We start from the raw sequence: 204955 nt of genomic DNA, 5'->3' as shown, positions 1-204955 counted from the left end.
CAGGGCTTTAACACAAACGCGCGATTCGTGTTGTTTTCGCTGCTCTTTTGAAAGCGGCGAGCTAGGACCTAAAAATGCGTTGGAGATGAACAGGATCGAACGGCAGCACGGCTACTCATGGAACGTGCAACGGGCAGATTATCTTGGTCATAAGCTACTAGAAAAGCGCTCCAGATTCAGAGCAAGAGCAAGCACAGTGCATTGACTGTGGCACCGAAGCGCCTGTCTCCGTTCGAAACCGAAAAAAGCGGGCAGGAACCCAAGGCGGTCCTCAACGCGGTCGTGCGGTGTCCCGCGCCGGCTCTGGAGAGGGGTGGTCGCGAGACGGCCTGGAGGGTGGAAAGTGCGAAATAATTGTGGACGGTTCGACTGCGGACGAGATCGAATCAACGTTTTCCGCGAGGGGAACGATGAAACGTGGTTTGGATGCGGCCAATCGACTCTTTTGAGGTGCAAAGTGCTGCGCCTTCACTACGCATCTCGCCCTCAGATCAGTCAACGGCGCCGGCAGGAGTAGCGCGGGCGTGTACGGCGACCTGTTGATCTATCAGAAGGAACCTCTGCAGAAATGTGGAGTGCTAGACGACGAAGACTGCTCTAGTGATGCGTGAAGAGTGCCAAAAACAAAGTCTCTCTTTGATTTTTTGGCTGAAACCATCTGCTGGCGCCACCCCCCTCGAACGGCGGAAACTGCAGTCAGCGGTACTTCTTCGTGTTTGTTGACCCGCCAGATTTCTCGTTCGAAACATGAAAGCGGACCGTCCTGAATGTAAGAGGACAGCATGCGCCCGCCGAAGATTTCTTGCACGCAAATCATTTCAGAAATCTAGCCTCCTCCCGTACTTTCCCTGCTCTCTCAGGCCCAGTCCTGACAGTCAGGCTACAGCTTGTGGCTGGCTTGCGAAGCTTCGCGTGACACCAAAACGTTGAGGGCTCGGTCGCTTGTTTACCTAAAACCGTTTGGACTCTCTTTGCCGGGTTTCCCGTCCTCTTTCAAGGAAAAAACTCCCCTGTTCTTGTTTTGCTTGCGGGACAAACGACACATGGTGATGCATGTCCCACACACACACAAAGGTGACCTCGTCCCCACTTTTCTACACCCTACTGCCAACAGGAGGGAACTATTTCCCCCGGGGTGACCACCCCTCAGAGACACCACTTTCGGAACTTCACTGTTTCCTTTCTTTTGCATCTTTCCTCGCCTTTTTTTCACCGAGAAACCACGAGAAGGGCATAGCAAGAGCGCCCCAGCTGGTGGCGCCCGCCTGAAGGCGGGCGGAGAGTGGGGAGAGGCAAGAAAGCCGTCCTGTCCAAAGACTCTGTCGGGCCAGTCTCGGTTTCCAGTGGAAAAACTTGAGCTTTAGTACGTGAAACGGACGACCAAAACAAAGACTCGATAAAGGTGACCGCGCAGTTTCAGATGCCACTCGGAGGAGCCACGGAGGTCCCGCCACACCAACTCAGTGTGCCAATAAGGTAGCTGGTGCGAGATCACTAGTGACCCGGAGAGTCATTCTGCCTATTTTCCTTGGAAGAAAAGCCCCGATTGGCTCTGCTCTTTCGTATTCCTCTACGTTGCCGTCTGTCGTGAATTCTTTTCTCAACAAATGGGGAAAGTGACCATGAGGGTCCGCGCCACAAAGACTCGCGGCGGCTCGGCTGGTGGTTTGCCAGAGGCCGCGGCGGAGAGGAGCGGGGGTTCGCGACTCTTTTCGCGTGGACGTTCATGGAATCTTTAGGGCATTCTTCTCGAAGGTGGAGTTATGTTTCGTTGTGTGTTCGTCCATACTCTTCTTACCGACTTTGTCCTTTGAGATTTTTCCTCGGTGCACACTCTTTCCGCGTCTTCTGCGTTACCGAATCGACACAGCCGCACCCGTCGAAAGTCACTGTGCTGTAGAAGGTGCCCGCCTCGGCGGGCTTGCGGGGTTTCGCGCCGCAAAAGCAATCTTCTTTCCTCGCTTTTTACGCCTTCTACAGAATGTTTCGCCGCCGATCGGCCAGCTGCACACCCGGGAAGTTCTGCGGTCGCCAGACAACATCTTCAGACAGGCGGACGACACCGGCGCTGCCGGAAGCCTCTGCTCTCAGCGGGGTTGGATCTGGGGAAGGCGCGACTGTGGGTTGCGTTTTCACCTTCGCGCAGAAAGCGACACACGTGGTCTTTCCTTTTCAGAAGCTTTTTTTTTGGCTCCACTCTGCGAAACCAGCGGGCATCTCCCCTTTTGCACGCAGAGAAACTTTTCTTGTGGCTTCTGCGCACTCGCTGCCGCACGCACCCTAAACCCTGACCAGGAAAGGGAAGTTCCCGGTCCGCGAGGCGTCAACCTCTCTCCGTTTCGCGACCGATTGAAGAAACTCGTTTCCGAGTTTCATCTGAACGGTACAGACACCCTGCCGAGTGGTTTCTGAAAGACGCTAACGGTGCGCGGTGAGGGGTCGGAGAGGCTATCCTTCTGTCGAGAGTGTGTGTGAAGACAGGAAAGCGGCGAGCGACCCTCTGGGCTGCTCCGGTTTTATACACGATCCCGGTTGGATTCCCTACGGGTGAGAGAGGACTGTCCGTTTTTCCTTCTCTTTGAAACACACTTCGCACCGTTGGGCCGACCTCAAGCACCAGCAGCCACAGGATCTCGACTGAAGAGCGTGACGGGCCGCTAGGTCGACCATCGACCCTTCTTCCCAGTGGCTCCCAAGTTCCGTCTAGACAGGTAGCCGCCGTTTCCGAGTCGCTTCGGCGCTCGTGGAATGAAGAAAAACAGTCGTCTGTGCGAACAGAAAAGGCTCCCTTTTTCTCGCCGTCCTCCCTCGAGTCTACACTACGTTGGATGCGGGTGAGGGAAGGCAAAAGACGGCGTCCTTGCCTTCTTTCGCGCTCTCAAGCGTGGACGAGCCTCCAATGCGGCCCATGGCGCTTTTCTCCTCAGAGAGCTTCCATTTGACAATCCACGACTTTGCCTCGACGGGGGACCTCTAGAGGGCGTCTCACAGACAAGCCAGGTTGGGCGCTCGCATTGGTGAGAGTTGAGTTTCTCTGGAGGTCGGCTGTTCCCTGCGTTTTCTCCCTTGAACTCTCTCTCCGCCGCGGACAGCAGAGCGCGTGCTTCGCTGACCCTGCTGGGGTGCCCCGCACCCGCGTTCTGGGGGCTGGAGACGCGCAGATGGAGTCTCTCGCACAATGGAGATCCCGCGGCGACTGAAGGTGAGTGACGTTTCGCGCGTCCGGAGAGGGAGCTCGACTCGGGTGCGCCTCGGCTTCTGGTGTCTCCTGGGTCTCTGTCTGCTTGCGGAGGGGGATGCCCAGTCTGAGAACAGACAGACTGCCGTGGAACCGAGGGATGCGGAGGTGAGTTTTCCGCCTGAACGCGCTCAGGGTCATTTTGACTCCACTCAAGACCGGGACCTGGAGTCGCAGACAGAGCACTCATACTTCTCGCACCCGTTCGCGAGAAGCGCGAGCGAAACGGCCTCTGCCTCAAGAGATGCTGAAGAAGGCGAGCAGAGTCTCCCAGTCGCGCCGCCAGGTTCCGTTGCTGTCCTGCCCCGCCTGCGGAGGAAGAGCGGGTCTCGCGCGTCCACAGGTCCAGACGAAAACGCGGCGGCATCTCCAGAGTCTGACGAGGAAGATGCGGACGTGGAAGCGGCGTCTGCCCGAGAGGCGAGCGAAACGATGAACCGTTTGGAGGAGCCCGGCCGCGAGGCGGCTGAGGAGACTGCTCGCGTCCTCGGCGGCCCCGGAGCCGACGGAGTGCAAACTCTTCATCTGGAGACGGTGAGGGAGAGTGGCGAAGACGCAGGCCGCGAAAAGAAGACGCAAGAGAAGCATGACACTGAGGAACCAAGAGATCAAGGAACGGAGACAAGCGCGCCGGTGGCTGGGCAGGAGGAACGCGCAGGCGACGACCCGAGTGCGAGAGCTTCGGAGGGTGTGAATGCTGGCACCCAGAGAGTGCTGTCTCCAGCGACGGCTGTCGCTCACGGCGCCACCGAGCTAAGGTCGTTGTCGAAGAGGAGCTTCGTGTCTCAGAGGTCGCGCAGCCAGCCCCTGACATGGAAGTCTGGTGCGAGACTCGCGGGCACCCTGACTTTGTCCACCGCAGTGTTTGCCGTGGCGCTGCAGCTTGTCGGGTGGCTTGTGGCTCGCGCGGAGCTGCAGCATCGCGGGCGCGCCTTGGTAGACGCATTCGTGGATGCCATCCCACACCGAGTCACGGTTCCTCGCTTCTTCCTGCTCTTCCTTCGGGAGCTCCACACCCCAGGGTCGCTCGTTGCCCTGGCGGATCAGGTGGCGCGGCAAATGTACGCGATCGTTTGTCGCGTCGTGCGAGCGGTGGAGAAGCTTTTCGGCGCTGTGTTACCGAGGCAAGTGTTGATCGTGGGAAGCGCGGCGGCGGGCCTCGCGTTCACGTTCGTCGCGCTCGGTCTCCGCTTGGTGACGCCGCGAAAGTTCCTGCCGCAGGTCGAGCCTGTGGTTCTCTTGACCGGCTGGGCGCTCGCTACCGCGCCGCTGGCGATCTTGGCTTTCGACCTCCACAGAGGCGCCTTCGGCAGCCGGAGGCGAGAGGTCGTCCAGACGGTCTGGAGCGTCGCGCAGCACCACTTGGCTCTGCGAACCTTGAGTCTTGTGTTCTTCCTAAGTGGGTCGGGAAGCGTGAAACAAGCATGGGGGTATCTCGTCATGGACGCCTTCTTGACGGCGACCTTCGTCTCGACCCTGCTCCGCGTAGCGTCCTCGCGAGAGACGTTCCAGAAGGGGGCGGGCGCCGCAGAGCGCCGAAGCGAGAGATCCGCGCGTCAACAGGTGCGCGGGGAATAGCCGGGAAAAAGGCGCGTCCGCGGAAAGAGAACGTCGAGAAATCTGCAGTTCTCGACACTCACGGCCTGCGGTCCGAGTCGCGCGGCGAACCTCCGCTTCTGAGTGGCGCTTCTTTTGAACCGGAGTTCCTTGCGCGTGGAGAGCGAGAAACAGGTCCCTCACGCTCGCAGACTCGAGAAACTTCCCGCGCTTCAGTCTGGACCAAGGCTGAGCACACATCCACGCAGTCTTGCTGCGTAACGGCTCGCTTCTGACCTTCCGAGCTTTTCCGACAGGAAGACGGAGAGACCTATCGCTTCCCCGAAAGGCTTTCGCAACGGGCAACGCAGAGAGAGAGGCAAAGTGGGGAACCTCTGCGTGCGAACGGAGGCACCGAAAAGTGACACACCGAAACGCCCGAGGGACAAGAAAGGGAAGGTCCTTTTCCCCATTTTTCAGTGGGTTCTGTTGTTCTGCGTTCGCCTGCGAAGCTTGTCGGGTCGCTCGGCCAGGGCAACGGGATCAGGAGAGAAGATCTGGAGAGAACAACAACGACGCACAACTGTGCGAGGCAAGCCGACAGGCTATCGCTCGACTGTTGACGCAAGTGGGTATCCAGGGAAAGTGGCGAAGCGGCTTTTTTTCTATGCCTGTCGGTCGCCAGTTCTCAGGTTTTCAGAGAGTGGAAACCGCGACCCTCCCGCGTGGGCCAAGACACGCAAGAAGCCGAGTTTCCAGTGTCGCTGTCCGTAGTTCTTTGAAAGAACAGGCCCCCAGGGCACCACTTGAAGGCGCAGCAAACGTTGAACGAAAAAACATTCGACTGCGGATTTCCCTCGTCTGCGTTTGGGCCGTTGGAAACCTGCCTCAACGCGCGCCCCGCAAGACGCAGCCCAAACGTATCTTCTGCGCCGACTTCCGGACGATAGAAAGCTCGACAGAAGAGTACGTATAAAATCTAGGTCCTGCATCGCCGCGCGGTCTCTTCTTCTGTTTGCCGCGACCAGCCAAGTTTCGCGGCCGCATGTCTCTGGCGCAAGACACATCTCATGTGACCCTTGCCTCACCCATTTGGAACAGACAGTCACGTCCACGAGACAGCTTAGAAGCGAAACACAAGTCTCAAAACAGCTTAGAAACAGGCGAGTCTGAGTCGAAAAAGAGACTGTGAACAAGAGACAGAGAGATTTAGGAACCAGCTGAGAAAGAGGCGACTCTCAGTCGAAAAGGAGACAGCGTAGAAGAGACAGAGAGATCTAGGAACCAGCTGAGAAAAAGGCGAGTCTAAGTCGAAAAGGAGACATCGTAAAAGAGACAGAGAGATCTAGGAACCAGCTGAGAAACAGGCGACTCTGTGTCGAAAAAGAGACTATGAAGAAGAGACAGTGAGATCTAGGAACCAGCTGAGAAAGAGGCGACTCTGGGTCGAAAAAGAGACAGCGTAGAAGAGACAGAGAGATCTAGGAACCAGCTGAGAAAAAGGCGAGTCTACGTCGAAAAGGAGATATGTTAAAAATGACAGAGAGATCTAGGAACCAGCTGAGAAACAGGCGACTCTGTGTCGAAAAAGAGACTATGAAGAAGAGATAGTGAGATCTAGGAACCAGCTGAGAAAAAGGCGAGTCTGGGTCGAAAAGGAGACAGCGTAGAAGAGACAGAGAGATCTAGGAACCAGCTGAGAAAGAGGCGAGTCTGAGTCGAAAAAGAGACAGCGTAGAAGAGACAGAGAGATCTAGGAACCAGCTGAGAAAGAGGCGACTCTGGGTCGAAAAAGAGACAGCGTAGAAGAGACAGAGAGATCTAGGAACCAGCTGAGAAAAAGGCGAGTCTGAGTCGAAAAAGAGACAGCGTAAAAGAGACAGAGAGATCTAGGAACCAGCTGAGAAACAGGCGACTCTGTGTCGAAAAAGAGACTATGAAGAAGAGATAGTGAGATCTAGGAACCAGCTGAGAAAGAGGCGACTCTGGGTCGAAAAGGAGACAGCGTAGAAGAGACAGAGAGATCTAGGAACCAGCTGAGAAAAAGGCGAGTCTAAGTCGAAAAGGAGACATCGTAAAAGAGACAGAGAGATCTAGGAACCAGCTGAGAAACAGGCGACTCTGGGTCGAAAAAGAGACAGCGTAGAAGAGACAGAGAGATCTAGGAACCAGCTGAGAAAGAGGCGAGTCTATGTCGAAAAAGAGACTGTGTAGAAGAGACAGAGAGATCTAGGAACCAGCTGAGAAAGAGGCGAGTCTAAGTCGAAAAGGAGACATCGTAAAAGAGACAGAGAGATCTAGGAACCAGCTGAGAAACAGGCGAGTCTGAGTCGAAAAAGAGACAGCGTAGAAGAGACAGAGAGATCTAGGAACCAGCTGAGAAAGAGGCGACTCTGGGTCGAAAAAGAGACAGCGTAGAAGAGACAGAGAGATCTAGGAACCAGCTGAGAAAGAGGCGAGTCTATGTCGAAAAAGAGACTGTGTAGAAGAGACAGAGAGATCTAGGAACCAGCTGAGAAAGAGGCGAGTCTAAGTCGAAAAGGAGACATCGTAAAAGAGACAGAGAGATCTAGGAACCAGCTGAGAAACAGGCGACTCTGTGTCGAAAAAGAGACTATGAAGAAGAGACAGTGAGATCTAGGAACCAGCTGAGAAAGAGGCGACTCTGGGTCGAAAAAGAGACAGCGTAGAAGAGACAGAGAGATCTAGGAACCAGCTGAGAAAGAGGCGAGTCTATGTCGAAAAAGAGACTGTGTAGACGAGACAGGGAGATCTAGGAACCAGCTGAGAAAGAGGCGACTTTAAGTCGAAAAGGAGACAGCGTAGAAGAGACAAGTCTGAGACCAGGAGAAGGGGGAGGCGGTGTTTCACTTCGCAGGAGACTCTTCTTCTCAAGTGTTTCCTGGCTTTGAGGGAGAGGCCGGAAGGCGACTCCGGCTGAGGCCACCGAGACAGAGAAGAAACAGAGAAACCTGCACAACCGGACAGGTTTCCCTGGAGAGAAGAGGACTGCCGTTGCGTCCTTCGATCAGAAAGGGAGATTGTTCGCGAAAGAGAGCGACAACCGATCTAGAGGAAAAGTCCGCATTAAGAAGGAAAAAACCGTTGCTAGACCCTGCAAACGCGGCCAGAAGTGACGCTTCCGCGGTGAGACCTCCCTGACTCCTCTGCAGCTTTCAAACACACCTGAGAGTACCGGAGGAGGGAGACTTGTCCCCTTTCTCCATGCCGAGTTGTTGGACGAAGGTTGCCCGGTTCAAAAAAGCCACAGCGAAAAACCGAGGAAGCCGCCCATCCCCCATCGGGAAAACGCAGCCGACACATCAGCCCCTGGCCCCGGCGAAACGAAAGAGACGAGACGGACCGAACAGAGACATCCGAGGGAAAGAGGGTGAACGTCGACCAAGAACAATTCCAGGTAAACACTGTGTAGACCGGCCGAGGACCCCCATGCGACTCTGCAGATGAAGGCGTTTTCTGCGTATCCAAAAGGCCTTTTGTGACAGAAAAAGGAAAAACAGCAGCCACCTGCTCCTCTGTCTCCCCTCCCAGGCCCACGACTCCGGGCCGATCCGCACACACCCACCCGCCCTACCGATGCAATCATAACATGCATACATATATATATATATATATATTTATGTATATGCATGTATTTATGTATATATATATATATATTTATGCATATATATATATTTATGTATATATATATATATATATATAGCGCCATGTGCAGTCGTGTGTGTGCATCGGTCCTGTACGCCTCCGTGGGGAAGTTAAGGCCGTGGAGAGTCTAGGGAGGCCTGTCCACCTAGGACAGCTCAGAGGTAGGTCGGCCTGGCGCCTCCTCCGTTTTGCATCACGTAGTGGGGCGTCCGTACGCCCGAAGCAGCGGCTCCTGACGGCGCGCCGATCAGCGTCGGATGTCGAGGGTCTTCAGCGGAGTTCCACTCCCGGTCGCCACCTGAAGACAAGAAAAAAACCAGACTTTTTTGCGCAGAAATGAAGAGCCACAGACGCCAGCGCACACAGTGCGACCTGCTGGAGATACTCGCTCTCTCATTTCCTTAATCTCTTCCGCCTCCCCAACTCTCCTGGTTTGCCAGCGGCGGCGGCGTCGCAGGGCGAAGTCGTCCATTCGGGCAAGAAACTGCTCCCAGAAACTCCACTTTTTTCGTAGAAGCCAGACTCGAAGACGCACAACAGGTCTCCAGACGCGTCTCTAGCTGGGGGCAGAAGATGCCGCCTCTTCTGCAGCAGCGGCGAGGAGATGGAAACCTGCTGTCTTCGTCTACCAAAGACTCTCGCGGACCTGCCTGTGAACGAACGATACGCACAGTTGCCCACCTGCCAACGAACAGACAGAACGTCTTTAGTTGCAAGAACGCGACATCCCCGCCGTTTATCGCCCAGTCCGCCTCTGCTGATGCTTTGCGAGGCCTGGGTCGTACCTGCCAAGAGAGCGCCTCCGTCGCTGTGTGAGTCTAGGCACTTTGTCGGATTTGTTGCTGCATGCGGCGCGAACGCATGCAGACCGTCCTCTGCCTTCGCCGCTGTCCCCTGCACCGAGGTCGGCGCTCCGACTCGGTTGCTCCGCAGGTCTCCTGCATGCGCCAATCCTGAGTCAGTCTCTGCCTGCGAAGAGCGGCTTCCTCTTCGCTGAACCTTACACTCCTCGAAGGAGACCGCGGAGACCGGCGCAGAGAAACCGTTGAGCGACGAACGGCCCACAGTCTCCGCCGCCTCAGCTGCCAGCGGCAGAGGCGCGGCAGGGCGGTGACCCAGAGATGAAGCGTTCGACGGCGAAGAAACTGTATGAGGCTGCTCTTGCGCAGCCAAGACCTGAACGGGGAAAGGCAGTGACAACCAGTGACAACGCATGGAGAGTCGATTGAGGGAAATCACATTTTGGCTGTATAGATGGAGAAAAGAGGTTCATAAATGCAGCTGGAACCACAAATTCAGAAAACTCAAGCCTAAAACCTGGAGTTGCGGCGAATTGAAAACGTGGAGTAAACAGGATTGAAGCGCACCCTTGAGGAAAGTGACGGAAACGAAATGGAACTTGCAGAGAAGCGAACCAAACATGTTCGGGGAAGAAGATAAAAAAGAGAGAGGACATCTCCTAGCCTCGCGGAAGGCGAATAAAAACGTTTCACATACATCGCAGAAGAACCACCCTCGAATCCAAAAGCGGACATCTATCAACTCCCTTGGATGTCTCTCTCAGCGCTCACATAGACGCAGTCACAACCAACGAGACCTCAACAGCCACAGGCGCTTACAGAAATCTCTCAACACCTGCATCGAGACAGAAATGCTCATGTACGTATTGGCATGCATGTGCATGTATGCTTTCTTCGGGATCTCCATGTTGCCTCTGTCTTCCTTTTGCTGTCCTGACTCTCTCTGCGAATATTCATGCCTTCCTTTCCCCTCTAACGATTCATCATACGCACACAAAGTAATATATATATATATATATATATACTGTCACTGCTCTATGTGAATGTCCACCTTTGTATATACCTTCATATATCGATATAAATATAAACATATATACACACATTTGTAGATATCCTTTTGTGCACTGTACATCCCCCTCCGTAGATCAACACACATAAATATCTACCTCTCTGTCTATACATATATATATATATATATTCTCACTGCTAGCTGTATAAACCCCTCTCTACAGCCGTTCATATATATATATATATATATATACTTATATATATATATATATATATTGATGTATATTTAGTGTTCGCCTGAATTCCTTTCTCTACACGTTCGTAGATTTCAGGAACTCTCGTCTGTCTCTGCGTCGCCTTTCCGATTGTTTTTTTTTCTCGGGGATGTGTGTGGAAGGTCCTGTTCGGGAACCCACATGCTGCTGAATTCGGAGGCGAACTGCGGAGAAAAAGCGACACCAAAATTCTTCCTCAGCGACCTTGGCAGGCACGAGCCTGTAACGAACGTCGGCGAGCGAAGGGAGGAGCTCGACGAGGAGCATCGCCCTGGAGAAAGGACAGGAAACAGTGAGGAGAAGAGACGAGAAGATGAAGACGCGCGAAGGAGCGCGACGAAGAGAGCAACGCAGAAGGCGACGTCCAGGACGGATAGACGGGATGTGAAGAGAAGCAGAGACGCGAAACATGCAACGCACACCCAGAGAGAACGTCTTGGTTCTTCTTCGCGTTCCTCTCGGTCTTCCTCTCTCTGTCTCTTCTTCTTCTCGCTCTCTCCTTGTCTCTCGGCTTGTTCTCTTCCTCGTCTTGTCTTGTCCTCTTCCCCCAGCGTCGCTCCCTTGGTGCTTCTGCGTCTCTTTCTGCGACTGTCGTTCATGAATGGGGACGCAAGCTGCCGCCTGTGGTGAGTCGGAAATGTTACCATTCCACGAAGACGCCGTTCTCTGTGAAGGAAAATTCGCCGCTCTCTCGGAAGGCTTCGTCGGCGGGGCAGCAGGCGAGGAACGTGATGGGATCTGCCGTCAACTCGGCAACTTCTGCGAAGCCAGAAAACGAAACGGAGAGGAGAAAACGGAGAAAACTGGAAGATGCATCTCCGACGCAGAGAGCCAGAAGGAAAGGGAAGGGGGACTCCCGAACACCGCCAGCAGGAAGAAAAGCAGAGAACCAGCGAGAATAAAAGGAGACAATCCGTCCACGAGAACGTCTGAGACAAACACAAAGCCTCCTCGCTGACAGAGACAAAGGCGGACAGAGTTCTTGCCAACATGTGCGTCGAGAACGAGGGAGACCGCAGCTACGCCTTCCAAGCTCAATCGAGAGCGAACCTGTCTGCGAGGTTCTCTCACTCTCAGAGAGACGCAGGAAACGCTGCAGGCGACAGACAGCCGACAGCTTCAGTCGAAGACAAAATGGAGAGGAGGAAGAGGCAAAAAATGAACAAATCCTGAAAAGAAGGGAGACGAGGAACAAGAAGAAGAGGAAGAAGAGGAAGAAGAGGAAGAAGAGGGCGCCTCAACGACGCGACCTCCCGTTCTGCCTCGGTCGAGCATGGCTCTGGCGCGTTTTTCTCGCGGGGAGTGTATCCTCTCACCTGCCTTGATGTCTGAGAGGTTCCATGTGAAGACGGCGTCGGCAGGAAGCTTCTCGCAGGCCCACTGGACGATGAAAAACCAAGGATACTCTGCGTCTTGGTAGTGCTCCCCTGCAGTGTACAGACATCCCACAGCGCCAAAGAAAGCGAAGTCTGAGACCGGCGCGCCGACTGAACATCGGTGCTGAGAGAGAAGAGAACAGCAAGGAGAGAACAGAGAGAACAGATAAGAGATAAGAGAGAAGAGAAGAGAGCACAGATAAGAGACCGACGTAAAGAGGAGCGCACAGCAGCAGAGAGAAAAGAGAATAAAGACAAGAAGGCACAAAGAAGGGAGAGGAACTACGAGGAGAAGAATGCAGACGCGAGGGGGAGAGGATAGAAGGAAGAGAAAGAGAAGAAAGCAAACAGAAGGGAGAAAGCGTTGAACTGGGAGCCGTGCTCGACGCACCATTCAGTTCGCGTAGCTCTCGCGCTTCTTGGTCGGCCCGCAGGCTGTCTGTGCTCTCAGAAGCTCCCATGGTTCTCTCGTGTCTTCTCTTCTTATGGCGCGGAGAAGGTGAGAGAAAGGTAGAAAGAGAGAAGGACAGAACGAGAGAAAAGTAGAAAGAGAGAAGGATAGAACGAGAGAAAAGTAGAAAGAGAGAAGGATAGACAGAGAGAAAGGTAGAAAGAGAGAAGGATAGACAGAGAGAAAGGTAGAAAGAGAGAAGGATAGAGAGAAAGGTAGAAAGAGAGAAGGATAGACAGAGAGAAAGGTAGAAAGAGAGAAAGGTAGAAAGAGAGAAAGGTCGAAAGAGGGGAGCAGCTGCGGCCCGAGGTCACAGCTGCTTTTCTTTTTCACTTCTTGTCCAGACGTTCCACGACAGACAGTCCTGGAGAGAGAGAAGGCCTCTCTCGAGGTTTCACCGAAACTGAGGGGAGAAAAAAAGAGGGGGAGAGAGAGGAAGAACAGAGACAAGAACGGATGGTCACGAGAGAAGAGAACTGAAGGAGACACGCTGTCTTCTGCTGCAAGACGAAGGGAAAGTCGCAAAAACGAGAGAAGCGTTGTCGTCTATTATAAAGTTTTCGTCGACAGAGACACAGTGAGTTCCAGTCACTCTGCACCTCTAGGCGACAAGGAAACACCGCCCCCTCGACCGTGAGGAGAAGGGGAAGAAGACGAGGAGGAGAAAGGAGAAAAACGAAAGGAAAACGAAGGAGAACGAAACGAAAACGAAGGAGAACGAAAAAAACATGTTAGAGAAGAGAAAGCAGCGCAGTGACCTCGATACTGAGGCGCCGAGCCTCCGAGGCAGAGGGCCTCGGGAGGTTCTGCGGGTGAAAAAGCCTCAGAAAAACACAGAATCCGGAGAAAAGAACAGCCAAAGAAAAAGGAGAAACGGATATGCTTCGCACATGAAGGATGGCAAACATGAACTAGAAAGAAACAGCTTTCTTGGCGTTCCTGCCGCGAGGAGATGCCTCTCTTCGCTCTCCGGGTGTGCTCACGCTCTTTCGAAGAGATTCTCTTTAATTCTGTCGCGAAAAGCAGGAAAGCAAAGAGAATCACTAGGCAGGAAGTTGCTGAGAAGACAGAAAACGCTCCATGTTGACGTGACTGAGTGTCTGTACACTCGGAAGAAGACACAGCTTCGTCTCCCTCCAGCTAGCACCGCTTTTTCCTGTTTCGCATGCGTCTACATCTTTCTCTTTCGCGAGATCTGACCTATCTGACCTACTGTTGCTTCAGGGTGAAGAATGCTTCATACTGCTTCTTCTTGAACTTCATCACCTGATTCTTCTCTTTCTCTCCTTTCTTTTCTCTCGTCTTCCATTTTCCTTCCCTCATCTCTTGTCTTCTTTCCCCTTCTCTTTCTCCCTTTCTCTCCTCCACTATCGTCTTCTCGCTTCCCTTCTCTCTTTTCCTTCTCTCGCTTTTCCTTCACTCTCTTTTCCTTCCTTCTTCGTTTCTTTCTCGCTCTTTTTCGCTCTGCTTCTTCTCTCTCTGCTTCCATCTGTTCCTTCTTCGGTTTCTGCGCAGAAAAGCACTGCTGCTGTCTGCGAGTCGCGAGAAAGTCGCGCGGCGCCGCGTTCTCGCCAGATGAGCCTCGCAGCTGCAGAACGCCTTCCTTTTCTCGGTCTTTGCTCTTGTCACTTTTTCACGAGAGGGGGAAACCAGAAGGTGCCGATTCGGCGTATCCGCCTCTCTGCCTGGCAGCGAGGCCATGAATGTCGCGCGTTCCGTTTTAAAAAACGCATCAAGTTGAGATTCTGTCAGTGCCTCATGTTTCCTCTCTTCTGTGCGTCTTTCCTTCTCTCTTCGTTTTTCTGTCTCTGTCGACTGTCCTGTCAACATCTCTCGTTTCTCGTTCTGATTCCTTCTGTGACGGTTTCCTTTCTTCGCTCGGACCGTTTCGTCTTTGCCGCGCTGTCGGTCTGACTTTCTCTGTCACCATCTCTTGTTCTCCCCGTCTTCCTTCCATCCTGTTCTCGCCTTCTTCTTCCTTCGGTGTCTCTCTCTTTTCGCACCGTTTTGTCTCTCGAGAGCGACTCTGAGCGTTCTCGGTCGAAGATGGTTCCTCCCATGCTCGCTGCGCTCTGTGCCTTCACTCTGTTCTTTCTCCACTCTGTTTTTCTCTGCGCGACGAAAGAATTTCTGCACTCTATCTAGCGCGTTCGAATCCAAAGAACAGTCTACGCAGGATTTCACAGTCGACACAAAAATGCTTAAGTGAAAAAATAGGCGAAAAAACTTGTTTCTGCCCATAGGTGCCGTACTGCCAGCTGGCTGCGGTTTGTGCTGCGGTGGTCGCCGAGACGGCGACGACCAGACCTGCCATGTAGAGAAACTTATGTCGACCGAGGAACTCTCTGCGAGTAACCAACACAGAGATACACCCATACCGAGCACACCAGCTGCCTCCTCAAACTAGGAATTCTTCTCTCAGCGTAAAAATACTAAAGATTGTGCCTGCCGATACATGCTAAGACATGCGAGTGCACAAGTCTTTCCATGTAGAGGAAAGCTCGAGAAGATCCATGCATGTCTTTTCCTAGATACATCCGGCGCGTTGGTTTTCACGGCGACGGAAGTTTCGCCTCTCGTAGGTGGGCAGGCGCCTGTGTTGTGTAGACTGAAGAGTCGAGGAGAACCGGCACAGAAAAGTTTTTTTCGTTTCGCTCGTCCAAGCGCTTTGAGAAACCTTCTCGAGAGGAGCGTTCCAGAGACGGAAATGCCAAAGTCGACGAAAAAAGGAAATAGAGAGGTTCGCTGTAGGTTTTTGTCGCGCCAGGGGAGGCCTTGCCGCCGAAGAAGCGGCGAGAAGAAGGGGAGGGAATAACGGGGAAAAAGCGAACTCCGGAGAAACGACAAACTAAGGGAACTGATAATAAGACCCCCTGTAAAGAGAGAAGGGGAGAGCAAACAGAGGAAACTACAGAGAAAAAGGAAAGCTGAGATACGCACGGAAATGGGAATGAAGAGAGGAGAAGATTCTCTCCTCACGGCAGAGTTGCACCGGCTGCTGAGACAGGCTCGGAGGCCTCAGGATTCAGAGTTTGGAAGAACCAACTCAATCGAAAGAGGCGTCTTCGGCCCAGAAGACCTTCTACTGAAAATTGAAAATAAATCCTGAAATTACGAACGCGAAGCAGAGTCATCCTTGTAGAAGGAGAACTAGGAAACACAGACATGCGGCGGAGAACACTGTGGAACAACTTCAGCCTCCCAAAAGAAGAGCAGACAAAAAAAATTCAAGTTTCCTGAAGTCTGACGAAGCGCGAGACATCCAGCGACGAAAGAGGAAGAAGAAACATTCTCCAGAGCCTTCTCGCTCAACGTACACAGGAACGTTTCTCCAGAGCATTACATTCCAACCATCATTGAATGCGTTTTCTTCACTTGACATTTCCTGAGCCTAGAGTCGACCGGCATCTCTCCTCTTCGCCATTTCTCTCGCCGGTTCTGCCTAGGTGTGGTGATGTCCATCTACCAAGAGATAGACATACATCTTTGTATTCTATGCCGTCTATCTATCTCTCAACATACATAAGGATGTTGCTGCCCAGACATCTCTACACACACCTCTCTCCCTATTTATATATATATTTATTTGTATATATATAAATTATTTGTCCGGATTCGTAGGTATTTCCATCTAGGTTGCCTTGTGGGCTTGAGTTTTGAAGATGGCCTGTTTCCTTTTTTTCGTCGATTGGTTCCCCCGGATTTCCAGAATTCAGTCGTGGACAAGGCAAGTCGCACAGATCCAGTCAAGAGACGGGGAGAAAAACCAAGACAGAAGAAAAGAACCAATACAGAAGAAAAGAACGCATAAATCGGAGACGGAGAAACTCTGGGGCTCTGTACCAACACTGACGACTTCGCCGTCAGCTGGCGAGCGACGGAGTGACTTTGCGCGCGACAGAGAGACTCGAGAGAAGGAGAAGACATTTTTCTTTCTCCAGAAATCACCCTAGGTCTCGTTTCCGCAGGCGCATATTCTCAAATTATCTCTCTTTTTTTTCCCAGACCGGATCAGTCAAAAATGGAGAGCGGAGACTTCCATTTCTAGGGACTTCATGAACCGTTCGTTTCGTGACTTCATCTCCTTCGTCCGACAGAGCGGACGAGTTCTTCCTCTTCTTGTCTCTCTTCTTGTCTCTCTTCTTGTCTCTTCTTGTCTCTCTTCTTGTCTTTTTTTTCGTCCTCTTTTTTTCTCGTCGCCTGCCTTTCCTTCCTTCTCTGCGTCTTCTCCTTCTCCCTTTCTCTTCGTTTCGATAGCTGGTCCTGGCATCCCCTTCTTCGTTTCTCCGTCACCAACAAGCGGAGAACGTCGCGTCGTTTCCTTTTTCTTCTCGCCTGTCTCCCTTGTGTTTCAGGCGACCGGCGCTGCGCATGCACGAGTCGCGAGATGACGCCTGCCCCAGAGCGAAGGCGAGAGTCCAACAGGGAAGGCGAAGCCGAGCCTCGCGCAAAGCAAGAGAGAAGGAAAGAGTTGTGGCGCGACTCCGTGGAGGAGTCGATGTCCGCTCCAGAGGTTCTCTCGTCTCTCGTCTTCTCCCCTTTTTTGGCGCATCCGTCGCTCTCGCGGTGTCTCTGTCTCTGTTTTGGTCTGACACACGTCCCCACCGCTCAGATCGAATCACAGGGCTTCCTGAAACTCCCCGAAACTCGAGGTCTCTGGGGCAAAAGTCTTCTCGGCTCAGGTCCTCTCTCTCAGAAGCAATCCAAAAAACAAATTCTCCGCAGGAGCGTCACGACACAGCCGTGGAGACGCAGCCTCTTCTCGTAGAAGGAGACATTTCGGAGTCGCGAAAGAGTCATGTTCCGAGTTGAACTGGAACTTTCTCGAGTTTCTTCGCCTCCTTTCTCTGGAAAAAAAAAACGCGCAGCTCCGCAGGCTCTTCGTGGTGTGTGAGGGCGTCGTCACCCTCTGCTCAGGTGCATCCGTTTCGTCTTTTTCCGCCTTTCCTGTCGCTTATGGTGTTTTTCGTTCGTCTGTACCTTCTGCCTTCCCTCTTCAAGCCGACGATGTAGATCGTCTCTGTCTCTCCAGTCTCTTGCTGAGCGTCTTCGTCTCGGGTGCCGTCTGACGGCTGCGCGCCGAGCTTTCTCTGGACATGTCGCTCTCTCGTCCTTCGTCCACTTTTACCTGAATCGGCAACGCCTCGTTCTTTTCTTCTCCTTCACGGACCGAGTCTCGATGCGCGCCTCGCTCGTCGCTGTCCTCCCTTCCTCTGTCTCTTCGGTTCTTTCCTCTCCCCTGTCTTCTTCGGTGGGGAGTTCCCCGCCGGTCTCTCGGAAGATTCCTCGCATGCTGGCTGTACCGACACCGGTGTGTGAGAAGTGGAGAGCCGCGCGAGACGCTTCGCGACGCGTTTCTTGAAGATGAAAAAGAAACGTTGGCGACCGCGGGGGCTTCGGCTCCTCTATGTTTGCTTCCTCATCGCCTGCGGCCTCTTCTGTCCTTCGCTCAACGCTATCTCTGTCGCTGTTCCTTCTCGACAAGCGAGGCGATTGTCGAGAGGAACATCTCGTCCTCAGAGCAGTCGCCAGCCTTCTCCGTCGTTTCCTTCTTCGTTTTCTTCCTCTCTTCCTTTCTCTGCTTCTTCGTTTCCTTCTTCTCCTCCCTCCTCCTCTCTTTCTTCTTCGTCGTCGCCCTCTCTTTCTCTTTCTTTGTCTGCTATTCTTCCACTGGCTTTCGCTGTTCCCCAGCAGTCGGCCTCTTCAGTTTCGTCTCCTTCCACGTCTCCTCGCCTCTCCTCTCTCTCGCCAGTTGCCTCGTCTCTGCGTCTCGCATCACACGGTCTTCCGTCCTGCAGTCCAAGTTCTGTCAGGAGTCTCTTTGCTTCTTCTCCGCTTCCTGACTGCTTCCTCTCTCCACTCGCTCCTCCCGTCACGATACCTTCCTTCTTCATCCCTTCACCGTCATCGTCCTGTCTTGCTTCCTCTGTGTGCTCTCCTCCCTCTTCTTCTTCTCCTTCTCCCTCCTCTTCTCCCTCCTCTTTTCCTTCCTCTCCTTCTCCTTCCTCTCCTTCTCCCTCCTCCTCTTCTCCTTCTCCTTCCTCTCCTTCTCCTTCCTCTTCTTCTCCTTCACCTTCCTCTTCGTCTCCCTCTTCTCCTTCTTCGTCGTCATCCGCGGTGCCTTCCTTTGATTATTTTTTCCATCCTCTGACGTCTCCGAAGCACTATTTGTCTGCGCAGTTTCCATCGTCTTCTCTGTTTCTGCGACTGATTTCTTTGCTTCCGCCTGCGCCGTCTCCGGCGAGTCCGAACTATCGCGAGAGGAAGCGCGAGCGGAAGAAGGAGAGGCGGAATCACTTCCGGCTGCGCTCCTTCATAGAAGACAAACTCCGCGCTCGCCACGAGGATGTCTTTCTGTTTCGACATCTCCACGACTCTTCGCTGGTCGACGAGAGCGAGGCGAAGAAGAGCAACAAAGTCATTCACCCGATCTTTCGCTCGGTGGAGGCGACCTTCCAGAAGCGCCGTTTGCAGGCGAGAAGAAAGCAGCTCCTGAAGCAGGAAACCGCCCTTGCGGCGGAGCTCCAGAGCTGCTCCGACGCGCGAGAAGGCCGAGAGCGAGAAGAGGAAACTGCGAGTCTGGATGTGGACGCCCACCGCGCGGGAGACGAAGGAGAGACGGACGGCTCATGCGGACGCACAGGGACAGGGCCAGAGGTCGCGTTGCCTGCAGAGGCGGAAGAAGACAACGAGCGAGAGGTGAATCGAGGCGGAGAGGCAGAAGAGACGCACAGCGGAACTCGAGACCTCGACGACGCGTCGGCTTCCGAAGCCAGTCAGGAGACAGAGGAGGAGTCGCTTCCGCTCGGAGACAGGGTGGAGACAGAGGCGAAGAAGACTGACGAAGAGCTGGAGAGAGAGTTGGAGGAGACGCGGAGAGAGAGGCTGCGAGTGGAGGAGGTATTGGAGGAAGTCGCCGCCGCGGAGGACCGGGCAACGACAGACCTGAATGCGAAGAAGGAGAAGAAGGGGAAGAAGGGGAAGAAGGAGAAGCAGAAAGCGTCGCTTCCGAGGAAGCGAAGGTCGAGGAGGGCGTTGGAGGTAGAAGAAGGAGAAGGCATCTTCCGGATCCACAGAATCGTGGAGGAGGCCGAACAGGCGGAAGAGGCGAGCCGCAAAAAAGACGACTTCGGCGAGAAGGAAAGAAAGCACCGTTTCCGCCACAGGTGGGAAGTCGATGAGAACTCGTCTTATAGACGAAAAGTTCTTGAGCGCCGCGGACTTGTGGCGATGCCTCTCTCGAATGCGGTGCCCGAAGAGAGCGAAGGCGCCGACGAAGACTTGGTTCCGCTGTCCGATGAAGAGGCAGCGGCTTACTACGCTCAGGCCGAAGACCTTGGAAAGGAAGCTCGACGACTCAACGCCAAGTGAGACGCAGAAGAAAGAGCAGCAGAAGCAGGAGGAGACGGTGGGGGGAAAAGAGGAGAGACCGATGGAGAGGGGAGAGCGAAAAAAAATAGACGAATTCACAAAAAGACCGAGAGAGGGGAGGAACGCGGGGAGTGGGGAGGAGGGTGAGAGAACGCAAGAGCGAGGACGCGGGTGAGGAGAGGAGAGGGAGCAAAAAGGAGAGGCGGGGAGACAGGACGAGAGAGCAAGAAGAGACGGAGGAAGAGATCGAGGAACGGAACGAGAATGACATGCTGAGAGTCACAGCAAAACAGAAGGAGAGGGTCGAGAGACGAAAAGGGGGAACAAGGACGGCGGCAGCCCACAGAGAGACAGAGAGAGAGAGAGAGACGAAGCGTAGTAGACGGTGACTGGTTGGTGAGAGCAGCAGGGACTGAAGTAGGAAACGAGAACTCTGAGAGGAGAGCACAGCTGTGCTGGTGTGCGAGAGTGAGATTCAAAAGTCGGGAGAAGCAGAACGGCAGATGCCGAGGAGATTTCGAGAGTCGAAGGAGAGACCGTGGAGACAACCTGCAAAGAGGAAACTCTTGCTTGTGGTTTTTCATCAAAGAGAAAAGGAGCGACAGTTTCCACCACAGAGTCCTGTAGCTTGGTTGGTTTCTCCACCGCTCGAGAAGAGCGTCAACTGTTCCGTTTTTTTCGTCGTTTTTTTGTGTTCGCTTCAACAGTGCGTTTCACTGGACTCCGTTGCCTCTGCAGAATGCTGCACCTCTCGCAGAAGCTGCTCGCGCGAATTTACGTCATCGAACAAGACTACACAATTTCCTTCGACGAGAGAATGGAGCGGATGATGCCCCTGAGGAAGGAGTTGCGCCAAGTCCAACGGCCCTACCACAAGATGTTCATCTGTCTACTCAAAGAAAGAGACAAACGCGCAGGTGCTGGAACAGAGAGGCTGCAACTCTGGGCGAGGGACGGGATCCACGGCGTCCGCGAAACCATTTTCTAAATAACAGCAGCCCCGCTTCTCTGGCTTCCACTGGCGAAGGTTGTGCCCTGTTCTGTGTGTCATGTTGAAAAACTGGAGAAGCGCTCTTTCTGTCACACGACGCAAGCCGCGTTTTCCGGCTTGACGCGTCATCCAGCTCAGGTTGCTATACTTTCTCGACAGCCTCGAGTCTTTCTCCCGAAAGTCGTTTCACCGCGTCGATGAACAAAACACAAAAGACCAAGCTCAAGAGCTTGGTCCACTGAGAAAGGTCGAATGTTTCCGGAAATGCTCTCAGTTTTCCATCTAAATCGCTCTCCTCACCAACGTAGTTCCTTGCCTGCTGACCCCACTGATTGACTCTGCTCGCTCAGTTCTTCGTCTCCTGCAACTTCTTCCCCTTGTGACGCTCTGCCGCCTTTTCGTTCGGCTAAGGCAAAGACGCAGACTGCCGAGGCATGCGCGGGAGCGTTTGAGGCCGCGCGTCGTTTTCGCTGCGAGTGCGTTCGACCTGCACAGGCAGCCTGCGAGTCTCCTGGGTCTCTTGCATCTCTTTGCGAAGATCGCGTTCTTCTCCTATGCTCTCAATGCTTCTGTTTTCTCAGGCGTTCCTTCACTAGAGTACACAGTCGACAATCCTCTGCTGCCGCCCCCAGAAGAAGATCCCCCCTCTTCTCCGTCTTCTCCGTCTCCTTCTTCTTCTCCGTCTTCTTCTTCTCCGTCTCCTTCTTCTTCTCCGTCTCCGTCTTCTTCTCCGTCTCCTTCTTCTTTTTCTCTGTCTTCTAATTTCTCTGCTTCTTCTTCTCCGTATTCTGCGCCGTTTGTCCCTCCACCTGCGCAGCGGAAGGACGCTTGGCAGAGGAAGCTCTCGGCGGATTTGCCGATTGTCCCTTTCTACAAAAGAGCCACAGCGCCGACGGCAGACGGCGACGTCGACTCAGAGAGTCGCGACACTCAAGAAAGACGAGACGGAGATCCAGACGCACCCGAAGGCAGCGAGGGTCGGCACAGAGCCGATCCCCCTTCGTCTTCTTCTGCTTCTTCTGCTTCATCTGCTTCTCCGTTGTCGGCTTCTCCTCCGTCTCCTTCTTTGTCGGGAAGCAGACCGTCGCAGATCAAGTCGCGACGGCTGTTTGAGGCGCCGTATCCAGCGGAAGACGAGCACTTGCCTGCAGCCCCCCCCGAAGGTTCCCCGGTGTTTCAAGAACTCGTTTGGAACCTCAGCGCGCCCAAATGCTGGGCAGGCGCCTTCTACGTGAGGTCGCCGGGGACGACCCTGGGAGTCGCAACGAGGAGCGCAGTCCGCGACGGACAGACTCTCGCAGAAAATGAAGAAAAAGAAGGACCTCTGGAGAGAATGACTCCCGAGGAGGAAGAGCGGCAGCGGAGAGAAGAGCGCAAGTTCTTTGGCCAGTGGTGGACGAAAAAGCAGCGCATGCTTGCGGAGGGGCAGCCGAACTTCGAGTGGCGGGTGAGCACCGAGTCTCGACGATTCGCTGAGTTCTAACTCTCTCGCGTCTTTTGCCGATTCACAGACGCGCCGGTGCGGGAGAAGGAGACACAGCGGTGGCCTTCCGTGGAGGCGTTTTACGGAGATTCGCTTGACGGTTCTCCCCACAGGCTTATTTCATCTGCCGTGTGCCTCTCGAGAAGCTTCCGTCTGCCCGCGACCTGTCCAGATGCGACTCTCTCTCTCTCTCGATGGCCTGTCTCGACCCGGCGTTCGCGTCTCCTCCTTGCTGTCTTCTTCTGTCCACTGGATGTGTGTCTCTCTCGCTCTCGAGCTCCACCTCATCTCGGTCTTTTTGTCCTCCGATGTGACGAGCTCTCTGCCTTCCTGCGAAGACCTCTTTCTCTTCCGTTCTCTCTCTCTCTCTGCGGAAACGCGCGCATGCCGTTGCGCTTTCTGCTGACCTTCTTCTGCGGCGCCGCTGGTTCCTGTGTCCGCAGTTCACGGAGCTCGGCGAAGGTCGTCGCACTGGAGAGTATTTCTTCGGTTTCGACAACATCCTCAAATGCCGCAGAAAGCGAAGAAAGCGACTCGGCCGAGGAGACGCCAGCGGGAAAGGCGGCTCTGCCGGACGCGGCACCAAAGGCCAAAAATCGCGAAGTGGAGGCAGCATTCCGTTGAGTGAGTTTTGCTCTCTTTAAGTTTCCAATCGGACATGAACAACTTAAAACTCGGTACATGTTTATGTCGCCCCATCGTTTTCTCCCTCCTCTCTCCTTACTCTTCTCTCCGCGCCTCCGTAGTGTTTTCGTTCTTTCGTCCGCTGTGCGTCCTCTCTCTCTTTTCTGCCGTCCCCCCGTCGTTCTCCTTGCCTCCATCTCGCTCCTTTCCTTCTTTTTTTCGCGGTCCTCCCTGCGTTCGCGTCTGACTGTCGTTCGCGTCCTCGGATTGTCGCCTTCACTTCAGGCTTCGAAGGCGGGCAAATGCCCCTCTACCGCAAGCTTCCCAAGTTTGTGGGGAGACCTCTGGGTCCGGCACACCAAGAAAAGTATCGGAAATATCCTTTCCAGTTGATCCGCCTGCCGCAGCTGAACGTGATGTCCGACGGAGAGACCTGCGATTGGCTGACGCTTCGCGAGCGCGGCGCGGGTCTCGGCAGATTCAAGAGAGACTGTCCGGTCAAGGTACGGCGAGAAAAAGTCGAATTTCATGTCCAAAAATGCGATTATTCCCCGTTCGTTTCTTCGTAGGCAGTCCGAGACTCTACCGTGTTTCTCGCTCCACTTGTGGACTTCTGCGATTCTCGAGATTCAGGATGCGCTGTCTCCTCTCTCGCGTTGCTCCCAGCCGTCTGTCCGTCAGCTCCAGAGCCTCTTTCGAGCTGGTGGCGGCAGCGCGAGGAAGTCCTCTCGCGCTTCTGTTCGGGAGTTTCCTGTCTCCCCATTCTTCGCTTTCTCTCGTTTTCTCCCGTCCCCTCTTCTCCCTGTCCAGCCTTTTTTCGAAGTTCGTCCTTCTCGTCCTGTCTCCAGTGGACGAGACGCGCCGTTCCTCTGTCTGCCTCTGCAGGTTGTCGGACCTTCCCTGAAGCAAGTGACCCTCACCAAAGAAGGCGCGGACCTCACGGTTCGAAATTTGGTTGTCAAGGCAAGTTCATTCTTCATCTCGGTGTTCACCCCCGTCGTCTTCTGCGAGTCGTCTTTCAACTCGGCTGCCGTTCTGCTTTCTCTCTGCCTGTTACGACTCGATTCCTTTCGGTGTTCGTGTTTGTTCTCTCTGCGTCGTCTTGTTCTTTCTCTTTTCTTCTGCTTGTCGATCTTGATCGTCGCCTTGTTTCCTCGTCTGCGGCTCCTGCTGGCCTCTCTCTCGTTCTCGCTCGAGGCCTGTATGGTGACGCACCGCGTTTCCTCGGGCGTTTCTGCGTCGCGTTTCGCGCCTGCGTCTCGTTCCCCCTCCCCGCCAGCGTTCCCTTTCCGTGGTGCGATGGCTCCCTCCGACACAAAATGCAGCGATGCGTCTCTCTGCTGAAAACGCTCTCGGTTTCAGGCTCACGCATTCACCAAGAGCGCGGCGCGGGCGATCCTCGCCCTTGGTGGGCGGTGCTTGCTCCTGCAGCGCCGGACGCAAGACCGCGTCGTCGCCGAATATAATCCGGACTACCGTGTACCGGCGAAGCGTGAGAAGTCGCGCGACACGGTCTCTGCAGAGACAGACGGCTCTGAAGAACTGGAGGACAGCGAACGGCCTCTTCAGCAGCTTGCGCGGCTCCGCCGCCGCGTCCTGTCTCTCCAACTCCAAGGACTGACGAAGCTGCTGCGAGAGCACAGAGGCCGACTGCAAAGGAGCACTCGGCAGACGCCGAAGCGAAGGAGAAGAGTTCTCAACTTGGCGTCGCGCATTGACCGACTGCGGGCGGAACTCGCAGACCTCGCAGACGAGGAAGACCGCGAGCGAGACGGAGAACAAGACGGAGAACAAGAGGGAGACCAAGAGGGAAAAGAAGGAGAAGAGCTGAAAGAAGAAAAACTTGTTGTGCTGAGGACAGTGCCCCGGCGATTCGTGTACCCTGGAAGACTGCCACCAAAGCAGAGAGATCTCCTCAGGTGAGAAAAGACCGAGCGAGTCGGCTCTGGAGCTTGTTCTGACACCTGCGAGAGAGAGAGTGTGTGGTTCTCTGGTCTTCGGTGATGTTTTTTTGTTTTCTTTTCTGGTCTTTACTGCAACGCTTGCTGCGTCGTCCTTGCTCGCTGCGAAGCCGTGTCTGGCCTCTTGTGCATTGACCCGTTTCGCTGCACTACCTTCTCGTTTCTGTCGCTTGTCTTCCGGTGACGCGCGGGGGTGTCTCTATACGCGGTGTCTGTTGGCCTCCTTTTTCTCGAAAAAGGGATTCGGCTTGCAGTCTCACTCTGTGCGGTTTGTCTTGTGGGTTTCTTTATCGTCTCCACTTTCCTTTTTTCGACGTGTGCCTCTGTCGCTCTTCGCTCTGCGTATTCGTGACTGCACAGGTGGAGGCGCTTCCTCAGGAAGAAGCAGAAGGAAGAGCGAGAGAGACAGCTCTTCTCTGAGGGGACGAACGGGCAAACCGATGCGGGAGCTTCAGAGACAAAGCGAGAGAACCAAGCACCCACTTAGGTCACAGAGAGAGATTTATAGTCACCAGCTGGAAACCTTCGCACTGGTTGACGGTTTCTGCGTGACGCCTCCGAGTCGTGCGTTGAGCATCTACCACCTGGCTACGAGCTTCATATTCTTCTCTGTTTCCCCGGGGGTAGCCACAGGCCTTGACAACTGGCTTGAGAGGAAGAGAGAAAGAAAGAGGAAGAGAAAGAGAGAGAGAGAGAGGTGGAGCGCCTGGACTGACGTCGCGCCGCTGCAGGAGGCGGTCTGAGAGAAGTCAGAGGTCCGCTTGCCCCCACTGATTCGAACGGCAGTCCGCCGTTCGCCACCGAGAGCGACGCCGTACGCCTGGCGAAGAAGGCGCCGACGAGGCACGAGGGGGAGGACTCGAGGAGAGGTGAACGGTCGGAAAGGTTTTTCGAGACGCCGCTTCACCTCTTTCCTGAGCTGCTGTTGACCTAGGGAGACTGGTGGACGTTTCAACCTCAACGTCCTATGATAAGACCGTTGGTGTGTATGGAGAGGAGAGGAACTTTCTCTCTTCTTCTTGTCTGTCTGCCACCCTACGTGAGCCTTGTGTTCTCGCACGAGAGACTTGTCCCCTTAGTGGTTTCCAGAAAGATAAACGTCAAAGAGTTCTCGCTCTCTCGAGGAGCCGTTTCGCAAGACGAAGCTCCGTTGCTTTCTCAGAAGCCTTGCAGGAAACAGGGAATATATACGGAGGCTCCTTTCCTGTCTCACGAAGCAAAGCCAGGACAGAAACCTTTGAGAACGATTTCAAATTCTTGTAAGGGGGAGCTGGACGCTGAAGGTGCTAGGCCTCCTTTCAGAAGTACCCGAGCCTTCGCCGTCGCCCACTGGCCTGCAGAGACGATATGGCCCGCGCTCTCCAAAATCGTTCTGGTTCTTGAGGAAGCTGGAAACAGACAATAGAGAAGGAAACATGCATCCGAAATCAGAAAGAGCACGGCGAATGGAGACAGAGAGAACCGTTTTGAAGAAGCTGAAACCCGTAACAAGCTGTAGAAGGAGACTCCTTTTCTTCTCTTTCAGTGTGTCTCAACCATTGTCGCCAGCCTTCTCATTTCTCGTCCGATCTCCCTCCAAATCGAGCTGTCTTGAATAGCTCCTTACTTCCTGTCCATACTCTTTTTCCATCCTTTGTCGTTGTCGTCCTTCCACCTCTCTGCCTTTACCTTCTCTCTCTCCATTCTCCCTCTTCTTTCTCTTCTCCTTCCGCTTTCTCTCTCCCTTTCTCTCTTCTTGGCTTCTCTTTTCTCGTCTCTCTTCCTCTCTTCATTTCTGCTTCCTCGCATTCTTTTTTTTCGCCTCTTCCTTGACGGGAAACACAGGTATGTACCTCTCCCGGCGTCTGGGTTGAACGAGAAAGTCACTGCTTGCTGCGCGCCGGCCGCCAAGCTGCCTCGACTCGGCTCGACCGAGAAGAATTCTGGAAATTCACCCTCAATGCATATTTCGAACTGCCCGACAGGCTCGCCTTTTCCTTCCGCGAAAGGCGTTTCCTTTCCTGGGAGAGCTTCGCTTGTGAGGGAAGACACAAACCCACCGGAAGGGATCAGCGAAGAAAAGGAAAGAGACGAGGAAGACGCGGGAGAAGAAAGAGAAGAGGAAGGAGGCCCAGTCGACCCCCCAGAAGTGACAGGAAGGGCGAGGGCGGCACCTGCAGCAGAGGCTGCAGAAGCGGCTGAGTCACTCGAAGCAGATTTTTCTTTTTTTTCGTGAACTCGTGTGTCTCCTTTCTCAACAGGAGATCCCTTCCCTGCATGCGGCGGAGGACCAGAAGCGGAGACAGGTCCCCACGCAGCCCCCAGAAGGAACAGACGCGTTCGCGTTCTGTCTCTCTCGGCTTCGCATCCAGTCGACGCCTGCCCCCGGGTGAAGGACGCCCGACTTCTCACAGCGGGGAGAAAGGACGAACCTTTCCCCACAACTCCTTTCTCCTTCGGAGACTCCCCTTCGTTGTCCACGCTCTTTCCTCGCTCGGAGAGAATCCCGGCAACAGAACATGGACCTCGAGGAGAGGACAGGCGAGAAGAAGAGCGAGAGACGGAGGCGTTTTCTCCTGGAGCTTCGGAGTCATCGAAAACGAGTTGAAACACCCTGTTGCGGCAGCAGCCTAAGGAGAGGCCGTTGTGTGTGTGAGTCTCTCGTTCTCTCTGCAGGGCCTCCAGGAGAGAAGAGACCATGCGGGGACAGGCGGAAGCAGACGCGGTGGCGGCACCGTTTTCAGGACTCGATCCGGGAGGCCGAGAGGAGACAGGCAGACGGCCGGACGTCTCATGTACAGCGCGAGTCGCAGGAGGAAGACCCCACAGAGGGCGCTCAAACGACGGAGACTCCAGACGTCCAGAGAGAGGGGACATCGAAAACGGCAGAGGCGCTCGCGAAGGTGGAAAGGAAGGAGAGGAAGAAGAGAGAGAAGACGAGGAAGACGCAGAAAAGGGAAAAGAAGAAGGAGAGAAGGGAGGGATGGCGTAGAGTTGATGAGACACTGCGAGGCCTCTGAGATGAAGGTAATGAGGCTGCACACTGCCGTTCTCGGACGTCAGGCGGTACACCGCAGTGAGGAGGCCCTCTGCGAAGGCAGAAGTCCACGAAAGGACCCAACAAACCCGAGCGAAAAAAAAACGCGTGTGAACAGTCGGACGGTGCCACAGAGACGCTCAGCAGACGAGGATTCGTCAGCGACAGAGGACAAGAGGACAGACGAGAGCAAAGAGAATCGACGAAGCACACTCAGGCGGAACGACAGCAGGTGCAGACGCCTGGACGCTAAACTTCAAATGACCTGTAGGACGGCTGAACAGGGTACCTTTTAGGCGACGAGCCTTCTCTGAGCATTCAAGTGATTTTTTTTGATTCGAAATGTTTATCTTTCGTGAGTCGCTGTTCGCTCCAGAGGAGCGACTCGCTGTTTCTTTCGGACCTCTTGTTTCCGACTTCACTTTTGGACGGCGTACCCTCCGTCGAAGGTCGAAAGGCAAGGCAGAACTGCTGCGAGGCCCCAGGAAGAATCTCGCCCTGCAGAGGCCAGCAGGCGAAGGGAGCAAAGGACCTCCGAGCTCCACAGGTCTCCACGGCCGAGTGCGAGGTGAACAGACACTCGACGCGGAAGCGAAGGACACAGGACGACGCTGGATTTCTCACAGTCAAAACTTTGTATGTCCACGCTGGGCAGAGCGCTGCTGGTGCATGCGGCGGCGAGCCTGCAGAGGAGGTAGCAAGTGGAGAAGAACGAAAAAAAGAAAGGAATGGAAACGCACGAGCGATGGAGGCAGTTGGAGTGCAAGGACCAGCGGAGACGGAACAGAAGAGAGAAGGGAAAAAAAGCGGGTGAAGGGGGCAGACAGAGAGGGCGGAACAGAGGAGAGAAGGAAACAAAAGCGGGTGAAGGAGGCAGACAGAGAGGGGAGGGAGTTCGAGTGTGAGAGGAGGTCGCCCAGTGAAGAGCAGCAAACGGCAATGGACAGAGGAGAGGACGCGACAAGTGAGAAGTTGGAGACGAGACGGGGCGAGACAAGGCGAGCAGTGTGCGAAGCGAAAGGCTGGAAGAAGAGGAGGCGAAGAGAGAACAAGAGAAATCAAAGACAAGCAGGCGTAAACCGAGGCTGCAGGAGCAAGTAAAGACAGTGCGAGAAAGAGAAAAGAAAGTCAGTGAACGAGAGAACAGGGACTCATGGAAAAAAGGCACCCACGAGGGCAAAATGACTGAGACGCAGCCTGTAGGCCTCCCTCCGCCCTTGAATCGTCCAGGGGACGCGTTTTGGCCGCTGAACAGGCTTTTCTGTCGAGAAACCGGCGGCGGCCCTCGCGGTTCGCCGTCCCTGTCGTTCTTTCCTTCTTTCAAAAACGTACCTTTTCCAGGTTGCGATGGCACAAACACGGCGCCGAAGTCAAGGTCTCGGTCAGGCGGGGACACAACCATCTCTGCTCGGATGCCTCGGCCGCGAAGCTCCACGGACTGCCGCGTTAACGGCCCGACGAGGCGAAGCGTCGCTCTGTAGCTCTGAGAAAGTTTTTGAAATTCAAGAGAGAAGAACTCGGCGACAGGCGCACAGAGGCGTGCATATGCTGCGCGCTCGTATCGAGATAAAAGCAGTGCCATGTTCGGCTACGCAACGATACTCAAACATATAATTCTGGAGCTGTACGTCGGTAGATACCCACACACACACACAAGTATAGCACGGTTTTACAGGTACACAGACGAATTTGGACCAATATGTATACACACACATATACATGTATATATATATATATATATTTGTGTGAGTCGAGGTCAGTACGTTTGCCCACTTGTTTGTGTCACCGTCGATGTGCATTGGATGACGCATCGCGGTGCATGCATCCAGGAGCATCTCCATCTTAACTGGGAGGTAAAACGCTGCGTATTTAGGGAGTCTCTGTGCGGAATGTATGTGTGTTGAAATCTGGATTTAGGTCTGTTTACACCGGATCTCGATGTAGAGATGTACGAAGATTTTCCAGTTCTGCGAGCCAGGCTTTGGGTTTGAACCCCCGGAGACGTTTCTGTGGTTTCTTGTTTTCCATGCCCTTTCCCTTCTTCTCTTTCTTCCTTTCTCTTCCCTTTGTTCTGCGGTTCTCTTTCTGCCGCTCTCCTCTCCTCTCCCTTTGCGCCTCCTTCTTCTCTCTCGACTCTTCTCTACCTGCGGCGCCCGTGGGTGAAAGGCGACAGAGAGAGTGACCGGCCTCGCCGGGCAGAGAGGTCGCAGGGCGCTGACGAGCTCGAAGCACGAAGAGAATGGAAGTTCTTCCGCCTTGAGAGCGAGGAATGCTTCAGTGTTTGAAGGCGCGAACGCGGACGAAGCCGACGACCCAGACTGCTGCGAAAAGAGCGAACTGTTCGCGCTCGAAAGAGCCTCGGAGATCTCCAACTTGCACCGCAGACGCGCAGAGGCCCCCACAGTCACGTCGCCGAAGTCCAACACGGCAGGCGAGGCCGAAACGAGTGCAGGCGTCGCGCATGTCGAGACCTGAAGAGAGGAAACGGCAAGAAAAGCAAAGATGGAAAGGACAGCGGGACTGGACAGAAGAGAGAGAACGAAAGTGCAGAGAAGAAGGAGAGAGAAGAAGTGGAGAGGAGCGAACGAGGCGCTGGCGAAAAGGGGGGACTCAGAGAGTCGGAGAAAATGGAGAAACAGTGCGGAGAAACGAACTCGGGGAGGAGAGAGGAGAGTCGAACGGCAGACCGAGAAAAAGAGGGAGGGAGAAGAGTGAAAAGAGGAAATTTAACAACGAAGAGAGAAGAGGAGAATGGGCAGCGCATAGGGAAGGAGTGGAGAAAAAGAAGTTTTTTTATGCGCTTCTCTGCATGGGCGCAAAGTCGAATGCATGGCGATGGGGGCAGAGAGAAACAAACTATGGATTGTACGAACGTTAACAGCTCTTCTGCACATCCATATACATCTACAAATGTATATATATATATATATATATATATGCATATACATATATATATATATATGTAAATGTGTGTGGAACTTTATGAAAAAGGATGAATGAGCATGTATATTTGGATGAATAAGAAGAAAGAAAATACGGGAACGCGTCGAGATGTCTGTGTAAATGTATGTGGATCTGTCCGGCACCTTCGATGGCAAAAGCCTCAGACATGTCGCTTGTTGGCGACTCTCCAGCTCACTCACTTGGAGGAAAGAAAAGAACTCGTCCTCCTCGGTCGCCCTCGAAAGGCGGCACCTGACCGGGACGAGCCACTGTGCGTGAGCGCATGCAGTTGCTTGTTTCTCTCTCTCCAGAGCGCGTTCTTCTGTCTCTGCTTGATCCGCATCAGTCGCGAACGTTTCCTCGTTCGGCGGCACGGGCGAGGGAAGGAGACTCGACATCCAGCGAACGCCGCCGTACTCGCGGACTTGTTTCAAGAGCATGGCCTCCTCCTCTGGGCCGTCTCTGTGGTCCTCCGCGTCTCTCTCCCCACCTACGAGCGCGCTCGCATCCCTCGGAGCCTTGCTCGCGCATCGCAACTCGTCAGCGAACTTGAGAGCTTTCCTGCCTCTTTCGTTCAGCGCTTGTTCTCGGATCTTCTCGCTCCCGGCAACAGCCAACGGATCCCCGGATGTCTCCTCCTTTTTCTCCTCCTTTTCTCTGTGGTGTTCTTTTCGCATTTTAACTTCTCCTGGAGAGTGAGGAGGAGCCTCGGCGTCGGCGAGGGAAGAGGGAGACGGCGAGGAGACAGGCGCCAGTGTGGGCCGCATATAGGTCCTTTCTGGGGTGAAGGAGACAGCGATTCTTTGCGTAGGTTCTGTCGGAGACAGGACGAAGCAAGAGGGATTGAACCGGAGCGCTGCGAGTGCAAAGGGCGGCGCGAGAATCTGCACCGATAGATGCCCATCGCCTCCGCAGAGTTTCGCTTCCTTCGCTTCCCGCTTTACTGGGCCTGGAGAAGCTGAACGGAGTTTCGTGAAAGCCGACGACAGCTGGATGGGCGAAGCACCGGACCCAAGACTCGCAGACGTCGAGAGAAGGCTGGCAGACTTCTGGCTCGCCTCTGTGAGTCTGTTGGAGGGAAGGGGAGAGCGAAGTCGCATGTAGACTGCGTCGGAGACGGACTCACCTACAGGCACCGCCGGCAGACGAAGCGACGCGCAGGGCGCAAAAGAGACTTTCGCGGGTGCCGGAGAAGCTCTCCAAGAAATCCGCGTCTCCGTCGCAGCCTGGCTTCCCACCAGCGTCCGGAGCACGAAGCTGTCTATTCGTTCACCCGAGGCGTCGACCTTCAGGCCTCCGAATGTGGAGCTCTCGGGTGAATGCTTGTTCGGAGTGTACACGAGAATGACTTTCCGGATCTCGCCTGGAAGCATGCACCCGTGATCTCCCCGCAGGCAGTGCGAGAGACGACTCTGCGGGAGAAACTGTTTCTCCTCGAGTTCCGCGAGAAACGCTGGAGAGAAGGAGGGAGACCCAGCGGCCGCAGACGAAGCGACCCAGGGCGGAAGGGAAGAAGCAGGAGAAGCGGAGGAGCCAGAGGAAGAGGCAGAAGAAGAAAAGGAAGATAAAGACGGAGAAGAGGAGGAAGGAGAGGAAAGAGAGAGGAAGGGAGAAGAAGCAGCTGAGACGAGAGAAGCGACAGAAGAGCTGGAACAGAGATGGTCGGCGTCGCAGGCGACGAACACCGACAGGTCTCGATGAAGTCGACAGAACGCATACTCCATTGGCAACAGCGAAGGATTGAAGAGGACGAGCGGTATGGACACAGCCGAGCCTTCGCAGCAGTCACCGAAGTCGAGAGATGGCGGAGACAGCATAAGCTCTTTCCGCGTCACCATTCCTGCACAGAAGCCGCATGGCGGACGAGGAAGAGGAACGAGTTCTTTTGGAGTGGGCATGAGAATCCAAAAGCCTGCGCCTTTGACTCAACGCTGTACTCAAGCAATCAACGGTCTACCAAAACACACGGCTCTCCGCTGAGTGCATGCACGGAGAACGAAAAATTGACAGAAACGAGCTCCACATCCTCGAGAGAGTGTGAGAACTTTCCACATACACAGGGGCGAAGACACCGTTCCTCATCCTGGCTGTTTTTCCTCGGGATGTTTCGCTTTCGAGATCTCCCTTCCTTGTTGTTCCTCTGTGGCTTGTCCTCGCCGCTGTCCTGACTCTCTTCTCCCACTGTTTGCCCGATCTCTGTCCCTCCTTCGGTCGATGTCTCTCTGTCTCTCCCCACAACCCCATCCCCTCCCGCTGCTTTATCTCTTCGTTCCTTCTGTCTCCGTTGTCTCACCTGTGAGCGTCGTTTCGACGGGGAGAACTTGGTCTGCGCCTTCGATCCGGACGAGAATGCAAAAGGCGAGAGAGCCCGGGTGTTTCTGCCGGATTTCTGCGTCGAGTTCGCGGACGAACTGGGGAAATCTGTTGAAGAACTCCACCGTCGGACGAAAGGTTGCCGTGAGCGTCAGCCGCCCTCGAGCCTGAATGAAGGAAGACTGCGGCTCTATGCTCAGCTCACCGTCGGCGATCAGAGACGGCGAGGCGACCCAGACCTTCATGGCCGAGTTCTGCGAATTGTAGAGAGACAGCTGTCGCGAGTAAGACCTCTCGAAGGTGCATACGCCGAAGTCGTGCTGCGCAGACTCAACTGAAATCGGTGGAGGCATGCATCGACACCGCACCGCCACCAGGCGGTCCCGGATCTGAGAGTCGTTCGAAAAAAAAGACAAGCAACACAAATCAAGAGCGCAGCTTCGCCGAGGTGGGCGGCCTGCGACAGGTTGGAGGAAGCAAAGACGAGGGCAGAGGGAGGTGACGAGACACCGCGACCGACCGGAAGGAGGATACTAAAGATTTGAGAACTGGAGAGGCACATGAACAGCCATTTATGAGGGCCATAAGGAGAGACAGATATGCTGGGCTCAAGAGGCAAACAAAGAACGAAAAGGAGAGGAGGAGCGAGGTGAGAAACAGCGACCGAGGTGGACGACCTATACAGAGACCGCGAGAAAGAGAAGGGGGAAAAGGGAGAGGAAGAGAAGGGAGGAAGGGGGGAGGAAAGAGGAAAAGGGAGAGAAAAGAACAATGTATCTCTCTCTTCAAAAAACCGACGAAATGACCTCTAAGGAGCAACTCGGGTCACTCTCCCTCACGGGCCTTCTCCTTCTCCGTCTCTGTAGCGAATGGTCTTGTGTCTTATTCTTACGAGGGCGTTCTCCGTCTTGAGGAGGAAAAGCGCGTAAAAGTCACCTGGCTCCGACGGGGCGTAGCTGAATCGTATGACGGTGGTGGTTCTCGGAGGAAAGGAGGCGCGGGCGTTTTCGAGGACCAAGTGTCGGAGATTCATGGCATCGTAGCTCCACTGATTCAAGAGACTCGAAAGGTCTGGAGAAGCTGCGACTGCGCCGCTCTCGAACGATTCCGAAGTCACCAGTGTGTCTGCTGAAACCATTCTCACAGTCTCCGGCAGTTCGCATGCGTCCGAGAAGGCGACTGAGGAAGACATTCGACTGGCACTGGCGCCCCTCCTCTCTCCTTCGCTTGCATTCCACTTTCTGCTTTCGGATTCCCTCTCCCCACCCGGACAGAAGGGAGGCGTGGAAGACGGAGACGCCGAAGAAGCTGCAGAAGACGTTGAGGAAGTTGAAGAAGCAGGTTCGGTGTCGCCTTCGGCGTCGCCAGCTTGCTGGATTGAAAAGGCAGGCGACGGCAGGTGCGGTCGGTCCTCATGGGGGCGAGGAAGCCCAGAGGAGTTCTCCAAGCGAGTCGAGAGAGGGAAGGTGAAGTTGCAGACATCGCAGACGAGAGGCAGAAGAAGATACTGAGAAGCTAAGGCGCCTTCGTTCCGAATTCGCAGCGAGCACTTGCCTACTTCTCCCAGCTGAACTTCTCCCATGTTTAGAGAGAGCAGTCGAGCCGCAGGTTCCTCTCCAGAAGAAGACGCCGCGGGGATTCCTTCACACTCCAGGCGCTGCGCGTCTGCGAAACGCAAAGGCAACAAACGCGAGAGCCTTCACGGATGACCATCAGGATCGCAAATTTACATACGCCTGCCTAGAACGCATATGCCCACATGTACACAAGTGCTCACATCGAAATACTCACACATATATATATATATGTATATATATATATATATATATATATATATATATATATGCATATGCATATGGATATCTTCGTAAACCTACATATATACAGATATGCATATATGTATGGATCTCTGGGTAAACCTACATATATATATATATATATATATATGTGGATGTCTGCGTAAACATATAAATATACATGTACATGTACGTGTGTGTGTATGTATGCGCAACCCAGCCCCGCGAGGGGAACGGCAGTCTTGCGGCTAAGGTTTTTCAGTGCATGTTTGAGGCTGGATGCTCGAGGAGAGAGATGCATTTCAGGATCAGAAGACAGCACCGACACAAGAACTGCCGAAAAGATGTAAATACGAGGCGTGTGTCCTCGTCTTGGACAAACGGAAGGAATCGGTCAAGCGAGGAGGCAAACATAAAACATGTAGAAGCCTTCTATCTATACAGATATAGCTGTGCATGCATTAACAGATACAACTTTACAGATATATACATGAAAGTGGAGACGCCACACAAATCTATATGCTTGAACTCCTCAAGGTGTCGCCAATGATACCTTCATCTACGTATACAAATATATATATATATATATATATATATATATAGCAGCTAGACAGTTGAGATAGAATCGTGATGCTCAACTGAGATGTCCATGTGAGGAGATCCGATGCCCCGTGACAACATGCTGTTTACCGGGGTCGAGAGGCTTCGCTTCTGCTGTGTCGGTTTCGTTCTGACCGAGTGCCTCTGAGGTCGATTCGTCTTCCTCTCTGGCCTTGGCTACGAAGTCGGCGATGTCCACTAGCGGCGGGGAGAAAGTTAGAACAGTTTTTTTCGTGGAGCACAGGAGGGGGAATTCTTCGGGGCCCGTGGGCGCCAGAATCGAGAGTTTCGAGAAAATGTCTGCATTTCTTTTCGGCGAGAATGTGACGGTGAAACTGGTTGTCGTTCCGGCAGACATGCGTCCGGGAGGGACGAAGTCCACGTCGATGACGTCCCGGAGTTCTTCTGGGAGTGGACCAATGCGGAAGGTGTTGAACGTCAAGCTGATGTTTGTGATTTCGACCGTTTTCCTGTACACTTGGTCAGGCTCGAAATTCTCAAAGTGAATTTTTTCTGGTCGCGCCCGGAAACTCGGACCTTCGTGGACTTTTCCGGCGACTCGCTGAACTTCCCCGCGCAGCACGCGTCGCTTCTGGGCGTCGAGAGAACGTCGGAGACTCTGCGCCTCGAATTTGCTGAGTTTGGGCTCCCAGTGAAACTGCGCTCTGCGGCCGAGTGACGCCGTTTCCCTGGAAAAAATGAAAACGCGAGAGGTCGACGAGGCACACACACACACACAGAACACGAGTTCCCCGTCTCCTCTGAAAGTGGAGGAAAATCTATGCACCGGGCAGCGCTCACATTGCCGGAATGAGAGCTCGGAGAGAGAGTTTCACCGCCTCCATATCGGCAGCACTGCGAAACGCCGGCGACTTGAGGGTGAGTTACGAATGCGCGTCGACCTAGGATCATTCGTCTGAAGCCTGTGACACGTGGAGAGAGGTGGTTGGAGAGCTGCGTTCAACGGGTGCTTGAGCAGCTTTTCCTGGGCAGAGTTGAGGAGAGAACCTCACCCAGACTCTTTGTCGTCGGTTCCGGCGAACGTGAAACGCGAGGCCCGCGGGGCGCTCGAGGGAGTGCCCTCCCGCGTCCCGTGTGAGCGAGAAGGATGCAGAGAGGACTGCACAGTCGCGACGTTTTTGCGAATCAGAGAACTCGCGAAAACCAAGTTCCCTCCTTCCGTCGCTGTCGAGGCGACGGCGGACGGATCTTCGACGCCGGTCATCTTCCGCAGATATTTGGAAACTTCTTTCTGACGCAGAGTGCCTACGGAGAATTTGATTCAAATGATGGACCGAAGTGATATCGTGTCTACAACAGACGGAGAGGCTCTCAGTTGACGAGGACCGAGGACCGACTGAGATGCACAGATGGGCAGAAGCAATCCTTGTAGAGTGCGTACGCACTTGAGTCTTCAGCGGGAACTCTGTTCCTTGAGAATCGACTGCAGTTCTCTACCTGGGGTTGTGAAACCTAGACACAGTCCAACTCTGAGTTATTTCTCTCACTTAATCTGTTGGAAAGGCAACTGATCCGGAAAAAGTTGATTCGCAATGCTTTTTGGACAAGAACAAGGGGGCCGCCCTGTGAGGCGCTGTCACAGTCTCTGGAAAATCTTGGGGGTTTATTTCTCAGACACACACTGCTTGTAACGATGATTGCTTCACATTAAACGCTCTGGAGAGGTGAAAGTTCTCAGCTGTTTAGACTCGTCTGTCTCTCGTTCCTCCGTCACGTGCTGTCTGCGGACCTAGTTCTTCCTGGAATCGTTTCTCCGATTCTCGCTTCTGCCTTTGGTGGTCTTCAGCCGCTTCCTGCCACTTATCTTCGTCTGCCAAGCGCTCGGCAAGGATTTCGCTTCGTCGCTGCTGCGCCTGTGCGAGCGCCTGGGCTTTTCGTCTCATTCTAGTCTGAACCTCTTGGATCTTGAACACCTCGGCAGGGCTTTGTCCGATGCCCATCAAGCGCAAGGCCTCAGCTGAAAAGGTCGGCAAAAAGGAGATTCTGACATGGCCAGGAAGAACTGAAAGCCGGCATCGGTGACAACGAGGCCACTACAGCGATGTGAAACGCTTTAGATGGACAGGAAACAGGGAAACGAACACGGAGTTTTCTGTCTCCAGCCTGTCGTCCGGGGCTCTGTGCCACAGGAGACACTCTCTAGCTGGACGCGTTTGTCGCTTGTTCTGCCGAGTTGAGTCGCTAGGCTGCGCTAGGAAATTCAAGCAATTCCGACCGGTGATAGAAGCGCGTTTTTAACACTGGAGCAGGGACGATTCTGCCTCCGTGCGGTGGCTGCCGAGTGAAACAGGAAAAACGAGACGGGGAAGTCACCGGTTTCGGGAAGCCACAAATGCGAACAAGTGTCATCATTTTTGACCGACGGATGAGCGGCTGCCACTTCCTCGGCTCACCACGTTGTCGCTCTTGCTGCTCTGCTCGTTTCTTCCGACTCTTTTCACTGCACGAGGCAACTTCACTCGTCGCCTTGTCGAGAGACTGTGCGAACTGGACGAGGCGCTTCGCCCGAGCCATGAGACGCTGCTCTTTTTCAGTCTGTTCATCCTCAGCGCTTTGTCTTCTCCTGAACAAGAAAGGCTGGATGCCACGCATAACTGGGAGTACACGCCGTATGCATCTCGAACACTTGACGAGTCCCCGTTCATCTGGTGTACCTAATGGACTCAGGGAAGACTCTGGCATGTGGTGACTCTCCTACAGTGTATTTCCACCCTTTTAAGTAAAAGCTGATACTGCCTGCTGGTTTTGGAGCATGGCGGCGAACACCACATATCGGCTGCTGAAGACGCTGACCCCTGACACTGAGTGGGGGCTGATCCTGGACGAAAGACGTTTGCTGCATTGTCAACGCTATACCCACAAGGACAGAAGTACTCGGGGGACTCGGCACCTAAAATACGAGTGGTCTCACAACTACCGAACAGTTGGTCTGTCGGAAGCCTCTTGTTTTATTCCACTTTTGGATATACCACAGGACAACTCAACGACAGTTCACGTTCTATTTGTTCAGGGGCATCTTGCAACACTGTGATCCATGCTTCGATGGCATTGAGCTGATGACACGAGAGAGCCCCGCTCCTGCGGAAAGGATCGTCTGCATCTAGTAGAAATTGGTGCTGCTCAAGATGCGAAAGGGCAGGCTTGCTTGGCAACATGTGTATTGCCATATCCGCTTTCCTTCAGCTGTTTTGGCTGATGCTGCCGACACTTTGAGTTTGTCTGTCTGCTTCCCAAATGCGTTTACTTTGGTTGTTCGTCACGACAGTTGTTTCTTACACAGAAAATGAACTCCACGCACACGTACCGTTCCTCCTTTCTACGGCGATACTCATTTATAGACACTGACACTTCTGAAGATGGTATAGCCGGGATTGAAGACGATCGAACAGCGCCTTTTCCTCGGGCGTGCGGAGCACGAGGAGCCGGAGAACAAGAGTTTTCGACGCAGTCGTCATCGCTGTCTGTCAAATATTCCCTACGGCAAGTGCGGCTATCGCGATGACACAGTGGACCTTCCATTTCGCTGCTCAGTGGACGGTCAGGACCCGAAGCAAAATCTTAGGGAAGATGCCAAATCCCAGAAGGGGCAACAACGAATTTGTCGTCAGAAACACACGGTCTAGGTAAAACTAGTAATTTATGGAGCTTCGGACGTGGTTGGAGTATAGTTGCTGCGGCACTTTCTGTGTGGGTTTGCACAGTTGAGATTTCTGATTGGGCTGGAGAAAGAAGCAAGCCAAACTGTTCCCTTAAGCAATTAGTTTAGTTGTCGAATACGGTGAGGAAAGCATCTAGAGGCTACTCGGTGGTGTCCGCCCTCGGATCTACAGTGCCCGTGGTTGTCAGACACGCGTGTAGATTGCCCTATCTCCACCCCGAGCGCAGCCGAAAGTTGACTTTTTTTCAATCCGACACGGGTCATTCATGCTGATAACACTCGCTTCGACCCAGGTTTGCTTCGGATATAACAAAAGTAAACATCTACCATTGGCACGCGATGAAAACACGGTTTCTTTGAAAACCCCTTTTGGTTTAAAACGCGGCCAGACCACATCTCGATTTTACTCAGGCTGGATGCTAGAAGGGTTACAAAACTCGGGATAGTTCTCCAATTTCCGATCCTGATTGAATGAAGTGCCAACCGCTCTGGAATCCAACCAACGTCAGTAAAGAGGGTATCGTGGTATCACATTTGAAACTGGGTTTGAGAGGCAGTTGACGTAGCACATATTTACAGCGTCTTCCCGAGAGCAACCGTTTTTCCATAAAATCTCTTCTGTACTAGATTCCGTAGTTGTTGCCCGTTTTTGTCGACTGGCTAAGCTACTGTAGGATTCAGAGTTTTCAGAGGAATCACAGACGTTGGAGAAAAGCTAGTTCGTGTGCAGCGTGTTGTATGGCTGCGTTTTTCGCGCGGATGCATGCGCGCGCAAAGAGCAATACGGAATGGAAACAACTGATTATCGGGTACGATCGAGGGTACCAGCGCTGATTTCAACTGGATATGGCCTCCGAGAAAGACACTGCGCATCCTCCAGCCCCTCCGTCACGCACCACCTTTGCTGGTCACAACGAGTCTTCTCAAGGTTCGCGTGTCTCGACCTAGGCGTACGAAAACTAAACTGCAAACTAGTGGAGCATCCATCTGATATTCCGAGAGTCTGGAGATCTTTTCTAGCTCGGCTGTTGATTTCTGTCGAGTTAAACTCGTAGAAGCCTAAACGAACGGCTGTGAAAACAGTTTAGTAATTGATCGCTTGCACATTTCTACCCTGTCAGAAGACTGTTGTTTCGCGCAAACGCTGTTGTCAAAGTGGAGCCCCCAGTACCCAGGTCACGATGTGCTCATCTTACGAAGGAGTCCAATTTCGTCAGTCAAGCGCGTTTTTAAAGCCAGAGGAAAGCAGAGGTTTTGATGTTTTGGAAGCAGAATTTGAGAACTCTATGCTGACTCAAATGGAACTTGAATGGCATTCCGTTTTTGGCTGCACAATGTTATTCAGCCTCGCTGCTCACGGATCTTACTACTGGGAAATCACAGGCACAAACTCTAAACCTGAAGCGGTTTGGTAGGCCTTTGGAGGCTGAACGGCATCGAGAAATTCATTGATGTCTCGTCGTGGAATGACACCAGCTGAGCAATGAGCAGCCGCGCACTATAAAACTTCAAAAACAAACTGCTAGACAATACACGCTTTGCCTTGAAATAAAGCTTATCTTCCTTCAGGTAATCTAAAACAACATCGCTTCGCTTTGGAAGCGTCTTGGGGATCCTTTATTTCACGCGCTAACAACAATATTAGATGCCTGTTGGCCACCGCATTGAAGGACGTATTGATTTTAGTTGGTGGCCTGATTTCTCCGGCTCTTGACCCAACAATGGCTGCAAATTCTTACCCATCCCTTTCGAGAATGCTGTTGTATTGAGCTCGGCTGGAAGAAGGGAGACAAGAAACGACAGCAACGCCGATATTCATCTTGAGCCGTTCCCTGCACTATCCTGTCCTGCAGTGGTGGAGCAGCGCTACATTGCCGACTTTCACTCTCATCAAGCAGCATTCAAGAAGTCAAAGCCCAAGAAACCAAAGACTTCCTTTCGCCTCACCTGAAAGGATACTGTCCGATATAGTTTCCTGGTGGGTAGTAGTTGCATACAACAGTACGACACTTAGAACTGTATGCACATCCAAGGCCACTGCTGTTTGCCCACATAACTTGAGTGAAATGGCCAAAGTTCTGGTAGTTGAAAGAGTTGATAGCTGCGTATCTGCAGCAACAAAACAGGATCCCCGTTAGGGAAAAAAGAGCCTTAGAGAATGTGACAACAATATTATAGCGCAGGTGGCAAGTGCTCGCCCAATTGCTTACGACTTCCGCGGCACTGCAACACCATCCCTTGACACGTGTGTGCTCTGATGTTTACCCACTGTGTTGGCTTTTCGTCCCGTGTGGGAGATTCAAACACTCTTTGAGGCCCTGCCACCAGAGGAATACAGTTTTGCGACGTACTGGGTGTAGTTTTTCTTCTCGCTATACCATAGCGCAACTGCGTCCTTGCACGTGGTGTGGACAGATGATTTGTATAGGTTTTCGCCGTACTGCAAACACGCGGAAAGCCCGAAACACAACCCTCCTAGCACGATTGAACTTCTGCTGCTGGAGTTAAATACTTGCACTCTGCCGTTGCCCTGTCAGCGGCCGAAAAAAGCAAATATCTTGCAAGTGCAAACCGAAACGGTGGACTGCAGATCGCTCGCCGTGCCACAGGTAGTATCGAAGAATGATCAGTACATATACGGAGTTAAGAGTGCAGAGCTGGACTGGAATGGGTGATGGTTTCTGTCACGATTACAGAGTCTGGTGCAACGGGGCCTGCCTACACAGGCAGGGGCATTCTGAGCCCGGCTAAGGGCCGCTGGTGGTGCAGAATGGCGCAACCGATTGTTATATCAAAGTGTTTGTATCTGTTTTCTCATTAGACTCAAAACTGAGTAGACCCCACGGTCCTACCTGACGGACTCCGCTGTGTTGGAAAAGGCAGCCTCCTCTCTCTATCGTGTCTCGATATGCCTCTGCTTGAGAGACCGCCCCGGTGTTCCGGACCAACTGCCGGATGGGAGTAGACATCCCCTCTACTCTCTTCTCATTGTGAGCCTGAAGACATTCTGTCCGACGACAAAGACAAATCGCAGAGGCGGTACAGCTATCTGGTGGGACTGTAGAGGCACTTCTGAATAAGAAGACAGTAGAAGTGTGCAACTGGTAGTCAATCCTCCACCCAGTGCAGCCGTGGAAGGCACCGAGATTCTCAACTGTAAAACACAAAATGTGCTCTTCCCAGAGACAACGTAGAGCTAGCTCACATCTTTATAAATGACTGGCCTGCCTAACCAGAATTGACTTGCCGGATGTCCCGCTCATCTGTCTGCCCCCGATAACGACATCACAGGCTGGAGCTTTTTGGTTTGGCTGTGCGGTTGCGATGCCATGTTGTGTGATGTGAGGATCCACTGACTCTCGCTCTTTTGATAAGGAGTCCACGTTCTCTGTGTTTCGCTCACGTGTCCGGTAAGACTTTGCTAGCTGGAAGCAGCTGAAAGGTCCCGACACGGAAGTGAGCATGCTTTTACCGATCTTAAATCTCACCATCTGTAAAGTCCTCCGGGGCTGGAGGCACCGTCGTAGTTGTGGTCGTAGACGTAGTAGTTGTAGTGGTAGTCTTGGTTGTAGTATGTGTCGAGGTAGAAGTGCTTGTTGTAGTCCGCGTTGTTGTCGCCGTTGTCTGCGTGCTGGTTGTAGTGGCAGTTCGGGTTGACGTCGTTGTAACTGAAGGTGTTTCACTGGACGTTCCACCCACTATAATCGTTGTCTGAGGCAGGCCATCTCGTTCGATAATGCTTTTCCACTGGTCAAGGCTGTAGAAAGGGCACAACGAGGAAATTACTCGCTCGACGTTATTTAACAGGATTCACGTTACCGTTGGTGTCGGTGAGAGACGAGGGCATCCAGAACCAGGATATCTCCGTATGACGTCGAGTGATGTTGATGGTGTGACACAGTAAGCACTGCATTCACCTAGTGTCGGCTCGCGCTCTACAGTCGCCCAACTATGCTAGCACCGCTATACTTAAGTAATGGCGCATTGCGCGTCCCGTTTCACCGGACTTGCCGGATGACAAATGAGCTACCAGGACTTCCCACAAGTCGATGAAGTGCCTCCTGCTAGTACTTACTAGTCCACGAACAGGGGATGAGGTACTGATTCAAAATCCAGTTTACCTGAAAGGATATTCTCCTACAGTATTTCCTGCCGGAGAGTAGGCGCAAAGTAGCCTTTCCGGCTTTCCTAGTTGTCTGCATCCATTTGTTTGGACACAGCACAGCTCTTCAGTGTCGTCCCACATAAGCAGAGTGAAGGATCCAGTCTTTTTAAAATGCCAGTTGGAGTAGCGCTCGTACCTGCATAAGTTACCCAGCACAAGGCCAAAGTAAGTGACAGGAGCACAGTAGACATATATGCCGCGCTAGGTACGGCGTTGAAGAGTATCAAGCATGAGCGAGGCGACTTCAGCGTATGGTTTTCCGTAGCTTACGTGTAGTCGTGAACTTGGTTGTACCAAGCGTTGACAGCATCAACGCAGCTTACGCTCGTCCCGTCAAATACGTTGATTCCCTATAAAGACGTGGGTGACAGAGTGATAAAGTCTCACATAATGGTGTGCGTTGCCTAGCAATGAAAACGAGCATGCCATTGCATAATGCTGGTGCGCGGAACTGAACAAGTGTACTTCTCGCCTTATCCACCGGCAACTGAGGACTGTCGTGCAAAGGGTCGAAGCATGAAACGGATCGCACTTTATTTCTACACTCGTCAACTTCGACGACATCTTCACATCCATTATCAATGAAAGCCTGGAGTCGTTGTGATGCGCGTTCCTTGTCTCCTGTTGTTAACTCCGACAGCCGCGGAGACAGCTGGCGACCTCTCTTTGCATCGTGGTAGGCCTCACACGCTGATCAAAAATAAAAGCAGAAGCGCCACCATGATTCTGGACGCGAAATGCAAATGAAGCCGCAGGTGGAATGCTATTTCTGCTATTCGTTGTCTATTCCATATTCAGGGGCTCAGTCGCAAACTGGCCGTAACACCGGAGTGCATGAATCTTGACCGTACAACAGAGTCTCGCGAAAAACCAAACGCAGCGAGTGGACATGACTCAGACCAACCACACTTACCAGCGGAAACATCTTGAATCTGAATTGTTGGCGTCACGTTTCGTGGTTGCACGCCGCTCAACCCTGTGTTTCCAGGTGCGTTTTCACTCAGTTGCTCCAAGGAACTCATTCCAGAGAGACCAATATCAGATTCGGTGGCGTGTGCTGGCGTAGCCGCATCCCACTTTCCCATTAATGTTGGGGACCCAGCAAGAGTGTCCGCACTGTGTATCCCCTCATGGGCTTGGACTGATGAAGAGTTCAGAAGAGATATAGGCGCTTCCCGGGGACCAGAATCGTTCAGTGGAGTATCCTTAAGCGGGGAGATGGGCTTCTCCCAACCGAGATCTGCAGTAACAGACAATCGCTCAAGCATGCGGCTATATTAAAAACGAAAGTGCGTCGGGATCACCACGGATGTCTTCGTCGTCAGTTGGATCAGCGTCTACGTAGACGAAGTCGAAGTGGTATCCCTGAAACCATGCTCATGATACTGCGCGCGTTCTTTGTCTCTTCGGAAGAATGAGCAACTCACCTCGCAACGGACGAGGATGCCATCCAGAGACAGAGTGCTGCTTCTCTATCGAGATGCTCACGCAGAGTGAGAGTACAAGACCGGCGAGTGAACGAATCGTTCTAGCCATGGCTGCCTTCATCAGCGCGGTAAACAACAGGCAATGAAGCTGTAGAGTGAGAACTGGCGGCGTGTACTATAACCGGAAGCAACAGAGCACCTAGCAACGAAGGAGAAACAACAGTGAGCTGCTGTCGATTGCTAATGTGAGCAAACAACCTCTTGGTGTCGGAAGATGAATAAGCCCCTTTATAAGACCTTCAAGTAACTTTGCAGATTAGCTGAAAGTATTGCAGCACACTGATCGTTATTGTTAGTGATGAACAGAAACGGCTAAACGGTACTGGCTACAGGCAGATACCGATGATGAAGTGTGAATTGATATTCCGCGGGTCATGAACCGTTGAAGCTACAGATCGGCGCCAACACCGCAGAATGAAAGGGAGGATTGGAGAAACACTTTCCCGGACAAGCGCATGAACAAAAAACGGTTCAGCTAAAAATCGGAATGCAAAGTGATCTAGAGGTTAACAAATCTCCGATGAATGTTGTGTAGTTATTGAGACGAACTGAAGAACATCTGCCTCGTATGCAGGAAGAACAACAAAAGCTCTGGCTATGGGAAAGACGGAATCTGGCTATCATCAAATGTTCCCATCCTGGGGTGTGTAGAATTTCGGTGCTTCCCTGGGGCCGACCAGTACATATCGGTGGCTGCAGCGGCCAAGTCATCTGTAGCAAGCCATCTACAGTCTGTGCCGGTTCTGTGGAAGGCGGCACCGACAGACGAAACTGGGAAATGGTGGGCGCCTATACCGCTAGCTACGAATAGACCGGTCAGTGAGCCAAGAAAAATGTCGAACGTCAGTCGTGCGACGGCGTCCCTGAAGTAACACTCAGCTAGGGCAGCCTCGTGGAACCTGCCCGGCGAACGAAGCCTAGCATTTCTGCCGCTTAGCTGCAACGTTGTGTTGCAGTTGATTCGATGACGTCCATTAAAAATTTGATGTGGTCGTGTGTGGTGTCGATTGAGACCACTCCAGCGCACACCGACCTAGCTATTCGATGCGGCAGTTTCGAAAGGTACAACTATCGGCACCCACATCGATGTTAACAATTGTTATTCCGGAACTTCCAAATGCAAGAAATGTCTCTGTCTTGCGTTTTCGCGACAGGCATTACGACCCGCCCAGAAATCGGCGTGCCCAAAAGAACAGCAGATGTGACATGTGACGTTTCCATTTCGCGTATGTCCGCTCATAAATACGGCCAAAAAGCCACTCACGAAGACTGAGATGTAATGTGAGAACGTTTACAAGACGTGGGAAAACTTGCAGAGTGCAAAATTATATGGGCATGCGTACATGCGTGCGTCGTGCTACCTTCTGGTGCGGCTTCCTTGAAGGGGCTTTCTTGAGGAACACCGACTACTAGACTGACGGCAAGTCTGGCTCGGAGGCAAGAAGGAAGGTTGCCACGTGACTCAGGGTTCGGAAATGAACTTGTTGAGCACTTTAGCAGGTTCAGTTGAGATTCGGTTGAACGCAGAACTCGCGCGAGTGACTACCCGTCTTCGCTGCACACCACATTTTAACGTATTGACTTTCATCTGTGATCCGTTGGAGCTGTGAAGACAGCAGCCTTTGGAGCAGTTCACGCCTAGTTGGCTATTACGGCACAGAACGTTGCAGCCTACTGTAGCGGGAGGCCGAGAGGCTTCTTCGTACCTCACATTGATCACGAGCTGCATTGCTTTTCTACCCGCGAGCGCTACGAAGAGTTTTTCGTTGTGTTGCACGTATAGTTATGAGTCAAGCACATGCTGCTGGGGTGCCACAGACAGTCGCCATGAACAAACCGCTGCCGCATCGCGATAAGTTCTTGCGTATGGGGATTTGCCGGTCCGTCCGGGCCGCTCCTGGTATTGTCGACCCTCGGTATCGCCGATTAGCAGACCCTAACAATCCCGGCTACTTGCTGATGTACACTTTGAATGGACATCAGGCGACGACGTGTCTTGTTTTTCGATCAAGGCTCCTGCTTCCAAGATTGAGGCAAAGAGTACGAACGCAGTGAAACCGTTGATCCCTTTTCCCTGCTGTGAAACCTCTTCATTTCAGGACACCTAGATTTCGGCATAGAGCACATTTCGCGATTATCTTGCCTGGACTTTGTTCCCATTAGCAACGTCCCTGCTGCCGCAGTACCCGAGATGGGACCTCACTTTCGTGACGGACGCATCTAAGCGGCGTTTTCCACTTTTCCACCAGCGAAAAAAGCCAGAAGGCTGAACCCAAAATGACTTCAATTATTCGTAGGCTTCCTCAAGCGTTGTTCACCACTGTACCGCCTCTACAAACTAGAAAATGCCTGCGAAGTACGCACACTCGCGGTGGAGGCGTTGAGCCGTTCTATTCTGGAGGATGAGAAACGTTAACTGGGGATATTGTCTCCGCAGTGAAGGCTAGTCGCGGAAAACGTTTTCGGTGCAACTGCTAACAGTGAAAATACACTTCCCTCTGAGGTGCTAAAGCTGAGATATCCGCATGTTCCAGCTGTCAGCTCGAAGAAGGGTAATCGCGGAGTTACCTCGCAATCAATCGCGGAGTTACCTCGCTGTCATTCGCGGGGTTACCTCGCAGTCCTCTTCTGGCCACCATGAAAAGAGCCCGGCACCCGTCGAATTATGGTAGACACTAGAACGAACAACTTCGCCTGCAAAGGGAAATTTTTGTATCTGGAGTGTCTTCTCTCGAACTGTACACTGCCTTTCCTTGCGCGCGACGTATGCTCCTCCTCTCGAGCATGCCAGAGGCCGCAGCCCGACAAGGCGGCGGTTTTCTAGTTTACTCCCATGAACAGCATTAATCGCGGGGAAGGGCGAGTCTGGCTGCTCTGGCCTGAGACGTTAAGCTCCAGGATCGACGGCGCAAGAGTCGGCGCGAACGTGGCCGCTTTGGCCAACCTCGATGTGCCGCATGGGACCGCAGAAACTACGAGTTGAGTCTGCCCTTGGCTGGCGTTCACACTCGAGGTCTTGTAGCGCGCGCTGGTTCCTATAGGAGTCAACACCTAGGTCCGGCAGCGTCATGGTTGATCTCACGAGTTTTTCTTGGGATTCTTGTGGGGGCGCTGCCATTCCTAGCCCAAATGCATCGTTTTCTCGCGAAACTGTCACGAAATTTTGAACATCCGTTGCGCATTTTCCACCTGCGCGTTGTCAACGGTTGCAACTGCTGGACTGTGAGCGAACCCCTCGGGACTCGTGCCTTGGCGAGCGCCGCGCAGCGGCGCCCACGAGACGCATCCAGCGATTTCCTTTCTCTCGCTCGTGGCCCGTTTGCAGAGGCTAACTAGCAACTCGCGTGTTTTCTGGCGCAGGGTATCGAAAACAACTTCTTTCTGCAGTCCAAACCCGTGTATTTTCTACTCTTCGCTGTGTAAAACTGAACTCAGGTATTTTCTTTGATCCAGCCGCTACCTTTGAGCGCTTTGCCTTGTAAGGGCCACGAGCGATGCCTCAGTCGCTTGCTGCCCGCTTCACAGCCCGCCCGTCCAATGGACTGTTGTAGCTCATCGCTAACGTGAAATCCTAGGTTGTGAAGATTTCGTTTTTAACTCGGAGCGTTGCAGTTCCTTCCATCTTTGTTCATGCGTTTGCGGAGGCGTCTCCCTGGCTCTTCGACCCACCGCCCGTCCATTCTAGGCACCTCGGTCGAACCAGCGGGAGAACCCGGTGGCTTCCATCGGGGTAGTCCGGGGTAGTTCGAATCACTTCGATTCCTCTTTTCCCCTTCCCCCTTTTTATTACCTTCCCTCCGTCTTGGTCGTTTCCCTTTGCGCGTGCGCCGTACTTCCTCCTTGTAGTTCCGCTGTTGTCCGACGAAATGGCTCAGACAGCCCCGAACCAGTCTGCCCCGACTTCGGGCTTCTCCCCAATGGCTTCCATGGGAAGCTTCGCGGTTCCAAGTGCTCCGCCTTCACCGCTCTTCCCCACTCCAGCGGCATTCCCAGGCGCAGCACCTCAAAGTCAGACCGTCCCGGGCGTGGCCACGATGGGCAGCGTCGCCGGCAGCGAGGTCACCCCGTTCCCGATGTACAACTGGCACCAGAACAGAGTGCCCGTCAACAGCGGCGGGTTCTTCGGCCAGTGCTGCGGCCCCGCTCAGGTCGGCTCAGACAGCTCCTCTGAAACCTACGATCGGAGTTACGAGGAAAACATGTGGAGGTGGACCCGAGACGGCAAGCTGCAGCTTCGCTGTGGCCAGCCCGTCGTCCCCGTCCCCGTTATCCAGGAGATTCACCGCCGCGACAAAATCATTGAAGTACCACAAGTAGACGTCGTCGACGCGGTCCGCCCCAAGGTGTACAACCAGGGTGTCGAACACGAAGTTCCCGTCATGCAAATCAACGCGGACCACGAAGACTTTGACGTCGAGCAAATCAAGTACGTTGAAAAGGAAGTGGTCGTCCCGATTGTCACAGGTTTTACTCACAAGTTCGTCGCCAAGTGGGACATTCGCGAGGTGCCGCGCCCCGTCGTCAAGTACGTCGGCAAGCAGGAGGAAATCGAAGTCGAGGTGCCGCAGGTGAAGTTCGTTGACAAAGTCGTGGAGCACGAAGTCGTGGTGGACACTATCGAAAAGAAGGTTCCGAAAATCATCGAAGTCCCCAAGTACGTTGACGAGGTCAAGTACGTGTGGACTCCCGTGGAGAAGATCGTTCATGTGGAACGCTTCGTCCCTGTCTTCGATGTGTCTCTCGAGTGCCCCGCGCCGCTCATCGTCCCGTACCCCATGCAAGCCGTCAAGGAAATGCCGGCGGTCATGGTCCGCAAGGAGGTCCCCGAAGCTGCGATTACCGAGCAAGGCTTTGACATCGTCTCGCCCCCCGGCACCCTCCGTGTCTCTGACGAATACGTCCGCGCCCACCACCAGTTTGCTGAGGAAAACGCGGCCCTGTGTGGCGCAGGCACCGCGTGCGGCGCTCCCCAGAAAGAGCCTGAAATCGAGTTTCGTACGGCGAACCAGATGAAGGAAGCGCGTGCTGCTGCCCAGGAGGGACACCTCGAGCGCGGGGGCTCGTTCGTGTCGCAAGTCGGCACAGAGTCGCAAGTTCCTCGCCCCGCCGCGACCGACGAACAGGCAGAAGGAAGTGCTGACGCGGGCGATAAACAGGGTAGCAGAGGCAGCTCTTTCAACTCCGAAGGCGAGGTGCACTGAAACTGGAAGTCCGCATCATGCGTAAAAAAAGAGGTTGAGGGACAATTCAAGGGAGTTTTACAATTGGGAGCGATGGGAAGCATTCAGTCGCAGTCTTCAGGGGAATCTGAAAGGATACCGTGCAGAGAGAAAGGCAGAAAGTTGAGAGAAGCTCTCTCAGCAGAAGCCGAAAAGGGTTCTGCGTGGAAATATCGAACAGCTGACTCGTACACAAGGGACGGCTAGAACGAAAGCTCACTTCTTGTGAAGCGGTAACGGGAACCTGAAGAACTGACGGGTGCACCACGCGAATCATTTTGGAAAACGCACCGAAAGAGGTGCCTTCTTATTCTGTGTGGCGTGAATCGAGTGACAGAGGGATCTTCTACAGTTCGTTTTTCGGGTGCTTTTCTCTTTTTAAACTGCCTCGTTTCAACATGAATTGCAATAACGGCCCTCACGGGTCCACCGTCTGTGTGTCTCCTCTTTGTCTGGGGGAGGGATCCCGCGTCCACGATTTCCCGGCACCAGTCGACTAAGAAAAATCCGCCAGGAGAGAGGACACGATCGGGAAACATGACTCCTGTATGCGTTGCTGCATAAGTCAAGCATACTCTTATACTTTAGGATATTCGCTGTATACAGGTATATCAGATATATTTATATATATACATGTGTGTATGTCCATGCATAAATATATATGCAGACATACCAAGTGCTGCAATCCAGCGTCAGAGCTGGGGGCTGCCCTGGCTTGTCTTTCCCTGATATCCGCGAATCGCTTGGGCGTTGAAAACATCGCCATTTTCCCAACTTTTTTGCGTCCTCTTCGCAACCTGAGCCTGTAGCGTTTCCGGTTGTGGACTCACTCAATTCCTATACATATCCAGAATTAACGAAATTGGGTTCTGCGTATCTGTTGACTCAAAAAGTACCAGCCAAAAAGGAGATGTGAAATGTATAGTGAAGAAACACAAGACACGGCAATGCCCGGAGTAACGAAACAGAGAAACTTGGCAGACTCAAACGCATACCCGTATAGCGCAGAGCCCTCTTGGCAGGATATAGCGCAGACGCGAAATGCCGAAGAAGCCTCATTTCCAAGCAAGCGTTTGTGCAGCTCCTACGAAAGTGAACACGCGCATTTGCGCGGTGAGAAATCGCGTCTGAAGCTCAGCGCTCGCAAGCTCAAACCTGAGATCTCATATTTGTTAAGCGTCAGCGGTGCCGTACATGGATGGCATCTGAGAATCAGTTTTGTCACCACAGACAGCCATTCCCGATCCCTACCACGACCCCAGCGCGTGCGACACGCACAATTTTTCTTGGTTTTAAATCAATAGAGTCACATCAATACATGAATTACTGAAAAGCAGAAGTGGCGAGCATCCAGTGTCGTGGAATCTCCGGTAGCCACTTTAGTGTCGCTGCAGGGGGTTGCTGCCTGTCTGATGAGACCTAAACACTGGCAGCACATTGGATCTCTTGCAGGAGAATGCTAATTTAGAAGAGACCCGCGTTTTAGTTTTCACTTTTTGCCGCTGAGCCGTCTGAGATCGAGCATGTCGTTCTGGCTGGATCATCAGATATGTGTTTGCGTGCACATCGGTTTTCTTCGAGTTACGCTGATGGCATCGCTGGAGACTTAAGGCAAAAAATTAGCACGCATCTCCCATTTATAGCATCTTGTAAGGATGTGTAGAGGAGGCGAAGTCTGTGCGGCGATTCCCGTCCAGCGAATGAGTCTTCCACACGTGAAAGTTTCCCCAGGTTGGAGTGGGCCTTTCAAAAATGTATCGTCTGAACTTCGAAGCACTACTTTAAAATCCGAGTGTTCCCCTGCACGTCGCCTTTCGCAGTTCTGCTACGATTGCCATGCTGTGCACGCGGAACTCGGGACGATACCCTCCTTAGGAGAAGCGTTTGAGTGGCGCCTCGTTCAAAATTTACTATGGATGCATGTTAATCCTGAGTGCTCCCCAAGAAATAGGAACTTGTGTTAGTTCTTGGGAGAAGGACTTCCAAACCCTCTTCAGAGATCAAAACAAAGCGGTGTTTTTTAAAGAGGTTGCCCTATCCTCCGTAGAAGTCAGCATCACCCTTCAGAAGCGTCAAGTCGAAGGCGCCTCAGACCCTCAATGCCGCTGTTTGTGGATTTTTGGCCTGCGCGTGTGGTGTTATCCGTAAAAAGTCGTCTATTTCTGTCAGTTTCCATTGCCTCAGAAGGCATCCAGTCAACGTGGAATGCACCGTGAAGGCTGTTTACGTTCCTCCAGTCGAACTCGGAACCGTCATAACGCATAACGGGGGATCGGCGAATGTCGCGAACCGCAATTGTGCTTACAAGCGCACAACTCCATAAAAAGTCACCTCGCGAGTCACGTAAGCGGTTCTCATCCATCCCCAGCGCAGCTACCGCACGGATCCTTTCCACTGACTCCATTTCTGACAAGCCATTCTGTTCAACAGAGAGGAAACCCTCTTCTCGAAATACACCAGTGACAGCCGTGACAGCTGCCAGTGCTGCGGTCAATTCATCGACACGCCACTGACTAAAACCGGCGCTTCCCCTGATGCACTCCGAGCAGGTATCCAAGCCCGAGTCTCTCCGTCAAACTTCCTCTCGTGGTTTACCGGTCCCGCTCCTCATTCTTAGCTCCGAGACACACACTCAGACTTCAAAAACCTCGTTCACTCTGAAACTCTCTCTTCCCCCTTCCCCCGCCGCCTCGTCCCCGGCCCCCGCCTCGTCCCCGCGGCCCTCCTCTCCCTCTCTCTCGGGCGCCGCGTAGCTGCTCAGGACCGACCGTAGAAGGAAAAGCCGCGGCTGCCAGATCCCTCCCAACGGCACCACCGGCTTGTACATGCGACAGCGAAGCGTGGGCAGAGCCAGACTGGGCGGGGTACGATGGAGAAGGCGAGGGAGAAGAAAACGGGTGAGGAGCTGAAGCGTTGTAGGGAGAATGTCCACCACCTGGAGAGCTTCTGTGATGGGATGGCGCATGTGACGAAAGCTGCTTTGATGCAGGGTCTTCAGCGTAGTAGTACGAGAAGAAAGTACCGCCTCTCGTTCCTTCGACATGTCCACCTTGTGGAGAACTCTCTCCTCCGAAACCGCCTCCGCGGTTTCGTCCCCTACCGCGGCCGCCCCGGTTCGGCTGGGGCACCGAGCCTGTCGCTCTGCCTCTGTCAGTTTCGCGCGAATCCAGTTTGGAGGCAGCGGGTGGTCTGTGGGGTGTGGAGACAACACCCATGGACACCGCAGGCCTTTCGTATCGCTCGGGTGCCTGCTCGCTGTCCATCGCCGCGCTCGGTTTTTCCTTGCAGATCAGATCGAGGAGGTTGTAGGCGACGGGTGCCTTGGAGTCTTTCATGTACAGACCTTCATTTTCGAAGTCGTTGTCTCTCTTTCTTCTTCCTCTGCCTCCGAAGCCCCGGCCGCCTCGGCCTCTCGGCGACGCCCCCTCGCCCTCCTCGCGCGCAGGTCTTCTGTCTCCGCGGCCTCTCGCCGCCTGGTTCACAACGAGAGCTTGGACGGCGGCTTTCTTCGGCTCGGCCTGTTGCTGGAACCTCTCCAGTTTGCTGCCGCTCTCGCCTGCATGTCTCTCGTCCTTCAGCTGCTGCATGGCCTTTCTCGCGTCCTCGCGGTCCTCGCCGCGTCGCGCACTCTGGGCCTTCTCGCGGCTGCTCTTCTTCTGCTGGCTTTCGAGCGCCGCCGCCACGACCTCCTTGCCGGCCTCGAGCGCCTTCTTCGCTGCGGCGTAGGAGAAGGGCAGGAAGCGCGGGGGGCCCTCGTCTTCCTTGCCCGTTCCAGCCTCTCGGCCAGGAGCCTCGCTCTCCGCCTTCCTGTGCAGGCGCGCCTGCTGGACATGCTCGCGAAGCTTGAAGGCGCTCTCCAGACTCGCCACAGCCCCGCCCAGAACCTGAACCGTCGCAGGTTCGAGGAGAAGCAATCCGTTGGTGACGCGCGTCCCCGCGGCGACCAGCATCTTCAAGCCCGGCACCAGCGGCACGTCCAGCTGCCGGCAGAAGTGGTGCTCGATCGCGGTGTACGTACACCCCGCGCCGTCAGTCAGTTTCAGCAGCAGCATCCGGCGTTTGTGGCCTCGGTAGCACGGGGCGGCAGCGGCCGAGCGGAAGTCTTCTTCGCCTTCCTTCGAGGGCAGCGTGATGTCCCGGGAGGAGAGCAGCATGAGGAAGAGCGGCGCCGCGAGTGCCGACGATGTCTTCTGTGCGAGAAAGCCTTCGGGCAGCGGTGGCGAGAGACGGAGACTCCGCAGATCCGAAGTCAGCAGGAAGCGCTGCAAAGTCTGGAGTGAGACAGACCCGGAGGCCGCCCGCGACCCCCCTGACGCGGAGTCGTCGCATGCGTCGGCGAGCAGGATCGGAAGGAGTTCCAATGCCTCCGGCTTGAAGTTCACACTCCACTGCTGACGCAGCTGAGACAAGACGGCCGCTGGCACAGCCATGGTTGCTGTCTGAGAGCGAGCGCCACTACAGAGGACACCGCCAGCAAGGAAAGGAGTGGAGAGGCAGAGAGGAGAGAAAGGCAGAAGAAGAGAAAGAGACGAGAGGGAGGCAGGCGCGGTAGGATGCTGGAACAGGCAGTGTGGAGGAAGTGCAAGGAAGAAGGAGAGGTACGAAGGAAAGGCGAAAGCGACTTGGAGGTCCGTGGACAGGAAGGGGCACTACGAAGGAAAAGAGTGAGACCAAGTAGGAGATGTGCGACCTGAAGAGAAGAAGCCAGAGGAAAGAAAGTTCGCAGGTGACTCTTCTTGCCACTGTGTTCACGAAAACGCGACAGCAAGGGTCTTGGCCAGACGCCGGGAGACGGCACAAGTCGACGAGAGCAAATGGCCGGCAAAGGTCTACGGCGCAGCTGCGAGGGGGTCGTACCCCCGGCACAATCCTAGAAAAGAGACAGACAAAGAGCCGGGGACAATGCATATGCAGATCAAGACATACCTATCTTGGGCCGCCTCGGTATCCAGCACAAATCCGCAGAGAGCAGCAGTTCCGGGGCGGAACGCGAACCGCGAAGGTGCCGACTTTGAGATGTACGAACCGCTGGCGGCAGAAGAGATCCCACGGCTGTCTTTGTTTAAGGGGAAGAACGAAATGTAGAAATCTACGAGTCTCCTGTCGTGCGGGAGACGCTTTTTCAGTCGGTGGCGGCCCGGCTTTTCCGCCGGACCGCTGCGCATGCGCGCATGCGCGCATGCCGACCGCCAGTCCCATTGCGATTTGCCACATCGAGTCTCGCGATGCTGAACATGTTGACTTCTGCGGGCTGTTTTTTCGATTTCCCACTCCCTAAACGTCCAGACACAACGACGCTTCTTGTTGAGGACTCGCCGGCCCTTTCCGCTGTCTGTGGATGTTTTGAGTGCACTCTCCGTGCAGGCGTCAAGCATGCGTTCTACGCCGTTTCACTTTCGAATTTGAACGGTTTGTTTAGCGAACCTCCTCAGAGCCCGAGAGAAAACGTTTTGCTCAACGCTTTGCGTCCGATCTTCCGAACCCCTCGCCCTCCGGTGTAGTACATCTGGGCACAGCGTCTCGTCGCAGCGGCTGTTCTTGGAGGCAGCGCACGAGGGTCATTCTTCTATTTGGCCGTTTGGCGGCTCTTTCCGGGAAGAAATCGTGGCGGACGCGAAGAATCGAAGCGAAGGGAAGTTCGTCCGCACGCGAATGAGTACGTTCACCGTCTGTTCCTCAGAACGGAGTCTCCGTAGTGCGTCGTCCAGCGAACTGGAGCAATTTTTTTTCGCCCCGCGAAAAGACTGACTTCCTGCGGACCGCAGCTGCTGACAACGGCGCCGCCCCCGCGCAGCGCCTGTCCCACGGTTTTTTACTGGGAAATCGACTGGCGAAGATAGACACTTTTCCGACAGTTATCCTCCGCGGACAAGTGAAGGACACAGACGGCAACGCAGATTCCAGCAGCTCGGATTCCGAGGCGAGCAGAGCGCGAGAAGGCACTTCGCCTTCTTCGATCGAGAAAACAAGGAAATTCGAGACAGGGGAAAAACGAAATGCCGGTCCAGTGGTCACCCGCCCGCGACGCAGACGGAAGTTTGCAGATTCTCCAGGGTCCTCACGGCGACGAGGAGGTGATCGCATGCCGCGAAGACGACGCCAAGCTTATTCTCCAGGGTGAAAATCATGGTCAGCTCTCTCAGATCTTTGTTATGTGGACACATGGTCTTCAGCTGTCCTCTGGGTTTCAGTTTGGCTCGCCTTTCAGAGCCTGTCGTACGGGCTCACATGCCTACTACTTGCGTTTCAGTGGTGCGAGCAAACCTGCATGGAGAGATACCGTGGAATCCTACTTCTAGCAGAAGTACCGTCTTTGATACGGTCTGATAACACAGATGAACGGGGGGTGGGTGCAGAGAAGACCTTCAAGACTGAAGTTGGGGGCGTTCAGGTCGTAGAACCTTGACGTCGCAGGATGTTAACCTCCAGCATTTGTAGTCGTCTTCTGAAGCAGTCCGGTGGGGAGAGGGGTGGTGTACAGCAGTCATGAAGAACCTGAATGTCTGAATTTCACAGTTGGAGTCATACAGTCAGCATCCCAGGAACTCCTTTTCGCTGGGGCTTCGGTCCGAGGGCCCCTTGTATTTTCTCGGTGCCATGTACATCCACATTCACCGGACGTTCCGGTTTCGCAATTGCTTGCGCTGTTTCTGGTCTTTTTCGTTTCTGCTTTTTCAGGTGTGGGGACTTTCTACATCACTTCGCGACGTATTGCGTGGCTCGCCAAGCCAGGCGCCGCCTCTGGAGACGAGCAGCGCAGGGACATCTCGGTCGACTATCCTTCAATTGTGCTCCACGCTTTGTCGCGAGATCCAAGTGCGAGAAAAGAAACGGATAACAGAGTCTTTCACGGGGGGTCTCGATGCCTGACTCCTGTAAATATGCATGTATATGGAGCTGCGCCTGCGAACATCGACGCACGCACAGATCCATTTGCGGATGTTTCCGCAGCTGTTTCGGACGGAAGCCGATTCGCCTTTCTACCTCGTGATTTTAGGTGTCGGAGTGCAAGCAGAGTCGGGCGGCGTTTGGGGGAGCGCATGCATTCGTCTTTCTCCAGTTCACTTGGTCCACGGTCAGTCACTGTCTTGTCTGTGTGCGCGGCTTTTCAGACAGCGGACACGAGCCGTGTATCTACTGCCAGCTGAAGAGCGATGCGGCGGCAGAGGACGACGAGGACTACGTCATCCCAGAAATGCGGATCGTTCCTACGTCCTCAGAGTAGGCGGGTGCATGCAGAGAGGGAGAGGTCGGCGCAGCGCCGGCACAAGGCATGCCTACGACTTTGCGTCTAGTGATCCTCCCGCGTGCTCTGTGGGAAGTTGTCTCTTCTTGGTAGCTTCGTTCTGTGTCTCGCGGAACGTCGGATAGAGATGGAATCATATGACATCGGTTTTTACGAGATTCCTACAGGCCATCGAGTTCGCCACGAATGACGTACAAACCCAACTGAGCACCCTACGTCTGATTCTAACCAACTCATCGTCACTGCGAGGTGTCTCGAGTCCGCGAGTGTTCGTGGCAGTTGCCGAAGACTTTCCTTGTTGGCTGAGAAAGACTGTGACGTATCTATTCTGTCTGCGTCTTTTCCATTTCCGGTATCCTTGTGCCCAGAAGACTGGACTCGCTGTTCAAAATCATGTCCGAAATGGCTGCACTGAATCCGGACCCCGACGCAGACGATGGAGACGACGATGAGGACGACTTCATCATCGAGGCTGACGGGCTGGGAGAAGGAACGTCCCTGCCGGTAAGTTCTGGATAAATGCGCAGAACTCAAAGTGTTGGCGTCCTAAATGGCACACGGCATTATTTAGGTTCCCATCGGTTGTGCTTGAGACGCAGCCTATGGCTTCCATTCATCACTCACACCAAACGCAGCAAGTATTTCAAATAGCCAGTCAGTGGCCTCAGGATGTAGAACCATCCGGCGAGCCCTCAAGGAAGGATTTCACTAGTATCAACCGCGCGAAAATTTTTTCTGTTCCAAAACGGTTTCCAGGGGCTCAGACAGAAAGTGCAGGCAATCATCCGTGCAAGGATGTGTTCTTTTACTTGTACATGCATGCGTTTGCTGTGCACCAATAGTGATATCGGCGGTTCGAGGTCAGAAGCATGAGTGCTTACGCACCAACTAGGCGCTTATGAAACATATGCTTGAGCGGATCAGACCACAACGGTGCAAGGGAAGCGCGAACACAGCGGTCAGGTCGCTTGCGTGTTGCTGATTGCGAGTGTCTATGGGACCTTGAGAACCTGTGGAAACAATAGGAGAAGACTTGTAGTCAGGTGCGAGTATAATCATTATTGACAGAGACAATCTTCCAGTCTCGATGTTTGTTGGCCGTTCTTCGGAGGCGAGGAATCGTGAGGAGGCCGCCAATCGCTTCAAGGACACGTTGTGTATCTTCTGACACCAAAAACTGTTCGTTTGCATATGGAAGGTCTCTCATTCGAAATTGAGGCACTTTCCATGCGGTCGTGCATGCAGGGAGGCTGGGAAATCGTCGAGGACGGTCAGACTGGAAACGGCGCGGGTGAGGACGGAAACGCCGGCGAACCGGAGGATGCGCGGATGATGCCGAACGGACACTAGGCAGCGTTGAACAACGCATGTAGACGCAGGCTGAACACTTGACTAGAAACACCGTTCTGTCTCGATGGAACCCCCTTTCTGTGACACGCCGTATCTTGAACACGAGCGCGGCTTCCACTCAGTGCACACTCCCCGGCTAAATGCCATGAAACAGCTTGAAGAAACTTTCGCATGTGTTCATGGAGCCACGCGAGTCGGCGTGATCGAACTTGTGGATCCTGGAGTATGGGTGGACCTGATTTTCGCGAGACACTCTGTGCCTCTTTTCGAAACTAGAGTGCGCGCAAGTGGGTCCTCGAAAGTGCACCAGGACCCCTCGAAACAGTTTGGGGCCGGGACCGAAAGGACTGGCAGCGAAAAAGTACCTACCATTGTGAATAACTGCTTAACAGCGGGTGGATTGCACAAATGCCGCAGCAAGCGGGTGCCACAGCACCGGCGCCGCGGAGGTTTCACAGCACCTAAGGTACGGGACAGCTACGGGCTTCCAGGCTGCTTAGGTCCGCTGAAGATTTGTGTCGCTTCTCAAAATCAGCGACGCAAGGACACAGCTTCGTGAGAGAGTAACCGATCCCTAAAGTCCTTCAAACATGGAGTCAGCGGGGCCTCTCGTTGGACTGTCACGTGATGACACAGCATGTGAACGCACTATCGTGAATCTTGGCTCTGCAATACGTATCGAATGCCCCTTCGGCTACAGACGTTCGCACCTCTGCCAAGCTCCTCAATCACCAGGTATCGGAGAAAAGTGAGGCACAGTGCCCGTAGACAGGCGAAACAGTCGGAAGAGGGGACCAAGGTAGAGCTACGCGCGAAAGAGGGCGACGAGTGGCGCTGCAAATGCGGGGGACTGAGGCAGAAGTGTTGAAAAGAGAACGAATCAGACGGTCAAACTAAGGACAGGTAGAGACGACTTGATGGCATTCAGTACCGAGACCCCCGAAACGCCGACGAGGAGTCGATGCCCTCGGCGACATGTTGCCAGCACTCAGCAGGTGGCTACCGAATGAAAGTTTATCGACGTGCACAGCCAAGATGCGCCTTCACACCACGGGGTCAAAGGATACATAAAACACGTTTCCTCCTAGGTGAAGACAGACGGATTGTGCAGTTTCGAGTGTGTTCGACTCCCGGTCTCTTGAGCCTAACGGTGACGCAGATAACGTCGCCTCGCGCCGGCGCTCTTGAGTGCAGCCGTTTCACGAGCATAACGTGTCTCGAGTTTTGGCGGGAAGTTCATCTCGCGTCCCGACTGCGGTGCCTTCACTCATTTGTCGGTTTCGAATAGCAGTTCGTAACATCCACATTTGTAGTTCAGATTCCCACAAGGTGACAGACCTTGGCCGCCCGCCCATGCCTTGGCTCATAGGTAACGCGCCGACTGTCAGGTTCCACCTTGCTGTAGGCTTCGCTAACGAAAAGAGACGCCATTTAAGGTTAGGTTGTACGACAAGCGTGGTGATGGTCTGCTACAGCTTCAGTTGGGTTGATCTACTGTGGCCGCTGCATTCAGGCGGGAACAATTAGAATCAAACAGCGGGCGGTTCGCAAGTGTACTGTCGCAACGGCCGGGTCCTCCGCCACATGTGTCGTTGCAGTGGGTCTTGCTGCCGTTGTTTGCAGCCATGTGGTAGTGAACTACCCCCGCAGTGTACATCGCAGACACGCGAAAAACTACTTTTTCATGTGCCAGACATGTTGCGGACCCCACACCAACTCGTTCCCGGCAGCCACTGAGCCTTGTGAGCTAGCGACGCGTCGCGTGTCTCAGGGTACCGGAGAACAAGCTAGGGGTTTCTGATGGTACCGTAACCGCCCCATGAGCGCCGGGTACGGTCGGCAGAGTCTTTCCCACCTGTTCAAAGGTGAAGACCATCTTCAAATTCCCCGCCACGGACAAGCTACAGTACGAGCGGCAGTCGTTTGTCTCCGACATCCTTTGTTCAGGCTTCAATCGAATTTGTTTATAAGCTGCAGTTCCTGCAGACTTGCTGACGTTTGCCTCGAGTTCATTTCAGACACCGGATGCGAAGCACTCTCGTCTCTGTATAGTGAACATTCGCGTGAACGTCGTTCTTTCAGAGACGTGTTAGCGCTCACTTGCCTTGGATGTTAGACTTACCCAGAACGCCTTCTCCAAGGGAAGTCTCTTCTGCATTCGCGAACAGTGACGACCGGGCTCCTGCAGCGAGGACTCTTTCGGTCACGAGGTTCACAGGGCGTCAACGGAAGCACTTTGTTGCCTCCGCTCAGCACGAAGTGGGCCAGGGCGATTCGGCCGCGTGCTGTTCGTTCACTTCTCTGGTCTGCTGCAGTTTGTGAATGGCATATCGTGATGGAAGTCAGACACCGTTCTGTCCAGTTATTCTGGGTGGTCGGGTTGCTGGGGTTTTTGATTTATGTAGTGTCACTTCATGGTTCCCCGGTGAATGCCGCGGTTGTTGCCGAATCAGAAAGTGAGGCTGGAGACACTGCCCTTGTGCTTCATGACACTGAAGTCATGAGCTCTGGCGGTACCTCCAGACCCCAGAAATTGGTGAAAAGAGTGCAAGGGTTTCTTCGGCGCTATTCGGCTCCTATCCGAGTTACCGTGTCGGCCATTATTATTTTCCTCCTAGGGTATTACGCTTTCCAGTACGGCCTCCGGAGGCGTCCTCAGGATGGTTCTCGGCGGGGGCGTCAACCCCCCGATGAGGATAGACAAAGAGGCAGCTCGCCGGAGACTGCTCCTGAGCGAGGAACGGGGGAAAGCGATTCTTCGGGTAGTCGGAGTCCCGAAAGATTTCCTCTGGGCTCACCTCCTGCTTCACCAGACCAAGCCGACGATGGCGATGGGTCCAAGAAATATAGGGTGGACGCATCCTCTCTTTTGGGGACCAGAAGTGACTTGACCCGTCCATCGGGTAGTAGTGACGAAGCAAGCCAAGTACACGGCCGTCAAGGCTTGGATGTTTCGGCCTCCAGATCACCACCTTCTCCAGCATCTGGGGGGAAACCCGTAGAGGGGCCTTTACATTCCACACCTGCAACGGGGAGTCCTTCAGAGACTGTCCTTGTACCAGCAGACACACAAAGTCCGTGCTGCGGCGCAAAGGGCTCGCTTCCAAAGGAAACATCCCCGACAAGAGACATCGGAACACACGTTCCCGGAAAACGTTCGCCGCCATCACCGTCCCCACTGCAAGGCCCGCGTCTTGCTTCATTTTTCGTGGGCTCTGAAAGCGGGCCAGAGGGTGACGTCGTCATAATCCACTCAGGTGGGCCTTCTTCGTCGTCAGGCAGCAGCGGCTTGGGCGACAGCTCAGTTTCACCGTCAGATGGTGACTCACCGACGCCAAGCGCTCCTGCACGAGGCATGCAGCAAGAGGGACCTGTGGGGGGCAGCAGCTCACCGGAGCAAGGAGGGAGGCAGGCACAGGCACCCATTAGTACCACTACTGCTTCCTCCCCACAAACAGGGGTGCCTCCAGGGAAAGCAGCGCCGACATCCAGAAGCGATGGCAAGCCGCCGCCAGGGCGAACGGGCGTCGATAAGGTCGGAGGGCCTTCTCGTGGAAGGGGGTCGCCTTCGCGTAGCCCGGGTACCCGGTTGAGCCTTTCAAAGACCCCACGGGGACCAGTTGCCTCACCGACAGGGGGGCTACGAGGAAGGGGTGGCAGCCATGCAGCATCGGCTGGACGAGGGCCGTTACCAGGTCCTCCCGGGAAACCGGAGCAGCGTCCAGGAGTTCTTGGCCCACGGACGAAGCCCTTCACACCAAAACCTTCGTGGGTGCCACCATACGGAACACCATCATCCCGGCGTGTAGGAAGTCGTACTCGGGAACCGCCACAAAGTCAAGAACAGCATCCGCAGGCCCCGTCTGGCGAGGGGACGCGTGACTTAGACGGTAGAGACCAAGACGACAGCAGGTGATCGCCGTCACCCTTTCCGCTCGAAAGGGCGGGAGAGCATGTTTGCAGCTGTAACGTGACGCCGGCTCAGCAACAGAAGGTTTGCACCAGCCCTTGCTGAACATGGAAGAGTATCTGAATCTTTGTTTCCTCTTACGTGAACTGGAAGCATGTGTGGATGTTCCTCCACGCTTTAGGCACGTGTAAACGGCGGTGTGTTGTTGTAGGTCCCAGCATTAGGGATGCTACAGCTGAGCAGATAGGCACGGAAGGACCCCAAAACTGTAGTTCCGACAGCGGCTCCAGACTGTGACTCTTTATTCCTGCTAGAGCGGGTTTGAACTCGTGACTGCTGTGTTGGAAAAGGTACCGGTTGGAGGAAGCCAGTCAGTGCTTTGACGCGAGGAGCCACCGGCCGACAGGTTGTAACATCGTTGAAAGTCAGACTACGCTCTTCACCGTTTTTTCATATAAAATCCAAGTGAATTCCTAGCAATTCGCCGAAGGGGTGCTCAGGGTCCAACCGTCGGGCCATATCAATCCTACGAAAGGTGCTGTTGTAGCACGCAACACACTGAGAGGTCAGGCGTGAGAGTGGCAAGTGATTGGCGACAAAGGAAGGGGATGTACTAAGTCGACCACCCTGAAACTAATGAAAATGAATATATAGGTGACGGGACAACTTCCCAGGTCACCTTGGAACTTTGGAATTAACCCGGCAATGTTTAAGCACGACACGATTCGTCGTTGGTTTTTTAAATTGATGGTTTCCGCGTTTTTCAAGTCATTGCATATCAGAATGGCGGTCTGTGTTACCTGCAGTCTCGATGATAATACCAGCGCAGTGTGCCTTGGACGAAGTACGTGACAATCATTTGTTCTGTTCGTACTTGATCAAGTTCATGCCCCGGGGCAACGTCAGTTCTCTTCGCAAAACAAACTTTCGGCACTCAGCAAAGCAGCGAATATTACTGCCATTCTTCCTCAAGCACCACAGACAGAGGCTATCTCGTGTTGTGACGTGCGAAGTACATCATTTTGTGGCACCTTTACTCCGCGCTTTCTATGTATCCAGGGGTGCACCAACACTTGCATGACGCATAGTTACCGTCGTCTGGTATCTGAGACTTGTTTCCCTACTAAGGACGTCGTGGGTCCATTCTGCAGTTGCAACAGGCTCATTAAGAAGGAACCCGCATCCAAAACGGTTCAGTGTGTTGTACACTTCTCGAGGTATCCGCGCAGGGTCCGAGAAGGTGCGCAAACGGACGAACGCGGCACTACGTAGAAAACTGGGGATGTAACACAGCAGACGAAGGTAGACGCAGCCAGCTAGGCTTCATCGCAATTTGCTTGCGTTTTCTGCACCCTGTCGGTTTTGCCTGGATTCCTGCCTGTGGTACGGTGAGGAGGACTGCTCAAATTTCTACGTGGCAACGTCAATCATAGTTGTCCTGCCTAGCGAATCGCGTTTGAGATCTCCTGGCAGCCGCAACATACACGACTCAGAGAGGGAAAACACAATAGGAATGCTTACAGGTTAGCGCAGCAATAAAACAGCCGGAATTTAACCGCGAATTATGTTCGAAATGGTGCATTTCGACGCCTCCGGAAGGAAGTCAGAGTCGACGCGGGCCGTTCTGCGGCGGTGTCTGGCCAATTATTTCCGAAATTAGATGCCGACAAAATCTCTTACAAGTCGTCTCGGACTGAGCATAAAAAGGACGACTCCCAACACTTGACGATTACTGATAATGACCAAGATCAATTTGGCGCGTGAGACCAGCGGAACCGCCTGACGCACGTCAGCAACCCCACGAGTCGTACGAAGCGCAACGCCTCAGGCACGTCGCTTGGAGCTCGAAACATCGACACTGTTTATCCTTCCGCAGACAGAAATTTGGAAAAGGCGCTTTAACCGAATACCCACAAGTGTGCTCGGTCAATGCTGTTGCTGGATCATTTTGACGGTCTTTTTCTGAAGCACTACAGCCCCTACAGTTACTGGTTCAGGGGATGCCGTTCCGAGGTGAGGTCACACATGCGAGGAAAGCCTTCTGGACTCGAGAGTAAATTTCGCCAGGGAGGAAACCGTTTCGCGCGTTCTGACTCACCAGGAAAGAACGAGACCAGCGAAACAGCGATGAGCGGGCATTCGTCTAACTCGCTTACAGCCAACCCCTTGCAAAATATATATCACAACTGGCTTGCTAGTATTGCTAAAACTGGCGTAGGCCCTACGAACACAGTGTCAGCAGTAGCGGTTAACCTACCGATGATTCGAGAACTTTTTACCATTCAATTAGCAAGTCGTTGCCACGTCCGCAACGTGTCAGACAAACTGTCTGCAGTGCTGTGGAGAGGACATCTCGAACGCATGTGCCTTTCTCTGCTACTCGCGTATCGTTCCCACTCATGCAGAGGTCGTCGCTATCCTGAATACCCAGTCTCAGGCTGAGGTTTAGAGAAAGCCCTGTCGCGACCGAGAGTGCCACGCGAGTGCCAGGCGGAATCCAGCAGATAGGGTGTTCAACCACAACGTACATCAATCACTGGGTACGTAGGATCGGACCAAATGAACTTCCTGGCTGAACATGCCTTTTCTTTGAAACAACACGGCACCGAGCGCATGCCTCGAGACCTCCCGGCACGGTCCATCAGGCAAAGTTTGTTGTTTCCTTGACTAGTGCAGGTGGCGCGAATTCACAAGCAGCAACACCATATACGGTTTTCATTGGCTCCTATCCTATTAGACCTTACTACCAGGGTGATTCTATGCCAATACTAAGTAAACATCCCTGTTCGTGGATGCACCCACGAAAGGAACCTCTGAACCTGAGGCCCTTTCAAACTGGCGTCTCGTACCTCCGGCCAGAATCAAGGAAGCAGGGCGTGAGAAAAGTATCTCTGAACGAAAAACCGGACCAGATATCTGTGACAAGCTGTAGGCGAGACTCGTGCGTGAGAGGTCTCTCCCAGTGGAACAGGATTTCTTGGCACCCTCTTGTTTTCACAGAGACGCTCGCTCACGAGATTCAGCGAAAATGCGAGAAAATCTTCCCGTTCCCACTGTTTGGACTTGGGTAGCGTTCTAGTACACCTCTTGTTCCAGACGCCGCTTTGGCTTTCGGACCTTCAACAGAACACACCGAGCAGCGAGCATCGATACTGACAAGGATGTGCACAGTGCGACATTGCGCGAACGCGTAAACCCAGACGTTTTCACGGCGCTGGTTTCGCCGCATCATTGCGTGGCGCGGAAGTCTCTTCTTTTCACGGATCCGAGACTAATCACCTTGTTTGTGGTGTTTTTCTCCATCCTCTTCGCTCGGTTCTCCCCTGCAAGCCGCCGGTGTCTGTCTACCTTCCTGCCAGTTTTCCGCTGCGCGGACAGTCGACCCGCGCTGTGCGCCTGTGTCGGTGTTTGATTCTTATCGATGCTCTCCTCGAAGCGAGCAATTGATCCTTTGCTTTTCTCTCCTATCCAGGCTAAATTTCGGCTTTTCCCCATCTTGGCAGCCAGCAGCGACGGCGCAAGGGGCCTGCCGCACAGGCGTTCGACGCCTCGCGCATGCACTCTCTCCTCGCAGGGTCAAACCTCTCGAACCTTTTCTCAGAAGGACTCAACCGCCTTTGCTCTGCCGCACTCACACACATGGGGAGGCTTTCAGGCCTCGACTCTTTCCCGTTCTTTCTTTTCCTCCTCGCCGTCTTCCCCGCTCTCTACCGCGTATAAGTTGTTCGGAGTCGGCTGCCGGCCCCGAGAAAACGCGGTCCACAGATAGGCCGCAGCTTGCAGGAGGGAGCGCCAGCGCAGCATCTGCGCCGACATCAGGAAGCCATCGGATGCGGCGCATTACAGGGAAAAGAGAAATGCCTCCGCTTTTCTTTTTCCGACCGCCAACGTCACAATCTGTTGTGATCGCTTGACGGCTTCCACGTCTGCACCCCTTCGTTCGTCAGTTTGTGTGCCATCGTACCGGAAGAGGATCCTCACTCTCGCATGTGCAGCTGGGAACCTCCATCGCCTCAGCGGCATCGTCTCTGCAGACCCAGGGACAAGTGCGCTTTCATCGATAAGAAGCGGAATATGAGTCACCACGCATGCAACACCAAGTTGAGGACAATAAAAGCATGGATGTCTCTCGCTCTTTTCGCAGCCACGATGTTTGATTTCTCGGCGCCTTGAGCGACTCACTTCATTCTGCGTTCTCCGGTTGCACTCGCTTGTTTTCAGCCGTCCTCGAGTTTTCTCTCACTTCTTCTTCCCTCCGAAAACCTCTGTTCTCTCTTCCTTCGACCGCAATCTCTCTGCGGCTCCTTCCCCGTCCGACCGCTACCTTGTCGTCTTCTCCCTCATGCGTCCTCCACTCGGAACCCCGCTCTTCTTCCCCTCGTCTGCTCCGTCGTCTCCTGCCTCTGTGCGAGCGGCCGACGCGGCGCCGAGAGGCGAGGCGGCGCTCGGCTGCGTCGACGTCGCGAAGCCTGAATGCATGTCCCCCGAGACGTCGCGCGGCTTGGAACTGCCGCCGCTCCAGGCTCTGCCCGCGGACGCGTTGCGTCTGGAGACGAGGCGAAGCGGCCTTCTCGTCTCCCGCGCGCCGACGCTGACTGAGGAAGACGCTTCCCAGTTTGTGGCGGCCTTGCATGCGCGGGCAGTCGCGCAGTATCGAGCGCGCGCGAGCCGCTCGCAGCCTCGGGGCGGCGACGCCTGCGCGGACGACATCTTCCCGACAGGCGCGCCAGATCGCGCGGGGGAGACATCCGGGAGACGATCCGACGGAGCAGAAGACGAAGAGCGACCAGACAGGGACATTCTGGGAGTCGCCCTCAGTGGAGTGGCTCTCAACGACGACAGCCTCGCGATTCTCGTCACATGCATGCTCAGATCGACGTTTCTCCGAGTTATCGACCTCTCGGATAACCGGCTGACAGACGTAAGCAACCGGGCACAAACGCGGCTCACCGCCAACTGCATGCACTCACCTTCGGCGCCCGCGCGGGGGGTGCCGGCGAGTCAGCCACAAGGACGACAGCGTTTCCAGATCTGCGCATCGATCTGCGCCTGCCTATCTACTCGTCTCTCTCAGTATACACACCCACAGACATGCACAAAAAATACATATATCTATATATCTATATATCTATATATATATATATATAGTACATACACTATGTACGGTAAATACAGTATAAATAGGATAGGTAGTGTATATGTGTGTATCTATGTGGAGTTGCTTGTATTGTGCGGGTCGACGGAGACAAACGCCCTGTGCCGTTTTCGAATCTATTTTTTATCCGGTGGATCTCTCGACGTCGAGAGGTCAGGTGAGATTTTTGAATGGAAAGGTTTGAAGCTGAAGACCGGCCGAAATGCTGCACATCTTCTTCGGTGAGTTTTTCGAAGCAGTCACGCCATCCAAGCAGTCAGGTCGCTTTTGAGAGATTCTGGCGCGCCGGTAGCTACGCGTTCTTTCGAGGTAGTGGGTCGCCGGCGTCTCAGAAACACCGTGCGAAGCAGAGGTAACTGGAGTCTGCATGGCACGCCAGAGCGGCTGCAGGTGCCAATGCACAGCTTGGAGAGTTCGGTTCTTGCCGAGCTTGAGTTCTTTCGCAACTTTTTGCTACAGTGGAAAGACGGCCACAGAGCGATGAGAGCGCCACCCTGTGTTCGCAAAACCGGCTCTCTCGCCGAGGCCTTTGAGGCGCAGCAAAAGTGAAGAAATGTCGTACGGCCTGCACATCAAAGTCGACGACAGCCTCTTTTCTTCAGAGCACATATCGCGCATCACGCTTCACAAAGCCTCACTGTTGCAGAGCACTGTTCTGTCCTCGAGCGTTTATACTCCTTTCTCAAACGCGAGATACACACGCACACACATTTCAGTGTCTGTGGGTGCTGCATTTTACATGTCAAATGCATGCATCCTTTGCAAAGGACCTTTCGGTTCTCCGCGTTTCGCCGACGCTGCGCTCGCACAGGTACCTGCCTGTGCTGCCCCCCTGCGCTTTGTCTCTCTTCGGTTGCTGCGCCACCACGCTGTGATGCATGCACTGAGTAAAGAAAAACGACAGGAGGCGCAGCTTCGAGAAGCGTGCATCCGTTGTGCGACACAGGCTGTGCTCTCCTCAGCTGCGGGGAGGACCGGGATACGCGTCGACAGACGGCTCGGAAACTCGCTTGGCCTCTCTTTTTTTTCAGGACAGCGTATGCATCCTCGCAGAGTGTCTGCCCTGTTTGCCTCACCTGCGGGTGCTGAGTCTGAGCCGCAACCGCCTGACGGCTGTATCGATCGTGAAAGCGGCGAAAGCGTTCTTCCCAGACCTCTCCAATCTGCCCTCGCAGAAACAGGGCGCGTCGAGGCGCGAGCTCGCGAGGGATGTCGAGCCACCCGGAGCGGCAGGCGCTGGCCAAACGACGCATGCAGACGAGCCATCAGAAGTTTTTCATCTCGACCTCTCGGACAACCTCGTCGGTCCTGAAGGCTGCTGCGCGATTGCAGAGGTCAGAAAGAACAGCGAAAACGAAGCAGCGACTCCGAGACCAGCCAGAGGAGGCGGGGAGAGAAGCGAGAGGGAGGAAGTCAAGAGGGACCGTGGAGGACAGCAGAAGAGAGACGAACGAAGAGGACAGCAAGCCGTTGAGTGGGGAATAGGCTGAGAGACAACGGGAGTGAAGTAGGAGACGAAGTGAGGAAGACCTGAGAGAAACAGACCCGCGACACAACACAAAAACTACAAACGGATAAGAAGGGGAGACCGACGCGCTTCCAAGAGAGCAGCAGTGTGTGTGTCGACCGAAGTGTGAGAACCTGGAGAAGAAGAGACACCAGAAAAGTGAAACGCGCCTCGTCCTTGCAGCGTTCTGCCTTTTCTTTGTTGCGTGCATGCGCCCCCACTCTGACTCAGACCATCAAGTGCAACAGCTGTCCGGCTCGGTTGTACCTCCGCAACGTCGGTGGCGGCTGCGCTGGTCTACTGCCTCTCATGGCCACTGAGTCCTTTCTGAAGGCTCTCGACTTCTCCCATACAGACATCTCCCCCGGCCCACCCAGCTGCGCCGTCCAAGAACCGCCCAGCTGCGCCGTCCAAGAACCGCCTGGCGCCTCCTTTTTGCACTCTCTCCGCTCGTTTTCTTCCTCCTCGGCTTCTTCCTGTAGGACAGCGGGTGCGGTCTCTGCGACTCGATCGTGTTCCCTGAAGAAGCAGTCTCCTGCTGCGCCTTCGCCGCCGGCGGGGGAGAAGCCGAAGCGAAACGGCAAAGGCTACTTGTTTCGAACGTTCCAGAGGTCTCGGCTAGGACGCGGGAGCCCTGCGGCGGACGCTGAGGAGAACGCTTGGCGACTGGAGAGCGCGGCTCTGGAACCAGGAGGCGAGGGCAGAAGAGCCGGAGCAAGAGGCTCGCCAGCAAGCAGGAAACGGAGAGACGAAGAAGAATGGTCAGATGAACTCGATGACTACTGCCTCCAGGACGAGAGAGACGCGCGCAGCCGGAACAGCCTCACTGGTGGAGACTTGCAAATGCTCCTCTGCGTCGCGGAAGGCCTCGCCCACCTTCTCACCTCGGCAGGTGAACAAAAGAAGAGTGACAGGGACTGGGTGTGAACGCGGGGGAAGGAGGGGAAATGCAGTGCGAGACAAAGGAGGAAGTTCAATACAGAGTCCAACGTTCTCGCACAAACCTGTCGAGAGGCCAACAGATATACGCAGAGAAAGGAAACCATCCCTACCTACATTCCGTTTGTTCATCTGTATCTTCGTTGTGCTAAGTCATCTGGCCATCGACGAGTGGTTCATGCGTTTGTGCATGGCTAGAAAGTACCTCCTCTCGATTGCCTTCGACGTCTTCACACATGTATCCTCTCCGATATACAGGTCTCCTTCCATGCGCGTCGACATCAACAGACGCCTGTCTTCTCTGGATCTCCTTCATGTCCTGAAATGCTTGCCTTCTTCTCCAGTGCAACATCGACGCCTCACTCTCCCTAGCGCTTCGTGCAGCTGCGGGAACGTATCGAGGTTACTGCCGTGTTTAGAGGGATGTCGGTTTTGACGCGTTTCTCTGTTGAGAGGACTGGTGTCTCTTGGAATTTGGCGAGTTCGGAGTGGGCGCAGTCGGTTCCTGTCTCTTCAGGAGCGCTGCAAGAGCTAAATTTGTCGTACTGCACCTGGTCGTTCGCCGACTACGAGGAGACAGGCGCGGAGCCCACCGGCTCGGTTCACTACGCAGACCAGCTAGTCGACATCCTCGCGGAAGCTCTGAAAGGAACTTCGTCTCTTCGATCTCTCGCTTGCGCAGGTGACTCGGGAACGACATGTCGTCTGTAAAGTCTTCTTCAGAGGAAAGACGACGTCTGTCTTGCGCATTTTGCGTCTTCATCTACGCTTTCTTCTTCTACTCTCTGATCTTCGTCTCGGGCGTCTTGCCTCTTCTGGCCTCGGTGTGGAGCTGGACGGCGACGAATGGCGTCTCGAAAAAAGAGTTGGCATGTTCTGTCGCGCGTCTGCTGCAGTGCCTGTCTTCGCCTTCACAGGCCTTGTCAGCCTCCTCCGCGGTCTTCGTTTTTGGGATGAACCGCCTGCTGCGCCCCCCCCCGTTCCACCCTGTGCGAAAGTCCATGTCTCCAGTTCCCTCGAACCAGAGGGAGCCTGTGGTGTCTGCCGTGCTCCCGCGCTAGGCAATCCGTCGGTCTTGGCTCTTTTGAACGTGGAAGTTCCTTTTCTCTCGGTGGGTTCCCAGGCAACGGCATGACGGCTGTGGGACTCCGGCGCCTCTGCGAGGGCCTCGCCTCGCCCACCTGCCGGCTGGAGGAATTAAACGTTGCATGCAACGACCTTCAAGAGGTCCTCCCTCTCGCCGAGCTCCTCCTGACCAATCGAACGATTCGGTACGTCTCAGCGCTTGCGCTCGTCACCTGAGGGAAAGCAACGTCGATCTGTGTAGGTCTGCCATCGTGGTTGGGCTCCGCCGCATACCCATGAGATCACTACGCTGTCGTTCTAGGCTCCTAAAGTATCTGCCTCACTGCATCCCGTCGCTTCTGTCCACCCACCGACGTCTGTACTTCTAAATATATATATATATATATACATATATATATATGTAGATGTTTGTGCATATTTCTGTAGACCGTTCACGGAGATGCCTAGGCGTGCCAGGTTTTGTATCCACCTGTAGATTTTAAGACCTCTTTTTCTTGCATATATGCGTCTAAGTGTGTCGCTGTATCGCGATGTATCAAGACCGTTTATACTTATGCACCGACTCATATCTGTACACATATAAGCGACTGCAGAGACGTCAGAGCCTGACTGGTTCTCTGTTTGTGTGCGTCTCTCCAAAGATGCGGACGCATCTGAAGATGCTTCAGATCCTATGCTCTAGACCATGTGCATGCGCAGGGATATTTTTGAGGTTTAGGTCTCAACCTAGAAACGTATACATGCACAGATAAAGTCGTTTTTCCATCCCTCTTCATTTCGAAGTTGGAAGGTGCCTGGCCGCGCTTGCGTCGGTGTGGTGTTGCGGTGAGGGAGACGAGATAATCCGTTTCTCTCTTTTCTTGGTTTCCTCGCTGTCTCGGAGCTTCCTGGTTTAAAGTCCAGCTTCGTGGAAGTGCCGGCGATGTTTTTTCCGTTTCCATTGGGGACTCTCGCTCCTCTGCAGGCGCCCTTCTGAGGCAGTTTGTCGACAGGTTTCGTGGCGTTTCTCTCTCCCAGACACGCACCGCCTGCTGCGGGTGTTGGAGACTCACTGCTGAGGCCTTTGCGTACCGTTCTTTGACTTCAGAATTCTCGATGTAGCGAACTGCATGCTGCCGAGCGAGGCGGTGGACCAGCTGGCTGCGGCGTTGGAGGAGAACACAACTCTGTCGGTTCTTGTTCTCGCTCACAACTCTCTGCAGCCTTCCGCGCTGCTTCGCCTCTCTCAAGCTCTCAAAATTCAACAGCAGAAAGTCGTGAACGCAGACCGAGCGGAAGACGAAGAGCGCGCAGACGACAAGAGAGAAGAAGAATGCGGACCTGCCGAGACCAGAAAGCAGAGCGCGGAGACAGCGAAGGCAACCGAAGGCGGTGCGACGAGACGAGAGAACCAGCAGGGATCTGCAGAGTGCGTGTGCCGTCTGGCGGAGCAGAGACGACCACCGTGTTGCTGCTGCTGGTGGGGGTCACCTCCCAATCCGTTCAACGACCCCTCGTCTTTCTCTCCGCGTATGTCGCTCGCTCCCGCTGCTCGGCAGAGGCTTCTTTCGCTTCGAAGAAGATGCATGCTCCACGTCCTAGCTCGACAGGAAGCCTTCGCTTCGTCGGTGTCTCCTGCCGCGTCTCTGGATGTGTGTGAGGTGTGTGGAGGCTTGTGGGGAGAGGCAGAAGACGCGGCGGGAGCAGGGAAAGGAAAAAAACCTGTTTTGCATGCAGGTCTGGACATGGAACTTGCGTCGGTCTCTCTCGCCAGCACCCCCGCGCGCGGCCTTCGGATGCTCGATCTCTCCTTCACCACGGTGCGACAGTCTTTTTTCTGTCTCTGCGCTTCTTCTGCACCTTCGTCTCTTCTCACGCGGCTTGGCAACGCTCTCCGGCATCCAGTCTTCTTCTTACATGAGAAATACATCCAAAGTTACGCACATTTGTCTATCTGTCTCTGTCGAGCTTTGTTGTCTACATGCGCATAATCTCTCCATCTCTCTGGACCTTCTTCTCTCTACATCTGTCAATGTCTATCCGTACTTCTGTATATCTGCCAATGGCTGTCTTTCTCCCTTGCTACATGCATGCATATAAGCAGTTCTCTCGTTTCACACGTGCGTCGACACGCGCCTGTAGGTATATTCACACACTCACAAATTCAGGCATTTATACTTCTGATTTTCTGGGTATGATCCACTTAATCTTTCTCTCCACTTTTTGTGTATGCAGCCGCATCTATCTCAACGCTCTGCACATGCCAACGTCAGTTAAATCCAGAAATATACATATATATATATATCTACATATATACACATGTGCATATATATTTATTTGTATGCATACCGATGCATATGTATTGATATATATATATATATATATATATATATCACCACTTGAACGCGCATGCATGTAGACAGATGCCGCTTTGTATCGACACCACGTGGAAGGCTGCGTCTTGCAGAGATTCTTCGATTCCACGAACGCGTCTTCAGATCCTTTGAATTTTTTTCAGCCTCACGACGGCTCTGCACTGCGACCGCTTGCTGCTGCTCTTCCCGACCTTCCGCATCTTCTTTTCCTCGACGTCTCGAGTTGGTGAGACTTCAGAGAATCACCTTTGCCGCTGCCACCGCCATGAAGCCATATATATATATATATATATATACATAAATATGCAAGATGTATATATATATATATATATGTAGTCAGTGTGTCCGCGAGCACATGCATGCATCTACATCAATTTTATGTACCTCTGTATATACATACTTATGTATCTTTGCACATCTCTCCCTCTCTTTCTTTCGAAATTCATATGTCTATCTATCTATCTATCTATCTGTCTATCTATCTGCATGTCCTTTCCTCTCTGGTCTCTCTTCGTCTCCCTGCCCACATACATACATACATACATACATACATACATGGACATGCATATTTGAAATGCATGCACTGGCCCCATGCGCTGGTTGGTCCGTCTAATTGAAGTGGAGCCGCGGAAGGCGTTCGGTTCCTTCAAGCACCTGCCCCGCACGCGCATCCATATATATATATATATATATATATATATATGAACATTAACATACATAACGAGTTTCACATAATACATGACATATATATATATATATATATATATATTTAAAAAGTCGCCTGAAGATTTGTGAATTACGTCGTTCAGGTTTTGTGTGAGCGTCAAGTGTCTGTGGGTAGTTTTTTGGTCACATGGACAGGTTCTTTCTGAGCTCTGAGAGTCGATCCGTGTTTGGTTTTTCTTCCTTTCTCAAACGGTGGCATTTTTCATTCTCGTTCCTCATGTCCTTTCTGTTTTCGTTCTCCTTTCGTCTTTCTCTTCTTGTTCTGTCTCCGTTCCTCTCTGTCTCCTTCGTGTTTCCTGCTGTATCTCCAGCGCTTGATTGCGCCTCTTCCTGTTGCTTTTTGCTTTTCGCCTGAGTTGTCTCCGTTGTCTCCTTTTCTCTCCGGTCCTCCTCAGCTCCATGGATGTGTCAACCGTCGATCTCTTTCGAGCTGCGGCTGCGTCGCGCGTCTCGCCTTTCCCCTCCTTCTGTTCTTCTGCCTCTCCTTCTTCTTCGTATTCTCCCTTCGCTCCTTTCTCTCCTTCCTCGGCGTCTCTCCCCGTCACCTTCCCTTACGCGCTCTGCATTCGCGGACTTCCTCTGACGGCCATTCGCCTGGACGAGGATGAAGAAAGCGTCGACAGAGAGGACGCGCCCTGCACACCGCCACAGGGTCCCTCCTCTCCGCTCGCCGTTTCTTCCGCCTCTCCCCTTTCTTCTTGTTCTTCATCGGCGCCGCTGGCGTCCTCCGGTGGTATTGAGGAGAGCGGCGGCGGCGGGGAGGCAGGCGCGCATGCAGTGTGCTGCGCGTCCGACTGGCCTGGCGAGGCAGCGGTGTCGGCGGACGGGAGGAGGCGTCGAGGTAGTTCGAGCTCAGGAGAGGCATCCAGTCAGACAAGCAGACTGGAGACGCTTCGTTTGCCGGAAGTTGGAGGTTCCGCCGCTGCGTGGAGACCGCCTGACGAACGGACAGAGACGGCGCCGCCCACAGCTGAGGCTCTAGAAGATGAGCAGCAGCTGCTTTCGCTCTACTCTAGGGAGCTGTCTCCAATTCTCCCGCCTAGACAGCAGGCGCAGCTGAAGGCGCTGGAGGAACTGCATGCGCAGCAAATTCTCCTGCAGAGGAAACGCGAGGAACTCGAGAAAAGTCTGCTGTCGCAGCTGAAGGCAGACGACACACACGGTGAGGGAAGGCGGACGGAAGCGACACCGCGGAACGTAGGAGAGAGGAGAAAGGTGGAGGAAGAGCGGAAACGAGAGACCGTAGAGCGCGCCAGAGAGAGAGAGAGTGGGGTCGCACTGCAGAGAGACGGAAACGACAGTGCTAGAGAGCGAAACATCGAACAGGCTCAAGACCGACTGAAGGAGAGAAAGCGGACGGTTGGACTGCTCACGCAGAGAAAAAGAAGGACAAGTAGGCAGGAGACCCAGAGTGGACGTCGCCGAACGTCTCGCCAACCTTGATTTCGGTCTTCAGTCCATGCATGCGATGTGCCATTTTTGTGCAGCAGACGCAGCCGAGGAACTGCCGCCACTGCAGGATCCTGTCGACTGGCTACATACGCTGTCGGAGCCTGAGACGTCGGAGAGAACAGGCAGAACAGGCCGGAGTGAGGCGAAGAGCGAGAGGAGATCGACAAGCAAGGAGAAAACGAGTTTCAACAGCGAGAAACAGAAAAGCAACCGCGAGACCGGGTTGTCAGACAACAGCAGAGAGGAAGACAGTTAGACAGAGGCCGAGAACGAGAGGGAGAAAGAAGAAGGAAGGAACGGGGAAAAACGAAAAGGCGACTTGAGAGAAAATGCAATGGAGAGAAAGCGAAAGGAGAAACGAGTAGGGGGGGAGGGCGTCTTTGTGCGGTACGTTCGATTTTTATCCGCAATCACGACGTTGTAAAGCTCATCGAGCGTTTCTCGCGGTGCTTGTGTATATACACGGCGGCGTTTCTATTGACGGGGCAGCTGAAAAAAATCTGAGCACAGCGCCTTACACGTTCTTTGCATTCTCTCCCTTTGAGGGCAGAGCAGCTCCTTTCCATCCAAAGTGGAATTGCAACTTCCTTTTCTCTCGGCTTGCTCCTTTCGGCTTCCCGATGCCATTCGTGTGAAGGCTGTGCATGCATGCAACTGTTTCTTTTATTTCCTGTGAACAAGCCTCCGGAGCAGTTCCTGCGGTTTCCGGCTCCAGCGGAAAACGAACGATTGGTCTTCCTCTCTCTATTCGCCTCTCTGTTGTGTCTCTTTCTGTCTGTTTCTGTCCTCTTTGGAGTTCTCTTCCAGTCGCGTTCTCTCCTTTTTCCATTATACCTTCTTCTCTCTCTGATGCTCCTTCTCTCTGTGTCTCCTTTACCCTCCCTTTCCGTTGGTCTTTCTCCCGTTCTTTTTCCGTCTGTTTCTTTCTCGACTGAACAGCAAAGACAAGGAACTGCTTCACCGTTCTGCAGGCTCTCTTCCTGCGTGAGCGCAACACAAGAAACATGCGCCAGCACAAGCGTAGCCTTTGTTTCACAGAATCTCATAAATTCTGCAAATCCGTGCAATTCATACGCGAATTGTTTATTCTCACATGCATGCTTCAATATATATATATATATATATATATATATAATATATATGAATAATACATAATATATATATTATATATATATTATATATATTTTATTATATATTATATATTATATATATATGTATATATATTTGTTTTTTCTCACGTGTGAAGTCGTGGGAATCCATGTACATGCATGAATATGCAATCGCACGCATCGAACCGTGCCTGATGCAGTTATCCACCTTTCTTTCACGCAAAAATACAGACAGATATTTGTAAATATTTATAGACATGCATAAATAAATATATAAATATATAAATATTCATATTCCGTGTTAGGTGGTGTGCTGTGAGAGGGATAGCAAGCGTGATGGAGTGCATGCGTCAGAGCTGTTTCTTTTTCTGAACCTTTCTGTTGGCAAACGAAGGCGAGAGCGAACACCAAAGCTGGAGGAGAAATGTCCTTTAGAGGAAGATCGTAGAACGAAAAAACGGAAAACAAGGACAGCCTTCAAGGGGAAGCTCTCGACACAGAGTTCTCCGCAATCGAAGGTCCTTCTTCCAGGAACATGCAAGGGTACGCTGCTGTGGGGAAGAGGCCGGTCGCACATGCGACGGAGAGAATGACAAGGGGAAACAACTGGGTGAAACAAGAGAAAGAGGTCGTAATCAAAAGAACAATAACGAGAATAGCCGAAACAAGTGAAGGCGAATCAAAACTAGGAAACGAGGAACACCCAAAAAAGAGAAGACAGAGCAGCATCAAGAATCAGATGCCTCAAGAAGAATCTGGAGACAGAGAGGGAGAGACAGGAAGAAACGCCGGACCTCGAAAGGAGGAGCAGAGAAGGAAGCACCGGCAAGTGCAACGAAGCGCAACACAAACGCGCAAAAGCGGAGAGGAAACGAAGGTTTCTCGTCGCCGGTTCTTCAAGGCATCCCGCCGAGACACCGAAGCACCTGAACGCGCTCCAGCGCCTTCCGGCATTGATTCTGAAGAGAAGAGACACAGGGAGACAAAGCGATGGAGAGAGAGAGAGGAGGCACACTGCACGGCGAGTACAGAAAACCAGATAAAGAGCGATGAGGCAACAGGCGGAAGAAAGGGGAGAGTAAGCGTCTTCTGTGAAGGAGAAGGCGCGGGCGAGAACTATACGGGAGACTGCTTTCGATGTGGAGAAGAGACACAAGGGCCAGGAAGACGAAGCACAGAGAACGGGAGGCAGGGGAGGGAAGCGTCTTTGGAAGAAAAGAAGAAAACAACGCGTTTCCAGGTGGCGAGGAAGCGGGTGTTGAGACTCGGAAGACAGGAAAGATGCGTTCACAAGACAACTGAAGAAATCTCGGTCGCAGTCAGACAGTTTGTTCTCCGTAGAGACTCGACGCCTGCGTGAGAGACTTGATTTGGCGTCCGTGACCGTTTTCTCAGACAAATGCATATTCTCCCCCTGCCGCGTCTCTCGTTCCTGCCTGTTACCTGAAAGGTCTCTCTGGTGTTCAGGGCGCCTCTCTTCTTTTCCACGTCGAGTCTCGCGCCAGCGTTCCGTTGCGCTGAGTGCATCGGTGTCTCCACCTCTCTCGCTGCTTCCTCGCCTCCGCTCTCCCCCGTCTCTCCTCGCCGGTCTCGTCTATCCCAGCGGACGCAGTCGAAGCGACAGTCGAACAGGACGAGACAGCCAGGCGCTGCGGGAGCGAGCCCAGCTGAAAACGCCTTCGCCTTCACTTTCTCGCGCTTCCTCTTCTTCCCCTCCTCGCGACCTCCATGCTTTTCAAGGGAGCCTGGTGGCTCGGCACTCGGGGCAACACACGACGAAGGAGCGAGAGAGAAAGAGGAAGAACAAGAAGGAGGCGGCGAGACGCGGTCGGTGGTTCTAGGTTCGAGTTTCTCTTCTTCCTGAGGCTCCCGCGGTAACGCAGCTGCGTCTTCACGTCGCTCCTTCTTGACTTCTGTCTCGTCTCCCATCTCTCTTGCTTGGTCTCTCTCCTCTTCACCTCCGTCTCTTTGCTTTCTCTCCTGTTCTCTCTCTCTGTGTTCTCGCTCTTCCTCTTCTTCTCGCTCTTCCTCTTCTCCTCTCTTCAGTAAATCGACGATGTAGGATTCGTCGCACGACCCCCGACCCACCTTCAGCAGCGCCGCCATCATGAAGCGAACCTGTACGCAGAGTTGAAGCCGCAGCCGTCTCCCGTGGAAAACAATCTAAAGAAAAACAACCTTCTCCCCCTGATCCATGTCCAGCCGACTGTGTAGTACAGACGTAGCAGCACCCCATATAAATTGATAAATTGATAGGTAGATAGACATACAAATATCAATCTATCTCTCTCGCTATCTCTCTACCTAATTACACATACAATATATATATATATATATATATATATGTCTATCTGTGCAGGTGTGTATGCATATTCTATAATCACATTTGTATGCGTCACCCTGTATTTTTGTGTGCACTTTCGTCTGTCCCTGCGCCCTCGTTTTTTTCTCACTTGGTGCCATAAAAAGGACCGACCGGCGATGGTCGCCACGGCGCAAACGCCGTCGCCGGCAGACTCGACGGCGAAGGACGTGAGCGTCCGTCTGCGCAAGAAAGATTTGAAACGCCAGCGAATCTCCACGGAAAGGCGAATGGCACAGAGCAGCCGACGCACAGGAACGCGAAGAAAAACGCGTCAACAAACAGAACTCGAGAGAGAGCCTGTCCGAGAACAAGAAAGAGACCAGGAGAGAAAACAACGGAGAAGAAAAGTGCGAAAAAGAGAGAGAAGACAGAGGTGAACAAGTCAGGAGACCGCTCGCGAGAAGACAGAGGCAGATACCACAAATAGGAAGAGGGTGAGGACGAATGCGGGGAGGCAGCAGAAGATCCTACCTCGGATTCCTGTACTGGCGAGGATCGAGCTTGCAGAAGTAGCGGAAGTTGTGTTCGCCCACCTAGAGAAACGCAGTGGAGAGAAAAGGAAGACGCTTGCGCGTCGAACAACGAACATTCCGCCTTGAACCTCTTCGCGGCGAAAGACACCGGCCGGTCACGAAGAAGAAAACAAACAAAACAAGTTCCAGTTCCACAGAGTACCACACTAGGCCACCGCGACGTCCCCACAAAACGCGGAATCAGATCAATGCACGAAAACACACGCACGTACATTTATATGCACATGTATATATTATATATATATTTTATATTATATATATGTTATATTATATATATTATATGCTATATTATATATTATATATATTATATATATAATATAATATAATACAGATAATACATATATATATATATATGCGAGTGTTTATTTAATCGTTTTATACATATTTATATATGCACGCATGCATGCGCGTATAGGCAGACATGTCGGTGTGCGTTCCACGCGTGTCTGAAGAGGAAGAAGCTCCTCGTTGCTTCTTACGAATCGTTGAGCCGCCTGATGCATGCGCTGCAGGTCCAGGCCCTCAGAGTGGAAGAAGTATTTGTAGACGCGCCCGGTGCAGTCGAATCTGGAAGTGAGAGGGACGAAGAAAACGTGGAAGAAAGGAGATTCGGAGACAGAGGTGGACGCCGTACCGACGACAGAAAGCAAAGCCGAAGGGAAAAGGAGACGCGGAGACAGCAGCGTCAGATCCCGGAGGGAGAGACAGCCAGGAGCACGGAAATGAAGGAAGGCCCGAGAGAACGACGGCAAAAGAAACATCTGTTCAAGCAGAGTGACAAAGACCGACGCCCTTGGCGGAGGATACGAGGACGAAGAACGGAGAAGGAAACGAGACAAGGAAGCGACGAAGCCTGCGTGCAGGGTCGCGGAAGAAAGGCAAGCAGCGGTCAGGCGGAGAAACGCCTCAAGTACAGGGAGACAGAGGCCGAAGAGAAAAAAGCGGAGAAACACAGAGACTGAGGAAAGAGAATCATAAAGCAGGCGAAGGAAGAAGGCACCCGAAGAAAAAAATGCGTTCGACAGAGCACCAGAGAAAGGCGACCAGGATACTGGGAAGGACACAAGGCGACACAAGTCGAACTACAGAGGGCTTCAGCGAGAGCGAGCGAGAAGAAAGAATAGACGCCGGAAGATGAAAAGGACTCTTGCACATGGAGAGAGAACGTCGAGAAGGAGAGAAGAAAGAACGAAGCGAAGGACTCTGACGGAATGGAGAAAAAGGCGAAGAAGAAGGTACCTCGCGTCAAAAGTTGGAGAGACCGGCGCAGACGCAACGATGCGAATATCTCCAGGAAGCACCGCGTTGAGGACCGCAGCGTAGTCATAGTTCTCTGAAGCGACATTCAACAGAATCAGCTTCAGCTGACGCATATTTCGTACGAAGAAACGCCTCTAAGTCGACGTCGAACAATAGCTTCACACCCGTCGGGCAAAAGGCGTCGCGAGAACGGAAAACGAAAAATGCATCTGGGGGTCTTTCTATCTGTTTCCACGCGCTTCGGCACCTGTTCTCTTCACCCGTGGATCAACGCAGCTCTTTCCCTGTGTTTCCAGGAATTCAGTGCTCTCCACTCATCGCAGCCTCCATCTACGGATCTCTCTACCAATACAGAGAGATCCAAATGAACGCATGGGTACTCCTTCCCGACTTCCTACGTTGAAAGATACACACCAACAAATATATACATACATATATATATATACATATGTATACAAATATATGTATTTAGATTCAAGTGTATATGTGTGAATCTACAGGGCCATTCACTTGTGCGTATGTGACTCTCTGTGTGAAGCAAAGCCGAGTATGTTTCCAAACAGGACAAAGTCGAGAGAAATCGAAGAGGAAAGCAGAGCGCGACGCGACCACAAGTGCGGTGAGCCGACAGCTCGCGGGCGCTGCTCTCGACGCCGATGGAGACGCCTTGTCGTTCAATTTTCTGTCTCAAAAAACCGGTGAAAAGCGACGGACCTTCCGGAAAACGCCGCTGCGCCGGATCCCTGTATGAACCGTCACACAGAGACAGGCACGCATCGAACGACCGAAAGAAGTCACAATCCGATTCCGAAGAGAACGACAGGAAACCGAACTATAAATACAGATCGAAATTCTTACACTGACACAAAAAATACGAAGCGATTTGGCAGTGTAAGGAAACAAATGCACAGGCACATCCATATATAAATAATACTCACAAAATACTGTATATATATATATATATATATATATATATATCACATATTAGCCTATACGTCTCCCTCTCTGTAAGCACACAAGTACGTCCATATATATACCATATATATATATATATATAATATTGTATATTATCATTATATTATATATATATATATATACTTTTTCAGAATTTTGTCGACTATATTTCTCTTCCTGAATTCAACTAAGCAATTGTGAGCACCACGTCGCTCTCTCTAAACATAAATGTATATACATATATATATGTATATATTTATAGACAGATAGATAGAGACGGAAGCGCCTGTGTATGGATTCGTGACTGTATGCGTGGAGCAGGGAAAGAAGATGCGGAGAGACGGATAGCGAAAGAGGAAGCGACCTGCAGAAACTCGAGAGAAACGTGAGGCAACTCACTTTACTCGAAGGGTGAGCGAAACGCAGTTGCCGGCCGCATGGACGCCTTTGTCTGTGCGCCCACACCTGGAGAAGTTGCTGCGGAAAGGGAGACAGGAAGGCAAAGCAGCGCTACGGAAATGGAGAATCGACTTCCGGGCAACGAACTGCAGAAGCTGGAAGAAGACCTTGGAGGCGAGAAGAGGAGAAGAAAACGCGGGAGACCAGGAGCGCGACCGACGAGAAATAGGGAGGAAGAAGAAAGCGCAAGGCAGCAGATCCACGACAAGCCAGGACACTGAGAGGCGCCTGAGAAAGTCGGCGGAGAGAGGCTGTGTCATCACAGAGAGAAACTCCAAGACCCTGGCATCTCGACCTTCTCACCAGTTATTTCTGTCTCGAATGAGACATGTTTTCTCCAGAGCGGCAAAGAGTTCGCCTTCAACAGTACGTACAGCTGAGTGTTCGCCCTGATACGCTATGCCCTGCAGGCAAACGAGACCGAGAACTGGCGGCGTCTTACGAGTCCGACCGGCGCAAGTCTTTGAGAATGTGGATGAAGAAAGAAGTCATTTCTGAATGCGAAAAGGTTCGAACGTCGTCTGCTCTGCGTCTGCCCTCTGTCCCCTTGAGAACGCGACAGGAAGAAGAGCTTCGCATGCCGTCAGCTGCGCCTGAGTCTCCCCTCGAATGGCCCAGTGGCCTCCGCCTGAATTTGCAGGTGAGAAGCCAGGTGTGTGTTGGCAGAAAACAAAGGTCGGAAACCAGAGGAAAAACAGAAACTCACAGAATAGGCGCTGCCATCGTACGCGACCTTGAGCAGAAAGTGGGCTGTAGGTACAGCGTCCCAGTTGAATGCGCGTTTCTGCTTCTTTCTCTTCGCCTCGCCAGGTGACGCAGCTCCTGCAAGCTCGCGCTCTTTCCCTGCTCCAGAAGGGATCGAAAGGGGAGAAGGAGAGGAAGAGGAAGAAGATGAAAAAGAAGGAGAGGAAGAAGAAGGAGAGGAAGAAGAGGACGGAGAGGAAGAAGAAGATGACAAGACTGGCGGGGAAAGAGCCCCCGTCTCCATGGCGACGAAGGAGAGAGGGAAGCAGGGAAGAAGACAGATAACAAGGTGAAGGAAGTTTTCCAGATGCCTCAGGCGTCGACAGAACTCAACCTTCTGCACTTGCTCGCGTCAGCGGCCGACTCAGGACAGCGGGGAAAGCGGGGACGGCGGAATCCACGGAGGAAATCGAAAACATGGAGAAAGAAAGGCAGCGACACAGAGAAAAAATGCGGAAGAGAACTAGAGAAGAGAGGAGAGAGAAGAAAGATCCGTCGGGCAGATACGAAACCTGCGTAGATGCGTCTACCGTCTATACGACCAGTCCAGCGAAGGCCCCAATGTGAAGAGCAGCTCAAGCCCTTCGCATTTGTCGACAGCAATTGATGAAGGAAGAAGGCAACCGACGAAGCGCAGTATCTACGCGTTCAGCGTCGCGATTTCTTTTTTGTCGCCTTCAGTGTGATTGAAGAAAGGTTTTGATTCGCCAAGGAAAAGAAATCTTCCAGAGCAGTTGCAAGGAGTCCATCGAGACTTTCTCTGCGTTGCGAGGACTTGCATGCGCATGCACACTTGCTGCCGAACCTTTCTCTAGAGACTCGACAAGAGTTATCATCTCTTTTCTCGCTCTCTTTCGCTCAAACTTTCTCGCTTTTTTTCGTCTCCCAGCGAGGGTCTTCTCTTCTTCTGTCTCTGCTTGTTTCCGCGTTTCCCTGGAAAGCATGCAGTGGCGAGGGAGTTGCGTTTTAGCAACCGAGACGAAGGAGAAACATTTCTTAGAGTTCCTTGCGATCGTCTTCTGTCAGAATTCTCAGTTTCTTCCAGCTTTCGCAGGAAGAAAAAACCACTGCAAGACTTCCTCCCTGACCTGCGAAGGAACGAGGCGGATCCGCACAGCTCCCGTTCCTGTGTTATCTTTTCTTTCCTCTTGGATTCTTCTCTTGCGCGTTTCCTCGCCGCGTCTCCATCGCCTCACTTTGTTCCTTCTACAGCATCACTTCTTGCCTCTCTGTGTTGCCCTTCCCTCTTCGTCTTCTCTCTGTCTCCTCTCTCTTCTTCCCTCTCCGCTGGCTCCCTGCTCCCCAACCGTCGCTCTCCTGTTCCACTCTACAGCCGCTTCGTGGACATCTTTCGTGTTCCAGATCTCGAGTTTCCCCTGACCATCCATGTCACCCTCTGCCTCGTCGTCTGCTTCCTCCTCTCCGAGCTCGTCTTCTTCTCTCTTTCTCTCTCCGTCTGCCTCGGCGTCCCCAGCAGTCTGCGTTTCCGGGCATCCGACGCGGTGTACGTACACCCCGTTTTGGAGCCCACATGCTGCTCCAGCTTTGTGGCAGACGCAGGGAGTTTGGGCAGGCAGTTCGGTTGTGGCGCGTCTCTCTGCCTTCCCTTCTTCAGTCTCGCTTTTTTCCTCTTTTCTCCGAGAGCAATGGCATTTCGAGGAAAAGAACGTCTTGGGCGCGGGCGTCGCGCCTGCCTACGCCAGCAGAGTTCGCGAGGCCACAAAGAAACGCGGCAGAGATGCCGAAGAAGCGTCGGGTGTCTCGAGTCCTCTGGCCCGCGACTTCCTCAGACGCGAAGTAGTAAACGGCGTCGCTGTCGCCTACCTCCCCGACTTATTTGAGGGCAAGAGTCTCCCCACAGCGTCCTTTCTCAAGCAAGAAGCGGGAGACAAATGGTGCATGTGCCTGCCAGAGAGCGAGGGAGCAGAGGCGCGAGAGAGCAGTCGACTGGAGGACGGAGAGCGTCGAGGAAGCAGACGGCGAGAGCGACGCGACGCGGCGAGAAGAAGGGGAAGCAGCCACGAAGACGACGGTGCGAGCGAGAACGATGAACGAGCCTCTGACACAGACTCTTCTCCCTCACTCGACGGCGGCGCAAGCCGATGTCATGAGGAGCTCCGGCGACCGCTCTCCGCTTCATCTTGTTCTTCCCCGTCTTCATACGCGTCTGCTTCTCTTTCTGGCTCTTCTGCCTCCTCACCCGCAGCTTCTGGGGATTCTCCACCGCGATCCTGTCCTCGCGCCTCTCACGCGTTCTGCGGGAGGCCTTGTGAGGTGTACAGACAGCGCCTGGCAGTCGCCGACGGGGGATACGAGGGCCGTGCGTCTCTGCCTCTCCTCGTCTCCGGCTTCGGACCTGGTTTGGATGCGCTGCAGTTCACAGCGCTGCGCTACGACCTTGCAGATGCCGCTGTGCTTTCTGCGCCTTCTTTGCGGAAAACGAGGGGAGAAAGAGAGAGAGTACGCAGTTTCGACGCTGGCGAAGAGGGCGCATCGGGAGAGCTCTCTGGAGAAAGCGAGCAGGAGACGGACGCAGAGGAGAGCGAACGTGGAGAGTCCCAGACACCCCAGACGTCGAAGCAGAGAGAAGTCAAATTACCTCCTTCCTCTTCTTCGACAAAGAACGGTGAGTGGCATCGGCCTGGGTTCGCCGCTGGGGCCTTTCGCGTGCAGCCGCGGCGGCTCCTCGAATATAGGCCGAGGGCCTTCTGGACGGATGCGAGCGACAGCGAGAGTTGCGGCGCTGAGCACGAGGCGGCGCAGGCCGTGGAGAGGCTGAAGCCGACGAGAGCGAATGCGTTCGTCTCCGCAACCGCCTCAGGCGCGACTGGCGAGAAGGGGAGAAGGACGCGCAAGAGAAACGCAGAAGCGGAAGCGGGAGCCAAAGTGGGCGCGGAAGGCGAAGGGGGTCGAGGGACGAGTGTAAGAGCTCCAGAGGACTTGGGGAGGGACTTGCATTCAGTACGCGAAGATGGAAATGTTGAGGAGAGCATGGCGGAGACGAGGCGACAGTTGAGGTCGGAGAATCGCTTCCGGCGAGAACGCGTTGGAGACGTCGAGGAGGAAACCGAGCGCAGCACCGGTCGGTGTCGGCACTTTGACTTTTCTTCGTGTAACTCTGCTTCCCGAAGTTCCCCAGGAGGGAGAAGAACGGCCGGGAGGAAGGCGAGCGAGGGCCGGCGCCCGCGCGAAGGAAGAGCAGACTTCGACCGAGGCGCGGCGCCCTGCAGAGTTTTAGAAGTGAAGGTCGACGACAAGCACCCGCATCGAAAATGGATCCTAGCGCGCACCGTCAGGGGCGTCACTCTGAGTGCGCTGCGTCTGCTCGAAGAGGAAGAAGAGGAAGAAGTCGAAGATGGAGAAGAAGTCGAAGATCGAGAAGAAGCGAGGGAAGGCAGTCATCGGTCGAGGAGAAGCATCGTGCAGTCCGTGGTGTACGAACACCTGGTGGATGTTCGCTACGGCCGGGGAGTTTCAGGAGAGAAGAAGAAACGAGAAAGAGAGAGAAAGAGGACAGCGCCGTCTGCGGGCGAAACAACTTGGAACATCGAAGAAGCAATCGAGGGGAGACGACACAGTTGCTTCAACTCCCGACTTCGTTCTCCGTCGCCTCGGTGCCGAACTTGCGGGGGTCGCCTGCCTGACCGCAACTCCTCCCAGACGTCTTTCCTCTCTTGTTCTCGCTCGCCTTCCCAGAGCTCCCTTCGATCCTCTTTCTCCTCGTCTTCCAACTCGCTGCGTGGACCGCGCGTCGGCGCTGAGGATTTCTCTTCTTCGTGTGCCTTTGCCGCACCCTTGTCGCGCTGGTGGGGGCCGAGCGACTTCGTCGTGAATGCGGAGTGGAGCGCGCTTGACGCCGGTGAAGTAGCGATGCTCAGCGCCGAGCAGACAGTGAAGGTCTGGCGGGCCGAGAGGCCCAGCGAGGTGCGTCAAGTCTTCGTGTGTTTCATGTTTCCTGGGTCAGATGTGTACTGCAAGAGATGGCACAATACTGTTCAAAAAACTAAGAGCAATGTCAGATTACCTTTGAGGTGAGTTTTTGAATACTTGTCACATATGAAACCGGTTCTTCGTTCGAATCATAAACTGCAGTATGTTCGTGCGTCGTTGGAAGCGCCAGAGAGAACACAAGAGGAGCAAGAAGAAGCAGACCAGGCGACGACGGAGAGCGACCGAATCGAGGCGAGGAAGAGACAAAATAAGCAAGAATCGAAGGGACAGGAAACTGGCGAGAGACGGAACGAGGCGACAAGGCGGGCACCGAAAGGCGAGGGAAAGAAGCGAAATCGCTGCGGTGGAAACGAGGAACAAAGGGGAGAAGAAAAGGAGAAAAAACGGGGAAAGGGAGGCGAGTTGCTGGAACCGGATGTGGAAAGAAGAATGTCTCCACTTTGCTGTGGCGTCAGTCCGCCTGTGTGCATCGCCTCGAGTTCTTCGTGACATTTCCGAACGCGCTCGACACAGACATGGTGCGACAGATCGCATCTGTTCCGCCGTTGGATGGTGTCTCCTGTCTCTGTTCCTTTTCGTTCTCGATCGGCTCCCCCGGCACAGCCTCAAACCTCGCGTCTCCCATGGCCATCCAGCGTTCTTTCACGCTGTCGCAGTTCCGCGCCTTTTTTCCGGTGCCGACGCGTCTCTCTCTCTCTCTCTCTCACTCTCTCTCTCTCTCTCTCTCTCACTCTCTCTCTCTCTCTCTCTCTCTCACTCTCTCTCTCTCTCTCTCTCTCTCACTCTCTCTCTCTCTCTCTCTCTCTCTCACTCTCTCTCCTTCGCTTCCCCCGTCCTCCTCTTGCACTGTCTCCGGCGGCCGAGTTCGTCGCGTTCGCCTCTTTTCTCTGCCGCGGCTGTTCGCTCTCCATGTTGCCGTCGACAACGCGTTTGCTTCAACGTCTCAGTCTCGGCTTGCGCCTCTCGCGACCTCGTTTGCCTCTGCAGGTATCTCTCTCGCTCGCGCTTCCCTCGGCCTCGGCCTCGACGTCCAGCGGGCGCCTGACGGGGCGCCTGAGGTGGGCGCAGACGGACGCAGCTGAGGAGTCGATTCAGTGTCTGGCCTACGACGCCTTCTCTCCTTCCTCTCTCCTTCTTGCAGGACACTGCATTTGGAGACACGACCTCCGGGTAAGGCTCGTCTTCTCCCCAGGTTTCTCTTTCCTCGATGTCTTCTCTGTCCTCGGTGCCTCTGCTCTCTCTCATATGCATCGCATGTCGTCGACGTCATCCCTCTTCTCGAAGGCTTCGCTGGCGCATATGGTTCCTCCCTCGTCGCTGCCTGCCGTCTTTTGCATACGGTCTCTGCCGTCTCTGAGTTGTGCGTCGCCTCTCGGTGCTTTGCGTCTTCTGCGTCCGTTCCGGCTCCGAAAGGCTTCGCTGCCAGCTTCCTGCAGCGTCTGATTCTCCGCGTTCGCTGTGGCGTCACCAGTCGTCCTTCTTCTCCGGCGTCGCATTCCAAGTGCAGACCCCCGCATCGAGGTGGGGTGCCTCGCGTCTTTCGCCAGACTTCGTTTTCCTTCTCTCCCTAGCGCCATCCCGCGTTCGTTTCTCTGTCTCTCCACCGGTTCTGGCGGCTCTCTGAGGCGCGCTCTCTTCGCTCTGATCTCAAACCGCTTCGGGTGTCTCTGCCCTGCTTCCGCTCCCTGCAGAGTGACGGAAGGGATTCGCCTTCGTGTCTCTCGCTTGCATGCACTCATTCGATCGGCAGCGAGGACCGTTCCGTCGCTGTCTTTGCGCGTCTGCCTCGCCTTCACTTCTCTTGACTTCCTCGTACAACGCGCCGTCCAGCGACTGTTTGCGTCCCCTCTGTTCTCTTGGGGATCTAGGCCTGAGGCAGGAGACTACCACCCGTCCGTGTATGAAGCGCCGCTTCGATCTGTTTTGTTTTTCACACGATAAGGCAGATGCCATCTCAGTCTGCGGAGGGCAAATGCTGTGGCTTGTCGAGGACCTCGGTTTGTGTCTCAATCCGGTCTGTGTTTTTTCAGGAGAGAAGGCAGACGCTTCAGCGTCTCTTCCCGGCGGCCGCAGTGCCTCCGACATACAACGCCTGGCCCCACAGGCTCTCTTCGCTCTTCGACTTGGACTGGAAATGCGCAAGCGTCTTTTCCTCGTTCTCTGCGCTCGCGCCTCATCCTGTGAACGCTTCGCTCCTCGCCGCGGTGCATGCAGCCTCGGACTCGCTGCTGCTCTTCGATCTGCGTGCGACGCATGCACCGCTCACCTCACTGACTCTCCAGGCCTCGAGACACCTGGTGAGGCTGAGAGAGAAAAGACGACGAGAGAGGAAGGGAGACGGTCGGCTTGAGAACAGCGGAGGCAGAAGGAGAGAGAGGCGAAGGCAGCAAGCGAAGAAGAGGAAACAGTCGTCGGAAAGGAACCAAACGCAAGGAGGAAAGGGAGAAGAAGATGAGACAGGGCAGGAGACAAAGGGAGAACTCGAGTGAAAGAAGAAGAACAAGGGAGTTGACGCCAATTTCAGACACAATCAAGTGTACCTTCCGCGTTTTGTCAAATAGCGAAGCCCCAATCGCTGCTCCTCTGTATCATCTCCTCTCTTCGCCGATTGCAGCGCCTTCCCTCTCGTCTTCTTTGTCCTCGTCTCTTCCTCTGCTCACTTCTTGTTCCTTCTCTCGCTGCCTTGGTGCGTTTGCCTCTGTCGACTCTCCTCCCTTTTTTCCCCCCCAAGGGAGTCGACGTCTCTCCCTCGTTGTGTGCCGCTCTCGGGGAATCCCTCGCGGAGCTCTCGCGCTTCGTCAACGAGTTGCCTTTGCTCACGATTCGCTTATCTCTTGCCTTCCCCATGGCCCTCGCGTTCTGTCTCTGCGCAGCTGGGCGCCCGGTACCGCAGTCTCCTCTGGCAGACGCATGCAGCCGCTTCTCCCGCCTTCTCGACCTCCGCGTGTGAAGCGTCGTTCGATCTCCTCGCTGCCTTCTGCTGGAGAAGCACAGATGTCGTCGTCTCCTCTTTTCGTTACTCTCCTCATGGCCTCGCCCCGCTACCGTCGCCCTCCGACATTCTCCTTGAAGAGCACGAAGGACTGGCAAACAGGACTGGCTCTTCTTCTTCTCCTTCTTCTCCTTCTTCTCCTTCTTCTCCTTCTCCTTCTTCACCTTCTTCTTCTCCTTCTTCTTCACCTTCTTCTCCTTCTTCTTCTCCTTCTTCTCCTCTTTCGCCTTCTCCCTCGAATTCTGTTCGGTGGCCTCCGGGAAAGCAGCGCGCTGCTGCTCGGTTAAGGAAGCGGAAGGCGCGAGACGAGGACGGCGAGTCTTCAGAGCTTTCTTCGACCTCTGAGAGTAACCGAGAGGAGCACCGGACGCATGAAAGGACAAGAAGCGACAGAGAGGCAGGCCGCCCAGACGAGGAAGATGCAGAGGAGACTGTCCGGATGAGGAGAAGTCGAAACCGAAAGAAGAGAAAAAGAGGAAACGAAGACGAGGAAGAAGCTAGAAGGACAGCGGCGAGGAGTGATGCACTGCCCTCCCAGTGGGGCTGTGCACTGCGGCGACAAAGTCACCTCGAAATATCTTGGCAGGTAATGAAATGCATGTACGAGAGAACAGAGCCGGCACTCCTTAGAAAGCGAGCCGAATCGGGGGGAAACGCAATTTTTCGCACAGTTTCTGCATGCATGATTGCCTCTCGTCTCCGCGTCGCTCTGTGGTTTTTGTGGCGTCTGGGTCTCCGACCTGGCCGCTGCATTTTTCCGCTGTCGAGAACTTCTGAGAAAAGCTGTGTTTCGTCTGCGTCGGCGCCTTCTGCAAAAGCTGTCTCTCCAGGCTTCCGTCCCTTGGGTGTCTCGCCGCAGGTTGACGTTCCCCTTTTCTCGGGTGTACATACAGCTGGCGACAGCGGGCGCCGCTTTCCCCTCTCGGAGCACCCGGCGTTCCAGGTCTTCAAAGCTTCTTCGTTTCCCTCGTACTCTGGCCGGAAGGCGCGGTTTGCCGCCGCTGTGGCTTCCTCTGCTCTCGTCGATGAGGACGCAGTAGGCTCGCTCTTCTCCGGCTGGCTCGGCGTCGTCCCCCTCACGTTCGCTCTGCCTCGCAGGTCTCTCAGCTTCTCCGCGTCCGACTCGGAGACAGCCGTGCGTTCTCGTCTGTTTTCTTCACCGGCTTCTTGCTCTCCTTCTTCCTCGACGGTGTCTCCTTTACTCGGGCAGGCTCGCGGAGACGGCGCGGCAGTGTGGGCCTTGGCGGGGGTGACCGCGTCGGGATTTCTTCTTCTGCGGCCGCTTCTTCTCCTGCCTCAGCTCGCTCCTCCCCCTCTGAGACTTAGAGCAGCGAATCGATCCGTCGGTGCACGGTTGCGGACAGAGACGACAAATGCAGCGGGTGGCTGCGACGCAAGAACAGCCGAAGGAGAAGCTGGAAGAGAGTCTGGCTGTGGCGTCCCCGGCGCGGTGCGGGGAGAGGAAGCCGAAATGAAGAAAGCGAGACGAGAGGTCGACTGCGGAGAACGCAGAGGATCCGAAAACGAAGAGGGCAATGCGAAAGACGCATCGGGTCAACTCACCGCCTCTGGGTCGTCCGAGTCTTCTCCTTTCTTGTCGCACTCGCAAACCGCTTTGTCGCCCTGTGTGGAACAAGCTGCTTGTTCGTCGGTCGACTCCGTTAATTCTTCTTCGCCTCCCGACCTGTGTGAAGTCATTCGCCTTCCTCGCATGCAGACGCTCCCGCTCTCAGGGCCTGCGGCCGACCTCCCCAGGTGGACGTACGGCTCTCTCTTGTCTCTTCTCGCGCGGCCTCTCCGACTCTCTCGCAGAGAAGAACAGGCGGGCGAAAGGAGACGCCGCCGGCCGTACAGACACCCGACCGCAGTCAGAGACCGCGCCATCGTGCTGCTGCACTCGGCGGCTCTCATGCAGACTGCGGCAACGCTTCTGGAGATGCGAAGAGTCAAGCGAGAAAGAGCATGGGCAGAGAACCGTAAACGCCTTACAGCGGATGCGAACGAGAGCTGTCGAGGGATTGTGGCGCGCGCTTCTGTCGATGATTCGCCTTCCCTTCACAGCTCTCGTGAGCCAGTTCGCTGCATAGTATCTGCCTCCTCTTTCTCATCTTCTGTTTCGTCCTCTCTCCCTTCCTCTGCATCACCAATTTCTGCGTCTCCGTCTTCCTTGTCGGGATCTGTTCCTCCTTCTTCGGCTTCTCTCTCTTCTTCCTCTTCTGTTTCCTCTTCGGCTTCTCTCTCTTCTTCCTCTTCGGTTTCCTCTTCTTGTTCTTTCTCCTCTCCGTTCTTGATGCACGGTGAAGACCAGCGACCGGACGCGCTGTCGCCGATGGACGCGCCGGCGCGCGTCTGGGGCGGCCTCGAGCGCGTTTGGTTCCAGACCGCGAAGGTTCTGCGTTTCCTCTTCACTCGCCAGCTTGCGCCTGTCGACCTTGCGCGCAATGCCCTCGAAGCAGAACGCAGGCAAAGGTTGCAGAGAACAGGCGTCGCTCAGCGGACCTCGTCAGGTGAGAGAAGGATCCACAGGAAGACACGGGAGAGAAGGAAACAGAAGGCGAAGGAGAGAGGCGACGAGGCAGAAGCGAGAGAGAGAGTGAGAGAGAGAGGTGGAAATTCTTTCGCGGGTCGTCGTCTCCAGTTTCTTAATGAGATCGACCATCTGCGCTTCACCGAGCATCGTGCTGGCAGCCTGCGGGTGCGACGACGGCGCTTTAGGTTTTAAGTCAAAAAAAGTATTAATTCTATTAAAATACGTTTTATCACGTGTAACAAGTATGACTACGGAAATTGGTAAAAAACAAAAACCTCCTATTGGACGTCCTTTGCTCTACAATTGAGCTATTTCAACTACAATCATAGTTACGATTAGAAAACGTAGCCAAGTGGTAAGGCGCGCTAGTCGGAAGTCCCCGTGCGTTCTCAGGTGAAGACGGGTGACTGTGATGAGCGTCGTTGCTTTACGCGAATGGCGAGGTTCGTCGAGACTCCAGTTTTAGAAGAACTCGTGACGCGGAAAGACATGCAGCGCGCGCCGGATAGACGACAGACTGGGGCATCGCGTTTCGCTCTTTCTCGCCATCGTTTCACTGCTTTGCTGGCATCGTGCTTTGACCTCGTCAAGCTTCATGATGGCAACCAGTGAAACCGCTTGTGACTCGACGGACGGAACTACCTGGGAAGTGATCTTCGTTCTGGTGACATCTTGTAAGCTAACATTAAAACGTATCCAGAGTGAAGTTCGTACGTCCTGCAGCTTCTTCGCCTGCTTCCTCGGATTCGTCTGTCCGCTTCTTGATGTTCCTGCCTTGTGCGTTTTCGCTGCGCCGTCTTCTTTTGTATCTTCTGCCTCCTGCTCCGGTGATCTCGGCTCTCTTCTGCATGGCCCGCCTGCCTGGTTCCTTGCTGCTCGACTCTTCTTCAGACGTCGCGCCTGTCGCGGACGCGCGTCGCCATTCTGCGCCTCTCTCTCTGTCGCGCGTGGTGTCTCGTCTCCCGCTCTTCGCCTCCGAGGACTTCTTCGAGGAGACGCAGGCGCCGCGATCGGAGGCGCAAGGCGAGCCAGACAACGCGAAGGAAATGGAGCGAGACCAGGGAGAAGAAAAACAGAAGAGAGAGGCGAAAGGCGCCTCCGAAGATGGAGCTGTCACCCTGCATGAGGCGGAGGGTCGCGTGCGGCTGCTTCTCCTTCTCACTCAGATGGCACTCCGAGAGCTTGGAGAAAAAGAAGAAGAAAAGGAAAACGAAGGTGAAAAAGAAAAAGAAGGAGAAAATGTAGAAGAAAAAGACGGAGAAAGAGGCAGAGAGGGGGACGCAGGCGACTCGGTAGATATGGAGAGCGAGATGGAGGACGGAGCACAAACGGACAAGACAAAGAATAAGAGCAACGAGGCGCTGGGGGGCGAAGGAGACACTGTCAGAGCCCCATATGAGGAGGGACGAGGCCGAACGGGGATAGAGAGCGAAGGGAAGGTTGAGCGCGACGAGTCGAAGAGCGTCAGGGACAGAAGAAAGAAATTCTCTTACACGAAATTCTTCGCCTTTCTCGGAGACGAGGAAAGGAAACTAAGAGATCTCTTGGGCTTCAGATGGCAGCTGAGCCTCGCGGAGCTCGACCGCGAAGCCGAACGTCTGCCTCTTGGGGTGTTTCAGCAGACTGGAAAAGCAGAGACAGGTCCCGACGACGAAGCGTCATATCTCATGTCGAGTGGCGAGGAAGCTTTCTCCGTGGATTCGTCAGCTGAGGACGGAGAACATCCTGGAGAGGACTGCTTCACCAGCACCCGCGAACGACGTCGGGATGGCTCACGTCACACTGTTCAGTCGTTCGCTTCCATGAAATGCAACCATGCTTCGTCCTCGTCCTCCTCATCTTCACCTTTTTCTCTTGCTTCTTCGGCGTCGCAGTTCTCGTTGCGTGACTCTTCCCGCAGTCGCGACTTCCTCTCGGGCGTCTCTGCCTTGCCAAATCCCCTCTTCTCGCCTCTCCCTGCGTGCGCATGCAGCAGCTTCAAGGCTCTTCTCGCCGCGGCCAGCCCCCCAGGCATCTCGCAGGCGTCTCCAGCGACGACGCGGAGGCAAGCTGCCCTGGGGTCTCCCGGCGGACGCGGTGGCGCTGCGCGGACGGCGGGAGGACCAGGCGCGCGAGAAGGAAGAAGAGAAGAAGACGATGGAGGAGGCACCGACGACACCGTGAAGCGAATGTCGGTTTCCGGAACGGCGGGAGCGGAACGGCTGGGCGGCTTGGCGGAGACTCTGAGAGTCATGCAGACGCTCCTGAGTCTCTTAGCGCGACAGCGAAGACGTACCGAGAGAGCCGAGGGAGAATTGGTTACTTTTTCTCTCTTGCCGCTTGGCATTGTTGACGCCGTCGCTCTCGAGCTGTTTCTTCAACACGAGGCTCTTATTCTTCCTCGTCCCCACACGGTTACTGATTCTTCTTCTTTCTCCTCTGCCTCTTCTTCTCGTTCGTCTTCTTCGTTCTCTGGTCCTTCTTCTGGATCTCCGGCGCGTCGTGTGTCTGCTCTTCCACGGCCTGTCGCTTCTTGCGCGGCCTTCTCGCCACTCTGCTTCAGTCCTCACTTGCTCTCTTGTCGGTCGCTGTCGCCGCTCCTCGAGGAGGAGAAGGCCCTCGCCCGCGCCCTCGCGGCGCAGCCTTGGACGCACCTCCTGGCGTCTGTACAGCGCATGCAGTGGGAGAGACAGGGCGACCTGCTGCTTGCCCCCTTCGCCTCGTTTCCGGACCTCCCCGTGCATGCACTCGATCTCCCGAGGCGCATGCGAGCGGAGCCGCCGCCTCGGCTCCAAGCGGCCTTTCGGGAGCGCCGCGGCTTCCAGCGCCTCCGCGCCGGCCTCGGTGTCTCCGACGCGACCGTCGCCTGTCTCCTTCAGCACTGGGCCCTCGCCCCAGAGGCGCTCGCGCTCGGCGGCGAAACGGAGACGCCAAAGGAGACAGAGACAGAGGCCGCGACCTGTAGAGAACAGATCCGGAGCAGACCTGCCACTGAAAAAGGTCAAGACCGTCGAGACGAAGGAAGTCGAGAGCACAGCGAAGAAGAAGATTCGGGGATGGGGAGAGAGCAGGCGGGGGCGGCTCGAGTTGCGTCTTCAGGTCACCGGACTGAGGCTCTGTCGCATCGCACCGAGAAGGACATTGCGAGTGGAAGGAAGCTGGTGGCTCGCTTCAGGTGGCTTCTGAAAACGATGGACGTCTACAAAAAAAATGCTTCCGTATCGTTTACCAGATGTCGTCAAGCTCAAACCATGAGCCCCCGAGAGCGAGAAGAAGAACGCGAAAAACAAAAGGCCGCAGAGGCGCTCTTGGCCAGTCTGCGCGACGCGCGACGGGTGCTGTAGTTCACAAAGCTGACATGCAAATGCTGGCTGGAAGAGGAAAAAAAAAAGTCTGCTCTGCATGCACTGAAAAGCAAATGTCTCTCCGCCTCCCGAGGTCGTTTTCGTCGGATGTAAGAGGAGGTGTGGAGAGGCGCCGAGGGGCGGAAAATCCGACTGTGAAGGTCGTGTGACTTCTCTTTCGTTTTTCTCGTTTCGTCTGAGGACAGTGACTAAAGCCTCGCGCTGGAATGAGACTAATCGCAGCAAAAGATACCACGACGCAGGGCCAGCTTCTTCGTGGAAAATGCAGTTCTTCGTTTTCTTCCATGTTTTATGTGCTCCACACGACTAAAGGCATATTTGCATGCACCGAGAGACACAAACGAAGAACGCTCAGACGAGTCTCTACGTCCGCAGACGCCTGTCTTCGGGTACACCTAGACATGGCGACACCGCTTTCTCCATCCCGATGGACCGACATAGCCTGATCATGACGATGCATATATATACATATATATATATATATATATATATATACACACAAGTACGTATATATATATATATAAGTACATATACATATATATAGACGCGCGGGTCTCGTTTAGGCGTCCCTCTCTGTGCATGCAGGTGGCGGTATTCTCCTGTTTTTTGGCCCGTGCGTCGACAGGAGAGGAAGCAGAACGCGCATGCAATTCATGCATGCGCATAGAGAGAGGAAAGGAAAGGTGACAACAAAGAAAGAGAGAAGATGCAGAGAGGGAGAGAAGAGAGAGGAGATAGAAGAAGCGAGTCCCGACAGCGCAACCTGTCGACTGGAGGAGGGTTGCTCTGCATTCAGCTGTAAAATTAAGAATTGGAATTTATACATCTAGAGTATTTTAAAATATCCGTATTTCTCCCCTAAACGAAATAAGAATAAAACAAAACGGAGTTTCAAATTTCCAACAATTTGGGGCGCACCAGGCTCTCACAGACACACGCGAGCGACGCGTTCCTGCAGTTCGGGGAGACTCTTTTCGCCGGAAAGCTCGTTCCAACAAAAATGGACGCGCCTGTGAGTAGCGCGGCGCTGGCTGGCCTCCGCCAAGGAAGGTCCCTGCCGGGCGTAGGAAGGCCCAAAGGAAAAACGGAGGAAAATGCAGGCAAGCCTCACAAGGGGAAATGCAGAGGAGTTGGAGTCTAAAAGTCCGAAAAAAGAATGGAAAACAAAATATAATGAAGAGGCAAAGGGAGAAGAAACAACAAGGTGGAAAACAGGAACCGAGGAAGGGAGACCCCAGAAGGACAAAGTGCAAAAACAAGGATCTTGACAAGATGCAGGATCGCATTAGGAAGTAATACAGAGAGAAGAGGCAGAGCTCGAGGAAAGAAATGAAACGAAACACAAGACCAGCAGGCGTTTGACACTGCGAGCTAATGGCAGTTGCTCTCTCTTATTCTTTATCATAGGCAACGAAATTCTTGTTTCTTTTCTCCGTTTGTCGCTGCCTCGATACCTCAACCGCCTTTTCTCGTTGTCTTTATCTCCCTCTCGTTTTCTTTCCAACTCTTCTCCATCGTCATCTGTGGCTGTTCGGCCATCCTTTCTTCTTTATCTGCCTTGGCCTCGGTCCTCGTCCAGGTCTGTTCGGCTCGACATCGCGTTTAGAGCATGGATCAACTGACTTGTCTCTCCCGCGTCTTTCTCTTTTTTCTTCTTGCTGCCACCGTGGCGTCTGCTTCTTCGCTGAAAACGACTTCTCTCCGTACTTGACCTCCCTCCTCCTTTTGATCTGCGTTTCTCCGACTTCTTCCGCGTTGGTCACAACGTTGTCACCGCTGCTCGCAGCGTCTCTCTTCCTTCCGTCTTTCCTCCGACTGTTCTCCCCTCTATCGCTTCGTCTTTTTGATTCCTTCATCCTCACGTTCTCTGCGTCGTCCTCTCTGGCTGTTCCTCTCTCATCGTTTTTCTCTGTCTCCAGTCCTCATTCTTCTTCTCGCGAGAGACTCAAATCACCGACGACGCTCCACCTTTTTATCCTCGTGCTTCTTCTCCCAGTTCCTCATCTCCCTCCAGTTCCTCTTCTTCTTCTTCGCTGTCGGGTGCGCCTGTCTGCTTCGCGCCCACTCCGTCGAACTCCCAGATGTCGAAACTCGTTCTGTCCTTCGTCGCTGCCGCTCCCTCCGACTTCTCCAGATCCAGGTTGGCTACGCCGTTCTTCGCCTGGCGCTGAAGAAGCGTCACAAGCTCCTCCTCAAGACGCGCCTGCTCTTCCTCCCGTTCCTCGCGACGTTTGCTTCGTTCTTCGTCGAGGAACAGAAAACGTTCTCTCGTCTCTCGCTGGAGCATCCGCATCGTCACGACCGCCTTCATCAGCTTCTGAAGGCCCCCCGGGCGCCATGGCGCCAAGTAGCTCCGCCGCCACTCGAAAAACAATCTGAGCAAAGAAAAGAATAGAGGAAAAGAAGCGAAAATGAGTAAAAAATAGGGAAAAAAAGAAACGAGGGAGACGGCATGCAGTGAGCGGTCGTGGCGTCGCAGGCTTCCCTGTGCACATCGAAAAAAAAGAAATCTGACAACGAAGAAGGAATCAAAGAACGTCTTACTCACGTATACAAATGGATTTATCTACCTCTATATATATCTCTATATATTTATAGGAACATGTCTATAAATGCGATTCTCTTTGATCGTCTGCGCGAGAAGAGGAACCGGGAATCGTTGATAAGCATCACGACAAACATCGCTTGACCCCGGCATCACCTGTTGCACACACCCAACGAATTCCCACCGTCTTTCCTTGTCTCCTTCTTTCTGCTTCTTCTTTCACTTTGTCGCGTTCTCGTCATTCACTCGACGCTATTCTGTGTCGTCCGCTGAGTTGTTGTCTGCGCGCGTCACTTCTTCGACGTCGTCGCATCCTCTCGTTTCCTTTGCCTTCTTTTCGTTTCTCCACTCACACCCCCATACCCGCTTCCTCAGTTCCGCCTTCGCAGTCTCCTCCCCTCCCCTCTCACCGTCGCGTCTGCTTTCTGTACAGGCTGCGAGGCAGCAGCATCTGTTCGCGGTGCTCAGGCTGCACAGATGCCAAGTCCATTCCCGCCTCCTCAATTTCCTTCTTTCGTTTCTCTCGAACTTCTCTCGCTGCCACAACGGCGGCGTACTGAAGAATCTCGCCTCGCTTCGCCTCCCACTGGGCCTCGCGGCTGCGCTTGAGTTGCACGAAGCGAATGTAAACCTCGTCCAACGCATCCCAGGACATCCCGTAGCTTCGCGCAAACTTCCAGAGATGCTCCAGTCTGTGCTTGTTCATGCGGAGTTGCTTCGCCTCCAGGGCAGCGGCATCGGCCTCCTCCCCAGAGAGGCGTTTCCTCTCGCTCTCCGCCGCCTCACCAGAACCCTGCTCTCGGCGCGCTGGATGCAAAAACGGCTTCAGACGGTGATTGTGCAGCAGCGGATTCGGCCACAGCGCGTTCGGCTCAGGGTACTGCAACCAAGGCGCCGGCGCGTCGCCAGTCGCTGACGCGGTGTCTGAACTCCAAGCAGAAGGCTCTGCAGGCGCCGCCAGGTCCGCCTTCGAGTGTGTGTACACCCGGCGGATCACCGCCTCGACGCGCCCCCGGTCCAGGTCTGCGCCGTCGACGCTGAAGAAGTTTTCCACTGGCGGCGGAAGGAGAAACTCGACGAGCGCCTCAGGGCAATCCCACCACTGAGGAGGAAGGGACGCGGCGGGAGGTGCAGGCGTCGTTGCCGCCTCGCTTTCCTCGGAGAGCGATGGTGGAGAAGACAGGCCTGCGACGGATGCCGGCTGATCCTCTGCGCCATCCTTCGCTCCCCCACCGCCTCTCGCGTCCTTGGCCTCCGTCGGGGATTCAGCGCGAGACGCTGTGGTTTCTGCAGAGTCGCCCTCTGTCTCCTTCCCAGCCTTTTCCGGGGAGTCCTTCTCCTCCCGGAACTTCTGCGTCTCCGCGCGCTCTCCAGTGTTTTCTGCTGCGTCCTTGCCTTCGCCTCGCTCTGGAGCTTCTCCCGCGTTGACGGAGAAGAAGCGCGCGCGCGTCTTCGGCAGAGCAGGAAGCTCACTGGTCTTCTCACAGCCGAGTCGCCGAAGAGCGACGAGCGGGGGCGCGCTTCCGAGGCGGAGGCAACCTTCTCGTCCGTCACCTCTCCTCTCCCGAATCGAATGGAAACAAGAAAAAGCAGGAAGAACGCAGGAAGCAGAGAAGGGAACGGAGGAAGAAGCAGAAGAGGCAGAAACAGAGGAAGCAGAAAAAGCAGGAAGAACGCAGGAAGAAGAGAAAAGAACAGATGAAGACGAAGAGGAGGAAACGGGGGAAGAAGGGGAGGCAGGATTGTTTCCAGTTGAAGTAGGGGATCTAACTGTGGAGACAGCGGCGAGAGAGGAAATGAAGCGCCTGTGGCGATAAGTCTGTGCAGAGGACCGTTGTGAGGAATCAAAGGACTCCGGAGAAAAGGGAGCATACAAATGGGAGCGGCAAACAGAAAAAGGACGACAGACCGAGGGAGCATCGGGAAAGCACAAAGACAGGGGAGCCGACGGAAGAGAGGAGTAGCGACCAGCAGATGAAACAGAGGCGAGACTGGTGCGTCTGCATGCGCGGAGCGCCGAGAGGCGACGACTGGCGAGTGGACGAGGCATCGTTCTTTAACAGTGTAGACTTCGACAGGGGGAGAGGACGGGTCGGGAGAAAACGCGAGCGAAGAGCGGAGAGAGACCAAAGAGAAGGCAGGAGACAGAGAGGGAGAAGGATGGGAAAGAGATGAAAGGCAAAGAAAACAAGGAGAAGACGCACCGGAAACAAGATGCACCAGAAAATCATGAAGAAAATACGAGAGGCGAAAGCGATGTTCCCCTATCGGACGACGGGGGAGAAGGTCGTTGTCGGTCGACCTGAAGGGAGGAGGAAAAACGCTTTCGCCTGCCTTCTGCCTTCCTTCAGAAAGAAAGCAGTTCATTTTTCTCTTCACAACAGAGACAGACTTCCAGTTTACCCTCAACTTTCCAAGGAGACGCTGCACTCCAGTGGGCCTTCTCTCGACGTCTGCGAAAGGTCGCAGGTGTGCAGTTTTGCCGACGCTCTCCATGCGCTCCTGACTTCTTCACAGCGCGGTCGTTGAACTGGACGCAAAAAGAGGAAAAAAGGAACTTCGTTTTCGGAGTAGAAGCCTCCCGTGAGAAAGGGAGACTCATAGCAGCTCCGGCTATCCTTCTCGCGTCCTGTGCAGTGGCAGGTTCACCCGCGTCCTTCTCATCTGTTTGTCGCTGAGGCAGGCTGGGCTTCTCTGTCTCCTTTCCTTTCGTCCTCGGTCAAAAGCGCCATCGCAGCCGTCGCTTCTTCTCGATTTCTCTTCTCTCTCTTGCTGCGTTATTCTTTCTCTTTCCTCTGCGTCTCCTTTCCTCTTCTGTCTCGTTCCCTGTTCCTCCTTCAAGTCGCCTCCTCTCCTCGAGTTTGCCTCCCTGTCGGTTCGTTGCTTCGTTTCTCGAGTCTTCCTCAGCTTTTTTCAGCGACTCTGCACCTGCTGCGATCGTCTTCGTCTTGCTGCCCTTCCAGCCTTCATTTCAGGTCCGCTCGCGCCGTCCAGCGCCAGGTTCCTTTCCGGTTTTTTCTCCGTCCACTCCGCCGGACCGCTCTCGACTCTAATCATCTGTCCTGTCTCGCCTCGCGTCCTCTCAGGGTCGAGACATTTTCTCTCCTTCTAAGGTCTCTGTTCTTCCTTCTCTTCCCGTCGCTCGGCTGTAGCTCCGGCCTCGATCCTCGGCCCTCTCTCTGTGAGAGGTCCATTTATCTGTTCGAAACGTCCAAGTCTTTTTCAGACGCTCACGCGACTCCTGTCCTGACGACTCTCCAGCCTCCGTTCGTTGTTCTCTGTCTTCTTTCTCTCTTCTTTGCTTCCCTTGCTTTTCTTTCTGCACCCTCCTCTCCCCGCTCTACGCGCTTCGTCCTCTCCCCTCTTGTTGCTCGTACCTCTGGCGTTTTTTTTCGCGATGTCTTTTGCATTCCAGGCGTCGCTGCCTTCTGCCTCTCCCCAGGCGGTGGCGCTCCTCCCTCTGCATGCGGCGCCTGCCGCCGCAGCCGACGCGGCGTACCTGGAAGACTGTCGAATGGTGCAGGATTTGCTGCAGCAGCTGCGGCGCTTCTCGTCCTCGATTCGTCGTCTTAAAGCGGAGATCAACTCCCTGTCCGTCTCCTCTGCCACCGGCGACAGCCGTCTGGAGGCGGCAGCGAACGACGGGCGTCCGCGCGAAGGGGAGGAACAGGAGCTGCGTCACCGAGGCGAGACGAAGCAGCTTTCTGACGTCTCCTCTGCATCCGAAACTGCCCTGCAAGGCTCCCGCCTCTCGCGGAAAGACGAGACGTCCTGGCGAGGAGACGCTGGCTACCTCTCCGCGTCCGGCCGGCCTTCCTCCCGCGACTCCTCCCCAGTCTCGTCGACTCCGCCATCTTCTTCGTCTGCTGCTTCTTCCGTCTCTTCTCCATCTGCCGCGTCTCTCTCCTCTGCAGTCTCCTCTTCGCTGCTTCTCTTGAGACGGCAAACGGAGCTGAAGGAACACCTCCATGCTGCGCGCGCCGCCGCCGAGGGCGCCCACAGGCGGCTAAGCCATATTGCCATGCATGCAGCTGCCGCCGCCTCTCACTCCGAAAAACAACATCGACAATTCATGCACCAGCGCCTGCTCCAAAGTCTCCGCGTCGCAACCAAGCACCTGAAAGAAGCTGCAGAAGGTAACGTAGATATACATATACACAGATACGCATCTATGCATATATGCATATATATACATGCGCATATATATATATATATATATATATATATATATACGTGCATATATATTTATATATACATTACGTGCATATGGACCCCTCTGGATGTAGCTTTACAGAGTGGTACGTCTGCATGCGCACATACACACATGTCGCTTCACGTATTTCTACACATATATATATATATATATACATATATACATATATACATATATACATATATACATATATATATATATATAGGTATAAACCCTAAACCCTAAATGTATATATATATATATATATACATATATACATATATATATATATATATATATATGTATAAACCCTAAACCCTAAATGTATATATATATATATATATATATACATGTTTGTACGGATGTATGCATGCACGTATATTGATGACGAAGTATGCATGCATAGACATCGACGTCGCTGTACGAACCCAGGTCAATATGAATGCCCGTTGGTCTGCATGCAGCTTGGCATGTGTGAGCGTGCATGAACCGAGTTTCTCTAGCATCTCGTTTTGTTCAGTTTGTACCTCAAGGGGAAGCCGCTGCAGCGGTGGCGCTGGCGCCTTTCTCTCTTCAGGCGTTTCGCTGCATCTGTGCCCGGGAGCGGCCTGCAGAGACAATTGTGCTTCCTCCTGCAGCGTCGGGCCAGAAGCCTTTTAGACATGCGCGACTACTCTCTCAGCGTCCAGCGATCGAGTTTGTTTCTCCTCCTCTCTCGCTCGTTTCGTCTCCCTTTTGTGAAGTTGCTGAGCTTGCATGCAACGAGTCCTTCAAGCCTTCTTCCCTGCCGTCGGTGTCTGTGAGTCCGCGTCAGAACTGGACTTGCGGTCTGCACTTGCGGCGCCCGCGTCGGGAGACTGCGCGGAGGTGCAGCGACCGGCGAGCAGCCGCGCTTCGCCATTTCACTCGCAGGACTCGGACGAGAACTTCGAAATGCAGCGCGAGGGCCTTCTGGATCTCCTCGCCTCACACGCGCGCATGCGCCAGGCGGACTCTGCGTCGGCCGCCCTCTCGCGGGGAGGACATGCAGCTCGCGAGCTCGCGCTGCTTCGCGGCGGGCAGCGGCGAAGAGACTCAGGCGATCGACGAGACGAGCATTTATCTCCCTTCCGCGAGCTCGGCGCAGACGCCGAGGGGGATCGGACCCAGCAAGGAGCGCGAGCGTCGGGTGGCGAGAGAGACGTCAGAGCAGGAACGCACACACGCCGAAAGTCTTACGGCCTCGAAAGCCGAAAAGGCGCAGCCATCGCCGCTGCTGCAGGCGTCATAGCTTCGCCTCCGTCCGAAGAAGAACCAGACAGTGGAGAGAAAAGAGAGAGGAGAGAGAGAAGAAAGAGAGAACTGGAGTGTGCTCAGAAGCGACCCAGTCGAGAGCAACGAGGCGAATCCGACGACCAAGGCGACGGGTCGCTCTGCAGCGTTATGCGGTAGGATTTGGGGGATCTGCGGCCAGAAGAAACCAGGCGCTGTCGTTTCGGTTCTTCGCGACCAAGCGGTTGATTTGATGGACTTGAGGCTCTCGGGGGGAGGGAGATCTCACGTCTTGTGAACATCTGCTGTGAGTAGTGGCGAGTATGAACCTCGAAAGCTGTGCATGTCCTGATCGGAGAGTCACCTCAGAAAGGACATGACAACAGGCTTCCTGCGAGGGACCTCTGCATTTCTTGTCAGGCAGAAAAGCTCTACGTATATCTCTCTCAGGACCTTTCCGCTCTCCATCGTGTTCCACCCTTGGTCAGCCTTTTATTTTATAACTTTTTCGGGGGACATCGTTTCTCGCTAAAGGTCTCACCATCAACTACCTTGTTTCGACTTCGTACCGACTGCGTTATTGTCGCACATATATTACCCTTATAGAAGGGAATTACGTTTTTAGTTTAATGGTAGAATAAAGGTCTCCTGACTGGTGAATGGGAGCCGGCAGTGGTGGCGCACGTTCTGAACCTGGCGGGAGACTCTGAGACGATCAGAAAGTCTCCGCGAAGGAGAAGGCTGTCTGTGCGGCGTTGTCGCGAATGAAACCGAGCGCGATCCACGCCATCAGGTTGTGGTGGAGTCACTGAAGAAATCGCAAGATCAGGCGAATGATCGACGCGACGACTCGATTTGTCTTCGCAGGTCGAACGTCCCCGTGGAGATTCCTGAGGGGCGCATTGAACAGGCCATTCGGAGAGAACAGCTCGACGGACTTGCAAAAATTCAAAGCGAAATCCAAGGTAAATTCCAAGAAATCTCACGACAAAATTCAAGAAAAATTCAAGGTCAAACCCGTAGAGAAAGGGGAAGCAAAATTCAAGAAAAAATCAAGGTAAGACTCGTTCAGAAATTGAAAGGAAAATTCAAAAAAAATGAGAAGTAAACCGCAAACCTCTCAACAGATATTCAAGGTCAAACTCATGGAGACATTCACGAAAAATTGTCTCCGCTATCGTCACACACGTGACAGCGAGTCGTTCTCTCTCTTCTGCTCTTGCTTTCTCACTGTACATATATGTATATATATATATATATATTTATAAATACATATATATATATATATATATGGGTGAAGAGGCGCTTCGGAATCACTGGGGCAATCTGGGCTTCCCTGACATGCGTTGAGCGTCGACAGCCACCATTTTGTGTTGCAAAAATGGCCCTCAGTCTTTTTTCTTGACTCGACGTATCGACGAAGAAGAAGCGTCTTGCCTTGTTGCTCTCGCCATTTATCGCAAGGAAAGATTGCTGTGTTCCTGTGCAGGCATTCAGTCTCTCTACGAGCAACTCGCCTACTACGTCGACGCCCAACAACTCGGCATTGGTGAGACATTCGTCTGTACCTCACACAAACGCATATACATATATATATATATATATATATATATATATATATATATATTGTGGCTGTCTCTGCGTATACGCATGTATCCTGTATATGTATTGTTGCAAGAGTTTTTGCGTTTGCGTAGACCTTTGTCAATCGATATTTGTAAGTGTGCGTTTTTCCATGTTTTCGGTTTCACGCATGTGCAGGTGATTTTCTGTCTGAAAGGACGCAAAGATGGCGTCCGTTTTCTTTTCTTGAGGACAGTATTTGGAACAGGCACAGCGCGTCGTGTCTCTGATTTCTAGCGTTTCTTCTTCGTTTTTTCGTTGTTTCTGTAAGTTGTTGGGTGTCATTCTTGCTTCCATGCTGCGACATGTAGAGACCGTTCTTTCCACTCGTTTTCCTCTTCTTGCTAGTGTTCGTAGTTCGCATCGTTTTCCTGTTCGTTTTCCTTTTTCTCTTCTTCCTACTTGCGTCTCCGTCCTTCCTCTCCGCTCTCCTTTTCGACGTTCCTGCCGTTCGGTTGCCCGCTTTTCTCCCTCTCTTCCTTCTTTCTGTTCCCCATTTTTTTCGCCTTCCTTCTCTCCTCTCTTCTTCTCTCGGCACATCCCTGCCTTTTCCGCCTCTGTTTTCTCCACCGCTGTTCTCCTCCAGATGGCGTCGCGACTCTCTTGGATTCCACCAGAGACTCCTCGGACCAGGCCGCCCGCGAGCTGGTGCATGCGCGTCGCCTGAGGTGCGCCGCCACACGCAGAAAGTGAGTTCCATTTTTCCGGAGGTTCTTCGATTTTCGTTTTCTCCTCTGGGTTGTTCTCGCTTTCCGCGTCCCCGTCTGCGGCGCGGCGGCCTGTCATTCGCGTTGTCTTTCCGTCTGTCTCTTGACGAGTCTTTTGGTGCCTCCTCGCGTCTTTTGTTCGGCCGCCTGTCGCGAGGTTTATCCCTCTCGTTTCGCTTCATCTCTGCCTCGCTCTCCTCTTCTCCACCGCATGCACTGCCCTTGAAGTGGACGTTTCCTGCATCTGTTGTCACTGAGAGATTAGCCTCTTCGCTTCTGCGTTTCCCTCCAGGTGTCTCCTCTGGGCGTTCTTCGTCGTGGTGGTCGTCGTCATCCTGTGGTTCCTTTTCTTTCTTCACTGAGAGGTCTCCTCGACTTCTTCTCCGTCCTCTTTCGCTTTCCCCAATGGCGACCAGTGTTCTTGCCGTCTCGGTCTGCCGACGCCGGTGGAACGCCTCGCCTCCCAGGCGATGTTCGATGTCGCCCGACCGTCAGATCCAGATCGCCCAGTCCTGAGAACAAGTTTCGTCTGTGTCTCTGCTCTCAGCTTCTTTTCTGTCTCTGTTCCCTCGATTCCTTCCTTTGCTTGTCTCAGTTGCCTTCCTTTTAGGAGAAGCACTGGACGAGGCTTGAACGCGCCCTGTCTCTCGCCTCTCCATCTGCTTCCTTTGCTTTCTTTTCTGGTTGCCTCTTCTCTCCGCTTGCACGCGGCGGTTGTCGCCGGCTCTGTCCTCTCACGCGTCACTTCCGCAGTCCCTCAAACGGCAAGGTCTGTTTGCCTTGTGGGAGACCACCATGGCGCGCAACTTGTCTTTGCGAATGGCTTTCGTCTCCTCGCTCTTCTGCGACAGAGGCGCGTCTGTCGCTGTCTCCGCCGAGAGTCGCTCCTCCTGCCTCGCTCTCGTCTGCTGTGTGTCTCACACCCTCGAGCTCTGCCTCCGACGGCGCGACTCTCCCATGCCACCGGTTTCAAAACGCAGACAAAGGTCTGCACTTTTTCGATGAAACGAGCAACGATTGCGTATTTTCCCTGTGCATTCCGTTTGGACTGCGAGAACCAGACGCAAAAAACAACGTCTGCTCTGCGTAAAGGATGCCAACTGTTTCGTCTCTCTTTGTCTTCCTTCCGTCTTCGCGAACGCGGACTCCTGCTTCTGCGGTCGCTTCACGAGATGAAAAAAGTCGCGTTCGAACAGAGACGCAAGCCGGCAGAAACCGGAGAAAGAACGACCAGCGACGAGAAGCGACAAAGCGAGAGGAGAGAACGAAGTCACAAGAGAAAGAAGAGAGGAGCAAAACCGCAGCGGGAGAAGTACGAAGAAACAGGGGAGAACGGACACAAAGAAGTCAGAGGAGAGAGGAGGAGGACAGCGGGGAAACAAGACGACACAGAGATCGGAGAAAGGCAGACGTTCGCTAGTCAGTGAAAGCAAGTTCAGAGAGAAGAAGCAGATTCTCGGACGAGACAGAAACCAATGTTCTCTCACAAGAAGCAGCGACTGTCTGCCACACAAACATCCTCAGCAAATGTGCAGGAAAAAAACCGATTAACGTACACGGTGTTCTTTTGATACATATATATATATATATATATATATATATACATATACATATATATATATACATATATATATATATATATATGTACGTATATACTAGATGTCGTGGAGAAAGAGCACCTTGTCTCCCATATACACAGAAATATGAATAAATGAATATTTTTGTCATAATGGAAAGCGAGCTGGTTCTCGGCATGCACACAGATATGCAAGTATATATATATATATATATATATATGTGATGAAGGAAGAGCCTGTTATCGACGTAGATGCAAGTCGCGATATCTGCATATTGAGGAGTAATCTTTATACATTCATTTATTTCGTCCACCTCAATAGCATTTGAGGATGCAAGTCAGTACTCCCCCTTTTCGTCACAGTGGCGGTGTCGCCCCCCGTCCTTCTGAGTGAGCTTCTTTGTAGCAAATCGGAGTCTTCTTCTGTCTGGTCCGTCGCCTTCTGGCTTGCGTCTTCGGACTATTTTCTTTGCAGAAATGAGAAGGTTCTTCTGAATGTCCAGGCTGGCTGCGGCCTCGCTCGAAGTCGATGGAAACGCAGCGTCCTTCTCCCCATTCTTGTTCCCCTCAGTGCATGCACTGCTCTCGCTGTCGATCTTCGGCGCTCTTTCCGTGGACGGCGCGGTGCGACTGGCTGCTCGAAAGTCTCTGAAACTCGTCCGGCAGCGCGGCGGGAGGAACTCGCGCGTTGTCGCAAAGTAGGCGGCAGCCGTTAGCCGAGAGCACTCTGGAAAAGCGGCAAAGCGCGCGTTTCCCGCGGCTTCCGGCTCCGGAGACGCTTCGCAGACGCGCGGCTCGGACGCGGCGCGAGGCGGTGGAGACCGCAGAGGCTGTGTGAGGTCGATCTGAGGAACGCGCGCGACTTCGCTCACGGTGTGGAGGTTGCCTGCGAGCGTCTCTTGCGGGTTTTCTCGAGGGACAAGGAAAGAAGCGGAGACCTGCGAGGCGATCTCTCGAAGGACCTGCTGGATCAACTTCGCCTCTGCATGCGTGTCAGTCGCCGCAGCTGGCTGGCAGTCGGCGTTTGCGAGGGAGAGAACTTGCGTTTGCAGACGAAAAAGCAGAGACTCGTACACCCGAAGAAGAGAGAAAAATGGGAGAAACAGCTGCTGCCGGAGAAGGGAAGACGCGGCCGGCAAACAAGGAAGAGGGAACACAAAGCGAAGAGGAAGAATGCCGTCAAGGAGTGCAGAGAGAACCAACTGTCTCCCGCATTCAGGCTCCAGAGACGCAGTGGGCAACGAACAAGCAGCAGCAGATGAGGGAAGAGGAGAAGAAGAAGACAGAGAAGGACAGGGAGACGAGACAACTTGAATCGAGACCGATTTGGTGGACGAACGCGAGATCAGCAGGTTGTAGAGCGTCCTAAGGAAACGAACAGACACGCGATGAGACATGTTTCGTTTTCTCTCTGAGTCGAGACAACTCGCTGGATGTTGGAGAGGAAAGTGGAGAGTCGCTACGAAACGTCCACGACAGCGAACTCCTGAAAAGGCAGCCTCGACACTGAGAAAAACAAAACGTGCATGTTTTCTGTTGTATTTCTCAAAACTGTGACCGTTTGAGCAGACGCTTCGGCTCTCCGCCTGGCTGTCATGCGACCCAGCTCGCGAGCTTTGTTCTGGTCCTGTCACCCTTCCGATATTTATCTGTCTCTTGGTCTCTCGACATATTTAGAGGGGACTTGCTACCTCTTGCTCGTGTCTTTTTCTCACTTTCTTTCTCTTTCTGTCTCTCTCGGCTCTTCTTGGAATTTTGCGCTCTGTCTCGCAGGCGCGCTTCAGCTGAAGTTCCTCCGGTGTCTCTCTCTATGGCCTACCGAGGAAGGACTTCCGTCGAGATGGCTAAATACGCAGCTGTGGCAGGACTGCTGGTCTGCAGCCAGCGCATGCGAACAAACATAACGAATCCTATCTTGACGAATGGCGCAACGCTGGGCCTTTTCTTAGTCAAGACTCGTCCGACCGACGCACAGAAAGTAGATTTCAAAAGCGCGAATGAAATGTATCTGAAGGCGGCATCGGTGTCAGACGGTCTTCAGCCTCTCTGAGGCAAGTGAACGAGACACACGAGGAAAAAGAAGAAAAACAACGAAAAAAAAGGAAAACGAAAGAGCAATGGAGGAGAAGAGAACCGGTGGGGGGAGAAGGGGGGGGGGAGGATTGAGGATTCTAACGAAGGGGTTGTTTTCAGTGTACGCATTCACCCTTTCCTTTCTCGCTTCCACCTGATGTTCGTTTTTCTTTATGACATCTACTCGCGTCCCTTCTCTCTTTCTTGTTCTCTCTCTCTCTCTCATCGTTCCTTTCCTCGCTCTCCTCTTTCTTGCCTTGCCCTCTCCCATCGTTCCTTTCCTCCCTCTTCCCTCTCTGTTCTCGGTCTCGTCTTTCGCCTCTCCCTGCCTTGTGCCGCCTACACGCGGCCGACGCCTGCAAAGACATTCGCAGAGAATGGCGCAAGGGCGGCCTTCTCTTCGTTCCTGCACCTTATCTAGAGTAGGCCTGCGTCTCTTTCGCGAGGACGCCTACCTGGTGGAGACGCGCAAGATCCTCTGCCGTAAAGCCTGCACCCCAGCAGAATCGGCAGTCCGTGAGGAGAAGAACCAACGCCCATGAATCCCCGTCCTTTCTTGCTCCATCTTCTCCCCTCTCGCCTTCTCTCTCGCCTTCTCTCTCGCCTTTTCTCTCGCCTTCTCTCTCGCCTTTTGGTGTGCTTGTCTCAGAAGCGAAACTCAGAGATCCAGGTGTCACAGAAGGTTCGGCTGACGGCTGAGATGAAGCGAACCGCGTTTCGTCGACAGCCTTTTCTACTCGGTCCATGCTCGCGGCCTTCTCACCTGCAGCGCTCAGGCGCGCCTTGAGCAACCACGGCTGCGAGGCGTCTGCGGCAAGAGAAAGGCCGGACGAAGCGGAGAGGGGAAAGAGAGAGAGAAGGAAAGAAGACAGGAACGATGGACGTCAGCGCATGGGCGGAGGAAGGAGGAGGGAAGAATCGAACGAAATCCGAATGAGCGAACAACCAGCGAGAAGGCGCAACGGCTCGCGCAGGAAGACACGCAGACACCGTAGCATAGTTAGACAGAAAGCAGGCATTAGAATTGGAAAAGATTCATCCTGTAAGGAAACGAAGGAGTGCATCATGCCTTCTAGAGAGACCCCAGTGTCGAGGAAAACGTCCAGGAGCGCGCGAAGCGATCTGGGAACATGCTCCGGGTGTTCTGTGCGAACGACAAAAGCTTCTGCATGCTCGTTTTTTGCTGGTTCGCATGGAGCCTGCATCCTGAAACGCAGGTTGTATTTTAAGTATCGAAAGACCCCCCAAATCCCTCCAAAATGGATTGTTCCTGCGAAGCAATCGAGAAAAAATCACGAGAACTGGGCTCCACTCTTGTCCATAGTGCCGAGTTCTGGACCTACCTAGGACCCGCCAGGGCATCTGCGCGAAAGAGCGTCCATCCTGAAAGACTTCGTAGAGGGCGGCTCTGTTGAGAACTCTGGCTTGTTCTTTCTTTTCTCTCACGGACGTTTCTTGACCATTTGTTTCTTGTCTAAAGGGAGACGCTGGAGTCGGTTCTTCTGGTTCTTCTCTCCGACTCGAACCTTCTTCTCTCTCTCGACAAGCGCGACAGCTTCGCCTGCCTTCTTCCTTCTGCCTCCCTGCTGGCACCTCTTCTTCGCCTTCCACGGACCTCGTACTGCCTGTCAGGGAGACCGGGGCGTCGCCGAGAACGGCAAACTGAGGAGAAACTTCTTCCACGCGCTGCGTAACGAAGAAATCGGCATCGCCAGCAAGCGAACAAGAAGGCGAAGACGGTGACGGTGACGATGGTGGAAGCAAAGAAGAGAGAGAACGAGCAGGACGGGCAGACGTCGACGGAGACGAGGAAGACGAAGGACGAGAAGACGCAGACGAAGAAGGAACCGAGGACGAACCAGCGGAAGAGGGAGACAAGGAAGAGGTCGAAGAGGAAGGAAAGCCTGATACATCCGAGAGCCTGTCGTCCTGGAGGAACTGTCGGGGAAGGCCTCGCCGTCCACTTCCGGCGCCTTCGGCGGTCATGGTGAACGGTTCAGGGAGAAAGGAGGAGACGCGAAAAAGGAAGGAAAAGGATGCAGAACGGAGAGCAACGCCTCCTCAGTCCGAGGAAATCCTCCCTCCACGCATACGCGTGCCGATCTCTACAGATCGACATCCGTACAAATAAAAATATACATCGCTATGTAGAGAAACAAGCAAACGTACATGTATTTGTGGACTTTCGACGTATGAAGATGCATAAACGTACGTACTTACACATGCAAAATGCATGAACAAGTCGAGACGACGCATGTATACAAGCATGGAGAGATGCGCGCCACAGTCGGCTTCAGAAACTTTCTCCGAGCGTCTTTTGTTCCGTTTTCGCGAACCGCGCCTGCAGCGACTCTCAAGTGCCGCGGGAGCTGCAGCGAGCGAGGGCCGTGGAGAGTCCTTCTCCAGTTTTTTTTTCGGGGGAATGTCGTTTCCGTCGCGTTTTTCTGAAAGGTTTTCCTGAGACGTTCCTCCAAGAAGATGAAGTTGTGTTACGTTTATAGCCTGTGCAATCGCGGGTGAGTCTCCTTCTGCACAGAAGGCGCGACTCTGCGAGGATGGACTCCACGACAGAGAGACGACGTTTTCGCGGAAAAATCGGAAAAACTGAAATGTTCCAGGAGGAGAAGAGTTGGAGAAGAAGAAGACAAGGGGAGTCGAAACAGGTTTTTAGAAAAAAAACTCTTTTTCCGGCCGCGTCGAGGACGGAGAGACGTCGATTCATCCAGAAAAAAGTCAAATCCAGAGAGAGCATGAAGTGACCCCCCCCCCTCGGGGTATCGAGACAGCTGAGCACGGTGAAAGCCTCGTCTTCCCCTCTCGCCTTTCTTCCTCCTTCTCTTCGTTTCTCTGTCTGTTGAATGGAGTATTGAATGGAGAACAGATCTCTTTTTTCTAGGAAAAGGCACAAAAGGACATGGCTGCGGCTCCCTTTCTCGGGAGGTCAGACACCCTTTGTCGCGGGCAGTGAAAATCGAGCATGCAACCAGCGAAGGCAGGTCTTCTTTTTTCAGTGAGGCCGCGCGACAAAGGATTTTTTTCGAGGAATTCGTCTTCTCTGCCAGACCATTCTTCGAAAAGTCGTCTTCTTGGCCAGCGAAGACCGCCTTCCTCCCCGCGGTCGCTGAAGGCCTTTCTGGAAGGTTCTCTCGGCCCAATACTTTGGCCGCTGTCGCGGCTTCCATCTCGCCGCTTCTGAATTTACTTTCTAGAAACAGTCTTCTCGTTGTTCATGAGCTTGTCTCAGGAGACCATCTCTCCTGCGAATTACTCATGTAGATATTGTCCGTTGTGTTTCCTGTGTCTCTTCGTCTCCCTCTCGGTATCTCTCCGTCCTCTTCTAGTCGTCTGTCACCAACTTCTTGCCTCCCCTCTCCGTGTCTCGCGTTCTTTCTCCCCGTTCTCTCCGACACTGCCCGCCTTTTCTGTTCACCAGCTTCCTTCTTCTTGTCCGCTGTCCTTGAGCTCCTTCTCTCCTCTGTTCTCCTGGGCTTTTCTTCCTCTCGCTTCTCTTCTGTTTCTCTCTTCTCGCTGGAACGATGGCAGATCCGCCAAGCCTCTCTTCCTCTCCTTCAGTTTCTGCCTCGACTGCGTCTGCGGTCTCCTTTCGCCTGCGTCCCTCTCCCCTTCTCTCTGGAAAGAAAAATCCTCGTCCTCCTCTCTCTGAAAGCTTCCCCTTTGCAGCAGCAGAAGAAGATGATGAAGATGATGATGAGGATCAAGGTGGAGAAGAGGACCGCGAGAAGTTTCAGGCGAGACAACAGACTAAAGAAAGAGCGGAGAGAGAGGAGGGACAAGCGAAGAGGGAAGAGAGTGGAAACGAGAAGGACGAACAGCACAGAGAAGAAAACAAAGAAGAAGAAGAAGAGCAACAGGTAGAAGAAAAGGCAGAAGAACACGAGGTAGAAGAAGAGGAAGGACAACAACAGGTTGAGGTGACGGAGTCGCAGAAGGAGGAGAAGAAAGAAGATCCGTCGGATTCTCTTGGAGGACGAGCTTCAGTCCTTTTTGTGAATGAGGAGGAGGTTCAGGAGGAAATTCGCCTCCTCGAGTTCCAGGTGTCATCATCTCTCGGTCCAGCTGCCGTCGCTGTGGAACGGAGAAGGAAAGTACAGAACGGATATGGAAGAGAAAACGCGAGCGCATGCGGGCGAGAAGCTTCGGATCGAGGCAGCGAGGCGCTTCTGAATTCTGCAGGAATCGTCGAAATGTGAGAGCAGAAAGAAGACTAAGACACTGTTTGAGTCGGCAGATCTCTCCTTTCCCCGATGCGGTGGGGTGGAAGTATCCTTGAAGGGGGAAGAGGAAGAAAACGTATTGCATTTTAGCGACGCATCTCTCGCACAGATGCCGTCTCTCGAAAGTCGAGTCTTTGTGCGTTTTTCACTTTCATGCTCTTCTGGGAGTCAACTGGCTGGCTGGAATCGCCGCAGGAAGGCTCTTGTTTCTGCGGCAGCTTGCGAACTGTCGTGTCTTGGAAACCGAGCAGAGGCCTGGCGGCAGCATTCCTTGTGCAAGAAAAACGAACGGATGCGCGTCTCCTCGATCCTGCGTTCTCCTCTCGAACTCGATGTCTTCCCTCGGGAGTCCTTTGCTGTCTCGGTTGTTCGTAGGCTGCTGAAACATGACAAGTTCCGTGCGCGTCCAAAGCTTGTGTTCCAGAACGGCGAGTACAGACAGGAGGTGAGTTTGAAAGACGATCGCAACCGGAGTCGGAGTAGGCGTCGAACCTGCTTTTTTCAAGACAGAAACCGTTTCGAGCTCATCGGTGTCTTGTTCTGGGCGGCGGCGGCCTCTCCACAGTCGTCCGCAAGCGCAGACATTGGCCATGGTTTGAGAACTCGAGAACGTCGTGGCGTCTCCGTCGCAAACAAACCTTGCATGCATGCATTTAACAACACAAAAATGCATCCACGTCTTCGTTCGGCGCCGCTGTGTTTCCGCGACGGGAGATCAAAAAAAGCCTTTCACATGTCGCTACACTTGCAGCCACACCTCTCCACATGCGTATATGCACATGAAAAAATCTATATACGTATATATATGTATATATGTATGTATATATATATGTATATATATGTATATATATATATGTATATGTATATATGTATATGTATATATATATATATATATATATGTATCTATATGTATATGTATGTATATATATGTGTATATATATGTATATATATGTATATATACGTATATATATGTATATATATATGTATATATATATGTATATATATACGTATGTGTGTGTTCTGAGAGAAAGCTTTTCTTTCTATATTTGCGCATATATATATATATATATATATATATATATATATATATATATATATATCTATATATGTATTTATATGTGAGTGAATAGGCTTTCGGTTATGTTTGATATGTCCGTATATAAATATATATATATATATATATATATATGTTTTTATATGTGAGTGAATAGGCTTTCGGTTATATTTGATATGTCCGTATATAAATATATATATATATATATATATATATATGTTTTTATATGTGAGTGAATAGGCTTTCGGTTATGTTTGATATGTCCGTATATAAATATATATATATATATATATATGTTTTTATATGTGAGTGAATAGGCTTTCGGTTATGTTTGATATGTCCGTATATAAATATATGTATATATATATGTTTTTATATGTGAGTGAATAGGCTTTCGGTTATGTTTGATATGTCCGTATATAAATATATATATATATATATATATATGTTTTTATATGTGAGTGAATAGGCTTTCGGTTATGTTTGATATGTTCGTATATAAATATATATAAATATATATATATATATGTTTTTATATGTGAGTGAATAGGCTTTCGGTTATGTTTGATATGTCCGTATATCAATATATATATATATACATGTTTTTATATGTGAGTGAATAGGCTTTCGGTTATGTTTGATATGTCCGTATATAAATATATATATATATATATATATATATATATATATATATGTTTTTATATGTGAGTGAATAGGCTTTCGGTTATGTTTGATATGTCCGTATATAAATATATATATATATATATATATATATATATATATATATATGTTTTTATATGTGAGTGAATAGGCTTTCGGTTATATTTGATATGTCCGTATATAAATATATATATATATATATATATATATATATATGTTTTTATATGTGAGTGAATAGGCTTTCGGTTATGTTTGATATGTTCGTATATAAATATATGTATATATATATATATATATATGTATATATATATATATGTATATCTATAGGAAGCGAGTTAGGTGAACATAACGTGTTGCAGCCATTGTTTTCGACAGATATATGTACACTCGTGGGTGTTTGCGAATGCAGAGGTGAACAGGCTTTTGCGACTTCTTGTTTTTTCTCAGGATCCGACGGAAGACGAACTCGCTGCAGACCTGGCGCGACTGATGCGCGACTCTCCGCATGTCGTCCTTGGTGAGGCTCTGCGTTCTCGAGTCTCGAGAAAAGTTTTTTCGCGTCTCTGACCGTTCGGGGACGCTTCCGTCGAGAGCGGCAAGCGCGAGCCGCGAACAAACTCCCGGCGTCGGCTGTTTCCTCTCGCGCATCTCTGTATCGACGTAAACGATCTGTATCTTTGTATCGACGTAAACGATCTGTATCTCTGTATCGACGTAAACGATCTGTATCTCTGTATCGACGTAAACGATGTGTATCTCTGTATCGACGTAAACGATGTGTATCTCTGTATCGACGTAAACGATCTGTATCTTTGTATCGACGTAAACGATCTGTATCTCTGTATCGACGTAAACGATCTGTATCTCTGTATCGACGTAAACGATCTGTATCTCTGTATCGACGTAAGCGATGTGTATCTCTGTATCGACGTAAACGATGTGTATCTCTGTATCGACGTAAACGATCTGTATCTCTGTATCGACGTAAACGATCTGTATCTCTGTATCGACGTAAACGATCTGTATCTCTGTATCGACGTAAACGATCTGTATCTCTGTATCGACGTAAACGATGTGTATCTCTGTATCGACGTAAACGATGTATATCTCTGTGTCAGTGTGGGTGTATGTATATGGCCGTCTACTCACAGAAACATGTACATGGACATGTGTGTGTAGACGTCCGTATTCCTCCACGTATGCATATATATATATATATATATGTATATATGTATATATGTATATATATATATATGTATGTGTGTATGTATGCCTGTCCGGAATTCGACATGTAGTGGTATCTGCGTAGGTTGAAAGCGGGAGGTCTTTCTTCGAACATACGAAGGTGGAAGTCTGTTGAACGCAGCGGAAGGGAGGGAAGGCTTCTCTGTGTAAGTTTGAAAGGAGGCCTGCGTGTGAAGCTTCAAAGGCCATCTTTCTTTCTGAGAAACCGACATCGACGTTTTTGTTTGCCTTTTTCAGAGAGACACGGGGCCTGCCTCGAAGCGGAGCATCTGCGGTTTTTCAAGGAGAATTTTGCGGCCTCGCCTGAAGTTCAGGTAGCTTTCGGAAACTCTGTCAATCTGTGCATTTCTGCGTGTTTTCTCTCTTCATGTCTTTCTTTTCGTCCTTCGAACAGGATCTTCTGAATCTTCTTTACTTCTGTTTCCGTTCACTGCCTGTCGTCTTTCCTCGTTTCTCCTTCTGCTTCCCCATCCCTCATTCACCGCGTTTTTCGAGAATCCTCGTGCGTTTTCCTCTCGTCCTTCTTGCGCAAAAGCGCGGTCTCTCTTTGGACGAAACTTTTGTTTCTTCGAAAGGCACTCTCTCCCTTTGCCTCCCTCCCGTTTCTGTCCCTTTCGCTTTCTCGTTCTGCTTTCTCTGCCTCGCGTTCGCCCAAGTGCTGTGGGGAATCTGCTTTTCCTCCCCACAGTCTTTGCCTCTGCGTCCTTCGCTGCTGGCGAAGAAAGCATCGAGCTCAAAAACAGATGTTCCGCCGTACTTCAGCGTCGCGAGACGCCCCTGTGAGCAGATACTCAAAGAGATAGATAAATGCACACATACATGCGCATACAGAGAGATATACCTATAGTGACAGATAGGAGACAGTAACGTAGATATAGGCATCAACTGTGGATTGAAATGGAGAGTTGGGAGGAACTTGACGGCGAAGCAGTTGGAAATAGATGTAGAGAGACAACGTCGTGTCGATTAGCAAAGATCGTTCTGCCGATTCGTTCGTTGTTTTCTCGTTTTCTCTCTCCTTTTCCAGTTTCTCGAGTGGTTTTCCCCTCTTTCGTGGCTATGACAGAAACGCTGTGCTTGTCATCTGACTCTGTCTGCAGTTCTACGTCAAGTCGCTCTCGGACAAGTCCTCTCTGGGACAAAGCGAAAAGGTGCGTTTCGGAAAAAGCGAGTGGGCATTCATATATACGTATATATATATATATATATATATATATATATACATATATACATATATATATATACATATATATATACATATATATATATATATATACATATATATATATATATATACATATATATATATATATATACATATATATATACATACTCTTCCTTGACATATATATTGAGATTCCACTATACACATACGAATATACAATCGGGTGTATATGCGTTCATCGGCATATATATCTATATATACATATGTATATATATATATGTGTGTATATGTTCTCAGCATATATATTTAGATATCAATACACGTCCATATATTTATACATATAATTATATTCGCCTGAGCTTCGAGAAGAAATCTACATGTTTCTGCCAGTTTCATGTGGAGCAGGCGAAGCGCGCTTACAGGTGTATGTAAATCTTTGTACGCAATTGTATACATATATATATATATATATATATATTTATCAGGAACAGTGGTGGGGAAATTCGAAGATCTTCCATGTATAGGGCTTGAGGGTTCCCCCCCCCCTCTCACCTGTTTTTTTGTTATTTTCCGGCTTGCCGTTTTCTTTCCTTTCTTCGCCGTGGTGTCGTTCAGACGGCGGCAAACAGACGCCTGGCGAAGATGCGGCAACTCGTCGCTGACGGAGACTTTTTCTCGGAGGCGGCCATGCAGGCCAGACAGGTGAGTGCGGCTTCGGGGAAAACTTTGCGAACAAGTGAAGATACTCCATCTAAAGCCAGGATTCGAAGGGCCCCGCGATGGACAGAAAGCGAGGAACGCCGGTAAAAACCAAGAAGAACGAGACGAAGAATACAAAGGTGGTGACGGTGACCAAAGAGTAGATTATTTTTAAGAAGAGAGAAGACGAAGAGATTGCGAACTCGGTCGAGTGCCAAAGACGAGAAAGAAGTAAACCGAGCAGGAGAAGGAGAAGCAGTTGAGACCTGAAGCGTCTCCGGACTGCCTCGTTGAGTCCACAGGGAGAACGGACGATCCAGGAGTCTTTGGATGTAAAACAGAGAGCAGGCAGAAACGCAAAAAGAAGGTCCAAACAACAAAGAGTGACTCGACGCACAAGAGAGGTCTTTTGGACTGTGACGTCGCGGATTCCTTCGATCGAGACGAAGGCATTTCCTTGTGTGGAAGCCTTCGCCGCGCCAGCTGATTCTGTCGCGTACCGTGTAGTGATGAATGCGTCGTTAACACAGCTGTCTCGTTCGGTGGATGCATGCATCAACACAGTTTTTTCAGCGGTTGATTCTCTACACCCAAGTAGATTTAGATGTATTTTTTGTGTCTATTTGCAAGAGAATGCGTCTTCACAGATGCTGGGAAGGTCAAGCGTTCTTAGAGTCGGAGACGCGAGACTCTTGAGCTGCGTCGTTACATCCGACGTTCACACACCATCTCGTCGTTCGCGGTGGAAGACGGAGGTTGTGCCTGTCACCATCACGAGACTCAGGTCCTGTCCTGCGACTGTTTTCTCTCCTTTGCAGCCTGCTTTGTACCACGAGTTCCTGGGGCGTTATACGTCGATGCCGCATGCGACGCATGCCTCTTCACCTTCTTCTTCACCTGTCTCTTCTTCGTCTTCGACTTCGTTTTTGCGGCCTTTTCGCGCTCCGGGGGGCTCGGCTTCTACGCAGCTGCCTGCAGCGTCCAGTCCCCAGGAACCTCAGCAGAACGAGGGAAAAGACTTCTTTTCTGCCCATCCGCGCTCGCTAAGTTCTTGTCTTCTCAGCGCCATGGATAGCCGCATGCTGCGGCGCCAGGTGCAGGAGGAGCGCGACCGCTGGCGAAGGCAAGACGAGGAACTTCTCGCCAACATCGACGGCGGCAGGGCGTTGAAGACGGTAGGCCAGCAGCGGAAGAGAACCTGAAAGGAGAAGGAGGAAGAGAAAAGACACAAAGAGGGAACGTAGAAAAGACGGAGAAAGAAAATAAGTAGACAATGAAAGAGATGAACCGGAGAGGGAGAAGACGCAGGTGGACAGGGAGAAGAAGCGGACGAACAGAGAGCAGAAGAGAGAAGAAGCCACCGAAGCAGAGGAGTGAATGGGATATGAATTCTCGCGCAGGCCTGTGAAATACAGAAAAGCGCTTGCACCATTTAGCGGCGGCGAGCTACGCCGTGGACAGGTCCGTCTGTCCGAAAAGAAACGTATCGCAAAAGGACAAAGGAAGCGAGTTCTTCTTCGTCTTCGCTTTCTTCTCCCTCACTTCCTCTCTCTGCTTCGGCCTGCTTTTGTCTCCCTGCTCAGCTTCGAGAGGAACGGGAAGCTCGCAGGCTCCAGCGCTTTCTTCAGAGAGAAGAACACCGCGAGAGACGAGAAGATGAGGAGGAAGAGAGCGAGGGCATCGATAGCGACTTGGAGACTGAGGAGGACGAAGAAAGCACTGACAATGTCAACGGAGATCATCCAGGAGTCGCGCCTGCTGGAGGGAAGAGACGCAGGCGATTCGTCGACGCTACCACTTACGCTCAGAAACAAGACGTGAGAGCTTCGCTTCTGCTTTTGAGGCTTCGAGGCTTCGAAGATTGTCTCTGTTATTTTTTGGTTTCTCTGTGCTCTTTCGGATGCTCTGTTTTCATTTCTTCATGCACTGCGCAACTGGCGTCTCGCCAGCCTTGTACCCCAGAGACAGGTGCAGATCGTTGCATGCGTCTTCTTCATGCAGTTTTCTTTCGATTGTCCTCAGGACTTCCTTCTGCTCATGCAGGAGAACTTTCTTGCAGGTCGCGATGCGCACTACATCGACTACAAATCCATTGACCAAGATGAGGCGCTTGATGATCTCCAGGAGGTAATAACCTGTCGTCTGTTTCTCTTCTCGCTGTCCAACGTTCACATGTATATTTCTCTTTATCGTTCTCTGTTATTACTGGCGTTTCTTGAATCTCCCTCTCTGTGTCTCCCTGTCTGTCTGTGTTTCTCTCTTCCTCTCTTCCTTTGCTTGTGTATTTCTCTTGCGATATATATCCTTGGTCTCTGGTCTCGTCGGGAGATCTCTCCCCTTTCTCCATCGTCGCGTCTCTCCGTCTGCGACATGTTTTTCTATGGAGGTGGATCCGCTCTCGGATGTCCCTTTCTAGGTGGATCGCGACGCGGAAGAAAAGTACTTTTGCGGCGAAGACGAGCCGACGGAGACAGACGCGGAAAAACGACCACCGGCTTGAGGCACCTGGTTGAGAAGGAAACATCGTTTTGGACGCGCAAAAGAAATCTCTGCAGGCATCGAGGAATTCGATTCAGTTGTGGCTGCTCCCGTTCTCTGGCGGGGAGAGAGCACCTGTTCGTGGATTTCTTGGTTTCTTCTCCTTGAGAGACTCGCTTCTCAACTGCGTTTCGTGAGGATTCTTTTCTGTCAAGAAATTCATGGGAGGCCTCCAGTTTTCCGACTGCGCGTCTTCGACGCGGCTCGTGTCACCGACCTTCACCCCAACAACTCGCCTAGTCGTCAAGGAACGTCGTCTTCCTTCCCCCTGCTCCTTCCCCCCAAATGTCTCCTCTCTTCTTCCCCGGCTCTGGCCTGCTCCAGCTTCTTCTCTCCTCTCTCTCCCTCTTCTCGCTTCCTAAAACGCTTCCAGACGCTCTGCATGCAGTTTCGTCATTGCGCCGCCGCTGAGGGGGTCGAAGCGAAGCTGGAAAAAGCTCCCTTCTGCGCTGACGACTGAAAACCGGAGAAACATCACAGATCTATGAAACAAAGTCACGTTTTCGTCACAACCGCCCTCTGTCCAGCCGTTGCGATTTCCACGAAAAATATCAGTCCTGTGTTCCAGCAACCGCGGGGAGCTGCTAGCGAAGCACAAAATCGGAAACGCAGATGAGTTCCCCCTCATTTCCGTCAAGCCTACGCCTCGCTATCCTTCAAATGAAGACGCAAAAATACGTACTCGCCTACACACGCGACAGAAGTCATATGTATATATATATATATATATATATATATAAATGTAGCTATATTTAGATATATATATAGAGAGAGATAGATATAGATATATATATATATATATACATGTAGCTATATTTAGATATATATATATATATATATATATATATATGTACGTATATGTACGTATATGTCTGTCTATCCTGGATTCACTTCCACGCGTGTCTATGGCTCGGGAACGACACAGGCGTTTTTTTCTTGTCCTCAAGCATGTCCGTAAGTCGACATGTGTATTTGCGGATTTGAACCTATCAAAATTGTAAAATTCGCTCCCTGGAGTCCAAGTGCAGACAGCAGCGGAACTTTTGCCCATGCGCACACGGAGACCGAAAGCGATACAGAAGCAAGGAAGAGCCGCATTGATTTTTGAACGCATGGAGATCAGTCAAAGTCGTTGAGTCTAACCAAAGAGCGTATTGGGGAGATTCTGGCTGAAGGCGCAGATGGCGGCGCAGTCCTTCGATGGGAGTCTGGCAACACAGCAGAAGTTGATACAAGTTCGCGAAAACAGATCCGTTTCCGAGCCGACGAAAGTCCTCTTCTCTGTCTTTTCGCAGACGCACATCGTTCTTTAGACCCAGCGAGAAAATCCGTTTTCCCTGTCGAAAAGCCAGTCTCTTTCCACGTCTGCAGACGTCCTTCTTTTCTCCGTTGACTTACCTCCACTGGGCGAAGCTCCACTCAGTGTGGAAGTACGGCGACAGTTTCTCGAAGAACTGCAGGCTCGCCTTCAGTGCGTCTTTCTCCGGCTCGGCATTCGCTTCCTCGGCGCGTCGGTCCGGTTTCTGAGCAGCTCCGACATCCGCTTTCTCCTCCGCAGAGCGAGTTCCTCCTAAGGCTCTGTAGCGTTCTCGCGAGCGTTTCTGCTCTCCACCTGTCCACGACGCCGCGAGCTTGTAGAGATGCGTAGTGCCGGTGCTGCTGCATGCAGCCAAGAAGCCGCAGCACGGACTGAAGGCCATCGAGGTGATTCGCGCAGGATTGCTCCCTGCAGACAGGAGAGTCGCGCAAGTTTCGAGGTCGACGTCTGGATGCAAACGCGCGAGCGCCTGGCCACTGAGAGGAACCGTCGAAGCGAGTGGAAAGACATTTCGCGTCGCCGACAGAGGCAGGCCTGGAGTTGGCGCCCTGTCCCTGTTCACGAGCTACGCAGGCGCGTGTACGTACACAGAAGGCTTCCTTCCTGTTTCCATCGACATGAATCTGCCGCATGCACCGCGCAGAGAGCACGACGCGACGGCTGGAAAAGACGAACGTGTTTGAGACTGTGGAAAGACTCTCGATCTGACTGAGCGGTGTCTGCTGCTGAAGGGTTGCCTCCTGAAGCTGCGCTCTCTGCTCCCCCTCTTCTCTGTGTCTGCGTTTCACCTCTCCTGAACTCCAAGAGGAAATCCCCAGTGCGAGGATCGAACACCCGCAGGAGGGTGCCGCGAGAAGAGGCGGTGCCGAGGAGCTGCCCGTCAGGACTCAAACAGAGAAACGCCAGGCCGTTTGAGTGTGCACCTGAAACGTACAGAAGTCAAAAAAACGAAGAACAGCCGTGACAGGCGAGACGCAGAAGACACAGCAGAAGAAGAAGAAGAAGAAGAAGAAGAAGAAGAAGAAGAAGACAGAGAAGAAGAAAAAGAAGAAGAAAAAAAAAGACTGAAGGGTGTTAGCAGACAACGGCGTGGTGCAACGAGACAGAAAACGAATCCTAAACGCGAGGCGACCATGCGAGTCCAATCTACTCAAAGATTTATACAAGAACAGATGGGCGGATACAGAGATGTAGGTAAAAAGGCAGATTCGAATCATGGGGAGACACAGACACACACATGCATATATACATATATACATATATACATATAGATATATATATATATATATGTATATTGCAAGGGTCGCATATAGGCGGAAATGTAATCGTAAACGTATCCAGGTTTCAAGTTAGGTTTATAGCCATCCGCGTCCGCATGTCTGCGTCTCTTCTTCACTGTGTGTTGCGTGACGAGAAAGAAGACCAACGCTTACAGATGGAGAGCGACGAAATGAGCGCAGCAGCCCCGGTGCCGATGCCGTTGTCGCCTGGGACGAGGGAGGAAAAGCATGTTTTTTCTCTTCGAAAAATAGAATGAACTTCGGCAGAGTCTGAGAAATGTTTCTTCCCTCTCCAACACACACCTGTGGTTTCGATGCAGGCTCCAGATTTTATCGCTAAAATGACAGCAAATGCCACAAAGGATCTCACAAGAGCCCAGAGAAACACGCCGACACAGAGGGCAAACAGACCTTTCTACAACTTGTCCGTCTCTTCTCTTGGTATTTTCTCCCCCCTCTCTTCCTTCTTCTCGCCTGCCTCTCCGGCCTGGTGACATGTTTCTCTTCAGGGTGGCTTTGTGGCTTCTTTTACTTTGAGAAAACGAGCTTCTGGAGGATCGCTCAGAGTCACAGGAGGCCTGCGACGAGCCTGCGGAGTCCTGGCGAGAAAATGACCGGCGCGTGTCTTCGCCGTATATGAGGAGCTGCACGCGCCCAGTTTGAAGAGCTGAAAGAAATTGACAAAGCTGAGAAATCCAGTCGATTTACCATCGAGGTCTTCTCTGTTCTTCCCCTTTTTACTGCGAAACAATCCCGCCATCTTCATAGACCCCCAAGTGGCTGTTGAAGTCTGAGGGAGTTCAGTCCAAACTCTTCAAACGAGAAGAAGAAAGAGAGTCAAAGAAAGAGCAGAAACGAGGGGGAGGGAAAGAGAAAAAACATTCCCGTGGCGACTGCGAATCCGCGTCGCCATTCCATCCATTCCGACGGAAGAAAATGGAAATGGTCTTTCTGAAAAAACTGTTTCTTGGTAGCGTTTCGTCGATGCGAAATGCCGAACATGCACTCGCGCGGGCCTTCCTGTCTTGCTTGCCTCTCTCGCTCTTCAAATGGATTTATGTCAACATACATATATCAATAAATGTATATAAATATATAGATGAATAGAAACATGTACATTTAAATATATATATATATGCATATAGATGTGTGTATGTTTGTGTATGAACCCACCTGGTGCCTACACATGCAGCTACGCTTGTGTTTACACATCAAGTTGCGCGAAACACAGAGACCTAGATGCGTGAGTTTGGGCATCGGGATATCTCCGCGATACAACTAGAGCGATATTTGCAGCTGGACAGACGGATTTCGACTCGGATCTCTCTGCACATACGACTACGTATACAGACGCATGTTCTCTCTCCTGAAGAGCAATGCATAGACAGAGCTCTGATTCGTTGGTTTCCCCAGTGCATCGACGATAGGCGTTCCCCTCTGCAGATGTTCACACCACCGTCCGTTCACTGGGTTTGCCCTGCACGGTGGAAAGTTTCTTCCTCTCTCGCGCTTCGTGACTCACCTGGGCAGGCGACGAGGACCTGCGAAGAAGGCGCGCGGTCGCTCTGGGTGTCGCCTCGCCCCGCGGAGCCCGCGGAGGCTGGTGCAGCTCTCGAAGAAGAGGTAGAAGAAGAAAGAGAAGGGGAACTGGAGGCCGAGGCAGAAGAGACGGGGACGGCCGCAGACTGGAGAGAAGCGCATGCGCAGACTGCGCTGGGATTAGGAGCTGTGGCGACGGTGTCCAGCAGCAGGAGGTCGCGAAGGCGGTAAACGCAGACTTTCTCTGTCAGAATGACGATCAACCTGGGGAAAAGGAAGAGACACGAACTTTGACGCTTCTGGCAAGGAAGGTACCTTTCTCTCTTTGCATAAATCGTTTGATCCGCTTTCTATCCCGTTCTCTCTGTCCGGTGTCTCTCTCGCTTCTGTTCTCGCTTCGGTTCTCGCATCTTAGTCTCGCTTTCGGGAGTTCTTTCTGTTTCCTCTCGCTGCGTAGATCGCGTACACTTCCTTGAGCATTTGGACGCCTCTTATCGGAGAGTGGAACTGGAGCTGCACAACCGCCTTCTCTTGTCTGTCGTCCCACAAGACGCAAACGTCTCTGCACCACCGCGTCTCTGTCTCGTTGCCTTGCTCGCGGCGCAGCCACTGTGCGGCGCCGGGGCCTTCTGAAAAAATGGAGAAAACGAAGCTTAACACAATCTCTGCAAAGAAAACGGATTTCCGTACCTTCTCGACCTCAAGCAGCTCTCCGTCTCCCTCTTTCCTCTCACCACTCCATATCTGTTTGTTGCATCTCTTCTCCATCATTTGCCTCGCTCTCTCCTGCATGGTGTCTCCTCCATTTCGTTCTCCCGCATCCCCCCCCCTCCCCGACTCAGTTCCTCACCCGCCTTTTCCATCTCAACCCTCTCATTCTCCTCTCCTCTCTTCTCTCGTGCCCCCTCTGTCCTCGCTCCTCCCTCTGTTCGTTTCCGAGGCCAATGGCCCTCCCCCTGCGGCCTCACACAGACGCGTCCTCCGGCTCGCTTGCCCTTCTCGCGGTTCCTCTCTCCACAGAGTCTACGTTTGCGCTGTCGCGAATCCGAGAAGAGCGGCGAAGACGGCAACGAACTTCCGCGAACATTCGAGTCGCTCCTCCTCTTTTCCCAGTCTCGCCGAAGTCGCTCACCGCCAACGAGAGCGAGGATGTTGCAAGTGTAGAGCATCTCCACAATCAGCAGGCCCCCCTCGCAACGCGAAGAAGTTGGATCTGAAGCTTGAGCGCTCGCTCGGAAATCTCTCCTCAAATCTACAAACACACAGACAAAAGGTATACATACATACAAATACATACAAATGCATACAAATACATCTATGTATATACATATATATGTATATATATGTATATATATATATACGTATATATATGTATATATATGTATATATACGTATATATATATATATATATGTATATATATATATATATGTATAAATCACTATGAAGCAGTGCGCGTTCGCTGGATAGATGGATGGGCAGCAGCCGCTGCGGAAGAGAAACATGTGTGTTTTTTCTCTCTGGAAAAGAAATCAAAACGCCGGGCGAACGGCGTCTCTCCGCTGGGACGCTGAGCCACGGTGTCTCTACACGCATGCAGTTTAGGAGAAATGAGGCAGCAAACTCGAATGCGGCGCGAACAAGGAAGGCCTCAGTGCGCGCAGTGTCTGGCGAGCTGGCGTCGAGAACGAGCAAGTCGAAAGAAGTTGCGGAGAGGCTTTGCGGCGGCTACGGTAAAGAGGAAAGGACTGGAAATGGACTGAGCATTTTTGTGAAGGCCGTCGTATCGAGTCGCTTCTCGTTTTCTCTGCTCTTCTCGAGGTGCGAACAGAGCGGAGAAACAGAAGCGCCTCTGTTCCTTTGCAGGTCTGCATCTCCTTCCTTCTCGCTTCCACGTTGGCTTCTTGCGCGCTGCCTCCTACCTCGAGAAAACGTTTTCTGTACGGGATCTGTGGTGTAGATGCAGAAGCCGCGCGTCGTAGCGACGGCGATGCAGGACGCATCTTGGTTGAAGCAAATGCTCTTCACTTCTTCTTTGCGGCCCTCTGGAGAGTGTGTGGTGTCTCCTCTGCTGTCTCTTCCTGCGCCTTCGGTCGCTTGCCCCAGGGCGCCAAATGGCGCCGACGATGGCGAGAAGAGAGGCGCGAACACCCGCTCAGAGGCGCCTGGCTTCTCTCCCGGAACCGAGGAGACAAAGAGACGCCTCATGGTGAAGGCCGGCGACAGAAAGAAACGAACGCCAGAGAGGAGGAATGGAGAGAAAGAAACAACGGACCACGAGAAGAAGCAGGCAGCAAGAAGAAGAAGAAAAAGAAGAAGAAGAAGAACAAGAACAAGACAGCAAGCAGGAGGAAGGAGAAGAAAACGGCAGGTAGGACGAAGAAGAGGCGAAGGCGCAATGTGGACAGTTCCACGAGACTGGCTCGAGGAGAGAGAGATGGAATTTGCGAAAAGGAAGAAACGATGAAGACGTGAGGGTCGGTACGGATGGAGGACGCGATCAAGGGGAGCCCAAGAAGGTCAACTTGCGGAGAAAGAGAGGAGAGGAGGTGAAGACTCGGAGGAGACAAAGAGCAAGAGGAACAGAGGTGGAATGGAGACGAGCTGCAACGAAGCAAAGGCTCACCGAAGAGTCTGTGGTCCAAGAGGCACCTGTGAAAATGAAGACTCAAAAGAAGCGAGTCTCGGCGGACGAAGAAACGGAGGAAAAGGCGATGGTTGAATGTGACAAAGGAGACAGGCTTCGAGGTTCGTAAACGCGGGGAAGTCGCCGACGGAAAAAGGCAAGAAGGAAGAGAGACAAAAGAGACAAGCCGCAGTTTCGAGAAATCAATGTGAGAGACCATCCGGAGAAAAAACGAGGAAACGAAGAAGCAGCAGGGGCTTGCAGTCAGGCACATGCTTGCCTTCGCGCTTCTCGGCTGCTTGTGCCGCCATGGCGGTGCATGTGCGGAGACTTCTTCGATTTTCTCTGGAGTCTCGGAGGGAAATGGACCCAGACAGAGATGGGCATTTTTTACACACGCTTACTCGCTTGTCAACGGTCTCTTCTTTTCGAAGAACATTGCCTCTCCCCGGTTCTTTCCTGCATAGAATCAGGCTAACTCCGCCTAACGAGCAACGCGGCGCGCGTGCTCCTCCCGCATTTCTCGGATTCGCCTTGTCTCCTCTCCGATCGTTAGAAAGGACGCTCTCCAAAGAAGTTGTCTGGGTGCTTTCTTCAGGCGGGAAGCTCGGAAGAATCGAGAGAGAAAACGAGGTCTTGACGGGATGCGAAAGTCGCGTTCAGCTCACTCAGAACACGGACAGAAAAAGGGCAGCTTTGCGCGCGCTCGCAATCAAGAAGGCGACGCGAGAAGCTCGAAACCCAAGAGAGCAGAGGCGACGATGGAGAAGGAACGACAAAGCATTGACGGAATCGCTTCCTTTCACCTTATTTCGCGCGTTCCATGCCCAGATTCTTTGACGTCCGCGGCTGCTGTGCCGGGCCTTCGCCTCCCAGCGCTGAGCCTCGACTCACTACGCGCGCGGGCAAGTCACAATTTGAGTTTTCTGCAGTGAAAGGAACTCTCGAAGCTGGCAAGGCAGGGAAGAGGACGGGAGAGAAGAAAAAACAAGTGGAAAATGGTTTTCTTCTTTCGAGTGTACGCGCGGCGGCTGGACCTCTCTAGTTCGACTCCGTTTCGCCTGCACACGGGCAATCTGGGCGCTGTGCAGGGAGCGCGACGGCCCGCTGCGTGTACTGAAGTAAAGTCTCCAGGTTCCTCTCTGGAAAAAGGAACTTGGTTTCTTCCGCCGTAAATGAAAGGAAATAAAGGCTTCGTGCGCCAGAGACGCGGTGCTTTCGCGCGAAACTGCGGGCTGACGCAGCGCCAGCCGCAGGCCTCGTCGGTGGGATGTCTCGGCTGCGACTCAGCCGCTGAAAAAACCTCAAAGGCACCATATTGCAGGCAGGCAAGCAACGGTTCGGTCCCGTTTGTCTTTTTGGTGGACGCCGGCCAACAGCCAATGTGAAAAGGGCCTCGAAAACTGGGATTCTGTTGTCTTTTTCCTGGATGGGAAGAAAGGCGGGGCCATGCGAGCCTCTGACGAGGCGGCAGGGAACGAACGAAAACCGGAGGTTCGTTGTCCCACTGACGACTTTCCTCTGCTCTGTTTCGAAGGTCTTCTTTCCCTGAGAACATGCCTCAGGCTCTAGGTAGAGGCGGCCTTTTCCCTTAAGGTTTGGGGGTGAGGTCCGTCTTGCACCAAGTGTCTGGCACCTTACGTTTCATTTACACTGGAAAACCCCGCGAGAACTTGGAAACCGCTCCAAACGAAACTACAACTGAACAAAGAATGGAAAAAACTAGAACAAATGTGTTTTATGCCAAGTGTGTAAAGTGCACTTCTCTTTTAATCCGAAATTCAAGGTCTACATACTACTCCCCCATGCATATACTTACATATCAACGCATACCTACGCCTAGATATGCATCTATACGCATGTATGCATTCACCCCTCCCTCTCTCTCTCTATATATATATATATAAATATATGCATACGCATATGAATGTGAGTGTGCTGCCACCGGGACGGAGAAAGCGCCTTCTCTGTTTTTCCGACGTCGGACGCAAAGTCCAGTGACATGCGAGACAAGTGTGAGTCCTCCGGAGGAGTTCGGTGTGGAACCCATTGGGGGCCTTTTGTCTAACAGCGCGTTAGGAGGTCTTCTCCAGAAAGAAAGGAAAAGCGCAGATGCTCACTTTTTACACAGGAATGTGCTTAGGGTCTCTGCAAAGTCCCCGTTCTGCAAAGAGCGGTGTATGTCGAGAGTGTACGGCACCACTACGTAACGGGGGGTGAGGCACAGCCCCTTAGAAATTGTGCGTATAGGCATCTCGTTCTGACCTGAGTAGCCGGGAATCTCGCTTCAGTTGGTATCTGAGTGGTACTGCATGCCCCGCGGTCCAGAACTGCCTCAGTTACATCAAACAAACTGATACACTCTAGTACCCAGGATGTGAGAGATGAGTCCAGGGGCGCGAGAAAGACTTTTTCCAAAGCAAAGAGATGCCCCGGAGACGCTTCACTTAGTCACTGGCACTTCGTTCTTTGCAAACGAGGAAATCCCGCTTCGATCGAGGAGAGCGCTGAAGTGCCGAATCTCGAGGATGCCGATGCCCGCACTCGGGGAATGTGACTGAACGCAGACGCACTTTCGCATCTTTCCTCTTTACCTGAAGCCTGTCTTCTTTAGGTGAGCAAGGTTTTTTCTAGGTTTATTCGACGCTTGTGAAGCACACAACTGCTGCACAGCCTTCCACGTGCTCATACACGCACATGAGCATATAAATATATATATATATATATGTAGTGGTGATGGTTTTTGAAGAGGCGCTTGATTGTGGAGACCTATTTATCCAGAGAGAGGAAGCAGGAAGGACGCGTAGAAGAGACAACAGAAAAACAGCCAAAATCGGAAAAGCGAATGTGCTGCTGCTGCTGCCAGATGCAGGGACTGCTGAACTAACGACGGGTGTGAAGCGAGTAGACGAGAAGACGCTACTTTTTTGTGTGCTCTGCCTTGTCGGTGTGAAACCCTCCGAGTTTGTCGCGTGCTGTCTTCTCTCGATTTTCCCTTTCCTCCGCCTGCCGCTTTCGAATGAGATCTTTCACAGAGTGCATCTGGAAAAAATTGTTCTGCTCGCGGAACACCACGGGCACGGGAAGCCGCGGCGCAATGGCTTTGAAGGCAGCGAAATTCGGCTCGACTTCAGGGAACGGATGAAACGGATTGATCTGTGGGATGTGGAACAGAATGCGTCCTGGAAAAGACAGCACATCAGACGCAGAAACGCGCGTCCATGAACATTCGTACCGAAACCCCAAACCCTGGAAACACGAGGTAAAGGAAACGAAAGTGGCAAAAATCGTCAGTGTGACTGACACAGAAAGTTCACTGAAACGTGCGTGGCCAACTACACCCTGAACACCCTTCTCCGCATTCGCCAGTCAAGTGTGAACTCTACGCAACGGTGAGTCTACACAAGACATAGATAGGTAGAGAGAACGACAGGCGCAGATGGTGTTTCCGATGAGTATAAATGTATGACTTCATCCATTTATGCTTCGTATGTCGCCACGACCGCGTCTGCTTGTCTTCGCAGCTCTCAAAATGGAAGGGAGTACCCATGTTCCCATCGAGCTCTACATGGGCAAAGAAGAATCGTTGTGTATACATGTACAACTACAACACAATGCATATATACGTGTATATGTATAACACATATATATATGTATATACAGATGAAAGACAAAATGATCGTGAGGGGAGGGAAAGGCTTAAAAGGACTGAGAGTGAAGTTGTCACCTGCTGGAACTCTGGCAACGAAGCGGTCGATGCTGCCCTTTCCCTGTCCCATTTTTGTTCCCTCGGGTTTGCGTGTGACGGCGTAGGTGGCATGCACGTTTTGGTGGACTTCCTTGGACCTCCCCAAGACCCTGCGAAGCACAACGAAAAGTTGGTGAGAAACGCGAACATCTCAACACCATTCTTCCTTTCTGCTTGGCCTCTCGGCAAAAACGAAACTCTGAGTGCGAGACAGTCCCTATCTCCTTCGCTTGACACAAAAAAAGGATATACGGAAGCAAACCTTGGAAACCTGACACACTGCGTGGTTCTCACTACGCTGGAAACCCAAGCATTTGGAAGTCGTTTCTTTCTGACGCATAATCTTTACCACCACGCATCCTTCAACGAACGCATGTGCACGTTTCACCACCCACATCCACCGCCAGTCGCTTCCCTCGTGGTGTCGAAAAAGGCGAATTCCTCAGTGAGCATTTCTTCGGCGTAACGCGTCACTGTGCCACCAGAGCTGCTCTGGTGACAAGTGCGACTGGCTGAACTGGATCGTTTCCGTTCTTTAGGAACCCCTGGAGGAGACGTGGTTTCCCTGTGTGTCCATACAGGTGAGGAAAGAAGTTTGTGGCCACAACCAAAAGCGTACCTCCTCAATACCCTTCGTGCGTCCTCCAGCTGTTCTGCCGTAACTCGATGGGGTGCGACGGCCACGATGCTCTTCCCCAATCGAATTTCTGGGCCAACAGCAGGTGGAATGCGCCCAATGGGGACCTTGATTCGGACCTCCTGAGGCGCTTTGAAACGAAAAGGAGGCATTTCCACGGAGTGCACGGAAAACAAATGTGGCAACACAAGCCAAAAGAAGAGTACGGAGCCGGCAAGCGGTCGCAGCCTGTGGCCGTCTCTGGCGGCTCCAGAAGGCGAATTTTTGCAGAAACGGCCGGACAGAAAATAAGTTTGTGCGTGGAATCACTGTCGCAGTGTGAAGAGGGATGTGCTGGAATGCCCTCGAAGTGTATTTAGCCGAAACAAAGAAGAGGCCGAAGTGAACTCTGCCTGTTCTGGAAAGGAACTGATGCAAGGAAATGACAGCGTCACTTGATCCCCGGAGTGTTACGTGTACAGACACCTCGGCATCTTTACGATTGAGGACAAGGCAGGACACCGACGGCAAGATGGCAGAGGACTGTGTAGAGGCTGGCGGGTGGAAGGGGATTTTCAGGCACGCCAGAAAAGCAGCGAGATGTGGAAGAAGGACAGGCAAGACAATGGAGGAAAACAGTGAATGGTAAAAAAGTCTCTCCGGCAACGAAACGACACACTAGCGAAAGGACGACACAGGCAGCATCGTGGAGCGGTACATAGTGTCAGTGTTAGTTTTAACATCGGGACCTTCAGCAGTGAGACAGAAGCGAAAAGACAGGAAGCAAAACTGTAAGATCCTTGGGAAAAATAGCGTTGTAAAACGCCTCTACAGGCGCATGCAAAAATCCTTCGGGGAATACAAACGCCGCCCTGTGGTACGGCAAGTTGGAAAAGGAACAACGAAGAAGCATGAAAACGGAGTTCCGTCACAGAGACAAAATGCGCCGTTATCTTTTCACATTCTGCCGGAGGCCCGAAGAAACGCGAATTACGTTTCCTCGGCCGCGTAGGCGCACATTTTGCCGGGTCCGATGCACAGAATTTTTACGGGAAATTGCAGAACGCTGGAGGATCTTTTCCCTTTTCTGGAAGCTAGGGGAGCATAGGCAGAATTGAAGGGTAGCGAACTGTGTCTTCGAACTGTTTTGCGTTTTTCAAGATCCCGTTTCCCGCCGAGACCAGCGATAACACTTTTTCGTGCATGCGAGTTGCTACGCAAATAAGCTTTCGCCTCTCATCACGACTGGACTGACTGCAGATTTGAGGAACTTGCCAGCCACATGAATCTCTGCGGATTAGTCAAAGCAAAGTGGCAACTCTTGATGTGCTCAGACATCCGTCGCTTCCTCTGGAAATCTTTTTTCGCGCTGAGCTTACATTTCCTTAACTGTTTGGAAGAGAAAGCTCGACCAGCGCACGCAGGTAGTCCACTAGTAGTCGAGTCTACGGCAGCGACTTCGATTCGCACACTGACCTGGGAGATTGAGAGATGGTGGTTCATCCCGAGAAGCAGAGTGAAAACTAACAATACCTTTGCTCACTTCCTCATCATGGGGAAGAGTCACAGCGAAAATGTTTGCATATCTGGTTTTCTGCCCGTTCTGTCGTCGTCACTCGTCCTTGGAGCTATAGCACTCGCTGGAGAGGACCCACGACACGGTCTGTTTTATTTTCACTCTTTCAGTCGCATCGGCTTGCAGCAACTGATCAAAAAAATTCTCAAAGAATTCATCACGACGATGTTAGTCCACGAAGTAATACGTTGACACTGATCTCGAACAAAGTGCGCAGATCAAAACATGAGGAAGCTCAGCCGGGCTCTTCTGACGAAAAGCCAAGAAATCCGAACTCGCCATTCATCCTTTGGTCCCGACGCGTCACCGAAAATGCAACTCATGGCACATGTTCTCTATTTGTTTTCTTTTCAATTGGCTGTAGAGTTTCAGGTATTATTTCAAACGCCAGTGATGTTTACAAAACTTCGGGGGACGAGACCTAGACAGGAGAAGTGTTTGATGGCGATATCACTGCCGGTGACGGCGTTAACCAGTTACACGTTTCTGTGGGCAGATTTGTACACTCGCAAAACGGCCACACATTCTCGTTACACCGACAAGGACGCTTGGAACGCAACGCTTCTGGGGAGTCGGCATGACGAAAAGGTTACTGACTCTAGTAGCTTACTGGCATGCGGCAGTCCTTTTGATTTCCATGAATACAGGTACGAATTTGGGAAGCATTGATATTTTTCTGGGAGCATTCAGTGTGAGCTAAAGAACAGCTTTTGACTTCAAATGTCTTTGTGTGCCAGTTACCCTCTATTGGGCACCACGTCGACGGTTCAAAAATTCAAGGCGACTACTTGGTGATTTGAAAGACTTTCACTAGGAGCAGTACTTAATTCTATTAAGTTCAGTTCCAGATTCTAGTCTCGCTCTCTTGTATCACAAACTGAATCTACAAACATACCTCTAGAGTGATACTGGCCTAGATGTGTTCGATGCGGAGCGGCATTTATTTCTTCTCCCTCTAGAGATCGCGGTTAGACGAGTAGGAGCGAACGTCCTTTATGAAGTGAAAACGCGTATATACTCCCTCCGGTGGCGCAGCAAAGGCATACGAACGTGCCTCGTGAGTGGAAAAGTCACAGAGAAGTAAACGATGCCCGTGGGCGCTCGCGACAAAGGGAAATCCGTCACGGCTGGCGCGTTCATAAACGGCATTACTTTTTCGACTCACGACACGAGATAGGGAAACTCGAGAGAGGTTACGCACATGTGTCTGCCTTCGGTGGCTAGTCAAACAATAACTGTAAACAACGAAGCATTCTCCCTCTGGAACGGACCTGGCGGTTCTCGACACTCCACGCGGGTATGTATTCCTTGACCCTCGTTTGAGGAATAAGCATCACAGTACATAGCGCGCGCGAACCTTCCAAGCGAGGCCATACCTCTACATCTTTATGGGCAAAAGGCGCTGCGATTTGTCCTTCAGAGGCGAATTCTCTGGCTTGATGGCAAGATCGAATAGTTTGCCTGCATTGGCTACGCGAGGACAAGCTAGCGTGACTCGGCAGTTGAGGAACTTGCAGCGCAGAACTTGCAAGCGTTCTTCAGCGTCGCGACGTTCAGCAGTTAACGGCGATCCCTCCTGCATGCTACATCTCTTGATGTGTCACGAGCTCTGTCATTGAGCTGCGAATGCAAACTGTAGCAGCTGAGTGAGAGAGCCTCGTACTCAGAGGGCAGCCTTGGAGGTCATCGCTGCTCGTTATTTAGGTGGTCTGTGTTTTGGATCAAACCCGTGAATTGGCTGTTTGCTCTGCCGAGGACAGGACAGCCATTTGGAGGTTTCAGCGTCATCCGAAACAATCCTTTTGCAGCCGAGTGCTTTCGCATACGATCGGTCGTGTGTGTGCACCGATGTTACGGTGAAAAACGGTTCTTGCGTGTGCGTATGTTCGCTTGTATTCGATGCGATCTTGCCAGTCAAACAAGAGCTCGCCTTTCGTTGAGTTTTTCAATCTTTTCAAATTTGAAGATGAAACACTCTCATTTAGCGTGAGACCCGCTAACTATACGTGACTGTTTCCAACACTGTGCAAACTCCGCAAGAGCATTCTTCAGATACTCTGCATGCTTGATTCACAGCCCAGCTGCACACGTCGGTGTTTCCAGCGAGTCACTAACCCCTGATAATATGCTGCCGCTCTAGAACTGCATACACCTTTAGAAAACGATCTGCCCTCAAGCGTAGCGATAAACAGACTTGCGCGTATTTTGCCACCAAAGACCAGTGTTCGATAACCACTCTCGATTAAAAAGAACACCCAGGTCCGGCAGAGCAGAAGGGCTACTAGGTATGCACGTTGGCTCTCCTACAGGCACACGGTGACACTGCATTTCTCCACTTCGGCCTCTTATTTCTTTGTGCCGTCTTCTACTGAGTCCTCTGCCTCTCTCGTTTGTATATTCTTCTTCTGCTTCCCTATTCAACACTAACTTCGAATCTTGGTGCACTAAGTCTCTCAGATGCCGTCACTGACACCAGGGAGGAACGAGCTCAAGACGCAAAAAGAGACGTGGAACCAGCCAAAAGCGACTTAAACACTACATTAACGAACGATCAGGATGCTGGTGCTTGGAGGAGTCCTGACAGGTCGAGATCACGCTTCAAAAGTAAGGGACTGAAGTTCTCAGCATTTAAAAAGCATATAGCATGGACTTCACGGTGTCCTGCACCTGCTACGACGAAATCCAAAGTTCTTGTCGCCACCCTAAAACCGCGAAGCACGCGCTTTCCCGCACCGTTTGACGGTTTGCACCTCCTTGACTCATCAATTTACGCAGAACGGTAGTTTCTTCAGACTGAAGTCAGCTTCTTTTAGGTCACATGGCAAAGTGAGGGTAGAGAAAAATGTGTGCATGTTCTCCATCAAATTCAAGGGTGTTCTTTCATGGGGTTCGCGCAAAACGGACGCGCTTCCCCTCCACATCACAAGTCGTCTTCATCGTCATCGTCGACAACGACTTCAAGCGCCTCGCCCTCTGGCCGCCCGGGGACTCCGCGCATGCGACGAAAAACGCGCTCAAAGTCGCCGAAAGAGAGCCGACCGTCTCCAGTGCGATCTGCTTCTCGGACCATCAAGTCGACGTCCTCAGAACTCAAAGAGCTTCCCACGGCCTTCGCTGCGCGCGCGACGTCTGCAGCTGTCACATAGCCTGCGAAACAAGAAGTCGAGAAAGAGAACGCGCGTGAGCACCCGCGAAGGGAAAGACATGCATATATGCGCATGAGCACAAGTAGATACGAATGCATGCGCATCTACATAGATGCATACGCAGCTCTGGAAACGACGCGAGCGAAGGAGCAGAGGAGACCAGAGAAGCGATGAAGCGAGACGTTAAGGGCAACACCGAAAGGACGCTCGGAGTGAAGAGCGGCTCCCGAAAACGTCTGCTGGAAGGTGGGCCTCATACAAAACCGTTTCGTGCAGACGCCTCAGTCCGTGAGCCTTTTCAAAAGACAAGAGGTCGTCAGGCAGACCGAGACACACGAGCTGTCAAAAAGCGACTGGCAAGGAAAACGCACCTTTCTGGTCGGTGTCAAAGAGTCGAAAAATCTCGCGGAGTTCCTCCGTCGAGCTGCGTTGCGGCCAAGTCCCGACGCAGAGCTCGAGGAAACCATTGAAGTCCACGGAAAGAGAAGAAGAGGAAGAAGGAGAAGAGGAGGAAGAAGATCCTATCGGAGACGTGGAGCCACCCGATACGCGAAGCAGACTGTCGATCTGCGCCCAGACACGCAAAACAGCGACAGAAACAGAAGCTAGGTTTTGAGGTTTTCTGTCAGGTCCATGCGCGTTTCAAAAATCGTAGCACCGCTGCGAAGCGAGGGAGGCCGCGTTGCACAGGGGGGTAAAGAGCCATGGGCTTCGCGTCTGAAGGAGTAGCCGAGTATCAACGGAGAAGCACTGGTGAACGCACTCATTTTCAGTGTCGGTGGAATCACAAAAGAACTCGCAATGCAAGAACGAGACAGTCGCAGAGCTGCAGCCGAGCGCGCGCGATGACCCCTGGACTCCGTTTGCCCCTCCATCGAACCGAAGTCCCAAAAAAAACTCACAGACTGAGGTGTCTACACGAAACAGTTTTGCATGTCATTCTTTCTACCACCTCATAAGAGGCCGAAACGCCATTTACAATACGACACAAATACGTCAACAAGAGGTCTCGTCAGCCTCTGGGTCACCACCGTTTATCCGGCTCCGACCTCGTACATGACTGCCAAGGTGGATCTACGATTCTCTTCTTCGCAGAACGCCGTTGCTTCCGACGTCCGCGCAACCGTCGCTCTCTCGCAGCATCCCCGTTTCACACCTGGCTCTGAACGCGAGCTTCGCCGGTTGGGAGGAAGCCTTCCTAAGTCTCGCTGTGGGCGTTCTCTGGACTCTGCAGGTTAGGATGAGTTGCAGGAATTTTCGTGTCTCACCATGAAGTCGTCTACTTTTAATCCGAGCGCTCTGCATGCAGCCTTCAACTCGCGCCTGTCGAGGCGGCCGTCGCCGTCGCGGTCGAACAGAGCAAAGGCTCTCTGGATGTCGCGTCTCCTCTCGCCTGCCTCTGCGCCGGACGCACTCGCAGCTCTCTTGTCTTGCATGTTGGGCTGGCCAGAAACAGACGCGAGACGAGAAGCAGAGAGAGACGAAGGACCAGCGAGAGCAACACCCGGATCCTCGCCAGGCGCTCGCACTCCCGGCGCATGCGCTCGGTGCTGCTCTGAGACTGCGGGTGGACCCGCCATGCCACCGCCGTCGCACAGGAAGGCAAAAACGGAGGGGCAGACAGGAGGGCAATCCAGCAACAGAGAAGTGTGGACAGGAAGGAAAGAACAGAAAAAGCGGGATTTAGCGAAAGCAAGGGAAAGTGAAGAGTGTGTGAACGGTGGGTGCAGGCGATCTGACAGACAGACGGCAGAGCGTTCGTCAGAGATTTCTCGGCAGCGGCATCTTGACAACACTCAGAAGAAGTGACTCGTGAAACGCGAAGAATGTGTCTTGGCGACTGAAGCAAACGAACACAGATCTGCCTCTTTTTCCATTTCCGAATTCCCCTGTCTTCTGGGCGCATGCACATCCCGGCTGCTGACGCAGGAACGAAAGATTCGTCAAAACCCAAACTGCCCCTTCGCCTGCACACTTTCGCTGCGTTCAGAGTTAAATCTACAGACTCAGAAACTGGATTAGAAAACTGAGAGGCAAGCGTCTTCTCGGTCTTTCTCAGGCGAACACACACACTTTTCAGGTGCATGCAGTGCAGCATCACTTTAAGACGCGAATTCGCGACTTTTCTTCCTCGGTCGTCTCGGCATTGAGGCTGGCAAGAACCTGGCTTGCGCAGACTGTTTCTCTTTCTCCTCTGTAGCTTCTCCTGTTGTTAAAAAGGCCCAGCATGCAGCCAGACAGCGTCCAGAAGGAAAGCCTTTTCACCACCGCAAAAGCGCAGGGGGGGGGGGCCTGCGCAGAGTTCTTGGCCAGTCAACCCGCGCGTGCTTTTCTTTGACGACTTCTTCCGTCGAAGAACGGTCAAAGAACGTCATTGCATCTTTTCCTTCAGTTTCTCTCTTCCTCTCATTGTCTCGCGTCCTGTCTTTGTCTTTTTTTGTGGCCGTTTTCTACTTGTCCGAGTGTCGCACATCTCCGCTATTCGCGTCCGGCAGAGAGTCCCCATCCACCGGCCGAGAGCGGAAGTTTCTTTGCCGCCTGCTCATCCAACTGTTTTTCTCCGGATCTAGTTCAGTGTAAACGGGGAAGAAGGCTCTCAGAAAAGGAAGGTGCTCTCTTTCTGATGTCGTTCCGTGTGCAAATCGAGGCATGGATGAAAAACAGGCCAAACAAGGCTAGGTTTCAGGCAAGCGACCCGTCTTTTAAAACGAACGTGGAAACCTGATCGGATTGGCCCATTCACCACCCGGCAGTCCGGTCCGTCTAGGGCGCTCGAAAGGCTCGAGATCGTCGGGCGTCGACTCCCGCGAAGTCGACAGCCGGGAAGAGAATCGTTTCGCCGAGACATCCAGAGAAATCGCGTGACTTTTTTATGCAGCTGTCCTGACCCGCATATGAAATCTCCGCAGAAACTCGACATGCGCTTGCCTCTTTCACAATGGCGAGTCGGTCTCACGCAGCGTACTGGGGCCAAGTGGCTCGTGTAAGAATGAAAGCCGAGAGACGAGGGCAGGCAAAAACACATACGCCCCTTTTTTCGAAAAACTCTGCAGACCTGTGTCCAGAGACCGTCTCTGGAGCCTGTGCTCTCCACCAGAACGTTTGCAAAGATGACGGCATTCTCGAGTTCCTAGGAACGGAAGCCATCAGAGAGTCTGCTTCTGTGCTTGGAGGGTCGCCATCTCTCGGCCGGACTTGGGCCTTGTCGTCACCGCCGCCCTCCCCCGTATCCGTGACATCTTCCTTCTTCGTCGGACGCTCTCCATTCTCTTCCTCCTCAGCTTCATCTGCCGTCTCGCGTTCTCGCCTTACCTCTCGTTCTTCTTCCTCCCTCCCCTCTCCCCCGTCGTCTTCTGAGCCTCCTTCTGAGTCTCCTTCTGAGTCTCGTTCCACACCGTTGTCTGAGTCGTTGTCCAGCTCTTCCGCGTCTCCAGCTGTCGCCTGTGTCTCCTCTGTCTCCTCGAGGTGTGGGGAAGGAGCCCCGCTTCTCTCTCGTTCTCCTTCTCGCTCCCTGCGTCTGGCGAGCCAGCTCCAGACTTCGCGTTCTCCACATCGGCGCCTCTCTGCTGACTGCAACCTGGCTGGCCTTCAGGATGGTAGTCGCGAAGGCGATGCAGGGATCGAAAAAACGGTTTCCGGCGCGTTTGCGGCCTCGCGTTTGCCGCCGTCCTGGACTTGCGACTGTGAGGATCGTCTCTCCGAGACACACACACTCGCAGCTGATTTGGGAGGCGTCCTTCGCGACCTCTACCGCTTGCGTGCTTCCATCTTTGCGCGCGCCTCCTGTGCCGTTCGTCATCGCTGTGGCTCTGGGCCTTCTCAGCGAGAAGCGATCTTCTGCTGTCTCCTTCACCACTCGCAAGAGCTCACGAGTCTCCTCCGTCGACTCCGCTCGGAACTCCTCAAGTCGCGGGACTTCTTCGCGGCTTCGACGGCGGCGTCTTGTTCGCCACTGGACCTGCCTCACCCTCGACCCCTGGCTTATGATGCTTCACCTTTAGATTCTTACGGACCTCATCGCCTCGTGTCTCCTTCATCGTCCTTTTCTTCCTCTTCCTCTCTATCCTCTCTGTCTCCCGCCACGATGTTCTCTTCCGCTCTTTCACCGTCGTCGTCCTCTCTCTCTTCTGTTTCCTCTCCCTTGGAACCTTCGTCGCGTTTTCCTTCTTCCTTTGAGTCTTTCGAGTCTTTCCCCGAGGCGTCCTGCCGCTCGCCGGCTTCCCTAGACACTCCTGATCTGCAGGGGACGCGTGGATACGAGGCGAGTGCGAACTCTCCGTTCAGGCCGCGGCAACTGTGGAGTTTTCTGGGTCGCGTCGGATCGATTTTGACGACTCTAGGGAAGTCGCTCCCCTTGCCGCCTTCAGTCGACCTCGGCAAACCTCGCGTAGCTCCAACAGAGTTCGAGGAGCACCTGCGGCGTCTCCTCTCCAGCATCTCCCATGTCCTCCCGGCCGTCGAAAGATCCCCTCAGGACGGGACCCAGAGGACCGACAGTTCTAGCGAAAAGAAAGCGAACGCCCCCGGAAGCAGAGAGACGCCGCAGCTTGCGTCCGAACGTTTCCCCTCGCGCTTACGACAAAAAGCCACAGCGCGGGAAAAAGAAGAAAGCCTTTCACTCCACGCAGGTCGAGCAGAACCTCAGATTTCTGGAGTCTCCAAAATCGACCTCAGCGCCTGTCCTCTCACCCAGGATCTCCAGAACCTCCTCCATGCATACGCGTTCGCTGCAACCGCGGCTCTCGCGACAGCGGCGACTCTTCCTGCTCGCGACGCCGCTGATGAATGGATCATCGCCTCTCTCCACAGCGCCGCCTGGTGTCTTCGCCTCTTTCCCTGCTTCCCGCCGGCTTCCGCGTCTCCTGCCGGTGGTGCGCCATTTGCATGTTCTGGAGGGTGGTCTGCTGGAGGCGTCTCGCGCAGTTCTTTGCCGCTCTTCCTGGCCTCTTCGCTGTCGAGCGCCGTCCAGAGTTTCGCCTCGACAGCGCAGGAGAACCTCCCTGCCCTCGCTGCTGCCGCACAGACGCGCATCCATCGCCTGAGAGAGGCCGCGCTCCTGGACCTCGTCTGGTCTGTGACGAGCCTCAAAGAGGTGCTCTGCATGCACGGAGGTGCCGGGATAGCTTTCGAGTCGCAGGCAGGGCTGGCAGCGCCGAGTGGAGAGACCTTTGACTCATGGGAGAGTGCAAGGCGATTCCCTGACCAAGCCGAGGAAGCTGTTGTTACGCCTGTGTTTCGCGGGGGTGCTTCGCCGTACGTGGAGAAGGCAATTTCACCCGAGCCTGCCTTCTCACCTGACGTCTTCCTGGAAGCCATAGCCGAGCGGACTGCGGACATCTCTGAGGGCAGATCGCACGCGCTGCCCGTTGCCCTGCTCCGAGCTGCCTGCATCTTTTCTTCCTTTCCACCTTCTCTCTTTGTTCGTTTCTCTCGAATGATTCTGAACCTAGGCTGGGACGCGCATCCAAGCGAGCCAGTCCTCTCAGAAAGTACTCCTTCCTCCGGTTCTTCTCTTGCTTCTACGTATCCTGTTTCCTCATCTTGCTCACCCTCTTCCTCTGCGTCGGCTTCCTCATCTTCAGCTGCGTCTGCGGCTCATGTTTCCTCGTCTTTGCCTTCTGTTTCTGTCTCTCCTGCCTCTCCGATGCCATCTAGAGCTGCCCCGTCACCCGGGTGTCGAGTTTCACCTACGAGGCATGCAGACGTGCAGGAGACATTCCTGGCAGCCTCTTCACCAGCGGCTCTCTCTGCGTTGTTGTGGGCCTACGCTCGGTTCCTCACTTCTTCCAGCTTCACTCGCGAGACGTCGGAGTCTTCTCCTAATGCTCTTCGGAACCACTCCTCCCGGCTTCACAGAGCTGCGTTCTACGCCGTTCTTGAGCACGCCTTCGAGAGTCTCCGGCGACAGCCTGGGTGGGCCTGTAAGGCTGGCGTCTCGCAGCAACTTCCGGCCTCGCGTTTCCACGGGAAGCGGCGCGGGCAGGAGTTGGAGACAGAGGGAAGAGACAAGGCGAGGACAGGGAAAGAGGCTTGGGAGAACCGGTCCATCTGCACGAGCTGCTGGGCGGCGAGTCGCGTATTGGAGGTCACGCCCGTTTCCGAGCATGCAAATCGCCTTCTGACTCTCGCGTTTCTCCAAGAGAGCCTCCGCTTCTGTCTGCGGCCGGCTTCGGAGGAGCGGCTTTCTGCCTCAGTTGCGGGGGTCCCTGGCGGCTCCTTTTCGCTTCTCGGCGGACCATTTCTGGACTTGATGAACCTGCTCGAGGCGAGCTACCGGTGCCGGGTGCTTTCTCTGCCTCTGCTCGACTTTGTGGTCGCGGGACTCGCACGCAAAGAGGCGGCGTCGATGTCGGTGCGTACTCACCCCGAGCCAAAGTACTTGTCTGTGGGCGAAGAAAACGGGAAGCCGAAGCGAGATGGATTCACCTCTCGGGAGGTCTGGGCCGGCGTCGCCTTGTTTGTCATGCTCGCTCGTCTCTCCACTTTTGCCTCCGAGCAGCTCATGGAGGCTGTTGCCAGACAAGGCTCTTGGTGCACGCAGTCCAGTTCTGGTCTAGGCCCGGCTGTCGCTGCGGCCATCGCCGGGCGTCAGCCTGTCTCCAGCAACGCTTCGCGTGAGTCTTCGTGGGGTGGCTGGCGCGCGGCGCCTTCCACTGCAGGCGAGACTGACGAGAATACGAGCAAAGAACACAAAAGGAGTGGCGAGATGTCACTGTTTGCGGGGCATCCGAACGCGGCCGCCCTCAGTGGGAGCAGACCTGCGGACGCGTTGTGTTTTCAGGGGAAAACGGCTTTTCAAGGGACCCCTGACGACGCGGAAACAGCTGAGCGCGCCGTGGCGAAGCTTGCTGAAGGCCGCCGAGTGCTGGTGTGCACTCTGTCGAGGCATTTCCACGAGGTTCGTGACAGCGAGGTCTCCAACTTGCTCTGGGCACTGGTCATGACACTGCGCAGTGGTGAGGCAAAAGATGGCTTCGCTGTCCCGAAAGGAAACGAGACCTCGAGGCAAGTGCTCGCGTTCGACCGGGAAGACGGGAGAGGCCCATGCACCGCACTCGAAGGCGATGAGACACCAGGAGCTCACAGAGTCAACGCGCAGGCCGGTCGGCCGGGAGATCTCGGCCTCCTGCCTGACAAGAGCGACGAAGGAAAGTTGCTGGAGCAAATTCTGGCGCGCATGCATGCGCCGACCTTCGCCTGTCCGCCTGCGCACATCTCGCGAGTCGCCTGGGCGCTGACGCGGCCGGAACTGGTGGAATTTGTGGAGAAAGAAGGCATTCCTCAGCCCATCGTCAGTGAGATTCTGGACAAGCTTCTGGCACGTGTGTTGACCGCGAGGCCGGCGGGAGCGCGAAGGATGAGAGAACGCGAGAGACGGACGGGGCCTCATAGGGTTGCGGGGACGGGAAGACTCGCGGAGACGCCGAACGAAGCGTGGGTGCCAGGCCCTCTCGTCTCCCTTTTGGGGGTCGAGCGTCTGTGCACCATCCTTGTGTCTTATCCGTCTTTCCAACGTTCAAATGAGAATGTAAAGAACCGATTCGTGGGTGCTGCGCTCGACGAGCTCTTCGACCTTTTCTCCGCGATCGAGGCATGCCCAGGAATTGCGAAGGCGCCTCTGACATCCGCGAAGAGCTGCCAGGCATCCCCCCAGGGTTCGGGGCTTCAGGGGCGCGTGTCTGGTCCGTCTAATTCCCCAGTTGCCCTGTCTCGGCTTATAGACGAAGCGCTCAAAATGGAGACTCTCGCTGGCGTCGTCTGGGCCTTGAATGTCCTCAATCGACGGCATTCGCTCCTCGTCGCCCTCGTGACTGACCATGTAACCTCCCGGCTGCTCCAGCACAGTCGGTGCCAGTGGGGGGACGCAGCGGGTGACGAGGAGACAGGAAGCGGCAGTGTGAACGAGAAGACACGGAGCGCACCTATCCATATGGCGGAAGAAGTGGAGAACGCCATTTCCCTCGCGAAGGCAGGAGGCCCGAGCGTTGGGGCGCCGTCCGAGCCTCAGTGTGGCGGTGTCTCTGCGTCGCATCTTCAGGGAGATGGCAGCGGGAAGGATAGGGAAACGCTGCAGAGGCAAGGCAGGGAACCGCTCGGGGGCGAGAGAGACACAGCGGCGGCAGGCGAAGATGGTGCAAACTATGCAGATAATTCTGCGTCTCTGCCCACTGGTGTCTCCCTTATTTCATCCCCCTCCAGTTCCCCTACCACCCTTGCTCGTTTTCCGCGGCTTCTCATGACGTTTCTCACTGCCTGTTCAAAACTTCGCTGTGAGTTGCCTACATCGTTTTTCGATGCATGTTCGCGGTACATGGCAGGTCTCACGGCTTTCGTCGTCGAAGAAGTTTCTCTTCATGCCGATGCTTCCTTAGACTCGTTGCCGACTGGACCCTCTGCGTCGTCTTCGTCTCTGCCGGTCGAAGGCGCTTGCTGCAACTCGGAGAAAAGAGAGCAGCTTCTGCCGACTTCGGTGCGAGAAGCAATAAAAACCAAAGATGTATGCGCTGCACTGAAAGCTCAAGAAATCATGGCGAAAGCAGGCTGGCCATTGTGGACATGCGCCAATCTGCTGTCGGCCTGGACAGCCTGTGGATGCAGAGACGCTCGCCTTCTGCAGCCGTTCACACGTCTCCTCTCTCTCGCGCTTCTCGGGAAGGCCGACCTCTGCGCGGAGATCGAAGGCCCAAAGTGTGGGGCGCCTGGGGACGGCCAGAGGCGGGCGGGGGACGAGACGACGCCTCTGGGCGTGGACGTAGCTTGCCTCCCGCCCAGAGCGGCCTCAGTGGTTTCTGTCGGTGTCAGAGAGTCTAGCCTCAGGCCTTGCGGAGCCTCCAGGGTGTCTCCGAAGCAGGTTGAAAGCGAGTCCGAGAGATACAAAAGGGAGCACGAGGCTGGCGCGCCTGTCCCTGCGATTCTGTCGTCCCTTGTTCCAGACGTCCAGCGCTCTGTACCAATGCTTCTCGCCTCCTTCGCTCGTGCTGGATACACTGAGGGAAACCCTCTGTTTCCAGTGCTGTTGACCTCCGCCGCGGCGTTGACCGGGAAGGCGCTCGTGGCGGCGAACCTGTGGAATGAAGGACCAGCAGGAGACCAAGGGGATATTCGATCCGTTTTGCTGGAGCTCGCGGAATGCGAGAAGCGTCTCGCCCCATCGCACTGCCTGTCATCGAGTTGGAACACAAGTGTCTACACGAGCTTCCTCGACTTCGTCCTTCACCATGACTTATTGAAAAACTCTTCGCGGCTTCTTTCCTCTTCGCATAACCTCTCTGCCTGCGCTCCTTCACCCTTTCACCTCGTCTCAGTGCCCAGCCGTCTGCCGGCTCCCGTGTCGGAGAGTCCTCACCATTCCAGGGGCCCTTCTGCTCTTTTTCCTCCGCATTCTCTGTCTCCTCCTGCTCTTTCCTCCTCTTCTCGTTCTGGCCCCTATGTCTCTTCTGTCCCTGTGTCTGCCGAGTCGTCTGAAACTCCAGGGGTGCCACCTTCGCTGGATGCTGTGGAAGCTGCGTGCGTGTCTGTTGCAACCTCTCTTGGCATTTCGCCGCGAGTTCTCGAAGTCTGGCGATTCCTCGGGCCGCTGTCGACGCTGCCTGTCCAGTCGGCGCTTCAACGCCGCGCGAGTTTGGCCCTCCACGCAGTCCTCGACCTCGAGCAAGTCGAGGTGTTTGAGGAGGTCCTCCTGCCGCCGCCTCTCAGTGCATTTGTAGATCTTCTTCTGGTCCACAAGGCCTCGCAGCGCGCGCTCGCCATCGAGGTAGACGGTCCCTCGCATTTCCTCTCGTGGACGAGACACACGGGCGTCATCGTGGAGAACAGAGAGGCCGCGCGCGAGCTAGGCGAGCGCCGGAACCGCAGACGCGAAGGAGTCAGACCTGACGGGGCAGGGAGAGACCAGGACACAGATAACTCAGGAGAAGAACACAGCGCGGAACAGGCAGTGGCGAAAAGGGTGGACCAGAGGCAAGGACAAAGGGAGGAGTCAAGGGTGTTGTTGAGCTCTTCGTGTGAAGGTCGCCTCCAGAACATGGTGCATACTGAAAGTGTCAACAGCGACGGCTACACAGTCGCCTTCGACGCCCCAGAGTGGACAACCGAGGAGGTCTACAACGGCGCGCATGGGGACATCGTGGTCCCCGTCGGATTCACTTGCGATGGCAAAACGCGGCAGAAGCGCCTCCGACTCGAGTGCGCCGGTGTCGCGTGTCTCCACTTGCCCTTTTATCGTCTGCCACCCTGGCAGTCCATGGAGTCAGTGGCCGCCTTCCTCCGTTCGGCTCTCCCGCCTCAGTGGCTTCGAACGGACCTGTCTCTTGAGCTTTTCAAAGAAGATCGCGAGTTGGAGGGAACGGCTCTTCAATGCGCTGACGCCCCTGCCGAACCGAGGAAGCACCAAATGAAGCTGGGCACAGTCGGTGAAGACTCCCCGCTTTGGAGGAAGCAGGGCGGGAAGTCGTTTCGCTTGGATAGCCAAGTCAATCCTCATTTCGCTGTTGATCGAAAGACGGAGAGAGCGGACATGGGAGTGGAAGCGGGACAGGCAAGAAGAGCAGGAGCGGCATTGGAAGGAGACGCGTGGAGAGCAGGTGAGGAGCGAGGTTTCTCTCCCAGTCTACGAGTAGGAGAAAGACGGAGCAAAGAGATACACTGCTCTAGGGTACCGTTATCGACTGGGCAAAGGCCGGTGCGTCGCCCCCGAGAGACAGCGATATTCCAAGGCCTGGCGACACCCTCTCGTTCCAGGTTTTTCTGTACTTCTGGAAACCAGCGTGGGGAGAGCGTAGCAGCGCCTCAGGATGATGGGGCGACACCGATAAATGGTGGAGAAAACGCCTCTGGGTGCATGCCTCGGCCCTGGTGGCTGTGCGGCGAGGCAAAATCCCGCGGCGGTGGTCCACAGGGATTCGGCGTTCGAGGCGACGAATTGGATCCTAGCCCACGACTTACCTACTTCGAAGATGCGGAGGACGCGCGCGAGAATGACGGAGAAGAATGCACAGGCGAGCCTAGCGAAGGCGACGTCTTGCGCGACCTAACGCGTGAACAGAAGGCGTTTCTTCTTCAGCAGGCCGTGCGGTCGTTTGTTTCCCCCATGGAGGAAAAACGAGCCAAGCTCGCATCGGTTTCTTCGGAGGCTCCGAGAAACGAGTCCGACACTGCTCCGTTGTCTACCGCTGCAGAGAACAACAGCGCCGTGGAAGACTCGACTTCCCAACAGCCGTCCGCCTCTGCCTCCCTCTCGCTGCCGGAGGCGTCGCAGGACATCCGAGTGGATGCCTCTGTGCTTCCGCGGGCTCTGGGCCTTCAAAAGAAGCTGGAGTCGAGTGTCTCGCGACCCCATCGACTTCCAATTCATGTGCAGTGGCTGCATGCTCTGGCGACAGAGCGACAGGTCCATTTGGAGCGCCTGGGGTACTCGCAGCCCCAACTGCGGCTCTGCATGCACCGAGGAAACAAAGAGCGTAAAAGCACTTCAGGAGATGTCGCGCAAGACAATGAACCTCCGAAGAGCTGCCCAGGAGCGAAGCGGACAGAACAGAGAGACGGAGCTGAGAGGCTTGGCGAGCTTGATGAAAGACCCGGTGGCGTGACCTTTGACACAGCGGCGAGAAGGTCGCCGTTTGGAGACAAAACGGAGAGTTCACGGCCTGTGGGGGATTCGTTTTCGGACGTCTCATCCGAAGCGTCATCGGCGTTGTCTCCTTCGTTTCTGCTTCTGACGCATAAGCCCATGATCTATGTCGTGCTCTCTTTGACCGATCCGCGTTTGTGGTTTCTCGCCGCCTGTCCGCCTAACCAAGCCCCGGCGTTTCACTTTCTCCACCTGTTAGACTCGGCGTCCGAGCCGGCTGCTTTCTCTCGTTCGGCCTCGCCCTCAAACGAAAAGCCAAGTCCCGCGAGACAGAGGAAAAGCCGAGCTGGGACATCTGGCGGTGCGCCACACTTTGTGCCCGACGGGCGTTTCGCGGGGGTCCTGGCTGGCCAGACGCTGCATGCAGGACGATTCGGCCACCGGCGCGTTTCAGAGATTCTTGTGCGTTGGAAGAAAGAACGACTCGACAATGCGGAACAGAACTTTCTTCTCTATCCCCTCGAAGTGCTCCCTTGCCACCACCGGCGAGTGCCCTTCCAGCCCATAGCTGAAGACAGGCTTCGAGTCTGGCAGCAGCTCCTAACTCAGGTTCAGTTTCAAGACGATCATGCACAAACAAGAAACGACTTCCCTTCTGCAGCGCAACATGAAGGAGTGGCGGAGCAGCGAAACTCTCAAGAAAAGAGCCTGCGCGCTCGACTGCTTCTGCCTCCCCCCAGGCAGCCTCAGGTGTGGGAACTTGAGGACGAGGAGGGGCGTACCTCCCCAAGTGTAGAAACTGAACGCGTTTCACTTTGAAGCATTTATTGCTTTCTATTCGTGTGCGACAAGGTCCAAATGATTTGTGCAGCGGCCACCTGTGGCGTCTGGTTTGAAGAGCTCTTTTGTGCACTCGAGCTTCCTTCTCTAACGCAATCCCTGCAGGTATGTTGTGCCTGAGAGAGGCCCAAGTGAGAACACAGGATTCTCCTTCATAGCCTGGCTGCAATCGAACGCGCGCGTCGAGAGAAAAAACAGGTTTTGTGCTGTGGGCATTCTTTCCCGCTGACATGTACGCTAAAGACGCTGTCAGCCGAATTGTCGTGTCTGACGACGGTTCCCTGTCTGAATTGGAGCAAGGAAAGAGAGAGGAAAACAGTTGTGGAGATTCTGAGTCTGTCTCGCGCATGCGTTGGTAACAAAGCGCACGATGCGAATGCCTACCGGTTCGCTTGGAAGCGAGCAACTCCCCTCTTCGTTGTACGCATGCTTCGGGGCGTGTACAAAGCTGCAGATTCCCCCAGCCAAGGACTGCAGCAGCGAAACGGTTGGAAGCACGGGGGATAGCCCGCGCTACAAATTCGAACGACAATCGAGCGACTGCAATGTATACTAGGAAGCATAAATAGGCCATAACCAAATTCACCAGTGTTCATATCCATGGACAGGCTTAGGATTTCGTTCCCACATCACGCTTTTTAGGTTGGCTAGTGCAGAACGTCAAACCTAACGCTACCTAACAGAGCTGAAAGTGCCGGCTTGACCTGTGTAATTATCACTGCGTCACGGTTCTTTCTAAAGGGTGAATCATCGGGGGCAGAGGCGTGGATTCCGTTTCACGAGGTGCACACGAGTGGCTAGTTCCGCTAGAGTCTCTTTTTCACTAGTATATTTGCGTCGGACAGCTTTTCAAATGAAAAATGTTCTCTTGACAAGTCTGCCGTTGACGCCTAAAAGGAAAGGCAGAGGCGTGAGGGGGCAGCAAGTGTACCAGATACTGCGAAGCGCCGCTGAAAAATCAGAAATCCGGCAGTCCGACGTAACAGGAGTGTGTCCTAGACTAGTTTTTTTCATGCGCTCACTTTAATGTGGCGTGTATTTGGAAGCTGGAAGACGAAATCGTTATCAAGTGCCAGGGACTCCTGGGCACTCACTCCATGAACATAGACGAGTGAGATCCACACAGAAGAGAGCAAGCGAAACAGACGAGTTGGTCGATGCCGAGAGAGAGAACCTGTCTATTCGAGAACAACGCTGCTCCAAGGATGGGCCTGCATTCACCATGCACTTCAGCCTTTTTTCTGGTCCAGCGCTGCCTTGATTTTACCCTTCAGAAACTTCGCCTGGCTGCCGTTGATGAACAGTAGCTGCCCACCTGTACGCCCACACAACGGTGGCACTAGGAACCCTATTCCCTTGCCTCCATGCGGCTACTTTACACGAAACGTTCTCACATGTTAACTGTGAGGAGAAGAAATTCCCCTGTTCAACCACTCAAGCAGGCCAAAAGGTGCGACCGGTTCATGAATATGAAAAGGGCAGATTTGTAGGTAACTGAAACCGTGACTGTCACAGAGAATAAGATCACCCTTCTCCAGTGTCACCGGTACCTTTGCTGACTGTGCAAGTTACACAAAACTGGCTATCACTTTATCTAAGTGTACAGCCACTCCTGTACATAGACGCTGACATAGACAGGCGGAAGAGAGGAGAACGAACAAGCACCGTCTGTGTCGCGAGTTTTTTCTGAAGGATTTCAACAGACAAACAACTGAAGATTTTCCCAGGCGCGCACTTAGAGACCAACTATTGAAAATTCCGGACGTCCGTGTGAAACCATGCATGAAGCTGTTAACACGCATTGCTGCGTACTTCACAAATTCGAGGTTCACCTCCCCCCTACGAACATACAGAGTCTAGTACTCAAGCAATGGATGTGACTCCATTTAGGAGGCTAAGATCGCCCAGTTCATTCGGTTTGATCTGCGCCATATCAGAGCACGGAACGGTGTAGCTTGTCCACAGGCGTCAGGTTGACTCTGTCCGCCCTGAAGTCAAGAGATACCACGACACTAGCCTGACGCTTCCCTGCAAATCTTCGGCTTATCTTACGAGGTCTGATTACCGGTGGACGTGGATTGTATCAAGCTGGAAATTGCAAGCAGTCGTGGAGGACCATTATAACGTACCCGGCAGCAGAAAATGGAGAACGAGAAGAATAATGTCCGGTCGACTCAGGAGCTGGAAAACCAAGAAGCAGACAAAGACTGAGGCAGAGTCTAGGACTGCCTTCTGTACTTTGCATGAAGGATCTCCGGCCGACACAATCACTGGCTCGAACGCAGTGCAGGGTCGTGCTTGCGAGAGACTCGCCAGAAGCAGAGACAGCACCTCTCTTGAGTTCAGCAGCCCCACCACTTGGTCTCGCATTTTCTACGTACTATGTCCCTCATTCACTACGAAGAACAGGAAAACCAAAGCTGTCAAGAACCTGTTTGCTTTATTCTACGTCTCCAACGACTCTGTCAACTCAACGTCCCCTTAAGACACCGCCTTCACAGAGAAGACGCCTTTCGAATATGTGCATCTCTACAAGTGTTCGCTTACGCGCACAGCCTCATACCAGAGTAGGACGGGCACTCAGGCTAGGCTGAACAGAAGGCGTGAGGGTCAGAAGTCAAAAACAAGAGGGAAGCACCCGCGCTGTACCTGTTGAGCAAAGAGCTGCGTCGAGATGATCTTGTCAGTGGCGAAGCACTCGGCGAGGCAATGAACGAACAAAGTGAGGAAGTTTGCGCCAAGGAGAACATTATCGACTGCGCCGCATATCAGAGCGTAGCTTATGCTGGAACGGACAGCCCAGCGGCCACAACAGGAAGGCACAAACTCACACACTGTAGCTGGGGGAAAAAACGGCGAATTCGAGCGGCTAGCTTTTTGCAGACTCTGAATTCGGACCTCTCCATTTCCACGTTTTTCTGCACCGCATTTTCATGCGTTATTTCCGCTGCCCGTCCGCGCTTTTGTCTGTCAAGGGAGCTTTCTTTCGGGGCTCTCACCTCTCAACGTGTTTCCAAACAACTATTTTCGGCGAGGCGAAGAGCGAAGAGGGCTGAAGAAGCAGAACGCCTTCCATCACTTCAGCCGCCGCGAAACTCGCCGCAGTTGCAGCAGCTTCTCTTCTTTTCGCTTCAGCCTCTGCGGCCTCGAGGGCAGAGGCTCCCGGCGCCGGCGCCTGAGCGCCCGAGTTTCCTGGACCGCCTCGTTTTTGCGCTTGGGTTTGCGGCCTGCCGCTGCGCCCACGGAAAGAGCTGCGAAGGTGCCCGCATCGCCAGCAGAGATGCAGAGGGAAACAACGTAGAGAAACGCAGAGGACGGCTGGAGAGGAGCGCGAAAGATAGGAACAACGTGAGGGTGCAAGACACACAGACGCGAAAAGGTCACGAGGCCGAGACACCTGATCAAAGAACTGTTCTACGTACAGGAGAACAGCTCTGCGTCAGCTGAACGCGAGACACACCAAGACGGAACAGTATGTAAAAGATGATGGAAAAGAAACACCATAGTGTCTTCTTCGCCGTTTTGTGTTTGCTTTGACACTCCTGAGAGCCTTCGACTGTAGAGATGCACAGCGCTTCCCCGTCGAACAAAGGGGAAACGTGAGCATGTTGGTCACTCCGGCAATCGAAGGATGTCCCCCAGGCTAAACCGTACGCGCTGGAAAGAAGGTCTCCTGAGTCGAGAGCTCCATTTCGCATCCCGACTTTCGACACTTACCGAAATCCACCGCCGCCTCCAGACGCAAGCATGCCTCCATGATGGCCCACACCCTCTGTGTCCGCTGTCTGTCCACCTGGCCCCGTGACTGCATTTGTGGCGAGGTGCTGCGGCGAGTCGAGCCCCGCGCGTCCTCCAGAGGCGCTCGCTCCGGTGCCGGTGAGTCTCTTTCCTCCGTAGGAATGAGCGGACAAGGAAGAACCGGAAGAAGCTGAGGGCGTCGGAGCGATGGACGACGGGGCACAAGCCAAGAGAACGTCTCGGGTGCACTGAACTTGGAACAGATGGTCCTCGACGACGCGGCGAATGACCGCCTGCGACAGAAAAGAAGTATCCAACGCAACAGGCACGTGAGCTTGGTTGTCCACGGTGCCTACTGGCTCATGTGAGGGCTGCTGAACACACTTACACGAATTTGAAGTTCCAAAGGTTCGGTTCGGAGTGTGGTTTCTTGCGAGAGCAATAGGTGCCGTGGTCTCCAGTGTGCACCTGAAACCTGACAAGTGTGTCGAAAAGTTGGCATGAACGCACTGCTGCACTGGTGCCAGTCTTCTTTGCGGACCTAACGCTTGAATAGGAACGGAGAGCCGAAGGCGAGAAAAGGACCTTCTGTTCTATCAGTGTGCTCGAAAGATAAATTCGTCTTCTATTCTCGGTTCGTTATCTGCAGGGCCTCTGTACTCCAAGGAGTTGCAGGCTTCCAGTACTAGAACTCTCTGCATCTGCCCGACTGTGGCAAAGGATGGATCAGCACGGTTTTCCCAGCTGATTCATAGACAGCACACAAAACGTCGATCGGTGTTTCTCGGGAGTCAATCGTTAAATTCTATGATATGTTTACACACTGGTTTCTGCGCACCTGTTCCCGCTTTCGCATTTGCTCGTCATTCCCTTCGGGAGTGTAGAAGGACGAGAACAAGGGCACAGAGCCCTCACTCGCAAAGATCACAATTCCGTACACCATGGTTTGCATTAGCGTGATCAGGCCCGCTGAGAGGGTGAACAGACAACGGGAAGACTGGGTGAGAAAGCAGTGCCGAAAAGGCGCCCCCTCTGCCGGCAGCTCAGGCCGAAACCGTTGTGTAGACTTGCTGGCATCGCCTTCTCTCTGGACTAGGACTACACTGAAGAAGAGAGTTTCACGCTCAGGAAAAGCGCCGTCTTCGTGACACGGACGCGGGCAGAACGATGGAAACGAGTCTGGGTCTAAAACGTTTCGGTGTAGCGGCTCCAGGATCTGCTTCAAGAGCCGCGAATGAAGCGGCGAACAATCGAGCGGTAAAAGTGCCTTGCAAATTTGCTCGGCGTCGAAGGAAATTCGGCAGCCGACCGGCGGTCAGACGGGCCCAGCGGGCGATCCGCGACAGAGAACGCAAGAAGTTCGGTGTTTCGGGAAAGAATCTCCACTTAATTTATTTCTGCACAATTTCTGGTGATGAGGGCAACATGAGACAAAGATTTGTTCAAAGTTCCACTTCTTCTTGGACAAACGGAACGGTGAAGCACACGGAAAAGTGACCCCAAAATGTGCTTGCAAGCAGAGATGCGGCGCCCGCTGTTCGACACAGAACGTCTACTGAGTAACTTGGCGCATGTCTTCCCGATGTTTTCAGACGGAGACATCAGAAGGAACAACGGCTCCACAGTGTGTTGGTTTTGAAATGGTGGAAGCCGAAAGTGGAGAAAATCGGGCAGTTTGGCAATCTGCACCGCGGTTCAGCGAGCAAGACGCTGACGGGAACGCAAAAGCAACTGCTGCACGAAATCCCGATTCAGTCTAGCTCCATCCATTTGATTCCCATCATCGTCTGGCGAAGACTGTCACTGTATTATGAAGTGGGCGGAAGACCACTTTTGGTCTCTAACAATTAATGAATTGCATGTTTCCAAGCGTGCTATTTCTTGCGCACAGCGAGCCTCGGCTGAAGACACTGTCGCTGGTTAACGGCGTGGCAGTAATGTGTTCCACGAAGTCAGCAGGAAATAAGGACGAGCCACAGAACACATCTGAATCGTTTGCAACTCAGGGGAAAGACCTGAGTGAAAGTCGTGCGTCCAGGATCGTGCAAATCCCACCTTCCCATTCTTCACGCTGGAGACAGAGACGGCGCTCGGAGGGCTGCTGCGGACAAAGTCCCACGAAATGCCCAAGCCTGCTGTTCAGTATGGGTCTTTTTGTCCATTGGAATTTTGCGCTCATCACGTCGGCGTCGAAACTCCGAAAGTCACATGATCTTGTTGAGCTTTTCCTATACATGTTCGAGGGGAACCTGCAGTTTGAGGGTGCGAAAAAGGGGGAAACACGGCGAGTTTTCAGGGTCATCAACCGAAACTCTCATCTTGTTCCAGCATACTCAACTCATCTACGCATTTGTCTCGCAGCCATCTGGCAGTTTTAGTCGCAACGCTACACTGAGTCACCTCCTGTATGGCAGAATAACGTGGGGGAAGTGGTTCTTTTTGCAGAGGTTCCAGCGAGTTTGGCAAGTAACATCACGCTTCGGAAACAAGACGAGCTTTGTCATCGTCGAGAAACGAACACCCGACGCGTATTCTTCGTTTATCTGGCTGGTACTCAACAGACAAAACCACTGCAAACGTTCGTCTCGTTCTGAAATATCTTGTCATAGCGACCACGGTGTGGTAATGCTACACATGTGCGTAGCACTGTTGAAGATTTTTCGTGCATCTCCAGAATCTGGGAAACAAATAGTAAAGTCTTTGGGTGCTCTTGTCAAGAAGCACCTTCATGTGGCAGAATGATTCGCGAATAAGTATGAATTAGACCGTCAAGGTCTCGCTGTTGCATTCCGGTGGGGCCTTTGGCAGGCTCTTTCAAAGCTTACCACAGTTTCCCTCCGGTCACGGCAGTGGCAGAATTCCCTCAGGTAACAATCTCTAGCAAGAACTTAGGCAAGCGTGGAGGCTTCGAAATGGAACAGTCCTCACACCGCAGAGCTCTTTACGTGGGAATCACGTAATTGATTTTCAGGGCTGTGTTTCCTTTGGCTTAACAACATTGATTCTCCGCGGGTGATACAGCACCTAAACCAGTCACCGATTCAGCTGGAGCTTGTGGTGCTGTAGTGTCGTTTGATAAGAGGTCTGGAAATCAATGCTATTTCCTTGGAAAATACGGCTGCTGCTGTCGTCTATCTAATCCGACACGTGAAAATCTAGCGGAAAAGCTGTGGTAGAGAAGCTGAAATTCAACCTTCTATGCCACTTCGCAGCATGGTAGCGATTTTAGAACAGGTGCTGCTCCTAATCGGTGAAACAAGAGAGCGAAATCGCTGTGGAACTCGTGTACAAGTGCAACAAACATCAAGGTACCTGTGCTTGACCAGAATCGACGAGCATGCAGTGCTCGCATCAGACCGTTTGCTTGCTTGGAGCTAGATATGCACTGGTCCGAGAACCCCTGTTTCTTCTGGAAGGAATGAGGACTCTTTGCCAGCGAGAAGTATAGACGAATCAAATTGAGTGTACGAGAGAGCTTCATAAGGCATTTCCTGGCATTTCCATGGTGCGCGTGAACTTTGAATCTAACGGCACATACCAACAGTCTCCGGTAGAGCACCTCACCGTTCGAGCTATCTTAGCACTCACGCTTGACTCAGCAAAAGGCATACGGCACACGGACGTTAATCTAGAGAATCACATTTCCTAGGAAACGTTTTCAGATGAAGCGCACGATTGTGTGGCCCGGCTCCTTGACCCACTGACACATCGTGGCCGTGTTTTATGTGCGAAGTTGCTACACCGTGGACTTTTGTTGTTCTGCCGATATCCCCGTTCGGCAGTAAACTCCCCCAAGTGGTTGCTCTCTGTGTCAGCAGCACACAGGACAACTCATCAGGAATAAGAACAGCTACTTGCGTGAACCTCCTGTCGCAGCATGTATAACAGCTAGGAGCCTTTCCTCACATTTCTGGTAACTTGCAATTAAGACCCAACTACAGTTTGAATGAGATGTGTCCGAAAGTCTGGAAGCAGCTGCAGATCAAAGTGATCGTTCGGGGTCGCTGTTGACAGTTCCACCGCATTCCCATGGGCTCCAGTTGGTCAGTCGTCCAGGGAGGCGGTGAGATAAAGCACAAATTACTGCTGCAGTAGGAAACATAGTGCGGAATGATAAAACACCCGCCGTGATGTGAGTGCTTGATGCGCAATATGTTTCCGGTCTTCGGTTTCCATCGCCGCAAACAAATCCTTAGAAGGAAAGTTTGGGCACTGCAGGCGTTCGCCAAGATGTCGCCATCTTCCACAGAGAAATTCATGCAAAAAGCCCAGGCACCAGCCATCCAAGTGTTCAAGTGGTAAGGTCGACACACTTTTGTTGGACCCGAAATAACGCGAACAGACGAACCCAAAACGAACAGGGGGAGCGTCTGTCACCCCCCTCTCACTCGGCTGTCGGGGCTTAGCAGCTCGGAACTGCCCGCCCGCATTGCCGGGAGACATCAGCTCTTGAGGAGCCAACTACAAGTGAAGGATGGCCGAAATCGTGCCTATTTATCACAAGGGTATTCCTTCTAGAACTTGAGGACGTTCATCTTGTCCGGAGTTCGTAGCCTGCCTTGTCATCGCTCGAAATTCAGGGCAGTTACGCTGGCTGCATGCGCCCTTGGCGCGAGATGCAGCTTGACCGGTAGAACGTGAGAAGAGTCCGGACAAAAGAAACAGAACATTATTTTTGACTTTCGGAGCGACCGGTTGCCTGTTATCTTTGAGCTGGCGAAGTCTCGTTTTCCGCGTCTTTGACTTCCCATGGCTAGTGGAAGGTGATCTCTGCGTTTCCGTTGCGCCTCGTCAGCAACTTTGCGCTGGGGCCCATGGCCTGCTAGAACGTGATGTTTCCACAGATATTTGTTATTCGCACGTCATCAGCTTAGGACCTGTTTGAGAGCCACGCTGTCCAGTCTTCGATTTTCTTTCCGTCCCGCGTCTCCCCCTTCGTACCCTCAACCGCCCACTCCAGTTCGCCGGCAGAACTCAGGGTTCGAACCCCACCCTGCCCTTCCGCAAGTTGTCGCCGAATGGAGCACAAGGAAACTCCTCCAGCTCCATCTGTGGCTTTTCTCGTGATTTGCCTACCTTCTCATTCCAGAGGGAACTTTCACAGTGTCAGTGCGATGTAGTACCACACCGTGGCCGCGATGGAGCAGAAGAAATCGCCACCCTCCAGCGTAGAGGCGCCTTTCGAACGGGGCCGTGAACGACCTTGTCCCTCTTCTGCGGGAGCCGGTGGCAGCTTCGTGACAGTGTGGAGGCAGGTCCTAGAGCGTGGAGGAGGTACGGAAGCAAAGTAGTGTGTCTGGAGCCCCCTGACATTCATCGTGGCTTTGCTACTGGCTTAAGTCTTCAGGATATTTGTTTGCCGAGTCCAAGTTCCATTACGGTAGCATGGTTCCAGGAACAATGGATATGAGTCCTTGTATCTTGTTGGTGTGCTATAAGTCTAGAATTACCTTTTACTCGGTTACATATTTTAGACGGAAACTTCACTGCGGAGCAAGAGCACTGTCGTAGCGCTTGCAGCATCAAGCAGGCAACTCGAAGGGGGAGACAACAGAGAGACATACTTGGTACTGTCACTGAAATCACCTGAGGCAGGCTGGTGGGTTTGTCAGCGTGAACCTAACTAGAATACTCAGGATGGTTTGTGCAGCTGTTTCTGTCGCAGTCCCCCTCGGTGTCTACAGCGCTAGGATTCCGCGATACGTTGTTGTATCCCTGCGCCCTTCTGCTCCTATGCGATTTTCAGCGCTTCGTCCGTCCTCAGGCTGTCTCCGGGCGTCTCCTGACGGTCAGTATCTAGCGTGCTCGACAGGCGGAACGAGTCTTTGCGTTCTGGACGCAGTCGGCGTCACAGACCCTGCTCGGCGTTTGCCTTTCTCTGGCCACGGCTCGGCGGTTGTTTCAGTTCTGCTTCCACACCATCATCCGTCCTCAAGTTCTGCGTCTTCGTCACAGTGGCGCCTGAGCGACGCCCAGGGATCAGCTCCCGAAACGGATGCCTCTTCTGCATGCTCTGTTTCGACGGGCTCTGGCGGGCACGAAGCTGCGACGGCGGAAATCTTTCGCATGCTCAGAGGTGCCTCTGCAGTTCCAGAAAACCGCAGGTGAGGGGTCCAGCTCTTTTCAAGACTCAAAAGCAGTGTGCGGGAAGCAGGTGCTCATTCTTCACACAGTGCCGAGGAAACGTCGTTCGTCTTCTGTTGCATTTTGTTCGTGCGGTTGTTGCACTTCGCAGCCAGGCAACTTCCTATTCGTCGCCTGAGTTTGCCAAAAAACCAGTTCATGCCGTACCTGAAGGGATTTTCCTGAAGAAATTCAGAAATAATCCAGCCTCAGACTATCCCATTACGGTGCTGCTGACCGGCCTAGCACATGAGCAGTAGATTCCGTTCGTGGCTGATACGAGTGATAACCTAAGGATACCAGTGGCGTCTCGATGAGGAACCTGGATGCTTGTGCCTATGAGTATGTTACTGGACAACTCCTTCCGGGCAATGGCACTGTCAAAAATGACTGTGGCGTTTGACTGTGCCTTCGAAAGCCAGCTATCTGCTCCAGGTGAGTTACCTATAAGCGTTTGCGTCTTGGGGTGTATTTTTCTTCGTTTCTCTCCGTTGCTCCCGTAGACATTCTTAAGATCCCGCCCGTGTATCATGTGTGATTCTGTCGGCTGTAGGTTCCGCTGCTTTTCGTGGAGCCCTCCTCTTCTTTCGCGCTACGGTCCACGTCTCGTCAAACAGAACCTCGATCTGTGCGCTTGTCTCCTTTGTACCGCTACACGCGATGGAAACGTCGCGCTGTGGGGCGTACCCTCTCGACGCATGCCCCTCCAGCAGCGTCTCTCTCTGCTTTGTGATCTTTCGCAAAGATGGCATGCATCCCTGGACCACCAGCCCGCAGATCCCAGCGCTGGTCAGGCACACAGCAGGAGAGGAGACCCTGGACCGTCTGCAGAGAGGTCAAGGCTAATTGTTAGCGGAACTGGAATCGAGTCACAGCCGCTCTGTTACTGGTGGACTTACGGCGAGGAAGAACACCGGCCGTTGCATACAGCGACTCCCGGGAGGTGTGATCCAGATGACGGCTTTGGCAAAAAAACCGAGGCAGACAGTCCCAGCGGCATCTCCGATGCGCAAGCATGCAGAAGAGAAGCTGGGAATGTTCCTTCCCGCGCGGCAGATTTTCCACAGGGTAACTCTTTTAGCCGTCGCGCTGGGTCGCGCCACGAAGGCGATCCTCCTCTCGCTCCCCGTATTCCAGTTTTCAAAGAAGGCGGAGTCTTGGACTTGGCTGCCTGTGCAAAAGATCCTCGCATTCGCTCTTGGCATGACCCGCTGGTCACTTTCTCTCCAGGCGCGGTTCTTTTGCCTATAATTCGCTGTGAGTATGGCCGAAAGACCGGGCATGTTGAGCGCAGCCAGGCAGACGGCATACTCCAGGAGGGGGAAAAGGCCTCCGAGACTGCGCCGCGTTCAGACACAGGATCGACGCGTAGAGAGTCTGTGGGGGTGCGGGAGGGTGGAGGCGAGCAAGCAGGAAGTTCTTGCAAATCTTCTCGACATGAGACAGAGCTCTCGCGTTTCTGTGATCAGCCTGGATCAGAGCGATGTGGTGAAAATGCCTCGCTTGGCGGCAGCGGCGTCCAACGACCTGGTGTGTGTTTCTTCGCTCGGAAGGACGGCGACTTGCAGGTGGAAGTGGACTCAGCTCGTGGCTGTCTCTGCGCCGTGGCGGGGCCGCATGCAATCTCCATTTTCTGGCTGTCAAACCGACAAACCGCGCTTAGGTTCTGTGCAAATCGCGAGACCCCGCCAAGGGTAAATGAGGAAACTATAGACACACGGGTGTCGTGGAAGCGGCGAGGGAGCCACACAGAGGCTTCGGAGATGCAGACAGCGACCGCGGCGGAAGGGGGCTCTTCATCTGCGGACGGTATCTCAGTGGCAGAGACAGGCTTCACAACTGCAGACTTGATTGAGAAGTGCCAGAGGGAAGCTGCGAACATGCGTGGGGGTAAGCGACGGAAAATACCCGCTAGAAATGGCATCGAGTGTCTCTCGAAAACAGCTGGGCCTTGGCGCACAGCTGCGAAGCCAAGAGTTGCTGACGGCGAGGAAGCACAAGAAGGGCATGAAGCGCGAGACGACAGAACGGACGCGGGAATGGCCACTCATGAAACGGGGAACGCTGGAGGCGCTCCCAGAGAAGGTGACTCCCGCGAAGACACGAAGGAGCACAGGGGACGGCGAGGGGAGACGGGCGCTTCCCTAGAGTCAGACGATGAGAGAGAGGCAACAGAGGCAGAAGACGCAGACCGGCTACGCACCGCTTCGACCAGAGCGGTGGGTTCTGCTTCTGATGCAAGAGGCGGACGACCTATGAGGGCGTGCCGCAGTCGCGCGCCCTTTCGAGTGATAGACAGCAGCGACGACGAGTCCAGCGACGGTAGAGAGGCTGCTCAAGCGCGGGGGGACACACATGCGAAGCGGAAGAGTGAGAAGAGGCGAAAAGAGAGCGAAGGTGGAAAGATAGCAAAGGGGAAGGAGCTCAACAAGGCCAGCAACGAGGGGTGTGAAGTGCGTGGGCCCGGTCGGAAACGCAAGCGGAAGGCAGTGAGCAGCGACGACGATATATATGACGGGGAGAGTACTCCGGAGTCGAGCAGCGACGAAGACGATTTTGACGAAGAGTCGACCGACGAAAGCGAAGTCGCAGAGGAGGATTCGGAAGACGAAGACCGAGGGCGATACGGGAAGAAAAAGGCTCGTGGGGGTGCCAAGGGGAAGAAGACATCTACACACAAAGGCGCAAAGGCTGAAGGCCGATCTAAGGGGTCTACGGATTCACGGAACGCCCCTCAGTCTCGATGCGCTCGCCCCGAACCTCACCAACCCCGAACATGGCGCCAGCTCACTCTCCCTGCGCAGCATGCCGAGGCACAGCGCCTGCTTTCTGCTGCGGCGGAGGCTCAGCGTCCACATGATGGGACGCCGAAAAAGGGGGAGAGCGAGGACAGAGACGCTCGGGAGCCTTACGTCCTGCTGGTCCAAGTGCTGCTCATGCCGGGGATGTCTGAGAGCTCCGAAGACTCGCCACAGCAGGGGTGGGAGCCGAACTGGCGGAGGCAGACAATCAGTGACATCGCGCTCACGCCTTTGACCGTGGAGGCGACGTCGCTGCTTCACCCACAGGGGGATGGCCGAAGGAGCGAGGAATGTGACTTGGACTGCGAAGCGCAGGACGAGAGTATGGAGGTAGTCCAGACCACTCTCCGGTATCAGGTTTTAGCCACAACATGCAATGGGGCTCTCCTGGCTTTTCCATGCGGGCTGGTCGTGCGCTCGAGAAACTCGCGTTTCTTGGGGTCTGTTCCTGGGGACGACGTAGTCTTACAGATCGTTCGCTGCAGCGCCGCCACTCCTCAACTGCTGCTGCCGAGTGTAGGCATGCCTGCTGTCCATCTGCATGTGCAGTCTTTCCTGCCGTTTTTTGGCCCTGTACCTCCCAAGGCTTTTTCGCGAGTCCCCAAGGCCTCAACCGCCACTCGTGCAAACACTCTGGAAGCGGCAGCACACAATGAAACGGATAGACAGCCGCGCTCTCAAGACGGGGTTGGAGACGTTTGTCATGCCACAGATGTCACCTCGAAGGCGACACCCTGGCTGTGGGCGGTGTGTGCGTGTGGCGAACGTGTGAGGGCAGTTGTTTTTGATGGCGACAGGTGGTGTGTAGCTCCGCAAAGTAGATGGCGAGAGAGGTCGGAAGACCTGAGAGCGGAATGCTCGGAAGTCCGAACAAACCCAGAAGAACGGGTTCCGCCAGCGTGCAGTCCCTCCGGGCGACTGGAAGAATTTTCCGTCACACAGGCCCGAGAAACGAGTGGACTGAACGCGAGAGAAGTCTCTAGGCGTGGACGCCAAGACAAGCTCTGCGTTCGAGGAGGCGCCCCCGTCGTCGCTTCTTTTGCTTCCCTCGTGCCTCTCAACCACGTCCCTCCTGACGTGGTGAGAGTCGCGTGCCTCAGTTTTGGCAGAGTCTCTGTCCAGCTCTTTTATGCGAGTCGCGTTACGGGTCGAAGTGTCTCGGATTATGTCTATCATGTCGCCCGTCGCTCAAGAGTGGGGTGGGAGCTAGTCGAGGCCGCATATGGAGTCGAGAAGGCACCACATCAAACCTAGTTCCCACCAGCATTTGCAGTACACTGGATATGCTTCGTAGGGAGTGGTTGTCTTTGAAACTTAGTTCTCCACTTTGTAGGGCTTCCTGGAGTCTCGTGTTTGCTGGCCCACTGCCGCAAAGGCTCTCTTCTCCCCTCCAAAAGTCCACTGTCAGCGTGTGTTTCTTCTGCGTTGCCTGCAGTGGGACGCTTCCTCGCCGTGTCTTCCTGCGCTGCAATGTTGCGGCGCATCACCTTTCTCTCCCGTCGAAAAGGATATGTGGCTTCCGCAGGCCACTGTGTACGCAGTTGATTCTTTCGGAGTCACCGTCAGTTACGTTCTCGGCTCGCTGACCCGTGGCGGCCATGCTTCTCCTTCAGGTCTGCATAGAGGACAGTCACTGGATCTGTGCTGGACACTAGTCCACCTCTCACAGTCTGCATGCTCGATTGAAACCGATCAGGAGGGGTCTCTGCTGCGGCCTTTGGCCTGCGGAGCGCGGCCGAGGATCACGCGGCACGACAACCTGGACATGCTGGACGGGCAGTCTGCTCATGAAGATCGATATGGCGCTCGCGTTTATGGGCCTGAGTTCAGAGCGGAACCTGGGACGACGGGAGCAACGGAACACAGTGCGAGCGTGGCAACCGTGTACGCAGAAGCTGCCCGTGAGGCGGGGCTCTTTGTGAAAGAAGCGTATTCTTTAGAGGGTACTAGCCGTGGACAAACCCACGTGAGAGACTCTGAATTACGCGGCCCCCGAGACGAACGGGGAAGCAAGTTTGAAGAATCTAGCCGGGATAGCAGCGAGAAGAACAGCACCATTTTCCCCGGCGGGAAGCAACTTTTGGAAGACGATCAGAAGAACCTAGGAGTTCTGCTGAGTGAAATGCGCGGCCGATCTGCCCACCAACTACAAGTGATGCAGCAACTCGGCAAGCTCAGACCTCGAAGCATGCAAGGACAAGATCAGCAGCGACAGCGGAGGGGCGGCACGGCTTGTGGACGAAGTTCTGTTCTCTGTAGGAAAAATGATTCAGCCGAGAACAGAATCCACAATAGACAGGGAGGGTTTCTCATCTAGGTTCTGCTGCTGTTAACTCGATCGCGGCCTGGTAGATCTTGATCGCTGTTGCGCTCATCAGAAGGGAAACAATCCCTGCTCCAGCACATCCAGATAACTCCATATCAGTCAACCGGCTCGGTTTTCTGGAAAGTATCTATTACGAGCTGTACAAGCGGTTTCGATCTTAAAGGTTTGTGTTCACCGAATTCAAGTTTTTGCTTCGTATCTAGTTTGCTCACTGCGTACTCACGATCAGAGTTTCCATGCCGAAAGCATCAAACCGGACTGGATAATCCGAGGCGGTGCGTGGCTCAAAAGGGACTTGGGCATCTCGTTAGACCTTTGTGTGCCTTTTTCAGAGGCTGCTCCAAACGCTCCCCACATCATGGGAACTGCAGCCGGAACGGACTGCTTGACCGTTTCGCAGGGCATAGCTCTACAGTCGGCTTCTTCGTGTCGCATCTTGTGTTCTCAGCACTCGCCGTCTCCTCGTCAGGGGCTCTCCTGTTCTCGCTTACTCTGCACCAGCAGGCGTACTTGCACATCGCCGTCGCCCCCTTGGCTGCTTCCGCGACTGAACTCCTTTTGCTGGGGTGGCAGCGGCAGTGCCAGGAAACTAGCGCAGCTTTGTTTGGTTTGTTGTCCCAGGTCTCGCTGAAGCGTGCAGGTCTTCCAACCCACCCCGCGAAAACTATCTGTGGCCCCTGCGAAGCTCTTGACATCATCCCAGAAGGCAAGCAGAAAAGGGCGTCGTCTTTGCCAGAGACATGCAAAGAAATCGGGGACGGAGCAACACTCAGTTGCTGGAGAAATCAGGAGCCTTTTGCGAGAGCTACTCACCACGGTTCCGTCCGCATGTCTTGCGGGTCAACTCTTGCACCTGCCCTGCCTCGAGCTGCGCTTGAGGCTGTCGATGCTGTTCCCCTCTGGGAACTTGCTTTCTCCCTCTGCGGTCCGAAACAGCCCGTGTGGTCTTCCAGGCCGGCCTCGGCGTCCGAAGCTGGAGGCGCCACAGGGCGCAAACGCCGCCGAGGTCACTTGCAGAGCTCTGGAATGTCCTCACGCTTCGCGTGGGAAGACGCTGAGCTGGATGAAGGGATTCTGTCTGCGGACTGCCTTCAAGAGCCTGAAAGCTGCGCCGGGTTCAGTGGGGACGAGGAAACTGTGGAGCAGCCGGTGTGTTGCAGTTCGATTAGCCTCTCTTCAGAGGGTGGCGAATGGCTGGCCGGGAATTGGGGAGTAGAGACGAATGGTAAGAGTGGAAGAGAGGCGCGGGGGGCTGTCTCTTCTCTACTCACTCAGGAGCGAGAGGAACGAAAAGGGGAATGGGACGACCTGTTGAAACGGTTTTTGGGGCAAGGCAACACAGGACTGTGCATGCGGGGGGACGGGGCGGTGTCTTGGGGAGCCAGCGTGAAGCCCAGAGACTTTCCGTCTGCAGCGGCAGATCTCCTCAGAGTGGCGTTCTTACAGGCAGTCTCTCAGCGCAGCTTGGGTGGCACTGTTTCCGCCGCAAGCAACTGTGGGGCTCCAGAGTCTGTGAACGCGCTCATGGACTGTCACTCTAGCTCAGACCAGCAACAGTCGGCCGGAGTTGCGCTTGACATGGGTGGCTGTCCACTCACTCGATGCGATTCCGATGCATGCGCGGTGCGCCCCAGCGCTTTTATGGGAGACTCCGAGGACGCTTCGAAGTTCTGCGTGCAGCCTCGCGAGGTTGATCTGAGGGGAAGAGTGCTCCTGGGTGCGCTGCTTTTGGCAGTTGACTCCATCACGAGTAGATTCAGTTTCCAGCGGCGCCTCACCGCCGCTATTCGAAGCGCTGGCCTGGCAGCGGTGGCGATGTCACGCTCGGCAGGCTCCAAGGGGGCATGCTCTCTGGTTTGTTTGCTTCGCCATCTGAAACGTAACGTCGACGGACTGCAGCGGCGCGACTGCGGGTCTTCCACAGGCGCTGCCGCGCCAGACACCAGTGTCGAGTTCCCAGGAAGCGGCAAAGCGTCTCATGGAGGGCAGGACCGCGACAGGCCACCGCGCTGTTATTCAGGCACAGCCACTGCTGTGGTGGATGTGGTAGGGTCAGAAGCCAAGCACTTTGTGGAGCAGCACTGCGGAGAAAACTGTTATTTGAGCAAGTGGGCGGGTCTGCTGTGGCACTGGGAAAGAGTCACGTCGCTCGCGTCTTCTTGTTTTTTGACGGTACCTCCCGTATGCAGTGGCGGCGAATCCATCGGAAATATTATCCGGTGCGAAGGTTTTACATCCGCAGGAGATGCCTTGATTGCGTCTGGAGCGCAACACGTCGTAGAGTTGCACATGCAGGTGGTTGACCGGTTGTGTCTGCTGCAGCGCCTGATCGCAATTATCAGTTTATGCCGACCTCCTTTACCCGTTGGCAGCATGTCTTCTCGTGGCACAGAATACGACGCTCCAATGCGCCGTGGTCCGTACTCGAATTCCACTTCCCCACCGCTCACTGAGCCTTCGCAGGCGAGGTCGTCGCTGAGTGGCACAGTCATGCAAAATGCCCTAGTCCCTTATCATGCTAATTCCGCATCACCTATGAATACCGAGGCGTGTGGTACAGCAGCTCGAGAAACTGAGGAAATCGCAGGGTGCTCGAAACCAGCGCCGGACGTACCTGGGGCGTTGCGAGATACACTCCTCGAGATTCTGAAGAATTTGTGGGGTCTCTCAAAGTGTTCGAAGGCTGAAATCGATTCACGGGTTCTTCAGGAAGGCGATCCTTTGTCGGGAAGCCAGATGGCAGCGAAGTGGCTGTGCCAAGGCCTCTACGCTGGAGCTTTTAGGATCCTTCCGCATTTCCCAGATCTGTTTCAAGTGCAACGTTTATGTGGCAAAGCATCGGTCGGAGGGTTCTCAGGTCGAGGTAGTCTGGGGAGAGAGAAACCATTCCGTGCCGAAGAGCGAGAGGAAACCTGTGTAAATGGCTCGCCAGAGATTTCCGCAGGCGTTGATGTGACGCACGCATCCAGCGAACTTGATACAACGGTAGGTGATACTAAGGTTTCCGAAGGACCCGGATCTGTTACCGCGATCTACTCGTGTCTCATCTGTGGGACAGAGGCTCAGCTGGTCTTTTTCAAACGTGATGCGGCCAACTCCAGGAGGCGTGAATTCAGTATGCAGGGTCCTGGACAGCCCGAGCAAAACACAGAGCAACACGAGAGTTGTGTTGGAGCAGGCGACCATCTTGCAACATCTTTCTGGAGGTGTCCCGCAAAGGATGACGTGGACGACTGCATGCAGGGAATGCTGCCTGTTGAGCGAGAGTGGGGTCACCAGAATATGTGGCTGCAGATAGGTTCGGCGATAAGTGGTGGCGGTGCCGGCTTCAGCTGCCCCCTGTGTCGAGGAGACCTGCGTCGGAGTGCCTGATAGTAGACGAGAATGCAGCGAACAGTGATACAGAAGTTAGGACAATTTGATTTTCGTAACCAGGAGCCAGAGTGCTCCTGCAACCGTGTGTGATAATCATTTTCGAAGGCATCTTTTGTCGTCTGTAACCATGCCACATTTGGATCCTCCATACCTCGAGAGAATCATTAATTGCCGCTGGGCGTCGTGAACGGCTGTCGGAAGCACCTCCGGTTTCTTTGGTCATAAATATCCACATGTGACTAGTGTTTCAGAGAGGTTAACGTGTACGGGCGTTCTTTGGCGGCCGTAAAAGGCAAGGGACTGCACGTGATTTTTTTGGTGATGAACGGGAGTCGATGGGCTATGACACCTGATGAAATGGTATGCTGATTTCCCAACTGATTCTGACACATCTAAGGTTGTTAATTCTGTAATCGTAACAACTCGAAGCGGCCAAACGACGCCAGCGTTGTTTTTCGTGGTTGCCGCCGTTTACAGTGCATTGTGACTTCGTGGCTTCTGTGATCATCCCATCTGCTGGAGAATGGCAAGCAGGTTCAGATAGCAGCACGCTGGTTCTGGAGTGCTTTATTTTTAGACATGGAAGGGAAACACATATGACCGCGATACGAGTCAGTTTCGAGCAACAAGACGCCAACGCAAACCGCCACTGCTCGTTAGCTACAGTTTAACTGGCGTTGACTGCTGAACTGCACGTCTTCGGGGCAACGAATCGACGACGGCCTGTGCTGCCCACGTCCAGCTTAAGCAGACGGGCCCAGCGCGAACAACTGCGTGCACTGGCCGCTGTGCAGGAGTCAGAATATCACTGAAGAGACAACTCTAATCAAGACGGTCATGAGCGGCCATTTCAGGAGGCTGAGGTGTTCCAACTATCGCTAGAAAATAGACTGAATGGCCGGCCGGACACAATTCGCCTCGGAGTCAGAAGCATATGCACGTCTGGTCTGCATTCTCATTAGATAAATCAAGTGGACGCACTGATTACATACATATGGTTTACGCGTGCGTCAACGAAACTCTGCGTTTGTCACATCTCTTCATTCGCGAGCCTTCACAATGCGTGCTGAAAATAGATGGAAATCGAATCGAGTGCGAACCACAGAATCTGTGACAAGCGTGTTGTACAACTGTATCACCATGAGTTGACGTGGATCCGCTCGCCGGCCTAAGCCGCTTCCACATCCAATGTCAACCAGTAGGAGCAACCTGGGACACAGTGTGCTGGGAATAGGGAACATGGCGCCAGGTGACTCACCTCTCCTTTTTCTGCCGTGTCCAGTTTCAGAGCAGTTTCTTACAGTTTTTCCAGCATAGCTGACCCCTTACGTTCCGCTGTCCAAGCAAGGGTCTTAAGGGTGTGGTTAACAAGAATACGGCACCCTTCGTAGATACAGAACAACGCACATCACGTGGTTAAAACTTTAAGCATCAACTCCGCTTCTCAGCCGACAGCGTGCCCGACAAACACAAATCACGGAGACAGAGCCAAACAGAACAAACATTCAGGCGTCTCCACGAGGGCAGATCTCTGCGCTGAACGGTTGGAGTGTAAGTGACCGTAGCTCAGCCGCAGCGACACACAAAATGGAAACAACATGCAGAAAGGCGGTATACGAGAAAGCCAAGATGGTGACAGACTGGGATAAACACAGAACACGTTGCTACCCGAGCCTACTGGGGGCCACCGGCAGGCGAAAAATGGTATCACACGGCCGGTAACCTGCATGCTGGCATATCCTGTATCGTGGCGAATAAAGTGTGTGTGCACTCGCAAAGGTTGTACAGGCTGAGTTAATTTCTAATACTTAACATTGAAAAGGTCGTTAAGACTCTCCTTCTGGTGAATGCGGCGGATCGCATCTGCCAGAAGGACACTGATCGACAGCGAAGTGATGCGCGGGCACTCTGCCACTTCGGGGCGAGCCTGAAAAAAGAATACACCACGCAGAGGGCGTCAAAGCAGATTCCACCATGCTGGCGCTTTCAGCCTAGGCGTCAAATCCTCTCAGAACCGTATCAACTCGTGCTCAGGAAACGAAGGAAAACGACCGTGGAGACCTGGAACCCACAAACTCAACAGCTTACTGGTCGCCTCCCGGACTCACCTTGATGCTGTCAGTCACGACGACTTCCTCCAAAGGGCTGGCCTCGATTCTCTCAATGGCAGGTCCGCTGAAGAGACCGTGGGTCGCGAAGGCAAACACTCGGCGAGCGCCTTTCTTCCTTAGCTCACGAGCAGCTTCGCAAAGTGTGCCGGCGGTATCAATCATGTCGTCGACTATAATGACATCGGAGCCAGCGACAGATCCAACAAGATCCATCCGCTCGATCTCGTTTGCTCGGAGGCGCTGCTTGATCAACATGGCGATGCCGCAGTCATTGTACCCACGAGCAATGAGACCTTCTTGGAATTTCCGAGCTCTGTGACGGCGACACGTTGAAACAAACGCACAGAAGAAGCAAACCGGGTCGATCCAATGTTAGCACTTCGCGTCTCGTACGCCTCATCAAGTGCTCGGCCTCAAGCCCGTCCCCCCCCCCCCGTTCACTCTTACGCGCATGCAAGATACGTGGGCGGAAGTTCTGTTGCACGGGTTTGCCTTCCTTTTCCTTCGCGGTGGTCGGTCCAAGGAGAGGCCTCCTCCAGAGTCCCGAGCTTCACGCCTGTTCTTTCGCCCTCTCCTTGTGTGCAACCAGTAAACCGGAACCGTTCTTACCTGTAAACACCGCCTGCATCAGGAGACACGACCACCGGTTTGTGGAGGTCTTTGTGGTGGAAATACTCCAAGCCGATGATCTGCGCCTCGAGGTTGTCTACAGGCACCCGCGGGCCAAAGAAACCCTGGATCTGTCCGCAGTGCAGATCGACCGCAACAACGCGATCAACACCCATCGCCTCAATCATCCTGGCCACGTCAGCCTGAGACACACGACCGACACATGCACGCACAATGCCGTGTGTTGCAACCGCTTTCCCGTTAAATAAGACACCCGTGAGGCCGTCGTATTCGGTGGCGACTTGGTTCAATAAAGAGACAGTCCCCGCTGCGCCGCCATACTATTCCAAGCAAAGGGGCGGCAAGACTCAGCAATCGCAGACGGGCACAGCTCTCGCAAGAACATGGCCAAACCACTAGAGCACCTCGCTGTATCACCTGTTCCCCCTCTCGTGGGAACGCAGCCGCCATCGACAAAAATCATTCCTGTGACTTAAAACACATAAGAGATGTGGTGTGGCCTGTCACATCCGATCGAAGACCGTTAACGACTGCAACACGATAAATGTCAAAGGTAACGATGGAAGCAAATAATGAAGAACCCTTAACTGACCGCCCGCGCAACCACTAACATCAGCGAAACCGCCCCGCGAACAAGTTCCACACTTGTGCATTCTGCGGAGTGAAACGCAGAGACGTTCCTTCGCAGCGTCGTTTCTTTGTGTGTTGACTGTTATATGGGGCTGAAGTCGGTCACATGCTGGTCCGGCGAGCGCATGGCTGAGAGTCACCGTCCCCAATCTGTGTTTGTCCTTACCGCAGAAATGGGTACGCGGCTAGACAGTTTCCGGTCCTGTCGAGCATAGCCATAGTAAGGAATGACCGCAGTGATTTTTTTTGCGCTCGCGCGTCGGCATGTCGAGATCATCAGCAAAAGCTCCACAAGGTGTTCGTTCACGGGCGTGCTGGTAGGTTGGATAATGTACACGTCCTTGCCTCTGAGCGAGTCCGCAAACTGAATGTTAACCTCTCCGTCTGCAAACCGTTTGACGACTGCCTTCCCCAGTTTTGTGGAGAGGCGATCTGCGACCGCACGCGCCAGTGGCTCGTTGCTGTTGCCGCAGAACAACAGAGCGTCTCCCAGCTTGCGGTCGAAGGGACGGTTCTCCTGAGAACGCCAGAACGGACTGTCGTGGTGAGCGGGCTCCTCATGGTCGTCCGTTGGTCGGGCGCCTTGCTGGTTTCGTCCTTTGTCGGTTTTCGGCACGGGCGCGGCGGTTTGACACAAGGCTGGTTGCTGGCTAAACGCCCTAGAGAAAAAGTGAAACTTCGATTCAATAAAAGATGCATGGGACGACGAAGGAGCGCGGAAGAACGAAGAAGATCGGGTGGTAGTTGACGCTGACGAGTTGCGTTTCTCCGTTTCCGCTGACGACGGAGCAGCGTCGCGTCGCTCGCCTCCAGCGAGAGGCGCGCCACACAGGAGGACAGATCCGAGGCCTCCTGCGGCAGCGAAAGAGAAGTGTCGCTTCTCGTTTCCCGAGGACTTGTTGCCTGCTCGTGAGTTGCCGCCCGCGCGCTTATCGTCTGCGCCACGCCGTCTAGGAGTCGCCGCGGAAATTTGACAGAGGGGAGGGACCGAGGCGTATAAGTACTTTGCCGCGGCCGCCTGTTCCCTCGAAGGACGGCGAAGAAGCGGTGATACACGAGATGTCATGAAATGGTACTTTTTCACCGACGTGTTCGCGGCAGTGAAGTCGAGGAAAAGATGGTCTGCCCTCGCTCTCAGGCGAGCGAGCGCAAGCTCGCCCGCATGCGAACGAATGCTCCTGGAACCGATCCACATTATTCTAGACCTCTAAACAATGATTCAGTGTGGATGAGAGAACCCAGGAAACTTTACAGAACTTGATGCTCTAGTAGTGACGCAGCGGCAGCAATCGAACACCAGTGGGGCACTGGCATGCGGCGCGAGTATGACCCCTCACAAGAGCGCGGCAGGGAAAAAAGGACACGACGCATAACCTCGACAAGCAGACACACGAAACGCGCCAGTTCGGCAGTGAGTCCAAAGAGAAGAAGAGTGCTGGATGGTCCGTGTATGTGAAGTCACATGGTTGACAAGTGCGAATCACTAGCAAGTCTCATCCCTTCTCACCCGCTTGGAAATGCCGCGGACGGCCACAGCCCCGAGCGACCCCCTCTGAGCGACGTCTGCCGCAGCGAGTGTGATTCTTTGCGACGGAAGGTCCAGGTCCACGAGCACAAAAGCTGCGCCCATGCACAAGAGGACCGCTTGCGACAAAGATTACGAAAACAAATTCGATTGCAGCACGCTCGGACACGAGTGGCCGCTTAGTAATGTGACGATCGTTTGGAACAAACAACGAACGCATTCTTTCTCGATTGATGGTAGCATCGAGCGATCCCAGCCATGTTGCTAACTGTCACCACTGCCCAAAATGAGATTTGACACTTGGCAATCTTTGTCCAGTGGAAGAATTATGTGTTAAATAACCCAATGCCTCAAGAGGATCTCCTTTATATTTGCATACCTCGAGTGTGAGCTGGTGACCACCCGACAAATCGCTGTTCTGGTAGGAGTCGGAGCGTATTTTTGGCCTACTCCGATCGACCGCGTGACGTTACCTATTGTGCAGGTCGGTGTTGTGTAGACTACAGGGTAGTCATTTCGATAGGTAGCATACCCTCAACTGCGACGCTTCGTTCCAAGAAAGCACCGCAGTCTCGTGACACGAATCAACGGCAGGTGTACTGAAAGTTCCTAGGGGCAAAAATGTGTTGATGGGAACGCGCCGTCGAAATGTTCTCACTACTTCCATTGGGCCTGTTGCAACTTTCCACCCTGTGTTTTTACCAAAAGCTTTTAAAACATATTTACGCTTCCGAAAACAATTGGGTAACTGTGAAGACGACCAGCGCTTCAGCACGCCCCAGTAATTGCTCGTGCTGTCCTGTACTCGTGTCCATTTATCTATCCATCTTGTTATTCATAGAACGTAAGGCGCAGCGTCCATCCATCCCATGAGACGCACAGGCACTTTTTTTTCAGCTCGCTACGATGCAGTTTAACCGTGCCGGGCTCCGCTGAGATTTTTCCTACTTGTGACGCCCTCTGGCTCTAAATCCGCATGTGAATTCGGTTTGTTCCCGCATAACAGTAGATCCGCATTGCAGCGAAAAGCATGATCGTGTCTTTGGTATCGATCAACAACGAGACTGTAGATTTGAAGCAGGTATGAAGGGGTCATAGAGGTAACCTGGCAGCGTAGACCCCACACACCAAGGCGAGGCTGGTTTCTATTGCAGAGTGTCCCTCTGCGGTAATTATACGTGTTCACTATAATTCACTAGACTGGGAAAAAAGACACTGTTCCGTGTTCGGCAGTGTCACTCGCGATCAGGCTGCCTGCAAGAAACCACCTTTGGCGTCGTCTACAGTACAGTTCAGTCTCTGATGCACAAGCCATCCGGTCCTTTGAGGCGTTGTTTTCCCTGTCAACCCTCGCCATGCATGCTTCTGCGACTGGAGTCGACCCTTCATCAGCCAAAATCGGCACTGGGTGGTACGTCCCATATGAACGTGACCTTACTCTATTAGCCTCTGCGACTCCGAGCCTCTGTATCTGCATTTGTCAGCATCAAGGAAGTCTTGTGCGCACGAAGGATGCCTCTGGAAACAATGGAGACTGAAATATACTTGTGCGACAACGGGCCTTTGCCACGCAACGCCATTCGGTGGCTGCCGTTTGCAAACTGCAGAAAGTGTTTTTCCCTAGTTCGCGCGGTTAACATGATTGCAATGACTGAAGAATATCGTCGTGAAATTACGATGAAACATCGCTGCCGAGAAGTAGGAAACAACGAATAACGAAGAGTACCTAACCATACCGCAATCAGGCTCAAACCCGCACTAAAAAGGTTCTGAGTTGAAGACGATAATGTTTTTTTCCTTCTTTCCCCCGAAGAGGGGACCAGTAACATGAAGTCCAGCGGCCAGTGCTCAGAAAATGAGGTCGATGCTGTTGTTCACTTTCTTCGACGAAGCTGTGGAACAGAAAACAGAGAAACAGACAGCGGTGTGTTGTACCGGTCGCAGCTGAATGGTCTGGGCAGCAACGAAGTCGCAGTACGAATGAAAAATCCCGCTGAAGGCGCTGTAAAGTATTCTACTGAAACCAGCTTTTTCGGGGCACTTTTCTGCAGTTACCTCGGGCTCAGTTGGGCAAGTATGAGTTGGCATCTGTTTGGACGTGTTGATTCCCGAATGGCTCATCACATTCTACGGCATTCAGTGCCCAGTGTGCTTCTGGCAGCAAATTTTTGAATCAACAACAGTCGCTTCGCAGATGTGTATCGGCCATCTAGGGTTCTTACCGTTGTTACTGCTTCGGTTCGCGGAAGGCAGGGGCTCATCGAAAAGCAGCATGTCGGCCACTCGGTCGCTTCTAGGATCAGGGGACTGCGCGGCCCGTCCTGTCCCAGTAGCGAAGCCACTAGCTGAACCGGCACTGTTATACCTCGAGGCACTCGTAGGCAGCGAATCGTGAGAAACAGGAGAACTGCCACGAAAGATGCCACCTTCAGGTGCACGGAGATCTACGGGGTCAGCCAAAGACTGCCTAGAAGCTCCTTTATCGCTGCCGCACCCAGATGTCCGGAAGCCTCGCAACGATTTACCCAAGTTTGCCACGTCTTCTGCATGCCAGCTCAGCCTGGTGGCCTGGCAAAACAAGCAACAAAACGCGCTTGTTCATTAGAGTTGCATCGTGGCCCCGGGAAGAAACAAGATTCTTATATACACAAAGGTATGCCCCTATTCAACATAGAAATCATGATATGAAACGTTTTTGCTACTGTTTTCTGGGATCGAAGGCGCCATTTGTCAGTGTGGCTGAGGTCAGCTCATGGCGACACGCAATAAAATCGACAGTCGCTTGTGCAGAAGGCTCTATCCACAGGTAAGAATCGCGACCCGCCTACCATCCAGCGGCGCCTTTACCATTTGTTTGTATCAGATCACCGTACTCTATTCAGCAGACAGGAATAGGACCGACCTGAAAGCTGGAAAAGCCAATGCAGCCGTGCAAGAACACGGCACCCGTTTGCAACGATGGGGGCTCTCGAACCTCTTTGCGAACGTGGCTGCTGCAGGTACCACTGTATTGCTAGTGGACTGCGCTTAACCCAGAATCATATTCCATAATGGCGGTTGTATCTCTCACCTTGACGTAGATACGGTGGTCGTACAATGGCAGAGGCTGATCGTCATCCAGGACGTCGAGCCACACGAAGGGCTGCTGAGCTGACGACGAGTCTGTTGCAGGCCATGGATTCTCCTTAACCTTCACTTTGAACCTGTTATCAGCGCCATGACAAGCCGCGCCGAAACAATCGTGAACCGTATACCTTCACAGTGCAGTCCCCGTGCTCGCAGAGCCATGTTCCACTTTCTGTGACGTACCGTGAATGCTTTGTGCGCTATAGCTTGGCCTACACGGCCGGCTTCACGGCAAGGAACGTTATTCACATGGTTGGATTCCACATGATGATGACATTCCCTAGCTCAATCATTGGACGATACACAAGCCGACGGTCCCCACCACCTACACCGTTGAGCGATTCGGTTTCCTCACATTGAGTCAGCACCGGTGCATCCTACAGCGACTTTACGTATTCCATCCTTTCCTTTTGTCTCCCTACGATGTACCGCACGAAGCGGTATCTCAACCGTACTGCAGGAAACTGACGCTGGCGTCACGCATGCACAGATGACTCATGGCAGTCACGGCAGCGCTCTCAGGAAGCTTATTCAGCCTTTCGGCCTCACCGGAAGTGATATGTGCCAGGGAGCGGGAAGTGTCGCCGCACATCACTGAGAGTGATGTAAGTTGTTTTTTTCGGAATTCTGAAGGCGTTCGGGCACCGGAGATCGTCGCCATCATTTGCGATGACATAGTAGATGAACGTGCATCCTGAACCCTTTGACGCACCGCCTGAAGCCCCACCGCTGCTTCCCGCTGGAGGAATGGAGCTGTTCGGAGCACCACCAGACCCAGGTGGCGGCGAAGTGCTGCGTCCCCGCTGTTCTTCGTCCATGTCGAGACACTAAAGTATGCACAAGTACCGAGGAAGGGTCCACCCGGGGACGATAGGGTACTGCTATGATGGAAGAAGGCACTGCAGAACGAACAACCCGGTCAGCAGCTACGTGTTCTCCGTAACGGCATGTCAGAATTTCGCAACGGAGTCGATTATCACTTTATTGGAGACGAGAACTCTGGCAACAGCTCAAGATGACATTCGCTTTTGGCTCCAGGCCACTTGCAAAGCTCTCTCAGCACTACGTGGTCCTTTACGGAATGGAAATTCGCATGACGTTCCATAAAATGCTGCGATCATCCAACGCCATTAAGAATTACGTTGGGCACAGGCGAAACATGCGAACTGACGAACCAAGGAATTGCAAGGAAGTTGCTGGGTTGCTGGGCAGATGCCTGTTCTCTCCCCAGTAATTGGCGGCGACACCAAAAAGATCAAGTCTCTCCCCCGACAAATCTAGGTGTTAGAATGACTCGGTTAAAGCCACTTAGCGACACACCGAAAAGTGACTGGCGCCTACGGGGCTCCGACGGTGGATGGTTCAGTGACCTGACGGGGTTTTCTCGTCTCGGCAGACAAACGCCAGTGCAGGGAGCAGGGGCCACAACACAGAAAACGGATGCAGAAAGACGAAAATAACGTTGCGTGCAAATAAGGAACACGGCCGGTAATGGGGCAATGCACATGTGCAACTTCGAAAAAAGCAGTCCCGAAAAATTCGTTCGCTCCTTTATGCTGGGGGTCGCGGAAGTGGTTCTCTGGTACATCTACTGCGTTCCCCGGGTTAAAAGCCAGGCACGAATACGTCAAGAGAAACGAAGAAGCACTGATAACCTCGAGCAACCAAGTTCACACAGGTCGATAAAATAGAAAACAGTGAAGCGTCCATGAATACAACGTGGCAAACAATGGCAGCTTCACGTGCCGAAAAGCAGCTTCTCTTCGATAACAGCGAGCAAGTGCATGCTCTGCGAAAAGGATATTGACAACTGGACATCCAGCGAAGAAAAACTAGGTTTACCGGAGCAACACCGTGAGCAGCACCAACGCACGAAAATATACTTTTGCACGAACTTGCACGTTGTTTTAGGCCAGAAAATTCGCAGCGTAAGGAAACGTGATTTGGCAGGGAGTCTCAGATGTTCAGATGCTGGCTCGGATGCCGCCAGGCAAGCTGCTTGCTCCAAGATGGTGACCGAAATTAGGATTCTACATATGAGACCGCCGAAGCCGTTTTCTCACCCTTGTTCTTGTGTAGGAATCAACGCAGTGCTCAAACATATATCTCATTTGCTCAGTGGAATATTTCGCTCTACACCATATATGAGAATGGTTGAAGAGCTCAAAAATAGCACGATGGAATCTACTCCTGTACCTTCCGTCGGGTTCCGTGAATGACACAGAGTTGTTCACTTCCCTTTGAAACTTTAGCTATGCATGTGCATCTCCAAATGTACTGTGATGTGCAGTCCAGGCTAACGGAATCGGTTCATGGTATCTCCAAACTCATTTTTGCAAATAGCGGGGCGTCTTTTCATAGAACGAGCCAGCACGTTGCACGTAGAAGAGAGCGCAAGCATGCTGCTAAAACTGCAATTCATTAGCGAAGACGAGCGTGTGTGTGTGTGTGTTCCTCAGGTCATGACTGACTTCCGGTAGGCAGAATTAACAACGGCAAAGTGCTTTGATGAAGCAGATAAGCCGGCAGCGCGGGGCCTCTCCTGATAACGTCGGAACCAACACCATAATTAACCGCCACAGGAGCCCTGAAACGATTCGAACTTCCCAAGTTTTTTATAAAGTTCATACTCTTCTTCCAGGGGTATGCAGGGTAGCGAGCAGGTCGTAATTAGTCGCGTGCAGTCGGTCTGCTTCCATCCCGTCTTCTCAAGTATGTTCTAATTCTACAGGAGGATATGGAGCATTTAGTGCCTGGTAGAAGAGGCGCCGTACACACGTCTTCTAGTACGCCAGAAATCTTTGAAGACCCACCAGAAAGAACGTGTGGGTGACAATCTAAAAAACCAAATAAGGGGAATATATGTGCACATGCAACAGAAAGCACGTCGTTCAGCGCGCCACATCACTCCCTTCGGAGCAGTACGTTGGCTCACATATGGCACCTTGAGTGCATGTCGGCGCAGGAGACCCTTGCTGACGAATAGATATTCACACGTGTGAATGGGCGCGTTGTGTTCGAGAAAACGCAGATCGGGAATACCTCTTCCAGGTCCGACAGAGCCTTTCACCTGAGCCGATAGCGCACTTCGGGTATATCGCCTTTAATTCTGCAAGAGCACCTCAATCATGCAGCATGGTTTAGGCAGCCCCTTAGTACATGCGTATGGGTGGGTGACTGGCTGTTTTTAGGCTTCGGGCAATGAAAGCGTTTTGGGATGAGGCGGGTTGTATATCTATGGTTCAGGATTAGGTGCTGGGAGTGGTGGTCCGCATGGTCACAGCCGCGCAACGCATCCAATATGCAGAAGTTTGGAGAGATGGAGTGATTTAATTTTGCTGGGAGTTGGTCCCGTGTGCTGCAGCAGGTGACTGCACGTCCTATACATGTGTGCATCCGCAAATGGTTAAATCTCTGTTCGTGCCTCTGCGTGTAGTGCGGGTCAAGCCTAACCATTCATGACAGAAGAAGCCTTAGGTCCAGTGCTTGTTCGCGTCAGGTAACTGCATATACACGCTGACGTCTTCGGAACAGCAGCGAGCATCAGCGGGGCAGGATGTTCTTCAGAGTCACAGACGGTCTCCAGAAGCAAGAACTGTAAAATCACTCAGTGTAGAGAACGAAGGGAGACAGTGGGATAAAAGTCACCACAGTTTCACGGTTGGACGTTGCTCCCCTGCGGGACTTCAAGTACATGGTAGTCGGAAGTTGAACAACCAATAAAAAGAACGCCATCCAGAACCGACGGAGGACGGAAATGGTCATCCAAGAGGCTGGGAGGCAGTACGCTCTCACAGAACCTACATAGAAGGACCTGCGCCACATGTAAAGGATATGAAATGCGACGTTATCAGGTTCTGCACAAGTGGGCGTGCAGTAAACCAAATTCAAGCGGCTCCGATGCTCCTAGGTCATGTCACTATCTCTCTTGCTTACAAAGGATGTACCAGGCTCGAGGAGAGATCGATGCTCCGGGCAGCCTTGAAACACCAGTCCTCGAAACTCAGTTGTGTCCAACCTGTGACCCTGCTGCTTTTCAGAACAGCCCTGTCCAGGCGACCAGTTCCATGTGGTCAACGGAATTCGGGTGCGAGTTCGACAGAATGTATAAAAATCCTTTGTGTTTTCATTGCAACGCTCAGTTGCTCAATGCCGTCTCCTCTCCTACAACTCGCTGCCGCAACCGCCGTGGGAGGTTATGCCCTGCGCTCGAACCAGATATCCGATTGCATTCGTTCCCGAATATGCGACTTGATGGGTGTGTCGGCGTCACACGTTTCGGTGTGGTATGACAGCCAGCGTGTAAATGCAAGAACGCATGCGGCACGCTTGACTATGTGTCACTGTCTAGTGTTTTTGCAAACGGCTGTATTTTGGTGTTCGACGAGAACATAATACCATGTATAGAGTAGCGAAGATGAAAACGACACGATGAGGTGTTTTAGCCTACGGCCGACACAATGTGTGGCCTGTATAGCCATGTTTAACATGTGATGCAAGCCAGCTAGAAGTCCGACGTCTTTCTGGCACGAATTGTCGACGCGTTGCGTGTGTTGGCGTCACACTGTTCGGAAGGGTGTGTCAGTCTGTGGGAGCAGATACTGAGCGAAGACCAAGGGGCGTGATCTTCACGTGTTGAGCATCGGTTAACGTCAGTTTAGAGGGCGATACAAAGACGGGCCAGAGCAGGTTGGATCTCTCCGGTGGATGTGGATGGTCGCTTTGCGCTAGGCGTGGGTCGTCATGGGCGCTATGTGGGTTGCCGGGTGCCTATACGTATTAAAGGTGAAGAAGGAAGATGATGGGAGGCTGAAAAAGTGAAGACTAATGAAACCGCGATGAGCTGCAGATCCGGTAGCTTAGTACGATATTCATAATGGAAATCAGACGTTCACTGGCTAAGTCGAGGCGCCTGGGGTGTACCTTGAATGGGTCCGAAAAGAATTGTTGACGAAATAATATTCGGGTATTCAAAGCTCTAATCTCAGAAAGTAAACCTAGATTAATAAGAGATGACATGAATACTAACAAATCACCGGTTTCGGATGGCTCATGTCAGGGATGGCAAGCTTCTCCCGGAGAACACAACATCACATATATCTACAGTGGCGCTCCGAGTGTTGGGTTGGAAAGCGTGCAAGCTGTTGACTTGTAGCGAGTGCACGGATAGAGCCAAGCAGAGTCACACCGCTGCTGAGCGAAACGCGTTGATGTGGCCTTCATCCGTTGGCCGCTCGCGTGCCGGAGATCGTCTGAACTTGACACTAATCGGCAAGCAGGTAGAGCATGCAGGAGGTACGAGGTGAAACTGCATGTTATACACGCAGACGTCAACATCAGGGTGGAAGGGTCCTGCGCATTGGGTTTGGGTGATCCTTCATCCACCATCTTGGTGACCCCCGGGCGCAATCTCGGCGTGCGGACGGCGTGCCTTCTGTGCACGGGTGAAGGCACTCCTGCGTGGTATGTATCGTTGGATTTAGTATCACGCAGTTGTGCTTCAGTTTGAGGAGGGAACAGTAAAGTCACGACTGCATCGAGACCATAGAGCGACAGCTAATCTCCGGATCATCGCTGGCTGATTCCACGGAGGGAGAGGACGCGTGCCACGGTGCCACTGTTTGTAGATTCAAAGGAAGGCTGGCTGAGGCTGCCGCATCCGGGATAGGTTGTCGAGAGTTTTGATCTGTTGGCAAAAGCACAAAGCTGATCGAGAGACGCCCAGGTCGGCGGTGGCCAACAAGCGTCTTTACTAATTGTCCTGCGAAGCCGTAACTCAACTCCTTTTAGTTTCCCCCGGCACACATATACATGTTTTTCGCGGCACTGTATAGCCACGACAGTATACGGTTAAATGCATTGAGGTTTCGAGGACGCACAAATAGTGTGCTGCGTAGCCCTGGCTTTCAAAGCCCAAACGTCTACTGTCATGCACATGGCAATGAACAAGCCACATGCAGAAATTTGAAAGTTCTACTTTCAAAGCCACCTCTGTTCGATTCATGTATCGTAGTTTCTTCGTCGATATTCTGATGTATTGTCGGTTGGCTTTTCTAGTCTCATTCGCAGTTTGCCATTCTGTGCATGCATGTTTTCAACAAATGGCGGCACACAAGAAACGGCGAGGAATGAGGATTCGTCGCAGGCGAGGTTGAGATGACAGCTCCGATTAACCGCCTGCTCCAAACTTGTTCCCGCCCACACAGTTCGTCACTCGCTGTTGTGAGGATTCTCTGTGTATTATGGATTGTCTCGGTAGGACGTTCTTCAGACAACCCTGCGTCGTTCGTGCCTGCGCTTCTACCTGCCGATACCGTCGAGCGTTGGCATAGCTAGGGATTGTTATCAGACAAGCGAGGTTCCTGAGGCACAATGACGTGCAAGACTTGCTTTGCTGTGGCCGCAGATGTGGCTAAACTTTACGCCCCGTTTATCAGGGAGGATCCACGTGCGGCCGTGTCCTCGGCAACACTGGGTGGAATTTGATGCATGTCACCTGGCACGTGGGCGAGTCGCTTGGTGTCCTTGTGGCACTGGCGAAGCCAGGAAGTGGCCATTGATTTCGACTTGAGACAGGATTCGGTGGTTTCAGTTTTTCTTGACTCGACCATGCAGTGTCAAGGCTTTTTCACGTCTGCGCACAGGCTGTAGGCAACGGATGCAAGAAGCGTCACCGTGGTGACAAATGTGGTGCAGGAGGCGGAGTGAGGTACGAGGCGCCGAGGCCTCCTGTAAATATGTGACAGGGATGGGACAATACATGGTAGTGGATCAGGGGAAGTTGCAGCGACAGCCACGGGGGGTGGATTGGTGCGAATCGAATCGGCTATGACAGATAGGGTATCACGACAACGTCACCTTGGTTGCTGTACACACAGGAGACAACTGCGTAAAAAAGAAACCAGCCTCCCTAAGCGCACGCGTTGCTGGATCCACCAGGTTGGCGAACCATGGAAACGACTTTGGCTGGTGGGATGACCTGCCCGATGCTAACGGTCGACATGATAACAAGCTGATATATACTGCCTGGCAGAGGGTTGTTACCGTATCGTTCTGCAGAATATGGCAGTAGGGGTACCGCGGCAATGTAGCAAGGGACCACTACTGTGTACTTCCTTGTGTCATTGGATGAGAAGCGTGACGACGAGGTTGTCTCACGTTTTCTCATTCTCTGGGGGCTTGACAGAGGGTGAGGCGTTCTGTCGCTGATTCACAGATAGGGAAGAGGCTTTAGTGTAATGTAACTAGTCTCTGCTTCTTGGGATGAGGCTGCATATGTGGCGCGACGCAGCTGCCAGTCAGATCCCCCTCCCAGTGACCGTGCATCGTATCGATAGTATGCGCAGGTCCACAAAAAGAGTTTGTGGTCGCAATCCCACTACCAGTAGGGTGCTACGTTACGAATCTGGAAGGTGCATTCACGAAGGATCTGCGGTATGGTGTACTCACGAAATGCAGGTCGACTGCGAAAGGGCTACCTATGATTGAGAAGACCCATGGTGGGAGTCCTAACCGTTTGGAAACACGGCAAAGAACGTCCTCGTCGAAAGTCCAATTTAGCGCTTCCTAATCTGTTGGGGGTTCTATTCCCTCATGTGGTAGTACATCGGAACTGTAGATGAACGTGTGTGCGTCGTAGCACACAGTCACACGTTTGCTCGCAGTGAGATGTGGAAGCACTAGTCCCGTTTCGTCTGTATGTTGTTTTGGGTATTGTGATCTTCCTGAGTGGGGTGTCGACAGTGTTGATACAATCCAGTGCCGATAGAGTCAGAGGTTCCCACTTGCACACACGGTCCATCGACATATGCACTGGGTCTGTTCAGTGGTGCATCCAGAGGGTTAAGCCGGTATGCCATTTCCAGGTTTTTTTCTGTGTTCGTCGTGTGCCTGTGCGTGGACAAATATTTGCAGCAATATGCCCACCACAAAATGGAGGAAACAGGAGCATCATGTGAGGCCGTGCCCTCGTAGCGACTGACGCGAGCTGGAAGTGTGCCCGGCGCGTTGCCTGAGGGCGCGACTCTTGGGGTACCGATGGCGCTGTCGAACTCTGCCTTGTGCTCCATTACGCCGAGGACGTCAGCCACGACTCGAGGCGAGCGTCATAAGCGTCCGAGGGTAGCGACTCGACCATGTGGTCGCCTTTCCACGTCCGCACACAGTTTGTGTGCAACAGCTGTTGAACGTGACACGAATGTGACAAACTGTGGTGAAGGATTTAACGGGAGGTGCAGGGTACGGGGGAGTCCCCCACATATGCGGTAGGACACGAGATGCACTAGAGAATCAGGGATCGATGCAGCCGCGGCGATGGTCTTGGAACCATGTGGGTAGTCATGCATGCTCAGCCCGCTTACGACCGACAGCAGCCCATATACGACCGGTAGACTATGCGCGGTGAGACTCACCAATAACGGCCCCCAGTAGGAAAACTGGAACGGGTTTTGCTGTATTCTGCAAAGTCGTTGATCCGTATAAATAATTCGTGCATACCGTCTCGAGGCGGAGTGTGGGTGGAAAGTCAAGACAGCCGCGACTGACGAAACAAGTATTGTTGTATTGAATGTGATTTGCCTCCCGAAGTAGAACTCGTGCATTATTTGTACTCTTTTGGCTGATGGGCGACAATCAGGCGCGCAGTGCAGGCTGCTGGACAAGAGGCCGTGGGGGTGCAAGAAGGACTCGGCGCTTGGTCTGCAGGTGAGTGTGTATAGACTAGGACCATGCTTCACATGAATGGCCTCAGGCTGCGGGATGATCCCTTGGTTTTATCCTGTATCCCCAAAATTATATTTGATTGTTGACAATGCACAGGACTATCTCTTCTCCAGGTCACCAACGTTTCGCTTCGGCGCACAGGCTGTCGGCATCCGCCACCTAGTATGTGAAGCTGTTCAGGGTTTAAGGCTTACTTTATGGTTTGCGCTTACTTTTACGCTGTAGGGTTGACTTCTAGGGCTTAGGCTTCGAAGGCATCGTGCTCCTTAAACCCCGAAGGCTAAACTGTAAAGGCAACGGATAACAGAAGACAGATATGCATTACCCGGTTTTTAGGGTTTAGTTTACTGCTAGTGCTTAGGGGCGCGGCGTCCCCAAACTGTCAGACACGGGCACCGCAGACGCTCTCGAAGAGTCTGCTGACCTGACGAGTCTCGCATACTGCGGCGCCTCTGTTTGACAACGTGGGTAGCCCGTGTGCGTGCCAAGTGCTTTTACGTGGTGGCGCGCTACGCCCTGTACTGGACTGCTTGTTTTCGTTGAATACAGAAGAAACGTGCGTGAGTTCTGGGATGCACATGCTGTGGGTGGTTGCTTATATGGATCTTTAGAGGCTGTTCTGCGAGTTCCGCTAAGAAATCTTGTCTTACTCTGGTGATACCCGTTGTGCGTTTTCGGCACAGTGGGACAGTCAGAGCCAGGTTAAATGTAATTTCGTGTTGTAAGAGCGGTGCGGTTTTGCGAACCATTCTTGTCTCCGGCGTTGTATCCGTTGATGATGCTTGAGTTGGAGGGTATATGCAGCAGCAGGGATGGCAGGCGTGCACGAATTTGCAGGAAAAGAGCTCGTATAGCGATTGTTGCATGGAGGGGGCGTTTCTTGTGGTGGGAGATGTGGGCGGTCACTAGACCAGACGACCGAGGATACACTTAACGGATCAACGCCGTGTTGACAAGGGCTTGCGTCGGTTCTAGAGACGTGTGGACGCTTGGTGTGTTGACAGGATACGCGGTACCTTCGTTACTCCCCCTGCTCTTACTCAGTTGGCATCTGCTCGCCGGATGTAAACGTGAGAGATGTTTTGAAGACTGATGCGTACCTCGTTTTGCTTTTACTAGCAATGGCCCATCTCTTCCTTCTTCTTCCTTGCGGAGTGCTGCGATGTTTCGAGTTTATGTTTCCTGGCATTTCCGGTGTCTCCCTCCGGTAAGCGGAGAGGCTGGATGCCATCTGCAGTCAATATAATATACCACCTGTAGTGGAGCTGATGAACCTACCCAAGTATAGCTCCAGGAGTACCTATGGAAACCGTCGTCGGATTTCCCTGGTGGCGCGAAGCTCAATCACGACCAGCATGGTGTACCTTACGTAAACGCCTGCGTGTTGTTACTGGTTCAGCCGTAAAAAGCAAAGAAATACTACTACCATCGAAATGCCGCTCTACTGTGCGGTGAGAGGGACGTTGCGCTAAGAGCAAAAAACCATATTCGATATGCTGCTCCATGAAATATCGTTGAATTATCGATGTCAACGGTACTTTTTGAACTCTATCTTTTGTATGTGCCGATTGAAAATGCTGTAGAGCTAGGTATCGCTCTGCGAGCTTTTCGAAAAGGAAACCTTCCATGTCTCAGTAACTTTGCTCACAATAAAAGAACGACATTCGATGAATCAAGCTTACGTGAGGTCGCGCAACGTTGGACCTATGGCGGCTGGCGTCGCGGCCAGCTGTGCAGATGATGTTCTTTTCCACGAGAATGCTTCGTTTTTAAAGGGCTTCTTCCTTTTAAATCCAGACAGACGTTGTGGACAGGCCTACTCAACAGTCAGCCTGTCGCGCAGTAAGCGAGAAGGGAGTTCATTTTCAAACAACGGTATCGTGTTGGCTTGATGAAGGCAACAAATCCCCGATGTAGTTACCACCATGAATGGAAGCCCCTTGCCTTCCGCAAACAGAACTACACACTGAATTATTGTCATTCACACATTGTCTACTGAGATCTACTTTCTCGTATCCGGTGTCCTCGTTCGAACTCAACGCATCTCAGTCTTCAAATATAGTATATTATGTGCCATCATCCATGGACTTCCAGCGGTTGGTCACAGTAGTTGACGTACGTGTCGAGTCAAATAATGAGGACTTGATCCTGAATAACGCTAATAGGACACAAAAGCGCTTTGGGTCGAGCAATGGATCTATCTCGGAAATCATATTTGGAGAGAATTAGATTTCAACGAGTGCAGTTTTACGGTATAGTTTGACTGTAGTAAAGTCGTGCTTCCGCATTTCGCCAGACATTCGGCATTGAACGGTAACCACTCAATCAGGTAATGAAGTGATGTTCAACGGCGACAGCGGACATGAACATGTTGAACCTTGTCTTTTATCAGTGTATGCGCTCTAAATCTAAATTCATCTCACTACTCTGGTTTTTAAATGCTGGGACCCTCTGTCAAACACGATCTGTGCATGACTGACACCCTTGGGGAGATAAGCGCCTCTACTACCCTATAGGAAAAGGTGACTACACTAGATTGCGGCAGACAAAGGACCAGTTTTTTTCTCATACGTTTATACAGACACTTTGCCACCGCACTTCAGACCGTTTCAAATCATTGCTCCTTCTGTCCTTCAGTTACTTTTATGATGGAAGAGACCTAAGTTGCTTTTTCTTGTCCTTGGCTGGAGCAAGGCACGTGCCTTTTATGCGAAAGGGTAAACGGGGTCTCAGAGTAGCCCGGCGGGGCCAGCAGCGGGTTGATGACGCTGCGTACTGCCTTATCACTCATAGCTGCTTCGCGAAAGGCGCAACCTCCATTGCCATTCTATTGATTACGAGGAGCTGCATGCACTCTGGACAGTTGGTCACCTGGAAATTACACATTTTTGCACTAACCGCCTCAAAACAAGCCCGGGATTTCTATAAGCGTAAAGGAACAGGGCAGACAAAGTCATTCAGTTGACTCAACCCTCGTAGGCGACGATGCCCGCAGAAAAGCGGCTCATGGATTGAAAAACGATGAACACTGCCCGCGTGGCTCAGGGTTTCCCCCGATTGTATCTCGAGGGATAGTCTGCAATTTTCGTCAGTCGAGATTTATTTCACAACAAAGCGAGATCTTGTGGTTGTTGTTCTTCCGGTGTCGTCCCGCTGAGGTTACCCGCAAATGATGAAGCCTACGCCCGATAATGTCGTTGCGCCTCGGGCCGTGACCAACAGTGAAACGAGAATGGTGAACATGGAGAAATTTTCCGCATACTCCACTGGTTTTCAGCTCCCCTGTCAACTGAATGCCAGACGTGGGCTGTTCCTCCTTCGTGACTTGCGTATACTGCTTTTCTCGGTTGCGCTGTGCCTGACGGTGTTCGCGTCATTTGTCTCTTTCGAGTGTTCCACATATCGGCTGTGCCCAGCCCTGGCTGACTCCGTCTCCGGTCTTCAGACGCACAGTTCGACTGACACGCGAGAGGAGATGACAGTCGAAGAGGATGGCGATACTGAAGAAGACAACATCGCTACAGAAGGAGATGACAAAGCTGCAGTAGTAGACGGCGGCTCTACAGTAGACGACGGCTCTACAGTAGACGACGGCTCTACAGTAGACGACGGCTCTACAGTAGACGGCGGCTCTACAGTAGACGGCGGCTCTACAGTAGACGGCGGCTCTACAGTAGATGGCGGTTTTGCAGAAGTAGATGGCGGTTTTGCAGAAGTAGATGGCGGTTTTGCAGAAGTAGATGGCGGTTTTGCAGAAGTAGATGGCGGTTCTACAGGAGTAGACAACGGTACTGCAGACGCCAGCGATGCTACAAAACTAGACGGCGGTGCTGCAGAAATACACAGCGCGAATCTCGATGAGCCGACTGAGTCAGCTGCCGTCGAAACAATGCAGAAACGGATGAAAACTTCGAACACCGTGTGGCGTGCTTCAAGGCTCCTAAGCTACGGACGTGCTCGTCCTGGAATGGTCGCTGGAATGTGAGTCGAAACGCCGTTCTGAAACGGATTGACACCCATGCTACCCGTGCTTGGCGGGCGCTTGGACGTAGCTGCAATCAGAATAACATATCGAGTGGTAAAACACGCGTGAACTACCTAGCATTCCTTGGTAGACAACTTGCCTACCTCGTGGAGGCACCCTCTGGCTTCGTTCGTCGTTCGTTACCTGCTGACAGAAATACATAACGTTTTTCTGAAAAGCAGGAGGAAGTGGTTCCTTGTATGTTTTCTTGCATGAAGAGGATTCCATATAGCGAACGTGAAGTCTGATTGGGGGATTGCGGCAGAACGACCCAATTTCCAGCATGTCGGCTACGGAAGGCAGACAGCCAGTGTTCCCGTAGATATTTGTCCATGTTGTACTGAAACGAACGGATTCAACCGAGAAATCTGATCGATGATAAAGTGAAGAAGACGTCGTGTCTTTCTACTAAATTGGGGAGAGAAAAAGACCATCTTCATGTCGAGCATTCGTCTTGCCCCACATCGGTTCGGTTCCCGCGGCTCTTGCTCTACGACGGAATACTCCATACCGTGGTTTCCTTCATATGAATGGGAAATAACGCCACAACATCTGTGCTGTAACTGGTAATACAGAAGACACGGAAGTGAAACGAACAGTCAGTTTGCTTATCAAAGCAAACCACCTTGTGAAAGTTCCCTGCTGAGGAATCCATGGGTGCGTGCGTCTTGTGGATGATCGCCAGTTTCTGCAAACATGTCCGAGATCCTGGGCGCGCGTAACAAAACTTGGGAGCCCGCAGTACCGTAGCGATAAGACAGTTGGACTGCTGAAGCGTCGGAACTATTATCCGATGCCGAAGTTATAAGGAGCCATATCTATCTTAGAATCGGTGAACCGTTGCCTGCGCTGCAACTCATTTCGCCAATTCGTAGCCCTGTATACTCGCTGCAGTTTCTGTCGCAAAAAGAAGTCTTGTTGCCACACGACTGTTGACGCAACACTTCGAAAGGGGAACAGCTCCGTCTGTCATGTTGTGTAGACGATCCCATCGTTTCTTTTGTTTTCTTCTCATGTGAGCGTGATTTTACAGTCTTGCAGGCGTTGTGCTTTCTGTCCTCCTGGGCGCCACCTTTCTCAGATCGGGCAGGAAGTCGCGTAAAGGAACTACGCCAGCGTCCAGTAAGTCGCAAGATGCATGTCTCATGAACGCTCTGAAATCCCCCCAACAATCACCGAAAGAGATGCCACGATGAGGGCCTTGCTGCACCGTGCTTCAGCAGTTCAGGATCTCAAATGCTCTGGACTCCATTTTGCTATCAAATATTTTTCGTTCGTTTTTTGATTTTCCTTCGCACGTTCTCTCAGGCGCGGTGTAAGTTACCGTCGGCACCAGCACACTAGCCTAGCAACTCTACGTCTCCACATACATTTACAGACGGAAGGCAAGCCGTGCGGCTGCCAGTGCCATTTACTCTGATCGCTGTGGTGGTTCGGGCCTTCGTTTTTGTAGTTTGATGCCAGACCTCGACATCTGTCAGGGGTAGTGCGCATACGGATCGCCTTGCATAATGATGGACGGCTGAAAACACAGGGGCTCAATTATGCGAAAGACAACGCGCAACAATCACGATCTCGAGGTCTTGCAACTCATATGCATTGTTCCCAGATTCATGGATGCGTTTTTCCCAGACCGCATGTAAGCCACAGCAGTTTTCAGCAATGAGAGACTGATTTGCAGGGTCCGAAGGAGGCATGATTGGACCACTCTTTGGGAGGACCCCTTGTTCTTTCATCTTTAGCAGTTTGAAGCGAGAGAAGTTTTGCCGCTTAATTGTACGTGGATTGTTCTCTGTGGTGCCCGCTAGTTCGGTCACAGAGATCATAGTGCGAAAGATGGATGCGAGCCACCTGTTCAGGTGTTCGTTCAGTCGAAAATTGGTCTTTTTACTACTCACTGAACGAGCACCCACAACGAGCGTCAGCGTTCATTTTACTGCTGCGGACCTTGTCCTGGTTGTATTCCTGCAGAAACTCGTGGACGTACGTGACACTACACTGCTTTACGGATGGGAAGCACCCGAGTCTTCGATGCAACAGATGAAGAGAGAATGTTGCTGCTGTCAGGGGTATGCTAGGATTCATGACTGTAGTTTATATTTTGTGTTTACTCAGCAATTCAGTCGTCACGTCCTCCTTGTGCGCGAACTATCATTGCACCGTTCCTGTGTTGTGGGCGTCCTCAGACTCTCGGATTGGAGAAAGCAATCAACCTGCTTGTAAGTTCTCTTACTGCTGCGGCCAGGCGTATCTTCTCCCGACAGATGCGTGAACGATCTAAGGGATCACCCTTACTAATACAACCGCGGTGCACGCCATCGGTAGATATTTAGCTGCATGCCAGTTTCGTCAGCTGTTTCTGTCTCCCAAAGTGCAGGTTCGGCATACCAAGAGAACGGCTACCGTGCAGAAGTGGAGGTGCAGGGAACTGAGGGGGTGAGACTGTGTCCACACTGTACTGCTTCGTCGGTGTTTTGAAGCGCTGCTTATTGTTTCGGGAACGATGTGATCGACGCACTCTCAGAGATTCTTCAAGCATCGCCAGCGTGCTGTGTGCGTTTCCAGTGCTGTCCTTACTGGTTCTTTCTCACGCATCGGCGAGAGTCACGCGGTCAGCTCATAAGAACTGGGTTTCCGAGGACATACCCAGTTTTTGCACATGCGTTGTCACCCACGGAAGTCTCCCCTCCCTTTTTCTGCCCATATGTCCGATTGCTCTACGACTTAAGCATGGCTGAGGCGTAACTGGTGATTCCAATGAAGTGATGTGTCACACGGCGGCTTCGTTGTTAAGGTGGAGATCTCTGATCAGTCTGTTGACTTGGGCTATATGCCGATTGATGAGCCTTCGTTGTCACCATCTATGACGTCGCATCGGGGTAAGTCGCCTGGTTTAGGCGAGAGAGAGCAACCCATGCGCTACTTTTCCCGATTCTGGGTCCCATAAACAACGCTTAAATGTTAGTCACGGCGCAAGTGGGCGTACGAGGAGGTGTGTGGTATCCTATGTGCGTGCAGGCTACCAAGACAGATGATCCCATGATAGTGAGAGCTGACACATGTTTCCTGTGGCACGTGATGATGTGGGGTTGTCAGACAACCGCGTGACAGAAGGACTCTGCGGGACTACAGCGGTTCCATGACTGCGGGGTTTGGGGTTTGTGTCTGCTACGACAAGAAGATGCCGCCCCATAGTCAAACACTACATGAGGGTTTATCAGGGCGCCCAGTCGTGACATAAAACATGAAGTACCCTTATGGAGAGGGCACGTTTTTTCAAAATTTGTGTAGATCACTGATTTTATAGTGGATTGAGACACAGCAGGACATTGCCATATTCTGATGACGGCGCTGAGATAAACGGATGCAGCATTCTTGTTGCTTTAAAAGCTGGATGGCTCACATAGATACAAGGGGAACCTTCAGAGGCTTCAGTCCACGGAGAGCCAGTATTTCGGTTACAATTTGACCACACACAAACACTTTTCAAAATGGCCGAGGTCTGCAAGTTGAGTTATTGGCGTGTGCATCTACGTTTCTGGTTCGTTTGCGTGACCGTGTGCACAGACGCAAATAGCAAGAGTTATTCACTAATCTTCCCATCCCGTGCCTTTCTTTGCCGTTTAGCTACACACGCTTCCGTGCTGCTCTGCATACCTGATGCAAACATCCTCGCGAAAGTGCCTTCATGCCCTTCATATTCGGATTCTGTGGCTCTGAACAGCGGAAGCTCGTGAGCACTTCCACGGATATGTCAGATTCTCTGATGTGCGGTGTGCTTACTTTTCTCTTTGGACACAAAATACGAACATGCGCGTTCAGATGGCTTCGCTATGGCGAGTGAAGTTCTGCGCTGGGGAATCAGTGATGTCATGTTTCGTCACCTTTGGTGGACTCCAACGCGTAGCCGGAGCAGTTGCATGTCACCTCATGCACTGACTCATATCAGCGTGATCCCACGGGTGGTAGTTGGGAGCATGAGATCAGCATTCTCGAATAAGATAAGGAGGAACCTTGCATGTTTGTCTTCCATGGAGTGATGCGTTGCCAAAGTAACACTGGAGTGTGCGCTACCAAAACATGCGCCCGCTGTGCTGTTCTGCGATGTGCAGGTCGTTGCTGGACTAGCAGTGGTTGCCGTTGGTATTGTGCTCGTGAGTTCGCACAGGAATTGGAGAACCTGGTGAGCACGTCGTTCCTCGGCAAATGGATGGATAGACTCAGCTCAGAATTAAAGGAAGCATTAGCTGATTTTTGCAAAGACTTTCGAGTCAGCACATTTAACTGGGTTTCTCACATGGACGAGTTTTTCGCACGTCATTTACATTTCGCACAGCGTGAATCAGGAGAAAACGGTTGCCCGATGCAGCTTTTAGATGTGCCTCGTCATTCTGGGTGTGGAATCGCCGAACAGCCCATTTCCTCAGCACTCGAGCGTGCTCAATACATAGTATCATATCGGCCTTTTCGGTGTAGGGAACTACATGGGATATCGAATAATGCGATATTCGGTACTGTCGTGCGACGTACTGCAGTACCTGGTGACAGTAAGGGGCAAATGCGGTAAGATGGATCACTGCAGACTTCTGCGGCCTCAAAGTAAATGACGAAGGCAAGGGCTTTAAACGAGGGATTCAGGGCAGGTATGCAAGACTGTAGTACAGTGTCAGTAGCCGATCAGCATCTAGGTGTAAACTCCAACTGAGAAGGTAACGCACTTCGCTTCGACGGTCTGGCGATGATGCCTTGCCAGCTACGCCTTCGAGCATCTTGTAGCAGATGCTTGATTTGCAGGGAGGTGCCTTTTGTATGCTGATATACCTTGGGAGGAGCCTTCATGCTCTATTGGCGGTCCATCGTACTGGTTTATCTCCCTCAGGACAGAGCAAGACTGGGGTGACCACAAGCGATGCGCCAGCAGTTTGAGCAAGGATGTCACCGAAAGCACTAGATCTTCTCCATAGGAATAATATTGTATTGGACGTACCAGTAGGATTACCTGCACACCTCTGAGACACACACCGAACAAACAGTCAGAATGGGGATGGCGGCATTGATTGCAAACACCAGTGCATATCGTGACATCGATTGAGCCTTCTGAAGTTCCCCCTAAAGACACCAGGATTCTAAGGATACAACGCAGCGCTTTGATGAACGGGCACCGGTGCGGTTTAGCGGTTCTTGCTGGTCCGTTTAGTGCGGCCGAGTCCTGAGAAGCACCAGTCACTGACTACGAAGGTGTTGATGGTGCACGCAGCTGGGAGAAGGGCAGCAGGAGCCGTGCACATAGTTGTGTACGGCTGACGGAAGTTATGTATTGAAGAGAGTGTTGCGTGCTACTAGACGATGCTGTTAAGAGGGGACAGAGGGTCGTTAACCGATGCGTGAGAAAGAGTGTCCAAAAACATCTGTTTTTTGCGCAGCCTACGGGAGTAAGTATTTTTGCCAGGTATCGTGTGCATTATGCTACCCACGCCTATTGATGAGCTTGATGAGTTTCTAGAAGGGTCGCCGGACATCGCAAAAAACACAATGAAATGAGTCACGCGAGCCACGAGCAACAAAAGGAAGCAGCCGTCCAGACGTCAGCGTCATTCTTCTTTGTCGGTCGCCCCGGTGGTATGCCATCATGCGTCACGACGTTGCGTGAGACTCCTATCCTCGTAGGGAGGAAAGTGTTGACAGGAGGACGATGCACCACGTCAACACAGTGGAGGCCTGAGCCTAGCCCTTCGAGAAGGCGCGCCCAGACGGATCATTCGCTGCGACTTCTGCTTCCAAACACTCGGGAAGCGTCATAAGAAATAACTCATCCTGTAAATTATTCTGCATGATGATATCATCGTGCAAGACTGCGACTAAATTAGGTGAGCCTTCGCATCCACAGGCACCTCAGGTAAGAGCATTTGATCTATGGTATACCTCGAGGGTCTGCCGAGTTTCGGGGAGGGACGGAGGGAAGGTCATTCTCAGTAGTGCGGGCGTGAAGATTAGTTGCGAAGCTGAACGGAAGTAGGTAGACAGGGCTCAAATGAAAACTACCGCAGGTCATCCCCTTCTCAAACTGCGGCTTCATCGCGATGTTACGGTGCGTTTTGGAGTTGCAGTCACTGATAGGAAGTGTGCACTTCCCGCAGTGTCTCGCTTCAACTATTGTTGGCGATCTACGCTGGCGTATCTAAGGGAAGCCGCCCAGACATAGCTGACTACCACGAGAATTTAAATTTGTTGTGCGAGCGTTGCCGACGCGACAACAGACGCGACTTGGGGGTCAAATGTATAACATAGCATGGGCAAACGGACGGTTATGCCTTTCTCTTGCCGGCGTCCGCGCTACTCCCAGTGTCTCGATTCAACGCGGAATGCCCCAGAGAAACAAGCATAAGGCGCACGCCACAATGATAGAACTCGCGTTGGGTGTGAACCGAGGCAATGCCCGCAGTGTGTCGCTATTAGCTCACACACAGCAGCACCCAGCTGACCTTGGGTTCTGGACCAATCCTTCTAAAAGCCTTCTCGGATAGCCTCAACTGTGCGCGTCCAAGACCACGAAGAAGTCCTGTGAGAGGGGAGTGGCAATCGCAACTGCCTATGCTTGCGCAGGTACGTCAGCGCAAGCCGTCATGGTGCGACATCTAGTTTGCGGACTGCCGTGGGTTCCACGTCAGGACACCGTGGGAATACGGTTGTGGACAGCCACAGAAGGTGAGGCTTGCCTGTGTTGTTTATTTGATTTATCTGTTGTGGCCAGAACTATACGCGGTTGAAAAAGAGCCAAAAGGATGCTGCGTCAGCATGTCGGTGTGAGTGGAGTAGGGAAGATAGGCGAACATGGATAGTCGAGTACGTCAGTGCAGTGGGGCATAATGTGAAATCTGTCTTGTGGCCAGCCGCGAGCTCACAACAGTCTTGCTATATGCCTGTGTCCAGGCGCAGGAGGTGAGGCTCGGCTTTTCATTCTTCGGTTTTCCTGTTGTGTGAATGAACGGATGCAGGTGCGCGAGAGCATGAAGGGTGCTGTGTCAGAGTGTCAGTGACAATGTGGTAGGAACGGTAGGTGAATATGGTTAATCCTCTACACCCCTGCGTGATGACATTGTTTCACACGTGATTTGACAGCTGCCATGAGCATCGTGTGAGAACACCATCAGAATTTTGTAGTGAGCTGCCACGGAAGGTGAGGACCGCGTTTGAGTCCCATTTGACTTTGTCCGCTGTGTGCAGCTCTAGATGCGGTAGAGCGAGAGCCTAAGGTGAACTGAGTCAGCAGACGCAGCGAGAGGGGGGGGGGATGGGGAGAGAGTGACGTAGGAGAGGAGGATGAGGATGGCTGGTCGTGTACGTCAGCGCATGGGGGCAGGATGTGACATCGCATTTGTGGTCTCCCATGAGCTCGATGTTATGTCTCAGCACATGCTTCGAATGTGATTGTGGCCAGGCACAGATGGTAAGGCTCGAGTCTCGATCGGCGTTTGGCTTTGTGTGTTGTGTGGAGAATTAGGAGTGGTAGAGCGCGCGCCTGAGGTGAACTGAGTCAGATGATGCAGCGAGATAGGGGGGGGGGATGGGGGGAGAGTGACGTAGGAGAGGAGGATGAGGATGGCTGGTCGTGTACGTCAGCGCATGGGGGCAGGATGTGACATCGCATTTGTGGTCTCCCATGATCTCGATGTTATGATCAGCACATGCTTCGAATGTGATTGTGGCCAGGAACAGATGGTAAGGCTCGAGTGTCGATCGGCGTTTGGCTTTGTGTGTTGTGTGGAGAATTAGGAGTGGTAGAGCGCGCGCCTGAGGTGAACTGAGTCAGATGATGCAGCGAGATAGGGGGGGGGGATGGGGAGAGAGTGACGTAGGAAAGGAGGATGAGGATGGCTGGTCGTGTACGTCAGCGCATGGGGGCAGGATGTGACATCGCATTTGTTGTCTCCCATGAGCTCGATGTTATGTCTCAGCACATGCTTCGACTGTGATTGTGGCCAGGAACAGATGGTAAGGCTCGAGTCTCGATCGGCGTTTGGCTTTGTGTGTTGTGTGGAGAATTAGGAGTGGTAGAGCGCGCGCCTGAGGTGAACTGAGTCAGATGATGCAGCGAGATAGGGGGGGGGGATGGGGAGAGAGTGACGTAGGAAAGGAGGATGAGGATGGCTGGTCGTGTACGTCAGCGCATGGGGGCAGGATGTGACATCGCATTTGTGGTCTCCCATGATCTCGATGTTATGATCAGCACATGCTTCGAATGTGATTGTGGCCAGGAACAGATGGTAAGGCTCGAGTCTCGATCGGCGTTTGGTTTTGTGTGTTGTGTGGAGAATTAGGAGTGGTAGAGCGCGCGCCTGAGGTGAACTGAGTCAGATGATGCAGCGAGATAGGGGGGGGGGGGATGGGGAGAGAGTGACGTAGGAAAGGAGGATGAGGATGGCTGGTCGTGTACGTCAGCGCATGGGGGCAGGATGTGACATCGCATTTGTGGTCTCCCATGATCTCGATGTTATGATCAGCACATGCTTCGAATGTGATTGTGGCCAGGAACAGATGGTAAGGCTCGAGTGTCGATCGGCGTTTGGTTTTGTGTGTTGTGTGGAGAATTAGGAGTGGTAGAGCGCGCGCCTGAGGTGAACTGAGTCAGATGATGCAGCGAGATAGGGGGGGGGATGGGGGGAGAGTGACGTAGGAGAGGAGGATGAGGATGGCTGGTCGTGTACGTCAGCGCATGGGGGCAGGATGTGACATCGCATTTGTGGTCTCCGTGAGAGCAATGCCAGAACATCAATGGAATGTGGTTGTGAGCTGCCATACGAGGCGCGGATCCTTGTCTCCCCATACTACGGTCCGCATGTCGTTTTTCTGTTTCGGGTGATCTCTGCAGTGGATTGTGATTTTTGAGTATGAGATAGTGGTAGTGGATGGTGGTAATATGCGGCATCAGTTCAGGTAATGCGTTCAGTGGAGCTGTTGTCCTGATGAAATTTTAGATTATGGAAACGTCTTAGTTACGCAGCAATGCGGGATCCCTGGAGGTTTCAAGAAGTGCCGTCCTCTAGGGTAGACGTGTAAAGTGGACGTGCGTAGACCCACCGAGGATGCACGACTCTTGAGATCCTATCCATCGGTTCCGGTTTCGAGTATTCTGAAGTAAGTGTCCGTTGCCGACTGAGGTAACCGTAAGTTGCTTGTGACGCCGTTGGATAAAAAAGCGCCTCACACTGTATGTTCGTCCATGATCAATGCATCATCTGATTAAATGCACAGATGCGCAATACAGTGTCAACACGCTTTCTCTGACGTGCGGATTTTCTGGAACGTCATTGTCATCTTACATGTGGATCTTCGCTCCAGGATGGCGCAATGGTACGTTTGGATCAAAGCGATACGTGGGTAACTTCATGCGTAAGGGCATTCCTGAGCACTGTGGGAAATAGGCGAACCGATGCTTTGTATTGTCTCCCCATGATCGAGTTTTGCTCTCCCGCACCCGCGTCATCGTCGCACGTACATGTAAGATTCACTCGTACTCAATACAGTGCTACTGCGGCCTTGGTGGCTGCCGCGTAAGGCTCGAATTCGCGCGTTGTACCAAATAGCCACTCTTACATGGCCACGGCCCATTCGAAACATGCGTGTATCAATTATTCCGCCAGTGGCTTGTTTACAACTGAGTTGCACGTTGGTGGCCACTTCTTATGACGGTGTTGGTATGTCACAAACCCGACTTCTTACGTAAGGCGACGGTGTCTTCTTTCTACCTGTTCTGGTCGAGAAGATTGACTTCCCTGGAGACGTAAGGCCTGAAAGTCGTCACATGCGCCTTCGCATTTTTACTACTCCTCAAGATCGGCAAAAAGTATTCATGATGGTGACACACATCGATAGATTAGAACTCCTCAGTAAATCGACTACGTAACCAACCGAGGCCCGACAAAAGCACGTGATGCACGGATATGCTGCCAGACATCGCATGACACTTGCGATTTCTCACGTTGCTTCTGTTGCAACTTTACAAGTAACATTTTTTTCGTTTCCCTCCTCTTTCCCGCGAGCTCGAATTTGAGGATCGGTTCTTTGATTCCTTTTGTTTTAGAGACTGGTCGCGCAGAAGATGACCTACGTTGACAACTTTTACGGTATTTACGTGGCTTCATACGCTGTGAGGAAGCGGAACGCTGCGAGATGGTTTTGTCCTATGGCTGCCTCGTCCTTTTCGCGCGGATGATTCCGCTTTATGTGGGTTGGAAAATGTTCCACTTTCTTCTGTATTGGCGTTGACAATGAATAGGGTGCAGCGGACATAACTTTTCGAAAGAGTAGTCGCTCATTTACAGCAGAAGAGCTAATGATGCTGAATTCAGATGTCCTAGGTACCATTGTTCGGCTTCATCGGTTTCCAGTTCTTGCGCATCGGCCCCACGAAGAGCGTGAGAGATCCGCAGTGTCCAATCTCGCACGCCGACATGTGCATGCAACCTCAATGAACAGGAGGTACGTTTTTGCTGCTTGACTACATCGCAACAATAAACCTTGCCAAAAGGGGTGGAAAATATTTTCTCTACCGTGGTCGCTGCCGAGCTGTCCAAGAACACGTAAGCAGCCGATTCGCCAGTGAAGTTGCAACTATATGTTTACCAGTTTTCTTTAGGGGCGCATATGTGACTGCATATTTCAGCACGTGCCGCTTCATAGTAATGTCTGTCTACACGCACGGAATGAAGACAGTTGGACGCCTAGAAGAAACGAATACATTATTAAGACAACGCTGTCGGATTTTGTGCCTCTACTCGTCCAGCTGTTAGTGTGCTCAGGTGTCACCAACGGACATTTGTCTATTGGCACAATCCCAGCAATCCAACGATGAGAGACTGAGTATTTGAAGTGTGGAAATCGGCACTCGTTCTTCGCATCGCATGGATATGCCTAGACGGTACTTCGAAAACCATTTGGACAATCAACTCTCAGCAAGTAAGAGACGAGACTACAGTACCAGGAGGTTCCGCTAGTGGAACGATGCTTTCTCAGTTGGAACCGCGTGACTGTCATATACCCGCACAGAATTGCAGCCATCACGAGATCGATCACTGGCCACTGCGTCATCACCTAAGGCATGAGTATTTGATTCTGTCGGTCTCGCAGCTGGGGAGGCAGGAATGTCTTTTTCCGTTGAAGAGTGAGGAACCGATATGCTGCGCCAGGGTGCACTGGCAGCCCTAGCCAGTTTCGGAGGAGGAATCTCAGGATAGAGAACGCACAGGGGCCGCGTCGCGCTCTTGCGAAAACGACAGTGTCCTGTTAGCAGGCACTCAGAATTGCAACATATAAAGTGAAACTCGGCAGCGACGCTAAGAGCCACTTTGGTGTGATGTGCACGCTGACTGCCTGAACATGGACTCTTCCACTTGCGCGGCAGGACTTCGAAGTTAAACAATTGTGTACAAGGTCAGGTGTGTAGTTGACGCCTCTGAGGGTGGCCACTCTGCACGCCGCCGTATTGGCTGCACGAATCGTGTCGAAATGTACTTGTCTGAGTCACTATCACAGGACGGGGCTGCCTCGTTCTTTAGGCGAGTCATCCCTAGTGCGAACGTGCACACACACATACGAGGGTACAAAAGAGGGGCAAAATTTCAGGAAACTACGGGATGCACAGAGCGCCACTTATTCTTCATATCTGAAGAATATGGGTCTTTTTCAGGCAAGATTGTTGCTGTGGAGAGAGACACGCACTCTGTGTACGTAGAACCTGACCTGGCTTCTCCAGGTCTTCCCACACACGAGAGCGGTTTTGGATTTTCTTTCCTTCCAGACGACTTTGCGGAAGAGAGTGCTCTAGTATACATTGGAAACAGTGTTGTAGTTCTGTCTCTCCTCATGCCGTCTTTCTCATCCGGATCTACAAGTCCATCGCACCTTCATCCCCCAGGTGTCAAACGTCTCAGGCTCAATTTGCTCGGTCTTGCTATGAGTGCCTTAGCACTGTGAGAGTGTCGTTTCGCAGATCAAGAAGGTGGTAGTAGTTGATGGATGTTGCTATGTGATACAGCTGAAGGATGTGAGAGACCACATTCGCATGTGCGACTATGGCTTTGAGGAGAACGAACAACCGTAGACGTCTGAGTGGATCCACGATACCTCCACAAGAATGCGGAGCCGAGGCACCGCGGCTCTGGTAGCAAAGAAGTGCTCACTGGCTTTGTGGTGTCCTCACTAGAATGGTGCAGACGCGACAAAGCGATCAGGTATACACCTAGAGCGCCTCAGGAAACTATACGCAGCATACGATTTGTACTGTTCTAAACGTTTCACACCATCGATGCTGAAACGCAGCTTTTGATGGTACGTGAACGGGACGGTTATTCGCGTCGACAGGGGATGAGAACGCTGGTCGGACCTGTGTCACTTCCGGACCTGGTTGGTGACGTGCACTGGGCTGTATATCTGGCATGCGTCTCCTTTCAGTTGCCAGAGAATTTGCTTATTCCGCCGTATTCCGGTAGCCAATATCTATCTACATCGGTACCCACTAGGCGCCGTTACTCGTCCACAAGTCTGCAACTGTGGGTCATGAGGTCAGTGGCATGCTCTTTGGCTTGTCATATGTTGGGTAGACCAACCACACAAGTCGACAGTCTTCAGAAGACATCGCTTGCGCAAGTAGGCAGTGTCGCAGGACTAGTTGTCACTCTTGCAGTAGGAAGAACCGAAGGGCCTCTCGCTAGTTTATTTCGGGAATGGTCGAACGTGCATTTTCCAACTGGCGTGGGAAGAATGTAAGACTATTTGGTGTCAGTTCCATTAATACACTCAGCCACAATCTTCGTGGAAGTACGCACCCTGACGTGCTGAGGAAATGCTGCTGACAAATCACTGCTCTATTTGCGGGGTTGCTTTTATGAAATACGTCCTCATATGCAGTATTCTAGTGTTAGCATTCTTTCAGATAACGTCTGTTTGTGTTGGATCTCACGGTGCAAGCTCCGAGAGCGTACTTACTGATGAAGAACATCTCGTACGCAAATTTTGATTCAACAATAGAATGTTCCTTTCGGTGACTGGATGTCAGCTACAAAAGCACAACTTCCTTCAACAGGCGCATGGTGGAAACGGAAGATCGTTACGATTTCACGTTGACATACGTGGAGGCACGTACCATCCTGAAAGCAGCGAACTAAATGAAGCAAGCCGGCAAGCTGGCGCGCAAGCGATAGCAGAAGATGGGCTTAGACGCTCATTATCGTGACCGCTGCTCGACGATGGCGAAAGCTGATTTTGTGGTAAACGACGCGGTTATTTGCATCTTCACTTCGACACGGTACTGAAATTGCGTAACCTTCCTTGCTGAGGAACATCAAAACGCGACATCCTGTGAGCTATCTCCAATATTTGTAAACTCAAATAAGTATTTTCTCAGGTGACAAGACAATCTTTGATTCGTCTGGATGTCTTCCGACGTCTGCGGTTCCCTGCACAATTGCTAGTTCAGCTCTGTTGCACTAATGAGTCACAGAATGTGAGTTCTTCGTTGTTTTTGGGGATGCGATGACGTGGGTGTTTTACGAAGTGTCACGAGTTTGGCAATGTGGTTGTGTTCTCGGGAACCACATTGACGGCTGAAGGGCACTTGGAAGGATCTGCGTTTGCCACGGGTACGAGTCGCAAACACCCTTTGTCAGGAGAGAACACCTCAGTGCTTCCGATGAACTGAAGCGACACGAACATGATTCAAACGGATGAAGCTAGAAGGATGACTGATGTGTCGGTCTGGCTATCTTGGCTGCCTACGCAGAACAGTGTTCGGTGTTGTTCACGGCGTCAGCGCGTTCTGCTGGAAGGACACAGAAGGATTTCATTGCTTTGCGATCGGACCGATGTCGCACGGTGAACATGGTGAGCAAAAATTGACGTTGGTGCCGCTTGCGAATCTGCAGATGCCGCGTGCCTGGGAAGAGTATACTGCCTTGAAGGCATCCATTGGCGTTTGCGTGTTCAGTACTCTACACCTGACAGAAGCAGGCACTGACGGAGCCACTCCGTACAACCCACTGTGATATACACTTCGTAGTCACTCATGAAAAGAGAGCCTATACCTATTGATGCGGCGGAATGCTGTGCAGATGCGATCAGAACAGATATGTGACAAACCACCTCATCCTCGCGGCGAATGATGTACGAGCAAAGGGTCACTTGTTTCGCCAGCTGCTGGTACATGCGTTTCGTGTTTCTTTTTTGTCGGAAACCGGAGCAACGGGAAAATCTTTTACGTTCGGCCGATGCAATGGGTACGCGGAAGCCAACGTAGAGTTGCCTCGGAGGAATTGAGCAGTACACAGGAAGATGTGACGATACGCCATTACCTGTATCTCTCCAACCCTCAGGGAGTGAGTGGATATCATTCTGATCGTACACTGCAGGCGATCCGTTGTCTTTGTTGTATGTCACGGCCAAAACTAGAGTACTTTTTCCCGGTGACTTCTACAAACAAGGAAGCTTTGCGCAGCAATGATTCACTCTGATATATCAACGAGAGGGATGGATATACGTACCGACGTGTTGTACGGGCTCCGTGGTTCTCTATTCTTGTGGCTGTGATGTCGCACTTCCGATTGTAGAGATTGAAGCTGGGGGATGCAGTGGCAAAATGTATACTTCACCGGCAAACATGCAAACTACCTCGTGTTCAGCTCACGTGTACGAGGACAGATTGCGTCATTGTTATAGTGCGGATCCTTCCGTCCTTTTATGACGTGAAATGCATATTCCGTAGCTTCTGCCGCTAAAGATTGACTGGAACTGTTTCCCTTTATGTCTTCGTGAAGATTGTGAGCGGTGACGTGGGCGCAGGGACGTCCCCCTGATAGAGTCCAGTGACGGACATGACTGCATTCTGCAACTACGTCGATGCACCAGTTGCTCAGGAATGTTTCTGGGAGTTTGGTGCTGGCCACAAAGACGACAGAACCTGATTACTGTTGTAGCGCTGGTCGGTGGCACCCCGCCGTGCAAGAGAAAGAGCCCGCTTGCGTGGTAGGACGACTGGGCTGTCACCGTCTTTCAAGTGCGAGCTAACATTTCGACGCCGAACTACAGGAACATTGTCTTTTTTGGTCCAGTAGCAATCGGATATATCACTGACCGGAGAAGCACGAACATCGTACGGTTCGTCCTGGAAAGGCAGCTGTTGATGCTGTGCAGGTGCAATGGCAGGTTCATGTAGCAAAACAGGAAGAGTTAACAAGAACAGGTACCGGGATCCGGGTAGTTGACACCGAGCACCGTGAAAAAGGGGCACCCAGCCATGTACTTTGACGCCTCAACGCCAATAGGTCTCGTTTGAATTCCTTTTGCCACATGGCTCAGCAAATCCCGCCACAATGAAGGTATTACTTAGAGAAGCCATCGAACGGGGGCTTGACTGTGTATCACTTCGATCTCCAGAAAAGTGTTTCAGGCTTAAAGGCATAGCATCCTGATCGTAACTGTTGATTGTGGTACACCATTTTCTCCCGAGTCGTAACTGTGGTAGCGTCACTGTGGGCAGCCACTTCCACCCTTCCTACGCTGCAATCAACGGAAACCATAATTGTCGGTCTTGCGTTCACACATTGGCGTTTCTTGCCCCTGTAGCAAGTAAGAGTTTCTTGCTGTAAGAAACAAATCGAAACCTCATCAACGTCAAGATAGGAACATCGCTGAACCATAAGATAATGCCGTTTCTGCGATGCATAGTCGCATACATCACAGCGCATGAACTAATCAAAAGAGTGATATTTAGCGCTCACCAGCTGATGCGCGCACTATTTGACTTCGGAACGGAATACCATTGGATATTGTTTACGTGAAATCTGTTTGGGAATTTAGCTGTGCGAGCTCAACACAAGAGTCAACAGGGTTGGATAAGGTGCTTGAGCTTTGGAATATCCTAAACGCATGTGACACTCTGGCATTCATCTGAAAGTTGGAAGAATGTGATTTGTCTTGGAGTTTCATCTTGCTTGCAGCGAACTGCTCGAAGTCATTTCTTGGACTTGCACAATTTCTCTTGGCCGGTGCA

General features: G+C 53.0%; 31 protein-coding genes across 31 annotated transcripts; 16 read left to right on the top strand and 15 right to left on the bottom strand.

Annotated features, from left to right (window-relative positions):
- Nucleotides 1-1350: 1350 nt before the first annotated feature.
- Nucleotides 1351-5567, top strand: TGME49_220330 (hypothetical protein). The gene has a single exon (XM_002371517.2). The coding sequence runs from the start codon at nt 3179-3181 to the stop codon at nt 4814-4816; it is 1638 nt and encodes a 545-aa protein (XP_002371558.1). The 5' UTR covers nt 1351-3178; the 3' UTR covers nt 4817-5567.
- Nucleotides 5568-7943: 2376 nt separating this feature from the next.
- On the bottom strand, nt 7944-13477 carry TGME49_220320 (BSD domain-containing protein). The gene is made up of 6 exons (XM_002371516.2): nt 12291-13477; nt 11840-11950; nt 11168-11282; nt 10665-10794; nt 9226-9616; nt 7944-8738 (listed from the first exon to the last, which is right to left on the bottom strand). Exons 1-6 carry the CDS (start codon nt 12358-12360, stop codon nt 8596-8598), a joined length of 960 nt encoding a protein of 319 aa, XP_002371557.1. The 5' UTR covers nt 12361-13477; the 3' UTR covers nt 7944-8595.
- Nucleotides 12654-14311, top strand: TGME49_220310 (hypothetical protein). The gene has a single exon (XM_018779883.1). It carries the CDS (start codon nt 13079-13081, stop codon nt 13547-13549), a length of 471 nt encoding a protein of 156 aa, XP_018637835.1. The 5' UTR covers nt 12654-13078; the 3' UTR covers nt 13550-14311.
- Nucleotides 14312-17714: 3403 nt separating this feature from the next.
- Nucleotides 17715-25267, top strand: TGME49_220300 (ribosomal protein L15 protein; the record flags this gene model as incomplete). Its single annotated transcript, XM_018779882.1, has 8 exons — nt 17715-19717; nt 20460-20638; nt 21294-22159; nt 22639-22819; nt 23105-23322; nt 23705-23782; nt 24182-24738; nt 25141-25267. 8 exons carry the CDS (start codon nt 17715-17717, stop codon nt 25265-25267), a joined length of 4209 nt encoding a protein of 1402 aa, XP_018637834.1.
- Nucleotides 25268-25989: 722 nt separating this feature from the next.
- On the bottom strand, nt 25990-37983 carry TGME49_220290 (hypothetical protein; the record flags this gene model as incomplete). Its single annotated transcript, XM_018779881.1, has 12 exons — nt 25990-26168; nt 26613-27848; nt 28234-28479; nt 29129-29279; nt 29941-30267; nt 30940-32579; nt 33033-33441; nt 33945-34717; nt 35539-36137; nt 36462-36714; nt 37199-37426; nt 37863-37983. The coding sequence occupies 12 exons, from the start codon at nt 37981-37983 to the stop codon at nt 25990-25992; spliced, it is 6162 nt and encodes a 2053-aa protein (XP_018637833.1).
- A 2361-nt stretch (nt 37984-40344) lies between these two features.
- Nucleotides 40345-45367, bottom strand: TGME49_220280 (mucin family glycoprotein). The gene is made up of 8 exons (XM_018779880.1): nt 44720-45367; nt 44206-44532; nt 43825-43982; nt 43563-43642; nt 43249-43428; nt 42616-42884; nt 41479-42134; nt 40345-41236 (listed from the first exon to the last, which is right to left on the bottom strand). The coding sequence occupies exons 1-7, from the start codon at nt 44838-44840 to the stop codon at nt 41914-41916; spliced, it is 1356 nt and encodes a 451-aa protein (XP_018637832.1). The 5' UTR covers nt 44841-45367; the 3' UTR covers nt 40345-41236; nt 41479-41913.
- A 2248-nt stretch (nt 45368-47615) lies between these two features.
- On the top strand, nt 47616-51897 carry IMC6 (alveolin domain containing intermediate filament IMC6). Its single transcript, XM_002371511.2, has one exon. It carries the CDS (start codon nt 48646-48648, stop codon nt 49978-49980), a length of 1335 nt encoding a protein of 444 aa, XP_002371552.1. The 5' UTR covers nt 47616-48645; the 3' UTR covers nt 49981-51897.
- Nucleotides 51898-52013: 116 nt separating this feature from the next.
- On the bottom strand, nt 52014-55078 carry TGME49_220260 (hypothetical protein). The gene is made up of 2 exons (XM_018779879.1): nt 54925-55078; nt 52014-54437 (listed from the first exon to the last, which is right to left on the bottom strand). Exon 2 carries the CDS (start codon nt 54426-54428, stop codon nt 52638-52640), a length of 1791 nt encoding a protein of 596 aa, XP_018637831.1. The 5' UTR covers nt 54429-54437; nt 54925-55078; the 3' UTR covers nt 52014-52637.
- A 107-nt stretch (nt 55079-55185) lies between these two features.
- TGME49_220250 (Nucleotide-sensitive chloride conductance regulator (ICln) protein) lies at nt 55186-59999 on the top strand. The gene is made up of 5 exons (XM_018779878.1): nt 55186-56127; nt 56677-56814; nt 57111-57219; nt 57613-57748; nt 58490-59999. The coding sequence occupies exons 1-5, from the start codon at nt 55995-55997 to the stop codon at nt 58592-58594; spliced, it is 621 nt and encodes a 206-aa protein (XP_018637830.1). The 5' UTR covers nt 55186-55994; the 3' UTR covers nt 58595-59999.
- A 257-nt stretch (nt 60000-60256) lies between these two features.
- TGME49_220240 (hypothetical protein) lies at nt 60257-65701 on the top strand. The gene has a single exon (XM_002371508.2). It carries the CDS (start codon nt 60930-60932, stop codon nt 62508-62510), a length of 1581 nt encoding a protein of 526 aa, XP_002371549.1. The 5' UTR covers nt 60257-60929; the 3' UTR covers nt 62511-65701.
- Nucleotides 65517-76685, top strand: TGME49_220230 (leucine rich repeat-containing protein). Its single transcript, XM_018779877.1, has 9 exons — nt 65517-67425; nt 68691-68993; nt 69398-70058; nt 70623-70787; nt 71229-71376; nt 72279-72990; nt 73689-73771; nt 74667-75433; nt 75759-76685. The coding sequence occupies exons 1-9, from the start codon at nt 66847-66849 to the stop codon at nt 75977-75979; spliced, it is 3639 nt and encodes a 1212-aa protein (XP_018637829.1). The 5' UTR covers nt 65517-66846; the 3' UTR covers nt 75980-76685.
- A 498-nt stretch (nt 76686-77183) lies between these two features.
- Nucleotides 77184-83828, bottom strand: TGME49_220212 (pseudouridine synthase). Its single transcript, XM_018779876.1, has 10 exons — nt 83110-83828; nt 82707-82807; nt 82344-82421; nt 81705-81733; nt 80970-81063; nt 80210-80297; nt 79669-79730; nt 79286-79376; nt 78276-78950; nt 77184-77791 (listed from the first exon to the last, which is right to left on the bottom strand). The coding sequence occupies exons 1-10, from the start codon at nt 83389-83391 to the stop codon at nt 77729-77731; spliced, it is 1563 nt and encodes a 520-aa protein (XP_018637828.1). The 5' UTR covers nt 83392-83828; the 3' UTR covers nt 77184-77728.
- A 114-nt stretch (nt 83829-83942) lies between these two features.
- Nucleotides 83943-96296, top strand: TGME49_220208 (hypothetical protein). The gene is made up of 6 exons (XM_018779875.1): nt 83943-87071; nt 88086-88268; nt 89129-89395; nt 89972-90676; nt 90950-92597; nt 93512-96296. Exons 1-6 carry the CDS (start codon nt 84534-84536, stop codon nt 95941-95943), a joined length of 7773 nt encoding a protein of 2590 aa, XP_018637827.1. The 5' UTR covers nt 83943-84533; the 3' UTR covers nt 95944-96296.
- Nucleotides 96297-96820: 524 nt separating this feature from the next.
- Nucleotides 96821-100881, bottom strand: TGME49_220200 (hypothetical protein). The gene is made up of 2 exons (XM_002371504.2): nt 98920-100881; nt 96821-98339 (listed from the first exon to the last, which is right to left on the bottom strand). Exons 1-2 carry the CDS (start codon nt 100557-100559, stop codon nt 97937-97939), a joined length of 2043 nt encoding a protein of 680 aa, XP_002371545.1. The 5' UTR covers nt 100560-100881; the 3' UTR covers nt 96821-97936.
- A 1025-nt stretch (nt 100882-101906) lies between these two features.
- TGME49_220190 (hypothetical protein) lies at nt 101907-106644 on the top strand (the record flags this gene model as incomplete). The annotated part of the gene is made up of 6 exons (XM_002371503.1): nt 101907-102645; nt 103516-104128; nt 104820-104917; nt 105442-105501; nt 106162-106264; nt 106575-106644. 6 exons carry the CDS (start codon nt 101907-101909, stop codon nt 106642-106644), a joined length of 1683 nt encoding a protein of 560 aa, XP_002371544.1.
- Nucleotides 106645-106733: 89 nt separating this feature from the next.
- TGME49_220180 (hypothetical protein) lies at nt 106734-107852 on the top strand. Its single transcript, XM_002371502.2, has one exon. It carries the CDS (start codon nt 106753-106755, stop codon nt 107707-107709), a length of 957 nt encoding a protein of 318 aa, XP_002371543.1. The 5' UTR covers nt 106734-106752; the 3' UTR covers nt 107710-107852.
- A 264-nt stretch (nt 107853-108116) lies between these two features.
- TGME49_220175 (hypothetical protein) lies at nt 108117-112779 on the bottom strand. The gene is made up of 4 exons (XM_018779874.1): nt 111275-112779; nt 110387-110739; nt 109678-109733; nt 108117-109223 (listed from the first exon to the last, which is right to left on the bottom strand). The coding sequence occupies exons 1-4, from the start codon at nt 111915-111917 to the stop codon at nt 108197-108199; spliced, it is 2079 nt and encodes a 692-aa protein (XP_018637826.1). The 5' UTR covers nt 111918-112779; the 3' UTR covers nt 108117-108196.
- Nucleotides 112659-121767, top strand: TGME49_220170 (hypothetical protein). Its single transcript, XM_002371501.2, has 10 exons — nt 112659-114138; nt 114542-114611; nt 116328-116397; nt 117363-117439; nt 118226-118276; nt 118906-118992; nt 119808-120164; nt 120573-120806; nt 121012-121116; nt 121406-121767. Exons 1-10 carry the CDS (start codon nt 113468-113470, stop codon nt 121487-121489), a joined length of 1806 nt encoding a protein of 601 aa, XP_002371542.2. The 5' UTR covers nt 112659-113467; the 3' UTR covers nt 121490-121767.
- On the bottom strand, nt 121591-129922 carry TGME49_220160 (WD domain-containing protein). The gene is made up of 10 exons (XM_002371500.2): nt 127585-129922; nt 126797-126916; nt 126131-126293; nt 125648-125928; nt 124658-124792; nt 124279-124332; nt 123634-123768; nt 122926-123253; nt 122671-122735; nt 121591-121983 (listed from the first exon to the last, which is right to left on the bottom strand). Exons 1-10 carry the CDS (start codon nt 127868-127870, stop codon nt 121886-121888), a joined length of 1665 nt encoding a protein of 554 aa, XP_002371541.1. The 5' UTR covers nt 127871-129922; the 3' UTR covers nt 121591-121885.
- A 955-nt stretch (nt 129923-130877) lies between these two features.
- On the bottom strand, nt 130878-133755 carry TGME49_220150 (50S ribosomal protein L16, putative). Its single transcript, XM_002371499.2, has 3 exons — nt 132656-133755; nt 132016-132146; nt 130878-131470 (listed from the first exon to the last, which is right to left on the bottom strand). The coding sequence occupies exons 1-3, from the start codon at nt 132823-132825 to the stop codon at nt 131208-131210; spliced, it is 564 nt and encodes a 187-aa protein (XP_002371540.1). The 5' UTR covers nt 132826-133755; the 3' UTR covers nt 130878-131207.
- A 698-nt stretch (nt 133756-134453) lies between these two features.
- On the top strand, nt 134454-135847 carry TGME49_220145 (hypothetical protein; the record flags this gene model as incomplete). The annotated part of the gene is made up of 2 exons (XM_018779873.1): nt 134454-134875; nt 135649-135847. 2 exons carry the CDS (start codon nt 134454-134456, stop codon nt 135845-135847), a joined length of 621 nt encoding a protein of 206 aa, XP_018637825.1.
- Nucleotides 135848-136787: 940 nt separating this feature from the next.
- TGME49_220140 (EF hand domain-containing protein) lies at nt 136788-139377 on the bottom strand. Its single transcript, XM_002371498.2, has 3 exons — nt 138643-139377; nt 137746-137941; nt 136788-137375 (listed from the first exon to the last, which is right to left on the bottom strand). Exons 1-3 carry the CDS (start codon nt 138952-138954, stop codon nt 137149-137151), a joined length of 735 nt encoding a protein of 244 aa, XP_002371539.1. The 5' UTR covers nt 138955-139377; the 3' UTR covers nt 136788-137148.
- A 282-nt stretch (nt 139378-139659) lies between these two features.
- On the top strand, nt 139660-146130 carry TGME49_220132 (hypothetical protein; the record flags this gene model as incomplete). Its single annotated transcript, XM_018779872.1, has 2 exons — nt 139660-145844; nt 145960-146130. The coding sequence occupies exons 1-2, from the start codon at nt 140313-140315 to the stop codon at nt 146128-146130; spliced, it is 5703 nt and encodes a 1900-aa protein (XP_018637824.1). The 5' UTR covers nt 139660-140312.
- A 23-nt stretch (nt 146131-146153) lies between these two features.
- Nucleotides 146154-147762, bottom strand: TGME49_220128 (hypothetical protein; the record flags this gene model as incomplete). The annotated part of the gene is made up of 2 exons (XM_018779871.1): nt 146721-147762; nt 146154-146438 (listed from the first exon to the last, which is right to left on the bottom strand). Exons 1-2 carry the CDS (start codon nt 147144-147146, stop codon nt 146154-146156), a joined length of 711 nt encoding a protein of 236 aa, XP_018637823.1. The 5' UTR covers nt 147147-147762.
- TGME49_220125 (hypothetical protein) lies at nt 147412-150591 on the bottom strand. The gene is made up of 4 exons (XM_018779870.1): nt 150168-150591; nt 148708-148807; nt 148319-148403; nt 147412-147983 (listed from the first exon to the last, which is right to left on the bottom strand). The coding sequence occupies exons 1-4, from the start codon at nt 150383-150385 to the stop codon at nt 147847-147849; spliced, it is 540 nt and encodes a 179-aa protein (XP_018637822.1). The 5' UTR covers nt 150386-150591; the 3' UTR covers nt 147412-147846.
- Nucleotides 150592-150698: 107 nt separating this feature from the next.
- TGME49_220120 (hypothetical protein) lies at nt 150699-155307 on the bottom strand. Its single transcript, XM_002371496.2, has 6 exons — nt 154360-155307; nt 153501-153814; nt 152783-153034; nt 152433-152568; nt 151913-151964; nt 150699-151098 (listed from the first exon to the last, which is right to left on the bottom strand). Exons 1-6 carry the CDS (start codon nt 154471-154473, stop codon nt 151013-151015), a joined length of 954 nt encoding a protein of 317 aa, XP_002371537.2. The 5' UTR covers nt 154474-155307; the 3' UTR covers nt 150699-151012.
- Nucleotides 155308-158201: 2894 nt separating this feature from the next.
- TGME49_220110 (hypothetical protein) lies at nt 158202-168809 on the top strand. Its single transcript, XM_018779869.1, has 5 exons — nt 158202-158795; nt 159268-159625; nt 160198-163525; nt 163881-164700; nt 165220-168809. Exons 1-5 carry the CDS (start codon nt 158660-158662, stop codon nt 168141-168143), a joined length of 7566 nt encoding a protein of 2521 aa, XP_018637821.1. The 5' UTR covers nt 158202-158659; the 3' UTR covers nt 168144-168809.
- Nucleotides 168810-169149: 340 nt separating this feature from the next.
- Nucleotides 169150-173009, bottom strand: TGME49_220100 (phosphoribosylpyrophosphate synthetase). The gene is made up of 4 exons (XM_002371494.2): nt 171684-173009; nt 170867-171069; nt 170255-170570; nt 169150-170073 (listed from the first exon to the last, which is right to left on the bottom strand). The coding sequence occupies exons 1-4, from the start codon at nt 172710-172712 to the stop codon at nt 169948-169950; spliced, it is 1674 nt and encodes a 557-aa protein (XP_002371535.1). The 5' UTR covers nt 172713-173009; the 3' UTR covers nt 169150-169947.
- A 189-nt stretch (nt 173010-173198) lies between these two features.
- TGME49_220090 (hypothetical protein) lies at nt 173199-177881 on the bottom strand. The gene is made up of 4 exons (XM_002371493.2): nt 176718-177881; nt 176113-176245; nt 175265-175610; nt 173199-174934 (listed from the first exon to the last, which is right to left on the bottom strand). Exons 1-4 carry the CDS (start codon nt 176984-176986, stop codon nt 174891-174893), a joined length of 792 nt encoding a protein of 263 aa, XP_002371534.1. The 5' UTR covers nt 176987-177881; the 3' UTR covers nt 173199-174890.
- Nucleotides 177882-188058: 10177 nt separating this feature from the next.
- On the top strand, nt 188059-191168 carry TGME49_220080 (Toxoplasma gondii family C protein; the record flags this gene model as incomplete). Its single annotated transcript, XM_018779868.1, has 4 exons — nt 188059-188870; nt 189947-190053; nt 190885-190896; nt 191100-191168. Coding segments are annotated over 3 exons (921 nt in total). The 3' UTR covers nt 190887-190896; nt 191100-191168.
- Nucleotides 191169-199722: 8554 nt separating this feature from the next.
- Nucleotides 199723-204113, top strand: TGME49_220070 (hypothetical protein). Its single transcript, XM_018779867.1, has 3 exons — nt 199723-199869; nt 200041-202791; nt 203280-204113. Exon 2 carries the CDS (start codon nt 200419-200421, stop codon nt 200884-200886), a length of 468 nt encoding a protein of 155 aa, XP_018637819.1. The 5' UTR covers nt 199723-199869; nt 200041-200418; the 3' UTR covers nt 200887-202791; nt 203280-204113.
- Nucleotides 204114-204955: the final 842 nt, after the last annotated feature.

The sequence above is a fragment of the Toxoplasma gondii genome, chromosome V (genome assembly GCF_000006565.2).
Source record: "Toxoplasma gondii ME49 chromosome V, whole genome shotgun sequence".
Classification (NCBI taxonomy): Eukaryota; Apicomplexa; class Conoidasida; order Eucoccidiorida; family Sarcocystidae; genus Toxoplasma; species Toxoplasma gondii.
Note: the sequence above shows the minus strand (reverse complement) of the source record. Positions and strands in the feature narration are given on the sequence as shown.

Coding starts and splice junctions, on each gene's coding strand:
- TGME49_220330 (XM_002371517.2), top strand. CDS start 3,179: ATGGAGATCCCGCGGCGACTGAAGGTGAGTGACGTTTCGCGCGTCCGG.
- TGME49_220320 (XM_002371516.2), bottom strand. CDS start 12,360: ATGGGAGCTTCTGAGAGCACAGACAGCCTGCGGGCCGACCAAGAAGCG. Junction 10,795..11,167: donor AACGGCGTCTTCGTGGAATG/GTAACATTTCCG, acceptor TCCTTTCTCCAG/GGCGATGCTCCTCGTCGAGC. Junction 9,617..10,664: donor GCCTCCGAATTCAGCAGCAT/GTGGGTTCCCGA, acceptor TTCCCCGTTCAG/GTCTTGGCTGCGCAAGAGCA.
- TGME49_220310 (XM_018779883.1), top strand. CDS start 13,079: ATGTTAGAGAAGAGAAAGCAGCGCAGTGACCTCGATACTGAGGCGCCG.
- TGME49_220280 (XM_018779880.1), bottom strand. CDS start 44,840: ATGAAGGCAGCCATGGCTAGAACGATTCGTTCACTCGCCGGTCTTGTA. Junction 43,983..44,205: donor GATTCAAGATGTTTCCGCTG/GTAAGTGTGGTT, acceptor ATTTTTGATCAG/CGTGTGAGGCCTACCACGAT. Junction 42,135..42,615: donor CCCGGAGGACTTTACAGATG/GTGAGATTTAAG, acceptor GTCGTCGGACAG/AATGTCTTCAGGCTCACAAT.
- IMC6 (XM_002371511.2), top strand. CDS start 48,646: ATGGCTCAGACAGCCCCGAACCAGTCTGCCCCGACTTCGGGCTTCTCC.
- TGME49_220260 (XM_018779879.1), bottom strand. CDS start 54,428: ATGGCTGTGCCAGCGGCCGTCTTGTCTCAGCTGCGTCAGCAGTGGAGT.
- TGME49_220250 (XM_018779878.1), top strand. CDS start 55,995: ATGCCGGTCCAGTGGTCACCCGCCCGCGACGCAGACGGAAGTTTGCAG. Junction 56,128..56,676: donor TCTCCAGGGTGAAAATCATG/GTCAGCTCTCTC, acceptor CTGCTTTTTCAG/GTGTGGGGACTTTCTACATC. Junction 57,220..57,612: donor ATCGTTCCTACGTCCTCAGA/GTAGGCGGGTGC, acceptor CCTTGTGCCCAG/AAGACTGGACTCGCTGTTCA.
- TGME49_220240 (XM_002371508.2), top strand. CDS start 60,930: ATGGAAGTCAGACACCGTTCTGTCCAGTTATTCTGGGTGGTCGGGTTG.
- TGME49_220230 (XM_018779877.1), top strand. CDS start 66,847: ATGCGTCCTCCACTCGGAACCCCGCTCTTCTTCCCCTCGTCTGCTCCG. Junction 70,059..70,622: donor CCACCTTCTCACCTCGGCAG/GTGAACAAAAGA, acceptor CTGTCTCTTCAG/GAGCGCTGCAAGAGCTAAAT. Junction 75,434..75,758: donor GAAGGCAGACGACACACACG/GTGAGGGAAGGC, acceptor ATTTTTGTGCAG/CAGACGCAGCCGAGGAACTG.
- TGME49_220212 (XM_018779876.1), bottom strand. CDS start 83,391: ATGGAGACGGGGGCTCTTTCCCCGCCAGTCTTGTCATCTTCTTCTTCC. Junction 82,422..82,706: donor ATTCGAGACAGAAATAACTG/GTGAGAAGGTCG, acceptor CCCTTTCCGCAG/CAACTTCTCCAGGTGTGGGC. Junction 77,792..78,275: donor ACACCAGAGAGACCTTTCAG/GTAACAGGCAGG, acceptor TCTTCTCTTCAG/AATCAATGCCGGAAGGCGCT.
- TGME49_220208 (XM_018779875.1), top strand. CDS start 84,534: ATGTCACCCTCTGCCTCGTCGTCTGCTTCCTCCTCTCCGAGCTCGTCT. Junction 89,396..89,971: donor TCCAGGCCTCGAGACACCTG/GTGAGGCTGAGA, acceptor GTCTCTGCGCAG/CTGGGCGCCCGGTACCGCAG. Junction 92,598..93,511: donor CGCTCAGCGGACCTCGTCAG/GTGAGAGAAGGA, acceptor ACTCTTCTTCAG/ACGTCGCGCCTGTCGCGGAC.
- TGME49_220200 (XM_002371504.2), bottom strand. CDS start 100,559: ATGCCTCGTCCACTCGCCAGTCGTCGCCTCTCGGCGCTCCGCGCATGC. Junction 98,340..98,919: donor TACAGAAAGCAGACGCGACG/GTGAGAGGGGAG, acceptor TTCTTTGCTCAG/ATTGTTTTTCGAGTGGCGGC.
- TGME49_220180 (XM_002371502.2), top strand. CDS start 106,753: ATGTTCGATGTCGCCCGACCGTCAGATCCAGATCGCCCAGTCCTGAGA.
- TGME49_220175 (XM_018779874.1), bottom strand. CDS start 111,917: ATGACCGCCGAAGGCGCCGGAAGTGGACGGCGAGGCCTTCCCCGACAG. Junction 110,740..111,274: donor GATGCCCTGGCGGGTCCTAG/GTAGGTCCAGAA, acceptor CTCTTGCCGCAG/ACGCCTCGCAGCCGTGGTTG. Junction 109,734..110,386: donor ATCTTGCGCGTCTCCACCAG/GTAGGCGTCCTC, acceptor CGCTGGCTGCAG/ACCAGCAGTCCTGCCACAGC.
- TGME49_220170 (XM_002371501.2), top strand. CDS start 113,468: ATGGCAGATCCGCCAAGCCTCTCTTCCTCTCCTTCAGTTTCTGCCTCG. Junction 117,440..118,225: donor CGGCCTCGCCTGAAGTTCAG/GTAGCTTTCGGA, acceptor CTCTGTCTGCAG/TTCTACGTCAAGTCGCTCTC. Junction 118,277..118,905: donor CTCTGGGACAAAGCGAAAAG/GTGCGTTTCGGA, acceptor GGTGTCGTTCAG/ACGGCGGCAAACAGACGCCT.
- TGME49_220160 (XM_002371500.2), bottom strand. CDS start 127,870: ATGAGGCGTCTCTTTGTCTCCTCGGTTCCGGGAGAGAAGCCAGGCGCC. Junction 124,793..125,647: donor GGTCCTCGTCGCCTGCCCAG/GTGAGTCACGAA, acceptor AATTTCTTTCAG/CTCTTCAAACTGGGCGCGTG. Junction 123,769..124,278: donor CATTTCGTCGCTCTCCATCT/GTAAGCGTTGGT, acceptor TGTACGTTTCAG/GTGCACACTCAAACGGCCTG.
- TGME49_220150 (XM_002371499.2), bottom strand. CDS start 132,825: ATGCCTCCTTTTCGTTTCAAAGCGCCTCAGGAGGTCCGAATCAAGGTC. Junction 132,147..132,655: donor GCACGAAGGGTATTGAGGAG/GTACGCTTTTGG, acceptor TGTGCTTCGCAG/GGTCTTGGGGAGGTCCAAGG. Junction 131,471..132,015: donor CGTTGCCAGAGTTCCAGCAG/GTGACAACTTCA, acceptor TGTCTTTTCCAG/GACGCATTCTGTTCCACATC.
- TGME49_220140 (XM_002371498.2), bottom strand. CDS start 138,954: ATGGCGGGTCCACCCGCAGTCTCAGAGCAGCACCGAGCGCATGCGCCG. Junction 137,942..138,642: donor TAAAAGTAGACGACTTCATG/GTGAGACACGAA, acceptor GTCTGGGCGCAG/ATCGACAGTCTGCTTCGCGT. Junction 137,376..137,745: donor CTTTGACACCGACCAGAAAG/GTGCGTTTTCCT, acceptor CTTGTTTCGCAG/GCTATGTGACAGCTGCAGAC.
- TGME49_220125 (XM_018779870.1), bottom strand. CDS start 150,385: ATGGATATGAACACTGGTGAATTTGGTTATGGCCTATTTATGCTTCCT. Junction 148,404..148,707: donor ATGAATTGGAAGTCGATGGG/GTCGCGAGACAC, acceptor TTCACGCGTTAG/GTCGCGCAAGACGTCGCCTT. Junction 147,984..148,318: donor CCTCCGCATCTTCGAAGTAG/GTAAGTCGTGGG, acceptor TCCTACTCGTAG/ACTGGGAGAGAAACCTCGCT.
- TGME49_220120 (XM_002371496.2), bottom strand. CDS start 154,473: ATGCAAACCATGGTGTACGGAATTGTGATCTTTGCGAGTGAGGGCTCT. Junction 151,965..152,432: donor CGCAGCTCTTTGCTCAACAG/GTACAGCGCGGG, acceptor TTGGTTTTCCAG/CTCCTGAGTCGACCGGACAT. Junction 151,099..151,912: donor TCTCCATTTTCTGCTGCCGG/GTACGTTATAAT, acceptor GTGGGCGTACAG/GTGGGCAGCTACTGTTCATC.
- TGME49_220110 (XM_018779869.1), top strand. CDS start 158,660: ATGGAGCAGAAGAAATCGCCACCCTCCAGCGTAGAGGCGCCTTTCGAA. Junction 158,796..159,267: donor GGTCCTAGAGCGTGGAGGAG/GTACGGAAGCAA, acceptor TGCGATTTTCAG/CGCTTCGTCCGTCCTCAGGC. Junction 164,701..165,219: donor TGGACGAAGTTCTGTTCTCT/GTAGGAAAAATG, acceptor TTGTGTTCTCAG/CACTCGCCGTCTCCTCGTCA.
- TGME49_220100 (XM_002371494.2), bottom strand. CDS start 172,712: ATGTGGATCGGTTCCAGGAGCATTCGTTCGCATGCGGGCGAGCTTGCG. Junction 171,070..171,683: donor GCCGCGTACCCATTTCTGCG/GTAAGGACAAAC, acceptor CGTGTGTCTCAG/GCTGACGTGGCCAGGATGAT. Junction 170,571..170,866: donor GATGCAGGCGGTGTTTACAG/GTAAGAACGGTT, acceptor TCGCCGTCACAG/AGCTCGGAAATTCCAAGAAG.
- TGME49_220090 (XM_002371493.2), bottom strand. CDS start 176,986: ATGGACGAAGAACAGCGGGGACGCAGCACTTCGCCGCCACCTGGGTCT. Junction 176,246..176,717: donor CCTGGCACATATCACTTCCG/GTGAGGCCGAAA, acceptor CGCTGATAACAG/GTTCAAAGTGAAGGTTAAGG. Junction 174,935..175,264: donor GAACCGAAGCAGTAACAACG/GTAAGAACCCTA, acceptor TCTGTTCCACAG/CTTCGTCGAAGAAAGTGAAC.
- TGME49_220070 (XM_018779867.1), top strand. CDS start 200,419: ATGTACTTGTCTGAGTCACTATCACAGGACGGGGCTGCCTCGTTCTTT.